This window comes from Euleptes europaea, chromosome 9 (assembly GCF_029931775.1).
Source record: "Euleptes europaea isolate rEulEur1 chromosome 9, rEulEur1.hap1, whole genome shotgun sequence".
NCBI lineage: Eukaryota > Metazoa > Chordata > Lepidosauria > Squamata > Sphaerodactylidae > Euleptes > Euleptes europaea.
The window spans coordinates 47,192,573-47,480,930 of record NC_079320.1 but is presented as its reverse complement, the minus strand read 5'-3'; the positions used below and the strand labels follow the sequence as shown (position 1 = coordinate 47,480,930).

The 288,358-nt window shown below is 42.8% G+C and overlaps 3 protein-coding genes and 1 non-coding gene across 9 annotated transcripts in view; 1 reads left to right on the top strand and 3 right to left on the bottom strand.

Moving 5' to 3' along the window:
* Positions 1-10,564, bottom strand: part of GRIA2 (glutamate ionotropic receptor AMPA type subunit 2) — a 102,801-nt gene extending 92,237 nt beyond the window's left edge. For all 6 annotated transcript variants that reach the window (XR_008933511.1, XM_056855699.1, XM_056855695.1 and 3 more), the window contains exons 1-2: positions 10,420-10,564; positions 9,419-9,559 (exon numbers count right to left, since the gene is read on the bottom strand). Coding sequence is in view for 5 of the 6 variants with exons in the window: in XM_056855699.1 (XP_056711677.1) it covers positions 9,419-9,559; positions 10,420-10,513 (235 nt within the window). In the remaining variant the exon portion in view is untranslated. The remainder of the gene's footprint in view (positions 1-9,418; positions 9,560-10,419) is intronic.
* Positions 10,565-24,232: 13,668 nt separating this feature from the next.
* Positions 24,233-71,052, bottom strand: GLRB (glycine receptor beta). Its single transcript, XM_056855409.1, has 9 exons — positions 70,903-71,052; positions 56,392-56,498; positions 54,779-54,846; positions 47,986-48,215; positions 46,115-46,197; positions 44,064-44,204; positions 38,153-38,305; positions 34,188-34,480; positions 24,233-25,095 (listed from the first exon to the last, which is right to left on the bottom strand). Exons 1-9 carry the CDS (start codon positions 71,022-71,024, stop codon positions 24,799-24,801), a joined length of 1,494 nt encoding a protein of 497 aa, XP_056711387.1. The 5' UTR covers positions 71,025-71,052; the 3' UTR covers positions 24,233-24,798.
* Positions 71,053-109,322: 38,270 nt separating this feature from the next.
* On the top strand, positions 109,323-272,179 carry PDGFC (platelet derived growth factor C). Its single transcript, XM_056855565.1, has 6 exons — positions 109,323-109,454; positions 190,953-191,148; positions 224,556-224,736; positions 267,677-267,884; positions 271,218-271,435; positions 271,881-272,179. Exons 1-6 carry the CDS (start codon positions 109,337-109,339, stop codon positions 271,995-271,997), a joined length of 1,038 nt encoding a protein of 345 aa, XP_056711543.1. The 5' UTR covers positions 109,323-109,336; the 3' UTR covers positions 271,998-272,179.
* On the bottom strand, positions 163,735-163,806 carry TRNAT-GGU (transfer RNA threonine (anticodon GGU)). Its single transcript has one exon. It is a non-coding gene; the product is annotated as a tRNA-Thr (tRNA).
* Positions 272,180-288,358: the final 16,179 nt, after the last annotated feature.

Genomic DNA, 288,358 nt, shown 5'->3' with positions numbered 1-288,358 from the left:
CACTCTCTGAAAATTATTGAGCGAGCAACTCCACTGGCATCAATCCACTTAAAAATAAATGGAGCTATTGCTTTACTTCTTAACTTGCTGTTACAAACAACAGTCCAGGCTATTATTGACTACTCAATTTATGCTAAGCTACATTCAGTCCACTTTTTGAATGTAAAATTTTACTTTGGAATTCAGAATTCTGCTTTAGACTTGTTTTGTTAGACAGGAAAAAGCAGCTCTCAAAAACTTTAAGCTGTCAGATATTGTGAAATATTAAATATTACTGCATATTAGTTACTGAATAATAATTTATAATTTATTATTAGGTCTATGACCGCAGTCATGGACCAAGGGAGGAAGAAAGGAAGGGAGAGGAAGACGAGGGAGGATAGGAAGCATAATACATAGTATAATACAATCCTAAGTTAACAATGCTAAAAATTAGGTGTCAGCCCAATAAGTAAAATTTCTAACTAAAATAAACTGGGGGCGGAGTGAACTGACTAAAAGTTGCCAGAGGTAGGCGTTGAGAGTTCTTTCTTCTTAAGAGCAGCCACTCTGGCCAAAAAGCGGGCAACATTCGATGAGGCTGCACCATTAGTTGAGTCGCCAAGCAAAAAAGGCAACACCCAGGCATGTAGAGGGAGGTTCAAGCTGGTGAGGATTGGAGCAATAAGAGCATCTCTATCTTGAGACCAGAGAGGACAGCGGAGCATCAAATGGTCCAGCGTTTCAATTTCGCCCGTGTTACATGGGCAGAGATGGTCCAGAAAAGGTATCCCGGTATATCTGCCCAACATGACCATGGATGGAAAGGCATTTAAACGAGCTAAAAGGAGAGCCCAACGATGTGAGAAGATTGAAACCGTAAAGTGGAACTCTGCAAACTTCTCTGGTGGGGGGAGTCCCAAGACCAGACCGGAGCAAGTACATCTGGCCCTCCCAACCGTACTGGCCCAATCGAACTCCTTCAATCTCTTTAAGATTGCCACTAAATGAGATGGAACCAGGTTGTCAGAGGAAGTAGAGATTGGGAGTCCCAGTACTTTTAGTTTTTCCGCTATCAGATTCAGCCAGGGGTTGGGGGCTGGGGCCGTTACTGAATAATATAAAATGTTAGCCCTGAACTACAATGGAGGGTAAGCATTTTCAAGAACATTTTCTTCCCCATGGACAATGGGCATTTCAATAATTTTTCATACATTTTTGTGAAAAGGTAAAACCTGTTCACTAGATTGTAATGGCCTACAGTCTTATACAATAAACTACTATTACGGTTCACAACCCAGCAGGTTTGGGAGGAAGAGGGAATATGTTTCCATTGCTACAGGCTTATGTTTCTTCAGCCTGATCAAGTCACATATATTTGCTTTAGACAGTGGGTGGTTCTGTGCCTTTAGATGGGAATCCAGATACATATACATTATAGGAATGCCAGCCTCCAGGTGGGGACTAGAGACATCCCAGAATTACAACTGATATCCAGACTATAGAGCGCTGGAGAAAATGGCTGCTTTGGGACTGATGTCCCCCCTCTGGGTCCATACCCAGAACTCCAGGAATTACCTGATGTGGAGATGGCAACCCTATATATACCCAGATACAATGTAATGTAGTGTCTCAAAATCCATACTGAATGCAGACATGTGAGTTCAAATGTGTAGGGTTGACAGGTCCCTCTTCACCACCAGTAGGTTTTTGGGGTGGAGCCTGAGGAGAGTGGGGTTTGGGGAGGGGAGGGACTTCGATGCCATTGAATCCAATTGCCAAAGCGGCCATTTTCTCCAGGTGAACGGATCTCTATTGGCTGGAGATCAGTTGTAATAACAGGATCTCCAGCTAGTACCTGGAGGGGTTGTGGCTCAGTGGCAGAGTATCTGCCTGGCATGCAGAAAGTCCCAGGTTCAATCCCCGGCATCTCCAGTTAAAGGGACTAGGCAAGTAGGTGATGTGAAAGACCTCTGCCTGAGACCCTGGAGAGCTGCCGCCAGTCTGAGTAGACAATACTGACTTTGATGGACCAGGGGTCTGATTCAGTATAAGGCAGCTTCATGTGTTCATGTGTGTTCAAATGTGGGTGTCAATATGCAGCATTTTTAAAAATGGGATGTGCCTGTGGATCCCCTGTCCCTATGCACATCCTGTAACAATTAGCTTTGTGTGTTATTCACTGGTAGAGCTGGCTGAGGGCTAGGGTTGCCAGCCTCCAGGTAGGGCCTGAAGATAACCTAGACTTACAAATGATCTCCAGACTGCAGAGATCATTTCCCCCTGGAAAAAATAGTGCTTTCAAGTATAGAATTCTATGGTATTATATGTTGCTGAGGTCCCTCACCTCTCAAATCCCACCCTCCCCAGATTCCACCCTCCATATCTCCAGGAATTTTCCCAACCTGGAGCTGGCAACCCTAGGGCTGATGAGTTCCAGTACATCACCAACAAAGCTGAAATTAAGGCAGGAAGCACGGCCTCGCAGTACTTCTACAAGATGAAGTGATATTCAGCCAGAAAACTTCTAGCTCATTGTCGAAATGCGGACTGTTAACCACCTAAGGAAAAATGACTTGTATTTTTGCTTAAATTACCCTGTAAAATGCCATGACCTTTGATCTTGAGTTTTCATTTAAAGGCTGGGGAGAGCAAATTTTTACAAGCCGTTGCAACCGAATGGTCAGAATAAGGACATTTTAAAAAAATGTTTAAGAAACCAAATAGAGAGCACAATGGACTGGATCCAAGCATTTCCTTCCACTAAAAGAGGAGTAGACTTACTTAGTGAAGGAAAGTCATTGGATACCACTCATGGTCTTGTGGCTTTTTGCTATTAACACGTTGTTTAACTGTTATTTCTAATATTTAAAATGAACTTTTAGGCCCACTCTTTCAAAGTCTAGTTATAAAAACATACAGAGGGCTGCCTAAACCTTTGTACATTGTCATCAGTTTCACCCGCTATTACAGAAAGAGCTGGATAAAGAGATCAGGGTGGCCTTCCTATTGCTAGGAAAACTCTGCCATCTGCTGGACTCCATTTTGCCTGCAATCTTGTGAATAGGCTCAAAGGCACACAGAGGCTTGGTGAAAAGAAAGCAGTTTTATAAGGCTCTGTCAATTATAGCATTATCAGCCACATTTAAAAATTATTAACATCCTTTTTAAATTTTAAATGACTCATTTCATTTTTAATATTTTCCCAACAGGTTGTAGTAAAGGCATTTACAAGCATAAGTAATTGCTAAATAAGAATAGTAGCCCACTCACAGTAAAAATATTGGGAAGATTTTCCTATAAAAGCCTATTATGCGATATGTTTGATTTCCCATAGGTTCTTTTGTAAAAGTTCGCCAAGGAAACCACCTGCCACAGAATCTCTCTGCTCAGACAAAACTCAAAGAATAAGAAAACAGTAAATACCCTTAACAGCACAGTCCTAAACATGTTTCTTCCACTGAGTTAAAAGGGATAATGAGGGTTGATGCATCAGGTCTGGTCCTTGAGTGCAAACTGCTTAGCTGTGCTTAGCTTAGCATCCTTGTTAAACTTTCAGGGCTTGTTCTCTACTGATAACATACATGTTTATCATTTGATAGCTCAAGTTGCATCGTTACAACTTCCATGCATGGATGGGACTTCAGAGACATACAATCTATGGAACTTCCATATTATCTGATGTTATCTCAAACACAATGCTTTCCCATAGAATGAGTTCATTTGTGTAGCACAAATAAACCATAGCAACATCAACTGATTTGACATGATGTGTGAACCAGCCCTCTGAGATTATGCCTTTTGACAGGACTTAATTGTAGGAAGGTTTTATCTGTGATTTACTACCTGTTCAGTGTGATTATGACACACAAAAAAAGCCATTTTGTGAATCCCCTGACCTATCAGCTGCAATGCACAGGGTGTGCATGTGAGAGAGTCCTACTCCTCTGTGATTCTTGTCAGCAGACTGCACCAACTCTAAAGTATCTGATGATCTTTGTCACTTGAATGTTCCTCCCAGTCCTCTGTTGCTAGTGTCAGGGACATCTTTTTGAAGTTGAAGTCATAGATAAAATACCTGTTTTTTGTGCTCGTTTTGTATAACAGCTCATATATTAACCTAGTTGCATTTATAGAGGCTTCAAGAAATCCCTGCAATAAGTCATTCATATTTTCAGACAAATATGCACATACCAATCCCTTCGCCCTTACTTTCAAAGCTGCCTGTGGCCTTGCCCTCTCCATCTTACCATTCTCAATTCCTCTTCATGCTCTGAGTAGCTTTCATTCCTCCAACTCGGCTACCCTCAGTTTTCTGCAGGTCTCCCACTCTCACCACAATTGGGTACCACAATTTAAGAAAGATGTAGACAAGCTGGAACGTGTCCAGAGGAGGGCAACAAAGATGGTGAGGGATCTGGAGACCAAGTCCTATGAGAAAAGATTGAAGGAGCTGGGTATGTTTAGCCTGAAGAGGAGAAGACTGAGAGGGGATATGATAACCATGTTCATGTATTTGAGGGGCTGTCACATGGAGGATGGTGCTGAGTTGTTTTCTGTTGCCCAAGAAGGCCGGACCAGAACCAACGGGTTGAAATTAAATCAAAAGAGTTTCCGACTAGACATTAGGAAGAATTTTCTAACAGTTAGAGCAGTTCCTCAGGGGAACAGGCTTCCTCAGGAGGTGGTAAGCTCTCCTTCCACTGAGGTTTTTAAGAAGAGATTTGATGGCCATCTGTCAGCAATGCTGATTCTGTGACCTTAGGCAGATTATGAGAGGGAGGGCATCTTGGCCATCTTCTTGTCACTAGGGGTGTGTGTGGGAGGTAGTTGTGAATTTCCTGCATTGTGCAGGGGGTTGGACTTGATGACCCTGGTGGTCCCTTCCAACTCTATGATTCTATGATTCTCCCAAATGATTCTGCTCTTTTTCACATCTCATACAAGTATTTGGAAGGCAGTTTCAAGCATAAGGGGCCACAGGAAAGGGTTCACTTTCTCCCTTTCTGCCCTTTCTGCCTGGATCTACTTGTCTTCACAACTGCATGATGCCATCTTCCTTTGACTCTGTCCTCAAAACGCACCTTTTCCATCAAACCTTCAGCACATACCCTTAGTTCCCCCTTTCTGCTGAAATGAGCCTATACGGCATGTGATTGGAATGAATGCACATTCTTCCTTTACTTAGCTTTGCCTCCAGCTCTTTTTCCTCCCTTTGATGCCTACCTAAAATTTTATATTTTATGCTCTTCTTGTATTGCACACTGAAGGTGCTATGCAAATAATAATAAGTACCCAAGGAGATTCACTACAAAATCCTGGAGGAAGCCATTGTTACATTATATGAGTATTACTAACATGGATGCCATGTGTGAGAGAAATTAACTAACCCACATAGTAATGAAGGGTTCTATAAATGGAAATAAATGTTCATTGGAACAGAGCCCAAATTTACTGTTACCAACAAAGCAAAACATGGTATTGATTAGTAATATTATTTCACGTAATAAATTCAAACCCAGCTCTCCTCAGTCCAACACATCTTTCCACTAAGTTATACTGGTTGTTAGATGTATATTATATATTGTATTACTATTATTCAAACCACTGTCAATCAATCAATTCAAACTATAATGGAGCATTCATACTGATGTGACTTATTGACACCCAGATAATAAGGGCCAATGAAGCAGATATAGCAGATAAGAAATTCACCAATGGGCCAAGGAGGAAAAAAATGCATAACCTGCTACTCCAGGTGGTAGACTGCAGCCGTAAGATGGTCTCATTTCAGTCAATATTTAAGTGAGAGAAAGCTGATTGTGGGGGGAGGAGGAACAATCGAATTCAAGAATTTGAGATTCAAATGAAAGCTATCTCATCAGTAACCTTGTTATCCTGTTGTTACACACAAAATGTATGTTAAATGTAAAACATTAATATATGTCTTTTGAATCAGAATAATGGAGGAGCCACATCACTACAATGAGGCTAACAACAATTGAACCTAGAGGCAAGTCAGTATATCATCCCTTTCCACAGATTAACAGGTCCTCCACAAAAGCAAATAGGGAAATTCTTGCTGACAGTAAAGCTCAGCTGGAACGTCCCTTCCTGGTACATGTCCAACACAAATGGCTTCAACTCCCCATCCTTCCGCCATTATTTCCCAATATAGGCCCACCTATGACCTCCTCTCCTACTCAACCATCTTCAGCCATTCATTTCTTGCTTCAATGTATCTCAGAACCCCTGGATTTCACAGTGCCCAAACTTCTTCCTTCAAACCCTTCATCAAAACCCTCCTTCTCTAGGAGTTCCTTGTCCAAACTTGATATTCAAACCCAACTGCAATGAAGGCTATATACTTGCAGCTGCATTCTCTCACATCTGTTATTTTTTCAGTATTGGCCTTGACCTTCTCCCCATCCCATCTGTCCCCTTCCTTGATTCTTCCATTTTAAATTCTTCCACTTTAAATTGTAAGCTTCTTGGGGCTTACTAGGTACACAGAGAGATAATAATAATAACAACAACAACAATAATTAGTAGTAGTAGTAGTAGTACTGCTGCTGCTGCTTTGTTTTATTGTTTTCTTAATGGTTGTGTTTGTTCACCTCTATTTTCAGTAGTTTACTATTTACTATTTCTTTCCCTTCCAAAATGTATATTGATAGTCCCATATGATGTCTATATATTCTTCACGGTACTTGATTTTTAGAAAAAGATGCCAGGATCCAGTCTTGCCTCAAAATCAATCATTCCTCTGTCCCAGTCCTAAAAGGGTGAAATTGGGGGAAGTGCACTCTGCACATGGTCAAAGGCCTGCTCTTCTTAATGCCATGTACAGTGGTTCTAGGACTATATGCTTTGAAACTGAGAACAGGTTTGAAGGTGATGAAGTCCATGGCCGAAACTGTTCCTTCTGCCATCTGTCCAGTTGTCCTGGTGAAGGCTTTGGTGCATTCCAGATTAACAATTTCATTGTGCCTTAAACTTCCTTAGGCAGGAAGTTATTTTATTACATGCATGAAGTTAATTCCCTTTATGAAGGCGGCTTGGACATAACAAACATTCACGCCCCAATTAAATTTTTAGTCTACATAATCTTTGGTCTCCTTGTTGGTTTTGCTACTCATTTGGATCCTGCCTCTACATGTTATTCATCCTCATTGCAGAAAACTGCATTTTACAGTCAAGTCTCTAATTTTATACATGTATATGATGGCTTTTGAATAAAGGTGGGCACATCCCCCTTCTTCAAGAAACAGAATTTGACAAGCCTGGAATCAGCCCTTGCCAAAAACACCGGTGTGAGTGAACCACAATCAAAATGCATTCCTTTAAAGTCAGTGTGACAAATTGCAATTCTAATCATCTTAGTTGGCAGAGATTTCCTACTCAGGCAAACATCTCAGTGGGTTCTCCTCTCGTCTCCTGCTTTTAATTTTTTAAGGTGCCACACCTTTACCCTACAATCATGTGATGTGAAATCTTCATTCACTGTTATTTCAATTCAGTTCTAATAAACCAACAGAAATCAGAATGGAGCATCAAGAATGATAAAACATTTTCTTATAACTAAAAACAGTGCAAGGATTAAGATCCCCGGTCTAACAAAAGCTCCATTACATGTCTTGTTTTACCTCCACTACTGAGATCATTTTGAAACATGCAAGGACTGGAGACAATTAATTCAAGCAAACATGCAATAAAGACATCGTCACTTCTTGGTTTACTTAAAAGTGAAATAATGATCACAGCTTTCAGTTTGGTAGCACCAGCCACGACCATTCATCGTTCTGCCAAGCCCATCCCCTATGGAGATGTGCTTTCCAGCTGAGTAAATTGATTTGATTAGATCATGATATTATTTTTGCTACTTGACCCTGACAATCACTGCATTGTACCTATTGAAGTCCTTTGCAAAACCCTCAGAACCTTACAAAGAAGGAATACCAAGACAACGGCAGCTGAGAGAGGGGCTGTATGTCACATGTGCACAGCGTATAAGCTTTAAAATAATCTGGATATATGTCATGCCAGCCTGATATTTCAATGAAGCAACGCTCTCTGCAGCAGAGATTTCACACGGAGACAAAAGTGGGGCCATTCTTCCCCAGAATTCAAGACCTATCCTACGCTCCCTGTCCCATTCAGTTGCTTTCTTTCAAAAACCAAAGAAGAGCTCCTTAAAGTACTGTGATTTACTGGGGAAACGGATGGAGCAGTGTAATTCTAATATGGAGAATAGCAAAAAGGAAAATGGCTGATCAGTGTCATGCAGCTATTGCTGCTCAAAGCCAACAATCCACTTATATCTGTTTTGCTGCTTCCTTGAGCATCCTCTTGTTGTGCACCTTTTACTAAACCAGAAGAGGCCTGGGGTTTGAGATTGCCTGGGGGGGATCTCTTCTTTAGCATAAGGCTTATATCCCTTTGTGGTTTCTGGGATTTAATCGAAATACATCTATGGACAAACTTGGTAGATTGCCCCATTCCATGTGCAATTGGGTACATAGGTCCCATAGGGCTTCCAGATTCCCTAACCCTTCCGCTTTGCCCACTCCAGTCCCTTGCATATCTATGCAGGGAACAAACGGTACCCTATAACAGGTAGGGCAGTCTCAACGTGCCTTCACAACAGTAGTCAGCCAGCCCCAACGGCTCTTTCCTGTTCTGAAAAGATACAGAGATGAATGTCCGGCCAGTCCGTAGAGCTGGGGCAAGAGGGAAATATATATACTTGGGTGTCCAGGGTACAGCTGCCGATGCCACCCTGTCCAGTGGGATGGGCAACAGTGTCTAATTGCCTCTTCTGGCAAGGAAAATAGCTCTTGCCCCCAGCTGATTCCTCTAGCTCCAGTGAATAGATCCTGCTCTAATAAGCCAATGCCCCAACAGAAGGAATTAGAGGTAGAATCCAGCCCAGTTTGAGGCAAGTAAGCATGCATCACTCCCAGCAGAGCCCATCTGGGCCAAAGATACCGAGCAGGGTGGAGTCCTTCCTACACCACCACCAGCCACTGCTGCAGCCAACCTTATGTAATAGATTGAAGAGCAAGAGTGATATCTGTAGAAGTCTGGTCAATTTGCACAGGAAACTGTACACTCTGGGTAGCAAGGAGTGGGAGGGGAGGCTGGGGCAGGGAAGAGGCTAGGTGAGCAAGCTGTGGAATTACAGCAGGCACACAGCAGAGGGAATGTAGCAGGAGGGGCGCGTCCTCCATAGCTGAAGGTCCTTACCCCGCCCCCAAGCCCCACCAGCTTCTCTGGAGGAGTTAAATGCCACAGTCATGACACCCACCCTGTTCATACATACACGCACACACTTTCCTTGGCTTCATGCATAAGTGCCCCCAGTTTCCACCCCACTTCTGCCAACGAGCAAAAAGGACCAACCGAAAGGATGTGAATAAAGGGAACATCCCCTACTTACAAGCATTGGTGACAGCAAAGCTGTTGGCCACTTCCAGATTGTCAATGTGGGGGGACAGGCGGAACTGCGAAGTGGAAAACTGAACCATCCCTACCCGAAAGGCGCTGTATTCCTGATCGGCTCCTCTGGGGAAGAGCCCCCCTGCGGGACGACAAACAGACATAAGAACAGAACAAGGGACACACACAGAGAGAGGAGATCAGTGCTGCAGGCTTGGCGGTGGCTAGTGCTAGTTCAACTGGGGGGGGGTTCGTTTGTAAACCCCCACGCCTGCCTCAAATCCGAGCAGCCTCCAGTCTCATGGACCCGAAGGGTGAGACTCATCCTTCTTAAAATCGGGGGGAACAACCAGCTCTCCAGAGAAAGTATGCTTTGGTGGTGGCGGCGGGGGGGGGGGCAACATTTCTGGCAACCAGCGCATGCTGCCTTTCTCACAGGAAGGGCGCGATCCAGCTCCATTTAGATCGAGGGGAGTTTTCTTTCCACCAGATTTCGGCAGGATGTCGCTTGCACCTTGGCAAACGTCATCCATGCACCAGTTAAGGCAGAGCGAAGGTTTCAAAGGACAGGCTGGTCAGTGGAACCAGGCTGCCTCCCATGTGGGGGGGGGGCGACGGCAGGGGGGCAGAGAAAATGCGAGGGAATGGGAAGAGAAGGGGAGACGCCAGGCGCTTTTCGCATCCATTCATTCCGGCAGAGAAAGATTCCGCTTAAGGCTCCATGCCAGGAATACGCCACTTGGAACCGAATGGCTGGCTGACCAAATCTATGGTGTCTCTCAGGCCACTTATGCACGGGAGGTTTTGCCTTGGATTTGCTGCTCTCTAGATACACATTTTCCCCATCTGAATTCTCAAAATTCTGCACGGGGGCGTATTTTGGAAATGTGCATCTAGAGAGTGGCAAAACCTCCCATGCAGAAATGGCCTCGATGAAAGGGGGGGTCTTTTTTTTGGGGGGGGGAAGGGGAACGAAAGACCCACTGCGAAGAGGACACTCACCTATTTGTATGCCGTTGGAGTAGACCCCCCAGATGAGTCCCCACGCCAAAGGAGCCAGGAAGAGAGAAATCTGCCGAATCTTTTGCATTGCCATGAAAAGCAGAGCCTCCGGCAAGCCGCGGAATATCCCTTCGCTTCTCCTGCCGCTGCCGCCGCCGTCCCTTCCTCGCCTGCCTCCCTCCTTCCCTGCCTGCTTCTCCCTCGGCGAATTAGGTGCTCCGCATCTCGGGCGGCGAAGGAGCCGAGCTGGAAGAGAGCCCTGCGCGGGGTGGGGGGCGCCTTCGGCCCGCTGCTGCAGCGGCCCCTGGGCCGGGAGAGGCGGCTGGGATGCCCTGGGCGACGCCGCTCCTGCGCTCCCGGCGCTTCGGTACCTCCAGCTCCTTCGCAGGCGAGAGCACACATTCGCCCGTCTCTCGCTCACACGCACACGCACATTCACACACACACACTCACACCCGGGCGGGCGAGGAGCAGGCGTGCGCGTGCGCCGCCGGGGCTCGGGAGCGCGCCTCCGCCCGCCCGTCCCCCCTCTCCTCTTCGCGCGCCCCCGCGCCTTGGGAAGAGGGCTGCAGCCCTTTGGCCGCGCCGTTCCTCTGCACGGGAGGGCGCCGTCCGTTTCAGCACCGCGGACAGCGCAGCTTGAGGCGGCGGGGACCCCAAGGGCGCTTTCACCCCTCCGGAAGAATGCCCTTTCCACCCACTTTCGAGGCGCTTTAGCCGTCGTTTGCGAGGGGACGCTGCCAGTTCGCACAGTAAAATCCAGCTGCAAAGGGCACCGAAAGTGGATTGAAAGTGCAGTCTTCCGCATGTGTGAAAGCGCCCAAACATTCATGTACTAAAACGGCAATGGTAGAAAAGGGCAAGAGTCCAGTAGCACCTTAAAGCAGGGGTGGGGAACCTTTTTTCTGCCAAGGGCCATTTGGATATTTATAATATCATTCGCGGGCCATACCAAATTATCAACTTAAAATTAGCTTGCTATATTCTTGGGCGGTCCTAGCAGCTCCGTAGCTAATGACGCTTCTTCAAGGCAGAAAAAAGGTTCCTTTTCTTGGCAAAACAAACTCAAATCCTCCTTGAATAGAAGCTATTCCTGTCCGCGGGAGGGGGCGGATCACCAGTCTTAGATCCTTCTGAGCTAGAGATCTGCCAGGACCTACGAAGGGCCGGACCAAATACTTTCGCGGGCCTTATACGGCCCCCGGGCCTGACATTCCCCACCCCTGCCTTAAAGACTAACAAAAATATTTTCTGGTAGGGTATGAGCCACAGCTCACGAAAGCTCATGATATTCTTGTTAGACTTTAAGGTGCTACTGGACTCTTGCCCTTTTCTACTACTGCAGACAGACTAACATGGCGACCCACTGTAAAACGGCAATGTTGCCCATTGGGAACAATAGGAGATGCTGGCATTCCCGCTGGATATAATGGGAGCAAGGAATGCCAGTTGACTTGCACGGGCTCCACTGAAATATATTATAGCGCGCAAAAGGTGCTTATATCCCTTTGGATGTAATGGGAGCAAGGAATGCCAATTGGCTTGCTATGGGCTGCACTGAAATATGTTACAGCACACAAAAGTTGCTTTGGAAATGCAGAAAGGACTTTGAATTAAGGTCTCTGGTCTGGGACTGTGAATAATTGCCCCCCAGAGTGGAATGACAGCTCCTGGGAGGAGCAGGAGTGTTCTGGGACTGGAATGACAGCTCCAGAGAGGAATGAAGGTCCCTTGGAGTAACAGAAGTCTTCTGCGACTAGAATGACAGCCACTGAGTTGAAGGACAGTCCCTAGGAATAGAATAAGTGCTCCAGGACTAGAATGACAGCTGCCGGAGTAGAATGACGGACCCTGCAAGTAGCATAAATGTTCTGGGCCTGGAATGATGGCCCCCAGAGTGGAATGGTGGTCCCAAGGAATAGGATCAGTGCTCTGGGTGAGGAATAACTGCCCCTAGGGCGGAATGATGGATCTTCCTGGGAGAAGCAGAAGTGTTCTGCAACTGGAATGACAGCCCCTAGGAATAAGATCAGTGAGTTAGTGGTCAGCAGAGTGGGCAAAAGTGCCCGGGGAGCTTAGGCAGGGTGTGACACATAACAGGGACATGGAGAATAGAAGGGAAGCAGACCTGGACACTCTAAGAGGCTCTAAGGAACAGGAAGAGGGAGGAGGGCAAGATTTATACTTGTTAACACAGCAGAACGAGGTGGCAGACACCAGCCTCATGACTCTGGAAGGAAACAGAACAGCTCACAAGCAAGACAAGTATTGAGGTGGAGCTGATTTGGGGATAAGTATACAACTTCCAGAAATACTAATTAAAATGTAAGGTATTACATTCCACTCTGATTCTATTTTTAGGGACCATCATTGTACTCTGAGGCCTGTCATTTCAATCGCAGGGCTACTCCCAGGGGGCATTATTCCACTCTGAGGCCTGGCATTCTGATTTCAGAACACTTCTACTACTTTCAGGGACCATAATTCTACTCTGGGGGCCCTTATTCCAGTCCCAGAGCTCTGATTCTATTGCTAGGGACCATCATTCCACTCTGGTGGTTGTCATTCCACATTGCTACTCCCAGGGACTGTCATTCCTCTCTGAGCCCTATCTTTCTAGTCCCTGAACACTTCAGCTACTCCTACAGCTGTCATTCCTGTCAGGGGGCTGTCATTCCAGACCCAGAGTACAGATTCTATTCCTGGGCTTGTCATTCCGCTTTGGGGGCTGTCATACCAGCCCCAGAGCAGTCTATCAGGGACCAGAGACCGTCTTTCAAAATCCATTCCATGTTTTCATTGCAACCTTTGTGTGCTGTTATATATTTCAATGGGCCAATGCAAGTCAATTGGCATTCCTGTCTCCCATTATATCCAATGGGCATGCCACCATCCCCCATTGTTCCAAATGGGCATTCTGTCATTCGTTTTAACTTCCCGCCCCCACATCCTGATGCTGCAGCAAAGCACACTGGCTGGCATTTCACAGGGTAGTCATGGTTTCTACTCCCCCCCCCCCCAATTAACACAATAAGTAAAGACTTGGCTTCTGAGCAAGGGAAAGAGAATGTGGGCTGTGCCACATGCAACTAAGAAATTGCTTGGTTTCCAAAGCTCCTTCCTTCTCTCACTCTTCCTCCGCAGACCCGCTTCCCTGAAACCTGATGGCTCAAGGAGCATCTTGGTCTGAGGAGGAGCTGAAGCTGAGTTTCCTGCTTGCTTTTTACATGCTAATCACTTTTTTAAAAATCAGAGGCGTTAGAGTGCCTGAGAAAGCTCTCTTAAGGAGAAAGGAATGATGGGAACAGTGTTCACCACACAAGAGTCTGTTTTCCCAAATTTTTAATTAAGGCCATTTTTGTTTTGTTTTGAATGAAGGGGATGGATGCTATTAAACCCAGTCATTTCTCGGGGAGCAGATGACTGGAGTTCCATGCTCATTCTAGGAAACTACCAGTGTTACACAGATATAGTCACTGTACAGGCATGCACCTTTAATTACATGAATCCATTATGAAATACATTACCCAGAATTTCCTGGGGTAATGTATTTAATAAATTAATGAACATTTATTAAATACCTGGGGTATTTAATAAATTCATGAACACGGCCAAAATGGTCATCTGAAGCTAGCACTTATCTACAGGGGCACTCAATATTCTTGGCTAGCTTTCTGTGGAGCACCATTCAAGGGTTAATTGAGCTTGATCCAGGAGAACTTTGAGAAGATTGGAAAGTGGATCTCTGCCTATAACTGCATTGTGGTCTGCAAATTTGATGAATGTTTAAATCCTCAGACTGTACATCCTTTGGCATCTTAGACTGAAAGCTGCTGCCAGAGAGAGCCAGCGTGGTGTCATGGTAAAGCATGGCATCTAATCTGGAGAACCAGGTTTGATTCCCCACTCCTCCACATGAGCGGTGGACTCTAATCTGTTGAATCCAGTGTGTTACCCCACTCCTACACATGAAGCCTGCTGGGTGACCTTGGGCTATTCACAGTTTTTTTTCAAGCTCTCTCAGCCCCACCTATCTCACAAGGTGTCTGTTATGGGGAGAGGAAGGGAAGGTGATTGTAAGCCGATTTGAGACTCCTTAAAGGTAGAGAAAAGCAGGGTATAAAAACCAACTCTTCTTCTTCTTCTTTAAAGCTAATAATGTGACCTAGTTGTAACTTCCAATTGGCTGAGTTCAGTAGCCAAAATGCACTGAAAAATTCTTACATACAGTGTACTCCTAAGAAGAGTTACACCTTTCTAAGCCCATTGACTTCGCTGGGTTTACAAGTGGGTCACTTTGGTTAGGATTGTAGTGTAATAGTGTAGTAAGCACCATTGAGTAGACATGCTCAGGATTGAACTATAGTTACCTAGCTGCTTACTTTGAAAAACTGTCTCAAATACATAGAAGTCAAATGCAAAATTTGCAAGATTGTTTCCAGATATTTCATTTTTCAATCAAGTGCTTAAGTAAAAGTATTCCTTTCTCAGAAGGAAAAAGAGTGGAAGGCAGTTTACCCTCTCTCTGCCACTCATACTGGAAACTGCCTTTCCCTGGTACCAGTGGAAATGAGGGATGTTGTAAAATTTCACAATCTCACCATTTCAACTCAAAAATCCCCATTTTTTCAGAGAATCCACAACAGTAAGCTCTATTTGTCCTGATTCGCCTTTTTTCTAGAGGTAGGCATCCCCAGTGCCCAAGCCAAAAAATTGCATGAAAATCACTGTTGTTACCATGATTTCCAGAATGGTAAACACAAATCTTCGACACTTAGGCATTCTGAAAAAGACCCCCTGCAAAAATATGTTTTTTCCCCTTTTATGTTGGGGTAATTACTGTTGGCTGCAACAGAAGGTGTCTGGTTTGTCTTTGATTCTCCTGTTTTCCTGTGCAATGGTAGTTCTCCCTTCCAATCAGATCTTGCATGGGACAAGCCCCAGAGAAGGAATTTTTAAGGCCTGCAGAGCCTACTCTAAGCCAGACAACATTTTCAGAGGAATGACAGCTCTCATCCACCAGGAAATCCTTAAATACTCATAGAAATTAATGTATTGCAACAGTGGACACCAAGCATGAAGATAGATGTCCTATAGCACTAGAATTGTCAGGTCCCTCTTCGCCACTGGTGGGAGATTTGGGGGCGGAGCCTGAGGAGGGCGGGGTTTGGGGAGGGGAGGGACTTCAATGCCATAGACTCCAATTGCCCAAAGGCCCATTTTCTCTAGGTGAACTGATCTCTATCTGCTGGAGATCAGTTGTAATAGCAGTAAATCTCCAGCTAGTACCTGGAGGTTGGCAACCCTAACATAGCATGTAATCACACAGACACAAGCTCTATTTTTTTTTAATTTGAACTGTTTTCAAAGAATGCAGTTTACTGCAAAGGAAGTCTTCCTTACTTTGTGAAAGGATCACAATGGGTAGCTCTGTAAGTCTGTCACTAGCAGTAGAAAAGAGCAAGAGTCCAGTAGCACCATAAAGACTAGCAAAATTTCTGGCAGGGTATGAGCTTTCATGGGCTGCAGAAGTGAGCTGTGGCTCACGAAAGCTCATACCCTGCCAGAGGTTTTGTTAGTCTTTAAGGTGCTACTGGACTCCTACTCTTTTCTAGTGTTTGTGAAAGGAGATGGACAACAACAGCAAAGAAGGAAGGCAAACAGAATTTTCCGCAGAAAGGTAAACAAATGTTGTCAGATGGTCACTGTAAGATTATGTAACAAAACTGTTTGCATCCAGAATTTTTTTAAAATGCCAGCAACCAGGGCTGTCCAGATGGGCTGCTGCCATTTCCCCTCCTCATAGGAAAAAGGGGAGAGAAGTGCATCAAGGGGCTCCTACTCTAGATATCTGTAAAATCAAAACGGTTGTTCACTCTGCTTGAAACGTAGGAGATCATTAGATTAGAGGGAGGACTATGTACTGTCCAAATTTGGTGATGTTATCTTTAAAAGCAGCTGCGCCAGACCCTCGAACTGGTTCCCTCATTGAAAATAAAGGTCCTGAAATTTCAGAACCCCTTCCAACCCCCCTCCATGGATTTGAATCCCGAACTTGGTCTGTACTACCCCAGAATCAGAAATAAATAGTAAAGGTGTCCTCCCTGAATCTTGGATCTCAAATTATAATTAATTTTTTTCCTCAGAGCACACCTCTAGTATTTCCCCCTGCTTTCTCTTAACTTTGGTGCTCTCTTTTCAGAAGATTGCCACCAAAGTGCCTTTGGACACCATTTGGAAGGGAAGGTGTGCATTTTTGCAGGTTTTGCTCACACCAGCACTATTTTCCTTGCCTCAGTACCTACAGCAGTCATTCCCCACACACACACATACACACCAGAGGGCTTGGGGAAGGGGTACTCTCTCTCTCAAAATTAATAATTGCTAGGCCACTATAACAACATTATGATCTATCAATACTATCTACTAGTTCCCAACTTAAAAAAAAAGTATTCAATTATTTATGTTACCAAGTTATAAGGGGAAACATGCAGGCTGCAACAGAAAGGGCTAGCAGCTTACTTTAAAAACATGAAAGCTGGGAACTGGTAGATAATTGGCTCCATGTGGAAGCAGCCTTGATGGTTCTTTCTTGTAACACAGTATACTTTCCAGAGGACAGTGTTAGTTAGGTACCTGTAATTCTAATAAAAAATAAGAAGCCAGCATTAAAAAAATAGTACATGCAAAGAAAAACAGAGATGGTATGTATGAAAGCCTAGTAAAACCGGTGGCCCTAAAAAAAGGTGGGGGGAGGTTCTGTGATGTATTTAGGCACAAGCATTTAAGGTGTTTATATTAAAGTACGGATAATGTACTCATGGCCCAGGCCTTCGGATGTGAGAGGAAACCTTTCTGCCTCCTTTAAATAGAGCTCATTAAAAAGGGAAATGATTGCCTTAGCACTAACCCACAAAAATAATTGCTTGGGGAATCTAGAGCTCGGCAAATATTAGGACAGTAATTGGTGAATGTATCTTATTTCAAAGGCGGCAGAACAGGGTCCCGAGATTAAGTATGACTTTCAGTATCCCATTTTTGTAAAAAGTATGAATTTGAAACAATAATGCATGTGCTACATATATTTATAACCCTTCATAAATCATAGTAATTTGCCAGCTACAGAACCACCGACTCCACAGAATGTTATCTATATGACATTAAAAGGGCTAAAGTAGAGATAATGGCAGCAAGCGTGTTGGATTGTTAATGTAATACCTGTTCACATATACAGGCAGGATGTGGTGCCTATAAAATGTATGTGTAGACATGGAGATCTGAACTACACTGCTTGTGCTTGGTGTTGCTGCAGATATTTCTCCCCAGACTGGGTCATTTTTTACATTGGAAGCATTAAGACTGTAGACAAGAAAGGGTGTATGTGTGCATAGTGTACAGTGCAAGAAGAAACGTAGGAGATACTTTAGGCAGATGATGAGAGGGAGGGCATCTTGGCCATCTTCTGGTCACTAGGGGTGTGGAGGGGGGAGGTAGTTGTGGGTTGGACTTGATGGCCCTGGTGGTCCCTTCCAACTCTATGATTCTATGATTCTAAGAAGGACAAGGAACGTGCAGCTCCTTTACCCTCCTTGTCTTTTTGTAATTAAATCTTCCCTTGTGCTTGAATGGAGACAGCACATAAACATATACTGCTCCCGAGTTATGATCGGTTTGGTTCCAAGTTAGACAAGTGGATTCCTTGACAGTACCTAACTAACTAGTATACTACCTTTGCAAAGTCATCTATAGATCTAATTCCCACATGTGCCCCCAGCTTGCAGAGACCTAAATACATTTGTGAATGGAGGGCACACTCACCCCCAACTGGTTTTTCTGCAGACTCAGGGGACTCCCAAGGTCTGCAGAAAAATCTGAAAAGTAAAAAAAAAAAAAAATGCAGAGTTTAAATTCTCCCCCAAAATTCTCCCCACTTACTTTAGATTAGGGTTGCCAGGTCCCTCTTCGCCACCAACGGGTGGTTTTGGGGGCGGAGCTTGAGGAGGGCAGCATTTGGGGAGGGGAGAGACTTCAATGCCATAGAGTCCAACTGCCAAGGCAGCTATTTTCTCCAGGTGAGCTGATCTCTATTGGCTGGAAATCAGTTGTAATAGCAGGAGATCTCCAGCTACTATCTCCCTTATGGTTCAAAGCCTCCCTTATGGTGGAAGAAAACTGCAGACTTTGCTGAGCATAGTAGTAGGATGAAGATGTGAGGGCATTTAAGTTTTCTTAAGAGGGGGAGACAATTTCTGCAGACTCCCCTTTCCCACTGCAGATCCCTGTCTTGCCCTTCCATCAGCAGTGTGTGAGTTCCTTGCTTCCCCCTCCTGCTGCAGCCCAAAATTTCCCTAAAATTCTGTTCCTTCAGAGAAATGGGATCCCAGGAAAACATGAAGGGGAGTTCAAGGTCTGCAGTGGGAGGGGAATGAGTGACAATCACCCCCCATTTATCAGCAGCAGCAGAAATCCTCTGCAGGATCTAACCCTATATCTATATCTGTACCTATCCTTAATATCATACACTGATATTTTAGAAGGCCCTGCCAGCTATCTGTAGCAGCTGATATTTTATTAAATCCTGATGTGTCGTATCTCAGAAAGAATGATTCCTAACCCTTCACTTATGGTAATAAGTAATAGTACAAAGGTATTACCTTTGAAATTAAAATAAATGTCTGCTTTCTGTTAAATGTTCTGATCCTCTCAGAGATTTTAATCATAGGCAAAATATTTTATACCAGTGATGGAAAGAATGCTTGCTTTTCATAGTCTTTATTAACCAGGACACAGTACTATGTAGGCAAACTTAACTTGGAACTAGAAACTACTAAATATTATGCTAACCAGTTAATTTGAGAGTAAAGCACAGATTTAATTATCTATCCGTTATGCATAGGCCATTTTTCTTGTGCTCAAATCACCTTCCATAGGTAGAACAATGCAATCAAACAACAATAAGTGAAAACATGAGGTAGTAACAATCAAAATATTACATGAAACAGTTTCCAGGTAAATAAAGGTTAAAATCAACTAGACTCACCAAAGATTTGTTGAGAGGTCTGCAGCCTTCAGTATCTTCTCATTTCTAACTGGCCTTATGTGAAACAAACTCAGATCAGTTCAATAGAGCGTGGTCTAGTATTGGATCTAGACTCATGGTTGGCGGCAGATAGGGTTGCCAGGTCTCTCTTTGCCACTGACAGGAGATTTTGGGGATGAAGCCCGAGGAGGGCGGGATTTGGGGAGGGGAGGGACTTCAATGCCATAGAGTTCAATTGCCAAAGTGGCCATTTTTCTCCAGGTGATCTGATCTCTATTGGCTGGAGATCAGTTGAATTAGCAGGAGATCTCCTGCCACTACCTGGCAGTTGGCAACCCTAGCGACAGAGTTTATCAGGTGACCTTTAGCCACTCATTGCCCCTTAGCCATACCTTACCACACAAAATTTCTGTAAGAAGGAGAGGGGCTATGCATGCTACTCTGAGCTTTTTAGAAGAAGGATATCAAATGTAATAGGTAAGTAAATGTACATAGTGCAAGGGTTGATGCACAGAGAGGTATGATACCTATGGCACAAGGGTTCCATGCTGTGACCTGTGAATTGCTTTAAAAATTAAAACCGGCACTTTGACTTGGGACTGGATAGCATCAGGTAGGTATTACAGTTGATAAAGCGCTGGAATATATTTATACTTCTCAACTTCTGCTAGGAGACAAGCTGCAGCATTTTGCTCCAGCTAAAACTTCTGATTGATCTTCAAGAGCAGCTCTGTGTTGTGGTCCTAGGGGCAGGGGAGGGAGTGAAGGCCAAGGGGAAAACACGAAGCAGACCAAATGACTGGGGGAAAGCAGGTCACGGTTTTTATTGAGCACAACCACAGGAGTATTGGCACAGCAAAGAGCTCAGATTCAACATTGGGGCTCCCGCCTGTCTGCCAATGATCCCATCATCCCCTAGTTTTCCTGCTGAGGGAGCAATGTGGGACAGCAAGTCCTGGGGTTCCTCATGGGCACAATCCCTGACCATCAGAGCATGAGAGCTGACTGACAGGCTAATAACACAAGTCCATGATGCAAACTTACTCTGGTCTAAGTCCATTGATTTCATTGGGTGTCAACTGAAATACTTCTGTATGGGATTGCACTATAAATTACCACCAGATTCTTCTGAATCTTACATCTGTGTAGTAGCTTAGTATCACTGGCCTGTGTTCCCATCCCTCCACAATGCAATGTTTGAAGTCTTCCTCCAGCCTCAGGAGCCACAGTGAAGGAAGAGGCACAAAGTGGAGTTGGGCTAATTCGAATGGAGGGAGGCTCATTTGGCAAAGGTAGGATGCTACCAACTTTGATGCTGTTAATTTAATATTGCCTAAATGTTGTCTCGAGGGAAGGCAGCATTATCTAGCCAGATCTCAGATACTAAGCAAAGTCAGTAATTGCATAATAGACCTCTAAGGAAGTATTTGCAGAAGGTGGCACTGGCAAACCACCTCTGCTTCTCACTTGCCTTGAAAATCCCCTGCTGGGATCACCATAAGTTGTGACTTGATAGCACTTATGTATGTACATAGATGTTGTCTGGTTGATTTCTTTAAAAGTATAAACTCACCACCACCACCACCACCTGAATTGTTCAGCCCAGTTGTCCATTCTCGTCAGATTCTCAGCAGGAGGCTTCCTTGTGCAAATTGGTTTTCTTCTGGATACTTCTACTGTACACTTCTTATATGAGTGTGAATCACATTTTCCCCATCAGTTTTGCAGCATGAACAATTTCCCTTGGCAGCTTCATGCGAAAAGCTTTTAAATTAAAATATACCATCTACTGTTTCTTTTTAAAACCCACTTTAAACAGAAGAAAAATGCCTCCATGTTTTACATAGGTTTAGTGGGGGAGAATGGGTGATATGGTATGATTCAATGAATAAAGCAATAATATAAGGCCACAAATAAAATATGATGCTATCTATAGCTTTTGGTGGGGGTGAGTATTTTGACGTTTCAGTTAATGATCTCACTGGGTGGTATTAGAGTATATCATAGGATTAACACGCTACAGTAATGGTGCAGAACGCTTTGTCAGTCCAATTGTAAATAGCTCTGTTTGAGAGCACTGATACAGAACAACATCATTTGCTTATAATAAAGTCCTTCCCAAGGCTCCTGTTGAGGGCACAACCATGACATTACAAACGAAAGGAGAAGATCCAACAAAGGCATGTTGGTTTCCTGATAGCTTTCATCCAAGTTAATGGACAAAAAAGATCTATATGGGTATAAACTGCATATTGAAAGGGGATGAGCAATGGTGGGTAACAAAAGTGGCACTGGAAAGGAACAAATGCCAAGAGGCTGAATTTGCAAAAAGCGGGAAGTTAGTAGATTGCAGTAGCTTCACTTGAACAGGACCCTGCGCAGACACAGATGTGCCACCCATGCAGGTTCCAAGGCTCAGTTTTCAGGAAGTTCTACTTTCAGTGCTCTTGCACTTTCTGGGTCTCTTTATCAGTAGGGCTTGCCCAGACAAAGATCTGGGACACTAGAAATGTACTTAAGACAATTTATTAGGGGATATATTGCCGGCTTGCTGGATAGATCGTGACGGTGAGAACGATTGGCACCATCAGCGCAGGACTGTAGGCAGCTGAGCTTGCAGGGAATCAAGTGTGAGCCCCAGCAGAGCTGGAATACAAGTGGATTGAATGGTGGGGCAGTTCAACAAGATGATAGTTGAGGAAAGCAAGCCAGGGCATGATCTAAGAGACCCATCTCGAGGGGAGCTGGGACAAGATGTGGAAAGGGAACAGGCAGAAGGACTGGAAAAGAGAGGGACAAAGGAAGGAAGCAAGAAGAAGGCACTTGACAAAACACTTGAGGGTCTCGCAAGCAAGGTGAAGTTATGGTTGTCACCCTTACTCAGGAAAACTGAAGCCTAACCTGGAAATATGTATAGATAGGCTAAGAAGACGCAATGGGACTGGTGAGCCACACTGGGGGCCTGAGAGAACAAGTCTGCCTATTCTCACTCCATTTTGCAGCTTTGAGTAACACACTATGGGTGGCATCAGTGCACTCACCACCCCAATTGACTGTGATGCATACACTTTCAGATCATGCCCCTTTGTGATAGACAGTTTACATATTTTTGCAGCTAGTGCCTTACAAGGATGGATAGCAACTGTGAAGGGAGGTGTTACCTTTATTAAGCTGCTGGGGAAACAAAATGCTAGATTGCTTGGGATTCTGAGGATGACTGACAGAATAACAATTGTTATGTTATGTAGATGAGCAATCTAAAGCTATTAACCCTTGCCATGCAAGAATAAGAAACATGAAGTGTCAGAGTAACATAGGATCAACCAAATGTATTCAAGAGATTTCTTCGCAAGCATTCAGCTTCTCTCTCCACTGAAGTGAATGCATTATGCACGTGCATTTTGCACATTAGACTAGTATACAGGGAACTCGAGATTGGGAGATAAGATAACATCAAAGTCCATGGGTTTCCAAACAACATGGCTCTCCTTGTTATTGTGCAGTTTACTTCCAGCCTGGGCCAGTGACCTGGATTTCAGCATGATTTGTGTTCTCAGGGGGGGGGGGTGTCTCACATATATATATGTTTCCCCTTGTGTGAGTTTAGCAGAAAAACATTTTTTTACATTCATGATTACATGCTTTGTGTTAAGCACAAAGGACATGTAGAAGGCATGAGAACAAAAAGGAACAGCAATTAATTATAAAATAAAATCTATACTGAAAGATTGTAAAGATAAAACAGAGAGATTAATTACAGGGGGAAAACTCTTTATAAACATGCTAACAAGGAAAGTGTACTTGGAAACACCTTCCAAGATAAGGCAGATATTTTCCTTGTAGAACTCTGTAGAGAGAGAGGATGGGGAAAACAAATATAAGAACTACAAAAAGGATACATCCTATTATGTCTGATGTGCATTTAGTGGGTAGATGGTTCTTCCAGCTACAGTCACACACAGCCCAATGGTGAGGCTGACTAGTGCATTGTAAATCATAAAAACATTCCATTAAAACCAGACGCATTTTGGCCAGTAGGCCTTCCCCAGTGGTATAAATTATTAAAATACACACCATAAAGTACAATCATTCCAAATATAAAATACAACGATTCTGACCAAGCTATAAAACACATATAAGATGTAAGGGCAGTTCATTAGCTAAATAATCCCCCCTTCATTATTGGAATAACATAGGACCATCCAGTATCATTTTTTCAAATGGTCCAAATATCTTAGTAAGCAAGGTCAGCATAAAGCCTAGCTCTATGGTGGACATCATCCACAATCAAGAAGCAAATTTTTGGTTGGTTGGTTGAAATTACAGACCTGCAGACCTATATCACTGAAAGCCTTTCCCCTAGATTTCCCTCTATATTATCAAATTTGGTGTAGAGAACTGGACCAAGGACAAGAACATGATTTTTTCCTCAAGTCATTTTAATTGTTAGGATCTTTGTTCAGAAGGTATCTTGCTGAACCTGGGGGAACTAGAGAGCTCTGGTATCCCACATGACGTGGTATGGTTATGGCCTGGAGACCTAAAAAACTGTGGAGTATACCTAGAGATTTCAGATTATTCTATATCACCAGTGGTATTTTAAGGGCTTTGGACTTTTTGTTGTTGATTATAGGCAGGATAATATCATACTACTTCAAAATGCAAACAATTGAACATTCAGCTGTGGAGCTGAGTCAGCTTTTAGTCTTAGCTTGTTTGGTAGCGCATCACCTTTTTTTTCAGAAACAAAGAATGCATTTTAATAAATGATCGGATTTTGCAAATTCTCTTATCTTTATTTGCCACATAGACAAGATCAGTTCAATATATACTTTGCCCATTTACAAAGTCTAAATAATTTGAATTACAACATCAGCTTGTTCTTCCACAGTGCCATCTAAAAGTATACAAGAACAAGATGGGTCTTTGCTTTGAAAGTCATAAGGAGAACTTTTTAAATACTACATAGACTAGAATATTGATCTTACTGATAATCAGCGTGCACATCAGTTTCATTGTCAGAAACACTTCTAACTCTTGGTTATAGTCACAGGGAGTGTTGTCCAGCTTTAATAATGTAGTATGCGTTATCCTTCATATGTTCCTAAAGCAAGATGTATGCTGTACATGTATATACAACAGTTGGTTCAAGCACAGACGTTGCGGTGTCATGCTTTCATTCAAAAACCACGATGCCAATTTTTGTTCCATTACAATAGCATGGCATCTGATATGCAATATATTGTTTTGCAAGTGCAAATAATTGTTGCGGACTGGCCTTCATGATGTAATGAAATGGCATATATTGCACATACGTTTTTAAAAATTAAAAGGGTTTATCATAAATATACAGACCAGTATATGATATTGAAGAACAGGAAAGTAAATGGAAACAGTGCTCTTGCGTAAAGGTCGATCCGTTTCGCAGCTGACGGGATGACAGGCTTGGGCGGGGGAGGCTTCTTGTTGTTCTTTGCCTGAGATTTCCCAAGCCCGTTGTTGACTTCAATGGGCTTTCCATAACAGTCATAGTTGGACAGTTCAAAATCTCTTGGCAAACTTCCAACGATGCTGAAGTCATTGGATCGCAGGTCAGATTTCGAAGTGCAAACTTTCTTGCATCGCGTCTCTCCAACCTATGAAACACAGAGTATCAGAAGTGACGCAATGCTTTAAGTATATTGTTTTAAAGTACTAGATAAAGCACTCCCTACTCTTCTCCTCTTCCTATGTGGATATAAGATTGACCTGAGAAGATGCCTGCCTGTTTGCTTGGCCAATATGACGGGATTGTTGCACCATCTTTGGATTTGTTTGATTTTAATTGGGTTTTATTATTGGAAGTTTTAATATTGTTGGTATAACTCTTAAATTATGTAACCTGCCCTGAGCTGGCTTCGGCCGGGGAGGGTGGGCTAGAAATCACTAAATAAATAAATAAATAAATAAATACTCAGATAATACACAAAACAATTGTATGTCCAATAGCACCCACAAATTCTCTATCATAAGTTTTGCAAGGATTGTTGCTTAAGCAGGCTACTTAAGAATGATTTGACAGTTACATCATGGTGAATCCATTCCAAAATAAGTTCATCTGAGTCGCCAGACATATGATATATAGCTGGATATATGATGTGGCCGGGTAGCACACAATTCTTCTAGTGTAGGTTTACAAGAGGTAACCTGTAAGTGGCCTGAGATCACAAAGACTTGCCATAAGATTTGTTTGAATTTAAATGGAATGGATGGCAACTAGATATATGTGAAACACACTTATGTCCAAATTGTGTAGTCTTAGCTGAAATATTTTTGATTCTTTCAAAAGTCCTCAAATGTTTCACTGGGACTACTTGTCATGGGAGGATCTCATACATGTCCACATTACACAACTATGTACATAGGAATCAGTGTGTGGGTTCCCTACCCACGGAATCAGCACCTTCTCTCCCAGTGGGGTATTGATTTATTGGGCATATGTTCAATCTGACTCCTGTGGTTCAGTCATGTAGTTTCAGACTTCAGCTGCATTGGATCAGCTCATGGATAAGAAGCTCTCACATGGATGGAAGAATGTTGGAAAGGCACCTGAGTCCTACTGGAACCATTCAAACGACACTTTGTTGTGATCAAGTGTGAAGCAGATTTAGTGGAAGAAGAATGAACACACATTTGCTGCCTTTCAAGGTATTTATTTTATCAGGACAGCAAATGTGTACTTAAAACCTCTTTCACTGAAAATGTTGTCTGTCTTCACCCTAACTGAGGCTCCATAGTTTTCACTATCCCATATTGTCGATCTCCCTTTACCATTGTCTGCTGCCAGTGTTGAAGACTTTTTTTGTTTGTTTGGTATACCCCCAATAACTGTTATTGGCCCTTCTCCCTGGTTGTATATTATATGTGCTGGTGTATTTATATGATTTTATTGAATTGTTTTATATATGCTTTATTTTAAATGCTGTTTTAATGTATTAAATGTTTTAATGTTGAAATGTTTTGACGTTCACCTTCTCGGGAACCCCATTTGCGTGCAAGGGCAGCATAGAATTTTGTTTTCAATAAATACATGTAAACTTATTTTGACATTAATACAATTATGTTTTCTGGGTCTTTCTCTTAAGTAAGTGTGGCTAGGATTGTATTCATAGTCCTAACTAAAGCTAGCTGGCCTGGACCTAAAGGCTTGGATCCACCAAAGTATTTCTGTGCATGGAAGCATTTCTGCCCACAGAACATGACTTTCTTACATCCCTCTTCCCACTGCAGTCCAAAATGACCCCTGAAATGTGGACAACAGCAATGATCAGAAATTTAAACCCAGAGAAGCATGAGCTTGCAAATTTAAGACGAAGTTTGGAAACGCGAAAAAATACAATATTTCTCTTTTAGCAATGTTTATAGGCCCTGACTTGGATGGCCCAGGGTAACTTGATCTCAGCGGATCTCGGAAGCTAAACAAGGTCAGCCCTGGTTAGTATTTGGATGGGAGACCTCCAAGGAAGACCAGGGTTACTTCGCAGAGGCAGGCAATGGCAAGCCACCTCTGTTAGTCTCTTGTCTTGAAAACCCTACTAGATCACCATAAACCAGCTGACTTGACGGCACTTTTCACCAATATTTACACAGGAGTTGAAATCACATTCAGGCAGTTATTCATATATGCCAGAGTCATTATTCTCCTAGCAACTGCTCACTTCAGTCATCAGCATCTTTGGTAAGTGGGACAGTTTCTATAAATGGGCATAATGAAAATTTGACTTTTCAAATCTGGAAGGATTTGCTAATGCTAACTAACAATGTAATCTCTTTCAGAATTTACACAAGTAGCTGGTGTTTTTAAAGGGGTGGGGGAAAGATGCATCTTTCCAAAATAACTCTATTTCTGTTTCTCTTACAAACATTTTGCAAAATGTAGTTTGTTTATTTATTTATTTATTTATTCCATTGTATAGCCTGCCCTCAATTCCCAGCCAGGCCGGGCTCAGGGCAGATAACACTCTATAAAACCACATAAAAACCCTAAAACATCAAGTTAACTTCTGCTGGAGGGTTTTATTTTATTTTTAATGCTGCTGATGTTCTTTGGCTTTTGTTGACTCTTTTGCTTTAACTAGTGTCTGTTTTTATAACTGAGGTTTTAATGTTTTGATCGCTATTCTCAGTAGCTGTTTTGAGAGTCCCTTGAGAATGGAAAAGCAGGGGAAACAATTTAATAAAGTATCCATTTGTTTCCAGGAACAATTCAAGGTACTGGCTATCAAAAGTATAAAGATGTATCACAAAGGTAGAGACAGGAAGTGGGACAATGCTGGTAGGGTCCCTCTCCCTCAGTTCTGTACTATGACAATGATGGCAGACTGGATTGAGAACTCTGAAGCAAGGAAGTATGGTAGGTAGTGTGTGGGGGAGAGAACAGGGAAGACCCACCAGAACCCAACCTTGCAAATTTGTACACAGGCCTCAGGCCTGATTTAGTCTTTTCTGTTATTCATTACTATTGTTTGTTTTAAGATGTCATTTTGAACTTTTTTTTTTTTTGCTATCTTGGTATGTATTGTTTTGAAAGGTTTTTAGTACTGTATTTTATTCTCTCATCTAGAATGATTCTTAGTGGGAGAGAACTGCTTTGAAATATAGTAAACAAATAACATCCCATGGTTTAAATCATGTTCACGTCACTGTCCATGCATTCAGATGTGGAATATAACTCCAAACTACTGATCAGTAAAAGCTTTAGTATAGAAAACTAGAAATAATGTAGAAAAGGGGACAATGGGTGCCAATTAAAAAGGTAAAGGTCCCCTGTGCAAGCACCGGGTCATTCCTGACCCATGGGGTGACGTCACATCCCGGCGTTTTCTAGGCAGACTTTGTTTATGGGGTGGTTTGCCAGTGCCTTCCCCAGTCATCTTCCCTTCACCCCCAGCAAGCTGGGTACTCATTTTACTGACCTCGGAAGGATGGAAGGCTGAGTCAACCTTGAACCGGCTACCTGAAACCAACTTTCATTGGGATTGAACTCAGGTCGTGAACAGAGCTTGGACTGCAGTACTGCAGCTTATCATTCTGCACCACAGGGCTCTTTGGGTGCCAGTTAGGGCTGTGCATATCAATAAACCCGATCTGAAAATAAACCCGAAATTAGCCATGTCAGCAATATTTGGGTTTCATTTCAGCTGAATACCAAAACCTGGGAATCTACCTGAAGGCAAATAGACGATTTGGGTTTTGGCTGTTCACCCTTGCCCAGATGCACAGCTCTGTGCTTTCTCCCATTTTTCTATCTTTGACTGGTTTTGTTAGGGCCCCATGGTTGGGGCCCTTTTTTTAGTTAGGGGTTGTGTAATCACAGAGCCCCGTGGCGCAGAGTGGTAAGCTGCCGTACTGCAGTCCAAGCTCTGCTCACGACCTCAGTTCAATCCCGACGGAAGTTGGTTTCAGGTAGCCGGCTTAAGGTTGGCTCAGCCTTCCATCCTTCTGAGGTCAGTAAAATGAGTACCCAGCTTGCTGGGGGTAAAGGGAAGATGACTGGGGAAGGCACTGGCAAACCACCCTGTAAACTAGGGCTGTTGATTCGGTTCGTCCAAACAAAAAAAAACAGCTGAATTTTCCCCGATTCGGGGGTTTTCAGTTTGGATGGAAACGAATTCAAAAAAGGCGGGAAAACAATGAGCCGAATTCAGCGAGTTCGGAGCAATCACCGAATAAATTCAGCAAATTCGGGGGCTCCGAATCAGCAGCATAACCGTCAGATAGTAAGGAACTAGCAGCATTCTCCCGCAGCCAATCGGAGGCCAAGCGGGGTCTTCTTCTGGCCAATCAGTCGCGGTTGAGTGTGTGAGCCCAGCTGCTGCGTTGGCCGGGGAGACATAGAGCATCTGTTTGTGTGTGAGAGAGATCCCCGTGGGGGAGCGTGTGCACATTCACAGCTTTCCGCGGCTCCGGGGAAGCATTTTTGGGGGCAGATGTCCCAAACCTTCAGGGTAGCTTGAGGGGACCCTTCTTGCAACAACCCCCAGGTTTTGTGAAGATTGGATCAGAGGGTCCCGAGATATGGGGCCCGGAAGGGGTCGCCCCCCCAAAAATCGCCCACAGGAATAAAGCCTCTTAAAGCACATTGGCGGCATTCCGCAGCTCCGGGGGGGCATTTTTGGAGGTAGACATCCCAAACTTTCAGGGTAGCTTGAAGGGACCCTTCTTGCAAGAACCCCCAAGTTTTGTGAAGATTGGATCAGAGAGCCCCGAGATATGGGGTCCCCCAACTGCCCATTGGGATGAATGGGATCAGGCAATCCTGAATGTGCATCTCTACAGAGTGGCAAATCCAAGGCAAAACCTCCCATGCATAAATGGCCAGAGAGTAGTGAGAGATCCTGAGCAGCTGCTGCTGCCCTGCTTCTGCTGGAACAGAAGACATCCACAGTTTGACCCATTTGGGGGCTTTTATCTATAACTTTTTTTCTGTGTGTGTGTGGGGGGGGGGGAAAGCAGATTCTGTGTGTGTGTGTGTGTGAGGGGGGAAGCCAAAGTGGGGTGGGTTTGATTGCCTCTGTGTGGGACTGTGCTTTCTCCTGTTTTCATCAGTTGCCAACTTTATCTGGAGTTAACTGTGGGTCAGTGAGTCTCTTTCTGGCTGGCTGCTATTGTTTCCAATGGGCTGTGCAGCCACTCCTGTTGTTTCTAATGGGGGTAGCCTGTCATTCGTTTTAGTGCATCCTCTGTAATGTATTTTCAATGGAGTCAATGTAAGTCAACCGACATTCCCCTCTCCCATTATCTTTAATGGGCTGGGCAGCCTCTCCCATTGTTTCTAATGGGCTGACTTGTCATTCCTTTTAGTACATCCCTTTTAATGGCTTTATTCCCCCGGGCCGGGGTAATGGTACGGCCCAACTGCCGAGGCAGCCAAACCCCCAGCCGGGCAGATGGGTGGGGGGACCCCTTCCGGGGGTCACATACACACAGGGTGGCAAGACAGGAGCTGTACATTTGAGGTCCCCTGCTGAGTCACTGGGGTGGGGCTCTGGACTTGCACTTCAAGGTCTATGTCTTACAGGTCCTCTGGATCTAACCCATACATTTTTATTTCTGGAAAGGCAGCTGACATGCGACAAGAAATCTGGCAGCCTTTATGTTCATAAACCTATGCTGCTTTTTTTACTTTTCAACTAAGGAGTAATCTTTATTTCTCACTGTAGCTGAAGATTGCCAAATCAAATGGAACCTTTAAATACCTTTCTCTCTGTTCCACTGACTAAGTGTGACCTATGCGTGTGTTCTTTTGTACATATTGAAACAGGAGGGTCAAAGGAATTTCTGACAGATGCTGCTGATACCACAAAAAACCACTAGAGGGTACAAGACGGTAATTTGTTTCTTACTGGAAATCTAGCACTGCTTGGTTTTCTATGGATCACAACTATCGTTATCCATTTTCCCTGAAAATGATGGAACTAAGCACTGGCAGCTATGTATACTTATAATTCCCCCAGATCATTAATCCAGTTTGGCAAATTCTTTTTATTGCTTAGCAACAGCTTTATGGTTACCTTCTGAGCATAAGAATGGGACGATGAGTGTATTCTATTATGCAGTTACATAATCTTGTTTTCTCAATTTCTGAGATATCCCATTTGTATCCACTTGTTAAGTTTGAGTAGAATAGTCAAACCTTTCTTTCCTTCCTTCCTTCCTTCCTTCCTTCCTTCTTTCCTTTCCAGTGGCTTGAATTGCTTGTCTGCTCCATTGGGGCAGTAATATGAAAGAGTAGTAGTTGAAAATGGGAAGAAGAATGGTTGGTAACAGAAACTGTAAGAAGCTGAGCGTAAGGGGAAAGAGACAATCCGGTACCTATGCACATAGCAGGCCATATACTTGATCAGGTTGTCTCTGGGGATAAGGTGCATGGTTTGGTAATGGAGGGATTTCCCACTCTGCCCTTGTTATGGACCAACCATTACGTCGTAAGATTTAGACTCACAGACATTGACAATGGTATCTTTATGGCGAGGCTGGCTGGCTTGGGAGTGGAGGGCATTGTGTTCCAGTGGTTCTGCTCTTACTTGACCAGCTGATTCCAGAAGGTGGTGTTGGGGGACCACTGCTCAGCCCTGTGGCATTTATGCTCCATCTTGAAACCAATGGTAGAGGCCATCCAGGGATTTGGAGTGTGGTGTCACTAATATGCAGTTGACACCCAGCTCTATTTCTCATTCACAGCTAAGGCTGTGGAAGTCCTGAGTAGGCTCCTGGCGAAGGTAATAGGATGGATGAGGGCCAATAAACTGAAGCTCAGTCCAGATAAGATTGAGGTGCTGTTGGTCGGTGGAAAATCTGCTTGGGTACTGAGGAGTCAGTCTGTCCAGGAGGGACCTTCAATCCTCATGAAGGTGCATGTTCATAGCTTGGGATTGCTAGAGAATCCTGGCTTCCAGTAGGAGGCTCAGGTCTCCTCTGTGCCTTTTATCAGCTCCCCTGGACTGGTGCCTACTTTACTGTCTTTTAGGAACCAGGCCAAACCACATCTTTTTACCCAGGCTTTTAATTAGAGGTTTCATCTTAGCAGCTTTTTTAATGGTCTACTTCTATTTTATGGATAGCTTTTATACTGTTTATGTCCAGTGGCTCGTTTTTAATGGCTTGTTTTTATATTGCTGCGTTGTTTTTACTGTAAGCTGCCTTGACCAGGACTCTGAAGGGGGGGACACAGAAATATGCTAAACAAATAAACAAATAATAAACAAACATTTCTTATCTTTCACATTATGCTACAGTCAGCCTTTGCACTGGTGGACAAAAAGGCAAGGGGTGAATAAGTGATTCTCTGTGTGGATGTGGCTGAATATCTGTACTATGAGAGGCTTGGAGGAAAATTCACATTTCTGTTTCTGGATTATCTGATGCTTTGACCACTGGGCAATAGAGAAAAGAATTCTCAAGGGTGAATACAGATCACCAGCTGACCACCAGGGAGATGCACACAGTTTGCTTCCTTCTTGAATGTGTGCTGAAGAGCCGCAATATTCCATGGGGGCTGATGTACTGCCCCCAGTTACAGACTCATTCTGTTGCTATAGAGTGAAGATATGTTCCCCCTTATCTTTCTCTCCATGCATTACTGAAGTGTTTTTGTCACTCTTTCCTGTTTCTTTGTTTACTGAAGTAGATGATTGGGTGGGAGGTTAAAAAAAGCCCCTATTGTGTGTAATTGGAAGTAGGCATTATCTGTCTGTGTTCAAGTAGATTTTGCTCATTGATTTTCAAAAAGGTGCCTCCAGGGTGTGTGTCACCAGTTCTGAGAAACTGGGGGGGGGGACTGAGAGAAAAACACCCCCCCAAGATTCACTTCACATGTTAAAATAAAAAAGCACGTGTATGCACACACATACTCACCCAGCTCTCTCATCACACAACACACAAGCGAACATAGCTTCAACATTACCAGTCACAGATTACTAATACAGTCTACCATATAGCCACATGAGAAATGTGGGGAAGTCTTCATGCTGGAGCCAAAACTTTGCTACACAAAAGAAACTCTTGTATGGGGAAAATGTAGTAGTACAGAGAATGTTATAGGTTCAGCTGAGCCGAGCTGACACAGAGAAGATGAGCAAAAAGCACACAAGGCACACAATTAAATTCCTGTTTCTTTCTCTGTTTTTCTGTTATACATAGATAATGTATCATGGTGACTTATTGATACACAAATAATGCTGAAAACTGTTCATTTTCATAGGAAAGATTGGTTGAAAGAAACAGATAATGACATGAAAAGAAAGAAGGATGGATCTGATTCACAAAAGGGAGAAATGAAATTGCAATGGGGATTTGGAGGCTTGAAACAGCAGTTATGGGACATTCAACCATGTCCCTAAACATGTAGTTTAGCATTGAATCAGTATCCATAATTTGCTTCTGGCGTCTTCCAAAAATACTTTGCAGCATCACAAACAGATTGAACAAATGTTGTATGTACCGTATATACCCATGTATAAGCCGACCCGCGTATTAGCCGAGGTGCCTAATTTCTCCCCCAAAATGGGGAAAAATTAGGCACCCGCGTATAAGCCGAGGGTCGGCTTATAACCCCCCCCCCGCAGGCTTACCTGACAGGGCTCCCGGCGAAGGCGGTGGTGGCGGCAGCGGGCCCCCCGCAGGAGGCTTCCAGGGCGGGGGGAGGCAGGAGCGCTCCGCAGCCGGCTTCCCCCGGCCCTTCCAGGGCGGAGGTAGCCAAGAGCGCTCGGCTGCCGGCTTCCCCCGGCCCTTCCAGGGCGGGGGGAGCCAGGCGCGCTCGGCTGCCGGCTTCCCCCGGCCCTTCCAGGGCGGGGGGAGGCAGGAGCGCTCGGCTGCCGGCTTCCCCCGGCCCTTCCAGGGCGGGGGGAGCCAGGTGCGTCCGGCGGCGGCCGCGCGGCCTTGCAGCGGCCGCAGGAGGCCCTCACAGGGCGCTCCTGGCCGGGGGAAGCCGCATGGGCCCGGCAGCGATGGCGGCGGTAAGTTGCTTCCTCCCTCCTCCCTCCTCCCCCTCCCCTACCCTACCGTATTGACCCACGTATAAGCCGAGGCCGGCTTTTTCAGCCCTTTTTTTGGGCTGAAAAACTCGGCTTATACGCGAGTATATACGGTACCTAAAACTACCTACTGTGCTTAACTTGGTCTCCCTCCGAAATCGTGAATGTCTGAACAATGTGTGGGCCTGCCACCCACACCACCCAGGCTCACTGACCTGTAAAGTGCTGATGTGCACAGGAGTGCCTGTGCCATTCACTGTGTTCTTCTTGGCAACATTTCCACCTTTCCCCTCGGCTTGCTCTGTCTTTGCCATCTTTGCCTTTTCAGCTTCAATTCTCTTTGGGTTGTTCATCATGATTTGAACCGCAGCATACTCAACCAGAGAAGCAAACCCAAAGAGAAGGCACGCAATCAGCCAGACATCTAAGGCCTTCACATAAGACACTTTGGGGAGTTCAGCAGCAAGAGTTGTACATTCAGATGCCAAGTTGAGCACTGAAAAAATACCTAAGGGGGAGGGGGAGAAAGAAAAAATCCATCAGTGCATTCAGTAAGGCAAACGTTCCTGCATTGCTAACCCTTTCCCCAACTGTGACCTCTCATGCATTTAAGCTGTCAAATTTTAAACAGTATTTCCTAAAAAGGAACAGAACTGGTTGATGTACCACCACCTCATCTGTTAGTGCAGGAGATGAATATGAATGTACATGATGAATTATGGAATCGGTTATACACAGTGATGCATAGTAATTCTGAACACATTTGCAATAGGGTTTCATTACTGCCCTGGGTATATAATTTTAAGATGGAGATCGTAATGAAGGGAGGCATTTTATCTAAAATCATCACTTCAGAACTCATTCAAAAAGACTATTTTTTTAAACTCCCTGACTATGAAAAGGAAGCATGTTGGGGAGAAGTCCTAACATGAAATGCTAGCTTTCTACATGCAGTTTTGTTGCTTTTGTTGTTGTTTTAACATAAAGGAGCAATCAAGCATACACTCCCCACCAATATCCTGAAATGGTATGATCCAAGTTGGCTGGATCCTTGGGCTTACATCTATTCTCGGACTGCCTTTCCGGCTGCTCCTTTCCTGCTAACACTAATTTCTAAGATACTCTTGAACTGCATTAGAAAAGGCAGAAAAAATTGTTTTGCTCAACAACACTGTAAATGCTGGAATGCATCTTTGACAATTTATCCTCTTGATTCTGGGTCCTCTTTGCCCAACAAAAAGCAGAGAAAACTGACCACAAGGCCTCCTGTGTGAGTGCACTGCTGTGGGGACGGATGGTGTTGACAACTGCAGCAAACCCCCCAGGAAGCTGAGCCAGTGAATTTAAGCACTTTGTCTACATTTAGCTATACATATGGGAAAATAAGGTATTAAATAACAGAAGGGGCTGTGGCTCAGTGACTGGCAAGCAAAAGGTCCAGGTTCAAACCCTGAAATTTCTAAGTAGAAAGGCTCTTAGCTAGCAGGTGTTGTGAAAGCGTTTGAGACCCTGGTTAGCCACTGCCATTGAGAGGAGACAGTACTGAAGTAGGTGGGGTGATGGCCTGATTTGGTGTAACACAGTCACCCAGCTTATGGAGCTAGATTTTGAACTGGAGCTAGATTTTGGCTTTATGGATCATGATTGTGGCTGTAATGTTTTTTTCTTGTAGTCACCTATTTTGTCCTTAGTCACCCAGCTTATGGAGCTAGATTTTGAACTAAGGACAAAATAGGTGATGACCAGAAACAAATATCACAGCCACAATCATGATCCATAAAGCCATGAGCATGGTGGCAGAGAACGATTCAAGCTCAGCATACAGCCGTGAGCATATTCAATGAAGTTCCCATTGAGAGAGATGCATAGACCCTGCCATCATGAATTTTATTAAGCATGTGCGATGGTGAGTTGCACATGTAAGAGGTATTCCCCAGTGCCATTGTTTCGCCCCACAATTATTTCTTTATTTAAAATCATGTTGCCCTGCACCCTCACCAAAGGTTCTTGACACAATTCAGTGGCATTTTTTGCTGCAGATAGTAGGGAACTATCAAGGCTCATCCAGATGTGGTAAACCTCTACATATCAGTGCTAGAAGTCATCGGGGGAGACCATGGCCTCTATGCCATGTTTGTTGGTTCTCCAGCACAACTGGTGAGTCGCTGTGTGTCACAGATGCTGAACTAGACCGACTGCCAATCCGATCCAGCAGAACTTTTCTTATGGCCTGGCAGAGGTCCCACTGTTTATCCAAGAAACCTGGCCTGTCATTCCCACCAGGAATGGGAGATTATCACAACAATGTCACAGGAGCAGTCTCCCACTTCATGCTCTTTTTAGCTTTGCCAGATCAGATGGAGAAAGAATTTTCCAGAAGGGTGTGTATATACATGTGCAGGTGAGTGGGCGGCATGATTACTGGGAGCGGGGCACTGGAGGGCACATCTGGAACCTGGCAGATACTCACTGCATATGTTCAGTAAAGTTCAAGGTGACAGCTCACAAATTGTTTCAGGCCATTTGAGGGCATACATGAACTGATTCAAACAAGATCATCAGTCAAATCTGCTATCTTTTCCTGCCTGACTCTGTTATGACACACTTATGTCTTTGTTGATGAGCACCAATTCTTACCATGCATTTTATAAAACATCAGTGAAATGGTGTTTTAAGATGTCACAAAATCAGGAGGTGATTCGGCAACTGAGTGGCAGGCAGGTGGCTATCTGTGCTCCAGATTTTCCTGCAGGGAATGTAGCAATCAAATTGGTTGTCTACATGCCAGATGTGAAGTAACTTTATACATCCCACAACAACCTGGAGAGTCTATCACTGTGAACTGGATACTTATTTTGCTACCTTTTAAAATGATGTACTGTGTTCAACAAATGCCTGCCTTTGATCGTAAAGTGAGAAGAGTATTATTTAGTTGGCTATACTCCTTAATATTGGTAGTTCATAGCTATTAAAGTTTGAAAATTAACTTCTAAAATCTATTGACTGGAAAAAAGAAGGCAGCTTGGTTTCCATCGCTTTAGTTGGCAGGGCAGCTAAGGTCACAGTGACCTGCTGCTGGTTTCCATTTGTCTTGAATCCCAGGGTGAAAAGTTCAATCTCAGAGTGATAGAAGATCTTACAATATTTCAAAGGAAATACATAATCTGATGGGGGGGGGGAGATATTTCATCAAGTAGTCCTTTTGCTCTGAAACTAAGAATATGATCCCAGCAAAAGCAAGAGAAAATGTATTTGTGAGAAGGGGAGTGGGGATTTTATCTAAGAAGGTCTTTATCTTTCACGTGAGCTAAGTGCTTGTGAGTATGATAAAGAAAAGGTTCCAGAAAGTGAGAGCCTGCGCCTCCTAAGCCTTGAAGTAAGGACAGAAGAGGCCCAGTCTGGTTTTCATAACGCCACCCCTTCTTGCTGCAGTGATCTAGAATCCCATGGGGAAAGGAAGGGATCTGTCTCAATGGAGTCTAGATTGTGACCTCCTCCTTCTTGGCAAGGCACATAGCAAAAACCATGGCTGTCCTAGAAGCCAAGTATTTCCTTCTGTTAAGTGATAAATCATCCTCTAATGGGAAGAGGACCCCCCCATTAGTGCAATGAAGTCCTTGGATCCCACCCAGATATGGCTGCCCCACAATCCAGTAGATCCACGGTGCAGTCCCCTTGCAATGGGGGGGGGAAAAAGCAGAGAAAAATAATTTACAGGGCACTCTTGAGATACTATGCTTAGACCTGGAAAAGGAAGTAGTGTCACAGAATTTCACCAGCACTGCCCATGTACCACCAAATGATAGAGCAGCCAAGCCCATTTACCTAATATAAATATCTCGCACCTGTTATTCCACTTCTCCCCAAATGTGTGTCTTTTCCGAATTTCTACTCACAGTTGCACTCATACGCTTCATTGGAGCTTGTTTGGACAGATCCGGGAACAACCTGTTTATGGGCTACAGATCTTGCCTTTTAAAAAGTGGAGACATACATAGGACTGAAAAAGAGAAAGTTTGGATGAAAGTGAAGAACATGCAATGAGAATGTCGTTGCTTCCAGGCTCTCTTGCTCCCGAAGCAACTGTAAATGGATTGGTGACGTTAACGTGGGTCTAACAGTAGGTATAATGGATTGGTGGCTTCACGTGGGTCTAACAATAGGTGTAAATGTAGGTTACCCAGTGGCACTCTGGCAGCACTTGCATCGGGATTGATCCAAAATGACAGCCAAGAGAGAACAACAATTAGCAGTGTTGGGGCATAAACACCCATCATGTAAAAGCCAACTTGTCTTCTTAAAGTGAAGATCGTTTCTATGCACGTGTAATAACCTTTGAAGAAATAAACACATTTAGATTCTCGTGGTTCTACAAGCTGGTCATTTAAGTAAATTTAATAACCAATTCTCACTGAAAGCTGATAGAAAAGTGACAAGATGCTCATAATTTTTGTTATAAAGCTAGGTGGTATCAATATTACAACAAAGATGCAGGGTTGGAGCTAATGGGACATAAATGGAAGTAGTACATGGAATAGATTTCTTCCCGCTAACTCCTGCAACCACCAGGCCCCCCAAACCTGGTTCTGAGGAGGCCTTCAGTAACAGAATGGGATGCAGAAGCTTGAGGGGGAATCAGTAGAAATCACTCCGTTCCGTCATGTGTGAGCTTTTCCATGAATACAGTGAGAACTCATACAAGGTGTGTGTGTGTGTGTGAGAGAGAGAGAGACTGCTAAAATTTCTTCTAATTCCCCTAGCTTGCCTAAGTCCCCCACACAGCATTTCATACTATTTTCAAGAGTACTCCATCCGGGGTAGGCTGAGCCATTATAGCAATCCTATGGCCCCACAGGGTTTGCTCAGCTTGGACTGCAGCAATGGTAGCAACCGGTATAGGCTCACTACAAATGAGCACACATAACTGGTCGTTGTGATCTGGGTCTAAGCTAATCAGACCATGAATGGACACTTGGTACAGCTTTCTCCTGGCCACCAACAGCCCTCAGGGTAGTGGCTAACCAGGAGTTTCCCCAGTAAGTTAAAAGGCCAGTCCACCCCTGACCCCAATCCTCACGATTAGCTTCTAGTAGGTCACAGGCAGCTAAGGGGGAGAGGTCCCTTCCATGAACTACTCCTGGTTACAAGGAAGGAAACAACTCATAGTTGCATGGTACTATGTCATACATAAACTATCCACTGCAGGGAAGATCTATGCTGAAAGAAACTTAGGCAATAAACAGAAATAACTATTCGGATTTCTTCATACCCAAATCAGATTAGTTACAATGTCAGTTGCACACATGCAATTTCACTTAACATTTTCCCTATATTATTTGTATCAGATGTACAGTCAATCAATAATTTATTTGCAGTCATAGACCATCAAATAAAGCAAATTTGCATAGTTAAACAGTATAGGATAAAAACAAATACAAAATAGATTTGCTATTAAAATGGTTAAAATGGTTAAAAATGGCAAGATTATCAAGGTGCATAGCTAATTAATATCCAAACAAATACTAAATGTGGGTAAAATTAGAATGCTTAATAATATCCTAAAATTGTAGAGGCTAAAACTAGAAGGAAAAATAAATAAATAAACATGTATTCAAACTGCAGGATCAAACAGTATTCATTCTCTTATTTCCTCAGCTATTGTAGGTTCTTAAGCAAACTCTGCCAGATGTACAGTCCATTGAAAATAAGACACTCAAAAATTAGGAAGTATTATATTGCAGTCTGATGCCTTCACTACAAATGCAAATAGACAGAAAACTGTCATGTTAATCTAGAAATGTCTGCTCACCGCAGTTTTTTTTAATGAATCTTTCTGCCTTCTCTTGAGGGAGGAGATGGAGGAGGCCCTGCACTGAGAACTCTCTCCCCAACAGAAAAGTTAAATGCATTAATACAGGAGCAAGTGCACAACTTGCTATTGTGCTACTGGCTCTCCAGATCTGAAAACTTCCTTGAGGAAGCTTAGCTTTCCCATATGCTTATGTGTACATATAGTATCCTCCTTCACCAATGATGGCAAGTGGGGCAACTTTCTTCATGTGTACAATTTCTTGTTGGATCTGGTCCAGAATGTATATGAAGACATAATGAAGATCGCTCTATAGCCAACATGCCCATGTTTGCTCGTCCTGATTTGTGTGTGTGTGGAATCTATGTAACAATATTTTAACTGTGTCAATGTACACATTGTGGATTTTAGGGAGCAACAATTAAAACTTGCAGCCACTGTGCACTCTATGATGCACCACCAAGAATTTGAGTTCCAAATGAATACAACTGCTTAAACCAGGGTTGCCTAAATCATAAGATTATTTCATTTACTACAGGCCTGATATGCATAGGGAAGCCATGGCTGCCCAGGTTTTAGAAGTCTTTTTGCACAGCAAAGCAGAAGTTTAGAATACACTTTGTACTGAATGGTTTTGAAAATACAGAATGCCACTAACAAGGTCCAGTACAAAGTGCAATGGAATAAAAACCAAAGGAAAAAATAATGCAGTGTAATTACGACTGTGAACTCAGCCACATAACTGGTTACTTGATCCTCTCTTCCTTTATGTTCTTCAGTGTGTGGAATTCTTTCTATGCCGTTTGTAAATGGATTCCACAGGTTGTGAAATTCTTAACTATATATGACTTTTATGTGTTCAGCTGTTTGTGTTAGGTCAGAAATTCACTCCTGCTCTCTGACTGCCTTATATTATCTTGCCGACAGAAAGTGTTATGTTCCAAGACAGAAACATGAACAAGGTACATTCTACACCAAGGGAGTTGGGGGTGGGGACAGCTAGCAGTTCCATTACAAACTTGAAAAAGAGCACTAATCCAACAGTGAAATCAGAACATGAAATGAAGTCTGAAACTTCTTTCACCTCGACAGTCTCTGATCATAACTCTGTAAAAGGAAGGTTGTAACTGGGCAAAAGGATCAATGCTGTGTTTACAACTGCCATGCCCTGTGTCTCAGTTTCATAGAATAGAATTCACATTCATAACACAAAGTCTTAAAACACAGCTGTAAAAGCCCACCTGGTTGAGCCATAGCAATGAACTGAAACATATATTTGATCTGAACACATGAAGCTGCCTTATACTGAATCAGACCCTTGGTCCATCAAAGTCAGTATTGTCTTCTCAGACTGGCAGCGGCTCTCCAGGGTCTCAATTGCATGTGGATAAAACAGTGACTGATCTAAACCAAACATTTTTGTGCTCACCCATTGTCATAAGCAGATATTTTTCTCCAGGAGATGGTATATTCTCTGATAATTTAGCAAATTATGAATATATCCATTTTGTTGTAGTTTTACTCAGAAAAAATATGCTCTAGTGCTGAAACCATCAACTGGTTTTGAATATTTGTAGTTACTAATTAATGACTTGAGAATCAACAGTAGTACAGCTCCAATGAACATTAGTCAACAATCTCTTACTCGTTGCTGTAACTCAGCTCTGATTCCTCCTTTTTCATCCCTCATCATTCCACTGTGTGTTTTTTTTTTGTTATGACAATGTGCAAGGCTCACCTGAACTAATTCACAGGGCCATGATCCAGCAAATAATATCAACATCTATAACATGATGATTTGAATGAAGCCATTACCACAAATAATGATTTCACAAACAAAGCTATAATGCACCTGTCATCAATAGATGCAACCAATCTATTCATGGGTTCATCCAATAAGCTTTACTTATGATCACTTAATAAGCCTGCTATCTATTGAAACCTTAGCAGTCTAAAGCATTAATCAGTGGTCCTGTCTGACATGCATCTGAGTTCCTGATATATTTTATGAAAACCTCTCAGCTTATGTGAGTCTTAGGCTTTTTATGCATGGTCTGCTTCCACTGGATCTGCTGCTCTCTAACTGCACTGTATTTGCAGTCGAATTCTCAAAACACTATGCACAGGGGCTTCCCCCCCCCACCCAAGAAATTCCAGGAGTACCTTGTGATCAATTATGCATCCCCAGAGAAAATGCAGAGCTTCTGAATCATATGTGAGTCCCTTCCCCCTGAAAACACTGCTTTGTAATTGGCTGTGGTGTATTTAAAAAAAATGTCGCCAGCCCCCACCAGCCCCGCAGTGGGATTCTTTCATTCAATCTGAACTGAGTGGCCATTTTACAGCCAAAGCAGAGAAGGGTCTGGACAAATTCCTCCCCCCCCCCCCCACACACACACCACCAATTTGTTTCTGCGTAACTCAATGCAGGGATCATAAGAACATAAAAACTCTCGCACAGTCATGTGTGACATTGGTCGTTCCAGCATGTGACCTAAGATTTACCACATTTATTTGAATGTGATAATTCCGAGGCATACAACTTTAAGTTCCTTTCTTAATGCATTCAAACGGCATTTCATCCAGTTTCTGGACTGGTTTTAGAACAGAAATTGGCTTAGGGCACTTTCAATCCATTTTCAGTGCACCTTAACAATGGTTTGCAAGTGGATTTTGCCAGTTCACACAGTAAAATCCACCTTCAAACTGCATTGAAAGTGGATTGAAAGTGCATTATTTGGGCTGTGTGAAAGTGCTCTTAGTAATCCTGACCGATGACATTTGCTCTAACAGAGAGCAGGGGAGGTATGAGACCCTGTTGTAGCTCTAGGTAGTTTTCAGTACCTTCAGATATCTATCATGGTATTGACCACCTCTTAGTTTAGTTGGGCTTTGGGGGCATGGCGCTCTAGTTGTTCCCGGCCTGGCCAAGTGCCACACAAGGTCAGGCAAGGCAGACGGTGGGACCTGGACAGGCCGCACTCCTGCAGAAGGCAAGGCCAACAGTGGCATCCAGCCCAGCCAAGACTCGTGCAAGGCAAGGCACCCAACAAAGCCCCACACAAGGTGACACATGGCAGACAATAGCACTCAGCTCGGCTGAGCCCTACGCAAGGTGAGGCAAGGCAGACGGTGGTGCCCAGAGGAGCCCCACCCAAGGCAAAGCAGACAGCAGTGCCTGGCCCAGCTGAACCCTGGATGGGGTGTGGCAGAGGACAGTACCCCATGGGAGGCGAACCAAGGCAGAGGGTGGTGCCTGGTCAAGCCCCATGCGAAGCGAGGTACTGGCCACTGCCCGGACTTGCTGAGCCCAACACAAGGCAAGGCAAGGCTGAGGGTAGTGCCTGGCTGGGCCACATGCAGGGCAGAGGGTGGTGCCCGGCGGGCTCAGCTCAGTCAAGCCCCATGAAAGTTGAGGCAGGCACCTAGCCAAGATGAGTGAGGCAGTGCCTGGCCACACTAGACAAAGAGATCAGTGCCTGCCCTGCCCTAGATGTGTCTGAAGTGGGAAAAGCAGCACCCAGCCAGTCGGTTAGGCAGGCTGCCTATTCTGCCCTCCTTCCATTCCTCCTTTTGGAAGGAGGGGCAGGCTCAGACAGACTGCCTCTTCCTCTCTCCTCCCTCCTTTGGAGGCGTGGCCAGGATGAGCTGGATGAGGGGCCCTTTCCCAGGGTTTTTCAATCCCAATCCACTCACTGGGCTGTTCTGAGGATAAAATGGAGGAGAAAAGAATGAAGTAAGGTGTTTTGAGACACCATTGTGGATAAAGGTGGGCTATAAATGAAGTAAATAAATAATAAATATAGCTGAAGATGGAGGGGAAGAGAAAAGCTTGGAGGGAAGGAAGGAGTGAAAGAAGCTGAGGATGTGGGGGAAAGAAGAATAGTGTGTGGAAGATGAGAAAGGGGGAAATGGGAGCCCTTTGCCAGTTGTTGTAGGTTTCCCACTGTGCAAATGAGCCTGCTCTGGCAGCTGGCACTATACAACTTGGCCATAATTTTCCTGGGTAGAAGGTGTCGGGGTAGGGTAAGGTGGAAAACTGAAGATGGAGAGAAGATAAAGGAAGGTTGGATGGTGGATGGGAAGGAGAGGAGGTAGGAAAGCGGGAGAGCCTATAGGGACTTTCAAGGATGGGAAAGAAGGAAATAGTGTGGGGGAGAGTCCTTGCGGGTTTCCGCTTGTCCTTCCGAAACAAGAAAGTTGGGATGTGACTAGTAGTCATCAAGCATATTCCATAGCTGAGTCAAGCCTAGCCAAGGAATTTAATAATGAAAGTACATACCAGTTCCTTTGTAATATTTGGTACAGTTACCACATTCAATATCTTCTTTCTTTATGTCAAACTGTGGCAAAGCAATTTTGTCCAGTTGAACAGGTTCACTGGATTGCCAGTTAAACTGCAAGTCATCAGTAGTGTAACCAACTATATGTTTGGAAAAGGATAAAGAGGGAGAAGTTAAACAAAATTATTAACCAGAGCACACTGAGAGAAAATATTTTTTCTCATAATATTTGTTCAATTGTTAGTGTAAACATTTTAAAAATCGCATCAATGGCTTTCATTCAAAACAACCACGAACAGAGTGGAGCTCATGAAATGGTTCTTTCATGGAATGGGTCTTTCGCCTGCAGCCTCCTGTGCTCCCAAAATGCTTTCCCAGGGGTTCACAGGAACGCCAGGAAGAGCATTAGGTGCAATGTAGTAATTGGCAGTGGGAGGCAGGAAATGGCAGAAACCCCCCCCCCCATCTTCTGTTGGTGGGCGCATCTTTCCCAAAGAGAAAAATGGCCCTGGAATATAAGCCAGAATCGATAACAAAAGCAAAACGAGATTAACGTTTCACTGCAGATTTATTAGCTTTGATTAAATGAATACATACTGTACATGAATACATGAAGCTGCCTTATACTGTATCAGACCTGTGGTCCATCAAAGTCAGTATTGTCTACTCAGACCAGCAGTGGCCCTCCAGGGTCTCAGGCAGAGGTCTTTCACATCATCTACTTGCCTAGTCCCTTTAACTGGAGATGCCAGGGATGAACCTGGGACCTTCTGCATGCCAAGCAGATGCTCTGCCACTGAGCCACAGCCCCTCCCCTTCTTATCTGTCTAATGATTCCTTCTTATCTGTCCATAATATTTTCTCAAGTAAATGTTGGTCATACCAGTGTGAACAGCCTAACTTTCAGCGAAGCAGAAAGAGACTGGCCATGGACTACACATATTGCACAGGGCAAAAAGAACTGTATAGGTTCACACAAGGGACTTGTGCTATTTCAGTGGAATTTTGGATTATCTGACTCTGAATGGCTTTCCTGGGTGCCAGATCACAAAACTGCTTTTGAAAATCCCCGGTCTTTCAAAAGCAGTTTGCCGTGCTGTAGAGAAGAGGGTGGAGGCTCCTATTTGGCAAAATAATACAACCTCCCTGTTGAGGACAGCTATTTGTAGGAGCTAGTTATGTAGTTTGAGGCACCAGCTCTGTTGTTGAATAGATTTACAATTTTACAGTTTTGGTTATGCATTTTAATGTTATTATACATTGTACACTATATTATCGTTGCTGGAAGCTGCCCTGAGCCTGGCTGTGCCAGGGGAGGGCGAGGTACAAATCTAATCAATGAATAAATAAATAAATACATAAACTGTAAAGCCCATCTGAGGTCATAAAACTAGTGCCACTGGGGGGTGGGATCCTGGCCCCATTGCCCCTGCGTATCTGCAGTCTCTTTACAGTTTGTGATACCGGGTTTCTCAATTCCATACGAAGAAGAAGAATTGGTTTTTTATATGCTGGCTTTCTCTACCACTTAAAGAAGACTCAAACCGGCTTACAATCACCTTCCCTTCCCCTCCCCACAACAGACACCCTGTGATGTAGGTGGGGCTGAGAGAGTGTGACTAGCCCAAGGTCACCCAGCTGGCTTCATGTGTAGGAGTGGGGAAACAAATCCAGTTCACCAGATTAGCCTCCGCCACTCATGGGAAGGAATGGGGAATCAAACCCAGTTCTCCAGATCAGAGTCCACTGCTCCAAACCACCGCTCTTAACCACTATACCATGCTGGCATCCATAAGTACATCCTAATCCTAAATATACATGGACATAAATTCTACTGAAATAATATAAGGAAGTGAGGCTTTGGAGGAGGGCTTTAGAGTGACAAGAGTTGCAACAAGGCAAAGGATTTTATTAGAACATTCAAAAAGATAAAAGATCAATGACTTGATGAAATAATTTTAAATCCTGATGCTAAGTGGCATTCTATAGGGCAAGTTCAGTTTCTAGGCACAAGAAGTAACTATTTTTATGCACAATCTGATTTACATACAGCTCTCCAACTGCATCTTGCAACGCTGCGTATCCATAGGAAACAAGGTCAAGTCCAACGGGCATGAGAGAGTAACAGATAATCTGGAAATGTAAACGGAATGCTTATAACCCATTGAAAATGCCCTCAAAGTGACATTTTGCTTTTGTGTTTACAAGTTTAGCAGCTCTGTCTATATTCATATTCAAAAATCAAATTCACATTCTGTTCTAACGCATACTGCATCAAAGTGTTCTAGTGAAGCTGAATTAGCATTTGTTTTAATAGCACTTGTTTAGGATGTGGTAGATGTCAAGGGAAAGCAGAGGTCAGTCCCTGTGCTTGCCTTATATACTGCAGTGAGAAATTAAGCAAATGGACCAATCTATTTGGCAGAGATAGCCATGCCACTGCCCTGGCATTCTTCCGTTAGTAGTCTCTAAAGCCAAAGAGAATCAGAGTCACCTGTGCTACCCCTTTCCGGTGGCCAGTCCAGCTTGCTTGTGAGCTTCCCATGTGGCTGGCAATGCTTGATTGAATGTTGACATCTGATTTTCAGCATGGGCATCCACTTACTCAGCCCTGCTGAGCGTGAAGGATGTTTTTCACCATCTCCTTAATGTATTTCAAGGGTTTATAAATGTTCCACTGCATCTCTTTTATTTGTGGAGTTAAAACAGTGAATCCCTTAAACAATCTATTTCTGGACCATAGAATCTAATTGGTACAATTTCCTGATGAGGCATACAAACCCAAAGAAAATACATTTTGTGTCAAAGATGTTTGGCAACTACAGGAGAACTTATTTTATGGAGATATAATTGTGGAAACATTTTTTCTCCTCAGTAAGACCTTATTTTAATTATATCCCAGGATTTAATGAACCTGTACAGATATCAGACAAAAATAATTACTAATTGGTCTTATTTGATTCTTCTGCCAAGATGACTTTTTGATCATAGGAACCACCTGTGCCTGGCTATTGTTTTATTGTAACAATTCGCCTCCTGGATTTTCCTATCTGGCCTTGCCACAGTAAAAATACCATCATAATTATCATTATCATTATCATTATTTATATTCCCCCTCCCGCACCAAGGTGTGTTCAGGGCAGATACCAAGTGCAATACCAAAAAAGTCACTCTTTTAGAGTCCATTGACATCCACAGTGTAGCTCTTATTAGTATTGCACTAATATTGGTGGCCAGTGAGCTGGTTTGATGGGTAGGAAGAAGCTGCTCCCACGGAGTGGCAATCAGGGAGACGTAGCCCTTGCTAACAAGACACCAGTGGTGACTTGGGCTCAGCTGTCTAAGCTGTACTTGCACTTATAGTCAGGTACCACTGCATGTGAACAGAGTACTAACTCTAGCTGTCCCTAGCCTCCACCACCACATCTCCTGTCAGTTATGGACATCAGATACCAGATTCCTCTCCTTCTTTTCCGGTCCTTTACCGTGTACTATACCGTCTGACAGTATGCCGCTGTTAATATGATATACCATAATACTGAATGTTTTCCAACTTGCACAATCTGGGACCAACCACCACTGCACACACAAATGTGTGGCCAGTTCCATATCCAACTTCCATACCTGATTGGGAGTGGCTTATGCTTTCTATCAGACTGAGAGACTGAATGTTATCATACCATGTGAAATCAAGGGCCACTCACAACCTTCAGGAAAGTGGACATGTTCTCTGACCACATGGCGCATGATCAGCTTCCCTTTGACATGGCTATTGATAAACTTCCAATTAGTATCATTTAACTATTATGCTTACCAATAGTATTCCCTTAAAAAACCACACCACCTAAGTACATCAAGCAGCAATGTCTACTTATTCTAAGACAACAGTAACAGTTTTCAGTTAAACAACAACAAAAATACCTCATGCTGACCAGGACATCTCCAGAACGGGATATAAATAGAAGAATATTTTCTTGAGTGACATCATGGAAGTTGGCATTCTTTTCATTTGCAAAGAAGAGGTCTGGCTTCCACAGACACTTAAACATGGTGGGATCCACTGTTAATATATCCGAACCCCTCCAATCATTGGGCAGTTTAAGTCGTGGGTCATTCCACTTTTGTCTTAGAAAGATGTTAACTCTATAATCCTGTTTGGAACATATACACATATATTACACTGGCAGGAAAACTACATTTTTCAAAATGATGTGTGCTAACCATTAAAAACTGACACCTTCCTGACATAAATGGAGATGCATAGGTCTAAAAAGCAATTCCTTTTGGGTATTTCATATATCAGTGAATGCCAAGAGTACACACTTTATTATGTTATATTAGTTATTTACAAAGCCCCTAAACTGGTAGGCACTATACAAAAAAAAAAAATGAAATGAAATACATCCTGAATGCTGATTGATAATCCAATACAACACTAATGTCTGGTATAAACAAACTCCAGCGTACCCTCCTGTAGAAAAGAAAATAAGGACCATGCAGGTAATATTCAACAAAGCATAAAGATTTGTGAATTATACAACAGGGACAATGGTAAAAACAGACTACCCATGTTTTAATTTTGTGTCTCAGTTAGGGCATCATTTCAACATTTGAATGCTCTTCTACCATTCTACCTTCTTCCATTTACAGCCATACAAGTGAGTGATCTCTTTGACCTATGACTTCACATCTTTGGAATTCTAACAGGGATGCAACTACCTGGACTTGAGAGTCAGGATCACAGTATCTAATAAAGTAGCTCACTCGTGTTCCAGTTGTGAAAGAAATGAAATCAGACCACCCACTAGGGTTGCCAACTTCCAGGTACTAGCTGGTAATCTCCTGCTATTACAACTGATCTCCAGCCGATAGAGATCAGTTCACCTGGAGAAAATGGGCGCTTTAGCAATTGGACTCTATGGCATTGAAGTCCCGCCCCTCCCCAAACCCCACCCTCCTTAGGCTCCGCCCCAAAAACCTCCCGCCGGTGGCGAAGAGGGACCAGGCAACCCTACCACCCACACAGCACCAGGGTCCTCACATTCTCAGAAGACACTCCAGGTAGGCAGAAAAATAGGGTTTTCTAAATTAACCAGAAGAAAATGCACCAAATGTCCTGATGACAACTGCTTATGCTCCGGGAGGCACAGAGTGTTGAGAGCTGTTGAGAGTCAGCTTTGATCTTCTAAATGGTTCTGGAGAAGCAAAAATGCTAACCCACAGGGCTTTGCACATGTATAGCATCTCATTGAAACAGGTGCTTAATTAGCATGCCAGCAGAGCACCTGCTGGGGCTACAGACCTCCGGGTGCTCACTAAGCACATGCATCTGCTTTGCACAGGCAGAATCCCAGTTTCAGTGAGATGGTGAACAAATGCAAAGTCCCACATGGAAGTGCTTTTGCTTACTAGGCTCATGTTTAAACTAGGCCTTGGTTAAATGCAAAACAGGGGCAGGGAAAATTAGCCTGTTCAGGTCCCTGAAAATATAGACTCTGGAAGAGGGAGATTTTTTTGAGGGGGGGATTTCCCAAATTTCCTCCTTCTTTGACTCCTTTGGTTTCTCCCCCACCCCCAGCAGCTTGTATATGTATGCTATACACATATATAAAAATCAGAGGAACCTTGACTAATATCAGTGAAAGAACAAGACAGTTGCATACACTGTGTAAACAAAAATGTTGAGTGGGACTGGAAGAAAACTATGTTTCTTAGACTGGGAGAAACAGCTGCAGAGGGGGGAAACAGAAGTAATACAAACAGAAGATAGCTAGATGGCTGATAAGGTTCAGTCAGACAATCAAGTGTAGTAGGGTTGCCAGCTCTGGGTTGGGAAATACCTAGAGATTTGGGGGGTGAAGCCTGAGAATGACGGGGTTTGGGAAGGGGAGGGACTTCAATGGGGTATAATGTCCATCTTCCAAAGTGGCCATTTTCTCCAGGTGAACTGATCTCTATCAGGTGGAGATAAACTGTAATCCCAGGAGATCCCTAGCCACCACCTGGAGGATGACAACCTGAACAATAAGCTAATTTTCACACTCCCCTCCCAATTCTGTCCTCCTTTCTCCACAGTCAAACCTGGGTCTTAGGCTGACCAGTGGCGGTTTGGTTCAGAAGGGATGATCCAGAAAGATGGGGCTTAGGTTGTATAACTTTTTTATATGATTGGAAGTGTGGATTTCAGTTATGAACAATAGTACAAAAATGCAACCATCTACTTGCCTGAGGACTTACATTTGTCCATCCTAATTTTAGAAAGGGATATGCTGCTTCTTTTCCCCTCAGCCAAAGGCATCACTCCCCTGCTGAAGTGAGGCCCAACTTCCATTGAGTTGATAATATTATGTTCATGAGAGGGGTGTTTCGAAAAGCATTGTTTCTGAACCGCATTGTAACATAACAGGGTTCACATTTAAATTGTTGCACGTGTAAGGCCACAGCTAGCTTTCCTCACTAGGCAGGGACATCATATTTCCCGGTGAGGCATAATTGGAAAATATATGCTTCCCCATAACCAACAATTTTCTAGAACTCTGGTGTCAAGCTCAAGCGTCTCTCTGTGTTTGAGTGTATGTGAACTGTTAGTTGAATACGTTTTTTTAAAAAAGTCTGGAAGCATTTATAAATTTATAGTAAACACCTTTATAACATAAATAAGTTCCTTGTTATCATCCCCCCACTTCAAGCACCTGCCATGCTCACTCACAGCATCTAAAAAGGATTTTCAGGACAATAATCTTGAAACATCTCCCAGTCTTGGGAATCTTGAGGTAGGTGGGTCATGTAGGTAGAATTCTGAATATTACAAGTTTCGGAATGGTAGACACCACCACTGATTTTGTGTCAGGTATTTTCCTATTCTAAAAAGAAATTTGTCATTCTGTAAAGGAAATTTGTCATTCGGTAAAGGAAATTTGTCATTCGGTAAAGGAAGCATGGAGCTAGAAAATATTTTGAAGTGTAAGGATGCGTCACTGGCCACCAAGACTAGATTAATTCATGTCATCGTATTCCCTATTACTATGTATGGGTGTGAAAGCTGGACAGTGAAGAAAGCTGATAGGAAGAAAATAGATTCCTTTGAAATATGGTGTTGGAGGAGAGTGTTACAGATTCCGTGGACTGCCAAAAAAACAAATCAGTGGGTTATAGATCAAATCAAGCCTGAACTGACCCTAGAAGCTAAAATGACTAAACTGAGGCTATCGTATTTTGGTGATGTCATCAGACAACAAGAGTCACTGGAAAAGACAGTCATGCTAGGAAAAGTTGAGGGCAGCAGGAAAAGAGGAAGACCCAACAAGAGATGGATTGACTCAATAAAGGAAGCCACAACCTTCAATTTGCAAGATCTGAGCAAGGCTGTCAAAGATAGGACATTTTGGAGGACTTTCATTCATAGGGTCGCCATGAGTCGGAAGCGACTTGACGGCACTTAACACACACACACAAAGGAAGCATTCATGTGCCTCAGATGGAGTTCATTAATGATGAAGCAAAGGTACACTGAGTATAGCACAGGTATACATAAATAATATAAACAATATAAATAAAAGGAGGTTAAGTTTAATGGGAAATCATAACTTCCCTTATCATACTGTATCACAATTAACTACCCTGCTCCTATTTTGTTTTTTACTATTATTTTTGACTAATGTTTAAGGGATCTTGCAATTCATGTTCAAATTATTCGGTCAAATGATAGCTTGGTACCACTAGGTAATTCTCATAGATCAGCTATTCAGATAAAAACCTTACTGAGGGAATGTCCTATCCATCAATAGGAGGAAAGCAGAAGCAAGATAGTGTGCCAAACACTTTGGCTATTCATGTGAATCCAAGCACTTCAAATAGCCTGAAATTCTGAAATGTACATGTTAGAATTGCTGACCTTATTAGCAGTAGAACAGAGCAAGATTCCTGTAGCACCTCAAAGATTAACAAAAAAATTCTGGCAGCTTTCGTGAGTCACAGCTCACTTCTTCAGATATCTCACTTCTTCAGATAATAGTGACTCACAAAAGCTCATACCCTGCCAGAAATTTTGTTAGTCTTTAAGGTGCTACTGTATTCTTGCTCTTTTCTACTGCTACAGACTGACTAACACGGCTACCCAACGTGATATTATTAGAATAGTCTTCACAAGAAAGCAATTATACAATATAAATGGTAATCCATTTATGTCTACAGCAAAGATTCACATGAACACATACATGGGGTAGACACTGTCCATAACTCCTTAAAGAATAAGGAAGTGTTTAAAAGCAGATTGTCCACTATTTGAGTTCTAAATACTCATAGACATTTTCCAGTCTTGAGACCATAAGATGTTTTACAACAGGGGTGGGGAACCTTTTTCCTGCCTAGGGCCATTTTCACATTTATAACATCGTTTGGGGGCCATACCAGGCATAGATCTCCCAGTGTGGGGGAGGGGGAGAAAGAGGCTAGGGTTGCAAGATCTCCAGCCACCACCTGGAGGTTTGCAAGAAAGAAAGAAAGAAAGAAAGAAAGAAAGAAAGAAAGAAAGAAAGAAAGAAAGAAAGAAAGAAAGAAAGAAAGAAAGAAAGAAGGAAGGAAGGAAAGAAAAGAAGGGAAAGAAAGAAAGAAAGAAAGGGGGAGGGGAGAAAGAAAGAAAGAAAGAAAGAAAGAAAGAAAGAAAGAAAGAAAGAAAGAAAGAAAGAAAGAAAGAAAGAAAGAAAGAAAGAAAGAGGGGGGAGGGAAGGAAGGAAAGAAAAGAAGGGAAGGAAGGAAAGTAAGAAGGGAAGGGAAGAAAGAAGGGAAGAAGGAAGGAAGGAGGGAAGGAAAGGGAGGAAAGTAAGAAGGGAAGGAAGGAAGGGAAGAAAGAAAAAAAGGAAGGAAGGAAAGAGAGGGTGGGAGGCTTGTCCCCCCCCCACACACACACACAAGCACTCACCAGCAGCCCGGGGATCTCCGCACACATGCACATACATGGGGAGGGCTGCGGGGGGGACCCTCCCGAGGCAGCGCAACAAGCGCGCAGGCCGGGGGAATGGAGCACAGGGAGGGCTGGGCCCTTTGGCGGCGGCGGCGTGGGAAGAGAAGAGAAGAGAAGAGAAGAGAGGAAGAGAGGAAGAAAGAAAGAAAGAAAGAAAGAAAGAAAGAAAGAAAGAAAGAAAGAAAGAAAGAAAGAAAGAAAGAAAGACGGGGGAGGGGAGGGAAGGAAGGAAAGAAAAGAAGGGAAGGAAGGAAAGTAAGAAGGGAAGGGAAAAAGGGAAGAAGGAAGGAAGGAAGGAGGGAAAGGAGGAAAGTAAGAAGGGAAGGGAAGGGAAGGGAAGGGAAGGGAAGGGAAGGGAAGGGAAAGAAAGAAAGAAAGAAAGAAAGAAAGAAAGAAAGAAAGAAAGAAAGAAAGAAAGAAAGAAAGAAAGAAAGAAAGAAAGAAAGAGAAAGAAAGAAAGAGGGGAGGGAAGGAAGGAAGGAAGGAAGGAAGGAATGAAAGAAAAGAAGGGAAGGAAGGAAGGAAGGAAGAAAGGAAGAAGAAGAAAGAAAGAAAGAAAGAAAGAAAGAAAGAAAGAAAGAAAGAAAGAAAGAAAGAAAGAAAGAAAGAAAGAAAGAAAGAGGGGGGAGGGGAGGGAAGGAAGGAAGGAAGGAAAGAAAAGAAGGGAAGGGAGGAAAGAGAGGGTGGGAGGCTTGTCCCCCCCACACACACAAGCACTCCCCAGCAGCCCGGGGATCTCCGCACACACGCACATACACGGGGAGGGCTGGGGGGGGGGGGTACCCTCCGGCGGCAGCATGGCAAGCGCGCAGGCCGGGAAATAGAGCACGGGGAGGGCCGGTAGGGCACGGGCGAAGGGGAGGGGGCAAAGGAAACAAAGTTGGGCTGCCGAGAGAGCTGGCCAGGCACGTGTTTTCTCTCTCTCGCAAGGAACAGGAAGCAGGGAGACTTGGAGGAAACGCCCCCACAATCACCCAATCAACCTTCAGCTTTGTGTGCACGCGCTTCATCTTCCCAGTGAAGCCCGAAGTGCTGCGATGAGGGCCTGGCTAGCGACAGCTAGCTCCGTGGAGCTCCTCGGCCTCGGCAGGTGGGCCGTGGAGCTCCCAGCCTCGGCAGGAGGGCCAGGGCCCGGACAAAATAATCTCGTGGGCCGGGGCCGGAGGTTCCCCACCCCTGCAATACTGGATGTCTGTAAGTATGCAGTTCTCAGTTCTTGTAAACTCCTTTGTGCTAGAAATGGATATATGAAGGAAGCTTAAGCCTTCACTACTAGGGTTCATGAGAGTGGCATTAGGCCTCCAGACAAAGATTTCTATTTACACCATCCACCATAGGGTTGCCAGTTCCGGGTTTGGAAATACCTGGAGATTTTTGGGGTGCAGCCTGAGGAGGGCGAGATTTGGGGAGGACAGGGATTTCAATGCCATAGAGTCCAATTGCCAAAGTGGCCATTTTCTCCAGGTGAACTGATTTCTACGAGCTGGAGATCAGTTGTAATAGCAGAAGATCTTCAGCTAGTACCTGGAGGTTGGCAACCCTAATCCAGGATCAACCCATATATCACATAAAAGTAAATCAATGACTTGCCCACCTACACAAGCTTTGAACAGTGTACCCTTTTTGTATTATGTTTTTATGCTAACAAAGGAATGATGATGATGAAATCACATGACTTGCCCACCTATACAAGCTTTGAACAGTGGCCAAGGCCTTAGGAACTGAGTTCCCCCATTAAATAGCTCTGCTTACCATAGTTGTTTCTTGTATTGATCCAAAGCTGTTAATGAAAATGTTAACTGCCACTTCAACTGGAATTCCTAAAATACATACAAAGCAAAAACAAATAAACAAAACCATACTGCCTTACTATACTCCTCACATTTTTAGACTGTTGTCATAATCCCATTGGAACAAACACATATTTGTTGTAATTGGCTGGGGAGGGAGAACCCTCTTAGCCATCCCTTTCATACAGAGTTTTCCCCCATTTTATACGGCAGTTCTTTCCCTTAAGCATACATGGCTCATTTATTTACTCTTACCTAATCAAAAGAATAGTCATAAGCAGGTCTAGTCAGAATCCAATGTAAGAAAACAGTACACATATAGGTTGACTCATAAGTAGGGTTACCAACTCTACTCTGGGAAATTCCTGGAGTTTAGGGGGCAGCGCCTGTGGAGAGGGGGATCTGGGGAGGGATTTCACCTACAATCTCTGATATACCATGCCATCTGCCCTCTGAAGCTCCCATTTTCTCCAGGAGAACTGAACTCTGTAGTCTGGAGACCAGTTCCAGTTCTAGGAGAACTCCAGATAGCCACCTGAAGCTTGGCAACCCTATAGGTTTGAGTAGGGCTGCCAGCTCCAGGTTGGGAAATACCTGGAGATTTGAGGGCAGAGCCTGAGGAGGGCAGGGTTTGGAGAGGGAAGGGACTTCAATGCCATAGAGTCCAATTGCCAAAGCTGCCATTTTCTCCAGGTGAAGTGATCTCTGTCACCTAGAGATCAGTAGTAATAGCGGGAGATCTCCATCCACCACCTGGAGGTTGGCAATCCTATGTTTGCATCACAATAGGAGGAAGTGAAAGTAAAACATGAATTTTTAAGTTGAAACAGAAGGGTATAAAATTTGGCGGCACCTTTACATGGTACACCAGTATGATAGCTATAACCTTTACATAGCAGAGGTTTGGCTGAAAGTGGAACTATGAGCTGGATACTGTTGATCCTTTCTGCTAATGGTGCTGCTTTCTTTCAGTGTATGGAGCTTAGGGTTGCCAGGTCCCTCTTCTCAATTGGCGGGAGATTTTGGGGGTGGAGCCTGAAGAGGGTGGGCTTCGGGGAGGGGAGGGACTTCGATGCCAAAGAGTTCAATTGCCAAAGCGGCCATTTTTCTCCAGGTGATCTGATCTCTATCGGCTGGAGATGAGTTGAATTAGCAGGAGATATCCTGCTACTACCTGGCAGTTGGCAACCCTAATGGAGCTCCCTACGCCAGAGTGTAGTGCCACCACTGGCAGAATGGATCTGCAGGATCCAACCCCATAGACGCTGACAGCAAAAATTCATTCAGAAATGTAGATAATCACGTTCTCGAAGAAGGAACCTTAATTCTACAAAGTTAATGGTCTGAAATTGTCAAGTTAACAAACGGTTGGTTGGCTTCATTTATTGACTTTGTAACTCACCCTATCATCTCAGTTTAGAGTGGATGAGCTTTAAAATCCTACTTCACGTTATGCATCAGAATTTCACCTGGTCTTAATGTTAGGTGTCTGAGTCTACCTGATCCATAGGATGAAGGAAATAAAACAGATCTGGGTGTAGTGCACATATACATTTTAGTAAAATGTGAACAAACCTTTGAAATTTGGTCTTATCCTGGGATCGTAACTAACAAGAAGTCTATTCAAAATGTTGCTGGTGGAATTAGCAGGTACCCTTGCAAGATCTTCAGCGGATTGCTGTCTGTTTAAAGTAAAACATACTTGTTATTCATAACAGAATTAAGCATCAGCAGTTGATCTATTTTTATCTGATCTTTTAAAATCTAACATAAACAGTGTTGACTGCCTTCGCAATTTATTTAAGCAAAATAAATTATTTTCAAAATGTTTTAAGATACAATCAGTTTTAAGGACAGTTTACACTTTCTAGACATCTGTAGGATACTGGCTAATAGTACCATTCTAAGCAGAATTCTTCTAAGCCCATTGGTGATGGGAGGTCTCTTAAATGTTCACCGCTACTGGTGGAATGAATCACACTGTTGGGTTGTATCTCATGGAGGGTGGTGGAGGGAAGACAAATAATGAGAGGCAGGTCTCTGGTACAGGAAGCAACAGGCAGAAGTAACAGCCTACTGGACATGGGGGAGGAATGGCCGTGTGAAAGAAGGCAAAGGAAAATGGGCAGCCTGTCAGTGGAATGATGTAAGATGCCCATAGCCACTGATTGGGTCTGACAAAACACTGTCTATGGTATGTCTGTGTGGGTGCTTCCAGGTTTCCTTTAGTCAGTAATCATACCCAAGATTTGAACCTGCATCACATGCATGCTTCTCCTGTGCTTCACTGCATTGTTGATTCAGAAGATTCTGCATAGTTTGTCTATGATGGCTTGAGATATATGGAATTCCTAGATGCTAGATTCAAATGCTAGGAGAGCCCATCTGTCCATATCTTGGAACAGCGTCCAAAAGCGCAATGAAAATGGCACTTTCTAGTTGTGAAAGTATGTTCTATATATTGGAGGTAGTTCCATCCCTAAAATTATAACCCACCCTAACATTGCTGCCTACAAAAGTAGCATAGCATTATGACAGGAGAAAGCCACTATCAACAGCATTGCAGTAGGAAAGGGTAGGAGTCCAGTAGCAACTTAAAGACTAACAAAAATTCTAGCAGGGTATGAGCTTTAAAATCCTACTTCACGTTATGCATCAGAATTTCACCACTCAATTCTTCAGATACCCTGCCAGAAATTTTATTAGTCTTTAAGGCACTACTGGACTCCAGCTCTTTTCTACTGCTAGTGACAGACTAACACGGCTACCCATCATGATCTAACAGCATTGCAGTTACTTTCAAAATTGTCCCCAGTGCCCTGAAGAAAATGAAATGTTTCAAATGTAAAGAACAAGAGATCTAATAGGAAAGAATAATATTACCAGTTTATAAAAGATGTTAATTCAAACATACTTTTCAAGTGTTTTGTTATTTTAAAGTACAATGTGCAGCTTTTGAATATCTCAAGTGCTCCCTCTCTGAATGGTCATATCTAGATTACAACGTTAAATCAGTTTAACTGACATAATTTCTTCCAGTTCCAATGAAACCTAGGAACTGTAGCATTGAGGGGAGCTGATAAGACTCTGACAGACATCTAGAGTATCTTCCCAGAACAACAATTCCCAGAGCTCCTTAGAGAACAGCCATGAACACATGAACACATGAAGCTGCCTTATACTGAATCAGACCCTTGGTCCATCAAAGTCAGTATTGTCTACTCTGACCGGCAGCGGCTCTCCAGGGTCTCAGGCAGAGGTCTTTCACATCACCTACTTGCCTAGTCCCTTTAACTGGAGATGCCGGGGATTGAACCTGGGACCTTCTGGATGCCAAGCAGATGCTCTACCACTGAGCCATGGCCCCTCCCCCATGAAAATCTGGACAATCTTGCCTGCTGGATAAGCCATAAGAAGCTGGGTTGGAAATCCTTCCCCCATCATAAGATGCCTCAGAGTCCTTGCCATAGATTCCCAACTTACACAAAAGCCTGTACTGTTCCAGCCAATCCCAGCAGAACCCAGACAGTCTTAACCAGGCCTAATCAGAACAACCCCACTCTGACAAAGTGGCAAAGTTAAGCAGATGAAAAAGAACTCTTTCTCAGCCAATCTGAAAGAGTCCCAAAATTTCTGATTGGACTTGAAGCAACCAGCTATTCCCACCTTTCAGGGAATGGTGCATGGTAGGATTCCCAAATCAGGGTTGAAAACATCCTGGAATTTTGGGGGGTGGAGCCTGGGGAGGGTTGGGTTTGGGTAGGAGAGGGACCTCAGTGGGATATAATGCCATAGAGGCCATCCTTCAAACCAGCCATTTCCTCCAAGCGAACTCATCTCTGTAGTCTGAACACCCAATTGTAATTCCAAGGTATCTCCAGGTCCCACCTGGAGGTTGGCAACTCTAGTGAGAGGGCCGCTAAAACAGTAAGTGTTGTTACTGGGGAGAAGCAAGCTTGCAAGAACCTCTGCCTATACCAGGCTTCTTGGGTGACTGGCAGGAAGCATCTTGCTGTCAGTTCTGATGGCAGCGCTAAGAAAAACTGAAAGGGCAGGATCAGACAGCAAACAGCCTGACAGATGCCACACACAAAACTGACACCCATAATGTGAATCTGCTTAACGACACCGCTATACAGTAGCATATCTCAGAAGAAACAAAGCTGTTACAAGTTTAACATCAAGGCATCTTTAATCTTAGTGTAATTCATAAAACTGAAAATAATTCTGATGCAGCCTTATGATAATGAAGGCTGCCGGGAAAACAATAATAAAATCATAGAATTATAGAGTTGGAAGGGACCACCAGGGTCATCTAGTCCAACCCCCTGCACAATGCAGGACATTCACAACTACCTCCCCCACACACACACCCAGTGACCAGAAGATGGCCAAGATGCCTTCCCTCTCATCATCTGCCTAAGGTCACAGAATCAGCATTGCAGACAAATCTGCAAACATCACAACATTAAAGGGATTATTACATGAAAACATACATTAAAATGTGTCTTTAAAGATCCACTATTAGAGTGGTAATAGCAGAATGAACAAATACCTTAAAAGGATACAACAAGGCATGCAGAGAAAATAATTCAATAGTCAAGTGTGGAAGAACTGTTGAATAACTGGGCAGAGCAGGTAGCAACGTTGATTAATTCATTAAATATTCAGGGCCAGATTTAGGTTTGATGAGGCCCTAAGCTATTGAAGGTAATGGGGCCCTTTATATGTCCAGCTGTCCTTTGTCAACAACAAATTGTCACTGTTTTTTTGTGTTGAATATATGCTATATGGTAATTTATGGACCTAATAGGTATCTAAAGCCATTTTCTCATAACAAAATATGTATTTTATCAAAGTAATTGTTGAACTGAAATACAATTAAGAAGAAGTATATTAATAGTGAAAGAATTATTATTTCCTTTAAATTTTTTGGGGGCCCCCAAGAGAGTGGGGCCCTAAGCTATAGCTTGTTTAGCTTATATGTAAATCCGGAACTGTATTAAAAGTGCGGTGATTCCATCCCATCTGGAAGCCATAACTGCTGACCGGAAGCCCTGCTAACAACTCTGAACGGCAATACCCTGTTTATTATCATCTAACCCACAACTCTCTTGGAGCAAAAGGATAATTAATCAACCCTAAATGAATATTACTGCTTTAACAACATAAAATTCATCATTTGCATCTTACTTAGCATATAAAATTTGACATAGTTATGGAATTTACAAGTTATAAATGTCTTAGTTTTGTACAAGCAAAATAGTAAATATAGCCAATTGAGAGAAAACTGCAAGCTGATGCACTCTATGCTGTTTTAATACATGTACCTTAATTCTTGCTATCTGGTTAGAGAGATCATGAAACTTTTAGTTTTTCTCCGAGGCTTTGGTGGAGTTTCTGCCCCACCTCCTCCTGATCTTTTTTCCTACAAGCAAGGTAGGGCAACAAGCTACTTTTTACCCAGTCTATGCCTAAATGTGTCACAGCGGTTTGTGGGAGAAGTGAAAAGATGAACCACAAGGTCAATCATGTCAGGTCAAAAGGACAACAGAAGGTATGCAACAGCTGAAAAGCAATGGAAGCCTTGCATGCTCCCCTCATAAGATTAGGTATCCTTCTAGTTGCAGAAATGCATCTTGGATTTAAGAGCTGTATATGTCTACAGCATGCCCACCTTCTCTTTGAAAGCAGCTTACTCATTCTAAAAGAGAAAATATTTCATAGGGGCTTTTTTCAGTACTTCCCAAAATTTCCAGTTTTTATGTTGAAAAAATGCGGGGGGAAGGTCTCAGAATGTTTGGTTAAAATAAATATAGATAGCAACATTAAATATTTGAATTGCAATATATTTGTATTGAGACCTCGTGCTGTTTCTTGATATAGTAATTTGACTATTGCAGCATAGGTTTGTTATTTCTTGATATTTAGTAACTTCCAGGTAGTAGCTGGAGATCTCCTGCTATTACAACTGATCTCCAGCTGATAGAGATCAGTTCACCTGGAGAAAATGGCTGTTTTGGCTCTTGGACTCCATGGCATTGAAGTCCCTCCCCTCCCCAAACCCTGCCCTCCTCAGGCTCTGCCCCAAAAACCTCTCGCCGGTGGCAAAGAGGGACCTGGCAACCCTATCCTAGAAGTATTCCCCCTAGGAATTAATTTTCCTAACACATTAGATTGGAACAGGTACATTCATTTCTAAGTGGATGTGGATGTGGGCTTGATGTCACCTGTCAACTTTAAAATCTGGATAAAGGCCCTGATTGTTCTTCTGTCTAGCACAGTTTTATCCAGCCCTTCATCTAAGGATCTCAGAGTCACATACATGGTTCTCCCTTCTTCATTTTATCCTGGGAAGTTAGCTAAGAGAAGACGACTTCTCAAGGGTCTCCAGCAAGCCTCATGGCAGAGTGTTTGAATCCAGGTCTCCCAGATTCTACTCCATTACCCTAACCATTACATCACTCTGGTTCTCAAATTCTTCCAGAATCACACTGGAAGCTCCCATCAGAAATCATGTCAGCACAAAGACTTTCATGTGGACTAGACCTTTCTCAATAGCTAAATCTACTCATTACAGGACTTGCCCAAAAGCGTTCAGAAGTCCATATTATAACACTGAAAGATTCCAAATGTAATCCCAGAATAGTCAGATTACTAAAAAACAGTGTCACATTTCATTGATGTCTATCATAAATCAGTCACTAATTCAGGGCACCTTCCCTCAGCCAATCAAAGAAGCGGTTATCTGCCCACTGGTTTAAAGATGCCCCAGTCCCTTGACATGGCTTATCTCGGTTATTATCAGGAGCTAGCAGAGCATGCAAAGTACTCCCATTACTGGGCTCAATTCAAGGTATTGGCTATGACACAAAAATCCCTTAATGACCTTGGTCCCTCATATTTGCTGGACAGCTTCTCTCCCTATTTTCTGCCACAACAACTTCATTCATCTGAGCAGGGCCTTCTGCAGGCACCACCATGCAAATGGCCAAAAATTAACAACTGGCCATATATGCAGCCAGTTGTTGATTTTTGTTTCCCCCCCCCCCCCCCCCACACACACACTTTATGGAATTGCCTGCCTGATGTGGTTAGGAAGGTTCCTACTCTCCTGGCTTTCCTTGAACTATGCAAAACCGAATTATTCAGGAGGGCTTTTTTACACAGGTAATAGGGCTATACTGTAACAAAATGATTCAGAAAGATGCTCCAGTAAACGGATAGGGATTGTGGATGGCACTACTGTCTGTTGCTGTAAGTATGCTACTACTGTGTGATTTCTGCATCTTGTGACATGTTTAAATGCTTATGCTTTGTTTCAGCTTTGTTTCAGATCTTCAGATTCTGCTTCTTTTCAGATTTCTGCAATACAAACCACATTGCATTGTTTATTGGATATACTATACTGTCCATCATATTGACTTACACCGTGTAATCTGCCTTGAGTCTTGGTGAGGAAAGCAGAACATAAATAACGTAAATAAAATCAATCAATTTCAGATGCCAGATTATATTATGCTTTCACCTTTTCCTGTAACATTTCAAAAGGAGCCTATAGTAAGGAGAAGTATGTGCTCTTTCCAAATCAGGAGCACAAAATCTCTCTATGACATATAGAAACACACAAGCATTCTTTTCAATGCAATAGAAAAAACAAGAAAACAGGAAGTATGACTCATTCATATTTCTTTTTTCAGTGTTAACCTAGAAATTACCGTGACATATTTCATAGCATCAGGTATCAGATGTCAAGCTTAATTTGAGGCTTGCCATACCTGGATTCATCTGCTTGACAGTGAATGGGCACACCAGAAGCATGCAATCACCTCACCTTATTAAACAATAGGTATTTCTCTAAGTGCCCTGACCTGGATGGCCCAGGCTAGCCTGATCTCATCAGATCTCAGAAACTAAGCAGGGTCAGCCCTGGTTAGTATTTGAATGGGAGACCATCAAGGAATGCCAGGGTTGCTGTGCAGAGGAAGGCACTGGCAAACCACCTCTGTTAGTCTCTTGCCATGAAAACCCCAAGAAAAGGGGTCGCCATAAGTCGGCTGCGACTTGACGGCACTTTACACACACACACATTTTTCTAAGTATTTGAGCAACAAAGCTCTTCTGTAGCTGCCCCACTGTTGTAGAAGAGCCTCCTAGAAGTGAGGCAGATCCTTATACTCAGAGATTTTCAGTGAGATTGTACAATGCAGCTATATGAGAGAGAGCATATGAGATCTTGATGGTGATAGATGCTGATACTATCTTACCAGTTTTAATAATGTGTTTTAATGGTTTTAATAGATTATTATTATAATGGTATTTATTGTTATTACCTGCCTTTGGTCCTGATTGTGTCGGGAGAAAGACACAATATATAAATACCCTTAAAAAATTCACAAATCATAGTATTAAATAATCAGAGCAGTGACTGATTTGAAAATTTCCCGTGCCAGCAAATAAATGCTTAGGATGAGACTTCCTAATCGCTGAGCTTGCATAGTTATAATTCATGCTGCCATTCCAGCAATGCGCATGGGTACCATCTACTCTAACACCCTCAGTCAGACTAGATTAACGAAAGTGTAGCATTCTCAGCCTCCATTGTCGACAACACAAGTCAATCAAAGATACCTGTTATCATCTAATCTAACCTAGCCCACCTAAATACAGGCAATTTATATCAGAAATGGAATTTGTACTAACACATCTGGGGTAAGAAGAGCTATTTGAAAATCCAGGTTAAAAAATAACATTTATGCTTAAAAAGCCTAATATTAAAGACATTACTTTAAAAGCAATGTCACAGGAAAGCTGAAAGAGTACCAATTTTCTGCATGTGTTATGATCAGTGCTATACAACACTGATCTTCAGCTAGTGGACCAGATCCCATAATGATCTTCAGATTACCATATCTGTAATGTACCTTCATTTAAGAACGGACCTGTATACAATGTTCTAGACACAATGATTCAGCATTTAATTCTCTGAAACATAGAATGCCAGCCTGAAATGAGTCACATCGGGGCAAACCACCATTCGGGGTGGGGTGAGGGGGTCCTTTATATGATTGTTTTTTTGAGAGAAAGGAAGAGAGAAAGGGCAAAGTGAAAAGAGGTGGGTTTGTGGAGAGAGAGAGAATAATAAAAGAGACAGAAACAGAAAGATGGACATATATAGTCAAAAAATGAAAAGTGGGTCCCATGTTTCAAGCTGGGGTTAAAGGTGAGTCCCGGGATGGAAGGCTACCACTGTAGAACACAACTGTTGAAACAAGCTGGCTGAGATCTAAACAGACAGGAGAGGAGCCTCTCACAACAGTCAATAATTACATAACTAGATCTAAACAGAAGCATGAGTAATCATGGCAAGAATTTGCCTATTTGGAAAATGGAAAAGCATTTCCAGTAAATATTTGCCTATGACATAATAATTAACTTTTTCCCATGCAGATTCTCATCTCTCCAGTTCCATCTGTTGACTTCATATCAATACAAGTCAACTTCACTAGAAAATGATGTGTGACTAACAGCCTGCCCTCAGGGAACAGTGTAGGTACATTAAAAAAAATCAAACCCTGAATGTTACCTACATGGCACCAGGAAGCTTACCAGGCCAAGCACACTGAATGAAGCGCTTATCCAAAAACATGTTGCATTGCAGAACTGCCTGACATAAGACCTTATCCTTAAATGGAGACAGCATATTGTAAACCTCAACCTTACATACATCTTTTTCAATAGATTTGCTACCAATAAAATGTTGGTGCCAGTACAGTATAATCTGCACAGGACTCTACTTGCTATCATTCCCACAGAGATGTAAAAGAGTTGTTCATTTTCACTATAAATGAAGTTTATAAACATTGATTCTTTGGGAGAATCCTGTTTATTTTAAAAAGCATTTAACTCTTTAAAAGTTACATGAAACTTTTGAGATTAGGCAGACTGTTTAGTCAAAGTGAAGGGGAAGAAGAAGAGGAAGAGGATTGTTTATAAAGGTAGTGTAGTTTGTATGTAGTCAAGGGTGAACCTGACAGCCATGGAAATTTAACACAGTATGACTTGTTGCCATTTACTTATTTATTTAGATTCTTATACCCTACTTTCTCCCCAATGGGGACCCAAAGTGGTTTACAACATTGTTACACCCTCCTCCATTTTATCTTCACAACAACTCTGCAAAGTAGGTTAGGCTGAGGCTGTGTAACTCCCCAAGGTCACCCAGCAAGCTTCCACAGCAGAATGGGGATCTCAACCTGGGTCTTCCAGACCCTAATCCATATTCTAACCACTATACCATACCATCAAGCCATGTAATCATCTCTATCTGTATTCAAGTGGTGAGCTGAATTTTTCCAGTTCTGTTTCTCCAGGTGCTTTCAGAACAAAGAAGATAGTTGAAATTTAGTCCAGGGAATATATGAATAAGATTGAATACCAAGATCCTCTAGTCAAACAGTTGACTGATCAAATTAATACATACAGATTTTTCTACCACCTCTTTGGCTCCCCTTCACCATCACACAGGTCCCACAGCTCTCTTGCCTACCTGCTCCCTTCCTGGCTACACAACATAGAGTGAGTGAGAGATGTTTTCTTCAACCCTGCTTTTTCTTTTAGCTTTCCTTGCCTTGAGCACACCTCTTCCTCAAGTACCCTCCTTCCTCTTCTTTCCTTCATATTCTGCTTCTCAACCTAATAGTGCTTACTTCCTTCTTACTTTACCTGCCTCACCTCTGAACCACTTATCCTTTTATTCCTCTACCTGCTAACCCCTTTCCCACTCCAGGCGTTCAGATTCCTTGTTCTTTCCTGCAAATTCCAGTGCTGCCTAAAAGGGTAGGGTTATGGAGAAAACATCCCAGAGCCCATTGAGCTGGGCAAGTCATATAATGTTTACATATGAAATTAAGCTGGGTTTGCATAATGTATATGGGGGGCAGAGAGAATTATTGTTGGGGGCCCATGATGATGGGTGTCCAGGCAGCCCTGGAAAACTCCACACATTCTCTGTGTGTGAAATTTTTCATCCATGCAATCTCATTGTTTTCATTTTCTTCAGAAAATCTGCACTGTCTGTCAACTTACTGACATTTTTGAGCAGACTTTTAATTGGTATTCCAGGACATTACAACAAGGTCTTATCTATTTAATATTAGATTCTTAGACTGTAACGAGAAAATTCAAGTTGTAAAGATCTTCCCGACAAAGAGCCAATGAGAAATATGTTATTCCGAAAATATAATAAGCAGAAGGATGGCATTTCTCAATTTCAACATTTTTTCAGGCCACCTTGCACTTTTACAGATCTTCTAATTTTACAGACCTTCTAATCCAAGAACAAATATATATATCATAAAAGCTCAAATATTTGAGAAACCACTTAAAAAGAAGCTATTTGTTCTCACTAAACCATTCAAAGAGCATCAATGACATAGTTTCCTCCTAGCTCCTAAGGCTATGCATTCACATGAACAAATCACCACAATGTATTGGGGGATCAATCAGGATTATAACCCTAATTCTTATACTTTTGCACATACAAAAATATGTACATAAGAGAAGTTAGACCAGAAAAAAACCAAACCAAATACATAAAATTTGGATTCTTTCAAATGGGAAATCTTTTAGAGTCTTGAATAGGATGGAATGCACATTACCATTTGAGACAAAATGCTTACTTTGACTCATAGAAGTAAGAGAAAGACCCACCCCCCAGATGAGTTCATCATGAGAGTACTGCATAAAGAGTTAACAAATACCAAGAAGAAAATACACAAAGGTTACTAGTGTAATCTGAGTATATAATATAACAGCAAATTTTGACACCATTTCAGCAAAGTAAATGTGTTTTAATTGGCAACAGCAAGACATTTAAAAACACACACACATCAGGTTCTCCTGGCACTATTTGCACAGCAGAATTATGAACTGAACATGGAACTTAATTGTTTCTGACACTCACACTATGCTTCTCACATATATTATTTTAATAGTAAAGTGATTGCTGTGATAGCTAAAATGACATTGTGTATTTAAGGTTGCGAGAAACCGATGGCTGAGGATTTTGGTATTTGTCATGAAACAATTTCAACGTACTAAGTTCTTGTTTTGCAGCCAAGTTTGTATTCACCGCTTGTGGAGTTCATTGTACTGAAAAATAAATACCTCAAACTTAACTACTGATTCCATAGATCCACAATATTATTTAGGTAGGATACAAACTGAAATTCCCTGGCCCATGAAAAATGCTATTGTATTCCATACGACTGACTTCTCAAATACAAGATTTGTACTCATCTTCAGTTTTCTCAGAGAGCAGTCTGAAGGCTGATGTGCAAATTGTTTGTATAGAAACTAAGTGCCCCACTGACACCTCGTTGATATTAACCCAGGGATTAGCTGGCTGTGTGAATGAAGGAGCCAGAAGTAGACAATGCAAACAGCATGCTCCAGGATGAGTAGGGCTTACTATTCTAACTTCCCTCAGTCCAAGTCCTGCCTATATCACTAGCATTATGTTATGCTACTGAAAATGCTAATGTAAGTAAGCACCAAACAGACATCTTCTAAGTGCTATATCATAAATCAGTCTTTCTTGCTAAATAATATGATTTCCCCCCCCCCCCCAATTGTTATAAACTTCTATCTGTCAAGAAACAGGTATAATGAGGAAACCTCCGTTCTACCATTGGGGCAGCTGAGAGCTACAACAAAACCTTCTCTGTAGACCTCCCTCACACCATCCAGACTGGGGTTGCCAGCCTTGCCAGGTCCCTCTTAGCCATCGGCAGGAGGTTTTTGGGATGGAACCTGAGGAGGGCAGGGTTTGGGGAGGGGAGGGACCTCAATGCCATAGAGTCCAATTGCAAAAGTGGCCATTTTCTCCAGGTGAACTGATCTCAATCGGCTGGAGATCAGTTGTAATAGCAGGAGATCTCCAGCTAGTAGCCGGAGGTTGGCAACCCTCACCCAGACTCAACCCAAATATTATATGGAGCTGAATCACATGGCTTACCCAGATCCATGGCCCCCTGGAATTTAGTTCCACCTCTCTTAAGCAGCCCTGCTTACCTTAGTTGTCTCTTGTATTGATCTGGAACTGTTAATCAAAATGTTAACCGCCACATCAACTGGGATAAGTCTAAACACTATCACTGAACACAATTGGAGTGAACAAAGCCCCCACCCCACATTACCTCCCACTATGCTTCAAATCTATGGCATAGCTTAGAATACCAACTAAATCTGCAACCAATTACAATTCTACAAAGCAGTACATCAATCCAGCCAAGTTAATCATGTCTCAGATAATGGGGTGCATGGGGCTATCACTTTCTGGCCTTATTCTGGGCACACTGAAAACACAAATGGTGCAACTTTGATGACAGAAACTCTAGAGAAAGAGCACTTTGTATAAAAGGAAGCACTTTGCACAAAGAGCCAAGGAGGAGAGCTAACAATGTTTTAGCATATTTCTAGCTGTGCTCAACACCCTTGCAGATACTCCTGCTGAAGACTTAAGTACCAACATGGACCCTCCACTCTTCCATCTGGGGATGGGGAAGCATGGGAGAGGGCTTCCATGACTCAAACATAAACTGCTGCAAATGTCCACCTCTTCCCCCAGCAACAGTACTTACTGTGTGTTGGTTCAATTATTCTGCCTCTCTCACCTTCTCTGAAGTGTTTGAGATGTAAGTTCTAATCCTGCCTCTTCCTTCTGTTTTGAAGCTGGTCAGCATGTAGCTGGCCTAAGGTAAATTCTGCCTTATTTGCACATTTCCCCTTAGATGGAATTCAACTCCTCTCACTTCTGTTTCTCATGTGAGTGATTTCCCCAGTGATCTATTGGGGTGATGACATAAGACTAGCCATGCTGGATCAGACCAACAGTCCATCTAATCCAACACACTGTTTTCAACAGGGTCAGATGCCACAGGGAAAGCCATAAGCAGGACCCACAGACAACAGCCTTCATCTGCTGACTGTTCTCCAGCATCTGACTATCAGAGGCATTTTCCCTCTGAATCCAGAGGCCCCATTTGGCTATCCAGAGGTTCACTGGTTAATAGTCAATGATGGACTTATCTTCCACGAATCTGTCCAACCCCTTGATAAAATAATCTAACCACTGGCCATCATCAAATCTCTTGGCACTGACTTTCACAAGTCCAACTATCTATTGTGGGTAGTACTATTTCCCAGGCCCTCTCAGAGAGGCCTGGGCCACTTCTAGCTCTTGAATCCTTTTTGAGAGATTTTGGTCTGATATGGATGCACATGAACACAAGTTGCAAAACATATTAAATGCCAAAAGACAGTTAAGTGTTTTAAAGTCCCCTTTGAGTTTGAGGCTCAGGCTAAATGACCCTTCCCAACCTGATTGGTCCTGGTGCTTTCCTTTGTTTACTTGCATCTACTGCAAGTAAATTTCACAGGGTGACTTTGAGATCCAGTGTTATGGGAGAGCATGAGAAGTTTCTATCGCCTTTCTTAAAATTGTATATAATGAATGCCTTCTGTGAATACTGAAATGTACTTTTGCTGCTGTCCTCATGTCTGTGATACTCCTTGCCTTGCAAAAAAACTGCTCCTCAGGCCATTATAATAACTTTTGCAGGACCTGAAACCATGTGTGGGAAAGGCCCTGGGCTGACCATGGGGTATTCTGGGTGAAGGGGTTGGTTGTTCATGCCTCCTTCCCTGCATGCTGAGTCAGTCAAAAAGGAATGTGTTTGCAGGAAGGGATTCGGAAGATGCAGAAGAGTTGGCTTTTATATGCCAACTTTCTCTACCTTTTAAGGAGAATCAAACCAGTTTACAATCTACTTCCCTTCCTCTCCCCACAACAGACACCTTGTGAGTTAGATGAGGCTGAGAGAGCTCTAAGAGAACTAGCCCAAGGTCACTCAGCTGGCTTCATGTGTAGGAGTGAGGAAACCAACCTGGTTCACCAGATTAGAGTCCACCGCTCATATGGAGGAGTGGGGAATCAAACCCAGTTCTCCAGATTAGAGTCCACCGCTCCTAACTGATACTCCACACTTTGTTGTGTTCTGTGGGTGAGTGGGGGAAGCTGAGTGAGAGCAGGGGAACATCAGTGAGGTGTGCCACCATCAGCATGCATTGGTTGGCTGCTTCCAAATATGGCTGACATATGGGGTATTGTTAGCATGCCACCCTGTGATTGGTGAGTGTTACTATGTATTCTAATACAATTGCTATGGAACTGGTATCCATTTTCTGTACTGTTGAAAGCATAGGGTACCTACTAGCTATGTCAGTGCTGCATCACCATCAATGATGCACTGGCATCTGGAAGTTAGGACTGAACTGTCTGTGGCTTTATGATTGGAGATTAAAGGATCATGACGTTCATCATTTGTATCCTTATGTTTAAAGCATTTATGATATAGCACATATCTGAGCAGAATAAAGTCATAAAGGCTAAATTTCAAGAAAAGAAAAATTCTGACCCATTGTTTGATACTTAAGTCAATGACATCAAATTCCAAGTTTTTATCCCAATGCAGTAACTTTTTATGAGCCCAAGTGCTCACAGGCATACACACATATCTAGAATATCCCAATATTCCTTTCTCCTTCCTTAGTGCAGATCTTCTCCATTTATTTAAACAAACAGAGACAAACTACCTGTCTGTGAGCTCCAGCAAAGTGCATGCTGGCCTGTAAATTGGAACACATAAGTTTAAGCTTAAGATAAAAGGTAGCCAATTTACTTTTTTTTTTGGTGGGGGAACGATAAAAGAAAATCAAGGTAAGTCCCTGGTCATAAATATCCATGCCTATGTGCTTAGAACAGCATAATACTCTATTCCGTGATAGTCCACTGGTTTAACACACCACATTTTCAACATTTATGTGCCCATATAACAAGTTGCATGAAATAGACCTGGTTAATCCCCAGCAAAGTTATTACATTATAGTGACTGATACTACACATTTATTTGCTCTTACTTCATAGAAAACTGTAAGATTTGGTTTAAGATTCTTGAGTGGAAGAATAAAGTGTTTATAAATAATTGTTTGATTATACACAGATATTTTTTAAAAGGAACGTACGAAGGACAGAGATACTGCTTCTTTTTCCCTTTTCCTTTCTTTGAAGATTTCTCTTTGGAATAGACTTCTTCAACGTATAAGGAGAAGAAAACAAACACAAAAGCTGCCAGTAAAAACTTCATTGTGGGGACTTTGGATCGGGAACAAAAGTTGACCTATGACAGATAAGAGAAGCAAAGATCTTACATTAGTGGAGTTAGTGAAAAATGGGAGAAACTACATACATGAAATAGAGAGCTGATTGACAGAAATGTATCATCAAGTGAGTTATTTCATATAATTTAACATAATTTTGAGAAGTTTTAGGCATGCCAGGACATATGACTCTGTTAAACTTATTAGTCATTCATTATCCAGGATTGAGTTAGGCATACTTGAGGTAACTGATGTCACATTGTATTCTAATTATCCTCATAGACTTGCCTAGATTATTAGAGTGAGAAAACTTATAATGATGTTCTGAATTAATATATATTTATGAATTAATAAACAGGTGGGTCTGATATACAAAACAAGTTTCCATCTTCAGAAAGAACTCCCTTACATTAAAATTTACCCACATAAACTTCTCTAACATTAAATCTCACATTCACTCATATATAGTGTCATATGCATCTTCATTTCTGCTAATGAGGTCTCTGTCATATAATACTTGCAACTATTGTACTATCAACAAGAAACAACAAGGCCTTGTCCTTGAAATACTTGTGTCTACTATTAGCTGAATTAATGTTAATGGTTTTTTTAATATACTAAAATATGGTTCAAATGCCTCTGAGTAAAGTATCTGGCACAATAACACATCTACAGCTATTACCAATTTACAACAGGAAATGGAAATTGCATGTACTATCTGCACGACTGGCAATATTTCACTGCTGCACAACATTTATATGGCACCTGGTTTATTAAATATTTCATCAATAATAAAGAATGCATCCCCAGAATGGTAAAGTGTTTATGTTCAATGCCAAGTACCACTGGAAAAAAATCTCTGCATTTTATGATCTCAGCATCAAACACAGCTTTTTCAGCCTTTGCTCCCTAGAAGATATGACTGGATTCTACAACACTAGCTGCATTTCTCTGCTTGTAGATGCAGAGGCTGGGTACATTTTCTTAAAAGCAGGAAGATATTTACATCCCTTGAACAGCAGCAACAGCACGATATTCTTGTCTTCCTTCCAAGAGCAACAAAAGAAGCATCTTCCTTTGCCCAAAGCAACAGCAACAAGGGCTCCCAGCCAAAAGACAAGACATGGGGAAATCCATTCTTGCAATCTAAACAACGATCCCAGCAACATTCTTCCCTGCAGTAGCACTGCGAGTGGCTCCCCAGATCCTTCACCAGGATAACCAGCAAGGTCTCCCAGACTCCTTTGCCTACACTCACTATCAAAGGCCTTTGGTGACCTCTCTCCCAGGGCCATACCAGGGCCATAAAAATAACAAACATTCGAGAGAATTTACACAGCTGCCAACATGAAATAAAAAGAAGCAATGAACGGTGCCAGACACACATCACGTTTTTCATCAAAGGATGCCCACATTCTTTAAAGCCAAACAAACCACCTATGGCCTGCATCCCCTTGGCAACAGGTGTTCCCAACATAATTCCATAACATCCTCCAGTCATACAGGGCTCCTTTGCCCTCCCTTATGACCCATCTAAGCAACAAGGCCTCTGTAACCATCACTCTCCTGCCATACGCACAAAGGCCTTTTGCCTCTGACATTGTGGGCCAAAAAAAAAAAGTCTGCCTGCTTTCACCCTAATCTTTATATTTATGCCACACAGAATGCTAAGGACCTTTATACATTCCCCATTTTTACACTGTGATTGGCCTAAACCCCCCCTCCTCAAATTGCCTTCTTGGGCAACGGAGAAAAGGTCCCTGCCAGGACTCGAGTTTCTGGGTTCTGTAATGGATAACGGACCCCCTCCTCCAGTGGCGGACTGGGTCTAAAAATATTGGTTGCCAGGAAACAAAGGGGGCCCACCCACAACTTACAAGGCTATCATTTAATTTTTATTAATTTTTTATTTTTAACATATCATCTAATGCTTGAGGGGCCCCCACTACATCAGGGGCCCACAGGGCCCACTTGCCATTGGTAGGGTTGCCAGGTCCCTCTTCGCCACCGGCGGGAGGTTTTTGGGCTGGAGCCTAAGGAGGGTGGGGTTCTGGGAGAGGACTTCAATGCCATAGAGTCCAATTGCCAAAGCGGCCCTTTTCTCCAGGGGAACTGATCTCCATCGGCTGGAGATCAGTTGTAATAGCAGGAGATCTCCAGCTGCTACCTGGAGGTTAAAGAAGGCCAAAACAGCACAAAATTCCAATGCAATTAAATACATTAAGTGCAGAAAGTGTACAGTGAAAATTCACACAACAAACAAGACACGAAAACACTTTTCACTGTACACTTTCTGCACGGAATATATTTAATTTCGTGTCTTGTGTGTTGTGTGTATTTTCACTGTACACTTTCTGCACTTAATGTATTTAATTGCATTGGAATTTTGTGCTGTTTTTTGCCTTCTTTATACAGCACAGAGCCTTCTTTTTCTGGTACTGCCTGGCGGTTGGCAACCCTAGCAAGCTGGCACCCTGGCCAGTCCGCCACTGCCCTCCTCCCTTCCCACACACACACACACACACCCAACAACAGCAGCAGCAGCGTCGGGAGGTCCCGATTCCCTTTCCAGCATCGGAAACGCCAGCCACGCCGAGCTGGGAAGGAAGCCCTTAGCAAGGGCAGCATCCCCCCCGCCCCGGGGAGCTGCAACCTCTAGGCCATTTATTCACGGAAGGTTTTGCATTAGATTTGTCACTCTATAGATGCCCGTTTTCCCCATCTGAATCCTCAAAACTCTGCATGGCGGCTTATTGTTGAGTTTTGAGAATATGGATGGAGGGGAAAGTGCATCTCAAGAGCGGCAAATCCAAGGCAAAACCTTCCATCAATAAATGGCCCAGCTAGTGCTGGCCAAGGTGCTGAAGGCGCTGCCGAAGCGGGAGAGGAGCGCTTGCCCATCGCAGCCCGCAGTCGCCAGGGAGGACCCAGCGGGCAGGGAGCGCCGCCCCGGCCAGCCAGCTCCCCCGGCCCCTCTCCCGTCTCCCCCGCCGCTTGCCACTTTCCCCCGCCCCTGCCCGGCGGGGGGCTGCACGGCCCCCCGGCGCAGTGGCACGGCCCTCCTTGCCCAGCCGCGAGACTCACCGCAAGCCCGGAGGCCACCGCCGCCCTCCGCCCTTTACTGCCGCCGGGGATGGCTGAGCAGCCCGCAGCGGGCCATGGCCAAGCGCGGATGGGGAGGGCCAGGCTCCGGCGGCGGCCGCGCTGCTACCCAAACGAGCCCTGCATCAAAGCAGCGTCCACGTTGCTCCCGAGCATGCGCGCGCGGCCCCGAGAGGCTCCTAGGGAGCACGCGCGAGCTCTCCGCGCGTGTGCGGTGGGGAGACGAAGCCGCGGGGAAGCCTTTGCCCTTGCCCGGGTCCTGCCCTCCGTTCCAGCTCGCCTCGGAGTGCGTGGGAATGCGGCAGCAACTGCCATCGATGCATGTTGTTTTGGCCTTGGATTGGCCGCTCTTTGGACGCCCCTTTCCCCCATCCATATTCTCAAAACTCAACCATAAGCCCCCCATGCAGAGTTTTTGAGGATTCGGATGGGGGAAATGGGCATCTAGAGAGTGGCCAATCCAAGGCAAAACCTTCCGTGAATAAGTGGCTAACAGGCACGGTGAGGGCTGTCCGGGCGCGCTCTTTCCCTCCTTCCAGCCTGGCCGAGGCGTCTTGGCACTCCCCGCAACGCCAGAGGGGCTCGCCGCAAAGCCCCCGAGGAGGACCCAAGTGGAAGCGGTGTTAATGCCTCTAGGGTTGAACGCTTGCCCAACCAGCGGCCGCACCAGGGTCGACTCAACGTATTCTGCAGTATTTTGTCACCTCCTCCTAAGGGGATGCCGTACAAGGAATCACACGGATGCAGACATTGAAAAAGGGATCTGCCTGAAGGCCCGTTTGATACAATGGGTCAGTGACGTCAATTGACTTGCATTGGGATCCATTGCAAACCAACACAGGATAGAAAAGTTATAATGAAAATGCAGAATGTGTTTTTTGCGAAACCCTGTCCTAGGCATGGGATGACAGTCCTCTGAGCGAAATGATGGAAGTGGAATCAGCATTCTGGGACTGTGGTGACAGCTCCCACAGTGGAACGATGGTCCCTGGAAGTAGGATAAGTGTTCTGGAAGGACAGACCCTACTGTGGAATGACAATCCCTGGGAGTAGATTAAGAGTTCTGGGACTGGAGCGGCGGGACAGCCTCCACTGTGGAATGACGATCCCTGGGAATAGATTAAGAGTTCTGGGCCCAGAGTGACAGCACCCAGAGTAGACTTATGGTCCCTCAGTAGCATGATTTTTCTGGGAATGGAATGGTGGCCCCATGGTCTGTCACGCAGGGTTACCAGATCCAATTTTGAAAATCCCTGAAGATTGTGGGGGTGGACCCTGTGGAAAATGGGGTGTGGAGAGTGGAGGAACCTTAGAAGTGTATAATACCATAGAGTGCATCCTCTGAAGGTGCCATTTTCTCCAGGGGATCTGATCTCTGTAGTCTGTCAATGAGCTGCAATTCCTGGAGCATTCCAGGTGGCCCCACTTGGAGGTGAGCAACCCTAGGGTGTGCAATCAGTGCTTTAGGAATGGAATGACAACCCTGAGTGGAATTATGACCCCTGGGAGTAGCATAAGTGTTCTTGGATTGGAATAACAAACCCCAGAGTTGATTGATGGCACCTGAGAGCAGAAAAACTACTCTGGGACTGGAATGACAGGTGTAGGAACTAGAGTGACAGCCCCCAGAGTGGAATGACGTTCCCTGGGCACATATAAACTGCCCTGGGATTGGAATGATAGCCTCTAGAATAGAATGGCGGTACCTGGGCCCAGTAACATTGGCTGCAGACTAAAATGGCAGCCCCAAGAGTGGAATGACTGTCCCTGAGACCAGATAAATTGCTCTGGGACTTGAATGAAAACCCCCAGAGTGGAGTGTCAGTCCCTGACAGTAGCATAAGTGTCCCAGGACTGGAATGAGAGCCACCAGAGTGGAAAGGCAGCATGCCGAACCATATAAACTTTACCAGGACGGAAATGAAAGACCCTTGGAGCCAGATAGCATATTTTGTGACTGCAATGACAGCTCTCAGAGTGGAATGACAGCCCCTGGAAGTAACATAAGTGTTCTGGGACTAGAATGAATAAGTGTTCTGGGCCCCAAATGACAGACCCTGGAATCATGGCCCCTGGGAGCAGGATAAGTGTTCTGGGTATGGAATGACAGCTGCAATAGTAGAATGGTAGCCCCTGGGACTAGCAAGTGGGTTCTGAGGCTGAAATGGCAGGCCCCAGAGTGGAATGATGATCCCAGGGAATGGAATAAGTACTCTTGCACTTGAAACACAGCCCCCAGAGTGGAATTATGGCCTCTGGGAATAGCAAAAGTTTTCTGGGACTGGAATGGAAGCCCGCACAGTGGAAGAGCAGCTCTCGGGAGTAGTATAAGTGTTCTCAGACTGGAATGATAGCCCATAGAGTGGAATGACAGCCACTGAGATCATATAAAACCACTCTGGAACTGAAATGAAAGCCCCCAGTGTAGAATGATTACACCTGGGACTATATAAACTTCTCCAGGAGTAGAATGACAGCCCGCACAATGGAAAGAAGGTCTCTGGACCCAGATTAGGGTTGTCAACCTCCAGGTGGTACCTGGAGATCTCGCACTATTACAATTGATCTCCAGATGACCGAGATCAGTTCCCCTGGAGAAAATGGCTGCTTTGGAGGTAGATTCTATGGCATTATACCCTGTTGAGTTCCCTCCACACCCCAAACCCCACCCTCCCCAGGCTCCACCCCTATATCTCCAGGTACTTTCCAATCCAGAGCTGGCAACCCTAGCCCAGATACACTGCTCTGGGACTGAAATGAAAGCCCCCAGCCTGCAATGAAGGCATTCAGGCCAAGATAATTCTGGAATGACAGCCCCCAAAAGTGGCATATCCCTTGGGAGTAGTGCAAGTGTTCTGGGACTGGAATGAATGTGCTTGGGCCCAGATAAACTCCCATGGGAGTGGAGTCACAGCTCCCAGAATGGAATGACAGCCTCTGGGAATAGAATAAGAGTTCTGGGCCTGTAATGACAGCCCTCAGTTAGGGTTGCCAACCTCCAGGTACTGGAGACAAACGAGGCTCAGTGCTGCAATGATAATAGAAAAGATCCACAACAGCACTCACAACTATAATAATAAAGTAAGGATTTATAAAGTGAAAAGGGTGCAAAAAAGTGAATATATGTACATAAATACAAGGGTACAATAAGATACAAATTATCAAAGGAATCCAGCACAGATAGAAATTCAATTGAGAAATATAAGCATCCTGTAAGCCAGGTAAGTCAATGTATATTGTCCACAATATGTTGTTATTTCTTCTCTATATATAACAGGCTGGACGGTAAACAGCAATGGCGAAGCCACAACGAGAAAGTATCAGGACGTGTCGTTTCGCACGTTTCGCACTTGGCTTCATCAGCTACATGTATCTAAGAGAATTCATAATAGTCATGATAAATAAAGTCTCAAACAGGAGCAAAGCCTTCCTTGTGTAGGTCTCTCAAGGGCTAGGATAGTGGGAGAAGCCATTGAAATTCATAAACATCAGCACAACTTTAACAGAAAAGAAGAGAATTTAAGAATGAATAAGGCTTGGCTTCCTGTCCTGAAAACCTCCAGACTAACAAAGACTACAGTCCACAATAGCCATGCAGATTAGCTTTGGATTTCACACATTAACAGATCACTTCAGGATACAATGGTTCCATATTAACATACCACACCCTCATTAGCACATTATCTTGATACTTACAGGACAATGATTAGCACATTACCTTTGATACTTTTTTGCCGGACAATGATTCAGCTCAACCCAACCCCTTTCTGACTATATATTACTCTTCCTACACACTTGACACTGAGGGACACTGTCCTTAAGTGTTACTCCTCTGAAGATGCCTGCCACAGATGCTGGCAAAATGTCAGGAAAGAAAATACCAAGACCACAGTTACACAGCCCGGATAACCTACAAGAACCAATGAACTCTGACCATGAAAGCCTTCGACAATATTTTTAAGCATAGTCATTTTGATCTTTTTGTCATTATGTATTTTCTCAATCGATGGATATCAATACTACAAATACTATCGTGGGGGGTGCAAAAAATTTTGATGTTAAAAAGGGATCCTCATACTTGAAAAGATTAGGAACCGCTGGACTTGAGAAAGACAAGCACCATTTAAAAGAAGTTCCTGGAGAGGCACAGTGTGATCATCCATATGAGAATATTAATCTGCTTTATCCAGAGTCAAACCCACTGGTGCATCTAGCTTTGTACTGGCTATTCAAACTGGCAGTCTCTCTTCAGGGTCTCAAGGAGAGAGATCCCCAATACGTTCCATCTGAGATCCCTTTACTGGATAGGTCAGGCATTCAACCTGGAATCTTCTATACTCAAAGAGTGCACTCTGCTAGTGAACAAGCCACAGCCTCTTGGCCTACATGTTCCCTGAGTACAAGGGCCATGATTTTTCACAGAGAAAGAATCTCACGTATTGGTTTGAAATCTTTGGCAACTCAGTTCTGGTTTGCATAATTAGTTGTTATGAACTGTATGTAAAGAGCAGCACAATGTTAGGGCTTTTATTTGGTTTGTAAGGAAAGTGAATGTCTTTTCGCCTGTGCTGCCCAAAAATGCTTAATGCCAATTGCCACATGAAATACACATTTTTCAAAAGTTTCAGCATAACCACACAGCTCTCACTGACTCACAGAGAAATTATAGGGCTGCATGTGGGCAAAAGCAAGGCCAATAAAGTGGAAGCTGAAAGTTTCCACTTACCGACCACAATGCAGGTCTACTCTCTTATTAAGGAAGTAGTGTTTTTGACTGAGATTTATACTTAACTGCTTCTTGATTTAGACATAATCTATATAGCCATCTGCTACCTGCTCAGAAATCAGCTGCCTAAGGTCTTTAGAAAGACACCTTGTAACATCTCCATGATGGTCAGTTTCCTCTGTTAACATGCACATGCTTTGTTGGTGTTGAATAACACCATCAAAATCCAATTGGAGGCTTGGATCCTCGACAGCATAAAATGAGTTGCTCTAAAGCAGGGGTGGGGAACATCAGGCTCGGGGGCCGTATAAGGCCCACAAAATCATTTGGTCTGGCCCTTCGTGGGTCCTGGCAAATCTCTAGCTCAGAAGGATCTAAGACTGGCAATCCGCCCCCTCCCGCAGACAAAAATAGCTTCTATTCAAGGCGGATGTGAGTTTGTTTTGCTGAGAAAAGGAACCTTCTTTCCCCCTTGCAGAAGAGTCATTAGCTATAGAGCTGCTAGGACTGCCCAAGAGACCGTGTTAACCCTTTCCCATCCAGGCAGTGGAGAAACATATTCCCTCTGTACTACATGAGGGCAGGGTGCAGAAGTGGCGATAATGGAGGGGTTAAAGGGGGCAGGGCCAGAATGCATGGGGGCAAGTTCTTAGCCAGTGTGTCCTCATTTCATCCCTGCTGGCAGAGGTAGCAAGAGTCGGCTGTAGAATCCGGCTCTGACCATGCAGAGCAGGAGCAACTCTGGCATGCTGCTGGATGGCTACGCCCAGCTGGTGCAACAGACCATCCTGTGCCACCTGGTGGGCGAGTGCACCACTAGTTGGATGCCTGCCTTCTTGCCCGCATGGGGGGGTTCATCTGGGCAGCTGCCTGCTTGGGGCTTGGTCGGTACCCCCCTCCCTTCTGGTTCTTTCCCCTCTAAGTCCTGCAAAAGACGCGTAGGGCGGGAAAGTGCTGGATTGGGGCATTACTGGACTGGGCTCCTTCTCCTACAAGTCCCAAGCGGCTTGTCGCTCACTCTGTCTTGTGTTTGCTGCCCTGCCTGAATCTGTTGGGCCCAGCTGGGGACAGCAGAGCTCAAAAGCGAGTCGCTCTACATGGCAGATACTCGGTGCCGTCTCCGGTCGTGCCTCTTGGCTAAATGTTTGACCAAATATAGCAGGCTAATTTTAAGAGCCCTGTGGCGCAGAGTGGTAAGCTGCAGTACTGCAGTTCAAGCTGTGCTCACAACCTGAGCTTGATCCCTACGGAAGTTGGTTTCAGGTAGCCGGCTCAAGGTTGACTCAGCCTTCCATCCTTCCAAGGACAGTAAAATGAGTACCCAGCTTGCTGGGGATAAAGGGAAGACGACTGGGGAGGGCACTGGCAAACCACCCTGTAAACAAAATCTGCCTAGAAAACGTCGGGATGTGACCTCACCCCATGGGTCAGGAATGACCCGGTGCTTGCACAGGGGACCTTTACCTTTTTAATTTAATTTAATTTAAACATAATTGTGTATGGCCCGCGAATGATGTTATAAATATCCAAATGGCCCTTGGCAGAAAAAAGGTTTCCCACCTCTGCTCTAAAGGAAGACAACTTCGTGGACTCCACCTCTTGCTTCATCCTTCTTTGCCTTCCAAAATCATGTTGCAGGCAGATAGGGAGTCTGCAGCAGGATGAGGGATCATTAAAAAAAATCCTCCCATTGTCCTCAAAAAGAAAAGTCATTCCACTGGAGGAAATGCTGCTGTACCAATAGAATGGCACACAGGATCCAAACCATAATTTCCAATTAGTAATTTCAAAATATTGTTCAAGATGCATCCCATATTGGCTATCCAAAGTCCTAATTTGGCCCCTATATAGCTGGCCTGTAGCAAGAAATGTTATGGTGAAGAGGCATGAGATTACATAAGGGGGTGGGGTTTACCAGGTGCCCATCATCTCTAATTCTGACACTCATTTTGTGGGGCCTGATGACGTCATGGCTTGGATCCAGTGATATCATGAGTTGGAACTTGATAAGGGGGAGATAATATCATCAAGCTCTACCCATTCGATCTTTAAAATATTATGCACATTCTTTGGGAATGTGAAGAGGAGAGCTTTGAATCACAAAACATTATACCCTGGGAAATGTTGTTGGCCACTAAGGAACTACTGGACTTGAATTCAATTCTGCTATTACAGAATAACATGGCTACTCAACTGAAATGTGGCCCATCCAAACTAGCAATTCATCCCCAATACTAGGCAGACCGATGTGTGTGGTTACTATGTAGTGTAGGAGAAGCATGCTACACATCTGAAGAGCATTTGCAGCCTTGGCTTCCAGATCTTTGTCGCTCCTTAAAAGCAAATTTATTTTAGTAGCAGGAGTTCTCATACCCTGCTTTGTCACATACAGAATGACCAGCAGTGAGCATATCACTATCAATGGGCAGTTGCTGAGGATATTTTTAAACATCAGATAATTCCCCTCATTTGCTTGCTATTCAAACAATTTCAGCATCTGACAAAGAGGCCTGCAATCTATGAAATTTCATGCTGTTTAAGCTACAGCATTTTAGCCTTTAAGATGTCAGGCATAACCATAACAACTGATTTTCATTCCCAATAGTGAATTTAAATAATACTGTTAAACTTTGGGCTTTTCAAGCCAATTTGGAGTTTTCAGACCCAAACAAAATTAAATTATACTTATGCACCTCATAAAAATATGGTAAAAGCATAGCTCACAAGAAAAACTTGTTTTCTTTTTGAATGCTAACAGTGCCTAAGCACAGATAACACACTTCTAAGACAATTGACTGCAATGGCTTACTTCTGCTCAGGATAGCATAGCAAACTGTCAAAAGAAATTTTCCATGACCACCTATAGTATAAAATAGATCACTGATATATGGTTTACAAAGATAAATAAGAGTCTTATGGCACCTTAAAGACTTACAAGTTTTTATTCTAGAACGGAGTGTCATGTGCTAGAGCTCACTTCATCAGATGCATGGTGGGTCCTCACTAGCCAGACAAATGACATTATGAAGAGGAAAACTGTAAACAGGAGGGTCAAAGGGCCATGAAATGCAAAAAATAAGGGGTGTGATGTAATGGTGTAAAATTTAAAAGTAATCAAGAATAGCATGGAGACATTCACAGTAGCAGCAACTGGCAGTCTCCCTGATTTTGCAAAGCTAGTTTACTGTTGTACAAGAGGGAAGATGGCATGGTGTAGCCCATGGGTGAATCCTTCAGCCTGACTTTGTGTGTGTGTGTGTGTGTGTGTGTGTGTGTGTGTGTGTGTGTGTGTGTGTGTGAGAGAGAGAGAGAGAGAGAGAGAGAGAGAGAGAGAGAGAGAGAGAGAGAGAGAGAGAGAGAGAGAGAGCGCCACGTGTTTGTGTGTGGGGGAAGGCTTTTCTCTCTTTCCTCTTTTTCTTTCACTATCTCTCCTTTTCTTTCTCTCCTTTTATATCTCTTTATCCCTCTTTTTCTGTCTCTTTCTGTCTCTGTCTCTGTCCTTTTCTTTCTTTCCCTCCATCCTTTTCTTTCTTTCACCCCTCCCTCCATTTCTTTCTCCCTTTCTCCCTTTCTCCCTTTCTCCCTTTCTCCCTTTCTCTCTCTCTTTCTTTCTTTCTTTCTTTCTTTCTTTCTTTCTTTCTTTCTTTCTTTCTTTCTTTCTTTCTTTCTTTCTTTCTTTCTTTCTTTCTTTCTTTCTTTCTTTCTCCCACCTGGGAGGAGGGGGAGGACTGGGGGGAGCAGAGGCACCCTCCAAGCATTCTCTGCATAGCCTCTCCTAGGGTTGCCAACCTCCAGGTGGTGGCTGGAGATCTCCTGCTATTACAACTGATCTCCAGCCAATAGAGATCAGTTCCCCTGGAGAAAATGGCCACTTTGGCCATTGGGCTCTATGGATAAGCAGTCTTCCTCCCCTAACCCTTCCCTCCTCAGGCTCCACCCCAAAAATCTCTCTCTGGTGGCAAAGAGGACCTGGCAACCCTAGCCTCCCCCCCCCACTGGGAGATCTATGCCTGGTATGGCCCCCGAACGATGTTATAAATATGCAAATGGCCCTTGGCAGAAAAAAGGTTCCCCACCCCTGGTGTAGCCCAACCTTGTCAGATCTCAGAAGCCAAGCAGGATTGGTAGTTGGAAGGGAGACTTCCAAGGAAGACTCTGCAGAGGAAGGCAATGGCAAACCACCTCTGCTTCTCACTTGCCTTGAAAGCCCCTTGGTGGGGTCATTATAAGTCAGCTGTGACTTGACAGTACTTTACACACACAGGTACACACACAGTTTACTATTGTAATAGTTAAAGAATACCAAGACCTTGTTGGCAAAGGAGGCTTTTAGATAGCGTATCTGATACATGGATGACAACAGTAGGTCAGGCTGTAATAGAGAGTGGCAAAGATGCAGGGTTGGATCTAGTCAACAAATTAGATCCAGTCACCTTCTTCCATGGGTGGAAGAGGTCCCCTTTGACCACCAAAAAAGCTATTTTGGGGAGCATGGGACAGTTATCTATTTACTTTATTTATTCCTTTCTCCTCAATAGGTCCCAAAGCAGCTTAGATTGTTCTCCTCCCCCAGTTTTATCCTCACAAGCACTTTTTGAGGAAGGTTAGGCTGAGAGAGTGTGCCTGGCCCAAAATCACCCAGTGAACTTCCATGGCAGAGTGGGGTTTCAAACTTTGGTCTTGCAAATCCTCGTCTGAAACTCTAACCACTATACCACACTGGCTCATGGACAAAAGCCACACAGAATGGGGGTTACAGTAAGGAGGATCACTGGGTGAGATCCAACCCACTGAAACAACTAAGAATACCTTCTTGGGAGTAAATCCCATTCAATTAAATGACAGTTATTTCTGAGTAGAGCCGCTTAGGATTTCTCCCACAGATTCTCACAGGAAGAGATGGAGAGAGAATTCCATGCAGGAAGGGATAGCTAAAGAGTGTGGAGGCATGTAGCATATGATGAGGCAGTGGTTAAGAGGCACATCATATGACAGGTAGGTATGCACATGGGGAGTGTAAGTGGACCCGTGTGCATGTCATCAAATAATCATAGGGGTAGTCATTGGCACTCATAAGGTATTGCCTTAATGGCTTTTCCTCTCTGCAGTTCTAACCATGCATTAGTATTATTTGTTGCCAGAGCTTTGTGAGGTCAGTCATCACAAGAATATCTATTAGAGATGAATCCCAGGAGCAAGCTGGTTTTTATTCAAACAACCCATACTTGTCTTTTTTCATGCAGCTGGGAAGAAAAGTCAGAACCTTCCAGTGAAGAATTTGCATTGCTTCCCTTGTTATTATGAAAAGCACAGCAACAATACCAGTTCATTTTGATTGTGTGCCAGTCGTTATCCTGGCCTGTAACATTGGGTTGGGAATGAATGTCTCTACCAGTTGCTAAGCTGCACAGGAGTATTCCTAGAAGAATTTTGCGCACTGATTGAAGAAAAATGCCCTGAATCACAATGTATGTACATATTTCATTTTAATTTTGGTGAAAGGAGCTGTAGAGAGGTGATGAACCTAATCATATTTAGCAAAGTGAAATATGTGAATGTGTTAAAAGTAAAACAATGATTAATTGTGCATTGTTATGAAAACAATAGCAACATCCCTGAAGAGGTAGAGAAAATTAGGTTTAAGCATGCCATTGTATGCATACTTTCAAGCTACAAAGCAGAGAACCCTACAACAGCCTAAGGAAATATTGCCCCAGTTGTAAAGTCACTGATTAAATGGATCACACTGGCTGTAAGACACAGATTTGCAAATTGTGCAAGAGTGGGCTGTAGCTGAAATGATATTTGTTCTCTTTGTGAGAAGAGCCTGCACAATGTCATCATGTAAAGATGTCAGGCTTGGAAGGTCCCCAGGTTTATGAGAATGACCAAACATGTTACAGTGCACCCATCAATACCCAGGACGAAGAAAGAAAAGGTTTGATAAATGCCTATGGAACCCTATGAGCAGCAGTAAAACCAATTTTGCTCTATTTAGTCAGATAACAGTTACCTACTTGACTTGTTCTGTGCTTGCAAGTATACTTGCTGACAGAAAACTCAATTACAAAACTTAATTTTAACACATTTTCTTCTCATGCATATAACGTATGGATCATTTTATGAAAGAATCTTAAGTAAGCTTATTCACAAGTCATTTTATGAAACAATCCTAAGTCTGCTCACAAGTAAGCACAATTTTATTCAAGGGGGCTCACTCTCCAGGAAAGTGTTTTTAATATTGCAGCCCAAATGTCTTCTGATATTCTGCATGAAAAATATCCCCCCTCCCAACTGATTTCTCAGATTTGATTTTGTCCTACTTGGACAGATTTCTTTCTTTCATCTGACTAGCTCCTTGAAACACAGCACAGTAAATATCTTTTGGAAGCACCAAATGCAGCTGAATATAGCTGAAATCTGTTTAATGTGTCACATGTTATTGTGGTTTCAGAATTCAAAATGCTCCACAAATATGTGTTACTAGCAAAGTATTGTGGCCAAATCAGCCAGAGTCCTGCCAAGAGATCTGATGACTATGGGTGACAGAACTGTGGAAAGACCCATCCATTGTATTAAACAGATGCTAAAAGAGGACAAACAAACGAGAAACAATAGAGGCTTTCACTGAGAAAGAACATCCAAACTCCAGGAGAGTAACAATATGAAAAAATATGAAAGAACCAGCCAATAACTCATGGGGCTATTCTGCATGCTCACTCCTGATTTTCCCGTCAGTTGATCCACTAGCATTTAAATCGGCTTGGGAAAATTGTTCCACATGCAAGCCCTTTCCTCTGAATCCCTTCTGCTGTGGAGTTGGTGTATTTCTTCTACACATGGCCAAATAAACAGGAGTATCCAGCAAGGGCGCTGGGCGTCACCGATGGCATCACCAGTGCTGTCAAAGCACCAACCCCCTTTTTATTTTTTGCACATGGAGTCTAGTGTTACTACATAGAAATGCTAGAGACAATTCCTCCTCCACCAAAACTGTTGTCACTGGTGAGTCTCTGTTTACTGATTGGATGATTGGCTCACATGTGGAAGGGTCGAAGAAGCAAACGCTCAATGAAATGGTTCCCATCGCTGCATTAACTGGAGCCATTGAAGCAAAACTCTTTCAACAAGTAGTACTGGCTCCTGAGTCAGTGTTAACTGGTGCCATTTTAAATAGTGGATGAAGGATCAGCGTCTCCCTGACATGTGAAGGAAAGGCCATTTGCTGGCCCCTTCATTGTTTATATATTGTTATACTCCTGTAGCTTGGATATTTTAAGACAGAATATTCTCTACTTAATGTATTATTTATCCATGGGACTTTCCTAACTAACAGAGACCCCCTACCGAGGGGGAGGGGGGTGTCTCAGAATATGGCTAAGAGCTAAAAAAGCTACACCGCCAAAGAGACTCTGAAAGAGGCACCAGCTGAGATGGAAAATTTCCAGCTGTAAAAGGAAGGCTATGTGCTTAGACGAGAACTATTTTGGAACAAGATTATATTAAGCAACTGGGGGGAGAGGTGGAATACATTTAGAATGGAGCTTAAGTTCAAAAACTTGAGAGCATTAGTGAGCAAAATAGTGAGCAGAAACACATTGAAATACCATGCACTGCAGATATCAGAAGAATTAAAAATTTCCAGCCTAAAGGAACATTTCACACAACCGATTTGTAAAAAAAATATGTAGATTTTCATGGCGAATTAGAGGTTTGGGGAAATAATTCACAATTGACATATTCAGTTCAAGTATTTAGTCCAAGTTCCATTTTGGGCAAACTTCAAGAACAAGTCTGTGCTCCATTCCCAAATGATTCCCGCCTACCTGGTGCAAGTTGCTTAACAGCATAGGTGATTTTTTTTTTTTAATGTGGGTTTTTGTCCTAGTAAGGATAGGTGAATGTTCACTATCTTGTTTCTAATTTTTTGTCAGTTCTGATGCTCTTGCATTTCGATTAGCTTTACAGATTCACTTGTGTTGTTTACACATCTTGTACAGTTTTATATGTAATTTTGCCTTATTTATAAAGTGTCCATCATATATATTTATATTTTAATGTACAATGCTGATTTATTGGGACATAAACATTATTAAAATGCATTAATTTTACAAGAAAACAAACCAATGTGAGAAAATAGAAAATGGTCTAAAAAGAAAGAAACATGGGGTTTGTTTTGCACAAGGTAGAAGCAACATTGAAATGGAGATTATTTATTAAAACAAATAGAGCTATCACCCAGCTTTGCTTTTGTGGCAGATATAATATTCTCCAGCCTGGTATAAGGGAGAAGAATAAAGTGCACCAAATTCATACCTAAACAGGAATGTCAGAAACTGACAAAATCGTACTTTACTTGCTTGCCAGGAGCTTCAAAACTCTTAAGATATTTTTGTCCAACAGTTGTCATTACAATGAAAAGATATGCCTTCAATCTACAAACAGGGAGTTTAAAGTTGCTTATATAACTGGATTCTTCTACCTTCAGTTATGAATATCACTTTATACAAAATAGGCTTTGACTGAAGACAGCCTCAAACAAGAAGAAATGCATAACATTGCCTAGATTGTGTTCCCAGATGATGAGATTTCCAGCTCACGCAATCTCTCCATCGATAACAATTTGTTTCAGTGGCATTTTGTTTGAATGGGTTTTATGTTTTCTTTTGCTACAATCATTCCTTTATCCTTATTCTCTGTTCTATACATTATTCCTAAATCTTTCAACTCTGTTTCAGTGATAAATGTGGCTATGCATTCATTATTGAATGGAATAGTGCATTGGAAATTATATCTCATGATTTCGTATCTTAACATGCCATGATTTCGTATCTTAACTGCATGCTAGCATGGGCTGAATAATTCAACTGTACTCAAAATGTCTCTGTCAGTTCTGATTAAAATAGAGATTGGCAATTCCCCCCTCCTGTTAGCCTGACCTGCAAAAAAAGAAAGAAATCACACGTTACAATCATTTTTTGTCAAACACTAAAAAAATCTCTAACTCTTAAGGGTTTTGTAACCCACAATAAGGACACACAAAACAAACAAAGCCCAAAAATCAAATGGGCTCCTTGCCTCCTTTGCTGTTTCCATCTCTTAATGAGTAACAAAATCTTATCTTTGTGAAGGAGGAGGGAATACCTGGCAGATGGAGGACTAACAAAACACAGAAAAGGCTCCTGGCAGGTTCTAGCAGCTAAGGGTGTTGGGATTTGTAGTTTCCAAATTTAACTGGGAAGCAGAGACACCCCCCCCCCCAAAAAAAATCAAATCTGGGAAATGATTATTGAGCAAAATTGTTCCTGCAACTGTAAAAAATAGAAACCCATATATGGTCCCTTCCTCTGCCCTGGTTTAATGAAGTATTTTGAGTACCGGCTAGTTCTTACCCCTTTGAGAGGAAGAGAATATTGTTTTGGAAAGGTGAGGGAATGTCCTGCAAGGAGAAGCCCTGTTCTTCTCTCCTCCCTTTTATCCCCCCAACAACTTGGTGAAGTAGGTCAGGCTGAGAGTGTGTGACTGGCCTAAGGTCACCCAGCAAGCTTCCATGATAAGGTGGGGATTTGAACTGGGATCTCCCAGATCTCCCACTACACGAAAAGACAAAAGAATCAGGACAGTGCTTTAGAATATGAAAACTGTAGCTTCCTTCTATTTCTTACTAGATAAAAAAGGCAAACAAAGAAAGTCATGTATTAAGCCATATATTTTTGAACAATTATATTACGATTTGGAATACATTTCCTACAATTTTGAGAATGGCATGAATGCCTGGATTTCAGGTGGTCAATTTCAAAGATGTATTTTGTTCTGAACACAGAGATCTTTTTCTTTTCCTGGGTAACTATAGGACCTTACCCATCTGCTGTTTTTTTGTGATTACAGGCAATACATGGAAACAATGGTCAGTGAAATCACTGGCACTTATTTCCAGATAATGAATTTAGGATTGGGGTTAGATTTTTGTTGTTGTTGTTTATTTGTTGGTTTTAACATATCTCAGCCTTCTAGGAAGTATACCTCTTCCTATTTTGAAGCCTCATCATGCCTGGGTAATAATACCTTTTTAAAAGTCTAACACTGTACATTAATGTGTTTAATTCTTTACTAGGAAATGATTCCACTCCTAAACTAGCCTAGTCTGTTCAGTTAATAAGTGAACTATAACTGAACTGTACAAGAATGAGACTTGTTAATGAGAATAATTATTTGAAAGACACTCATGAAAATCTTGTGAAGATCTACAATTATGTCAGAAAAATTAACACCTAAAGATGATTTGCTAAACATGATAGCAATTCTCACCGTTGGGTTCCCACTCTCTTTGCATATTTTTATAATTTTGGTACAATTTGAGATTTTTTTCCTGCAAATTATGTTCAGTGGATTTACAGCCCATTCCTGACCTAAAAGGATGAAAATGGGCTGCTGTCCAGGTTGGCATGGATGCCGGTGTGTGTGTGGGGGAAACACCCAGGGGCAATGGCTGGGCCTTCTGCTGGCATCCCACCAGCGCAAAGCCCTGCGCCAGCATCCCAGGGAGTGTTCCCAGGGTGTGCAGGGGGCACAGCTGCCAGTAGGCAGTTTCCTGTCCCCTTTTGGCCCGGTATGCCAACAGGGAGAACAGCGTTCCTGGGCCAGCTTTTTTGTTGGTGCAGCCTCACTGTTCTCAATGGTGCAAAATGCCTTTTGGCGGCCGGGGAACAGTTTTGGAGGCGCTACAGTGGTGCCACCGAAGGCTCAGGAATGGGCTAGGAAAAGCTGTACATTTAAACCAAAATGGCATTATACTATACCATGTATTATTATTGTTGATAATGATAATAATGATAATGATGACAATAATGACGACGACGATGATGATAGTTGTGTGGTGTGGTTATTTTCCACTGTACTGAATCTTGGGGTTTGTTTTAAAACAAAAGGGCCATTATCAATCTGCTCAAACCTTTAAGCAGGCCCTCATTCTTCTGCCCCGCACAGATTTCCTTTGCTATAATTGCTATGGATACAGCATAAGCAGTGGCTAAAATACAGATGGTGCTGTAAGAGGACCCTTTTTTTTTTATTTAAGCTACACTTCCGAAGCTATTTTATTTGTCTTTTGACCGAAAGGATGTATTCACTCCTGATCTTCTGATAACCTATAGTAAACTTCCTGCCTACCTGCCCCAGACATCTGATTGCTGCTTTTCCACACAACTGAAAAATAATGAAATTCCTATCCTGGAAAAAAACATTGACAATATGACAGTGGTGAAGCAGAGGAAGAAAACAAGGTATTGTCAAAGCTGGAAGCGTCTGCAGCCAAGAATAACAAAGATCCCTCTGGTGCCACTTCTTTCATCAACCCTCCAGTGCCTTTCTATTGTATGCCAGTACTAGGAGAATTTATGATGAACCCTGGGCAACTTAAATAACATGCACACACACACACACTCACGCAAAGACTAATGAGCCAACACAAACTTCCAAATGTCATGCAAGGCTTTCCTTTCTGACTAGACGTAATGTGAGCAAAAATGATAAAACAAGATGTTCTACCACAATGTCTGTGTAATTATTCTGTAAAAAAAAAAAAAAGCAGAGCATGCCATGTCTGACAACCTTAAGAGGTTTCATCTGTCAGCCTTTATATAAACATAAAATTTAATTTCAAACTTCATTTCATCCTAAGGATCGATTGCAAGATGCCACCGCAAGCCACTTTCTCAGGCTTAACAATGACCTTCCAACACATAACTAAAGAGATTGTGAAGGCTTGTTTGATCTTCACCCAGACAGTCTGAGACAGAGAAAAATTCCCACCAATTCTTCACTGAAACAGGGACAGGCCTTGACTTAGGTGCTTTTTAAAGCACAAAGCCGAGCTGATGAGACCTTTCCACAGTTTCTAAAGTGTGTGTTCACAGTAACTAAATAAATAAATGGCATTTCCCATTAAAAGGGGGATGTTTAGGCATCCAAGTTAATCTTATCTTGTTATCTGATTTCCTGGTTCAGGATCTTAACACTCCGCACTCTTCTGCGCAGCTGGCCTTCGCCACTCAACCAAACAAGGAAAACCTTGTGGGTAAAGGAGTGTTGTGGTTCCGCACATACAAAGAACTGTTGGATCAATGTGACTGGCTGTTCTAAAGGCATCTGTCCCATAAATGCACTGGGCTGATTTTAAAATTTATCCTTTTGTGTTGTTGCTGCTTTTGACTGTAATAAATGAAACATAGCATTGTTTATCATTGGCAGGATTATGCTTTTGATTCACTTTAAAATGATCTATAATCGGTTGCTTGATTTTAGACCATCAAGTGAGCTGGCTCAAATCTGGACCAACAAATATGACTTGCTTAATTAAAATACTCTGTCTAGACAAGTCAGGCTGCATCTGCATGGGCGTGCAAAAACACACTCCTGTCATGAAGGCAGCAACAGCAAGGCAGTGTGGCAATAGGCAGTGAATGGTATTTTCCCTGCCCTATCCCTGAATTGCTCACTGCCCCTGCATCTCTTCCCCCTTTCTCCCATTCTGCCTGCACAGGAGTACAGACATGATGGCAGTTTTTCCAGGACTCCCTGTAGTCCAGAGCTTCCCCTCCCCCACCCATTTTCCCTTTTCTTCCTGAGCTTCCCTGTAACTCTAAAGCACCTTTCATTGGGCAAAGGTGGAGAGCCCTTTAAAGGGCTGTAAGGGAAGGGATTAAGATTTCCAATTCCATATTCAGAAATTCCAGGAGGTTTGGGTGTGGTACCTGGGGAGGGTGGAGTTTGAAAAGGGATCCACCCTCTGGCACTGCCATGTTCTCCAGGTGAACTGATCTCTGTTGTCTGTAGATCAGTTGTAATTCCTGGAGAACTCCAGGTCCCCACCTCTAGGCTGGTAAACAATGCAGACAATCACGCCACCTTTTTGATGGCAGAGCCCAGCTCCACCCTCTGCATTGCCATTATGGCAATTCCTCCTAGAATTATGGCAGTGCAGGAGCATTGACATGATGCTCCACCCACAGTCACCATGAAGTTTCCTCTTCACTTCAGAGAAAATGGGATTTCTATTTTCTCCAGAATAAATAGGGTAAAATGGAATCCAGGCAAGTCTTGCACAAATAGGGTAAAATGGAATCCAGGCAAGTCTCGACTCTCCCATTTACTGTGGGGGATTCCTGGTTTCTACATGGGGGAAAATCCCAGTGTGGTAGTAGCCTCATTGTTATAACTATCTAATATGGTGCCTTTGGCAGTGAAGTCTTACTACAAATTGCTTATGTTTCAGCCTGGGAGGAAGGAACCTGGGATGATGGGGATGTATGAAAGATTTGTATTTACTTGGAAGTAAGCTCATTTATTTCAGTGGGCTTGCTTCCATTTCATTGTGCACTAGGTATGATATTTGCAGCCTTCCGACTCTATCAGATCTTCAGTAGTTGCAGCTTTCTTTGCCAAGAAGTAATTTGTTGCTGAAATTGACAGCAGCTACTACCAAATGATGAGGCTTGTTTGCAACGCTAGTCTACTGAAGACTAACCTGAGGGAGGGACTCAGTGGAACTTTTTCCTAAAGAGAGAAGGAAACTTTTAAAAAGTTTCCCAAACAAGGATACATTCATCATATGTTGTTTTGATATATTTCAAGCCATTTTCTTCCAGTGCGGCAGAACAAACCCAAGATACTCAAGCCTAGGGCCAGGAGAGGGCACTGCATCTGTGTTCTTAGACCTTTACAAGATCATTATGAACTCATAATACTAGAGAAAAGAAGTTATGGGGCATGCACAGTGGCGGATTTTTAAACATGACTCATACTGCTGTTTAAAATCATTCTTTTTTCATACCAAATCCAGCCTGAAGCAAGTTTTTATGATGTTGGTTATAAGTTCCTGAAAAACCTGAATTTATATTGGAAATACTAACAATCTGAACTAATATTAGGCACATCTGCTGCAACTTGCAGACCTACCAGTTATCCAGGTTATACGTAGAAATGAGTTACAATTGCCAGGCAGCCACAAGAATCTTAAAGACAGATGGTGGCTATTTATTGAGCTGGGTGGTTATTGAAAGCTGTGGCTACCATTCAATGCTTCTGTAGAGGAAAGGGCACATGGGCTGCATTTTGACTTCAGACTAGAACAGTCCAGCTGCAACCTACAGGCTTTCTGGCATGATGAAAGGCAATGTACCACTACAAAAATGTTTATCTTATTATATCTTTGTAAAGATTTGTGGTTTGTAAAAAGCATTTGCAAATAGATTTGTGGTAAAATGAGAAGCCAGTGTGTGATGTTGGATTAACATGAGAGTACCATTATTTTTAAGTATTTTAATAGGAAAGGGGGCAAGATGTTTTCCTCCTTATTGAAGAGTGCCAGTATGTACAGTATAAAATTTTAACTTCAACATGTTCACATAATGGTATGGACTGGGGAGTGAGGTGCTTTTTTTTTTTTTTTTACCAGCAATGTTACAGGCGCTTGCCCCTCAGTCCTAATGCAATTGTATTCTACATAGCACAAACAATTGCAACAAATGAATTACTTGGGCAGAAGCTGGTTTTTCTGGTTTCTGTGAAATTGAGATATTAAGCAATAGGAAAAAATGGGTTATCCTTTCAGCAGCACTATTTTTTTTTTCTGTGAAAAGGCACCTGCCTCTTCTAAAACAACTGCCATTACTATACCACATTATTACAAGACTATTGAAGAAGGGTTTAGATTTTTGGGGTTGCTGTTAGGAAGGGTCATCTTTCATTTTGACCTAGGAGCATGCTTGAATGATGGATGATTCATGTATGCTTGGGGAGTGTGGGAAGATTCCTGAAGAAACATAGGTGCTGGTTCTTCAAGGATAGCTCTGTGTTTTACTATGACAGGCTTAGCCACTGTATTGTACAGTACATTCGAGCTTCTATCACATTATGATGACTGAGCACAGACTGATGTACCCAGCACATCTGGACTGTAGGGATTTGAAGGGCTGAGACAGTCTACAAAATCTTCAAAATTGGAGCCATCTGGACATGCCCTAACCCACAGAACATATATCTTGGTATTTTCCTCCTTATTGGTCCCATATGTCTACAGGCAGTGTTTTCTGCATTCCTTCACAATGGTGTTTCATTTCAGTGGAGAGTCTACCTTTACAGCTCCTGCTATTACTGGACAAATGTCTTATCCAACTCCCTTTGAAATGTCACTAGAAAATGTCCATCATTTTGAGACTCCAACACTATGATGTGACACCATATTCCAATAAATCACAAGCCCTTTGGATATTTATGAAACAGATCTTTAAAAAGAGGCTTTTGCTTGGATCCACCTTTTTGAAACTCTGATCTAGAAAGGAAGCCTTTCTGATACTATGTGCCAAACTTCCAAAAAATATCCACTACTGGCAAACTCCTTTAACCCACTAGAATGCTATATTTTGGAGATGCCAGTTTTGCTATCACTAATGCAATGGAAGATATCCATAGGCAAATATGGTATTGAAGCAGGCAATGCTTGCAGTTTAAAGCATTAGTCACCACCATTGCGTGCTCTTACAAATTCCTTTCCCATAAAAAGTGCAAATGACTGAAACCCTTTTTGTTAATGGCATGGGAAAGGAGCCTTGAAATATTAGATCTGCTACACATTTGCCTATTTTTTTTATATGCTGACTTTCTCTACCACTTAAGGAAGAATCAAACTGGCTTACAATCACCTTACCTTCCCCTCCCCACAACAAACACCCTGTGAGGTAGGTGAGGCTGAGAGAGTGTGACTAGCCCAAGGTCACCCAGCTGGCTTCAAGTGCAGGAGTGAAGAAACAAATCCAGTTCACCAGATTAGCCTCCACCACTCATGTGGAGGAGTGAGGAATCAAACCTGTTTCTCCAGATCAGAGTCCACCACTCCAAACCACCGCTCTTAACCACTACACCACGCTGACACACCAAAAGCAGGGGAGGAGGTGATGGATGCAATAACTGGTACAGAATTATGTGTATGTGTGCCAAGACTAGAGACTGAATACATCCCAGAAAGTTCCTGTTTCCAAAGTTTTTGATAAATAAATACACAAATTGAACAGACTAACCTCAATCACAATGTAGTGCACTGACTTTACCCCTCAATGTGAGCATAGTGCCTATGTATGTATAAACCATACTTGTCTTGGCTCTGTATATGTATTGGCAGTGTGCTGGATTGTGGGCTGAGGTGGGGCAGAGTACTTGATCCTGTGCTTCCCATATGTGCTGTCCCTGTACACATCATGTTTTGTGATGCAAGTCATAAGAGGCATCATGTAGGTATGTTATGTGGTGGTTGAAAGTCACAGCAGACCTATGGTGACCCCATAGGGTTTTTAAGGCAAGAGATGTTCAGAAGTGGTTTGCCACTGCCTGCCTCTGCTTTGCAATCCTGGACTTCCCTGGTGGTCTCCCATCCAAATACTTAACCAGGGTGAATCCTGCTTAGCTTTATGAAATTTGACAAGATCAGGCTAGCCTGGGCCATCCTGGTAAGGGCAAATTGTAGTTATGGTAAAGGTCCCCTGTGCAAGCACCGGGTCATTCCTGACCCATGGGGTGATGTCACATCCCGGCGTTTCCTAGGAAGACTTTGGGGTAGTTTGCCAGTGCCTTCCCCAGTCATCTTCCCTTTCCTAGGAAGTCTTCCTAGGAAGACTATGGGGTAGTTTGCCAGTGCCTTCCCCAGTCATCTTCCCTTTACCCTCAACAAGCTGGGTCTTCATTTTACTGACCTCGGAAGGATGGAAGGCTGAGTCAACCTTGAGCCGGCTACCTGAAACCAACTTCCGTCAAGATCTAACTCAGGTCGTGAGCAGAGCTTTTGACTGCAGTACTGCAGCTTAACACTCTGCGCCACGGGGCTCATTAAATTGTAGTTATACAAGTGCATATGTTCTAATGATGAGAAAGAGGGATTTATGGACTATTTTTGCATTCCCCTTTCCCTCTGCAATCCCTGTTCACACTGCCCCCTTGGAAAGATGATGCCTGGAGCTGTAGAACTAGGGTTGGCAACTGTTAAACCTCTGGCGGGGGTGGGACTTCTGCACCCCTCGGTCCAGCAGTAGGATAGTTCTAGGAACCACTGGACATGATGGGTTTTATCAAAGAGTTCCCAGCAATTCCTAGAACTAACCTTTGTCACTTCCAGAAAGAACTTCTGATAAGTACATGCAGCTGCATTAAAAAAAAAAAAAAAAACCTCTCATCACACTGCATTCCCCCAACCCCTGTGCAGGCTTCCACTGGTTGCCAGGCTCTGCCTAGCAACCCTATATTTAACCTCCAGGTGGGGCCTGGAGATAGCCTGGAATTACAACTGATCTGATCTCTATACTACAGAGATCAGTTCCTGTAGAGAAAATGACTGCTTTGGAGGGTAGATTCTATGGAATTATACCACATTGGGGTCCCCTCCCCAAACCCCACCTTCCCTAGGTTCCACCACCAAATCTTCAAGAATTGCCCACCCAGATTTGTCAACCCTATGTCATCATCATCATCATCATCAAGTTTTCATTGCATTAGCAAAAAAAAAAAAAAAAGCCATAGCAATAATACAGAACAGGGTGGAAATTCCACCAAAACAAAATCAATAACATTAAAAAAATAGTAACAAAATTTAACATAGGTTTTTTAAAAAATAAATATTTCCCATAAAATATTAAAATGCAAATACAAATTCATCATTCAGATATAATAGGAAGGAAAGATCATACAATCCAGAGACAAATAAAAGATGGCAAATGACCCAGAGTACAGCAATAATGGGCCAGAGATATTATGGTCAGCATGTCCCACCATCTTTTTATGCTTCATGACGGGGGCAGCAAATCTTGCCATTTGAGAAGTAATGTATTTGACTGTGGGGTTGTTGTTTTTTTTGGTGAATTCTAGGATTTTCTGTGTCTTCCCAGAACAGGATGGAAAAATTGATCATTTGGACTGGAAAAGTACTAAGAAACTAAAATCTGGGTGGCCAATAATTCAATAACATTCTTGGAAGATTATTAGCTTTTGTACAAAAATGGGTAATCTACAGCTTGTGGTTAACTTAACAGGAGATGCTGCATATAATAATAATGTGTCCTAAGAACTTATCAAAATGTAGCTGATGTAGTAGTAAAGTTGTCACACAGGTACTGCAAACTTCAACTGTCACCTGGTGACCTGGTTATTTGAAACATCTCCCCACATCAACTATTTACCAATGCAAAGAGACATCTTTTTTAGAAAAAAATATTGAGATGAGGGACGTATTTGGCCTAATAAGTATTTATATTGATTCTAAATGCCTTGCCACATACTGAGGCAATATACATTCCAAAGTCTGACTATAATATTTTATATGACTTGTATTACAATTACTTCTTTCCATTGAGTGTGATTTGGTATGGCTTTCACAAAGACAAAAAAAGTGAAATGAGTGCTAAAAACCACCCTTTAAACTACTTCTGTCAAAATGAATGCATTTTATGATATAATCTGTGATCCAGATGGTGGTAAAACAGACACACACACACATTTTTTTAAAAGCCTTGAGCTTTTTTGCTGTGAAAAAAGATGCTAGATTCCATGCCAGTGTATAATCAATAAAGAAAAATGTTGGCAATACCTTAGCATACATTACTGGAAAACCTGAAACTACAGTGATTAATAATAGGATACCTTTGAAGCTTTGAAGAGTTACTAGGTGAAAAAAAAAACTTTAAAAACCTTTGTGCCATATTTCCATTAAACAAATTGGCAAGGAAACCAAAGTTAACTTTACCGGGTCACATAAAGAATCTGTTCATGTATCTAATTTGTCTCCATCCAATCCTCTGTCTTGGATTCATTCCACTCTTTGCAGTTGTAACTTGAATTATCCTGGAATGACAGCCCACATCAAGGGTTTTCTTCTTGATTGCATTCATTAGGAACATTAGACATATCTGCAGATGAAAATTCAGTTGTTCAGGATAGGTTTACACAACATACATTTAATTCATCCCTGGAACAGAGCACAAATATCATTAACTTTCTTTACTACTCACTGCTCCTGGATTGTTCATCAGAATCACATGTCACCCACATATATCCTGAGGCTCCCTTTCACAAGTAAAATATAACACAATAAATCCATAGCTTCTCCCAATGACTTGTTGAACTTGGCATTCTGAGCTGAACCATGGTTAATATTCTCAGATTTTTAAAAGTAATGCAACTTGAAAAATTCTGATTAACATGGGCTTCATTTTATCAATAATTTATCAATATTAAAAACCTATCACCGTCTTCGAATAAAGTTATTCTGTAGCATGATTAAAATTTTAATAAGCATGCTCCCTATCCTTTAAAATAGGGCAAGACAAATTGGCTATTTCTATTTTGAAAGTGTTTCATAGACATTGTTAACTCAGAAATCACCTAGAGATTTCTAACCGGTAACACTCTGTTTGGTCACTCTGAATGTTCTGTACTAAAAAATGTCAGTATATTCAATTAGCACAAACCAAAACCACAGTGGCAAACGAACTCAGACACTTTCAAAGTAATGCCTCAGTGGGCCAAACTAGATGGTATGGTGTCCACAGGTCCAACCCATGGACGATGACTCCATTTTAGAGCTGAATTCGGGCCATTTACAAAATGCTGCAATCATGCTGATTGAGCCCACAGTGTGGCAGGACCAGGTACTCTTGTTCCTCCCCCCTGTGACTTTTGAAGTACCGGCCGCACTGTGGGCCCGATTAGGATTGGGCCCTTGAGGCATTTTTTAATGGCCTGAATTCAACTCTAAAATGGCAGCATTGTCCATGAATCTAACCTAGGGTTACCAACCTCCAGGTAATAGCTGGAAATCGCCTACTATTACAACTGATCTCCAGCCGATAGAGATCAGTTCACCTGGAGAAAATGGCCACTTTGGCAATTGGACTCTATGGCATTGAAGTCCCTCCCCTCCCCAAACCCCACCCTCCTCAGGCTCTGCCCCAAAAACCTCCCACCGGTGGCAAAGAGGGATCTGGCAACCCTAGTCCAACCTGTGGATGTCATCTAGTTTGGCTTTAAGAGTAATGCCTCCACTGTTTTAGAGCAAGTCAGTCCACAGGTAAACAAGACTGCATACCCACAGGCAAGCTCAAGTCCATCAGATACATTTGGGGATGCTCCAAGTATATTTTGAAATCAGAAAGCAAGGTATATGCATTAGTTCCATTATTCAACCACGTTAGCCTTTGTGGTGACATTTATCTCATATCCTGGACAGTCTGAAAGTCAACACTCCTTCCATCATTACCAGTTTGACTCATGGAAACACACCACAGATCATTTCCTTGATGAAAACTATTAACATTGACATTTTAGCCATGCCTATTTGTTAGTCAGACATTCCTTTTCACTTCCTGACCTCTCATGACTGACTGGCAAGTAGAGATGGGTATACATTCTTCTAACGTATTATTTGCACTATGGGAGTAACTTTCAGAGGTACCCTCGTGAGGGAAAACAGTATAATAGAAATGGCTCTTAGGGAGAGTACAGAAATAATAAAAATGGCACTGATATAGCACCCCCTTATTATCTTTCAACCTAGGCTATTTCAGGCTGAACATACATCTTCATTAAAAGAGTACCAACTGTATATATTATTCATAGGATAATACCCTATAGAGTCTTGGTTGATACTACCTTTTTGGCAAGTATGGTATAGTGCTTGGATTATGACAGACAAATTTTCACTCTGCCACAAAGCTCACTGGGTGAACTTAGGCCAGTCAATCTACTTCGCAGGGTTGTTGCAAGAATGCCACGGGAAGAGAGAGAGAGAGAGAGAGAGAGAGAGAGAGAGAGAGAGAGAGAGAGAGAGCGCTCCCTTCTTGTCTTTGCTGCTACAGCAGCAGCCAGGTAAGTGGAGGCGACAGGGGAAGAGGCAGTTGAAGCTGCTGCCACAGGAACCAGAAGCAAGCCAGTGTTCTCCCTCTGTCTGCCCACGAGGCATGAGGCCTCCCCCCTGCTCCAACTGTGAAGAGGATCAGAGTGAAGCTTGGCATCTGTTCCCACCTGGACCCTGAACTAGGCAGAGTTGTGATTCTGTTTGTGATTACCAAAAACAAAAGTCTGCAACTGTGGATCTTAACTTCTAATCTGCTCCTGCCCACTAGGGCTCCCACAAATGTGCTTAGCAGTTAAATTTACGTGATTCAGTGGTCACAACCAGAGTTAGCCAACCATCAGATTTGTTTGGTTTAGCAGTAAATGGCTTGCAGGCCTTCCAAACAGATAAGTTAGTTTCATTGGGCGGGAGCAAATTGGTTTTTCACAGGGCAAATCGATTGTAGATCATTGTCTGACTCTTACTTTTTTGGCAGACAAGTATATCAATACTGGTAGGAAAAAACTATACGTGGCTTTTATAGATCTAAAAAGTGCCTTTGATAAGATTGATCGATGGAGCAAACTATCTAGACTGGGTATGGAGCCAAGACTTTTGTTTCTTTTGAGGAAATTTCATGTTGCTACATGCCAAATTCGATATTCGTCCAAATGTCCTTTAACTATTAGGATTCCTATAACAATTGGTGTTAAACAAGGGTGTATCCTTGCTCCCCAACTTTTTAATTTGTTTTTGAATGATTTGGCGGACAGTCTAGATTCCATTGACGGTCACCCCCCAAAGCTTGCTTGTCACCCATCTCCTTTATTATTGTACGCAGATGATACTGCATTGCTTTCGATAACCAGGGTCGGCCTGCAAAGATATCTTACATCATTTTATCAATACTGTAAAGATAATAAGATGGCAATTAATTATGCCAAAACTAAAGTAATGGTTTTCTCTAGAAGTTGGCGCACACAGAAATGGTCTATTGGAGGTATAGAAATTGAACAGGTTAAAACTTTCAAGTATCTAGGTGTTACGTTTCAGCATAATTTAAGCTGGAACGCTCATCGATCTTGTGCAATTAATTTGGCCAAACATTCAGCTGTTCAAATATCACAGTTTTTCTTTGCTAAAGGTAATCAATATGTTCTGGCAACAATTAAAATTTTTAATGCCAAGGTGCTGCCGCAACTCTTATACGGTTGTCCCATTTGGATCACAGCTCTCAATCAAACCACTGAGAGCATTCAAGCCTCTTTTCTAAGACAAATTCTAGGAGCCCCTAAATGCATTTCCTACCTAGCTACTTGTGCAGAGTTAGGCCAAATCTGTATTAATACCAAGGCTTGGATTGCCACTTTTAAATACTGGATTAAAATCCATTTTAGATCTGTACCTGACAGTCTTCTAACCTATTTGAAAAGTGATCCTTATAGCCCACAATGGTCCCAAGCTATTCTTCAGAAGTTGGCTTGTATTGGAATTGATTTTGACTCTTTACTACTTTCTGATGAAAGATCCGCTTTTCGAGTAATCAAGCAAAGGCTTCTGGATCATGAGCTGCAAACCCTTTTCCCTACTAAGGCGTATATATGTTCACCTGCTTTTTTTGGCATTGCTAGCCAGCTAAGCTCTATGGCTCATTATTTTCATAATTTAGTTGATCCAGACCAAAGAAGAACTTTTTTTCTTAGCTCGTATGAATGCCTTTCCATCGAAGGTCCTACTAGGTAGATTTAGTCACATTCCGTATCAGGAGAGACTCTGCACCTGCAGTTCAGGATCTCCAGATTCGCTTATGCATATTATATTGGAATGTCGCCTGGGTGAGGACCCTCGTAATGACTGTCTATTAGATCTGCTTGATATCGAAATAGTCAATAATAAAAGTCGAATCTTATTTGCTCTATTGTCTGATGCTAAGCCTGAAACAAATGCTTCGGTTGCAAAACTTTTGGCAATGTTATTGAGATGGGGATCCATAAAGCCCATCTAATATTTTAAGTTGCTGTTGTGATTGCGGTTTATCTAGTGAATGATTATGACTATTATTGTTTATTGTATCATATCACAGTCTGGCTGGATGGGCAGATTATTTTAACCTTTTGCTTAATTTCAATAATGTGGTATACTTTATATATTTTATATTTATTTGTATTTTATATACTCTGTATATTCCTGAGCCTGATAGGGGCCCTGGTTTGTTCATCTTGGGTTGGTGTGATTTGATTCTTATTGTGAGAACCTGTACGAGATGTCTTTTGAACTATGCCTATTAAAAGTTAATGATACAGTTAGTGGGTGCGCTGTATCTCTGCATGCTAGTTGCTTGATGTGTTTCCTTATTTGGGCCCTTTCTACACAGGTTATTTGCCCCAGTTTCAATGCTTTTTGGAAGGAGGTTTTTTTTCCCTCTTTCCCAACAATAGCCATTTTTTCCTTTCCCAGCAGCAGCCCCTTTCCCAACAATAGCCATTTCCTCCACCACGAAAGGGGGCTTTATGAAAATTGGCAACTGAATATTGTTATATTGACACAGTGTTGTAACAATATGTGTACCAGGTTCTCTGAATTTCCAGCTTTTAAAAAAATTTTTTTTAAAGTAAGTCTCTAGTCTAGTCTCTTTCATTTTGGCAAAAGGCATCTCTGCAATAAAAGGAACTAGAGACTTACTTTCTCAGAAGGAAAGCTGGGAATTACAAAAACCTGTTGCACATATTGTAATAATTTTATATTGATAGAATAATATTCATTTGCTGATTAAAAAGAAACCTGAAGAAACCCTGGTGGTGTATTGAGCAGGGAGGGATGGCAACTGCCAAGAAAACCATGTGGAAGCCCCAGTGCTGTTGCACTCCACTGGCAGCTGAAGCAGCAATGGGGAAACTACACATGCCAGTCTCAGTGTGGAAAACACCTCAGTAACAGAGGGACCTAATATCCTTGGTTAACCAGGTTGTCTCAGATTTGGGATGGTGAAGGGCGAATCCTTCCCCTAGGAATGGAGGAGTTTCGGTATGTGAGTATTCACACTGAACTAGAACCTGAAAAGAAAGCATTTGGCCGTATACAACTGTAAAGTAGCAGCATGCTGTTTGTGCCACTGCCTTCTCATTAGCTTCCAGTCATTCTGTGTGGAATGGCCGGAAAGGTCATGCAGATTTGGGTGTTGAACTGCAAAAGTTTAATAATAAAATAAATATAAAAGCATGGCCAGTTGGGACTTAATATCAAAAGCTAAACTGGGACTGTTCTTTTCTTCATTTTGGCCTCATTGATCCATTATATGATGGTGCAATTTAATTCCACATGGGGCTCAATTGCCAGAGGGAATGTGATAAATTCCCTCCTCTTTCCTCCCAAAACAAAAGGGAGGGACAAACATAAAAAGCCTTCCAATTAAAAATGTGTGTATGAGCATACACACACTAGCTTTGACCTTAAGGGTTTTCTCTGTTTATAAGACAGATGTAGAAGTGATAAGGTGGGGAGGGGGGAGAGAAAGCTTTTTCAGGCTGTGTTACAATGTGCATGTACAAAAGTCAATCATGCTGTTAGTGTGCTATGCATTTGGGAGAGAATACAGCAACCCTTTGAATAACCACAAATCAATTGCCAAAAGCCAGACAGTATGTCAGAAAGTGGGCTGCCTGATTGCTACTGGCAATCAGGACACAATCCAAACTAGCTGGTGTTCGAGCATCGCTTCTGCTACCAAGTAGGCAACATTATCATCTAGGGCCTTCCATACCAAATATAAAAATTGAGACAAAAAAAGCCCTCCATACAAGAATTTGATTTATGATATGTGTACACATGTCAGGCACATTCAATGAGACCCTTGTGCCCGATAGTCATCTACCAATGCCGTAATATTAGTTTGGATTCCTATTTGCTGTATGGCTTCTTTTAAGAAGTGGGATGGGGATCCAACATGGGATTTTAACCTCACAGCAGGGTGAGCAGTATAAAACTCTCCTCCACTGGATGTCAGAACCCATTGCTAACGGGGAGAAGGCTTACAATCCCAAATTCCCCCCAGGATGTGTACATTGACTGTCCCTATAAGAAGCACTGGCTACAAGAACTTGACCTATTAGAAATGTTGGCAACTCTGATCAATATAGGCACAAGCTTATGGAGCATTATATGTAATTCAGACAAGTTAATACAATATATTCCTAACGAGGTGTCAAGCATACTCAGCCATAACTGTTGACTGTAGATGAAAGGGTTAAATTTAACTTTTTTTACCACTCTTATACATGCCTACATAAGGATTTAATCTTAAATACATATTAAACAAACAACCTTAAGTAATACAGCTTAATTTTTGAACCTATCTCCCTGTATTAAACAAGGTCTTGGAGGATTGCTACTTCACCAACAATCTGTCTAACAGATACTTAGGTGCTTGTTTTCTTTCAAAGACATAATAGAATGACTTTACCACGGAGCTCCTCAAGCTGTAACTGGTCTAATTTAAAACCATATTTATTAAGAATAGAAAAGCAGACAAAAGAAATAGGCTTCAGATCTGTATCTACTTTATAGATGGTAATCCATATGGTTCAAATTATTAAATAATGTAAATTGGTTCAACCCTTAGTGGGATTGTTCTGCCCAAGATGTTGTCTGAATTAGAATTTTCATTAAAGACAAACTCATTGAAGCAACAATATCTCAAAATAGCAGAGTAGCTTTACTAATTTATAGTCATCTACTGTTACTGGAGGTTTTACTTTTTTATACTTGGGAACAATACATTCCTTTATTTTTCACTCTTAGAATGGCAGCTAGAATTCTTTGTAATACCTAAGAGCTGGAAATTCTACCATTATTATTCAGTAGCATTCACCAAATAACAAAAGGAACATATTTCATAGGTATATATATTTAAATTGTATCAGTTCATTGGACCATAAATTATGGCTGCATTCAGACAGTTTGCTTGGGATGTCAATGAACTTCAAACCGGGAAAGCTGAAGCAGAGTTACACCCTTCCAAGACAGTTGAAGTCAGTGGGATTAGAACAGTGTAACTCTGTTGTGGATAACCCTGAAATTCTCATTTATTCTTGGGCTTTCCTCCCTCCTCCCATCATGTGCAGAACTTCAACTAAGTATAGGGTTGCGAGGTCCCTCATCGCCACTGGCGGGAGGTTTTTGGGGTGGAGCCTGAGGAGGGCTGGGTTTGGGGAGGTTCTTCAATGCCATAGAGTCCAATTGCCAAAGTGGCCATTTTCTCCAGCTGAACTGATCTCTATCGGCTGGAGATCAGCAAGAGATCTCCAGCTAGTACCTGGAGTTTGGCCACCCTAAGCCAGGGTATAAGCCAGTCTGTCTGAGTCAGGTGGGAAATGTACCTTCTGGCTTCCCTCTGATCCAGGAATGTTACCTTCTAAGTATCCAGGAAGTCTGGTTTTCCCCAGGCTGCAAAGGCTGCTTGTCAGCCAACCTGTCACTTCTTTCCAGCTGCCCCCTTACCACCTTCAGCTGGGGCCTTTTATCCCTCTTCTCCCAATTTGTCAAATGATGTCAAATGAATAGTGCATCATCTTCATTCTAATGCACTGCAGCAGAGGTGTGAGTTCATCCAGTCTTTTGGTAGTAAAAACAGGAACCAAGGGTTTATGGTGTTTCTATCATAACATAAAACCCAATAATACAATCTAGGAGTCCTTTGCATGCCCATGTTATAGCTAATGTTTGTTTTTCAATCTGGGCATGATGCTTTTTTGATACTGACAACATCTGTGAGGCAAAAGCAATCTTATTGGTATTGTGCCATCTTCTTGGTATTGTTACAGTACCGTACCCAGTCCACGAGATGAGTCATCTGCTGAATTAGTAGTTTTCTTCATTGGATCAAAGGTCACCAGAATAGGTGCTATGGTGAGAGATTCCTTAATTTTCTGAAAGGCTTGTTTCTGACTTGGGCCCCAGACAAACTGATTGTTTGATCTCAGTAGTTCATTGGATAGGGGCTGTGGCTCAGTGGTAGAGCATCTGCTTGGCATGCAGAAGGTCCCAGGTTCAATTCCCGGCATCTCCAGTTAAAGGGGCTAGGCAGGTAGGTGATGTGAAAGACCCCTGCCTGAGACCTTGGAGAGCAGCTGCTGGTGTGAGTAGACAATACTGACTTTGATGGACCAAGGGTCTGATTCAGTATAAGGCAGCTTCATGTATTCATGGATTTGTAAGATCAGATAGGCAAGGCAGGAAATGTCCTCAGACATTTACCATTATCAGCAATTGACAGACTTCTGTGACCAATTTTGAAGTTGGAAATTTTGCAATGGTTTTTACTTTACCGGGACCAGGGTGTATATTTCTTCCGACAATCGTGTCCAAGGAAGCATACACTTTGAACTTGGAACTCACATTTTTCACTGCTGAGAGTGACATTTGCCTTCTGAAGCTGTTGCAAGACTTGTCTTAAATCTTTAGTCACACTGTTCCATTGTAAGCCCGGTTATTATAACATCGTCCATATGGCAGAAGACTCCCTCAATGCCTTGGAGTAGCTGACTTATTAGCTTCTGGAAGTGTTCAAGCTCAGAAGTGATCCAAAAGGGCAATAGCGAGGGCTGTCATTCCAGTCCCAGAGGAGTGTACCTGGTCCAATAGACCATCGTTCCATCCTAGCAGGACTGTCATTCTAGTCCCAAAGCAGTGTATCTAGTCCCTGGGACTGCCATTACACTGTTGGGGGTGTCAGTCCACTGCCAAAGCAGCTTATTTTGGCCCAGGGCCTGTCATTCCACTCGGGGCACTGTCCTTCCATGCCCAGGGCAGGTTTCTCAAAATCTGTTCTGCATTTTCACTGCAACTATTCTGCCCTGTAATATTTTTCAATGGAGCCCGTGCAAGTCAATTGGCATTCCTGACTTGCATTATATTAAATGGGTCTTCAGGGTTATCCCTTTCCCCCAATGGGTATTCTTGTCATGACTTTTTGCACATCCTCCTTTAGGAGGCAATGGGAGTCAAAAAGTTGTAATCAAAATTTCACATATTTATTTGAACTGACAACCTAATTTCCAGTATCATTTATATGGTGCCACCCCAATCCTTCAAAAGAAGAGTTGGTTTTTATATGCTGACTTTCTCTACCACTTAAGGAAGAATCAAACCAGCTTACAATCACCTCCCCCTCCCCAAAACAGACACCCTGTGAGGTAGGTGGGGCTGAGAGAGCTGTGACTAGCCCAAGGTCACCCAGCTGGCTTCTTGTAGAGTGGGGAAACAAATCCAGTTCACCAGATTAGCCTCCGCCGCTCATGTGGAGGAGTGAGGAATCAAACCCAGTTCTCCAGATCAGAGTCCACCACTCCAAATCACTGCTCTTAACCGCCACACCACGCTGGCTCTCTTTCTCTACTTGGGAAAGATAACTTGTTTTCTTTACAGTCGCTTGTTTCTTAAATGAAAGGTATTGAGAATGCCCCAGCCTTTTTAAACCCCAAAGTGGAGAGCTGCTGGCACTGTGTGGCGAGAAACTGCACTCTGCGCATGCTCAAAGTCACTCATCAGCGCAACTTCACCTCCAGAGGGAGAGGAGGAGGGATAAACAGTTTGTGGCTGGACCCATGTCCAAATATACACAGCATGAGTCTGGGGCACTTTCACACATGCCAAATAATGCACTTTCAATCCACTTTCAGTACACTTTCAGGATCACTTAAAGAGACACTGTCCTTCAGTGTTACTCCTCTGAAGATGCCTGCCACAGCTGCGGGCGAAACGTCCGGAAAGAAAATACCAAGACCACGGTTACACAACCCGGATAACCTACAAGAACCAATGAACTCTGACCGTGAAAGCCTTCGACAACACTTTAAGGATTGTTTGCAAGTGGATGTTGTCAGTTCACACTGTAAAATCCAGCTTCAAAAGTGCATTGAAAGTGGATTGAAAGTGCATTATTTGGCATGTGTGAAAGTGCTGTGAGAGACTGAGGGCACTTTCATACATGCCAAATAATGCACTTTCAATCCACTTTCAGTACACTTTAATGATCGTTTGCAAGTGGATTTTGCCAGTTCACACAGTAAAATCCAGCTTCAAAGCACATTGAAAGTGCATTATTCGGCAAGTGTGAAAGTGCCCTGGGGGACTGAGGGCACTTTCACACATGCCAAATAATGCACTTCCAATCCACTTCTAGTACACTTGAACGACCGTTGGCAAGCGGCTTTTGCCAGTTCACCCCATAAAATCCAGCCTCAAAGTGCATCGAAAGTGGATCGAAAGCGCATTCGTTGGGCTGTGTGAAAGCGCCCTTGTGTACTCTTGTCGGTCCTTGCCCAGCACCTGTCGTGTTGCCAGCGAAGGACGGAAAGCGCGCGCGCGCCAGCCAGCGTCCAGCAGCGGGCTTGAACTTTGCACGACTTCTGGGCGGCCGGTGCCGCCGCCGCCGCCGCCGCCCGAGCGCGAGCGCACGTCACCCCGCGCCGCAGCCGGGAACGCCCGGCAGGCCATTCCGGGGCTTCCTGCGCGCTCTTGCTGCTGCCGCCGCTGCTGCGGGCGGCCCCTCCTGCCGAGGCGTGAAGGGAGATTCCTCCTTCCCCCCGCCACCTTTTCCCGCCAGACCCCGGGGGAGGGGTGGGGGGAGAGAAAGAGAGAGAGAGAGAAGCGAGCGAGTTCTGGCCGCGGTGGAGGCAAGGGAGGACCCTGAAGAGTTGCAAGGGAGCCGAGAACGGGGGGGGGGGGGTGGCCATAAGACCATAGAAGGTTCTGCGAGGAGGAGAGCCGAAGGGAGGGCGCGCGAGGCTTGGGGGTGGAGCAGAAAATCCCCGGGGGGGGGGCGGAGAAAGGAGGTCGCACAGCTTTTTTGGGGGGGGTCTCCTCGTGCAATTCCCCCCTCCCGCCAAGCAAACTCCGGCGTAAAACGGAAACCAGGTGCTGTTGTCGGGGTCGGGAGGAGCCTGGAGCCCCCTCGCCGGCTCCTTCCCTCCCGCGGCCCGCTTCTGTTTGGTTTCCCCGTCCTCCTCTTCTTCCCCTCCGCGCGATGAGGGAGGGCGGCAGCCACACGTGAAAGCGAGGCGCAACCTCCCCCCCCCCGGGGGTTTGGAGGGCTGGCGGGTGGGAGAGGCCGGCCGGGCCGCTTCGTAATCAGGGGGGAGGTGGGCTTCCCCCCCCTCCTCCCCAAGGTCGCTCTCTTCCCTCCACCCCTTTCCCCCACGCAGCAAGTTGGGAACGTTTCTCCTTCCCGACGCTGACAGGTGCGCCTCCGGGTCGGCGGCCGCTCCCGGCCCCCCGTCCCTTCCGCGATCCCCGGGGGGAAGCCCATCGGAGAGCCCGGCCCGTGCTTTGAACCTCGGGGCGAGAGCGAAACCCCGCAGACGCCGGCGGCGGGGGGGAAGGGAGAGAGAGCCGCGGCGGGGCGCGGAAAAGTTTTGGATGGGGCTCTGCGGGCGCGCGCCTGCTCTTCTCCGCTGCCCGAGCAGGCTCCGTGCGCCTCGCCCCCCAGCGCGTGGCGGCGGCGGCGAAGAGGGCTCGAGCGGCGAGGGCTGCGGCGGGCGGGCGTGAGCGAGAGAGCGAGCGAGAGAGCGAGCGAGCGAGCGAGCCTCCACCCGGCCTGCCAAATGCTCCTCTTCGGGTGCCTCTGGCTGACATTCGCCCTGGTCAGCCCCAGGCAGGGAGCTCGAGCCGAATCCAACCTGAGCGGCAAGTTCCAGTTCGCCAGCGCCAAGGAGCACAACGGTAAGGCGCGTCCCGGCGGGGTGTGTGTGTGTGTGTGTGTGTGTGTTTTTGTTGTGTCTAGGAGACATGCAACGTTGTCGCTGCGGCACCACGCTGGGGAAGGCGGCGTCGCCGAGGAGAGGAGGGTTTCTGCGTCCCCTTCGCTTCTGCGGAACCTCAGGGGCTGGGCTGCCGTGGAGCAGCCCGGCGCAACTTTGCGAGTTCTGCGGGTGTTTTCACGTCTGAGCAAGAAGCTGCTTCCTGCATTGGTTTGCTGGTTTTTTCCCCCCGAGCGGCGCTGTAAAATATCTCATTGAAACGCGCACGCTTTGGGGGGGGGGAGAGGGGGGGCAGGCGTCTTCCTTGGGCAGAGTGAGCTTTCCAAGATTGAAACCGTCGTTAATGAGAGTTGGCAGGTCGGGGCTTCGCCGTGTGTGTGTCACTCCGGGAAACTTGTCTACCTCGTTAACTGGAGCAGGATAGGTAAAAGGGCACCAATTAGGAAACTAGGAGACAGTGAACAGATTAACTCTCCTCCCTCCCCCCCCCAACTCTCTCTCTTTGTGTGTGGTGGTCTCTGGTGTGGCTGGTCTAATCACCCCCCCCCCCCCTTTGTATCTGTCTGGTACTGTGGGTTGATGGAGTAATTTTTATAATTCGTTATAAATTATTTCAGTCCCTGACCAGTATTACAAAGTGTAAACATTAAAACAACGATCGTTCAATGCAACAACAAAAATAGCTGCATGAACATTTGAACTAGTCGAATGGGTTTAAAACTCTGCATCAGCTTTAATATTGTTTTCCCGTGTCTTGCATATCGCTAGGCAGAACTTGGCTACTTGTCTGGATATCCAGTGGTTTGTATCAGCCAACAGATATTCCAGTTTAGCCGTATCAGATTAATCAAGAAGCCCAATTAACACTGGCTGGAGATATTTTAATCTGGCCTCCTTGTAATATGGACATCTCAGAAGCATGTACTAAGTATAACCTCTATTTTGTATGTGTTGGAAACAAGCTAATCTGCATAGGAAATGAGGATTGCTTTCAAGTGTACCTGAAATGTTTACAAAACTCTCAGATGCAAGTTCCCTTGGGCTGTGGGTTGAGCGGAGTTGGAGAAAGACTCCTTTCATACAGAGGGCAGTTTCAGGGTGTGTAATTTGCTTAGCCTCCGAACTCCATATGATTTACATTATTCAGATTTTTAAGTCCTTTGGCCCTTGATCTTCTATTACGAAGTCACTTAAAGCAGTGCTTTGCAAACAGAAATGTTATATGCCACATGAAACCATCGCATGAATGCAGGCTGCCTAAACTTAGGCTATTAAACACCCTGTTTTCCAGTGATGTATGCTAATGTAAGGGGAAAATGTTTTAGTAGTTTCCCCTTAGCTAGAAAGACGTGATTTCATCTAGGCACAAACTAGCCAAACAGGCATAAATAATAATAAGAAAAAAAATCTTTGCAGTAGGAAAAAATGAACACAGTATTGAATAACATGTCAGTTTGAGGAAACACTCAAACTAACAGGAATCCCTGTGATTTTGGAAAATGGTTTTCTTAATATACATTGTATGTTTTGTCTGCTGTTACAAAGCAAACACAGATTTAAATAGCCTCTTACAACTATATGGATCTGCAGAGAGTGCTTCATGCTATTAAGTTTAGCCAGAGAGAGTCATATTGTTACTGGTTGTTCCTAATGTGATGACATATGGCACCTGCAGGCTGCCACAGCTAGTGATCAAAGAGCAGCCTTGGGGATCAATCTCTAACCAGAGCAACTGCAAAGGGCCAGGGGAAAGTGAGTCAGGAACCCCCAGCTGTACTTCCACAGGAAACTATTCAGACTAACCTTTGTCCTCAAGCAGGAAAGCAGCCACCTTGCATGAGGATGGAGAATCTAATCTTCACCCTCAAGGTCCTCTGTGGAGTGGATGTTTAGAGTTTCATATGTTAATCAGTGAGCTGAAAAAAAGTGACATATGCCATAGTCCTACGTAGTAGTACTCCAGCTGGTGTGTGTCTTAAAGTGCTACAGTGTAACCCTAAGCATGCTTACTCAGAAGCAAGTTCAATGGATCTTACTCTGTAAGAAGGTTCAGAATTTCAGCCTTGGTTCTGTTGGGCAGGCAAACATGGTGGCTGAAGTAGTTTGTGGACTGCAGTGTCTGCAATTATATGGTTTGAGATTGAGAACTATAATTGCTTCTTCAGTCTATATGAAACTGTGCACCTATTTACTTTGCAACTAGTTCTTTCTCCAAGGAGTTTCGAGCAGCATTATGTAAATGTGTATACACATCCGTTTTTTCACGTGTAGAAGTGCAGAGTGGTAAGCTGCAGTACTGCAGTCCAAGCTCTGCTCACGACCTGAGTTGGAACCCGACAGAAGTTGGTTTCAGGTAGCCGGCTCAAGGTTGACTCAGCCACGGGATGTGACGTCGCCTCATGGGTCAGGAGTGACCCGGTGCTTGCACAGGGGACCTTTACCTTTTAGAAGGTTATCTGAGAGCATCCTTCTCTAAAGGAGAAAGATTTGACATTTAAAGATGCAGCAAGGTCTAAATGTACAAGAAAGCATGAGAGTGGGAGAACTGCTGGTCAGTAGATGTAGGATAGTCTGTGCCATAGATGGCATTGATAGTTAAAATTTCATTTGGCTCACCTAAATGCAGTTCACTATATAAAAAGTACTGAATTACTGAAGATATAATGGAACCTTAGCATGGAGAGTAATCAAGTGGCATCACAGAATCTTGAATAAACCCAGGTTCAATAAGTGATGTAGAAGAATGCCACCCTTTTAATTGTATTGTCTGTGACTGTTTATATATCTGGTTTACAGGCTACTGTGATTTATACTTCCTACATTTGCCAGTGTGACATACATTCTAATGTAAAAGCTAAACTAAAAGCAATTCTCTTAATGCTTAAATTATTTGGGGATTTCATTTATTCTAGTGGGACTAGTTTTTTAACTTGGCAATTGATGTGATTTTAACTCTCTGAAACTTAAACATAATGTTGGATCCAGCTAACTTTTCTGCTGGTGAAAAAGGGAGTGGGGGTCTCCTTTGGCAAAAAGACTGTGCCAGGGATCCTGCATAGACAAAAATAATGTGGCTGTAACAAGGAGAGGAACTGAATAAGGCTGTTTGAAAATAGCTGGCTGGATCAAACCCATAGTGTGGTTGTTAGGTTAAAACTTGCTGGCAACTTTGAAGCAAGTTGTTATTCACATGATGCAATACTGGCACAACAAAGTTTTCTTCTCTCCGATGCATGCTTACTTATAAATAAGTCCAACGGAGTTTCATTGGATTTGCTTCCCATGAAATGTTCATTGGATTGTTGATTGATCCTATGCCTTGCACTTACTGGCAAACTCCATAGGACTGCAGGTAATATTTAAATACATCTTTATACTAATTGGGTAGCCCATTCCTGGGGGAAGAGTATCTCCATGGCAGCCAGGAGCGGCGCACTCACACTGTCTCTTCAGAGACTTCCTGGCCGCAGCAGAGATTTAAAAAACAAAAAGTAGAAAAAGAAAATACACCCCATTGAGAACAGTGAGGCTATGACACCAAAAAAGGTGTTGTAGCAATGCCGCTGTGTGAGGGGGCATTCCCTGGGCAAGAGGGGTTAAGAGGCTGACTAGCATCAGCTCTGCCCCTGGGAACGCCCTGGGAACACCTCATTCATGCCAGCACAGGTATTCTCTTCTGGGATTTAGTTCCCAGGGTGGCTGAGCTGGCGGTGAGGGCCGGTGGAGCTCCATGGCTCCCGGGCACCAGCATGTTTGCCCCCGCACTGGCGAAGGTGCAACTTTATTCCATGATAAAGTGGCACCTATAATGACGCAGGGTCACAACAACTCCTAAAGAGCTTGCCCCCCCCCCCAAATTCAGGAATGGGCTCAAAGTGTGTCATTATTCCCATATAGCAGATGAGGGAGTTTAGCTCGAGGAACATATAGCTCACATAAGGCTTTCTAGTGGGTTCTTGGCACAGATTATATATGAACTTGAAACTTCCTAATCTGTAGCTCACTTCAAACAGGGCTATTTCAAGTTTATATATGAACTTGAAACTTCCTAATCTGTAGCTCACTTCAAACAGGGCTATTTTAGTAACTGAGACAGTTTACTAGTTAACTAGCCATTTTATATTATTTTAGGTTTCTGAAATGGCTACTAACTACTAGTTTAAGTTGCTCAGTCTGCAAATATTAGATATTAAGTTCCACGCATAGATAAGTACTTTTAAGGAATCATAACTTTTCCCAGGTATGTATGTCTTTTTAAGCCTTGCCTCAGAAGTCTTATCAGAAACAATATTTTTTTTCATAGCAACTTTTTTCAGATGATTAGCAGTATGAGAATGTGTGGATGTTACCAGTTCCTGCCAGGAAGTCAGACTGATAGGTGTTTGAGGCCTGTGTATTTGCTTTGGAAAACAGCATAGTACATCTGTTTAAGCACTCTAGTGGGTATCTAGTAGACATTTTATCATAATGCTCTCATGTAAGTTCTTCTTGCTTGATAATGTAGCTTTATTGTGGGTCAGTAATAATAGTTATTACTGACCATGAGAAAAGGTAAATGGCTAAATTGAAAGCAAAGGGGAAGCCCTGATCAGAAAAAAGAGGTTACCTGAATTTAGATTTCTCATGACCTTTTTCATTTTAGCACTGACTTTTTTGATCTTCTAGTTTTTTTAAAAATATGAATGTCCTGGTAGTGGTATTCATGACATTGAAGTACAAGTTGGAAACATTTGAAGGATTTTATTTCACGGTCATCTTAAACGGCATGAGTAGGCTTAAAACCATTGTGGTATTTTGATTGTCGATGTTCAGATTGTATTCAAACTGTAAGGTGGCAGTCCTGAACACATAGCACATTCCTAGGAACTCTTTCCTGGGAGTAAGCCCCATTGAATTTACCTGAGTAGGATTCTGACCTTCATAATAGGATGGCATTGTAAATAGCTAAAAGTAGTCCAGTTGTGGCCAGGATTGCAGGTGACAGCATTATATCCTGTTGATAGATAAGAGAGGTAGTTCATTATATTATACCTTTTACTGGATAATACTATACCTTTGTTGGAGAGGCTATGCAAATGTTAATTTTAAAAAATCTTCAGAAAACAAATAAAAGTAGCAGAAAGCTTTCATACTTGGGACAACAAGGCACTGCTAGAAAAAAAGTTATGTTACAGTATGGTAGTAACAGTTGTTTCTCATCTTTTCCCACTATCTGGGAATAATACAGTCAAAGTAAATCATGAAGTTCTATTAATTTGAATGGGAATTAGTTAAATGTATGTTTGATTTCCCTCCACTGAAATCAATGGGACTGAAAAGTAATTTTAGCTGGATTATGTTCTCTCGTTAAAGGGGCTGTCTCTAATGCAAATGGACAAATAAATACTAGGAGTGCTACATCAAAATGGTGATGCATTTTGATAGCATCTTCCAACGAGCACTTCCAGTAAAGCACTTTATTTCTTAACTGTTCCATCTTGATTGATCTCCAGGTTGCCAGATCTCCAGGTTAGCTTTGTTCTCATAGTGGGATGAAAAGTAATGGCTATAGCAGATTTTGTGTGTGAAAAAGCATTGAGCAATTTCTGCCTATAGAACAATTTTGCCTAGCAGGATAAAAAGATGCATGGTGCCCTGTACTTTGCAGGCCGGCTCAGTGAGATCTTCTGTGGAGCACTGCTCTCAGATCTAGACAGCAAGGTTTGGAGTATTGATAGGTGCTGGCAACCTGGAGCCTTGAACTGAAGACAAGGCGCTGACAGGCTTGGGCCTAGTGAACTGGTTGACCCAGCAAGGCAACCTTCCTAAGCCTTGGTTTAAATAGGCTGGGAAGTAATCAGGCTCACCTGCCCTGGTGGCAGGTGTTGAGCTCCTGCAGCTGCACTGTGCTTAGGCCTGGATCCTGTGAAGAATTGTTGTTTGCATTCTTGGGCTCTGGGATAAGGTTGCATGCAGCCAGTCGAGCACTTCTCCTCCTTTGGGATACCTTGGCATGGGCCTTCTGTTGTTACCACTCCTGCAAAATGAGAGTGTCCCCTGGGGGGGCGGAGGCTGTGGGCCTGGGTCCTGCCCAGGAGAGGCCTGGTGACTATTTCAGGGGCTGGTGGCAAGGCCTCCGTTGCAGGCTTCTGGGACTCCTGTCAGCAGGTACCTCAGCCATATTAGGCTCTCCCTGATCCTGCTGATCTTCTGCTGCTGGTAGCCGTGGCTTCTTAGGCTTTTCCTTTGCTGACACCAAGTTGGAGTGACTGTCTTCCAGTAAAGTGTACACTCTTCAGGGTCTTCCGGCAGTAACTTAAACACTGAGTTACCATTGCCCAAAAATTAATAGCTTCATCATCAAGAAGAAAAAGAGTTGTTTTTTATATGCTGACCTTCACCACCACTTAAGGAAGAATCAAACCAGCTTACAATCACCTTCCATTCCCCTCCCCACAAAGCCCTGTGAGGTAGGCAGGGCTGAGAGAGTGTGACTAGCCCAAGGTCACCCAGCTGGCTTCATGTGTAGGAGTGGGGAAACAAATCCAGTTCACCAGATTAGCCTCCGCTGCTCATGTGGGGAATCAAACCTGCTTCTCCAGATCAGAGTCCCCTGCTCCAAACCACTACTCTTAACCACTATACCACAGTAGCTCTCCAGTTCCAGCAGCAAACTCACAAATAGTTCCAGCGACAAACTCAGAAGAAGCTGCTATTGCGATTTCTTTTTATTCTTCTGTTGTAACTTCAAGGACTAGGAGGGTCTAAAGAAAAGGAGTTGTCAGTGGCTTGGGGTTATGTTTCTAAAACCAAATGAATTATATGCAGTGAAGACATAAAGAACCTGCTGGGAGAATTTGATGTTTCAGTTCTGTTTCCTAATCTGGAATTGTAGCTATCTGCAGAGAATGTGGCTATGAATTGGTTTTTTGTCATTTCAGTCGCTATTATGAAATCCTCATCTTATCTATGGGCTTTGAATATTATCGTTCAGAGATGTATTACATCATGAAGCAGCAGAAATAGTTATGTCATGGTTGTGCATGTGCCTTTTTCATGTGGAATAGTTAAAGTATTATAAGAAGGAAAATAGTTTGGCATAAAAATGTGAAATAACAGGAGGATCCATTCATAGAATCTACAACTAGAGGACAATCTTCTGATGGGACTTTAATGGAGTTGATTACCCTCAGATCCCTAGGTAATGTTACATAGTTTGGCTTCTGTTAACTTTCTCTATAGTGCACAATTGTAAAATTATTCTCTAGCGTCATAACTTCAGGGGCTACTATATTATTCAGATGTACTTTGGGCTACAGGGAAATTTACTTCCAAAAATGCTGGGAAGGGTTCTAATGTTTCAAACGAAGAGATTCATTATGTTGCTTCCTCACCCCAGGAACCTCTGGTGCTATTGAAATCTGTCTTTCACCCATTTAATTTGTTTGTTAAATCTTTCTTGCTGCCTTAAAACTGTTATTGCCGAATTTTTCCATCATGCCCTGAAACTTTTATTTACTTCAAATCCAGCATGATGAAGAATTCTTGTGAACTCAGAAGACTGTGCTCAGTATTTTATGCTATTTTGGTTGATTTTAATGCAAAGATTTTGTGCCCTTGTTTCTGTATTTTATTTTCTATGGATGAATACAGCTACCTTCAGCCATCAGTTTTGGAGTCATTTAAAAATAATCTGACACAGTATGGGGGCGGGGGGTGGGCTCCCAGGGTAAACTCAAAGGCTCTAATCAAGAAATTTTAGAGGCAATCCTCAGTTTGAAATATATGACAGATCAGAGACTGCATTTAAGTATGAAAGTTAATTCACATTATGTAATCTATACTACACAATAGAGGTAATGTTTCTCTTTTGTAATCTACAGTCTATGGAAACCTCAGACTCTTTTTTTATGTAAGCCTCCTTCGGTGGTGGAGAGGAATAAAAGCTCAGAAGTTTCCCTTGAATGCCAGAATGTTAAATGCTGTCATAAAAATAATAAACCACCTGACAGAATGTGACCATAACACATATGCACACCAAAACTCCAGTAACCCCTGTCTTACTTCCACTGATCTGTATCAGATTGTTCAGAGCCTATCAAAATGCCACAGGCATTTTTTTTGTCTGTCATCAGCTTTCTTCAGAAAAACTTTCCCACTGTTTACCTCAGAGGGTGAAATCTACTGGGCATGTGTGACTCCAGTGCATTTTCCACATGCTTCTTAAAGATTTAAAGAATGTTAATTATATATAAAGAAGTGGGAACCCATAGTACTTGTGAGGAGTTTCCTTCCCTCTCTTAGCCATGGCTCCTTTCCCCTCTTAGATGTGGCTCCTACACTCCAACCGTTGCTATCACTGTGGCTCCTGCCCCCCCCCATTGCCTCTGCCACCAGCGAGCCCAGTATAGCTTGGGCTTCCACTCCCCTCTGCTGCCAGCGAGTCCTGTGTGGATCCCAGCCTCTGCCACCGGGTCCACTGCTGCTCTTGCCCCTCCCGCCCTCGCAGTCACTGCTGGGTTCACCATGGCTCCCACCCCACATTGTGGCCTCTGCATAGCTCCTGGCCTCTGCTGCTTGGTCTACCACAGCTCCCAACCCCAGCACCATTGCTCCCACTGCCTGCGAGCCTGGCGCAGCTCCAGGCCTCCGCTGCCAGGCCCACTCCTGCTTGCTTATTGCTACAGTTGCCGCCAGGCCCAGCTCAGCTTCCCTCACCACTGTCACCAGTGGTGGAAAGTTCGTTGTCTACTCATGCACAAGCAATGCTTCTAATGTATATTTTAAATGTTTTCAGTTTTTTCTGCAAACCTGGGGAGCCCCCTGAGTTTGCAAAACTCTCTGTTTTTAGTCATCGTGGGCCCAATCTGCAGATAAAAGTATCTGTAGATTGGCCCACGCCCTGACCTGGATGGCCCAGGCTGGCCTGATATCGTCAGATCTTAGAAGCTAAGCAGGGTCAGCCCTGGTTAGTATTTGGATGGGAGACCACCAAGGAATACCAGGGTTGCTGTGCAGAGGGAGGCACTGGCAAACCACCTCTGTTAGTCTCTTGCCATGAAACCCCCCAAAAAGGGGTCGCCATAAGTTGGCTGCGACTTGAAGGCACTTTACACAGATTGGCCAACACTTTACTATTAGATATAGGTGACGTATGTATTTATTTTGACATCAGGCTTAAATAAACATGATTGGTAACTTGATCTGTCAGAAGTATAGCTAGTTTTGTGGAATGGTGTCCTGAATGTTTTGCTCAGGTTAAAGTAATAATGATACTACGCTATTAAAACCAAATTCAATTTTTGTGTTTTTTATTTTAATGAAAAGCTTATCTAAGATGATGGTGCCAAAATTTTGAGCATGACTGGTTTTTGGAACTTTTCATAGGCTTGTGTGGTTATTTTTTTAGAGCAGAAATATAAAATATAAAGCTTGGTTCATTAGTAACGGTAGGCGGAAATGCCATTGGAAAGAACCTATTAGTATAGATTCTTCTTGGAGGTTTAAATAAAACTTCAAAGGAAAGAAATATAGCAGTATGAATTATTTTTTATATAATACTCATGTACGTTTCTGGAAAATATAATGCAATTAAAATGAAAGGAATGTGTTTGTTGAAAGTCAAATGTCAATTTAGAACCTTTTAAAGCAACATTAATGCAATTTAAATCTTGCCAACAAGTGATTGGGCTCGTAGTGGGTGGCATAAATTTTTCCTACATTCATAAAATGTGGAAAATGTCATCTCAAAAAGAAGCATTGATGATACAAAGTTTGTTTTTATTCTAGCTTTTCTATTTAGTTTCAAGACATTTGTTCAACACTTAAAAAAAGCAAAGTTACCTTATAACTGTGACTGCATTAAATGCCCAATGGAGTACTACATTTTAAACTATTTTATAAATGCAAAACTCAATTAATCCTGCCAGTATTATTACTATAATAAAACTTTGGTCATGTGGGAAAACCTGCTTTGGGAAAACCTGCACTGCTTAGGAGCCTCTGTGCATAGGAACTTCCTTTTAAAACAGGCGAGTACATTTCCCACAAGGAGAATGTGAAAAGTTGTAAACTCACAGTTGTCATTTATTTATTTATTTATCGTATATACTCGGGTATAAGCCGACCCGAGTATAAGCCGACCCCCACAAATTTGAGGCCAGAAAAGGGAATTATTGACCCGCGTATAAGCCGAGGGTCAATAAGAAATTCCCTTTACCGGTAATGCTGTGCTCTAAAATGGCGGCCGCCATTTTAGAGCGCAGGGATGATCTCGCCCCTGCCCCAGGTCGCCCTCCCGCTGGCATCCCGGGCCCTCCCGACCCACCCCGACCCCAGTGCCATCCAAGAGGGGGAGGGGGAAGAGCCCCTGAACCCCCTACTCACCGGGAGAGGCGGTGAATTGGCGGCAGCGGCGCGGCCTTTCTGCGCCTGCAGGAGGCCCCCCCAGGCCGCTGCCGGCCGGGGAAAGCCGCGTGGGCCCTGCGGCGATGGCGGCGGTGACTGCGGTAAGTTCCCCCCTCCCTCCTCCCTCCTCCTCCCCCTCCCTCCTCTACTGTATTGACCCGAGTTTGGCTTTTTCAGCCCTTTTTTGGGGCTGAAAAACTCAGCTTATACGCGAGTATATACGGTATTTCACTTATACTCTCCTGTCGCCATTGGGGACCCAAGTGAGTTTACATCATTCTTCTTGCCTCCATTTTATCCTCACAACAGCCTTGTGAATAGGTAAGGTTGAGAATGTGTGACTATCCCAAGGCTAACCATCAGTCAGGGTGGAGATTCAAACCTGAGTCTCCCAAATCCTAGTCCAGCACTCTAACTACAACACCATGCTTTGCTTTCAAAAATAATTGCTTAGTAGTTTAAATCTTTCATTTTGTTTGGGCATTTTTCACTCATCAGTTTCATTGGCTACAAAAGGTAGACGCTGATTAGGCCAGATGCCGGAGGTAACAGCCACCCATTGATCATTTGTGGGCTTGATGAAATGGAAGTATCAACAGGCAGATGTGTAGAAAATTGTATATGAAAACATTCAGTAATTCCTTCCCTTGTTTACATTCTGAAATGGTATATCCCAATACTAAAATACATCATGTGGAAGTTTAGTGGTGCCTGAAGAGATTATTTGCTTATCTCAAGGACTGCAGTGGCCTCCTTTAGCTCTCCTTTGCTAGGTCCACAGCTTCAATGGGAAGCCATATTTTAAATGAGAAACACACATGATAACAGATTAGTTCTGTAACTGATATCCTGGCTTCAGAAGCTGCTTTTTGCCAACAAGCTAAATTAATGGTAGTTCCAAATACTCCCCATCTTTGAATCATTTGGCACTTATCAAAAAGATGGAGCCCATTGCATAAAATATGAAGTCTGGAATAACATAAATTGTTTTACATGATCATTGAATAGTTCTGACATATTCTTTGGACATAGTTGTAGAACAGTTGCTCCAATAATCCTGCACAGTTAAATCTCTTGGACTTTAGACATATCCTAAACTCAGAGGAAGTAGAGGAAAATAAGTTTTCTTAAAGAGATTGGGGTGAATAAGACATGAAATAATGGATACTATTATTGGAGCTGGAAAAAATATTTTGTTCTTTCACCTCCAGCCATGTTTTTGTAACAGGTACTTTTGTTAGGAGGCAACTGTTGAGAATAGTGTTTTAATTATCTCTGTTGATGGATGGTATTTACTAATTACTTGGCAAATCTAAGGGGGCAGTTTACAGCCGATTCACTGACATAATAAAACTGAAGTTAAAGGATCCATGTACATATGAGTAGAGTCTCCCAATTCGGCTCAGTTTTTGAGGAGGGCTGTGGCTCAGTGGTAGAGTGTCTACTTCGCATGCAGAAGGTCTCAGCTTCAATCCTGACATCTCCAGTTAAAAGGATCAGGTCATGTGAAGGAGTTCTACCTAAGACCCTGGAGAGCTGTCACCAGCCAGTGTAGACACAACTGACCTGGATAGATCAGTAGTCTGACTAAGGAAGGTTGGTTGAGGTGTGTGTGTGTGCTTGCATTCCCTCCATTATTCTGTGGTTCCATTATGCCTTGTGTTCTTCTGTGTTTCTGGCAAGAGGGTACGGCAGCCCTGGAGCAAGTTGAGCCAAGTGACTTCTGAAGTCCTGGCAGGGCTGTGGTGTCTGCTTGACTCAGCTTGATCCTGGCTGCTGGTGGCCTTCTAGAGGAGCAGCCCACTGGGGAACTTTTCCAAGAAAGTTAAAGGCCTAAATCATCCCAGTCCCTTTGTATGCCAAAAAAAAAAAAAAGACCAAAAAGTTAAAAATGCATCCTTCTGGTACTTAGAAGAATTACTTTTCGTATTCTTGTATTGTGCAAATGTATTCTTCTGCTGTATACACTGAAACAATGGGCACATCACAGGTTAGCTTTTAAGAGGTTTATTTTCTTTTGTTTATATTATTCCTGCATTTTGATACACAGCTCCAGATTTCACAATATAGGGTTCATTCCAGTAAATATTACTGATAATAAGGAATCTAAACATTTGGAGAGTAAGTTAAGCATAAGAGAATTTCACTAATATTTATCATATGGCCCTCCTTGAGCTTTCAGTGGCTGGCATCCAGAGCAACTTGTTCTTATAGCTGCCTTTTGAACCTAGGATTAACCTGATCTTCAGGGATGTATTTTCTGGTGGTTGCCTCTAGAAGCAGGAAACTGAGTGACAGTCTGCGGCTTCTTGGATTTTAGCCATAGTGTTTAAACAGAAAGGAGCACTCTTTACAGTAGACAAACTCTTTTAGTGACAAAAGGAGCAGGAAATGCTTTTGATGTGTGAGTGGAGGTATTTTTAAATCTGCAAATATTGTTTGAAGTATTTCACCGGTAGTGGTAAATCATATGAAGCCACTTCCACCAGAAAAGAGCTTGTTCAACTCGGTTGTGGTTCTGGAGCTCATTCAAACACTTCAGAACAAAATAAGGAATGGATGTAATAACTTCTTTATGGAAAAAACTATAAAAAGCTGCAGGGTCATGTAAACAAATTGGGTCATTAACTAGATGTTTAAGTGATGGATTTGGAATCTTAACTCAAGTCTGGTTACTTTACAGCTGCTTTGATTACATTTTACTTGTGTAATAAGGTTTAGAATAATTTTTCTTTCAGTCTTAAGATGAAGAGTGACCAATATATGAAGTGTTAATGTTTTAATTGTACTACAACAGACTACTGTGAAGAGCAAATTAGTCCAAGGATTGTGGTATTTTTGCAATTTTCTAAACAAATTGATAGTTAGTGTTTTGGCAGCATTATGAATTCCGGGGTGGGGGGGGGATCCCCTGAAGTCTGAAAAATTGAGGTAACTCAGGAAATGGTAATATTCAGTCTATTTAAACCTTGAATCACTTTTGCTGGACCACAAACATTAACTTACATTCAATGATGAAAATATAAATACCTCTGTTTTCAAAGGAAAAAAAGAAAGCATTGAGTGTGTGAGTAGTCTTAAAATACGAAAAAGTTAGTTAAAGGATAAGGCATGCATGTCATTGACTTTTGTTTAATTGAGCTCTGCCCTACAGAATGAGTTCTATGGGGACAGTTCTCAGCCTCTGTGTTTAAAGAAATTAGAATAGACTTAAGGGGAGATTATTCACCAGTTTATTACATGGGCTATAGCTAGCAGAAGAGCATGCATTTTCTCAGCTGTTTTTCAACCAGCACCCTGAATCAAGAGAGAAAGATTAGGGAACTGTAGCACTTGCCTTTGGCAAAATATTGTGGCTTTGAATGATGTGAAAGTAGGAGATGCTTTCTTGAAGGATAAGTGTACCTTCCAAAAGATAAAGGCTGCTGCTACTCAAGTACAACAGTAGTTTGGGGGGGGGGGGGAATGTTTTCCATTTAGGAAAACTAGAATTTGAGTCCTGCAGTTTTTTGAACACTTGAATAGTCTCAGCATAGCAGTTCCTAGGCCAAAGTCAGGAAGAGGCCTATTGCACTATATATTACAATTGAATTTTGTGTGTGTATTGAGAAGCCATATGAGAAGTAAATGTCTTCATAAATATCAGGAAAAACTAGAGTATACTTAAGCAACACTAAATCCCACCAAGAGTTATTAAAACAAGTTCAGCATAAATCAGCAAGTGATCTTGAAGCTGAAGTCTTGAAAGTACAACTGGGTTTGTAGGTTTAAAGGTGTGGCTTCATCCATTGAGGCTGTTCCTTTCCCCCTTCTGCAAATAAGAGATGGAGACAGAATTAACAAGGTCAGTAATTCATTTGACTGACTTTGCATTTCTGTGCAAATTCGTTCCTGAGCTCTAAGTCTAACAGCACTTAAAATCCTATACAAATACCAATTTAAACACTATGCAAATGCTTCTCAGGGACAGGACAAAGTCTAGAGATGTGAGGGAAAAAGCCTGATTTGAAGGTGCTTATTTTTTTTTAGCAGAAAAACTGGACTTTTGGGGGAGCACTGATGCTCTAATGAATATTTTATCTTTTGGAATTAATGCAATGCTTTTAAAGAGATGGTTTTACTCACTCAAAATGTATATCATGAAGATTGTTTTACATACAATATTTACTCGGTTGCATCCCTAGGCTTTCCCCTAAGTATTCCATTAAAAATAGGGGGTTGTCTTACATTCATATACAAGTAATGGTTATGTCCAATAATAATTTTTACATATAACACTTTTAAGAGTGTCATCATCTTTTCAAGTAAATATGGTAAAAATAAACAACATTAGATAATAATTGCTTGGATTCAGTGGAACAGTTGAGATGGAAGGATTTTGCCCATAGGCTACAACTGTCTCACCTTTCCTTTCCTGCTATAGCCCCAAGTGACCTCAGAAATATTGTTGCTTTTGGTGGGAATTTTTGGCTGAAGGAAGAGACCAGGGAAAGTTGTGTCTCATGGGCAGAAATCCTTTCAAACATGGGCATGCTCCATTGGGTATCGTAGATAAGTGATCTTTGATTAAATCCCTGACGACATGTCCTGGCACCCACTTGCTTCTTCCCAAAGCAGAGTGCTAATCCTGGTTTTCCTCTATCTCAGTAGAGCAGGAGGTGCTTTAGAGGCAAGATCTTTGTGTCTGTAAAGAGTAACCATTTGGAAATGGTTTGTTCCCTCCAGCATTGGCAGATGTTTGGTCTGGAGCATCCCAACATTTTGTGATCAGCTCCAGCCCCTCATATCCATTTTGAGACTGTGCCCACCACTTGTTCTCAATTCCAAACGTTTTCACAGACTCAACAAGGTTGGGGACCTCTGTACCCAATTAATATATTATAACATGTTTAGTAATACACTACTAAATAGTTTGATGGTTGCAATGTTACAAAAGTTAGCTTGACATCTAATTTTTTTTTGCTATTCCTATTGTGGCTGTATAATGCAGGGGTCCATGACCATTTTGAACCTGTGGGCACCTTTGGGATCCTGACACAGGGTGGTGGGTAAAACAACAAAATGGCTGCTGCAGGAGGTGGGGCAAACCACAGAATGTCAGGCAGTGAGGTTATGCATAACTCTAGTAGTAACTCTTCAGCGTTTAAGGCAAAAGCCCTGCTTGACAGGTTGTGTTTTCTTTTAATGAACTGTTTGGAAATATTTTATTGCTTACACACAGCTTACTTTCAGTCACACAGTGAAGATCCTTGTGCTATGGTGGTAGCTGCTGCTGAAAGCAACTGGGCCGGCACCATGGTGTCCATTTGTACCATGCTGGGGACCCCTGGTATAATCTTTTTTGTTTAAAAAACAAACACACCAAAAACTTCCTTTTATTTGCTTCAAAATCTGTGTTTTCTGTTTTCAGCTTTCCCTCCCCTTCCTACATTTCAGATGACAAGATATATGTATTAATAAAAGCTGCAGCATTTTGCAGTGTTCCCTCTTTAGTACTGGGTATTTCCACAGTTTATTTGTAGAAAATGAAGGCATTTACTTGTAAATTTCACAAAAAAGCCACACAGTGCACTTTTGTGTTCACTGTTATTAATTCTGCAAAATAAATAAAACATGTGTTGTTCAAGAAGGAAAATAAATGTAGGTTTCATAAGTTACTATTGCATACACTTTAACTTCTCTCAGTTTCCACCCAGTTTTTTTTCTTCTGTGGCTTCAGATTTTTTGGAACCTGCATCTCTACCAAGGTTGAGATACAGGCACAATGGAAAAGTATTTCGTTACTGTGTCTTTTCCCTTTGGGCTAAGGCAGGGGTGGGGAACGTCAGACCCGGGGGCTGTTTAAGGCCCGCAAAATCATTTGGTCTGGCCCTTCGTGGGTCCTGGCAGATCTCTAGCTCAGAAAGACCTAGGACTGGCAATCCGCCCTCTCCCGCGGACAGGAATAGCCTCTATTCAAGGCCGATGTGAGTTTGTTTTGCTGAGAAAAGGAACCTTTTTTCCCCCTTGCAGAAGTGTCCTTAGCTATGGAGCTGCTAGGACCACCCAAGAAATTGTGTGAACCCTTTCCCACCTGGGCTGTGGAGAAACGTATTCCCTCTGTACTACAAGAGAGCTGGGGGTGGACGTGGTGACAATGGAGAGGTGAAAGAGGGCAGGGCCAGAATGTGCGGGTGGGGGGAGGCGAGTTCTTAGTCAGTGTGTCCTCATTTCACCCCTGCAGGCAGAGCAGGAGCCGGCTGTAGAATCCAGCCCCGCCATGCGGAGCAGGAGCAACTCCGGCATGTGGCTGGACAGCTACGCCCAGCTGGTGCAGCAGACTATCCTGTGCCACCAGGTGGGTGAGCCTCCCAGCGGTTGGATGCCTGCCTGCTTGCCCGTGCTGGGTGTGTGTGTGTCATCTGGGGCAGCTGACTGCTTGGGGCTTGGTTGGCTAATTTTTAAGTTGATAATTTTGTATGGCCCGTGAATGATGTTATAAATATCCAAATGGTCCTTGGCGGAAAAAAGGTTCCCCACCCCTGGGCTAAGGGGTGGCAGTTGAAAGCTAGAGGGTTCCCAATTAGGACAAGATCCAGGCCATGTATGGGGAAGATAAAGCCAATCATCCTGGTGACTTACCCTGATTCTCTCTTGCTTATGGCTTGGAGGAAGGATGTTAGAGCACTCTGTTGGTCTATTAGGAGGCAACAGTAATAATTCCATACAATTGCCTCTTTTCCTTGGGCTGCTGTTGTTTCTTGTTTCACCTACTCTTATTATTTAGATGTTGAGTTTTCTGTTTGAACAACAGTGAATGTATGCACAGATCTATTCATGTATGATTTTTAGTTTTATTTTTTTAGGTGTTCCTGATGTTTATGACAAGGATCAACATCATGATCGTAACACTATCTTAGTCTTTAATATCACCCCATCATTTCAAATGAAGCAAACTGTGTTTAATACGTGTTACATCCAAACAGTTATGATAATCCCCCCAACCATGCAAGGTTTGAAGAGATGCCAAGAGGAAGGCATTTTGGCTGAAATAGTAAAACCTTGGTTACTTCCCATCCTGGAAGTTGGTTTACTCTCTTTTAAAAGTAGAAGGTTATGTATACTTCACCAGGCCTGCTTCTTGGAAAAAGCTGGCAGAAAAATCATTAAATTGAATGAAATATTGTAAAATAACAAAACTTTCAACCATGTATTCATGTAATCTCTTATGCAAGTGTAGCATTGATTTGAATAGTGCAGTATGCAAGCCCTTGCCTCATGGATTTTGGCTGTAGTAACTTCTGGGACGTATGGATACATTTTGAAGCTGACTTGTGAAGGATTTCTGAGTTTCCCCGTTCACCCCTCCCAAATGTTTTTTCCTGTTTGGAACATGATGCAGTTGCCTATGTGAAGCCAGTTATGTCCAGGTCTGGTCAGTGCCTGAATAGGAGACCTCCTGGGAATTCCATGTAAGCCACCTTGAGTTACATGATCTTTATTTTATTTAATAAAATCACAAATCATTGGAATCAGCGCAGCTCTATTTTTTTTTATCAGAGAAGTTGGCTCAGATTACATAAATTCTGGTCTGAGAGTATGCAGCTCATGCTAAGCAATGTTGTGTTTATGAGGGTGGATGAACAATATTTCCCATAATTGTAGAAAATGTGATGATATGGCTGCTGCCATTTTCATAAAGGCAGTTTTTAGTATCCTCCAATGTTGCCTATTCTGGCTTCTTCCTTTAGTTCATGGCTCCTCCTCTGTTAGGTTATAAAATATACATTGTAATGCCTTTTCTTGATTTTTATGCTAAAATGATTCTACTTTTTGGGTGAAACATGTTCATACAATGTTACTTTACTAAACTATAATACGATGAAATGAGATTCATAATTATTTGGTAAGTTGATGAGTTGTAGTTGAACTGAAGCAATTTGTTTACCTAATGAACACTGTCCCAAAGAATCATTAAGTGTCTGAAAACATGTCCTCTTGACATCATCAAAAGTAAATAAGGACATTAGTTGATGGAAAAGTAAACTGAGAAGAAAGTTATGGGAGGTAGCTGTTCTGGGACACCTTAATGGGCAAACTTATGGAAAGAAGCATTTCATAAAATGAAATAGAATTGTGATGGAAAGGGGAATGTCCTTAACATCTTGTAGGTTATAGCATTCTCAGTCTCCTACTGCAAAACACATGAATCAAAAGATGTCAGGGATGAGGAGAATACTTTGAGAAATATCAGTGTTTGGAGTTAGAATTGGGTTTCTAGCTTAACATATTTTACTAGTGTATGCCTGGATTGTTTGAAAACAAATAAACACAAGTCCTTGAAAACATGTTTTTCTGTTTGTTAAAAAAGTGACAAATATATTGTGTACTTGCTAGGTTGAGAAATGAGCAGTTTATGACTGATAGGTCAGAAAGTTGAAATACAGAATTTCTTAAGACCACAGAGTTTACTTGCGAAGTTTGGGGCGGGGGCGGGGCAGGAAGCCTCAAATGCCAGGAAGGAATTGATGCATCATGTTTCCCTAAAAGGTCGTGTAATATCCAACCACATTAAGAGAGTAATTATGGGGGAAAGCATTTATTACCAAACACTCAATATTTATATGAGAAATATCATGACTGGAGAGAGGTGATGTATTAAGTTCTCGCTACAGAAAAGATATAAAAAGTCCAGTTTTTGAAGGGAAAAAAATTGGCTACAGCATTGCATATGTGTTTGTTTCATTTGTATCCCACTCTTCATTAAGGATCTCAGATTAGTGTGCTGGGTTCTCCACATCTCCATTTTATGCTTGCAACAAACCTGTACAGTAGGTAAGGCTGAGAGAGACTGACCAGGTAAGGTCCCCCTTTGAGATTTGTTAAGTGGAATTTGAGCCTGGGCTTCCCAATACAGTCCAACACTCTAACCATTGCACCCCCTTGTTAAAGTCTTTCATTTCCTTAACAGGGAGGAGGGTAGCCAGAAGCTCTGGTAGGGTTGTTATTTGACAGTTCTGGGCCTGGGGAAGCTGGCAGTCGGCAGCCAGTTTGGAAGAAAAGCTGGTAGATAATGTTTTGCCAGTTGGGCCTGATCTTCAGTTAGATTGCAGCTGCTTGGGTTGGACAAGTTGGCTGACCTTGCCCTTGCCAAATAAGTAGCTGTTAAAGTTGCAGCGAGTTGAGCGGAAAATGCAGAACAATTTAGCGGGGATGTAGAGGGAAGATCTACACCTCTTACAAGCAATATATTAGCTGACAAGAAGAATTGCTTTCTTCTCTGCATGCCACCCCACATCCTCTCATCTGCCAAGCAAATTAAAAAAAAAAGCCTCTGTCCAGCCCCACAAATGCTAGGTCTGCTTTTTTTGTGGACTCCCAGGCTGTTTCCTCAGGCTTGACACCCTTCTCAGATCATCCCAGGCTTGGAAAAGTTTTCTGATCATCCTTTGTTTTGTTTTATTTTTACCAAAAAGCGAGCTACCATTTTTACACACAGGCAGAGGCTCAAATGAATCTGCCCACTGTCTTCATTGCCCTGTTCTTCTGCCACAGGCACCCTGGTCCAGCTTGGTACAGACCCCTTAGGTCCTGCTGTGGGCTGATGATGGGACAAATGGATCTGTAGCTGTCAGTCAAGCAAATATATAACTCTTGGCCAGAGATGCAGGTTTTATGGAAAAAAATGAATCGGAATATTTTTAATGCCCTAAATAGAGTGTGACCTGATTTAGTATGTTTATGTTGTTTTATATTCAGTAAATGAAAATTTAAAAGTACCCCATGTTAAGTTTATGTCCCAGTATCAACAAATACTTGAACTGAGGGGGGGGGAATAAACCAAGTGTGGTTTAAATTTTCTGTTCAGACGAATTCAAAGCTTTATGTGGAAATTGTTTTTACTGGCGTAACAGGGCCAGCTCCTGTTTGCTCTGCTCACCAACCCCATGGCTCACTGCACTTGCAGTATTATTTTTTTAAGGCCTTTGTTCCTGTGAACTCTTTGGGCCAACACCAAAAGCAGCATTTGGCCCTATTTTTCTCCTATAATAAGTATTTTCATTAGTTTGTTTGACAACAAATAACTAAATAGCTTTCAAAGAAACTCAGTAAAAAATATATATATATATATAGCATTTGGATTTTAATTAGTTTTATTAACAAACCACTAAGTTGTACCCACGTACTTTTCCTCAAGCAGCATTTTTGGGCACTACTCTAAATGTAATAATAATAATTTATTATTAGGTCTATGACCGCAGTCTTGGACCAAGGGAGGAAGAAAGGAAGGGAGGGGAAGATGAGGGAGGATGGGAAGCGTAATACATACAATCTTAAGTTAACAATGCTAAAAATTAGGCGTCAGCCCAATAAGTAAAATTCCTAACTAAAATAAACTGGGGGCAGAGCGAACTGACTAAAAGTTGCCAGAGGTAGGCGTTGAGAGTTCTTTCTTCTTAAGAGCAGCCACTCTTCACATAGGGAACTGCATCATGTTCCTGCAACTCATCAGCATTAGTTCCTTACAGAGTTAGGGATAGTGTTTGTTGGCATCCCCAGCTAATATAGTGGTGATACCTCAAATAGTTATTTCTTCTCAAATCCTGAAACATGTAATCTTAAACTAGTGTAGCCTTGGGAGACACAGTGCACTCATCCCATTCTATGAGTCTAAACTGTTGTAAAATTTTAGCTTTTACTGTTCCTTTACTAACACTGCAAATTGGTTGGTCAGCAGTTGACTGACTTATTGCTAGTTGCAGCTCCAGAGAAATGTGCTTTAGGCTCTTCTTCCTTTACAAACCATACAGATAGCCAGTCTTGTCTGCTGTCTGTGTAGTAGTGGCTGAGGCTTCACTTCAGTTGCTAGGAAGATTTTGATCTTGGCAGAAGTCTCAAGATGCCTGGAACTGTTACAACGGTTGCCAGGACAGCCATTGAGTAAGGAAGTACAGTCACAGAGGAAGGAGTGGTTTTTGAAGTGAAGCTCAGAGAAGTTAAGTTGTTCCTACCTTTGTTTTGTAAGGGAGGGGATATTCCCTTCCTGTCAGTGCTACCTACACTTTCCTGGTTTCTGTTGAGTAAGCCAGGGATGTCGAACTCATTTGTTACGAGGGCTGGATATGACATAAACGTTACATAGAATTATGGAATCATAGAGTTGGAAGGGACCACCAGCGTCATCTAGTCCAACCCCCTGCCCAATGCAGGAAACTAACAACTACCTCCCCTCACATCCCCAGTGACCCCAACCTTCCCCCCACCATGCAGGATCCCACAATCAAAGCACTCCCGGCAGATGGCCATCCAGCTTCTGCTTAAAGACCTCCAAAGACGGAACTCCACCACCTTCCAAGACAGTGCATTCCACCATCGAACAGCCCTCACCCTCAGGAAGTTATGTGTATGTGTTATGTGTAACATGGTTGGGCTGGGCCATGACTCACCAGCCCAGATTGGGACTGGATGGTGGTTTGTTCCCAGGCCAAATAAGAGCTCTCAAGGGGCTGGATCCGGCCCCGGGCTATATGTTTGACACCGCTGGAGTAAACCAACCATCACTTTCATTACAAGTGCTAGAGAGATATTCTGATAATATGGACCAAGATGTTCCAGGTCCTTTAATCTTCGGGACTACAAGCTTCCATCCTGAAGCTGATGGTGAATTTCCTAGCTTTATTTTCTTATGAGTTATGCCTAGTGGTAGGGGTTGTCTGGGAAAATTTGAATTGGAAAATCTTCTGTAACGTTTTCCAGTAAGCGTTTCCTATTCAAATTTAAATAAATTTCGTATTTAAATGTTAGCAAAAGAAGGCAAGTACACCGTGTACAAGCCTGCACTATGTGCAATCCTTGGAGTTTGTCCGTGTTTTAAATAATACACATTCAGCCTATCTAACATGATTGATTTGCAGCACAACAGTCCTCACAATTACCGATAGATAGACTATATTTACATATGTGGGGGCGGAAAAAAATTTCTACAGAAAAATAGGACATCGGAAAACTTTCTGAAACATCTTCTGACCCATATTGCTGTGTGCCTGCCACAAGCAGCCATCATTGGCATTGCAAATAGCAAGAGGAGGGTGGATTTTCTGGAGATAATCTGAGCCAGGATAATCTGATTCCTTTTATTTCGGGCACTGCAGCTCCTTGGATCATCCTGAAACTGGTGGCTGATTTTGAAAGCCCTAGCTTTATTTTCTGATATTTTGCCTTTCACAGAGAGATGCAAATATCCTTTAGTTATACCAGTAAAAGTTTTTTAAAAAAATTAAATTTAAAAAGTATACCTGTAAAATTTAAAAATATAGCACACGCTTATCTTGTGTGTGTGTGTGTTAAGTGCCGTCAAGTCGCTTCCAACTCATGGTGACCCTATGAATGAAAGTCCTCCAAAATGTCCTATCTTTGACAGCCTTGCTCAGATCTTACAAATTGAGGGCTGTGGCTTCCTTTATTGAGTAAGTCCATCTTTTGTTGGGTCTTCCTCTTTTCCTGCTGCCCTCAACTTTTCCTAGCATGACTGTCTTTTCCAGTGACTCTTGTCGTCTCATGATGTGACCAAAATACGATAGCCTCAGTTTAGTCATTTTAGCTTCTAGGGTCAGTTCAGGCTTGATTTGATCTATAACCCACTGATTTGTTTTTTTGCGTAACACTCTCCCCCAACACCACATTTCTCAAAGAAATTTATTTTCTTCCTATCAGCTTATCCTTAATTGTATAAATTTAAGGGAAAAAACACCCCAAAGGCAACGTAAACTGTTGATTCACTAGTTTTAGCACACCCAGGAAACTGTGCATGAGATATGCCTTGAGCATGATTGTTCACTCATCTGTTTTGGTAGGATTTCCATGGAATTCTTCCATGGAGGTCACTGGGGCACCTCAGTTTTAAAGACACTCTTTGTAGCATCACTTGCATTACTCATTACTTCCACATCAAATGGTTGAGTACAGTATCCCTTTCACCATGTGAGAAGAGTCATGCAAATAAAATTTTTAGCTTTGGATATGCAGGCCAAATCAAAACTGAGTAGGCGAATTCAGAACGATTTTTGATTTGGATTATTATTATTATTATTATATATTTGTGGTTTTATCCCCCCTAGCCTTACAAATAAATAAAATGTGTATTCTCACACAATTCCCATGGATAATCTCTTGAAAAATATTATTTATAATTTTGAAACTGCTAAGCTTGCTTAATACTTTATTGGCAATGACATCTATTCATTGTTGTTAAACTGAAAATTTTGCATGGAACAATGAAGCTATTTCCAGTCCTGCATATGCTCCTACCATGTGGTAACTTGGCTGTTTAAAAAAAGATCTTGTGGGCAAGTTGTGGCAAACTGAGTTGTTTTATTGTGTGAAAGTAGTTTCCGGCTTGTTTCCGGCTGATACAATATGATAAGTATACAAGCCAATTAAGAACTTCAAATGCTGTTTATATGAAAACCTGAAAACTGTGAAACAATATGAAAACTAGTCATTGTGTATAATTAAGTTGTCTCGCCATATTTTTCAAGGAAACACATATTTCTATTCTGTTATTGTTGATGAAATTTTTTTACTACTGTTGCAATATCTTTGCAAGAAACTGGAAGGAACAGACTCCAATTCTGGGAATTCACTGAGAAGTCTTTCTTACGTTAAAGCCATAAAATGTAAGCTTTAATTTCAGAATCAAACTTGGTGATGGATTAATTGGTGACTCTGGCAGGAAAGTCCGTGAATCAGAGTTCTTGAAGGACTTGCTGTTGTCGCTTTATGTGTACAGGCTGTACATTCTTTTATTTGTGCCAGACTTGGAGCTTTTTCCCATTAGTTCTGGCCTAGGGTTGCCAGACCTCTGCCGGGGGCAGAAATCCCCCACTTTGGGCCCCCTCCCCCCCGGCGCCATCCAGCTGTCTTAAAATGAGGCCCAGGCTTCAGTAGTGCCAGCACAATGGCATCGCTTCCGGAAGTGATGTCATCACATCAGTGACATCGAGGGAGTTGCTTTGGTATTTGGGCAAAGCTCTATGGAAAAACTAAGACTACTTAGAAACATCAGTTAGTATAGAATGCAGTTGTGTGGTTGGTAATGGGGACTAGCAAATGGTATCATATTACTGAGATTTTGGTATATTGGTTGCCAGTCTCTGAGTTCAATTCAAATTGCTTGTTTATTTGCTTGTTTTAACCTTTAAAGCTGTTAATGGCCTGGGATCCATCCCAACAGGGAATGCTTGTAGTCTCAACACTGAGGGAGGTTAAGGTGGTTTTAGCTCATACTTAGGTTCCGAAGCACTTTTGGTCCCAAGCATTTCAGATAAAGGATACTCAACTTAAGTATTTTAAGTCAAAACAAATACAGTACCAATATAGATGTTCTAGATTGTCAGTTATATGACTGGATTTTGTTGCATTCAGAAACCATATTGCTGCATTTTACTTTAATGAAGGTTTCTAAGCTGCCTTGAAAGCAGCCCTACTTGGAGAGTGGTGCAGTAATCAGCCAAGTCTTAGAGAGGCTGCAACTTCTGTAACTGAAAAAGCCATCCCTAGCAATGCTTCTCTAGCTACAAGACTGTGTCCAGGAATAACGTAGAAGAAAGATCAGGAACTTGAGGTGCCTCACATGTCAACCCCTAGTTAGCGAACTAAAATTTCCCCTATATCACTCAAAACAGAAATGGAGAGGGGGAGTAGCATTAGATGTCAAAAATCTTTACACTGGCACAGATATCCAAGAGTGTACTATGGTAGCCCTGTGGAGAACAATAAAATGAATGGAGAAATAAATAAAAAACAAAATTGTGGTTGGAGTCTATACGTACCACAAAGCCAAGGAAAGGATGTGGCTGATGCTTTCCTCAAACAAATTTCAAAGGAGCAAGATCGAGGTGACTGTGGTGTCTGTTCAAAGACAAATTCCTCTAAGCATTGAGAATGCACTACATTTTTGACATGCCTTGCTGAGAACTATCTATTTCAGAAAGTGCAAGAAGAAATGAGCTATACTTGACTTGATCCTAACCAGTAGGGATGACAGGGTTGATGAAGTGAAAGTAGGAGAAACTTTGTAGGGAAGTGCTATTGCAATGCTGAAATTCTTGACCTTTATGGATAGGTAAATATGGACATAGTCAAACAAGTACCTTGAACTTCAAGAAAGCTGATTTTAAGAAACTTAGATAAATGTTAGGCAGAGTTCTGTGGTTAGAAAATCTGTTGGGGAAAGGAGTTAAAGATGGGTGGAACTATCTCAGAAAGGAGTTGCCAAAGACAGACCCAAGTCACAAAGGGAAGGTAGGGTGTAAATATTTTAATAATAAATAAAAATCACAAACTACCAATGGCAAGGAAAAATGTAAAATGTCTCACAAAGTCTGTATGAGGATGCTGAAAAAGCTAATTGACAAGATGGATATCAAAGAACATGTACAAGAAAGGGAAAGAGGGATGAGTCACTAGAGATGTCTACAAATCAGTAGGTGGGACATGTGGGGATAGTGTCATGAATGCCAAAATTCATAATGAGCTGAAGCTGGTGAGGGATGCTAAGAACAATGAGAGAGACTTTTTCAAGTATGTTCAAAGTACAAGGAAGGAAACTTAGGCTTGCTGCTTAGTAAGGACGGAAGTATATTAACAGGTGACAAACCTGCTCAACTCCTACTTTGTCTTCGTCTTCCTCCACAAGAGAAACTGCAATTTTGCAAAAGTATGAATACTGAGTGAATATCATTGCAGTTCAAGATCACTAAGGAGTTATTTAGGGAATATCTAGCTGCTTTAAATTTTTAGTTCTTCAAAAACCCCAATCAGTTTTATTGACAGCCAGTGTGGTGTAGTGATTAGAGGGTCGGATTAGAATCTGGGAGACTCAGGTTTGAATCTCCACTTTGATTTTAAAAAATATATAACTAAAAACCCTCAAAAATAAATAAATAAAATATAACAAAATACAGCAAAGGTGGCAAGTCCACAGATAAGTTCTTATGAAGTTTCTAAATATCTAAAAATATGTCTGTGTACAATTGTTGTCTATATGCGATATGTTCAGATGTTGGAAGGTTCTAGGGTTCTTGGTCCATTGGCTTACTGGAGATGGGCATTTATCTTTCCAGTGTTGTAATATAAGTCTTTTAACAACAGCAAGGGCTTGGAGGGTCCATTTTCATTGGCCATCAGTTAGTCCCTAGGAAACAGGCAAATAGTTTAAAAGTATATAAGCATTCTCAAAATATCAATGAATACAAAAATTATAGGCGTAATTGCTTCCTCCCAGAAAGATTGAATAACTAGACTGGTCCAAAGCATATTTATAAGAGACACATAATGTGAGTTACAATGCCAGCAATTAGATTCTTTACTTAATCCTTACTACAAAGGCACTGTGGGGTCCAGTATATCCTAAACATAATTTTTTTGCTGAACAATTTGCTGAATAAGTTGCAGTTTGAAGTCCATAGAAACAGTTCTCAGATTTAGAGCCATATCCCATTGCGTTAGCAAAAAAGAAGCCTAGCTTCTTTTTCCAATCATTTCTGAGACATTTCATATCATGTTTATTAATAAACATCAACAGTAAACAAATATTGTAGGTTTAATTTTTTGCATTGGTTCAATGAGAATTTCCAAAAGTAAGGTAGATTGTGAAACAATGCTGCAGGACCGTATTTAGATACCAACCAATGTTTTCAGCAAAAGCAGAATACGGTTTAACTTGTTTGTGTCTGCCATATTGGGAAAGTGGTGGGAGACCAGGTAAAAATTTAGCACACTGTTTAAGGCAGCAAAAGAACAAGAATTATTTCCTCTGATAAGGATGAGAAGCATAAAATATTTACTGCCTCCACTATACTAAATTTACAGTTTTATAAGTTCAATTCTGAATTGTACAGTAATGGTAAAGCACCCTTCGAAAGAGAAAAAAGTATTTTTTTCTCACCTTGATCTTCCATGTTTACATGTTACTTAACAGCTTCTTGCTGAACCTTTCTGTATGGATGAAATTAAGACATTGATAATGAATATGAGAAATCCTTGGGGACTGGTGAGGTACCGTGACACTCAGGATTCGAACAACATTTCCCCATTCTTTAAAAAGGAGAATCTAGGAAGACTTGTTAGTGAGTGTGATGTTAGGGAGATACCAGAACATATTTTAAAGTGCCAGGTCAGTAATGCTCTTGAAACAATGCAGTGATTACGCCAGAATAGATTTTTCAAGAATAATCGTATTTTCCCCTCTGTTAGATTACTACCGTATATACTCGGGTATAAGCCGACCCGAGTATAAGCCGACCCGCCCAAATTTGAGGCCAGAAAAGGGAATTTCTTATTGACCCGTGTATAAGCCGAGGGTCAATAAGAAATTCCCTTTACCGGCAATGCTGCACTCTAAAATGGCGGCCGCCATTTTAGAGCGCAGGGATGGTCTCGCCCCTGCCCCAGGTCGCCCTCCTGCCGGCCTCCCGGGCCGTCCGACCCACCCCAACCCACCCCGACCCCAGTGCCATCCAAGGGGGGGAGGGGGAAGAGCCCCTGAACCCCCTACTCACCGGGAGAGGAGACGAATCGGCGGCTGTGGCGCGGCCTTCCTGCGCCTGCAGGAGGCCCCTCCAGGCCGCTGCAGGGGCCTCCTGCCGGCCCAGGAAGGCCGCTGCCGGCCCAGGAAGACGAGCGGGCGCGGCGGCGGTGACGGCGGTAAGTTCCTCCCTCCCTCCTCCCCCCTCTACCGTATTGACCCGCGTATAAGCCGAGTTCGGCTCTTTCAGCCCTTTTTTTGGGCTGAAACACTCGGCTTATACGCGAGTATATACGGTACTTTAGTGGATCATGGGAGTAGTGTTGAAGTAGAATTCAGAATTGTTTATTTACGGCCCTTGGCCAGATAAAACAAGAAACATGGACTAAAATAATCTTGTAGAAAGTGTGGAATTAATATTTTTACTTCTGCAGAGCATTTGTCGAACTGATTAACTATGGGCTAAATGATAATGCTGTCAGGTGGATTCATACCTGTTTGGAGAAATATAAGAATTTTTATCAATGTGGAGGAGGGTTTTGAGTGATATGCTGCATTTCTTTCTCCTGGACTCTTCAACACTTCTTGTCAAGGAGTTGAATGAAGAGGTGGAGGGAATTGTTATCAGAATGCCTAATAAGGCAAAACTGGGAGAGATCAATAAAACCTTAGAAGACTGAAATAAAAGTCCAGATGATCTTGTTGAGGTTGGAACAGGTGAAGTTTAACAGACATACACAAGATTCTGCATTTTAGGCAAAAATCATCTAATGATACAGGTACAAGATGGGAGTTACCTGTCTTGGCTGTATTGCCTGTAAAATGGATCTTAGGATTGCAGTCAGTCACAAGCTGAACATGAATCACCAGTGCAATTTGGATTTTTAAAAAATTAACAGATATATTCTATCCAAGTAATAGTAGTTCATCTTTGTAGCTTTTGTGTAGTCCCACATGAGACCGCGAAGGCCAGCTGTGGAGAATTTTTTTCCTCAGATTTCTAGCTCCTTCTACAGCCCTAGGAAATTAGGAATGTCCCTCCTAGGAATGCGGCCCTAGAAATGTTCAGATAAAGGAAATGAATAAGTTCAGGGACCTGGTACACAAGGGAAGGCAAGGAAAGGAAAGGTTGATGCAACTTCTGTACATTTAACCTGAAGAAGAGACGACTGAGCACTCTTGAATTACCTGTGGGGGATTCATGTAGAAGAGAGCAAATACTTGTTCGCTGCTGCTGGGCTTCAGTTAAAGGCAAATAGACTTCAGTAGAGCATCAGGAGAAACCTCCAAACAGTGAGAACTGTTTGTTAATGGAGCCAGTTACTTGGTGGTGGTGGAAGAGAATGGTTTCTCATTAGAGGTCCTCAAGTAGAGGCTGGACTATGATGCTGCATCTGTAAGGAATGCACTGTTTTTGTATTTCCTGCATTGAATGGAGGGTACGAGTAGCTCACCCCTTTCAACTGTCTGAATTACAGTGCATTCCTAAGGAGAGTTACTCCAGTCTAAGCCCGTTCATTTCAATGGGCTTAGACTGGAGTAACTCTCCTTAGGAATGCACTGTTAGTCTTCTTCTTGCTGCAGCACTTTTGTATTTTAAAAGAAACAGCATATTTTGATGGCATGTAAATTTTAAAAGTTTTAAAGAAAATCATTAAAAAGGAGACAGTAATGCATTACAAGGATTTGAGGAATTTAGCTTCAGTTTGTAAGGTAATGATTAGCAAAGTGTGTATCAACTCCATATTAATATCCACATCCCAAATTTTGGGGAACTTTTAAAGAACAGTTGAGAGTTTCTCTCTTGGAAAAAACAGTTATGTCTTTCTCTCTATATATTTTGCAAGAGAGGATCGAATGTCTGTTTGAACAAAGTTGTATTCCTTTATTATAATTAATGTTACAGATCAGCTATTCAGATGTTTTAAGTATAACATTTTAATATTTTGATAACATGCTTTATACTGCCCTCACAACTCACATATTAATAGAATTAAAATGGCATGATATGTGACTACAGATAAAACACTAATCGTTGTGCAAATGAAGAAATTTATTGTTTTTGACATGGTTACTTGCTTTTTCTGGCTGTCTTTCAAGAGGGCATATAAGCACAAAGGAATGGCATGTATTTATACATTTGTAAATTCTCACTCACTCTCGACTTGAGAAACATTCACACTGACCTTTTATGGTCAGTAATGGAGTGTTGCTCTCTATTTATGGAAGATCCAGATGTAGCTGGATCAAGTTTGCTGCTAATTTAATGAACAGTTTTAATTAATTTTATCTAAATTTGAAAAAAAGGGCTAGTAGAAAATTGAAATTCCTATTCAACTTGTTTTCTGATGAATAAACTTGGCTATACTAATAACAATTCAATTCTAAAAATGGATTTCTGGTTCCTTGTTGCTGCTGCTTCTAGCTGAATCATTCTGTTTCCCAGAATAGCATCTATACAGAACTTGAGCACATTTTCTTCTCTTGTGAGTAAATTACATGGTTTCTTTTTGAAATCTTCAAGTATGCTAAAATGTGTAACATGCATATACTTCTGTTGCCAGCCTCTTGTCCTTTTTACATACAGAATATTTACAGTTTGACTGTACACTTAGAGCAACTTATGGACTCTTCTACTTTAGTAATTCTGTTTCTGCATTGTTTAAATATAGTAAAAAAAAAAAAAGAATATTAAGGCTGCTCTTGGCATGACCAAGGCTGTTAAACGGTTGTGTGCTGGCCTGTATATATATGAATGTGTTCTGATGTTGCCTGAAAGCAAGCTTGGAACCAGTCAATCAATGAAGGAGGTCTGAGACAGGCAGTCTGAAAATTCAGCTTGTACCTGAGTTGAGTGATGCTTTGCTCACATTAAGGCATCAGGCCAGAGTTAGCAGCTTAATAAGAACACATAACTGGCTCTTTGAGCTGGAAGCTGTAATAGGTTGCCAGAGAGAAGGAATGTTGGTATGCTTTCTGCTGCACTTTAGCACCACCACTTCAAATGGTAAGAGAATGGTGTTGAGCTGTTCAGTAGCATCTTCTTATCATTTGTAATGGCAAAGCTGAAGCGTAGCAGATCAAGATTTCTCTTCTTGAGCAAATTACTATGGAGTAAAGCACCTGTATTCCTTTTGCTACACTTCCCATGAGAGATAGACACCTTACAAAGTAAAACAGAAGTCAAGTGCAGTAGAAAAGAGCAAGAGTCCAGTAGCACCTTAAAGACTAACTAAATTTTTGGCTCATTTCTTCAGCTGTGGCTCACAAACGCTCATACCCTGCCAGAAGTTTTGTTAGTCTTTAAGGTGCTACTGGACTCTTGCTCTTTTCTTCTGCTATTGACAGACTAACATAGCTACCCATCCTGAGGAGTCAAGTGGAATGCAAAAAAATAACAAATTTAATCTAGTATAAACTTTTGTGAGTCACAGTTTACGTCATCAGATGCATTGAAGTATAAATCCATGAGGCTGTTTTATATACACAACAAAATCTTGGAGGTGTCATTGTTGTTAAGATGTCAATTTGAAACAAAATTCAAGAATAAGAACTGTCCTGTTTTAGTAATCCCCTCCTAACCTCCCTGTTGTGTATATAAATTGGCCTGATGGTTTTACACTCAATAGCATTTGATGAAGTGAGCCCTGACTCTCAAATGCTTGAAATGGAGTAAATTTTGTTAGTTTTTAAAGTGCTACTACACTCTTGTTTTATTCTGTTACAGCAGACTAACACAACTCTTCATTTTGAATATGAACGTTTCTTGGGGTGGGAACACATATGTCCACTTGTCATGTGGATTGTATACAGTCTTTCTGTGTTAATGTATTAGATAGCCTTTATGTTGAGTATTATAATGTTCGGACAAGTTCTTAGGAATGCATCAGTTGAAACCATACTGTTGCGACTGTGGTCAGGTGGCTAAGGCAGAACAATCTGAAGCTGAATCCAGACAAAAAAAGGGAATGCTGATTGGGAAGACTATTATTCTAAAGGGATTGAATCCACTTGTCCTAGATGGAGTGATGTTGGCTTTTTCAGAGAAGGTGAAGAGCTTTGGGGTTCTTTCTCATGGACCCGCCTTGCTCTTTGAAAAGAAGGTTGGCATGGGGGCCAGGAGCACCTTCTGTCAACCTCACCTGATCCATCAGCTCTGTCACTACCTAGACTGGCAACACTGATCCATGCTTCTGTAACATCACAGTTGGATTACTGCAACACACTCTATGTGGGGTTGCCCTCGAAGACAACTGGTCCAGAATGCGCCTGCCTGATTTTTGTCAGGGGCTAGCTGCAGGGAACATATGTTGACCATTTTGAAACAGCTACATTAGCTGCCAATCTGTTTTTGAATTAGACTCAAAGTGCTGGTTATGACTTTTAAGCCCTTCATGACCTGGGACCCACATATCTGAAGGACAATCTCCTTCCATATGCCCCTGTATATGCCAACTATGGTCTTCAGGTAGTCCTTTGTTTGGCTATCCTACCACTTAGGCATCTGGAATCAACCAAAGCCCAGGCCTTTTCCCTCACAGTTCCTACTCTGTAGAATGACCTCCCTGAGGAGGTGAGTGGAGTCCCCTCCTTGGAGATCTTCAAGAGGTGCTGCAAGGCTTGCTTGTTTGTCAGATCTTTTGATGGGGTTTGAATGGCAGGCATCTTTTAAGATAGGAGGGAGGAAGAGTTTTGGGGTTGGTTATTCTATTTTGGTTTTAAATAGGTAATGTTTTTAAACTGTTATTGTAAGTCTCCTTGAACCATGAGTAAAGGCAGCATAAAAATGTTCTAATAAATAAATATACTCATATTCAATTGCCCACTTTGTGTCTAAAATACCTTTTTATTTGAGGGATGTATGTATGAGGGGCTTATTAGCAGTGGGCCCAAAGGTAGATGGATTATCTCAATCCAGTCTATCTCACAAGGGTTTTTTGCCAGGATAAATAGCTGAAACCTCATAAACATCAGTTTAAATGAGCCAGGTACATTTCCATAAAGAACAGGTGCAAATTCTGATCCTAATGCATCTCTGTGTCAAGCTGTAGAAAGAATCCATCTCTTCTTTGCTGCTCATAAACTGGTTGCCAGGCCAGTCCACCTCTAGCTTTGGTCCAAACTTCAGATCTAACATATCTTTATCTTGGAGTATATTCTGCAAGAGCAGCATGGCTGCTGTATTCAAACCAGCCCCTGTCTTGTATCAGTCATTTATCTATCATCATTCCAGGGCTGGTATGAAAATGAGGCTAATTGATTCCCCTTTCTCTTGGACATACATAGTGTTTGGGTTCCACTGAAAGGCCTTGTTGTAGGTCCTTGATCCCACCCACTAAGATATTGGGCACTTTCACGCAGCCTGAATAATGCACTTTCAATCCACTTTCACTGCACCTTAATGATCGTTTGCAAGTGGATTTTGCCAGTTCACACAGTAAAATCCACCTTCAAAGTGCATTGAAAGTGGATTGAAAATGCATTATTTGTTGTGTATGTGGTGAAGAAATTTACATGAAGCTCCTCTTCTGAGGCGGCAGGCCGCAACTCATCCTCACTTATTTCCATCAGGGTCTGCAGGTTCTTTAGCTTTTCTCTCTCGTCTCCTGAACAGAAAAAGCTCTTGTGATACAGTTACTGACTGTACAGCTCTCCAAGATCATTGGTAGTTTGTCCATCTCCTGGATATTGCTATTGACTCCTAACTGGGTGCTTTACAACTGGGCTTTTGAGACAGCCTTGGCTCCCTGTACTGGCATTCTTCTTGCTGTACTGCGACTGTCTTTGTTACTCCACCTATGCTTGTGGTGCTTGACTGCTATTTTCTCCATCTTGGATCAGGCACATGAGCCCACAATTTCTCTCAAAGGTACCATGCTTCTGTTTCCCAAAGCAATGTCTCACTGTTTCCTTTCCCGAAAGGTCCAAGTGCAGCACTTACCAAGTCCCCTTTGGAGGAAAGTACTGGAAACTTATGGTGTTTTTGTAGCATTTGCTTTATTTAAAAATGTACATGTAGATCACAAGTGGAGGCAAAGAAGAACTCCTACAAGGCAACAGATCTGTAACTTGACATCAGATTCCTAGAAGAATGGAGAGGTCCTACATCCCAAGATGCTCCAGCCAGCTCACAGCACTGTGTCTCATCTTCTCTTTCTGCCTCTTTCAAATTCTGAACCTGCTCTTTCTTCACAGACACTGACGTGTGCCTCAGTTCAACTGGAGTGGTGGTCTCTTGTTCCAAGTCCTTAAGGGGTGCTTGGACATAGCCATCTCCTAGCATTAGGGCTGTTGATTCGGTTCGTCTGAACCGAACAAACAGCCGAATTTCCCCCGATGTGGGGGTTTTCAGTTCGGATGGAACTGAACTCAAAAAAGGCGGGGAAAGGGCGAGCCGAATTCGGCCGTTCCGACATATGCCGGATAAATTCGGCAGGTTTGGCGTTTGCCGAACCTGCCTTTTCCCGCCTTTAAATACCGCCCCACCCGGTTTCCTGGGAGTCCCAGGAAACTGGGTGTGGGGGTCTTTAAACTGCTCCACACTTCCTGCCCAGGCAGTGCGGAGCAGTTTAAACCCCCACCGCCCGCTTTCCTGGGACTCCCAGGAAGGGGGGCGGTGGGTCTTTAAAGTGCTCTGCTCTGCCTGGGCAGGCAGCACGGAGCACTTTAAACCCCCCACCGCCCCTCTTCCTGGGACTCCCAGGAAGCCGGGCGGTGGGGGGGGTTTAAATTGATCCTGCCTGGGTCCCGACGCTCAGCTTGAGCATCGGGACCAAGGCAGCGGAGCAGTTTAACCCCACTGCTTCCTGGGAGCCCCAGGAAACTGGGTGGGGGAGTTTAAACTGCTCCACGCTGCCTGGGCAGGCAGCGCGGAGCAGATTAAACCACCACCACCCCCTTCCCGGGACTCCTGGGAAGGGGGCGGTGGGGGGGTTTAAACTGCTCCTACCTGGGTCCCGAATCTCAGCTGTTGGGCAGGTTCCCGCCCAACAGCTGAGCGTCGGGACCCAGGCAGCGGAGCAGTTTAAAGACCCCCCGCCCGGTTTCCCGGGACTCCCGGGAAGCCGGGCTGGGGTGTCTTTTAATCAAATTTGTTTGGGAATGCCGAATTTACCGCCAAATTCGGCATTCCCGAACAGGGGGGGTTCGGAATTTGGCTGAACCGGACCCAAGTCGGGCCGGGTTCGGCCGAATCCGAACCGAACCTAATTTTTCCCCCCAACAGCCCTACCTAGCATATAAGGCCTACTGAGGAGATATCTAACAATTGTTCAGAAATATGTGCCATTCTTGATCAAAGGCTCTGGCTTTCGTTTCCTGCCCTGGCAAAGTCACTTTATGCTAAACCTGTAGGATAGACTCATTTGCAGTAACCCTGTTTAAAGCTTGCAGCACTATTAAATGAATATATGATAGCAATGTTGCAGTGAAAAGTTAATACTCTAGAATGTGTGAGGGTTCCTGACCTCTCTGTGCAAACTCCATAAAATCACTTGCTCAGACAGTCATGCAGAAACAAGAAACTTTAATTGGAAGCTTCAGACGATACAGGCCGCACACTGGCAAAGTTGCAAGTGAATACAGATTCACAAAGACAGAATTATAACCCCTACAGGGAAGCAGATGTCAAACGTATGTTATGGGAATCTACAAGATAATTGTGCATGGTACAAAACATCAAAGAACCCAGAGCTTGTTAGTACTATCTACCCACCAAGGCCATAGTGGTGGAAGGGAGTCAGTGAGAGCAAGGGAGGGACGTGGGAAGAGGGAAGACATTCCAACCTTGGGGCCCGTCAGACCCCGCGCCTGAACCAAGGAAAGTCAAGAGGCCTGGACTGCTTTTACGAGCCCAGGGAGGGGGGGGGAACATACAAGGCAAAGGCCTACCCAAGGCAAGGCATACAGACCCTCACATTCTGCCCCCCTTAAGGCCCCCCTCCCCCGAGTCCAGGCGGACGAGGCTTGTCAGGATAGGCAGAGTGAAACTCTCGAACCAGACGGGGAGCCGCCACATGGGGAGCGGCCACCCATTCATCCTGGGCGGACCCCAGGTGCTTCCAGCGGATCAAATAGAACAGTTTTCCCTTTTTCAGCTTGGAGTCCAACACTTTAGAAACTTCAAGATGAGATTCCCCTCCCACAACTGTAGGAATTTCAGACTTAGGGAGAGGGTGAAACTGAGGGGCAGCGACGTACGGTTTAAGTAGGCTGATATGGAACACCGGATGCACCCCTCGAAGAGACTTGAGAAGTTCCAATTCTACCGTGACGTCATTGATCACCCGGGTGATGGGGAAAGGACCTACATACTTGTCACTAAGCTTTTTGCAAGGTCGAAGTGACCGTAGGTTCTTAGTGGAAAGGTAAACTTGCCCTCCCACCTTGAGTTCCCACCCCGGAGACCGATGTTTATCGGCCTGGTCTTTGTACTTGCGCTTGGCCCGTTCCAGGTTTTTTTGCAGCCAGGGCCAAGTAGTCTGTACTACCTGTACCCAATCCTGAACCTCTTGCACCCCCTTGAGTTCAGGAGTGATGTTAGGAGAACCAAAGGGTCCAAAGTCCTTTCCATAAACCACGTGAAAAGGACTGAAACCTGTGGAGGAATGGGGGGCGTTATTGTAGGCATATCTATTCAGCAAAAGGTAGTAGGTCTACCCAATCGTCCTGGTGGTAATTGACATAACACCTTAGATAGCATTCTACTACAGCATTGACATGTTCGGTCTGACCATCAGTCTGGGGGTGGTAGGCTGAAGAGAGTCCTTGCTCTCCCACCCCCATGACTTTCAAGAAGGCCCTCCAGAATTTGGCCACGAACTGAGCCCCTCTGTCGGAGAGGACCTTCCTTGGAATCGAATGATGCTTCACCACGTGATTAATAAACAGTTTAGCCAACTTCTGGGCCGATGGTAGTCCCGCACAAGGAACAAAATGAACCTGTTTGGAGAATAAGTCTGTTATCACCCACAGTACAGTTTTTCCCCGACTTGGGGGCAAATCCGTGATAAAATCCATGGCGATCACTTCCCAGGGCATGGTCGGGGTCTCCAGAGGCTTTAAGAGTCCGGGAGGCTTCCCCATCCGTTTTTTGGCCGTGGCGCAAATAGGGCAGCTGCGCACATACAATTCCACATCGGCTCTCATACCTGGCCACCAAAATTGACGCCGCAATAAATGCAAAGTCTTTACAAACCCAAAATGCCCTGCAAGTTTGGCCCCATGAACCAGTCCCAGCACCTCTTTTCGGAGTACCTCGGGGACATAAAGCTTACCCCCCTGCAACCAAAAGGAGCCCTGTTGGTCGAGATGTGCGGGGAGCACCTGCTGATCCGCCTCCCTCAGAGAAGCGTCCCGGAGCCGCTGTTGGAAAGCCTCCGGGATTCCTTTGAGGGGAGGAACATCCTGGCGGTGGGATTGGGACCGGGTGGTCACTGCGAGTCCCGAGACTTCGCCTCTCTGTTCAGGGGTAAACAGAGAATCCACCGGCCGGTCAAAATCATTGCGGTATTGGGGGAGTCTGGAAAGAGCATCCGCTAACGCATTGTCCTTCCCTGGCACATGTTTCAGGACAAAGCGGAATTTGGCAAAAAACTGTGCCCAACGAATTTGTTTCGCGGTGAGCTTTCTAGCCCCCTTTAAAGCCTCTAGATTCTTGTGATCGCTGCAAACATCAAAAGGGATCTCTGCCCCTTCCAGAAAATGCCTCCAAATGGTGAGGGCATGTTTAACCGCAGCGGCTTCTTTCTCCCAAATTGTCCAGTTGATTTCAGATTGAGAGAATTTTTTTGAAAAATAGGCACAAGGTTTCAGCTGACCGGTCTCATCCCGTTGCAAGAAAGCCCCCCCCCCCATGGCGACGTCAGAGGCATCAACCTGGATCACGAAAGGTTTTTCACAATCAGGGTGCGCAAGAACGGGTTCGGACGAGAAAAGCAGCTTGAGCGTATCGAAAGCCTGCTGGCATTCCGAAGTCCATTGCAACCGAGCAGAGGGCAAGGCAGCTCCCGCCCCTTTCCCTTTTGTGCGTAGGAGCGAAGTGAGAGGGAGCGCTACCTGGGCAAAATTAGGGATGAAGTTCCGGTAAAAGTTAGCAAAGCCCAAAAACTGCTGTAAATGTCTGCGCGTGGTGTGGGGGGGTGTCCCACTCCATTACCGCCCGAACCTTCTCGGGATCCATCTCTAAGCCTTGATGGGAAATCACATACCCCAGGAAAGTGATGGAGGGTTGATGGAAATCACATTTAGAAACCTTAGCAAACAGTTTGTGCTCGCGCAGCCGCTGCAGCACCTCGCGTACCAGTTGGACGTGCTCCTCCATGGTTTTCGTATAAATGAGGATATTGTCCAAGAAAACCACCACCCCGCGGAACAACAAATCATGAAGCACTTCATTAATTAATTGCATGAACACACTCGGAGCCCCCGAAAGTCCGAACGGCATCACTAAGTACTCAAACATTCCAAAACAACTGGAGAAGGCAGTCTTTGGTTCGTCCCCTTCTCGTATGCGGACTCGGTGGTAAGCCTCCACCAAATCCAATTTGAAGATTCGGCCCTCTTTCAATTGTGCGAGAAGGTCTGGAATGAGAGGGAGGGGGTATGCATTAGACTGAGTGACAGCATTCAGTCTACGGAAATCAATACACAGTCTTAAGTCCCCCGTCTTTTTCTTGACAAAGAAGGCGGGAGCGGAGTATGGCGCCTTAGACGGGCGGATAAAGCCCCGTGCCAAATTGGTGTCCAAATAGTCTCGCAACACCGCCTTTTCATTAGGACTCATGGGGTAGACCTTCCCCTTGGACAATTTGCCGTCCCCCACTATCTCGATAGCACAGTCCGTTTCCCGGTGGGGGGGTAGTTCGTCGCATTCCAGTACGTCAAACACATTGGCAAACAGGGAATACTCTTTGGGAAGCTGGGGCAGTGGAAGCCCGATAGGCCCCTACGAGGGCGGCTGCGGGAGTGTGCAGTACTCGGTCTTTATCATGAAGTTCACATGGGTTACGGGGAAAGGTGAGCGTCCGCTCAACCCAGTCTATGGAGGGATTGTGCCCCAGCAACCAATTCATCCCTAACACAACGGGCGCGGTGATGGGGGCAATGGTAAAATAAAGTCGTTCCCAATGCTCCCCTATGGCCATGACGACCGCGGCAGTGCGGTGAGTTACAGGTCCTTTTTTAAAGTCACTGCCATCCATCTGGGAAAAACGGATGGGTTCAGGTCGCCGCTTTCGCTTTACACGTAATTGTCGGGCAGTCTCTTCGCTTATCAGGGTGCGGGCACAACCCGAGTCAACTAGGGCCGTAAATTCTAATGTGGGCCCCCCTTTGGGCAGCGAGAGATTGACTTTTACATACACATTGTCTTCTTGAGTGCTTACCATCAATGGAGCTCCTTGCACATCGTTCGGGGCGGTCTGCTGAGGAGCCCCCTTTACAGCAGACCGACGGCGTTTTTTGCTGGCAGTTCCCAGTCTTCCTCCTCGCTGGAGGAAGCAGCTGTGGCATTTGTAATCCGTGACTCCGATGAGTCAAAGGCTTTATTTGTAATCCGTGGCCCCGATGGGCCAGGAGAGCCCGAGGCTTCGACCTCGGCGCGTGCGTGCAGGGCCGAGGGTGTGCTCCGTCGGCTTGGTGCGCCGCTCCGGCGGCGAGGTTGCCCCTCGGGAGGGGGTTTCTCAGGTTCGGCCGTTGCCGGACGAGATGGTCCCGGACATGCGGGTCGTGAAGGGCATAGAGAAGCAAAATGTCCTTTTCCCCCGCAAACGAAACAGACCCCGCTCTCAAAGCGTTTGCGGCGTTCGGTCGCGGAGGGTCCTCCCCCCGAGGGGGGACGAGAGTCCTTCGGACCGCCGGGCCTGTCTCCACGGGTCTTGGTCTCCCGTCCGGTGCGTTGTCGGGACAGGAGCAACAGTTGCTTTCGGTTTTCGATGTCCGCGGCGTGACGGACCCACCCTTCCACTTCAGGAGGGTTACCTTGCATGAAAGCCCAGTGTTGCAATTCCGGGTTCAAACCTTCGCGGAAACACTGCACCCTGGTAGCTTCACTCCAGTCCAAAATTCGACTCGAGAGCGACTGAAATTCGCTTGCATACTGCGTGACAGATTTAGTCCCTTGGCGCAGTTGTAAGGCAGTTTTGGCTCGCTCACCCAAATGCGGGTCCTCGAAACGGTGTCGAAGGGCGACCATGAAGTCATCGAGACTTCGCAAGACCGGGGAGCGGAGCTCATACTGCTGTACCATCCAGGCGGCCGCTTCACCTTGTAGGAGAGACACCACGTATTGGACCCGGGAGTCTTCCGAGGTAAAAGTCCGAGCCTGTTCGCGCATAAAAATGTCCACTTGCACCATAAAAAACGTCAGCTGGTCACTCGACCCGTCATACGTGATTTTCAAATCTCTGCGGGCCGGTGGAGCGGGACGGATGGGAGGTGCGGGGGCCACGGGTGGCTGTCGTCCTCCGTCCGGCGGAGCCACGGGTGGAGTTTGAACCTTCAGTTCGTCCATGGCTTGGGCCATGTCCAGCATCACTGCTTGCATGGTATCCATCCGGTCCAGTAAATCCTGCCGCTCTGTCTGCCAGCGCAGCCGCTCCTCATCCATCTGGTGAAGTAGCAGGGCTTCCTTTCGGGCGGGATCGTCCTCGAACCCCAACCCGTGAACCACAGTCCGTCTTGACTGCGCGTCGCTCTTCGGGAGCGACCAATGCCGGGGAGATTCCAGCCAGCTCTCCAAGCGAGTTTGCTTGGACTTTGCACCCAAACCTGACCCTGAGTCAGCTCCACTGGGCGTCTTCCCAGTCGACTTCCCTTCCGAAGGGGGTAGGTCAGGCTTTTTGGGTACAGCGTTGTCCTTCTTGTCGCCGTCGTCCGGCTTGCCATTGTCATCCCCGTTGCCTGCCATAGCTGTCCAGGAACGGTACAGGAGCAGGTCAACGAGGCAGTGACTTGCAACTTAATGTGAGGGTTCCTGACCTCTCTGTGCAAACTCCATAAAATCACTTGCTCAGACAGTCATGCAGAAACAAGAAACTTTAATTGGAAGCTTCAGACGATACAGGCCGCACACTGGCAAAGTTGCAAGTGGATACAGATTCACAAAGACAGAATTATAACCCCTACAGGGAAGCAGATGTCAAACGTATGTTATGGGAATCTACAAGATAATTGTGCATGGTACAAAACATCAAAGAACCCAGAGCTTGTTAGTACTATCTACCCACCAAGGCCACAGTGGTGGAAGGGAGTCAGTGAGAGCAAGGGAGGGACGTGGGAAGAGGGAAGACATTCCAACCTTGGGGCCCGTCAGACCCCGCGCCTGAACCAAGGAAAGTCAAGAGGCCTGGACTGCTTTTACAAGCCCAGGGAGGGGGGGGGAACATACAAGGCAAAGGCCTACCCAAGGCAAGGCATACAGACCCTCACAGAATGGTAGAAAGCAACAGTGTGCTTGGGGAAATTGGTTTGATTAGATTAGTCTTATACTTTAGCTTTAGGCAGTTCTATTAACAGTCTCTTGTAGTTGAAGAAGATACTATAATCTGTTCACAAATCGTGCATTTGTTAGTCTAACAGGAAATACTCATTTCATCCTACAAAATAATTTGTTTTGTGTTAAGGAGTGTGTCTGAACTTTAATTTGAAGCTCCTAAAATTCAGAATCCACTGGTTTAATCGTTCTCCAGTTTCTCTCTTAAGGATCAGACCCTTTGCATTCTTGACGGTTGCATGCATTTTATTTTAAAATTTCAGTTTAAGAAATGTAATTTTGTGGTTTAGGGGTTATGAAATCAGATATGCATTAAATACATGAAGGAGAAAATGTGGCACTAAGTTTTTATAGGCCAAGACCAAATAAACATGTATTGGCTGAATTTTACAATTTTGCAACAGAAATAAATTCAGTTATCAAAGGATATTTTAACAGTTCTCCCACTTTTTTAATTCCCTCACACACACATTTTGGATTGTGTGTGGTAGTACCGTATTTTTTGCTCCATTAGACGCACTGGACCATAAGACTCCCCCCCCCCCAGCTGGCCGTCGGGGTGGGGAACGCTGGCTTGCATCGTTCTGGCGCGCCTAGCTGCTCTGTGCTCCCCCACTCCCAGCTGGCCGTCGGGGCGGGGAACGCCGGCTCGCGTCGTTCTGGCGGGCGGGGCACACAGAGCAGGGCACGCCAGAACGACGTGAGCCGGCGTTCCCCGCCCCGAAGGCCAGCTAGGAGGCGGGCGGGCCCACTCTGTGCGCCCCCCGCCTCCCAGCTGGCCGTCGGGGCGGGGAACGCCGGCTCACGGTGTTCTGGCGCGCCCAGCCGCCTCTGTGCGTCCCTCCCGCCTTCCTTCCAAGCTAGAATGTGCATCTTATGGACTGGGCTAGGGTCCATAATATGCACATTCACTCCATAAGACGCACCCACATTTCCCCTCACTTTTGAGGAGGAAAAAAGTGCGTCTTATGGAGCAAAAAAAAATGGTATATGTTTGCATGTGCTTCCACTCATTCCCGACGTTTATTAGGCAGACTGTGTTTACGGAGTGGTTTGCCATTGCCTTCCCCAGTCATCTACACTTTACACCCAGCAAGCTGGGTACTCATTTTACTGACCTCAGAAGGATGGAAGAGTGAATCAACCTTGAAACCAACTTCTGTCAGGATCGAACTCAGGTCTAGAGCAGAGCTTGGACTGCAGTACTGCAGCTTACCACTCTGCGCCACAGGGTTCCTTGGCAGTTGTGTGTGTGTAAAGTGCCTTTTGGGGTTTTCATGGCAAGAGACTAACAGAGGTGGTTTGCCAGTGCCTTCCTCTGCACAGCAACCCTGGTATTTCTTGGTGGTCTCCCATCCAAATACTAACCAGGGCTGACCCTGCTTAACTTCTGAGATCTGAGGAGATCAGGCTAGCCTGGGCCATCCAGGTCAGGGCCCTTTGCAGTTAGGGATGGGCAAATGTCCCGTTCTGTTTTGCTATTGATTCATGATTTGGCTGTGCTTGCCTTCTGGTTTGACTTGGACAATGTCTAAAACGAATTTTGAATTGGCACATACCTAATATGAAGTTTTCAATTTACATCTCTTTTCTTCCACTCTTCTTCCTCCCTCATAGTCACAAGTCAGCACATAGGCACATACCACATAGGCACATAGCACATAGGCACATAGCCACACAAGTCAGCACTACGAAAAGGAGTCTTGATGCATTTGTGATTAAATCAGGGCTTTGTTTTGTATAGTAGTGTGATCTCTGTGAGCTTCTGAATGCACTATTTAAAAATCAACTTATTGTGTAACTAGTCTCTAATAAGATGAGCTTGCATTTGATTAATGGATTAATTAAGTAGATTACCCAGAAAGGAAACCAGTTATGTAAGAAGCAGTCTTATGGATTTGAAAAAAGTAAGTGGCTTGCTACATTTTGTATGAATAACTATGCACATATGCAGGGCTAGAGATAAAATACAACCAAGTATTTAATTACTAATGGCATTTATACTCTAAGCAACTGTCTGCACTCCATTTTCAAAACATGGTAATATAGAAATGTAACCTTATGTATTAAAGGCATGACAAATGGATTCATAAGATTAGTTTTTGCAGACTAATGTGTTCATAGTTCCCCTGGCCTTATTGAGTGAAGTATATGCAAATAGTGTATGTTGATCTTGGCCCATGTTGCATGCTTGGCCTAAAAATAAAGTTGACGGTAAGTTTGGAGCTAAGAAAGATGTGCTTCTTCTCGTCCTCTTCCCACTCTTCTCCGTTTCCTCTGACCTCTCAAAATCACTTTCACTGATATATATTTTATTCCTTTGTATGTAATGTTGTTTTAGGTCTTGGGCTGCTTTCCATTTTTTCATTTTCACTAAAGAATGATTTGATGCCCTATATGTCTGGCTCAATCATCTTGTGTAAAGGAGTGTGTTCTTCAGGATGCAAACTCTTGCAAAGGGAGGTCAGTCATAACTACTGTTTTAGGTTGCTCCAAGTCCACAAGGAGTAGGAAGTTCTTCCAATGTTAGTTTCCTTATTATAGGTTTCTGGGTACTTATTACACCTAGAGAGAGCTGGCAAGCTGACAGAAAAGACTAATCTTTTAAAGCAGCTTTGTAACAAGATTTCTTTTCCCATACCGATTGCTGATGCACACATGTGCTTATTTCATTTCTGAAATAATATGACAAAAGTAATGCTGTAACCATGCAATTAAGATTCCTTTCTGCACAGTATTTTAACCATTCAATGCTCATGCATATAGTTACAGTAAGAAAAATAAAGAATGAAGTGCATTTTGACTCAGGAAAGATCAGCCTTAGCAGGGAAAGAAGGAGCTGGTGTGTGTTAGGCAGGTGACAAAGGTGCAGATGACCAAGATCAGTTCCTCTGGAGAAAATGGCTGATTTGGAAGGTGGTATCTATGGTATTATGCTGAGGTACCTCCCCTCCCAAAACCCTGCGCTCTTCAGGGTTCATCCCCAAAATCTCCAGGTATTTCCCATCTCTGAGCTGGCAACACTAGGCTAGCCTGGGCCATCCAAGTCAGGACATGGGGTAGCCGCCTCATGTTTGGCGTTGTGCAGGGTAGACAGAGTCCCTATAATACCAGACATGCTCAAGCTCCCAGAAATGGGTAATTTGGGAAGATGTGTATTTATGCACGTAGAATAGTGCAATTGCAGTTAATAGAATAAATATTTATGAAATGTATTTGAGATTTGATCTGTATCTGTCCCATCTGTTAGGGTTATTTTTTGTTTGCTGCACTCTATAATAGTATCAAATGCAATCCTGTCCTAAATTCATATTCCCTGTGAGATATGTATTTTTTTTAAATTGCAAGTATAGTGTTTTTATTTTTAAGAACAGCTGTATGCTAGTATGCTGTGTTCAACAATAGTCACTAAGGATATTTTGATGGTACAGAATATGTAGAATAATCAGTGTTTTGTAATTTCTATTTTGGACATTTATTGTGTTTGTTTGGCATTATGATAGATGCCTTGAATATCTGGCATTAAAGCCATGGATATTTCTGTCTCCCAGGAATCTGTTATATTGAAGGCTGCTGTTGTTCCCAGTGATAGTCTGTCTTTAATTAAACAGCTGCTGCATTAAATACCCCACTATGTACTCCTTTGATATTTTCCCTACTACATTCAGTATTTTATATGTGCAATTTTATGATGTATCTTCTATTATAAATACTATTCCTGACATTTTCAAGTTTAACACAGTAATTCTGTAACATTTAGATATTGTCCTCCCAAGTCCTACTGCTTTCTATGTACCTGTCTGCAGATGAGAGCTGGGCAGCAACTATAGAGGAATAGCTTTTTCAGTGATGGCACCTAGTGTCTAGAATACCCCCCAGTGAATTTCCTGGCACCTATCTTACTGTCCTTCAGGAACAAGGCCCAAGGCTTTTGTGTGTGTGTAAAGTGCTGTGAAGTCGCAGCAACTTATGGCATCCCCTTATGGGGTTTTCAAGGCAAGAGACTAACAGAGGTGGTTTTGCCATTGTCTTCCTCTGTGTAGCAACCCTGGCATTCCTTGGTGGTCTCCCATCCAAATACTAACCCTGGTGACCCTGCTTAGCTTCCAAGATCTGACAAGATAGGGCTAGCCTGGGCCATCCAGGTCAGGGTCCCAAGGCTTTTAGTTGAAAGGTTATCTCATGCTGTTAGTTGTTTTTTACATTTTCTGACTTATTTATGTTCTCCTCTAAATTGTTTTATTACTTCTGGATACTGGAGGTATGCTGCACCTATACCATGGCAGATTTTTAGCCAGTGATTACTTTTTATTTAATATGATTTTTGTTGTATTGTTTATACTTTGTGAGCTGCCTTAAGCAGGTGGAGAGGGAGCCTGAAAAAAAATTGTAAATAAATAACTGGAATTTTTTTGGTAATACCTCTTTACCCAATATTGACCTCACACATACCATACCAAGTACATTCTTTCTAGTAAGTTGTTGACTTATGTCTGTGTAATTGGATCCAAAATTTATTCTCTTCCTTTCAGTATGGAGGATAATTTGAGCTATGATTGGATATACTCCTACATATACAACATGAATGACATTCTTGTGGAAGATAATGGTAACCTTTGTCTTAAAGCCTGTTCAACTTTTGCTGTTAAAGGGCGATGCTACAGGGTATTCTGGTTTACTTCTGATTCATCTGCCCTGGCTGTCACTTATCAACTTTTTCTAGTCTCCAGCATAGACCCACCACATTCAGCTTAGTTTCTGGCCTCCCCTGAAGCAACAATGACTGAATGTTCCTTAAGTGACTTATTTAATCTCTACAATAAATCAGAAATTCTCTAGATAAACATCACCAACTGCACTCAGCAGTATTCTAAATTTACGTACGTTCTATTCTTCTCTGAAAGAACTTTCTTTCCAATAACTCAGATTGTAGTTGTACTGTGAGTCTCTCTTTTCAGTGGTGCTTCTTTTCTCAGTAGAGGTATATTTTCTCAATTTTTCTGATGTTTTTTGAGAGCATCTGCTGTCCTTTTTCTTATTGTAAGGGGCTAGCAAAAATAAAGCCTATGTCCAGGTATGTGTGTGTGTTGGGGGGGGGGGGCTACCTGGTTTGAATTTGAAGCTCTTTTTAAAACAAAGCAAACTCAACAATGGAATCATCAGCATGTTAACAGTAACAGATTTACAGAGCTCACATGGCTGTGTTGTTTATGTAATTATTAAATGAAAATACTCAATCCTGGTCTCCCCAGCTTGGGCTGAGTTCTCAAGTGTTTCTTGTAAAGTCTTTCTAGACACATGAAAGACTTGGAGCCTAAATATACTATCCAAAGAGCAGTGTGCATAAAAAATGTTGTGTGGTTTTTCAGACAAGAACATTTTTCAGATAGTGTATTAGCATATCATGCAGACAAAACTTTTCTTCAAGGCGGCCACTGAACCCAATTTATAGCTGCAGTAGTGGCATAATCTTGTTCCCCATGTGAAATTCCACACAATTTCAGAACACGCTTTAAGTAAGTACTTGGGCAGGGCCAGTTGCATGGAGGGGGGAGGTAGTTGTGAATTTCCTGCATTGTGCAGGGGGTTGGGCTTGATGACCCTGGTGGTCCCTTCCAACTCTATGATTCTATGATCCTTCCCAGATGGCTTCCCCTCCCACCACGGTGACAGGTAAGGCCAATTTCATGTTCACTATCATGTGATTCCAGGATTCACAGACTTATTGGAATGGTGTATGATTTATACCATGTGAAAAATTTCCATGGTGTGCCTTAGGTGGGCTAAAATTTACAGGTAGGACTAGGTTTTAGCATTTTTTAATATTTAATTTATTTTACACTGTCAGTAAATGGTAAGAGCTTCAGGGTGCTCCTGAATCTAGCCTCTTTGATGGATAGATGGGTTGGCACTAGTGAACTGTAAGCTACTTAGGTAAATTTGACTGCATTCTTTTTAATTCTGTGTGATTTTCATTTTTAGTCATTTATACCCTGCCTTTCTTCCCATTGGAGGCTCAAAGCAGTGTACATCATTCATCTTTCTTCCATTGTTTCCTCAGAGCAACCCTGTGAAGTGAGTCCAGTTGAGTGTATGACTGGCCTTGACCTGGATAGCCCAGGGTAGCCCACTCTCATCAGATCCCGGAAGCTAATCATGGTCAGCCTTGGCCAGTATTTGGATGGGAGACCACCAGGGTATACTAGGGTCACGACGTGGGGGCAGGCAAAGGCAAACCACCTCTGAATGTCTCTTGCCTTGAAAACCCCACCAGGGGTCACCATAAGTCAGATGTGACTTAATGGCAAAATTAAACGACTGGCTCAGGATCACCTGGCAAGGCTATATGGTAGAGTGGGGGGGGGGTTTGAACCCAGGTCATGCTGATCTTAATCTGACACTAAATGCTACACCATACTGGTTTATGTATGCGTTTCAATTCTGTGGAATTATACTCTGCATTTTAAATATTGTGTTTTTAATCTGTGCATTTAAAAAGTGTTGTTAATTGGACCAGTACATTTTGTGTCCTTGCAACTAGTGTTGCATTGTTAGCTGTGTTAAGTTTGAGGAGTGAAGGTGAGATATACATGTTTTAAATCTTTACAATTATAAAATACCGCTAGGAAATAGCCAAGTAAGTACAAACTACGATTACAAGGTCAACAGCATCATAATAGCCTTCAGAAGGCTAACCAATAGAGTTATATTGTCAAGATACCCTTAACAGAATCACTATTCACCTGTTTGCATGTGTTCAAATGTGTGAGAAAGATTAAGGGGTAGAGTTACAAGATTTATTACTTTTTTGTTAATGTTTATAGACAAAGTGAAACTCTCCTGGTTGCATTCATGGGAGCATTGGAATTTGAGTCTCCCAATTCCATTCAAAGAGGCCTGTTTGTAGCATTTTATTAAATATAGCTGGAACAGAGGAACTTGGAAAAAAATGGAAAAGATTCCAGTTGATGGGGTTTTATCTTGATGAGAAGGATAAGTAGCAGTGGGCATAGATAATGGTATGGTTGGCAAAATAGCTTGTGACTGTGGTCTCTAATTTGAAAGTGATTGTTTTTCTCTTCTTCTTTGGGCAAGGACATACTTTAATGAATAGTGTCCTTGTATAAATGTGTCCTGCAGATCAAATTACTGAGAGAAATCTTTCTAAAAATGTAGTTCCAGGTTACAGTGGAACTGGAAAATGTGCAGGTCTTGAGCTGCTGGCCCTGGATATGAGTCATGTAATCTGAAACAGACATTGCACCCTAGTATGTCTTACTTCTTTGTAGCAGTAGAAAAGAGCAAGAGTCCAGTAGCATCTTCAAGACTAACAAAATTTCTGGTAGGGTATGAGCTTTCGTTTGTCACAGCTCACTTCTTCAGAGGGTACAAGGGCAAAAGGAATGAATGTATCAATATTTGATTAACTGTCCACTATTAAATATTCAAAGCTTTGTTTCAATGGAATGATCAATGGATGATGGAATAGAGAGCATGCTAATCAAATTTGCATATGACACCAAGTGAGGAGGGGTAGTTAATACCCTGGAGGGTAGGGTCAGAGTTCAGAATGACCTTGATAGACTGGAGAGCTGGGCCATAAGTAATAAAATGGATTTCAGTAGGGAGAAGTGTAAAGTACTTCACCTAGGCAGAAACAACATAAGGCACCGGTACAGGATGGGAGATATTTGGCTTGACAACAGTACATGTGGAAGAGATCTGGGGGTCTTAGTGGACCACAAACTGAACATGAGTCAACAGTGTGATATGGCCGCTAAGAAGGCCAATGCAATTCTGGGCTGCATCAATAGGAGTATTGTGTCTAGATCAAGGGAAGTAATACTACCACTGTATTCTGCATTGGTCAGACCTCACTTGGAATACTGTGTCCAGTTTTGGGCTCCACAATTTAAGAAGGATGTTGACAAGTTGGAGCATGTCCAGAGGAGGGCGACCAGAATGGTCAAAGGTCTGGAATCCATGCCCTATGAGGAGAGACTTAGAGAATTGGGTTTGTTTAGTCTGGAGAAGAGAAGGTTGAGGGGAGACATGATAGCCATGTTTAAATATCTGAAGGGATGTCATGTTGATGAGGGAACTAGCTTGTTCTCTGTTGTTCCAGAGACTAGGACACAGAGTAATGGATTTAAACTAATAGAAAAGCGATTCCACCTAAACATTAGGAAAAAATTTCTGATAGTGAGGGCTGTTTGATGGTGGAAAGCACTGCCTCAGAGGGTGGTGGAGTCCCTGTCTTTGGAGGTCTTTAAGCTGAGGCTGGATGTCCATCTGTCGGGAGTGCTTTGATTGTGGGATCCTGCATAGTGGGAGGAGGGTTGGGGACACTGGGTATGTGGGGGGAGGTAGTTGTTAATTTCCTGCATTGTGTAGGGGGTTGGACTAGATGATCCTGGTGGTGCCTTCCAACTCTGATTCTATGATTCTATGACTATACTTCTTTGGGGGCGGGGGCGTTTCCTAACAAATATATTAAGCTTTTTCAGAATGTTCAATGTGGAGAGTAGTGTTTGACTACCAAGTAGAATACATGTTGAATATAGGTAAAAGTTTGTATACCTGGTGTAGCAAAATGTTGACTTGATATTTACACAGCAAAGGTAAAAGTAAGGGTTCCTTCTACTTTGCTTACCTTAGGTATTGTAAATTGTTCTATCCAAGTGCTGGATTTCTGTTACACTTTCATGTGCTTTTAGGACTGTTGAGTGTGTAGACTTTGTATGACATTTGGAAGTTATTTTCCTTATGCTTGAAGGCATTTTTGTGGTTTTGGAAATATTGGTTTAATTAAAATAATAATCCAGGTGACATGTTAGAGTGAGGTAAGTGTTAAATCACCAGCACCTATATTTGCTTATGGAGACACATGCCGCTTGCTTTATGCAGTAGTTGATTTCAACTGTATGTAAGAACTTGGCTTTGCCATATATGTTGCTGTGTTAGGTTTAATTGAAGTCTCCCCCACCCCCAGTATCAGTCTTAATTAGTAGTTGTCACTTTCTTGAATTACTTGCAGATTTGTAGATTGATGTTCTATAGTTTAATATATGGGGAAGCAGTAAAGTAACACACAGGGTTGGCTCAGATGCCTAAAGGGAATATTCACTCTGTTCCTTTTCTTGTTAAAGTTTGGCTTGGAGGACTGGTGATTATGCAGTAATATTAGGCCATTTGGGGAAAACTTAATTCATGAACTGTACATTTTGCCCAGAGGCAAGGAGCAGATACCTAAGCCACTTACAGCTAATGCCAGCTGTCTCTCCCCTCCCCAGTGAAGTTGCTTCAAGCCAGGAACAAATGTTTATTTTTATAAAAGCAGCTTGCACCAAGCTAGGAATGGTCCTTTGCTTGTAGAACCCCTGTGTGCATGCTCCACCCCTGCTGTCAACAAGATGCTCTATCAGCATGGTACATTGTCCAACCCTAGGTATCCTACTTGAACTTGATACAAATGCCTGAGCTGGCTTGTTCCTATAACAGATGCCGAGTGTTAGTTTAGTTGATTGCACCATTTGCTAGTCAGACCCTTGCTCTGTGCCTGTTTCTGCATATCATCTCCTTTAACTTTCGATTGTTCCATTATTTTGTTGTAAATTTGGTATAACCACTGACAGGAGCCAGAGGTAGCTTCAGAAACACGTGATATGGTTTGAAACCTTTAACAGAAATGCTGAAATTTAAGCCCTTCATGGTGCCAAAAGAAGATACTGGTCTGTATGCCAAAATGTGCCTGTGGCACCGATGAAATGAAGGCAGAGTAACATTTAGTACCATCCAGAAGGAGAGGAGAAAAATAAATTATTGGGACTAAGCACTATGGAACATTTTAACAGATTAATATGTGCCTAAAATGATCTTGCAATAATCAGGGAGGGAATGTTAACTATCTCAAGTATTTGTGTGTAAGTACTAAGAATGGGAAGGATTTAGAAATAGTCATTCTAGCAAAGAAGAAAGTGCCTTTTAATTTACGTGTTTCAGGTATATAATAATTACATGTAGGATGACAATTTTCTCTAGCAATGGACTATTCTATATTCCATAAATATAAAATGACTCCATGTATCATCTCAGTGGGCACTGTCTGGAAAATAAGAATATACACTCAAATACTGAAATTTCATTTGGTTGCAAGTTGATTTTAATGATTGCAGGGTCTCATTGGATGATTGGGACACTGCTGCAATTTTTAGCTATTGCTCTGATTGCATCAATTTAGCATAGTTTTATTATGTATATTATCAAGCTAGTGATTTTTAATCTAGTATTTTCCTTTTATTATGTATTTGTGGTATTGTTGACATGTTTGTAAAGGCCTAAGGCTATATTCAACTAAAACCATTCATTTGGAAAGGTAGTATAGGGGGAAGGCGGTGCTGTGCTGACAAATGATTTATCTTTAGATATTTTAGTTTACCGATGCTTGGCCAAACCTTTTAGGAACATTCTCATGTTAAATTATTTACACCAAGGACAGTTCCTTGTATTTTGGGGGCCCTAACCTGGATGGCCCAGGTGAGCCTGATCTCGTCAGATCTCAGAAGCTAAGCAGGGCAGGCCTGGTTAATATTTGGATGGGAGACCACCAAGGAATACCAGGGTTGCTGCGCAGAGGAAGGCACTGGCAAACCACCTATGTTAGTCTCTTGCCATGAAAACCCCCAAAAGGGGTCGCCATAAGTTGGCTGCGACTTGAAGGCACTTTACACACACACAGGCAGAGGGAGCTCAGAGGACCCCTCCCAACAACCATATCCCAGTTGCTCTTCTTCCCATGCACCTGCTCACCTGCCTGTGAGGCCCTCCACCATTGCCTAACCATGTGTCCTTCCCCTGTGAGCTCTCCTGCCACCTGTGCTCCTGGCCACATGCATCACTTGCATACCATTTCCCCAGTGGTGCTGGGCAGCGTGTGCAGCCAGGTGGAATGGCAGCCTCATAGGCAGGGGTGGTAATGGGCCCTGCTGGAACATCTGGGCCTTGGCAGCTGCCCCACTTGGGACATGCTGATGCCACCCCTGGTTTACACTTTTCTAGAAGGTGAGATACATGCAGTTAGCATTATCATAATCTAATCGGGGTACAAAGGGTTAAACTTCGCCTCTCTTCATTGGTGTAAAATAACTGTATGAAGGTAAATTTGAAATGACCAAATGCCAGTATTGCATGCAACTCTTGGCATTTCATTTTGTATTTTTCTATACCTAATGTAAAAATGCAAAACCTTCATAGCCAACACACCCACGTGGTTTTAAAATGGCTCTTGTCTATATTCTGGCAAGATTAACAGCATATAGACAAGAGCAATTTTAAAACCATGTGTGTGTGTGTTGCCTGTGAAGATTTTGTATATTTGCATTAGGTGCAGAAAAATACAAAATCAAATGCAAAAGTTGCATGCAATACTGGCATTTGATCATTTCAAAGTTTAACCTTTTGCACCTCTGATTAGATTATGATAACTCTAATAGAAAATATAATTTATTTTGGCAAGTGAAATTAAAAAAAGATTACTAGATTATTTTAGTGACCTTTCCTCTAGCTTTTGAGAAAAAACAGTGAAACTCATTTTATCCACCTGTTATGGGTTCTGATTTGGATAAAGGCATGAGGGAAACAAATAAATCATCAGGAGCAGTTTTGAAGTATATTGAATTGTGCCAGTGGTACATCTCTGCTTGAGGTCCATGTCACCAGCAGAAATGTGTATCTCAATAGGAGAGTTATAGTCCTCCTGTGCTCACTGGTTTTAATAACCTATTACAGCATAATGGTTATGCCTTATGGTATCCCAGCTGTTGGTGTCTGCCTTGTTCATTGGTTCCTTCTGCAATGGCCTTTTATAATTCTGCTCAAGATTTTCTCTTGGTATGTCTAAGAGCTACATGCTCTGTAAATAGTTACTCTTCAGATGTGAAAGCATTAAATCATTTTATTTCCACTCCCATTCATATGGCAAATGGAGCTACAGCTAGGAACAAATGAGTATATATATTTATCTAATAAGCAGTTCATGCACACCTAATAGTGTGTATTTTTGTGAAATACGGCCATAGCCTTTTAAATATGCAGGTCTGAGTAATGTGGTACAAATGGGGAAGAGCCCCATTCATCAATCAAAAGTGTAGGATAATGTGCTACTAAAGAATAGTGAGAAATATGTAAAAGAACTGTGTGAAGAACTGCATACATGGGCTGCACCAGCAAATGTATAAACAAAGCAAAACAAAAGGTACACAAAGAATCTTCAGATACTTAACTGTGTGAGACACGAGATATCCTTGATCAGATCAAGATCTCCTAACATTAATTTCATTCTAAGGCAGACACAGGACCCTGATTTGAATTGGGGCCATGATTCCAAGGTAGGAGAGCTGGTTTTAAACATACACACACACAGACACACCACTATTTCCGGATATAATTTTCCTCCTTTCACAGCAACTATTAGCCCTATCACAATAAAAAGGCTGTTTTAAAATTAAATTAAAGATTTGGGGTATCCAGTTATAACTCTTTCGCACTTCTCTAGTTTAGCTTTAAGTGGAACAAATGTGTTATCCATGAGAGGGCAGCCAAAGTAGCATGAAAAACAGTGTAATTGGCAGCCCCCTGAAAAAAGAGACAAAGAGAGAAAAACCTAGTTCTGATAATTTAGAAGGTTACTTTAAAAACAAGTAGTTGAACGGTGAGTGCACACATGAACACATGAAGCTGCCTTATACAGAACCAGACCCTTGGTCCATCGAAGTCAGTATTGTCTACTCAGACCGGCAGCGGCTCTCCAGGGTCTCAGGCAGAAGTCTTTCCCATCACCTCCTACCAGATAATTTTAACTGGAAATGCCAGGAATTGAACCTGGGACCTTCTGCATACCAAGCAGATGCTCTGCCACTGAGCCACAACCCCTCCCTGTTCTGCTAATGGGTTTCCTCTGGTACAGAGGGCCTTCCCACTGATACATGATACATGGCACATGAAGCTGCCTTCTACTAAATCAGATCCTTGGTCCATCAAAGTCAGCATTGTCTACTCAGACTGGCAGCGGCTCTCCAGGGTCTCAGTCAGAAAAAGGTCTTTCCTATCACCTGCTTGCTTCGTCCCTTTAACTGGAGATGCTGCCGGGGATTGAACCTGGGACCTTTTGCGTGCCAAGCAGAGGCTCTACCACTGAGCCAAGCCCCCCCCCCCCCCAACATGCCATAACTTCAGAAAGCCCTTTGACCAAGCAAAACGGGATCAGAAGAAGGCCTGGAAATGAACTCCCACTGTGAACGACTGATATGTTTGACTTTGATGGGATGTCTCAGAGGAGATCTGATAGCAGACTTCACGTACTGGAAGGGATGTCGCTCCAAAAACGGGACAGTTTGCTTTCTGCTGCTACGGAGGGACGGTGTCTCAGTGGCAGAGCACCTGCTGCCTGTGATCATCCCAGGGGCTTCTGGCTAGTGCATAATTGAGTTTGTACAGCAACCTTGATTAAAATAAGCCAGTTGCAAATCCTCATAAATAAATGTTGCGGGGTTCTCTGTGCTACATGTAGTGTCACCATTGTTATGTTTAATTCTTGAACACAAAAGTATAAGTTTATCTAAAAATGTGTAAAAAGGGTTTTGTTTATTGTCCTCTACACCTTCAGGAATTATCCCCCCCCCCCCGAGTAGTTTTGCATTAATGCTAGATTTAATGCTTAGTTATTGTTGGGTAGTTCAGATTAATGTTGAAAATGTGTTTGTAAGAGGAACAAGTTGGTGACTTATGATTCTTTGGAGTAGTGGAGGTTGCACCATAATTCAAGAAGCTATGTTCTGGGAACTAAGAAGCTTCTTAGCTGTAGTGTTGCACAAGGCTAGCAGGAAGCTTCTAATTCAACCCTGAACCTGGGTGGGCAGCATGGTGAGAAGGTATTTCCTATGCTGCTTGGGAGAGTTAAGATTGAAAATTATAAGGTAGGGTAAGGGATGGCACATGATCCATAGCACCTCACAGTCCAGGGTATTCAAGTTATCCCTACTCTTCCATGGAAGCTCACTGGGTGACCTGGGGCCTGTCATTCTACATCATCCTAGCCTAGCTCATAGGATGATTGGTATAAGAATGAAATAGAGAAGTGGAGAATGCTGTTGTAAGCCACTTTGAGTCCCCACTGGGTAAAATAGCAGGGCATAAGTATCTGTTACCCTCCCGGACTTGAAACCCTTAAAAACTAATCACTCCTGGACTGAAGAGAGGAATGAAGAGTAGGGCAAGGCATGTTTCTCCTCAAGTATAAATACAGCTATTGGAGGCCTGGTTAATTCAAACCCTCCTTTCTCTGCTTCAGCTACAACACCTGTTCTCTGTGCCTCCTCGGGGTAATGAACATACTCAGTCCTTGTAGAAACATTTAAAAGCTTCCGCCCTAGTTTTTTACAACTTACTAATTGTTTTTTTTTTCTTCATTTTGTGGAATATGCAGACATACCAACCTTGTCTTTGGATTGTTTTATTTCACATAAAAGCCTGATGGGAACCATCAAGTTCACTATTAGAATATACAAATGGGGACCCACAAGAATCCCATCTTCTCACCACTTGCCTGATGGACCAAGTTACAGCTCCCCCCCTCCCATTGCTGACTCCAGGCTTGGCATTTAAACGCCCCCCCCCCAACAAAAAGTTTTTTACTGTTTTCAGAACTATCTGTTTTCTGTCAGTATAGTCCCAGTGCATGGATTTAAGTATCCATGGATGGGGCCACAGTTGACTGTTTTAGACTACAAGATGATGCTACAATTTATGAACCATGGGCATTCTTATAGAGGAATAGGTTTACAAAAACTGTGTTATCTTGTAACCTAACACACAGATACACAATCAACTTAAACTGGCAAGAGTTTATATTTCATCCAAAACTGGTAATGATGCTCCTCAAAAGTGGTCTGCTATTGTCCAGAATCAGGGATGTGGGTTTTCAGTAAAAATATGAGTTGGAAAATGTTCTAATGCTATATAGCATTATCCAATTTAGCATATTTATTTTGACATATTTAGGCAACATAAGTTTTAAAATATCACATGCTATGTTTAACAAATATTTAAACTAGTGAGGGGGGAAATGAAATGTAGTTTAAATGTAATGTTCAGATAAATTCAAAGTTTTATGTGGTAAATACTTACAATGGAATACTATAAATCTCTAAAAACAATATCGCATATATTTCTCTTACACTGTTTAAATTTAAGGGGGGAAACTGGCAGCCAGTTTGCAGCTGTTTTAAAGTTGCCACTTGCTCCGTTTCCTGTAGCAGAGAATATTTTATTTACAAAATTTATATCCCACTTTCCTGCCCTCACAGAAGCCACCAATGTGGCTAACAATTTTTTAAAAAACATACATAATAAAATCACATTTTAAAACCATTAAAATCACTCCCCCCCAACACACAATTAATTTTTGTTGTTTTAGTGTTTTATAATTGATAGCCTAAAATTATCAGTTTTTATTGTAGGCCTCTTTTTGAACCTGTGTAAGAATAATGGCGTGGTGTAATCAAGTTAGTACATTCTTTCTCTTTTCTCCCCTCACACTCTCCAGATGCCACCCAGATCTGTTTACTTTGATGAAACATGCTGAAACTTGTAATTTGGAAAACTTTATTTTACCACCTAATGTCATTAATTGTATTATTTTGATAGCCCATTCTTTAACAGCCAGCTGGAATATTATAGGCTAAGTTAAGTGTAGAGGTATCTTGATACAGTATCACTTAAAGGGTTTTTTAAATCATTAATTGGGTCTCAGTGAAATCTAGCTGAAAGCTGACTGAAGGAGGTTTCACTTCTCTCATGTTTAATGGGGCATGATTACTGAGACTACAGGTCTAAGAAGTTCTGTTTTGTCTGCAAAGCCGTCAATGGTTCATTATAAAGTAATCTAACACTTTGTAATTTCCTGTTGTTCATTTTCTTGGGCTTCTTAGCCATAAATTTACTTTTGACTCAGTTAAAAGCCTGTATGTATGAACCTAAGCAGAAAAGGGGGCAGGAAAAATTCTGATTTCTTTAAAATAGTTCATGTAGAATAAAGCACAGCATGACAAAAGGAGATATAGAGTGATCAGTAATGTTTATTATTTCAATATATTAATGTTGAAAATAATGTGATGTAGATGCTAACACTTTGTTTATCTATTTGTTTATATGGCCGAAGTAATTAATGCAATTCCAGAAATCTTAGGGGATAACTGCTTGTGGAATGTCAGTGACTCCAGAACCCACAGTAGTGGTTATTCCAAAATAAGTTTAAGTATTGGGATAGTAGATTGTGAGCAAATAAAAGCACTTCACTGCATTTTTGGATTATGCTGCTAAACAGAAGTAATAGCAAGGGTAGTGGTGGGAAAGTTGATATGAGGGCCTTGAGTAGGACCTTGAATATTTGCAGATGCAACCATAGAAGAATGCATTAACTTCTCAATATAAGTTCTGTACTTATGGTGATTCTTGTCTCTTATAATGAAACATTTGTACAGCCTGTGAACTTAGTGGAACATTTTAACATGGAACTTTTACCCCAGCTGTCAGCATCTGATGAATGTGTTTACAGTAGTTTTAGGGACGGTGCCTTTTGATCACAACAGCTGCAAAGTACACCCTCCTTTTTTCTTTTTTTTACCAAGTCTGAAATGTGTAGTATGTCTATCACTTTCTCAGATGGCATAATTCTGTCATCAAAAGATGTTATTCCCACTCTTTTCCAGAGTGTGCAGTAAGATGGATAGTGGAAGAAACTTTGTGGGGGGGGTAGGGGGTGGGGGAGCAGTTCAGATGATGTAGGAGGTGGTATTGGAAAGAGGCATTGAAATAATATCTCAAGATTTAAAGTTAAGGTGTGCCATTCAGAAATAAATTGCATTTCCTTATCTTCTTTCTCCCCCTTATGGCATCATTAGGCTCTGCGAATAAAAGGAAAAACAGGGCATTGTGTGGCATGCTAAAGGCATCTTCAAGGTGCCACAAGATTTTTATTTGTATTTATCTGTTTGTTTATTTGCTGAAAGACTGTCATGGCTACCCCCTCTGTAATTTTTTGTTATCAGTGAGAGGAAAGCACTGTTCAGGACTCTAGAGCTGTATGTCTGTGTAGTGGTCGAAACCTTGCCATTTTAATTTGTATTCTTTTTCCTGCCGTTTATCAGCACAGCTGATCAGTTGCTTTTTCTGGTGGTCATTTGGGTCTTTTAGCCGTAATTGCTTATTCTCTGAACTGCAATAGACGGGAAAAGTCAAGCGGAGTTTAAGCTTCCAAAATGGATATCAAAGCTTCTTGTGATGATCATAGGCCACAGGCCAACATGCAAGTCTTATAGTGCAGTCACGTTTCCTAGCGATATAAATATTGAGTGCTAGTAATAGGCCTTCCGTGCACCTTTACTTCAAGGAGGTTCATCTTCTGCCTTCTTGAAAGGGTTTTGTAACATTGTACACTGATTTGAGATTACCAGTGAAGGACCTGATTCTGAGTTTAAAAGAAGAACAAAAGTTTTAAAACATTAATGAATGGATTAAAGGGCATACTTGAACAAGGATGAATTGTTGTATGTACTAAAATCACCAATATGTATTGGACAGAGTCTTTTTTTTTTTTAATGTAATAAGCATTGGAGAAGACACTTGGCAAATACTAAATTTTAAAAATATGTTATGCACTCATGAAACTGTCTTATACTGAGTGAGATCATTGGTCCTTCTAACTATAGATGCCAAGGATTGAACCTGGGAAGTTTTGCATGCAAAGCAGATGCTCAACCATTGAGCAACAGTCCCAGCCTTGAGATCAGATTTGAAAAGATTATTAACAGAGATGCCCTGACCTGGAAGGCCCAGGCTAGCCTGATCTTGTCAGATCTCAGAAGCTAAGCAGGGTCAGCCCTGGTTAGTATTTGGATGGGAGACCACCAAGGAATACCAGGGTTGCCTTGCAGAGGAAGGCACTGGCAAACCACCTCTGTTAGTCTCTTGCCTTGAAAACCCCGTAAGGGGTCGCCATAAGTCGGCTGCGACTTGACGGCACTTTACACACACATCTGGATATTAAGTAATCCAAACTGGAAACAAATCCTGAGTTCTTTAAAATAATGTGGGAGATAAAATAATATGCTTTTAGAAGGTATTTTCACAGAGCCTTGAGAGCGATTTGAGGAATCCAGCTATATAATTTAAAATTATTTAATCGTGCAGTTCTTTAACTTACCTTATTGATAGAAACAATGATACTCGGTAGTCTATGGAAATTACAGTTATTCTGGTGCTTTGTCTACTTTCATAGGTGGACAACCTGAGGAAAAGGGAGCAGGAGAGGCAGAAAGGGGAAAAAAGTGACTCAACAGGTAATCTAAGTGATGGAGTGTCTTCCAACCAAAAGACTGGCAGAAGCTCTCACCAGTGCATATCATCTCCTTAGTGTTTGACTGTCTCTCACTTGGGTAGGCTGTCTTGATTATATAGGTAGTGGGCTCCTGTTTTCGTGTTGTTTGTGCTTTGCTGTAGGCCTGGCTGCATATACAGACAGAAGTGTTGCTTAGCATGTTCTTGAGGCAAGTGATGAAGGGTACATAGGCAGTTGGCGATATTTCCTACTCAATCCTCAATGCAAAATAGCCAATGCACAGAGACAAATGGTTTGCTTTTACTCACCTCTCTCTCTCTCTCTCTCTCTCTCTCTCTCTCTCTCCCTCTCCCTCTCCCTCTCCCTCTCCCTCCCTCCCCCCCCCCAAAAAAAAACTTCTTACCAGCAGATTTAAGGCACATAAAAGAGAACACTTCACAAAATGCATCATTCATTTATGGACTTTGGAAGGATAGGTCCATCAGTAGGTATTAGTCATGGTAGCTGAAAGGAGCTTCGACATTCAGGAGCAGTATGAGTCAGAATACCAGTTACTGGTGTGAGGGGGCAACAGAAGGGAAGGACTGTTGCCTTATACCCTTGCTGGGAAGATTTCCATTGGCTGCTATGCAAAACAGTGTGCTGGCTGGACTAGAGGGACCCTTACTCTGATCTAGCAACATTCCCCTTACATTTATGTTCAGTAATTTGAGAGCCACTGAAATAGATTTTTTAAAAAGATTGTTTCATATCAACATACCAGCTCTTTGTTCAGAGAACAAAATTTCAAAAAGCTTTAATAAGGCTAACTAGCTGCACAAAGCACCATTCAACCAAATACCATTCTCCCCCCCCCCCTTTTTTTAAATGGATCTCTGGGCAGCTCTGAAAAATGGTGGGGTGAGTAATGATCCAGCTTTTCAGAATACTTATTACATTGGTTCTTGTAGGTTATCCGGGCTGTGTGACCGTGGTCTTGGTATTTTCTTTCCTGACGTTTCACCAGCAGCTGTGGCAGGCATCTTCAGAGGAGTAACACTGAAGGACAGTGTTACTCCTCTGAAGATGCCTGCCACAGCTGCTGGTGAAACGTCAGGAAAGAAAATACCAAGACCACAGTCACACAGCCCGGATAACCTACAAGAACCAATGAACTCTGACCATGAAAGCCTTCGACAATACTTATTACATTGTTTCCTAACAGGGGACATGATAGAGATTTGTACAACTATGCATACTATTATGGGGGTGGAATTTAATCCCGTTGTCATACTGAAATCCAAGGAGTCATACGATGAAGATCATTTGGAATATGATTTTTTTTTAATTAAAAGAAACACCACAGATATACTTTCACAAGCTGCAATGATGGCCACTGGCTTAGATGTTCTTCAAAGGCCATTAGACAGATTCATGGAGGAGAGGTCTATCAGTAGCTGCCTAAAGTTTTCATGAATACAAGATGTATACCAGGTGTTGAGGACTAGGAGCAGCAGAATGCCATTACCTGCTTATAAAGAGACATCTGGCTGGCTACTGTTACAAAAATAATGTGAATAGACCTTGATCTGATCCAGAAGGCAAGCAGGAGATATCTTCAAGCTTGTCCTTTCACCAAAGTAAAACTGACACTTTTAGCTTTAAACTTTTGACCTGCGTCCTTCATATTCTCAGGTTTAATTCAGTTGTGCATGTTAATTTCAAAATCCTCAATTCAATAAACAAAAGCTGAGTTATGGAAGTAATTTGTCCTCAGGAAGGAACCTTTGTCCATTTGTGGACTGTGGAGGCAGGGTTGTGTCCTGTGCTTGTTTCCCTACATGTCTACAGAATGTGCCGCTGAATTTAAGCCATTCTGTGACATCTGTGTAACTTGGAAAGTGTCTTAATATGATATCTTCATGCAAGCTGTGTGTCATTTTTAACTTGGCCTTGTTATCAGTTTGCCTTTAATTTACTATATATAGAACTAATGTAATCTGTTGTTGGGGAGCATGCTTGTGATTTAGAACTGGCACAGGGTGGTTTTTGCAGCTGTGTTTTATATGACATCTGGAATGTATCCACCGAACCAGCTGTAGAGTAAATGAAATAAAAGAAAACAATGGCAGATGAGAAGGATTCCAGTAAGTTGTGTCATCAAACTTATGGGGATAGTCTAAACATTCAGGTATTGATGGGAAATAACTCTGTACACTGGATCCATTATTTTTGTTAATTATTTATTGTTTTAATAAACATCTGCAAGCACAGGCTGTAGGCCTCCTGAAATTTTATGCTACACTTCTGGTTCTGCTGTGAGATATTGAACTTGAATCTGTCACGGCAACTTCTCTCCTGGGTCTAAATATTGTTGTTCTGTGATGCATTTACCTCACAATTCAGTTTAAATAACTATTTGGTAACTTTTGATGTTGGAAGAATCCAACCAGCTTGAAGCCACTGGAGCAAGGAAGCAGAAAAGGGCTTGAAGGGCTAATAGCCTACCGGTAAATTGGTATTAGAAATATTTGCAGAGAGGAGGTATGGGTATTTGACCCTCTTTTGTTGATGCTATTTGTTGCATACTTATTTCCTTGTACCACTTTTTAATAGTTTTCATCAGTAATTATTCTCATATATGCTGTATAAAGATGCAATGTAAGGAGAGTAGGAAAGTTATCTCTCTGGTAGAAGTATGTGTGAGAGAAATACTGCTCAGTAGGACTCCTGATTTGAACTGATTCTCCAGTTCTCTGGACTGTACAGGAATTGCTAGGCCAAAAAAATTGATTGCTGACCCAGGGTTAATTAAAAGGAACGCCGATGCTCAGTAACAGACACACTATTAAAGTTAACAGTTTTATTACAGCAAACATTATTAAACAACAACATTATTAATATTTAACATTATTAACATTTAACTAATAAGAATTGGAATAAGTTGGAATAAATTGGGCCACAACTTGAATTGGCAACAGCTGCGACCCTTGTGGCGCAGCATGTGTGATGTGTCAGGTGCCCAGGCCGTGCCATCATGGCCATAATAGTATCTGCCCACAGCGCCGCTGCTGTGGGCAACTGGGATGGCAGTACCAGGATGACACCAGGACGAATGCCACTAGGTGTTATTCCCCACCACATGGGAAGAGGCGGACAACCTGCCCTGCCATCAGGGCATGTCCCTGAAGCCTCTCCCAAAACCCCATAACTGGGGTTCCCAAAACCTGGGAAGCGACCCCATTACCATGCGCTTCCCCCAACGTGACACATCCCCATGCCAAACCGCCAACAAGCTGCGAGGAGACCGAACTCACTCACGGGCCCCTGCAGCCGCAGGGAGACCGAACTCAACTCTCGGACCCGAACTCAACTCTCGGACCGAACTCAACTCTCGGACCCGTACTCAACTCTCGGACCCTCGCAGCTTCCGCCACACTTCACAGCTGAAGCCAATTCCTTAGGCCCCCCCGAACTTTCTGTAGCCAGAAATCCATGCCCCAGCTGGTGAGGTGCACGCTATCCCACGGTATAAAGAAGCCATCCGGAAGGAAATGTCCCGTTGGCGTATGATCATTCCACCTAGTCTGGTCACTGCCCTCCCAACAGCATTGGTGACTTTCCTCCTAGCCACGTCAACCCGCCGCACATTGCGGGCGCCTCTCCAGCACCTCCTCTCCATAAGATCTGACCAGCAGATCACCATTGCCGGGCATAACGATGCCAGCGCTGACAGCTCACGGCAAATCTCCATAACGAGATCCTTGCCTCTAAAATGTACTAGATTGTTTTCTCCCATCTGGAGAACCTGTGTGTGAGAAGCTCCAAACCTTTCCAACAATTGTTGAAGGACCGGCATCAGCGAACACCAGTGCATGTCCCGTTGTCGAACAATTGCACACGGACAGCACACAGACAGCTTGCTCCAGGCGGACAGCTTGCTCCAGGCAGCTTGCTCCAGGCGGACAGCATTGTTCCAGGCCGAACCATTGAACACGGACAGCACACGGACAGCTTGCTCCAGGCCCAAACGCTGTCCCCAACCAGATGCTGTGGCATAACGTCCATTCAAAAACGATGCTGTGGCCCACGATCCACACTGTCCGCCATGGTCCTGAAACTCGGAGCCCACGATCCACACTGTCCGCCATGGTCCTGAAACTCGGAGCACAGTTAAAAGAAAACATGGTCAGGCCTGACAAATGATTTATATGACGCAGAACGCCATCGTCCGATGGCTTGTATCTGACAAGGAATGGTGCCCTCTCAGGCCGCTTGCGTGGCCGCTCCTATACGAAAGGAGTGACCGCTAAATTCTGACGGGGCAAAATGCAAAGAGCTGATTGTAGCCTCAAAGACACAGATGAACTGGTAACGAGTCATCAGCGTGCGGTCACATGTATCAGAAAGTACCCCTCTGTGTGCGGCCTAACAACTAGAAATCTCTTCACTGCCTTGCCCGGGCATGGCCTTACAGTGGTTGCAGCGTTTAGCCGGACGCACATCCCTTTTACAGACTGGTCAGTCTTAAACCGTCTAATGACCATTGCCAGTGCCAACCTGTGAAGGTGTATATCCCCCAATGGCAAAGCCCTGCCAGCCAAATCGTGATGGGATTGAGCACAGGGGTCCCTGATCCTAAACGCCCCAAAGATAAGATGGATTCGTAGAGAGAATTGTAAACAAAAGGCAGCAGGTGAACCATTCCGGCCAACATATTCAACGTAACTGGCCATCTGATGGATGGTGCCTCACATTACTAGCCCTTGACAGCCTTCTTGGCTTGAAAGGATGCGCATGGGTCATTGAAACCATAAGCTTTGAAAAAAGGAAATGGCTGCCATGTGAACTCCGATAGTCCTGGCAGAGTAACCATAGTCTTTTAAATGAGCTAAGTAACGAAGTGCCATTGCTTCTGTTACTGGTCATGTGCTGGCCTTGCCGGTGTTAAACATAAAACGCTCAATGTAGTGCGCAACACTGCCATATGCCAACAACCAGGCCATCACTGTGCAAACCATTGCCCATTAAAATAAACCCCAACCGATGCTGCCAGCAGCAACAGATTGGACCTGTAAATCCAGTCCCACATTAAGATTGTGTTGCCAGGGGGATACTGCTCAAGGAACTGAAGCCAAGTTTTAATGTCCTCTTTTACACCTTTGGATTCCCTGATGCGATGGTGTGGGGCTTTTACACCCCTCATGGCAAAAATTAAGTGACAGATTAGAGACTGCCTCTCTTTCAAGGTGCATTTTTCTTTAATAGAGACCAAAGATAACAAAGCCCGTGGGCCAAGAGTTTCACTTCCAGTAACCTGGAAGTCTAACCTGGAAGTCTCACTGACGGTATCAATCTGAATGCTCGAAATGTAAGGATTGGGGGGGGGACCCTCTGCTTTTCTGGAACCCCCAAATGAAGACCCTGCAAACAGTCTTCCAGGTGTACTGGAAGTGACCTGAAGGTTGACTGAATGCCACATTTTGCTAGCAATGTGGAGGGTCCGTAGGACCTTACTAAACACAGTGCATGGTCGAATGAGGAATACTTACTTAACAAGTCTTTTGGAATCCCATCGTTGACGGAAAGCCCCTCTGGTATGAAAGGTGGTGTATCGACCTGACCTCCCCAGGGGCCTTTTTAGGTACCGCCCCCTACGGGGATACCCTCAGATAGGGGATAGGTGGTAGGTAAAGGGACCTGAAATTCTGCCTAGCTCTAATACCTTCTTAATTTTGAGCTACCGCATCAGGTATGTAGAACGGGGATGGGGGCCAAAACAAACTTCGCAGCAGTGATCATATTTGCAGGTTTTACGTTGGCAGTTTTCCCACATCATAATTCCGGCAGAAACATCTGTCAGGATCCCTACGAAGTTTGTTAGTCCATAAAGGCTGGGTAACCTCAGTCCCGGGCTTCATCATATGCAGGTCGACCCTTAACAGCCATAAATTGCCATCAATGAGGTCCCAGCGGGACCTCTCATTTTTTGAAGCCCGCATTCGGAAGGCCTTGTCGTAAACTATGGCAGCAGCATCGCCAGCCAAGGTCCCAGCCTTAATCACATTGCCCTGGTGATTAAGGAGGTGCCAGGCTCCATCCTAGCCTTAAGCGCATTGCCCTGGCGATTAAGGAGGTGCCAGGCTCCCTCTGGGTAGGAAGAGGCGACCATGCTGGTGAATATGGCAAAACCTGCTAGTCACTTATCGCAAGGGGGGGCTGTCAACCCACACCCACTTTTATTTCCGTCTATCCTTTGAGAAAGGCCTGGACTTCCCACCTTCCTCCACCTCAGGCTTTATGAGGGTAAAGTCATCTACGTACTAGCCGTTGATTATATCCTCCCTCAACCTCCTGGGAAGGTGAGTACCAGGAAGATCTTCACCATCCTTACATGCGTGAGGGAGAAGGAAACCCCTGTCAGTTGGTGTTGGTTCCCACATCTCCTTAGCCTCCCCATGGCCTGACTGTTTTTGGTTGCCTCTTCAGCCGCCAAAGTGCCCAAGAAGATAGACTGGGCACATATGCTGCTGAGAGCCAGTAATAATCTACCCCTTCATGTGAACCGCTGGAGTCGGATATCTCACCGTCAGATGAAGAGGACGTTAGATGAAGCCACGTTTGTTCATTAACAGTCGGGTTTGCCGCCCAGCAGGGGCCCATGTAGCCCTGGAGCATCTCTGAGCCCCAGCCCGAACCCTGATCTGCGGGGCAGAACTATGCCTCTGAGAAGCATCCTTGCGTTTTGGGGGCATGCTGATAATGAATACGTATACATATGTCCCCTAGGAGCGGTTAGCGGGAATAGCAAGGAGATGTGCGATAACACTGGCAAGCTAGTACTAAAGATCCTATGGTGCCTGCCAGATAAGCATTGATTGCAGCTGACTATCCCAGAGTGCCAAATCTGTGAAGTAGATAAGGTTTAAATACGAGCTTATGCCCCCTGGTATTTCCTGGCAAATCAATTAAAGCGAAAAGAACCCAGCTGTGATAGGCAGCTATGTGTGAGTTGACCACAAGAGCCAATGTGCTTTGAATCACTGGCAAGCAATAACTTCAGATGTTGTAATTGCTTTGACTCACTGGCAAGCAATAACTTCAGGCGTTGTAATTGCTTTTGTATTGCACTGCTAATTATTTGCGCAGCACCCATGCCCCGATATATGAAAAAAGGGGGGGTGATGAACTCCAATAGGAGGAGCTGTAACCCTTAGCAGCCTCCAATAGGAGGAGCAGACAGAGTAAAATTCTCCTGCACTTTTTTTTTTTGCGCAGCACACACGCACCAACATGTGAAAAAAGGGGTGTGTGAAGAACTCCATCCGCCTCCAATAGGAGGAGCGGTAACGCTTAGCTGCCTCCAATAGGAGGAGCAGACAGATTACAAATTCCCTGCCCAAAGCTCAACAAAAAAGGGAGGGAAAATTGTTGCCATGAAAAATGCTGCATTATCCAATGGAGGTTAGTGAGGAAAACAAGCAACCCCCAGAAAAATTGCTGACGGAGGGGTTGGGAACAGGGAAAAGGCCGGACAAGGCCGTCCGGGCGGCTTGCCCAGCGCAGTTAGCGGCCTGTCCAGCGCAGCTAAAACAAACAACCCCCAAAAATATTGCTGATGGAGGGGTTGGGAAGAGGGAAAGGCCGGACAAGGCTGTCAGGGCGGCCTGCCTAGCGCAGTTAGCGGCTTGCCCAGCACTGTTAGCACCCACGTGGCTGAGTCACAACATGAACCCTGTGGGTCACCTGGCTGCAAGCCATCCCCCCTCTTCCCCTGTCAACGCTCTAACATGACAACTAGCAAATCCCCACCCCTCCGTATTCTTCTCTCTCTTATCTCTCTAGACTTGTCCGCTCCGATAAAACCTTCTCTCTGTGCTTGTCAGCTCTGACATTGACTCCGTTCAGCTCTGACATTGACTCCGTTCACGCTCACAATAAACCCTCTCTCTATACCTTGTCCGCTCAGTATCCACGACCAACGCTCCACTCAACCAGCCCGTTCCATCTTTCGCAAGAAAACGGAGTGAGCTGTGGGCGGGCCCCTTCCCCCTTTATATACACTTGGGGGGGGCTAGCCACGCCTCCACCCAGCTCCCGCCCTCTGCCCTCACTGGTCAAGATCCTCCCAGATCTGACCAATGAGGGGGCTGTAACCGGGCAGAGCGGGCCAGGCTCCGCACGCACGTGTCGGTTGGCTGGCCCTGATCCCCCATCCCTTCGCCTGCGGCCGTTCCTCCTTCCCCGGGGCAGCAACAAAGGCTCCCGAAAAGGCTGGAACCCGTGCTTGTTACAATGGGGACCCTTGCCAAATTGCTGCAAAACAGTGATAGTGAGGGATTTATAGTCCAACAAAACTCTTTCCATGGCCCTGCTGCTTCTTCTTTACCCTCTCCTCCATCAGGAGAGCTTTTAAAAGCTGTTTTTCTACCAATAGGGCTCTTTGACCAGAAGTAACTAACCAGGAATATAGAAGGTAAGAAAAATATAAGAGGTGGGTTCAGCTCTTCCCTGTTTCTTGCTGCCTTTTGATTCTCCCCCCTCCCATACACTCTTTCTGGTGACTTGGTCGTACTACTGTGGCATTTAGTTTGGCCTTCTGCCTTGAGACAAATACAAATGATAACATGAACATTGCTATTTAATCTAAAGGAGTTAAAATTAGACTGTTATTAGAATTCCTGCAAGGCCTTTCCTCCTTGCATTGGAACCCAGAACACAAACTGTATTTGGTTCCAAGTATATATTATTAATACAAATACATGCCTCTCCCTCCTCATAAATGATCCTTAATAAACCTTTTAGCCTGGGCATCCTTGCTCCCACCCTTAGGTTCGCAGTGAGGACAGGCGATACTTGGCATCTAACACTTCATACTTCTTTCTGACGGCTAAGCTTTGATGTGCAGATAATACCTTGCTTTAATGTGGCATATTACAATTCTTTCTTAAAGCCTCTTACAGCTGCTATAGGTTTTTTGAAACTTTATCTCAGAACTTTATAAAACTGATTTTGACTGTGATCTGTGGGAAATAAAACAATTCTAGTTCAACTATGTATGCGGCCCTTGTTGTTTTGGACCTCTCTCACAAATGCTTCGAAATGCTCAGAAATGTTCATGCTGTTCCAGGATGGATTGTGTAAATAAAAGCAAAGAAGTTTATTAGATACTTTAGGTATTATTGCTACAGTGATTGCAGTCCTTCCCTCCTGCCTACACCCTTGCCTATAATGTTGGATGCTGCTTTTGAAGACTGGTCTTGGCTGTCAAAGATAAAAGTAATGCATAGGCACCTTATACCCATTGTTAAATGACTGTATTGCCCTTTTGATATATAAAAGTTAGACCAAGGTAAGGCTGAATTTAGACCTAGAATGGTTTCATTATCTCAAGCAGGTGCCTTGCAAACTGTTGTTTTCTTGGTCACCAACAGTTCTTTCCACAAACAATTCTTTGTTGCCTATCTGAACAAAAAGTGAACAGAGCACTGCCTGGCCAGGGATAGAGGGTGGGATAGAAATCAAAGAATAAATAAAAGAATTAATATAGTGTATTATGGACTAGCAGACAACCATTGTTGTGGTTCAGCAGTGTTTGCCAATTTACTTGCAAACTTAGTTCTAGATTGTTTTGGCACTGGCTAATAATTGCATGACCAATTCTTGCCAAATTATTTACCCAGATCAACTCAACAGATTTTCCCGGTGGGTTGGAAACCAAGCATAGTTGTTTCATTCTTTAGAAAGGGCAGCAAGTAGGATCCTAGTAATTCTTGACCAATAAGCCTGTTGGATATAGTCTCTAAATTTTACATCAAACATATTCTTGGTAAACTGGAGGACTGAGAGAAGGCTAACAAGGCCTGTGAACTTACTAGCAACTTACGGTACCTCGCAATTTAAACGTGTCCAGTACTCAAGCATTCAACACGACTTAAAATTTCTGTTCCCGCCGCGACGCCTTCCTCTTCTGTATTAGATAAAATCCGTATGTTTTCCCCTCGCGGCAGCATTCACGCGCCAGCTCGAAGGAGCATTGTGATTGGCTGAGGTGGTAGCCTGCCACGCATGCCCACTCGGTGCTTGAAACAAGGACGGCGATTGGTCCAGCGTGGGCAGTGAGGCGGGGGGAGTGGGGGGAACAAGGACGGCGATTGGTCCAGCGTGGGCAGTGAGGCGGGGGGAGTGGATGGTGGGCTGGCAGCAGGAAGTGGATTGAACACTGATTGCATGCTCGCACTTCAAAGCTCCGCGTGAGGAAAACGTTTCTTTTTAATAATTCGCCATATAAGCGGATCCTCTTAACGCGGAGAAATTGTGCTGTGAAGACGTCTCCGGAATCCTTCGGAAGAGATGAAGTGCGAATATGCAAGGAAACCCCGTAGAAATCGGAGCTGCAAAATCAAAGTGCGGACATGGCCCAGGTCATTATCCAGAACAAGCAGGCTTTAGGAAAGGACAAAGTCCTACAGATAATTGCACAACCCTATACTACCTTGCCACACAATGCATAAAGGGTCCCACTAAACACCTTTATGTGGCATTCATGGGCCTAGCTGCTGCATTTTATTCAGTTGATAGTGATAGACTTTGGTGTAAGCTGGAGATTCCAATATATACAAAACACCTCTTTTTACTACAGGAACTTCATAGCAACACAACTACTAAAGTAAGAGTGGGAATTTCTGACTCTCTGACAGAGGACATCCTAATCAGCACAGGAGTTAAACAGGGATGGGTCTTAGCCACCTTACTATTTAATTTGTTCCTCAATAATATCATTGAGAAGTTATTGTGGCTAGAGTTTACCTCACCTTCAGTTGACTCAAAAAAAATTCAACTTTTTTGTATACATGATATGGCTTTATTATCCCTTACTTGAGTAGGGCTTAGGAGGCTGTTGCTGAACCTTATAAGGGATGCCAGGTGGGACCTGGGGATCCCCCAGAATTACAGCTTATCTCCAGATGACAGAGATCAGTCTCCCTGGTGAAAATGGTTGCTTTGGAAAGTACCATTGTACCCCACTGAGGTTTCTGTTCTCCCCGGGCTCCATCCCCAAATCTCCAGAAGTTTCCCAACCTGGTCCTGGCAACTCTACCCCCCATCCCCCACTGGTGGCCAGGGGAAACTTGGCAACCCTAAAGTTTAGTGACTTTTGTAAAGAATAATCCCTAAGAATAAACTACTCTAAGACAAAGGTGATGGTCTTTGGGGAAAAGCTCCATAAATTCCAGCGGTTAATTGACAGTACTCCTGTTGATCAATGTAAGAACTTCATGTATTTCGGCATTACCTTCTGTGAAACAATCTCCTGGAAGGCACACTGCATTTTTTGGGTTGAAGATTTGATCTGTATGAGAGCAATCCCATTTTTTGCTGAGAAACATTGAGATTTAATATTAATATATTAATAGCCAAATTTTTATCACTGAGTCCATGGTTGAAAATCTTAAGCAGAAATAATGTTTAAGGGCTTAGAGGATATGAAGGGTGGCTATCATTTGCCACTAGCAAATGTCCTTGGCTTTCTCCTCCCCACATAGATAAAATTAAGAAACAGGATTTAGAGAGTGATGGGATATCTCACACCGATTAAGATGGCAACATCGTTGTCTTTAGAAATTAAGAACTGATGCTACCTCTGTTGCTAGCAAACTATGACCAGAAAATTGTGGTAAAATGTTGCTTCCCACTCAGTGTTTCCCTCCATACGTCATGCTAAGTTGTTATCTTCACATTTCTAACAACTCTAAACAAAAACATTCTCCTTTTAACTTTTCCCCTTTGTTATAGGTAAGGTCTTTCTTTACTATTCTTCCCCTAAATTTAGCTTGTACTTTGTCTCACCAGAATTGAGCTCCAGAGTTTTTCAGTACCAGGTCTGAGTTTTAGAATGCATGAATGAATGAGGCCGACCTTTACAGAGCTCAACCTGGAGCTAGATACATTTTGAGCATCCCTGTTTTAACATTCAGAGATGCTTGATTGGCATTTGTAAAATGGGCATACGTGCACACATGCAAAATGGGCTTTTGCCTGCTTTCCAACATTCTCCCTCCTTGTCCCACAAGCCACATCTTTCCAAAAAATATAAGGGGAGTAAGATGATAGAAGGGATGGCTCTAAGGCCTGATTCATAATTTTTCTGTAAATTTCTCTTGCCAGTTTTCCTCAGCGTGACTTCCTGGCAGGGTTGATCAGAATTGTAGGTTTCATAGCTTGCCAAACTGAGGGCCAGGAAAACAATAATTCTCACCAAGCCTGTAAGTTCTGAGCATGCACCAACAATGTCTGTCAGGCAGTTTCTTCTGTAGTGATGAATGTTTCCAATGCAAATATGTTCAAAGTAATTTCAATTTCAAATCATAAATACAAACAAATGGTGTGCTTGGCTCTAGAAATGGTTTGAGAGAAAATAGGGTTTGGGAGTAGGGGCAAGTTCAGTTTTTGAACGTTACATATGTGCGTTGTAGCATCGCTAATTAAAGTAACGGCATATGCATGGTCCTTTCCCTTAACTACTAAAGTGCGTTTTCCTGCCTCTTGACAAGTAGAATTCAGGAGCAGGCTCTACATGCTTAGCTCAAAAATTTATGTTTATAAAGTCTGATCCTGTTATTCTTTTCCTCCACACATAAAAAAAAAACTGCTTGTTTTCCTCTTTCGTTCTCCGTCCCTTGTTCTAGCAGCTTAATTCACAGAATAAAAATGTCTTGACTTTTTTCCTTTCTCTTAAATAGTAGGGTAAAATATATTAAGAACACATTCAAGTACCTTTATCTGTAGCTAACCAAAGCAATATGTAGTACAAAAACAAAAATTGCAGGATGTGGTTTTCTTTGGGGCAGAGATTTTAATATTGTGACTGTCCAGATTGAACTAGGTCAGTTTGAGGGTGTTGGTTACAGTTTCTATAAAAGCCTGTTTTAAGTACTTAGAAGTACCAAAAGTTATTCCTGCATGCACTGTAGCTCATCAGAAAAAAAACAAAAATATTGGCAAATGTTAACTATTACCTATTAGCAAAAGTGTTGATGAACTTGAGACCAAGTTTTCAAAATAATCTGTTTCGGATCTTAAAAAAAAATGCAGATTTTCTCAGCATAAAAGAACGGTAATTAAAACAAGATTCTGTTTGTTTTAATTGCCCTTCTTTTATTTGAGGGAAATGGAGCAAACAGATTGCTAACATATACGACTAGTACACCTTTAAAATTCTGGTTAATGTTATTATTTGGAATGAAAAGAAAGGTGCTATGCTTAGCAGTAATAGAGAGATCTGGCTATAATTAGAAAAGGAATAGCGAATAAAACCTGCTGCTTTCATACTGCCCTTGAACAAATCTATGGTGAGACCACACTTGAAATACTGTGTACAGTTCTGGTCACCACACCTAAGAAAGGATATTGAGAGCTTGAAAAGGTGCAGAAAAGAGCAACCAAAATGATCAGGGGGCTAGAGCAACTGCCCTATGAGGAGCAGTTAAAATGCTTAAGGCTGTTTAGCTTGGAAAGAAGGTGGTTAAGGGGAGACATGATAGAGGTCTATAAAATTATGTATGGTATGGAGAGAGTAGACAGGAAGAAACTTTTCTCCCTCTCTCATAATACTAGAATGCAGGGTCATCTGCTGAAGCTGGAGGGTGAGAAATTCAAAACAGATAAAAGGAAGTATTTCTTCACACAACACATAGTTAAATTGTGGAACTCCCTGCCCTAGGATGTGGTGATGGCTGCCAACTTGGAAGGCTTTAAGAGGGGAGTGGACATGTTCACGGAGGGATAGGGCTATCCATGGCTACTAGTAAAAATGAATAATAGGCATGATGCATACTTATTCTCTCAAGGATCAGAGGAGCATGCCTATTATATTAGGTGCTGTGGAACACAGGCAGGATAATGTTGCTGCAGTTATCTTGCTTGTGGGCTTCCTAGAGGCACCTTGTTGGCCACTGTGTGAAGAGAATGCTGGACTTGATGGGCCTTGGTCTGACCCAGCATGGTTTTTCTTATATGCTTATGTGCTTATGATCTGAATCAAAGCATTGTAACATTAAAGCTCTGTAACATTAAAGCTATTGTTAACATAAAAGTACTTCTGTTCCACCCACTCTAGAGGGTGACTATGTTCTTGATTTTGAATATGGGGTAGTGAAGGCGTTGATATAGGAAGGCTTGCTTTTAAGAGAAAGCATGCACATCAACAGCAGACCTGGCCTTCCAAACTCCATAGAATCTTGCCACTTTTATTGATTAGAAGGGGGCCCTGATACTTCATCTTCTGGTGCAGTCAAGGTATGCATGTATGTGTACAAATAGATGAGATCCCTATTACATCTACTCCACTTTAGTTCCATCTCCGATCCATTTTATGTCATTTGTGCTTTTTTGTTTACACAAAGAAAACTGAATGTGGATATTGTTGACTAATGTGCAGATGACAGTGGCCTAAAATGACGAAGTTGTAGGGCTAAAAGGGCAATCAGGGTGGATTTTTCCCTAGGTTATAACTGTTGACATGATTTACACATTCAGAAACATTCCTATTAATTGGAAGAGTTGTAATGCTAAAAATAGTAGGTACAAACTGAATATGGTAATCTAAAAATTTGTAGAACAACTGGCCATAGATTTGTAGATGAAAGAAGGAAGGGATGAATCAGGGCCACTTAAACAGCAAATAACCAAAATCCAGATTTGGTGGGCCCTTCAGGATTTGAAGCAATTCTGCAGGGCCTGTAAAACTGAGCTGTTCCACTAGGCATATGGTTGAGGAGAACAGTGGTTTTCCATCTGGCTGGCCTCCCCTCCTCCTCTCCCCCCTCACCTCTGTTATGCTTCTCGCTATTGTACTGTTTTGTTCTTATTGTTTGTTATTTGTCAGTAGTGTATTGTTGCTGCTGTAATCGGAGGCACCTAGATTTTATTACTGTTTATGATTTTATTGTGAACTGTGGCTTGTTTTAAATTGTTTTAATGGTTGTGAGCCACTGTGAGCCTGACCTAATCAGGAAGGGAAGCCTAAAAATCCAATAAAATAAACAAATAAATAAATCTAGGGAGAAATATAAAGGTGATTAAAGCATGGGAACGAGAAGAATAAATACTAGGGACTCCTCTTGCATTGTCTGAGTGTGTGATTTCTGTTGTTTTCAGCTTTCTCTGCCTTTATGGAAGTCAAGTAGACTTCATTTTCCAGTATGGTGGTGCTGTTCTCACTTGGCTTGTGTCATGTGTAGCTGAAAGCTCAGGCTTGGGATTGAGAAAGTGGGGTCTGTGCCAAAGGAACACTGTGTGCAGCAGAGGACTTCCCCTTAAATGGAAAAGGGTGCTGTGCAAGCAAAACCCAGGCTTAGGATCCAAGGCAGTGTCACTGCTCCAAAAAAAAAAAAAAAGTTATCTACTTCAATTCCAGACAGTAGTAAAGTGCTTCATTCTGGGTCATTCATTCTTTCTGTCGAGCAGCCAGAGAACGAAGGCGAATGCTCTAGTTCTCTTTGCCAGTGTTATTCCTTTTCCTTCATGAAGTCACCTATTGCTAAACTGAGCTGAGTGATTGTGCAGATGCAGAAAAATATGTAATAACTGCATAAATGTATCTTGTAACCAGCCCAAGGGCCTGTTCAGAGTCATTCACTGGTAGGGTGGCTACTTGAAATGTAACAGGGTTTGCTATCATGGATCTCCATACTGAACAGGTGACCTTAGGCAGTATTATTTTAGCTGTTAGGGAAAAAATCTTAATTTAGGTACCTCATTTGCTTTGTAGCTGTCATGTTTGAAAAACATATAAGCAACATTTCCACATTAAAAATTGGAGCCACTTGTAACAGATTATTTTGGAAAACATTAGATGAATTTTGTTTTCCTGGTCTCAAACATACTCTTAATGGAATATGACATGCTTTTGGTACCAGTCCATCTCGAATCCTGAGGTCATTTGCTTTGGAATGTTTCCACTGAGGCCTTAATGTTGTTGGTCTTTTGTCTTTTGTACACAGACACCGTTACGGTGAAATTGGGACTACTGGATCACTTATGTAGATATAGCTCTTGTCACTTGATCAACTCAGAATGAGTTGAGGCTTACAATTTGAATAAACACACAATATATATATTGTTGCTGATACCTCTTTCACATAAACATACCATCAAGTGAGGATCATACATGTGTGAAAAGGGCCTTGAATATGATTGACATGCCTATATCAGATGATTTTCATGTGTTGAATTTCAGTAAAATACTGCAAGTAGTTTGTGTTTAACTCTTAAATACCATTTCAAGCAATAACCCAAATGATCCGTACTACAGCAAGGTTAGAATAAATGGTGGAGAAGGGAAATTAGACTTGAATGCATGATTCCAAGTACTGTCAGCTAGTCACCCCATTCAGGCACAAGGGCAGAGAGTAAGAGAAGGCAGAGGTGCAGGCAGGCAGAGGTGCAGGAGAGCTGTGTGTGTTTGTGTGTGTTAAGTGCCGTCAAGTCGCTTCCAACTCATGGCGACCCTATGAATTAAAGTCCTCCAAAATGTCCTATCCTTGACAGCCTTGCTCAGATCTTGCAAATTGAAGGCTGTGGCTTTCTTTATTGAGTCAATCCACCTCTTGTTGGGTCTTCCTCTTTTTCTGCTGCTTTCAACTTTTCCTAGCATGACTGCCTTTTCCAGTGACTCTGTCGTCTGATGACATGACCAAAATACGATAGCCTCAGTTTAGTCATTTTAGCTTCTAGGGTCAGTTCAGGCTTGATTTGATCTAGAACCCACTGATTTGTTTTTTTGGCAGTCCACGGAATCCGTAACACTCTCCTCCAACAACACATTTCAGAGGAATCTATTTTCTTCCTATCAGCTTTCTTCACTGTCCAGCTTTCACACCCATACATAGTAATAGGGAATATGATGGCATGAATTAATCTAGTCTTGGTGGCCAGTGACACATCCTTACACTTCAAAATCTTTTCTAGCTCCTTCATGGCTGCCCTTCCCAGTTTCAATCTCCTTCTGATTTCTTGGCTGCAGTCTCCCTTTTGGTTGATGGTGGAGCCAAGGAATAGAAAGTCTTGAACAATTTCAATTTCCTCATTGTCAACCTTAAAGTTGTGTATTTCTCCTGTAGTCATTACTTTTGTTTTCTTGATGTTCAGCTGTAGTCCTGCTTTGGAGAGCTATCACTGCCCAAATCCCACAGACAGTCAATATGAATGAAGAAGATTTAGGTGGCCAGACAGTTAACAAATAAAAGGGAGAGTGGGGCTGTGTTATATGCACCAAACAGGGGAATAAGAAATTCTCAGGAAGCAAATGGTCTCAAAGCAGGAGAGAGAGAGAGAGAGCACACTTTGGGGGAAGGATCATCTCTCCAGTTATAGAACATTCATGTGGGGCACAGAAAGAAGCAAAGGGGAGTAGAGGGACCAGCTGCATAGGAGGTGGGACTGTTCTTGAGATTAGAAGGCAATACAAACTGTACAAAACATAAGGCTTTGGAGTTTACTGATCCCAAATATGGGCATAACTTCTGGGTGAGGTGATGATAGGTAGACAAGGTTCCTCCATGGATAAATAGGAGGACATGCCACTCACTGTTGGTGTGATTAATCTTTCTGAGGCAAAGGCACATTGCTGCCATTAGCAGGGGGGAAAGGATGAAAAACACATGTGCATACAATAGCAGTTCACAGCTCAAGCACCTGATGGTGTTCGACTTATGTCTTGTTCACCAGTTGCAAGCAGAAATCTGACCATTTGGCAGGCCATTCTGTGTCCATATGAATTGTTAATGTCCAATTCACATGATTTCTTGCACAATTGTGCTGCTTTTTGTAGCAGCTGCTGCCTCCCACCATGTGTCTGCCACTGCTTCCATTTTTAAAAGGCAGTTAAAAGAAAAACAAAATTTTCTTGTGAACTGAGACAATACTTTGGTGTCCCGGCCTAGATGGTTCTCAGGATAACATGTTTTAGCACATGTTGGAAAGTATAGCCTCCATCCCAACAGCTTGCTGTGGTTGTTGAAATTTGCACTATTACACCATTAAACTATTTCTACTGTTAGGCACTATTTCCAATGTCCTGGCATAATAATGCTAATTGGCTCAAACCTCAGACAAAAGACATAGAACTATGTTTCCCCAGGGTCTGTAAGCAGAGGGGAAATGACTATTAAGCTACTGATTACAGTGTTCTTTAGCAGTCACTGCCACTGCATTTTCCTCTGCCTTCAGTTTTGAGAGGGACATGGTAACAAGAAGAAAATTCCATTTCCATTGAGAGTGCTTGTTTGCCTTTATCTCTTTGTTAGGATCATGAATCTGCTTCCCCCTCTGTTTACTAATGACAACAGAAGGCCTTCATATCCCACACACTTAATTAGCCCTGTTATGCCATTATAACAGTAGTATTACCAAGAAATACTGTTATGGTATAATCATGTTATCGTATACATGGACATCACTGGAGTGCCAATACAGAAATCAAATGGATTAAATAATCAGAAGCAGAAGACGGAAAAGCTCTATTCTCTCTGCTAAAACAAGTCCAGTAGCTGATTGTGGTACAGGCCAGGAATTGTTAATATCAAAAATTAGAATAAAGCTGAAGAAAAACACCAAAACATTCATAATGCCAAAATACTATCTAAACAACATTCCTGAAGAGTTTAAAGACCTACGTTCAAGTGATGGTGAACTGGAAGAACTATGGGTTGAAACTAGAGATATTACCAAGGAAGAATGTGCAAAGATTATTCTTGTAGCTAAAAGAAATGAAAAGCCTTGATTGATGGCTGATGAAACTTAAAATTGCCAAAAAATAGAAATGAGGAGCAAAAGTAAAAGATGACATAAATAGAATCAAAAGTCTAAATGCAGCATTCCAGCGACTGGCAAGTAGAGACAGAGAAGTATTATCATAACCAGTGTAAAGAAATAGAAGATAACAACAACAGAAATGGAAGAACAAGAGATCTGTTCCACAAGAGCAAAGAAATCAAGGGAAAATTTAAAGCACTGTTAGGCGTGCTGAATGATCAACATGGAAGTACATTAATTGAACAGAACAAAATAGATAAAAGATAAGAACAAAACACTAAAGAACTATACAGAAGAGATGAATGGATGACGGATTCCTTCCAAGAAGAATCTTGAAGAAGAACTTGAAATTTAAAAAAATGAAGTGACAGCTGCACTCAAAGCAATTGGGAGACACAAATCACCAGAAATAGATAGGATATCAATAGAACTATTTGAATCCACAGTAATGAAGTCCATCAAAATCTTAACAAGAATATGCCAACAAATATAGTATATGCTAAAACTCAATTGAAAGCCATGGCAAAAAGGCTTGCAGCACTTCCTGAAGATCTCCAAGGGGGGGTGCCCTGCACCTCTTCTGGCAGGCTGATCCACAGAGCTGGAGCCATGATGGGAAAGTCCCAGGCTCTGGTTAATGCCAAATAGGCCACCCTAAGATCGGGATAGCCAGTAGGTTGCTGCCTGATTACTGTAGTTGGTGCAGAGGAATCATAGAATCATAGAGTTGGAAGGGACCACCAGGATCATCTAGTCCAACCCCCTACACAATGCAGGAAATTTACAACCACCCTCCCCCACACCCCCAGTGTCCCCCACTACATGCTAAGAAGATGACCAAGATGCCTTCTCGCACATCATCTGCTTAAGGTTATAGAATCAGCATTGCTGACAGATGGCCATCTAACCTCTTCTTTAAAACCTCCAGGGAAGGAGCGCTCACCACCTCCCGAGGAAGCCTGTTCCACTGAGGAACAGCTCTGTTAGAAGGAGACAGTCCTTCAAATACATGAGTTGCAGATCATGAAGGGCTGTAAAGATCATAACCAGTGCCTTGAATTGAACTCGGAAACAGACAAAATGTAGCTGTTACAAAATGGGCAACATATGTTCCCAGCAGCTAGCCCCTGGCAATAGTTGGGTGCCACATTCTGGACCAGTGTTAGTTTCTTTTCTTTTTTTAATTAAAAACTTTGGCAAGCTGTTCAGAGGCTGACAGCTACATCATCAGACTCTACAATAGCTATTTCACAGGTACAAAGCTGATCAAAATAAACTTTGCCATGGAGGCAATGATCAGGATCTCATCAGGGGAGGCATGCAAGTTATGTTCATCAGGCAGTTCTGTTCATCTCAAATGTTGTAGTCATCACAAGAGAAGGCCTGCAGTGTTATCCTGAACTACAGTTTTGATACTGAAGCCTGTACCTTCCTGCCAGATACACAAATCTGTAATGATGCATAACAAAAATACCTGTAGTTATAATCCCTAATATTATGATAATACATTATGATAGCAATTGTCCTGCTCTCTCTGCCACATTTTCAAGGCTTTAAATGTTGCTTAAATCTCTCCTGTATAACTCATTTTAATCCTTCTCTTTGAGTGGTCCATGTGTCTGCACTCCACAGGGAAAAATCATTTGTGTTTGTTTTTGGACAGACTCCATTTGTGCCCATGATGTCTACATATGTAGCCTCCTCCTGGTAGATATTGTGTGAATGAGCAGAAGAGACTACCACTGCCCATGTATTACGTGACTAGCCCTTTTACCTTCAGTGTTAAGAAGGGGCAAAGGAAAGTCTCTGTCTTTGTGAACATTGGTTGGCTTCACAAGTTCTCTAATGAACACCTTAAAATTCCAGACACAGCCTTCCAATTGCAAAATTGCATGTGTATAGCTAAAGTGCAAACTGGTCAACTGTAACAATAAAGGATATAAGAAGGATAAAGGAAATAATAAAGAAATGAACTAGAACAATGTTAGTGTAGATTTACCCTAAGATGTGTCTTTGTATACGTTTAGGACTTCTCTAATTTAAAATGTTGCCATTTAATTTAAAAAACAGTTTACTAAATTATAAACTAAGGTTGTTTCCATTAAAACGTTAATACCTAGAAGAAATAACAGTGGTTCTTAACACTTTGGGCAACTGAAATAGTTATTGTGTCAGTTTCTTGGCATTCTGAATTCTCTTGGCTCAGAACTATTCTGTGAACATGTCAGGTTCTGCTCCATATTCCTGCTTCTTCATTATGCTTTTGGTTTAACCCTTTTTAGTAATAAATCTTTGTCGTTTAAGTGTAACAAATTATAATTTTTTAATAATAAAAATACAGAACCAGAGGAAAGCCATTTGATTTCCGTACCTTAAGATATGAAATTATGGTCTAACTAAGTATTACTGTAAAAGAACAGATCAAGATACCTCAATGATAGCGCCCAACAAACTGCATGAGTCTTGCAAGCCCAATGGATGCTTGAACTCATGTTTCTCAACTGCCAGCACAAACCTACTGGGCATGTTCAAGTCCTTTGGCATGCCTGAGCACTAAAATAAGGAATGTATCATTTTAAATTCCCTGGGCATGGTATTGAGGTGTGTGTTAGGATTCCATGAAGTATAGTCTCTTGCAAATCAAGGCTATTATGTCACAATTCTACAACAGATGTTATGCTGGCCTTACATTCATCAATTTATTTGGGTCAGTAGATAAGCTTCCTTTTGTAAATGCTTCACCTGAGTAATAGGCTTTTAATTTGCAAAGGAAAAAAATAGTTTTCTGATCTTTTAAAAACGTTATCTTGCAGTCCTCTTTAAATTACATACCGTAGCAACTCATGTTTGACTAAACAAACAATATTTTTGTATGTATTTATTACAGGAGTGCAAGAACCTCAGCATGAGAAGATTATTACAGTATCCACTAATGGAAGTATTCACAGCCCTAAGTTCCCATACACTTATCCCCGCAACACAGTACTGGTGTGGAGATTAGTAGCAAATGAAGAGAATGTGTTGATACAACTCACTTTTGATGAAAGGTTTGGGCTTGAAGACCCAGAAGATGATATTTGCAAGTAAGTACTATTCCGTTTATGCAAGCCTAAAGGAAGTGATGATGGATGAGCTGATCATAGTGTGATCTGTCATTCTGCACTGTTAAGTGAACAACCCCGCCCCGTGGTATGTGTTGTATAGCTTTTACATGGGGCATGTAGTCTGTCATACAGTAAAGGGCAGTAATACCATTTTTTGTCTAACATTTTCTGAAAAGCATATCGTTGTAGCCTTAATAGCAGGAACAAATTTTACCTTCTTTAGAGGAATGAGGATTCATTAAATGAGATACAGTCAAGCATTGCAGGATAGAACAAAGTATATTAAATTTTGCAGACAGTTGTAAAAAATGCTATATTGGGGGCAGTTTAACTATCCTCGCTACAGTCCTCTTTAGATGCAAAGGTTGAACATGAAACTGCTTAATACCAAGCCAGAACATTTGCATGTCAAGGTCAGTAATGTTTCATATGACTGGTAGTGGCTCTCCTGGTTCTGAGGTAGAGATCTTTCATATCACCTACTATCTGATCATTTTAACTGGAAATGCAAGGATTGAATCTGGGATCTTGTGCATGCAAAGCAGGCGCTCTATTCCTGAGCTACAATTCCTCATATTCTTTTAACTGTTCTTTTAAAATCTCTTGATTACTTCAGGTTTCAGCTCTTGCAATTGAAGTGGAGAATGCCCAGAATTTTAATATGTGACTGGGGGAAGAAATCTAAACATACAAATAACAATATCTGGTGAAGTGTAGTCTCTGCTTGAGATGCTTGAGGTTGATATTTGAGAGCAAATATGGAACACATAAAACAGACATGCTCTAGTCCCGTGTTGGCGAACCCATGGCACGCGTGCCACTTCCGGCACGCCGAGCCCTCTCTGCCGGCACACGCGGGTAAGTTGAGCAGCTGGGTGGCGGGGGCTTTGAACCAGCGGTTCCCCTTCCCTGGACTCCCCACTGCCCAGCTGGGCAGCGGGGGCTTTGAACCAAGCGGTTCAGGGAAGGGGGGGAGCGGTTCAAAGCTCCCCCCCCTGTCCTGCTCCGGGAGGCCAGGTCATCAGAGCTGGTAGACCTGGCCCCTGGGAAAAGCCATCCGCTGGAGGCCAGGTCATCCAGGCTGGTAGATCTGGCCCCCAGAGGAGGGAGGGAGGGGGAGAGAGAGAGAGAGAGAGAAGCAAGTGTTTCCTGCTCCGGGAGACCAGGTGTTATTTTTTTTTTCTAAACTAAAACCTCCGTATTCAGGTTAAATTGCAGTGTTGGCACTTGGCGATAAATAAGTAGGTTTTGGGTTGCAGTTTGGGCACTCGGTCTCTAAAAGGTTCGCCATCACTGCTCTAGTCAGTGTAATTACAATAAACCCATCACTTGTAAAAGTATTGCAGATTAGTGTGCTATTTTTTCTCTGTGTTAGAGCTAACAAGATCACAAAGATATTGATAACTTGTAGATATCTCAGTTTTACATTATTTTTTACATTATTTCTAAGTCAATGTAGCTCTGTTGTATCAATCAAATTGTTATGAGGAAGCATGTTTTGAAAATGCTGTTACTATATTTATACATATTGTAGTCAGTTGTGTATCTTTGTGGAAATTGCTGAGCAAAGTGTGTCATTTGCAGCTTATTTTACCTGTTCCTTTTTTTTATAACCTTTGTCTTATCAGACCTACTAAGCATTGTGTTTTTTGTTCATGAAAATACACTCGTTTTTGCTTGTGTGCTTTATTTTCTTTGTGTATGGTAAAAGGGAGAAATAAGTTTAAGGGGGGGGGACCTCCACGCCCAAAAGCATTCATTGCAATACCATGACTGTTATTCCCAGATAGTTTTGGTGGTGGAAAGTGCTGTAGAGTCACAGCTGACTTGTGGTGACCCAATAGGGTTTTCAAATCAGAGGTTGTTTGCCAGTTCCTGCCTCTGCATAGCAACCCTAGACTTCCTTGGTGATCTTCCATTCACATACTAACCAGTATTGCCCTGCTTAGCTTTCAAGATCTGATGAGACCAGGCCATCCAGGTCAAGGCCAGATAATATTATTTCACCCTAAAAAAGAGCCCCCTGGCAGAGGAAATTAGGATCAGGGCTGTGGCACTGTAGAAGAGCATGCTTTATTCTGAGCCTGCTCTGTTGGTTCCTTCATTTTAAAAAATGTCCCCTCCCCAGGCTGCTAAACACTGATAGGGAAGAACTATGACAAGTAGCCTACCTTCTTCTTTACTGGGACTGGAAGTAAATTTGAGCTGATTAACTTTGTTAATGTGAGTGCTCCATCATAAGGGGTTTATTTGTTTGTTAGTGTATTAAATAGACCTTGCAATGACATGATAAAGTGGGACCTGTGTCTGTGGTTGAGCCTTCATACAACCATTCATCATACATACCCTGAATTGATCAGATCTGAGAGATGGATTGAGTGACTTGGCTTTTCTTGTATTATGAGGTTAGGCAGCCAAGTCTAGGACTCAGGATAGAGCTTTCGAGGTACAGTAATATTGCTGAAGTTAAACAGGTGTGGGTCAGTACAGTGCTGGATGGGAAAGCTCCTGGGAACTCCATGGCAATACTGCCATTGGTTCTATTGAGGAAGAAAGTAAAATGTTTTTAACAACATCAGTGTATTTGTGACTGAATTTTGCAGTTTTCATACCTTATGCTTTTTATGATTACACCCATAAAATACCCACTTGTTGCACTGGTTTGCTCATCTTTTGATTGTTTACTATCTTTATGGATCACCTCCTCAGGCTCTCCTTACATTAACGAACACAATGCAAACTGACACAGCTTGCTGTTAGAGTGCCCAGAACTTGCTTAAAATGTATGGTGATAGTCTGTTCCATTGACCTCAGAAACTCATGTTTTTGTAGCATGAAAAGAGAGAGTGAGAAGTAAATGCAGTAGAAATGTGTATATACTTGCTATCCTGGCATTACATCAAGCACAGTTACTATTTGAAAACAATATGAAAAGTATAACATCAGCAGTACGTCTAGGCTTTTCTGGCAGCAGTAGTAGTTTCCTAGTTCTCTGTTTGGTAGTTTGTGCACCACTGCTTGATGCCAAAATTCTTAATATAGTGGCCTTGCCCTGTAGCTAGTGTATATCAATGCATTACATATACAGCATGCATCTATAGAAACAGTTGGCAATACAGAGCGATGGAATAGCTGTGCCCTAGAACTGAATTACTAATTGCTGTCTGTGGATCAGGCTACATGACTTCGCATAACCAAAGGGTCCAGATTATCTCAGATATGAGAGTAAGCTCTGCTATATTCATGTATTTATTTAAGACATTTTAACCCATACTGTCAACTAAAAGCATAAATGGTGGCTTACAGAGATTAAAACAATTTAAACTAGTATGATAAAAAGTCACAGCTTCAATCAGTAACCATACTATAAAGCCACCCCTGAGCAGTAATGAAACCGTGACACAAATAAATACCTACAGGAACTAGCATAAATACAACCATGATAAAAATATTTATTTACTTACTGTCTGCTCTTCAAGCTAAGACTCAAAAAAAGAAAAACAATGTGATAAAGAAAAATAATATAATACATAATACAAACGATGGAACACCTGGATTTCAGAAATACAAAACAGTGTAGTACAAAGAAGATAATACATTCAATAAACAGCCCAATAAACTAGAACCATGATACAAAATACAGACCTATCCATCAGCAGATGCCTTGGGAAATAAAAATGTTTTCACACAGCTCTCAAAACTCAACAGACTTGTCACTAGTAAAAGAGGTTTGTGGAAGGAGTAGCAAAGATAGGGTGCTACAATGGAATAAAGCCCCATCGCAGGTAGTGCAACATGCTAAACAAAGATGTTCTCAACTTTTGGACAGATTCATATGAGAGCAGAAAGTCCTTGAGATATCCTGATCAGACTACTTACTGCTTTAGAAGTAAAAAATAGTATTTTACATGTGTGCCTGCCTAAAAATGAACTGGCAGCCATTTGGAATATATGACCTCAAAATGTTTTTAGATCTATCATCCAAAGCTTTTTCAGGAAAATGTGTACAGTAGTTGGGAGAATTCCACACAGGTGCATCTTAGTCCTGTTATTTTCAGGAAGATCAAGGATGTATAACTTTCTTTGGATTTTTTTGCTGATTGTATTTGAATCTTTTAAATGAAACAGGGTAGATTCAAATCATTTTTTTTAAAAAAGTAACATTGTTTCTTTTTTTTGTTTCTCACAGATTTGAATTAGACTGTGTGCCAATCAGGTTGTATTATGCTTATTGAAAACATAATGCCAAAATAGAATATAAAATATGTCTTGCAATCTTAAATTCTGCATGCATGGGAGGAAAGAGTATTTTCAGCTGATACCTGTCACTCTGTGAACTGTGTATCTCACAGCAACTTGCTTTTCCTTCCCTTTACAGTTTTTATAAACACAAAATTAAGGGAGCCGAAGCCCTATCTTAAAGCAACAGAATCTGATTCCCAAAAAAATCACCATGGAGGGCCACCTTCTGAATATTTTAAGTGTTGTAGACTATGTTTATGTAATCTTGTATACTTAGAAACCAATGTAACATGCAGTATTAGAATTAATGACTTGGATCCTGTCTGAATTCCATGCACAGAAGTACAACTTCCCTTCTGCCTTCTCCCAAATGCTGCCTTCTCCCAAATGCTGCCTTCTCCCAAATGGCCCTTGAAATGCTGCTCCAGGGGGATGGTGAGCCCCAGGAGCAACGTAAGAGGGAGTTGCCCCCTTCTTGCACCTACATATATTTTTGGCAATTCTGTTCCTTTCCTATATTGCCCTGTATCAGTTTCTTATCATAGTCCTGCTGTGTTTGCGCTCCGGAAATGTGACTAACCCAAATGGAAAAGTGTCCCAACAATGGTCCCTTCTCTAGACAGTGTGTTACTACTCTGAAGATGCCTGCCACAGTTGCTGGCGAAACGTCAGGAAAGAAAATTCCAAGACCACAATTACGCAGCCCGGATAACCTACAAGAACCAATGAACTCTGACCGTGAAAGCCTTCGACAATACTTCTCTAGACACTTCATAAATTTATAAACCTTGGCTTTCAAAGTGTGTTTTCCATAGAGGTGAATTAATTGAGGATACAAAGGTGGGGAGAGGGTTAAACAAGAAAAATGTGTAGTTGGCCAAGATATAGCACAAGATGGCCACACAAATAGAAATTCAAAATGTCAAATTATCAGTGTGGCCACATGTGTGGATACTTAAATCCAGTGACTGGGGCCATGGACAGACAAGACAGATCTTTCTACAAACCTTAAAAAAGCCCCATGTTTGCTGAAAAACCTAAAATAAAAATTGGAGGGTTACCCTTCCCCCCATGATAAAAGGAGTTTGTATAGCTTTAAGAAAGAGGTTCCTTCAGTAGCCAATGTTAGGCAACCACAACATTATTGCCAAGCTTCAAGCCTCCCTGTCAGTAAAATGCAGGGAGGAGGGTGCAGGGTCCTTTTCAGGGTTTTTTTGGCCTTTGAGGGCCAAAACAATATTGGGGCCTTGCTTGGCAACAACCGCTGAATTACTTGCTACCATGTAACTTGCATGACTCACCCAGGCCTGGCTGTTTGCTGCTGTTTTACAGCAGCCACCCCAAGAAGCCACTTTGGTGTAGTGATCAGAATTTCAGACTAGATCTGGAGACTCAGGTTTGAATAACCACTTTTCTGTGAAAGCTCACTGGGTGACTTTGGGCCAGTCACACGCACTCAGCCTAACTTACTTCACAGTGTTGTTGTAACAATAAAATGAAGGAGACTACTGTAAGCTGCTTTGGGTCCCTATTGTGGAGAAAGATGGGATATAAATGAAGTAAATAATAAATATAGCAGAATAAGGGGGGGCAGATAAAAAGGTAGGTTGGTTTGATGGGTAGGTAGGGAAATGTGAAAATATGAGGGCTGCCAGGAGGAGGGGAAAAGGAAATAGTGTGGAAAGGGAAATATAGGGGAAAGTGAGGTTCCGCCCACCTGCAAGCCTTTGCAGATTCCCCACCATGCAACTGGACCTGACTTAGGTGACACCACATAAATTTGCCAAAGTTTTCCTAGGAAGAGGCTACCAGGACAAGGACAGAAAGCTGAAGACAGGGAGGCAGATAAAGGTAGGTTGGCTGGCAGGTGAGAAAGAAGCAGGAAAAGGGGTGAGGCTTTCAGGGAAGGGAAGGAGATAATAGTGGGGAAGGAGAAAATTAGATGCCCCCTGCACAAGACCTTGTAGGTCCCTGTCTTGTTTTAGGATAATGTCTTCCACGCTGTTTTTGGGCAAGAAATGGACTGGAGTCTTTGTCACTTGATACTATGCATCAGGCTAAGCATGAAGCAGGTGTACAGAGCCCCTTTATTGCAATTGAATCAGATTCAAGGAGACGGAGTACATTTGAGAGTTAAGGAAATTATTTCAGACTTTGGGTCTAGGAAAATTCGCTCTTTGATGCTACTTCAAAGTATGTTTTGTGGTACTTAGCCAATTTAGTAAAAAACATGTAGTAAAACCAAAGCTGGAAGCTTCGGCCAGTGGATGACATCAAGATCCACAATAAAATCTTTGAAGTTGCCTGTGCATAATGGAAGATTCCATTTTAATGAGTATTTTACATTTGAACATTTAAATGGTGACAGAACTTTGCCACAGAGCACCATAGTCATGTTTAAAAACAAAATATAAAATCAGTCATATTGCAGTTAGCATAATTATCACATCACTTTTGCGGAGGTTTTTTTTGCCTTCTAGTAAACTTTCCATTTCAGGATGAAGCCATACCTTATCATGTCTGGAGCTCAAATCAGTGCAAATTTCAAGTTGAGCTTTCTTTTCCCATCAGGTGGGTAGCTGTTTTACTGCAGCAGCAATTAGAAGGCATTTGCTGTGTCTAGCTCTATCTTGGTGTTCATGCAGTGCAGTCCTGAGCAGAGTTAGAATGCTAAATCCATTGAAGGGTGTAACTGGTTAGGATTGGTCTGATATTTCTATAGTGCAGAAGCTATGAAGGATAGAGAGTTACTGGCACGCAGCCAGAAGAATCCGAAAACAACATCAGAGATGGCAGTGAAGGAAAGTCTAGCCAATATCTCTAAATGTTGAAGAAAATGACAGACCAAAACCTGTCCTTTTTTCTTTAAAAATATAATGATGAATATATAATTAGGGAATAGAGAATGAGGAATCAGATCTGGTTCTGCCTGTATGCAGAAAGGCCTTAGAACAATATTTAAGCAATTATTTGGTGGAAGATCAGAATGCAGGTATGAAAAAGAGTTGGATCCAGACTTAATTGGCAGCTTTCACAAATCCCCTTTTCTTGCTGGAGAGCTCCCTCATGTCATTTGTCAGGGTCCCAATTGGCTCTCATTTCCCAGGAGAAGCATTTCATGGAGATCACTGGGTGACAGTGGGAGAGATACGTAGAAGCACCGCTTAACAGGTGGAAAATTTAGTCTGAATGCAACCAGTAAATTAGTAATCTAAACAAGCACCTAAAGCTATAGAGAAAAACTAAGAACTTGAATATAACTAAAGTGTGAACTTACTTGATACTTGCCCGATATACTGGGCAGAAACTTTGTGTTCAAATGGAAATAAATGGTATCTGGAAAAGACAGACTTCAGTGGTGCAATAGAAAGAACGGAACATTTGGAGGAAGTCTCTGACATTGGCTAGAATATTATACTGCAGGTAGACTAACTTTTAAGGGTATTTCTAAAAGTGAAAGAAGTTTTTAGCTTGCTGGTAGATTTTTGCTTTCTTGTTTGCATAAGAAATTAGTTTAAGAGCAAAGGTCAAATGAATAGCCATTGGAGAAAGATATATTGTGCCAGTGCTTTGCTACCAAAGTCATCTGGGTTAAGATTTAGATCTTATACTTTCTTTCCACTTGCAATCCTCCTTTGCAGGGGTGGTTCTTTGTTGTGGGGTACATTTTTCTGGGTCAAGCCACTTTCTGCTTACATAAGGCACAGCATTCTGTGTGTGTGTTAAGTGCTGTCAAGTCGCTTCTGACTCATGGCGACCCTATGAATGAAAGTCCTCCAAAATGTCCTATCTTTGACAGCATTCTACATGACCAGAAAGCACGTAACTCTGGAGTCCTACACTGCACAAGTGGAAGGAAAGTATAGGATCCATGTCTAGGTCCTCTGATTTAAGCAGATGTTTACAACTGCAGTTCTGAATTTGGCAGTACTTTACAGTTGCCCTTGGTACACATGCAATGCATGTTATCTTATTTAAAAACTGCTCTAGTTACCTGAGCAAGTGGACTGATTCAGAAGCTAACATATGATCTGCTCATGTGTAATTCTCAGCCATTTTATTAACTATCAAATCTAAATATTCTGTCATATCCTAAATTAACTGCAATTGTTTCCATCAAATAGTACCTTCTTAATGGTAAAAAGCCAGCATGGTATAGTGGTTAAGAGTGGTGGTTTTGGGGCAGTGGATTCTGATCTGGAGAAGCGGGTTTGATTCTCCACTCCTCCATATGAGCAGCAGAGGCTAATCTGGTGGGCTGGATTTGTTTCCCCACTCCTACACATGAAGCCAGCTGGGTGACCTTGGCCTAGTCACACACTCTCAGCCCCACTTACCTCACAGGGGGGGTCTGTTGTGGGGAGGGGGATGAAAGGTGATTGTAAGCCAGTTTGATTCTTCCTTAAGTGGCAGAGAAAGTTGGCATGTAAAAAACAACTCTTCTTCTTTCTCAAATTATCTTCAGCCCAGTTGGCACATAATAATCTTGCATTCCTCCAACTCATGTTAAACTGACATTCCTTGACTGTCTGTCCAGCTTCTCTTTCTCCAAAGACTCTAAAAGGAATCCCCCTACCTCGTTGCAGGGTGGCCCATTTAACCCTTCCTGTACCAGTTCCTTTTGAACCACTAATCTTGTGTGTTACATTTAATCACAGGAGTACAGAAAGTCTTGAGTACAAAAAAGTGCAGCAACATATGGAAAAGTAGGCAGTACCAATATGTGGAAGCAAAGTGACTTGAAAAAGCTTCTGGGAAAGTACTAGTTATTAATATTGTGAATAATCTCTAGTGGGGAAAGGACATCACTCACCCTGTGTTTTCTGGCAGCTATTAAACAACTGTTCTTGCAACTGTCACTTTAACAGTAATTCTTTTTTATAGTCTTTTATAGTTGCTTCTTAAATAGTGAACAAAGCCTGTTTCTGGCATCAGATATGTTGCTTTCCCTTTGAAGTGTGTACTTTCACAATGGAAAATGATTTGCTTCATTGTTGAATTTACTGAGTAAGTAAAATGTGGTTGGGAGTTATAAAACATAATAAATAGACGAAGCATCAGGATATCTGAGGTTCACTGTAGCAAAATATTATAAAAAACATATGAGCCAAGTCCTTCATATGAATTTCACAGTGTGTATCTGAGCATCTCAACAGGAACTTAAATTAGAAAGCTATTTTTATTTGCCCCCTCTCCCATTGTTGACTGCAGATAGGGCTAGCATGCCCATTATTCATCAGGGGTACTTTCCCAAGATTGGCATCTTTACAAAAATACTGAAGGACACAAACTGTACAGTGCGATGGGAAATCAGTGACTCCCCCCCCCCCCACTTATTTTTAACCAAGGGCTGGTGTGGAGAAGTGGATGCTAATTTGATTGTGAATACCATGCAGCGGCTATAGGAGATATTAAACTTCTCCCCTAGTCTAAATAACTGAAGCTGCTTTTTATACCATTGGAAAAATACAGGCGCAATATAGGTGTTCATATCCCCCCCCCCTCAATGAAACAAGCATCAGCTTAAACGGGATGATTTCGATTGGGTAGGATTTTCCCTACATCACTTAATGATCAAGTTGGTAGTCTTCTCCGTAGCTGCATTCAATTAGAAAAAAGTCAATTGCTGATCTTCCGGTATAATGTGCAGTTTGATCTTGAAACACATCTTCCAACAGTCTCTCTTCCCTGTCCCTAGAGTGGATGCTCTTCAGCCCTCAGCTTAGATTTCAGAGGGTGGGTGAGAAAATGTTTGGTTAGCAATGGTGTGTTTCCCGAAATGGGGAGCTACTTATGGTTGCTAAGCGCCCAAGGTGAGCTGTTTGCTCTACTTACTGTCTGTTAGAGGAATAAAAATGTTTTGTCTGCACTTGAGAGGCCAGAAAATTCCCCCTCGTGTCATTTTATAATGAGAGCCATTATAGACACATCATGTGAAGAGTTCTGCTTCATGGTATAGTTAAAATGTGAGAAAGTCACTTTGGGGATGCTGAACATAATGGAATCTAGGTCAGCTCTAAGAAGTGCAGTGCAGTACAATAAATGGAGCACAGCAAGAATTTGAATGTTTGTGGCAAAAGAAAGACATACACCATGCTTCTAGAGCACTGGTTCCCAACCAGGGTCCGTGGACCCCCAGGGGTCCGCGAGAACTAAATTAAGGTCCACGAAACAAAGTTATAAACCCATAATACATTAATATTTTCAATTAAAAGTTCTCTATTATAAAAATATATATTCAAATATTATTCTAGGTTTAATGTTTAACTAACAGTTATGATTTTTATTTTCAAATTCTCGGAATTTTTATTTTGAACCTTGGGGTCCCTGCACCGAACAAAAAAGTCCTAGTGGTCCCTGGTCAAAAAAAGGTTGGGAACCACTGTTCTAGAGCAAGGGTGTCAAACATAAGGCCCGAGGGCCAGATCCGGCCCCTTGAGACCTTTTATCTGGCCTGCGAGGCAGCCCCCCCCCCCACTCTCGATCTGGGCTGGCGAGGCATGGCCTGGCCTGGCCTGACAAGTGACATTTATGTCATATCCGGCCCTCATAACAATTGAGTTTGACACCCCTATTCTAGAGCGTTGAAGGAACCTCAGCTTGTTCTGCAGAAATAATATTAAACCAAAGTACAAAAAGAGTTTAATACGGTCCAAGACCAGCATAAAAACATACCAGATATACATACATAACACAACACATATAAAAGTGCATCAAGTGTGAACCCCTATACCATCTTACAATCTCTCACTCATAAAAGCCGTTAAGCGCTTAATTAAAAATATTACATGTTTAAAATTAGTATAAATATAAATATAAAATCGCTCAACCATTAAGTTCAACCCATGCACGCCTGGTCCTCATTGCTTGCCACCCAAATTTGGCCACTTTAAAAGTTATCTCCATATCTTTGTCTGAGAGCATGTTAAAAAGACTAAGGGCTCTGGATCGCCCTGGGAGGTCCGATAATACAGAAAGAATGGCTTCTCGTATCTTGTTGTAGATTTTGCATTCAAACACAACATGCTCGAGGGTCTCAGTACTCCCATCAGAGCAGGGGCATAATCGTCCTGCATATGGTATCTTTTTGTATCTCCCTTCCAAGACGGCTGAAGGGAGTGCGTTACAACGCATCAGGGTGAAAGCCCTCCTGTATTCTGGTCTATCTAAGTGGGAAAGGTAAGACATCGGGACCACGTTGGTAAGAGTGCTGCAATTGTAGCACATGTTTTTGATTCTGCTTAGGTCATGCTGCCTTTCCACATCCAGAACTCTTTGCCAGATCAGGGCTCTGGCCTGTGGATAGTCCATTGATAGGAGCAGATATTGTGAGAGACCATATTAGCCTAGTTTTTTCATCAGATTTTTCAACCAGGGGGAAACAAAAGTGTCATATAAAATTAAGTTACCAAGTCCTTTGGGACGTGAAGCTATTTTGAGCCAATAGGAGATCGAGACAATCCACATCCTTGCTTCAATCGTTACTTCCCCTATCTCCATTCGAATTGCAGCATTAGATACACTGGGAGGGACTTGTAGTACAGCCCTCAGGAATTTGGATTGGATTTTCTCCAACCTGGAGTAATTTGCTGTGTTAATAAGCGGCCCCCCATATAACATTTGGGAAAGGGTTTTGGCTTTATATAACTTAACAGCAATAATATTAAACCTTTTCCAAGTATTAAACCATAATTGTTTACAAATTCAGACTTTCTAAATCTGTCACCCTGTTCCTCACTCTACAGAATATTAAGGACAAGTTCAGGCTAATTCATACTCTGGTTTTTCGCTGTCTGAAGGGATTGTCCGTATCACTGCTTCCTGACAGACTATTAGTGTATGATCTAGCTGCTGTTCATCATGGCTGGCCTAAGAACAAATTGGTTAGAAGTGAAAAGGATCATATTAACTTTCTCCCATATTGAGAAAAACCTACACTAATTATCTAGTGCACTCCTAAACAGAGTTACACCCTTCACATTCCATTGAAGTCAGTTGGCTTAGAAGAATGTAACTTTCTTTAGGACTGCTCTGCTCATGTAGTGATGCACAAGCTGTACACATCTGGTTCTTTAGGGGTTCTTTAACATCAAAGTCCATACTTTCCCCACCTTTTTTTCAACAAATGATGATTTTGTTTAATACTACTGTTGTGTTTATTTACTTCTTTTTAACATCTTTTTGAGAGAGAAAACAGCTTGGTAATGATTAAAATGTGTTCCTTTAAGTGTTTTTTTTTCAGAGGTTCTCACTAAGTGTCTCATTATGATCTGTGGAAATATTGCTTCAAATATTGGCTGACAATTCCTTTATTTGATCAATGGCTCAGAATGACTGGCTGATATTTTCTCAGTGGTCAGTGTTCCTTAGAACAGTTATGGATGCAGAGAAAGAGCAATGGCTATACTGCTGATTGAAACAAAGTGAATTATATTATGCTTCTTCAATTAAAAACCTTTGGTACTTAAAAATAAATGGGTTGATTTCTGGACAAACAAAAAGAGAAATCTTAAATGGTATCAAAACATTTAAATTTGTTTTACATGTATATTAATATATTGAGGACTCTGGAGAGATCATTAAACAGGAGCTCAGTGGTACCTTAGAGATCTACAAAATTTATTCCAGCATAAACAATTGTGAGTAGCTCATTTCAAGTGAGCTCTGGCTCTCAAAAGCTTATGCTGGAATACGTTTTGTCAGTATCTGAGGTGTTATAGGACTCTGGTTTAATTCTGCTGTGACACACCAATAGGGCTACGCCTCTGGAGAACATGTGCATTTTATTTTTAAATACACTCCCCACCCCCAGCAACTGCCCTGAGAAAATAGTAATGATGTAACCGAACAATAAAAAAATAGTCTTGAAATAAGCTCCCAAAACTTGGTTGCATTGAAGGCTGAGGTTTTTTCATGTGCATATACAGATGTGCACTTGCTTCTCCCTTTAGTTCTATAAACTCCTTTGGATAACTACCTCTGATGATTGCTATCTCTGAACAATTAGCACCCACTGAGAAAACATCAGCCACCTAGTGAGCCATTAACCTAACAAAGGCATGGCCAGACAAAATCTGCTGCAATTACAGATGGCAATGGGACACTTAGTGTGAGCTCCTGAGGGGACAATAATTTCATCACAAATCACAAAAGAAATAAACAAAGACAGTAAAGGGATTTTAAAAACAGAATGGGGAAACACATAATGGAAAACACATAATAGAATAGAAAATGTTTCTGTTCAAACTTTGTCAAGCAATCAAACAAGTTTGTATTCCCTCTCAGTCTAGAACAGTGGTGGCAAACCTATGGCACACGTGCCAGAAAGAGCACTCAGAGCCCTCTCTGGGCACGCGCGCCGTCGCCCCAGGAAAAGTCCATCACGGGTTACTAGCCCTGATGGGTATGTGCTACCTCCTTATTATAAACGTGGGCCACTGTGAGATGCAGGAGCTGGACTAGATAGGTCCAACGCATGTACAGCGGAGGTGAATCAAAGGTAGGAAATGCACTCAGATGCCTTTTTCAGAGCAGGCCAAAAGGTCTGCAAATTCAAAAGGAACCCCAGCTGAGAATCACTGCCGTAGATTGTTGATTCAGGGAATATCCATTTCTTTAGTGTTAACTAATAGTGTTAGCTATTTTTTGTATAGGGATAGATTTGTTATTGTGTTTTTCTTTTAAGACAAAGATGTTAATGTATGAGTTGTTTTTTCTAAACTAAAACCTCAGTATTCAGGTTAAATTGCCGTGTTGGCATTTTGCGATAAATAAGTGGGTTTTGGGTTGCAGTTTGGGCACTCGGTCTCTAAAAGGTTCGCCATCACTGGTCTAGAAGGACCTAGATTTGACTCAGTGGCTTTTACACGCCGAAGGTCCCAGGTTCAAACCCTGGCATTTCTAGCTAAAGGACCTTGAGTAAGGAGTCTTACAAATAAATTCTGTTTGCTTGAAAACTTGAAGAGCTACTGTCAGTCAAAGTAGGCAGAGCCAGATGGATCAGTGATTGTCTCTGTATGTTTGTGGAAGAAAGTGCGGGCCCTGTCTCAGCGAAGGGCCATTTTGCAGGCGTGCATAGGGGGCCAAAGTTTACATCAGGGGGGCTCCCAGTTGGCCGGCGGCTCTCCAAGATGCTGGCAGGCAGCGGAGGGGCTCCCGGGCCGGCTTTCAGCAGCTCTGCGGCTCCACTTGGCTGGAGCCCTCCAGCTTGCTGGTGGGGATGCAGGCAAATGGTGGCTGCGCCAGGCTGCCTCTCCATGTCTTCACCTTCTTGTCCCAGCCGGAGCTCCTTGGGCCAATCATGGCTCTTTGGGGGAGGGATCCTCCTGGCTTGGGAGATTTGAATGGGCCAATCAGGCCCTGGCAGGGGGCTCCCCGGCCAGAGCATTGCCTGAGGTTTTCACTCAGATCTCTGGCCAGGCATTTAAGGAGCTGCCTCCTCGCTCCTCTCGCCTTTGTCTTGCCCTCCCTCCCTATATTTGTTTGGTTTGTAAAAATGTTGGTGCTGTTTTTCTTTCTTGTCACAACATTAGAGGTTGGCGGTTTGGGCATGGGGCCGGATCCAGTTTGGGGGGGAAGCTGGCCTGCATGCCCCCTTTGCCTTGCTCTGGGATTTTGGGGGGAGGCCTGGTTGGTTCATGCCCAACTCGGGCTGGGAGGATGGCCTCCTTCCAAGTGGCAGGGGACCACACAGTGTCTTCCATCCACATGGGTCCCACATACTGCCATCTCAGGCTGCACCCAGCATGCAGGCTGGGTGCAGGAGGACTTCAGTTTCTGACAGCTGGGTTAGCTGAAGCCTAGATCCGGCCCCTATGCTATGCCAATGCCTATGTGACCAGTAAAGCTGTGGCCAGTATTCACCCAACAAAAGACTGTGCATCATTTGAACTTGGCAATCCAGGGGTCTACAGGTGTTGGGCGGGGGCAATTTTCCACCTTGGTGGGTGGTTAATACTTAGGTGAAAGGACCCCTATAAGCTCAGCCCTATTTCCACAATGTGGTTCACTGGTAGAGCATCATCTATTTTGCATTCAGAAGGTCCCCATCATCTCCAGTTAGGTAGTGGGATTAGGTACTAGGTAATGTTAAAGATCTCTTCTTGAGTTCTGGGAAAACTGCTGCTAGACAGAGTAAACAGAACTGACCAATGGTCTGATTCAGTAGCCCTGTTAAATCAATGTGAGTGGAAAGGGCGAACAGGCATAAGATTTTGTCCTGTTTTTTGCATAATCAGTGGTTCATGAGCACAGTGTTTATGTGTGGTGTAAGTTTATGTGTGTATGCTCAGGGAGTGCTGTTCTTCTAACGTTTCTGAAAACAGGAAGGGAGTGTATGTGTGTATATTTCCTCTGCGCATTGACACTTGCACACGAGCTGGTAATCCATGCATTGACACTTGTGCTTGCTTGCTATCCCTCTGTGTGAATTGATACAGCACACATTTAGGTAGTGGATAGAGGGCTAGCATAAGGCATTTTTACATGTTCCACCATTCAAAAGAAGGTTTTTGCACAACATGGGTGAACTGAAGTGATGACCATGAGAATTTCTTTCTATTCCTATTCTCCTTGCTTGTAGAATTCAAAGCAAAAAGTCCTCTTGTGGAGATGGCATCTCTCCACAAACTACGGTACTCGCTAGTCTATACAGAGCAACTTCTGTTTCCCAACAAGGCAAAGTAGCCTGAATTCAATTTGTTTTCTGCTTTCAGTTGAATTTTTTTAAAATAGTGCAAGTGGTTAGATATTTTGTCCTTGTTTCTACCACCAATCACAATACAGATTTAAATTTAATGAAATCTTATGTTGAAGTTACATGAAATAATGGTTGTTTATGCAGGGATTTGTTGCTCGCTGATCCCACACTTTCCTGTTGGGAGTCTATGTACCAGCAGTCTCCAAGCTCTAATCATTAAGTATTTAAACCCCCACCCCATTGACATGCTGCTTTGTAATTGCCTGTCTGCTTGCTGTGAGAGAAACCAAGCTTCTGTGTCCCGTGCTTTGCTTTATACATGGGGATTTCAAGCAGGGTGAGCTCAGGGGAGAATTGGGTTAATAGAGGGATGGGAAGTCCTGGGATTTGTTACGGCTGGCAGCGAGTTCATCTCTAATGGAGGGAAAACTCATGCATAACTCCAAGGAACAACCGAGACAGACAGGGAGAATGAACATGAGTGAACCAAATACCCACGCATAAACGACCAAGCAGTCCCATTTGAAGGAAATATTGTGGCAATATCAGGGCTTTCTGTGTTCTCTTCTGGTCTAAAAAAAATCCAGATTTGTAAATTAACTAGCAGGTTATTTGTTATGTTATGGTCATGGATGTGCTTCGATTTTGTTCACTGACATTGGTGGAGGCATATCTTGATCAGTTTTTCCCCATTTGAGCTGATTAGCACTGTTGCCAGAGTATTGCATTGCATTGTTGGGGAGGGGACCTGATGTTGGGGAGGGGACCTGTTGTGTACTGGTTTATCAGTAAAACTGCCCCCCCATCAAGTCACAGCTGACTTATGGCGACCATATAGGGTTTTCAGGGCAAGAGACATTCAGAGGTGGTTTGCCATTGCCTACCTCCATGTCATGCCCCAGTATTCCTTGCAGCTCTCCCATACAAATACTAGCCAAGGATAGGGCTGAGAGTGTGTAACTGGCCCAAGGTCAGCCAACAAGCTCCCATGGTGCGAGTGGGAATTTGAACCTGGGTTTCCCAAGTCCTAGTCCGACACCTTAACCCCACTACACCACGCTGGCTCTCAAATGACTAAAATAGTTTTCTCAACAAAAAATTCATTTATGTGTACTGAAGAAGCAGTCTGTTTGAACAGCAGTCTAACCTGTTGAATAAATTGTTCAGGAAGGCCACATTTCTCCATTACCATGAATAAAGAATCTCAGTCAATCTTACCAAACTCTTGTTCAATGGTAGTGTTTCCAGCCTTGGCTTCCTTGTCTGCTTTTCATCTGGGGGGCAATGCAACAATGCCTCAGACATGCAGGTGAATGCCTAATTACACTCCTGTGAAAGGATCTAACATGCTATCGTTGGTTATGCTCACAGGAAAAGAGGAGGATGAAACTGGATATATTTAGCCTGGAGAAAAGATTAAGGGGTAACATACTGGCAGCTTTCAGGCACTGTCAAAGATGCCAGAGAATAAACAATTGAGTATGTTATCCACTGATGAAAGGACATCAGCAGTGACTTTTAAAACACAAGTTGTAGATTTAGTTTGAGGATTAAGAAAACTGTCCTGGTTGCAAGAGTAGTTTGGTAATAATAAGCTGCTTGCAAAGAATGTGGCATTTCCCTCCTTGGAGTTCCCCAGAAGAAAAGTTAGCAGATGTCAGATGTGGTTTAGTAATAGGATGTCCTGTCTTAGGACTGGACTGGACTGGACTAGACTATCCATTGGACCCATCCACTTCGGGTTTTGTGATAATTTTTTTTTTTTTTTACATTGGGAAACAGCCTGCTTCATCCATTACATCTTCCACTTGCTTATTGCTTAGTTGATTAACAAAAACAGCTTCTTCATGAGATTGCTTCATTCAGGATATTTGTTATGTGCTGCCTGTGGCGGGTGGACCTCTGCAGTGTTCTACCCTTCACCTTGGTCTTCTGCTGATACAACCAAGGATACAAACCCTATAAAAACCTTATTAGCAAACCCTACTGTGAATATTAAAGGATTCCAAATACACAAGTTTAATTCTCTTATAAAGACAGTCAAAACTGTACTATTACTCTGGGGACCAACCTGATAGCACAAATAGAGTGTGACATGGGTAATTAGAGTACTATGAAAAATCCTAGGAACTGAATTTTTTTTAAAGATCTATTGTAACATAAAATTCTATTCTATTTTAAAGGTTAAAAGCAGATAACTTGTACAAATGGCAAAAGGCATACCAATTAAAAGGAAAAGAATTCTAAGAAGTTACAGTGCATTCCTAAAGAGAGTTACTCCAGTCTAAGCCCATTGAAATGAATGGGCTTAGAGTAGAGTAACTCTCCTTAGTGAGTCAGGACTTCCTTTTACAAAAGCCATAGTGATTTAAAAAAAAAAAATTCTATCCTTAATAACATTTCTAATAATTCTGTCCATAATAACACTTTAAGACAAATCATTTTGTAGTTTCTGTGGGGGGGGGGGAGAGATTTTTAAAAATTGGTATGGGTGTGATATTGTCTGTCTTCCCGTCTTCTGACACACAGACAGATGTTAATGACAAATTACATATTTTTGTGAAATCAGCAATTTAATTTTTGAATTCTTTAAAAACTGTTGGGTGGCCCAGGCTAGCCTGATCTCGTCAGATCTCAGAAGCTAAGCAGGGTCAGCCCTGGTTAGTATTTGGATGGGAGACCACCAAGGAATACCAGGGTTGCTGTGCAGAGGAAGGCACTGGCAGACCACCTCTGTTAGTCTCTTGCCATGAACACCCCCCCCCAAAAGGGGTCGCCATAAGCCGGCTGCGACTTGACGACACTTTACACACACATGTACAGTGTGGGTGTGGGGATTTGTTATTTTTTAATTTGTCAATTGGTCCTAGAACATCTTCCTTTGGAGACATCTTGCATCCTCCCTGAAAAAATTGGTTCAGGAACAGGTGTCTATCTGACATGCCTACTGTGAAGACTAATGCAAAGATGTAGCTCAGCTAAACCACGATTTTCTCCTTTAAAAACCCTCTCGTATGTTTGTCCTCTAGTTGTCTAACAACTTTCCTTATTATTTTTCTGCTTCTGATGTTTTTATTCTTGTTGTTTGTCCTAATACTTCTAGTAATGTGCTCTTCGTGTTCCTTTTTTTTTTTTGCTCATCTGACTGCCAGAGTCTGTGCTTCTTACATTTTCTACATTTGGGTTAGACAACATCCACTTTTAAAATCTTCTTGCCTTTTATGGCTTTGTGGACTCTACTCGTTAACCACACCAGGCTGTTCTTGGCATTGTTTCTTCCCTTTTTAGTCAGTGATATAGATTCTATCTGAGCTTCTATTATTGTGGTTCTGAACAATCCTCAAGCATCCTAACCCTCCTGGCTCCTCATTTCAGTTTCTTTCTAAGTAATCCCCTCATCTTTGGGAAGTTGTATCTTTTGAAGTTAAATTTGGTTGTGTTGGACTTTCCAGGTAATTTACTACTCACATGTATGCTGAGTGCTCTGTGGACACAGTTTTGTAGTGGTTTAATCTTTGCCATCAGGCACCAGATCCTGGGAACCACTCAGGATCAAATGCAAGGTGAGTTCCTCACTGGTCAGCTCCGTGATTTAACAATTATAGGACACAATTGTCTATCATGTCTAGAAGTTCTTTCTCTTAAACAGATATACTTTGCGCCCCACATAATTCAGACACAAAGTTGTATAATCAAAGTTTGCTTTAGCTGCAAACAAGCACATTAGAGTAGATGTAGATAGTTGCCAGTCCTATTGTAGACAAAGATTGATCAATCTAATTAACACTTAAATTCTGTGCATATTTAATGTCTGCCTCATGGATTATGTCAGTTTTGGATAAGCAATGTTGTTAAATGCTAAAGGACTTTTAGGCTTCCAACCCCCCATGAATACTTATGAATAAATGTTTTATATTAGTGCCTACAGATTTACTTCCATTAGTTCTTTATTGAAGAATGGCTTCAGAATAACGTCCGAACTTGTATTCCCTCTTGCATTTCTTCCAGTTATTGCTCTGAAAGCTATTAGGAGTCCCACATATACTTATGAATTTGACTGAAATAAAATAATTTTTTACTTCTGCATTCTATAACCTTTACAGGACACCTCAACAGTCGGGCAAGCAAGTGCAATAAGAGGCTTATAAACACTAATGGTCATGCAAAAAGGACTATCAAATAAGTCATTTTTCCCTTAGACGTAGTGTAAGTAAATATAGAGGAAAGATGAAAAATGAACAATCTTGTGTTTTTTAAAAAATAATTAATGAGTTTTCACACATTTTAATCAGTGCTTTGTCATTATACAATTGGTCGTTACAGAGAACCGTTTTGCCATCTTCCAAATTTTATCAAATAAGATACTTGTCACTGATGAGAAACATACAGTAGGTCATAGGAATCAAGTGGTCCAGAGAAGGCCCTGATCTTTCAGGATGTGTGTTAGCTGTATGGATGGTGAGATGTTAGTAAAAAGTAGTGCATCCTTGAATGAAGCGGTGGATTCTTAGGTTTTACGTGAGCTTAATTGGATTCTTGGATAAAATGTTTCCCCAAACATTTTCATTATTGCTGTTTGTTTAACTGCTGTTTAAAATTTCAGTTACTAATTTTAGGACAATTTTCATAAAACAATTAACCTTCCAATCCAAAAACAAGCAAAATTTAAAAAAAATTCGCAGTGGAACAAACTGAGAATAAGAAAGCAGTTTGTGTTTGGGTTAACTTTATTTTACAGAGACGATGTTAGTTATATAGCTTATGCCATCTTCAATAAGGCTGCTACTCGCAGCTGCTCTTTCCACTTATAAAGAATTTGGATAATTGCTCTCACAACCAGTATCAGCCCTGTACAGGTCATAACACAGAAAGTGATTTAAACCCACTGTTCCTTTTCTACACAACTATCTGCAGGCTCTGCTGAAAATGTTTTATGTTTCTTAAAATGCCCACTTGTGTGTTCTGTGCTGAGCAGCCTGTTGAATGAAGTAAACTAGTTTGCAGTATCAAAATATTTTGGTAAATGAGCCTAATCCAAATTTATTGCTTCTAAAATTGTTTCATGTTACTGTTGTTGGCTCTGTTTCTAATGGAGTTTTTCCCCCCTTGAAAATGAACACTGCAGTCTTAGATCTTGTTTCTGTCTAGGAGACTCTGGGAACAATTAATGTTGATGGAGCGTTTCCCTTGTTGGTAACTTACTAAAAGATGCAAGTAAATGAATTCAGTGAATACAGTAAAAGCACATAAAAGCCAGACTTTCTGTTCCTGGCCTTCTGCATTTGAGTTGTATGGTGCAGGCCAGGACTTTGAGAACTGAAGCCAAGAATTCAGACACTTCTGTGCAGCTTCTTAAATAGTGAAGTTAGTTTAAATGAAAGCAAAGCCATGGAAATTAACATAATCAAAACAAACAGTGAATAGTGTGTAAATATTGTAGTTATATGCTTATCAAGAAGTCCCATCCTGATGTTTTCTGTTGTTGGTAGATTAACAGAGCAATCCTGAAAGGGATGGTGGTGGATACCCATAGGAGCCAGTTATGCTGGTTCCAGGGAGCAGTGCGGCAGCATGAGCCTCAGGCACAGGCGCTGTCTCCCCGGTAGTGTTTCCCCGGCATGAGGGGAAGGGGGCATTCCCAGGGGTGGAGATTACTTTAGTCAGCTCCCTAAGCCCTTTGGCCCCAGAAACAACCCCCTTTTTGCAGGTGCAAACTTGTGCCTGCCAAAAGGAAGGTGCAGCCCCATGTAACACAATGGGGCTGTTATGGGGCTTCAGGGGTAAATGCATTTACCCCTTCAGTGCCAGTCCACCAAGCCACTCAGGAGGCAGCACAATGGCACCATCCCAGAGGCCGATCTAACTACAACCCCCTTTTCAGGATTGCGCTGTAAGTGTCCTCAAGTGCCTGAAAGGCAGTAGACTCACTGTCAAGTTTAGAGTCACTAACCTCTGTGGTTTAATTAGCAGAAATAGCAGACATATCACTGGATCTATTTATAGCTCACCTTTAGTTCTTACAAACAACTCTTTAAAAATAGTTCTTATTTATCATATGGATTCACCTATAAAGAGCTGTGTTATTTTTGTCTCCTGCATGTGATAGAGTGACTAGATTGATAAAGGAATAAAATAGTTTAGTAGCTAGTGCTTTTGTTTCATCATAGTGACACATGGACAAATTCTCAACTGAAAATCAGTCACATCTTGAAGTTGCAGGAAGATAGGGTTGCTCCATCCTAGGGCAGCCCAAGGCACTTCACTCCTCTAAAGTCTCTTCTGTGTCACTTGTGTCAGTCAGACAAGCTCCAAATGCCACACCTCTACAGCCAGCCTTGGAGCCAAGGTGCTCAGCTTCCTCCATCATCTGTGAAACACATCATTGCATTTCCCTAGATCTACCTTTCTGCTGCTGAGGAGCAAAGAGGACTCCAGTGTAGGAGTGAGGACTAAGGGTACAAATTGTGGGGTAGTCTGTTGGACGGTAAGAAGTTGGATGAGACTGTGTATGACTATGGTTGTATTCTTAGAGTTAATGTGAGAGGAGGGTCAGTTTGAAAGGTTAGAAAGTTATTCCTTTGCACCACAAGCTGGCAGATTTCAGCTTTTCCACCCTCACAGTGCTACCAGCCTATGACACATGATTGGTGATGTGGCTTTTCTCTTCACCCAGTGCTGTAGCACAGACTGGGATAGTAGCTGAGTTTTTTAATGGAACAAAAGAGAACCCGAAACCAAGATTTGTCAAAACAAACCAGGGTTGAATGATTATCTGTGAACTGCGTCCTGGTTTCACTTAGTGACTGCAGTTAAAGTAAATCAAAGTTTTGTGCTATGTCTGAACCAAGCGTTTGAGTAAGTGCAGTCTTGGATTCAGTTTCCAGAGAGGCCTGTGCCCCAGAAGAAATAAGGCCACACCTTTTTAATGAAATCTTACTTCTTCACTGATGGTGCAAGCATCCTTCTTGATGTTCTTCCCTCCTTTTGTTTTGAAATATGTTTTTTGGTTCTAACACAAACCTGTAGAGTTATGCCAACAAACACTGAGAAATGGTTTTTGTTATGATTGTGGCTGTTTGAGATTTGCTTCCTATGAATGCTTTGCCAGTTAATGCAAGGCTGCATTGAATCAGATATTCACAGGATAATTCGATCAGAATTTCGTTCAAGAGAAAATAACTGAACGAATGGATCAGAATGTTCATATTTGCAAGTCCCAAGCAAATGAGTTTAGGCAATTAAGACAGGGACCCCTCCCCCCGAAAGCTATTACTGAGTGAGAGGGAGATGGGGAGAATAAAAGAGCCAAAGTGGGGTAATAATTAGAGAGTTGAAACATGACTGGGAAAACCTAAGCCATGGAGGTTACTGTGTAACGTTGGCCTACTTGCTTTCTTTTAACCTAATCCATTTTCTAGGGTTGCAGTGATGAGAAGATGGGGGAGAGGTGAATATTGTAAGCCGGCCTGTGCTCCTTGAAGGAAGAGTATATATAAAAGGCTAGTAAATAAACTGAATAGAAATCTGTAATTGTTTATGGATGGACATGCCTCCAGTGGTGCACCAACACCATACCACCCTTCTATCCTGCTCACAGAGTAAGCACTACTTCAGAGTGCAATTTACTTTTCTTTATATTATTGGTTTAATAAAAAAATGTTTCTGCCTTCCTCCCCTTGGGATTTTGAAGTACTGCCAATATGTAACCATAAAGGTTTATGTTATGATTAGCCTCCCGTGCATTTTTATAACAGTCTGACAAACACTTCTCTCAAACACTCTCTGGTAAAGGTATGGGGCAGGAGAGACTGTTGAGCACTGTCACTGTTAATCAATCAATCAAGTAAGTTTTATTTCGATACAGTATCAACTCTGAATAAAAAAATCAAAGTTAGGTTAAAATAATAAAATAAAATAATAAAAGTTGATGATTCTGGGAGGGATGATTTGAAGAAGAGGAGGAAAGATTTTCTATGGGGAAAGGTTTTCAATTAGCCGTTTACGAATCCCACTAGACCGGAGGCAAAATTTGGCTATTTGAATGGTTATCTCCTGAAAGGAGTCTGCTAAGAGAAGGGAAACTTTAGCTTCTTCCGATCTCCCAGGAAAGGATGACAATATGGGGAGAATGTACTGCGATCTTATGTCATTGTAGAAGGGACATTGCAGCAGAACATGTTCTATTGTTTCCTCTTTCTCTGTTTTTTGCTGTCACTGTCAATGGGGGAGTTCAGTGAAAATCCGTTGTGAAGCAAGTGTGTTTCCAAATGGATAAAGTGCCATTATTTTTGCTAGAGATGTCCCTAGCATAGTAAATAGTATATACAAGTGGGGACCCACAGGGACTTGCAGGAGTCTTCTCATTCTCCCTCCCCCACTATTTCCTCTTTCCCTTTCCTGCAAGCCCCCATAGCCTCTCCCTATTTTCCTTCTTCCTTCTCTCCTTTCCACACAACAGCCTACCTGCAGTTATCTGCTTCTCTATCTTAAGCTTTCCCTCCCTCTCCCTGGCTGCCTCTGTGGCCCAGTTATGTGGTGTTGGCTACTGCACAAGGCCCACTTGCATGATCAGGAGCCCTCAAGGACTTGTGGGATGGCACCTCATTTCCCCTGTATCCCCTTCCCAACACTATTTCCTCTTTCTGCCCTCCTGGCAACCCCATTTCCTCTTCCCTTTCCCTATCTCATTCCTTCTCAGCCATTCACCAACCTACCTTTTATCTGCCTCCCCTCTTCAGCTATATTTATTATTTATTTACTTCACTTATACCCCACCTTTCTCCACCATGGGGACTAAAGCAGCTTATGTTATTCTCCTCTCCTTTTTATCTGCACCACAGCCCTGTGAGGTAGGTTAGGCTGAAAGTATGTGACTGGCCCAAGGTCACCCAGTGAGCTTCCACAGGAAGATGGGGATTTGAAGCTGGGTTTTCCAGACTCTACTCTGAAGCTCTAACTGCTGCTACACCAAACTAGCTTTCATAGGATAGCTGCTGTTGAACAGTAGCAAGCAGCCATGCCTAGTTGACTCATACACATTGGGTGGTATCAAGTCATCCAGAGGTTGCTGCCAGGCCTAGGGTTGCCAAACTCCAGGAGGGACCTGGAGATCTACCGGAATTGCAACTGAACTCCAGACAACAGAGATCTGTCCTCCTGGAGAAAGTAACTGATTTGGAGGGTGGACTCTGCCATTATATTCAGCTGAGGCCTATCCCCAAACCCGGCGCTCCTCAGACTCCACATCAAAATCTCCAGGAATTTCCTAACTTGGAGTTGGCAACCCTAGTCAGGCCTGGCCCCAAGGTGCCCTACCTCAAAGGCTATAATAGGCCCTGCTCCCTCCCCCTTGCTTTTACTGACAGAACCAAGCCTTGGAATGCTGTGGTTTCTTAGCAACAGCCACTGAAGGAATCCATTGCTTGAAGCTACAGGTGCTCCTTTTTATCATTTCCAGGTTTTTTAAACTCTCCAGTGTTTTGTTTTTAAGATTTCACATTTTTCTGCAAACCTGGGGCCGTTTCAGGTTTTTTAGAAAGATCTGTCTTGCCCATTCGTAGCTCTGGTCACTGGATTTAAGTATCCAAAGATTTGGCTGACTTTACTATGAGTATACAGATGTTATAACTCCTAGAGGCTGATACTGTGCTAAGAATATTCATGGCTTCCCTTCCCAGTCTCAGTCTCCTTCTGATTTCTTGATTGCAGTCTCCCTTTTGGTTGATGATTGAGCCAAAAAATAGAAAATCTTTAACAATACCATACATTATTTTATTGTGTTAATTGTGTAAATACCCAAAACCTATCAGCAATTAATTCTTTCTGAATTTTAATTGTATGTCATAAAAATTTAATTTATAAATTAAATGTATGTATTAAATACAGTCACAAAATGTGAAAACAGAAGCTTTTGGAAGTAAAGAATTCTGGTCTACATGAGTGCCTATGTTTTATATCCTTGGGCTTGTTTTTTGAAATTCCTAATAAATATGAGAAGCTAGTTGCCCAACAAGCTAAGTTACGCAGTGTGTCCTTTCTACATTCATGAAATGACAGTGGGAAGTGCTGAAGGCAAAGAGAACCCTAAAGGGGATTAAAGGCGAAGAGACCCCTAAACAGAATTAAAGGAATACATTCCTTAGCATGTTTTTACTTCTATTTTTACTTCTATTTGATGGGGTCCAGCTGACTCAGTAAAGTGGGCCCAGCATTATTACTGGAGAAGAAAAAGAGTTGGTTTTTATATGCCGACTTTCTCTACCACTTAAGGCAGAATCAAACCGGTTTACAATCCCCTTCCCCTCCCCACAACAGACACCCTGTGAGGTAGTTGGGGCTGAGAGAGCTCTGAGAGAACTGTAACTACCCAAGGTCACCCAGCTGGCTTCATGTGTAGGAGTGGGGAAACCAATCCAGTTCACCAGATTAGCCTCCACCGCTAATGTGGAGGAGTGGGGAATCAAACCCGGTTCACTAGGTCAGAGTCCACTTCTCCAAACCACCGTTCTTAACCACTAGACCATGCTGGTTAGTTAATGTAGCTGCAAAAAAAAAAAATGTTTTCTTCTATTTTCATTTAGCCCAGAAGTTGTCTCCTTAACTTGACTCAGCCAGCCCGGCCACATGGATCTATGCCACTGTAACCTGAAGGCTCGAGAGTTGTAATGCTCTCTGCATGGGTCAGCCCTTAAAGTCAACTTGGAAACTGTTATAGAACAGCTGGGTAGGAGCTGGATAGAGCAGACGCATCACACCCATTCTGCAGTCACTCCATTGGTTACCAGTCATCAGTTATTGGGTTCAGTTTATGTTACTGGTCACCACCTATGAAGCCCTTCATTCCCTTAGACCTGCATACCTGCAGTTTTTTGTTTGCATTATTTTCTGATTCTTTAATCTTAGGCCTGTGGCATTGTTTATTAGATGTTTCATGCTACATGACTGAATTGAATATTTTATAATCTGTTTTGAGGCTCGGTGAGAAAGGCAGACTATAAATGAAGTGAATAAATAAGTATTGGCTTCTATATAGGCCTTGGAAATTAGATTTGTGAAAGGCCTTGAAACTTTTAAAGAAATGTTGATAACTTCCATGCCATGGAGAAATACTTTTCTTCACATGTAATCTGTCTAGCCACATTCCTGATAAGAAACAACAAATAGAAAGAAACGGGCTATGCCCATATATTGTTGGATATTGTGCTATAGCAGTCATTTGCAAAAATAATTTCCTGTGTGGACAAGACAATCCAAGAGGTAAATGATTGCTGTAGCACAATGATAGTGTACTTTCCAAAGATGTGTGGATGCAGCTGCGGCCCTTGTGCACCAGCAGTGAACTAAAGGGGAAAGGGTATTTACTCTGATAATGTGGGGCTGGCTTCTGTGGATCCACTCCACCAATTACAGTGTTTTTCTTCTGGTGAGAGGCAATTGCCGTGATACAGAAGGCTCTGAATTGCATCAGAAGTACCTTGTACCAGGGGAAGGCGCTTCCATTAGCAGAACAGATCCATAGGATCTAACCCTGTGATTCATTCTATCTAGGAAATATACTGAATAATGCTTCTGTAATAAACTCTATGAGGAGCCCTGTGGCGCAGCATGATAAGCTGCAGTACTACAGTCCGAGCTCTGCTCACAACCTGAGTTCGACCCTGATGGAAGTTGGTTTCAGGTAGCCAGCTCCAGGTTGACTCAGCCTTCCATCTTTCCGAGGTCGGTAAAATGAGTACCCAGCTTGCTGGGGGTAAAGGGAAGATGACTGGGGAAGGCACTGGCAAACCACCCCGCAAGCAAAGACGTCGGGATGTGACGTCACCCCATGGGTCAGGAATGACCGGGTGCTTGCACAGGGGACCTTTACTTTTTTTTAAAATAAACTCTATACAGATTTGGAAATTTAAGTTGTCTAAATTGTAAAGGGTTATTATATATAAATTTTTTTAAAAAATGTACTGCATGACCCAAAAAAGAATCTTGCTACATAGTGGTTATTGACCAGTCCCTGTTTTATAATTACTGTAGTTTTGGCTACATGTATTGTTTGGATCAGTCATATCTTGGTTCCATACTGTGCTTTAACCAAACACCATGGAGATGCTGAAAACACTGAAACATCTTAGAAATTTCACTAGCTTCGTTATCTTTCACAGCCTCTCAGGTTTCAGTCAACATGTGCAGCATAAGGAATGTTGCGATGCACATCTGATCCAGTTGGCAGGTGCTCAAAATACATTTAGACAGAGAAAAAGTTAACAGGCAGAGAGCTTCAGTACTAGAAATGTGTTTTCTTGTGAAGTTGCCAGCTCTTCCTTAGATAGAATATTATGCATTATTCTGTCTGTATTTTGAAAAGTGTTATCCAAATGTTAACTTTCCTTTAGTAATAGATTCAGTTTACTGTTTAGTATGCTGAATGATCACATGAAAGGAGGTCATCGGACTCATTTTTACTGTAGTCTTTTGCCCTTAGGTTGGTGGTTGGGATACAAAGTACAAATGGTACACAAATGGGATTTTCAGAATTTATTTTAGTTACTGCATTTATACCTCACTTTTATCCCCACTGGGTATCCAAAGTGGAATTCCTCCCTGATCCTTGTAAGTGAAGGATTACTGCATTATGGGTACTTGTGTGGGTATTGATAAAGTAAGAAATTGGCTCATGATGGTACTTGTGTGTAGCTGGCGGCAAAGTAGGAGGCTGCAAACTGGCCAGCTGCCCATTTTTAAAGTTTTAGCACCTTTTGTTCTTCTACCTGTCAAAGTTGGAGGCAGAAACAGGGAGAACAGAGGTGTAGAACTAATGCATAAAATAGGGCTAAATGTTAAGGAGACAGAAGTGGCCTGGTATTGATGAAGTGGCAAGTGTCAGAAATTGATACTTCCTTTCTTTTGGGAGTAGGGCAGAGAAAACAAGTATTTTGAGGGAAATTAACTTGAGAGGGGTTAAGATGAGAATTGACTATTCTGGATAAATTAATATAAAAATATAAGCAATTGATTCGGAGAATCTTGGTAAGAAATGATTAATCGATAAGGCTAATACCCTACCTCTGCTTAGTTTCAGTCAGTGGCATTGGGTAAGTACTAGGAAGAAGAAGAGTTGGTTTTTATATGCCGACTTTCTCTACCGCTTAAGGGAGACTCAAACCGGCTTACAATCACCTTCCCTTCCCCTCCCCACAACAGACGCCCTGTGAGGTAGGTGTGGCTGAGAGAGCTCTAACAGAGCTCTAACTTGCCCAAGGTCACCCAGCTGGCTTCGTGTGTAGGAGTTCATGGGCACAAGGGCAATAGCTCTCCCTGGTTGTTTATTCCCAGCATCTGCCATCCATAGGAATACTGTTCATGAATATGGAAATTTTATTATTGATATGGTCATTCCTATGTGAAGGATATTGAATAGGTAGAGCAGATAGAAAGGGTGGGTAAGTGGGCATTTCAGGACTAGTAACTCCAGCTGCCACAAGAAGTAGTATTTTTTAAACTTTAGCTTTAAAATGTTCCTTAATGACAAGATGAATTGTGACAACTTTAAGATGCATAAATTAGAACTTTGAATATAAAACTCTTCACTTTTTTCCAGTTTTTCTGATGCCTAGCAATTAAGACTCTAGGTTGTTTTTCCTGCCAGGTGCCCAACTTCAGATTTAGATGAAACTCCATGGCGAGGCAACTCCAAAGTGGAAAAAGGGCCTCTGAGATTGCCTCTCTGCATGCCTTCATTGTTCTTATTTGCTGTTTGTGGGCAGTTCAGTCTAATAGGTTGAATCTCTTAGAGCTTTATTAAGTAAAAACCAGATCTGTAAATGTACTGAATAAGACCGGGCATTAAGTCTGCAAAAACAGGCTTGTTTGTAAAGCATGAAAGAAAATAAATCTTGTGTAGGTCTCTGGGGATAAGTCTGAGGAAAGAAGTACTCATTATAAGCCACTTACTTATGTATGTACTGTATCATGTTGCAGCGAGAAGCCTACATTTGATTGGCCAATAAAACATGTTTCTTAAATCCTTTAAATAACAGTTGAGACAATGCAATACAATACTGGTGGGTATATTACAGGGATTACAAAGGCTCTGAAATGATGACCTGGGGACATGTGGGGTTCTTCAGCAGGAGTAATAGTTCATTTTACTTCATGTGTCAGTTGTTATATCGCTTTTCTAGTACCCTGGAATTTGATAGATTCCTCCCCCCACCCCGTATTTGATATGTATGTTATGTTTTGAAAGTTATAGTTATAATAAATGAAATAAATGAACAAACACTGTTTGTGTTGGTTGGAATATTATTTGCAGTGCAAAATAAATGTAAACACAAACAGAACATAAGGCAGTCATAAAATAATTTTGCATATTACATATAATTCATAAATGTCACTTTGCTTTATAATAGGTTTGTGTTTTACCTGTTATGAATATTTGTATTCTTAATGTGAATAGTACTTTTACAAGTGGCTAGATGTACACTTGGTAAGCACTGAATAATTACAGATAATAATTGGTAAATCACTGATTTCAGATCAAGACATTATTTTTAGGGGGGTCAAACTCTTTCTTGAAACTTATTCAAACAAATTATATATAGATTTGTTCTACAAAATAGCAGAAGTAAGTTTTGAGTTCATTGTCGCTGCAGACAGACAGGCAGCCCATTCCTGGGGGTGGGGTGGGGGGATCCGTGGTGTCCGGGAGTGGCACAGCCACACAGCCTCCTCATAGGCTTCCCAGCCACCGCAGAGAATAAAAAAGCCTCTTTTGAAATAAAAAAAGAGTGGGGCTGCAACACCAAAAAAAAGGTGTCATAGCCCTGCCACAGCAGTGAGGGGTGTTCCCGGGCTGGAAGGGGTTAGGAAACTGACTAAAGTCAGCTCTGCCCTTGGGACATCCCGGGAATACCCCCCACATGCCGGTGTTGCTATTTTCTGGGATTTAGTTCCCAGACAGGCTGAGCCAGAAACGGAGCCCTGCACAGCTCTGCAGTGCCCAGGCCCTGACAGGAATGCACCAGTGTAAGTGTCCCTTGTACCATGATAAGTGGGCACTTACGCTGGTGTGGGGTCACGCCTCCTCCAAATGACTTTCACCCCCCCAGGAATGTGCTCTAAATGCATTTATTTGAATTAGTATGATAAATGTATTTTTCAGTTATACTAGTATACATGAAATCAAATTCTTACTGAAGTAATCCAAACAATTTAAAACAGCATCAAATAGTTAATATCAATGGCAGCTGCTTATGAGACGGGAGCACCAGATATAGGGCCTTTCTGTGATGCCACTTTGATTATGGAATTCCTTTTCCATAGCAGTTCTTCTGGCACCAAGTTTGCAGAGACTTAGGTATTGGCTTGGATCCTAAGCAGTGTGAACAGAGTCACACCAGGAGAAAGCAACTTCCCTGTCTCCCCCCTCACTAGAGATTCTGGGCCCCTCAAAATTGTGATCCTGTTGGACAGTGAACCTACAAGAACAGTGTGGGGAGCAAAATCTACAGCAGGAGAGGTGAGACAGAAAAAATCTCCCCTTCTTCCTCAGCAGACAGAAAAGCCATTCCATTGGAGGAGCACCCCCCCTTCAGAACTTCATACCTTGAGTTGCTGTTCCCTGGTTGGCAATCCCCAGAAGCATGAGGGAGGCAGAGACTCTAGAAACAGATGTTGTGCAATGCTGTGACTTCACTTCTAGTTTCCTTTCTGTAAGTGATGCTGCAATGTCAGTGATGCTTTAGGAATTTCTATGGATTTTACCATAGTGATTTGGATAATTCCTAGAGAGTTAAATGATGCTGGTTCTCTCCCCATTGTTCTCCCACTGCTCTATCAAGCAGGAGTCTAGAGTACAGTGGCAGGAGGATGCTCACTCTGGTGGACAACCTGGCATCCCTCGTCAGACTACTAGTCTGTAGATTTTATTTTGGATGCTGCACATATCCATGGCAATTTGGGGGTTGCTGACTTGAGGCAAAGTCTCTAAAGTTAATAGGTCATAATGATAATTAGCTGACTGTAATGTGTACCTGCTTTTTTCAAAGCTGCTACGTAGTCTTTTTAACTCAGAGTATTTATATGAATGTTGGTTTTCCAGAATTATATGTGAACCTAGCATATAAAATCGTAAGCATTTGCTTAAGCTCACATATAGTAAGAATCACTCAATATGTGACTGTCTCCATTATTTCTCAGAACTTTGAAGAGTGATGATAGATGTTTGCTACTGAAGATAATGTAAAACATGCCAGATCTCTCCCATTTCTTTGCTTGATTTAACAATGCTCAATACTCTTCTGAGGCAGGAGTATATTGAATAAGGAAACTAGGGTTAAAATTATTAATTTTTCTAGTTTACAATTAACTATTATTGATGTTTGTTGTCTTGTTGCAGCTGGGAAAATCCATATGAAGATGCAAATGTGCATCTGGATACAAATGACCTCAGTCCAGTGCTCATCTGGGCTGCATTGAAATGACTACATTGTTTATTGTTCATTTAGAACATTTTAATCCTTCCTTTCCTCTCAATTAGACCCCTCAAAGTGGTGAATAGTTAAACATTAAAAACAACTTTAAGAATGCTTGCATACATATAAAATAACAATTAAAAACATAAACTGGAAGGATAGGTTAGTAAGGGAATTCAAAATGAAACAAAAAGGTCTTCACCCATTGGCAAGAAATAATGAGAAAGCGGAACAGAAGAATCTCTGTTGGTGCCACAATCAAGAAGGTCCTTTCTCAAGTTGCCACTCATGTAGTGTCAGATAATGAGGGCACACAAAACAAGGCCCCTGAAAAAGACTATACTGGCCAGGTAGGTTCATATGGAAACAGGCAGTCCTTAAGGCATGATGGTCCCAAACCATTAGGTTAAAAAGGTAAAGGTAATCCCCTGTGTAAGCACCAGGTCATTACTGACCCATGGGGTAACGTCACATCGTGATGTTTACTAGGCAGTTTATGTTTCCTTTGCCTTCCCCAGACCTCTACACTTTATCCCCAGCAAGCTGGGTACTCCTTTTACTGCCCTTGGAAGGATGGAAGGCTGAGTCAACTTTGAGCCAAATACCTGAAACCGACTTCCATCAGGATTGAGCACAGGTCATGAGCAGAGCTTTGACTGCAAAACAAGTGTAGATGGAGCAAGATTTCAGCGATATAGTCCCTATGACCCTCCTAGTGAACATTCTTGCAGCATCATTCTGTACCAGTTGTAGTTTCAGGAAACTCTGATCTAAATGTTAGCAGGGTATGTCTTCTGGAACATAAAGGATTGTGTTCCAAGTGTTTAGTATGCAACAACTAGAGGTAGATATGTGCCAGTGTATTGAGTTTGAAATGAAATTATTCTTGGGTTTTGTCCATTGATTGTATTGCCTGCTAAATAAAAAGTCTATACAAAGTAGATCAGTGAGTGAATTATGTCTGTATTTTTTCATTGTAGGTATGACTTTGTAGAAGTTGAAGAACCTAGTGATGGCAGTATTTTAGGGCGGTGGTGTGGTTCCACTGCCGTTCCAGGCAAACAGATTTCCAAAGGGAACCAAATCAGAATAAGATTTGTTTCTGATGAATATTTTCCTTCTGAACCTGGATTCTGTATTCATTATACTCTTCTCACACCAGTAAGTAATATCCCTTTCTGCCTTTGTTTTTTCAAGGAATAATGTTAAAAGAACATAGACTAGTATAAAACTAGGCAACAATAGGAAGCCATTATTCTCGCATCAAATGAAACTGTTAATTTTTTCATGTGTGCTAAACGAAAACTCTTAAATTATATATCAGAGCGGCAGGGGCTGGAAAAGAGTAACTCAAGTGAAAAATGCTTGTGAGTTATTACTAATTGGGAAAATGCATGAATTAATGAAAGGTTTTTTAAAAAAAATTAGGAGAGCCGAATCATATCTGAAATATATTTTAATGAATAGTCCAGCATTGTGAACCATTCCTCCCTATCCATGTTCTGCAAGATGAAGAGTGGGAGGATTAGCAAAGAGAAATTGTTTTGGGGAGAAATGAAATAAAACAGTACAAGCTTGTGTTTGTTATTGGAGACCACACACATTGAGGAGCGCACTGCTAGGCCTCTTTAAGCATTCTTGTTTAATCCTACTGTAATTTTATTTCATTTTAACTGACTGTTTTGAAGAAACAACTTTTATGTTGATTAAGAATCTGAAAGACACTGATAAATCAGCTCAGGCAAAAGGAATTTGAACAAAGTTGAGATCACAGGGTACGTTATTTTGAAATAATTTTCATTGTAGTTTTTCCTCTGGTGTTCAAGCACCACATGGTGTAAATGCCCAGACACTGAGCATTTCTAATGCATTTACAGTTGTCTTTTGAAGAAATGGAAAATGGAAAAAATATGATGGTGGGGAAGGTTGGAGCTAACATACCCTTGCAAAGGATATTTTTATAGAGAGAGAGAGACCTCATGTAGTCCTGGAAACCTCACGTTGAATACATAATTCTTGGAAAACATTATTTTAAATTCTCTGAAGTATATTTGGGTACCCATCTATCGTGTTCACAATCACTATGGGTCTTGGCCTGTATAAAAGCATTTCTGTACTTAAGTTCTTTGAGTACGCAAGAAGGGAAATGACTTGCCAAAAAATTATGTTAAGAAAGTCTATCCCAAATCTCCTAGATACTGATATGATTTACATAGCAACCGTATGCTATGTAAACAAACCTGATAAAAGATTCCAATTTGGGTCTGGGTAATATTCCTTCTACTGACTTGTTTAGTTTAAATTATGTCAGTTACAAGCTTGGCATAGAACACCCAGTGTTGTAAAGTCTATTGTTACTTGAGGGAGCGGGTGAATGGGACACTTGATGCCTGAGGTGCCATTAAGGAATGCATGACTGATTGCCAAAGGAGTTATTAATTATTCAGGGCACTGAGAACAAAGCAGCTCCAGTTGAAGCAGAAGTTTGGGGTGACTATATCCTCCATCTATCTTGGCACCTGGTAGTATGTCATTTGTCATTCAAGATCATGCCAAAATTTCTTTACAAGAAACTAGCTTTACTTTCTTGTATGGAAGCTGAGATGAAGGTAGAAATCCAAGAAGCTTCTGAATGACCACCCTAAATTGAAATGTGTGTTTTGTCAGATGTTTTTAGCTTTGTATGTGTCCCAGGCATTCATTCTGAGAGATAGTAATTTTGTGGTGGGTAGTTATTATTGGCTTAAGAACATTTTCTCAACTTCAGGCAACTGGAAATGAAAGTTAATGTATATGTGCAATATAGATCCAATTAATCGCTTCTTTTAGCACAACTAAGCACTAGAACATCAGACAGTTAATTTTCTCTTCTTAAAAGGTATTGTGGTACCAAATAACACTTGACTGAAGAACTTTTGCTATTTATACTTTGGTAAACCCAGGATTTTTCTTGTTATCCTTAGGTTTGGATCTAAGGATTCCCTTCCACTTTCTCAGATCCTTCTGACAAAGTTTCCTCATTTAGTGGAAAGAACTCCTTGGATCTAAATCATACTCTTTTGACAACCTGCCAAGAGGTTTAAATATTTTTACTAGACTTGAAATATCTGAGTAGCAATGTGTTTGGTTTAAATGGCAGCAGTAGATCTCAAACTGGCATCTGCAGTCAGGTGGCATACAGTTTCCTGCTTGGTTATAAACTGCATTTCACAGTCTCAAAAAAGTAATTGTTTAATGTTAAAATTAATGTTTAACATATTTAAAACTTTGTCAGCATTCTGACCATAATATATATCCAAAAACAGCTATGCCTTACAAACTACACGTTGGCATGCATATTCATAGTATGTAAATACTAGTCCTTCTGCGTATCCTGGCAGTAATTATTACTTTTACTGTGGGTTTTGGTGTATCCGAGTGGCAATGCAGTTGACTCTAACGGAAATTTATAAATGGATGAAACCAGAAATAAAGAAAATCCTAATTTTGTAAAGAAAATCCTATATGCACATCTACTCAATAATTTTTTATAAGACACACACACACACACACAATGAAATTGTGTTATCATGCAGGGCCAAGTGGAAACATATACTAGAATGTTTTGCCATCAGAACAGTGTTAGATTATAACCCAGTATTATTGCTACATCAAGGCTAGGGATGACATCACCAATCCAGGCTATGAGCACACCATAGCTCCTATGCCACAAAACAACAAAAATATTTTTGACATGAGCCTCCCCCCCTTTTTTTTCCCTTAGTGGGAACAACAAAAAGCAAAGGGTTGCCACCTGTACGGTCCCTACAGCTTTTAGACTTGTGTGCCATCATGTTAGGTTTTTAGAATTTTATTGATGGTTTTATTATGGATTTTACTGTATATTTATAGTGTATACTGTTGTATTTTTAAAATGATGTTACCTGCCCTGAGCTGGCTTGCTGGGGAGGGCGGGTTATAAGCCTAATAAATAAATAAATAGTCCAATCTCAAATTTTCCATGAGTACCAAAGAATCCTACTGCACTCTATTAAAATGATACAGTGTGAGGTCTTGGCTCATTCTAGCTAAGGAATTGTAGTCTAACAGAAAATTCTGCCATAACAAATCAGCAATGTTAAGTGATCGATCCACAAACTGCCTAACAGTACAATCCTAAAGAGAAACATACCCTTCCAAGTACGTTGCTGTCAATTATAACAGAATAACATATTGCATTGTATCTGATGAACTATCGGGAGGGGCGCGGGGTATAAATACACAGTGTGGTGAAAGTCCATAAATACAGTGGAGTAGATGAGAGAACAAGTGCAGCAGCTGTATCTGCAGAAGCAAGCCTAAATGGTTTGAAAGCTCCACGTTTGCTAAAAGCAGCTTTTGGATGTGATAAATTCTTGGCGTAACAACAACGGAGTGGAGTGCCTCCAGCACAAATGTCTGGCCTCAAAAATTAATCCATAGATATTGCTACAAGCTAGCAAGAGAAGCTCTTTTGTTTCTTCAGAGATCATGTGGAAATATCTAGATTTGCACCTGCTCAGTCTTTACAGTGTGTGGACTGTGGTGGTATATTAAAGGATTGTTGAGCTGTCCTCGATCATTGTTCACAAATGCTCAGGATACCTGATACAGTTATAGGAAAGGTGCGGCCTATGGAGCTCAGACTTTTGCTTTATCGAAAGTAACTTCTTGAAGTAGCCCAGGTGGTAGCAATTTATATCTGCTTCTCCTGTGGTTCATCTCTGAATAAACAACCATGCATATCCCTTAAGCGTATCTATCTTCAAGAAGCATACTTTTGGTGTAGTGTAATGGGTGATTCTAAAAAGAGAGACGATACTGTGGCCTTGGCATTCTTTTCCAACTGTACTTTTAACCAAGTCTTTTATTCTTGAAGTTTTTGCTTTGATGTTCATATTGATTATATCAAAATCTTGAATACCTTGTCTAAACCACTACGACTTAGTTTATATTACCAACAAGCTTCATAAATAGATTTATAGTCTATATTACCAACAAGCTTCATAAATAGATTTATAATGTAGTATTAAATTTTAAGAGGGTGTCACAGAGAGTTAAGAGTTTAACACACTGAATTATAGAACTTGTATATATTTCTCTGACTTTGTATGTACATTTTTTAGGGCAAGTTTACATGTTTACACAAAACGTGCAAACCCAAACTTGTCCTACCCCATATTACAAATGGTGTCAGATTTGTGAAACAGGTTCTGTCATTGTCACCTGAACATTCAAGTTTCTTATTAATATAGTTTAGAGTTCCTGTAGGTTATCCGGGCTGTGTGACCGTGTTCTTGGTATTTTCTTTCCTGATGTTTCGCCAGCAGCTGTGGCAGGCATCTTCAGAGGAGTAACACTGAAGGACAGTTTCTCTCAGGGTCAAGTGTGTATGAAGAGTAATATATAGTCAGAAAGGGGGGGTTGAGCTGAATCATTGTCCTGCAAAAAGTATCAAAGGTAATGTGCTAATCATTGTCCTGTAAGTATCAAGATAATGTGATAATGAGGGTGTGGTATGTTAATATGGAACCATTGTATCCTGAAGTGATCTGTTAATGTGTGAAATCCAAAGCTAATCTGCATGGCTATTGTGGACTGTAGTCTTTGTTAGTCTGGAGGTTTTCAGGACAGGAAGCCAAGCCTTATTCATTCTTAAACTCTCTTCTTTTCTGTTAAAGTTGTGCTGATGTTTATGAATTTCAATGGCTTCTCTGTGCAATCTGACAAAATAGTTGGTAGAATTGTCCAGTCTTTCAGTGTCTTGGAATAAGACCCTGTGTCCTGTTTGTGTCAGTCCATGTTCAGCCACTGCTGATTTCTCAGGTTGGCCAAGTCTGCAGTATCTTTCATGTTCTTTTATCCTTGTTTGTATGCTGCATTTTGTGGTCCTGATGTAAACTTGTCCACAACTGCAAGGTATACGATATACTCCTGCAGAGGTGAGGGGGTCTCTTTTGTCTTTTGCTGATCGTAGCATCTGTTGTATTTTCTTGGTGGGTTTAAACACTGTTTGTAGGTTATGTTTTTTCAAAAGTTTCTCCATTCTATCAGTGACTCCTTTAATAAATGGCAAGAATACCTTTCCTATGGGAGACTGTTTTTCCAGAGTTTTTTGATTTTTGTTTGGTTTAATGGCCCTTCTAATTTCATTTCTGGAATAGCCGTTTGCTAGCAGTGTGTGATTTAGATGATTAATTTCTTCCTTGAGAAACTGTGGTTCACAGATCCATCTTGCACGGTCCATTAATGTTTTGATTATTCCTCTTTTCAGTAGGGGGTGGTTGTTGGAGTTTTTGTGTAAGTAGTGATCTGTATGTGTTGGTTTCTGGTAGACCTTGTGACCTAACTGAAAGTTTGTTTTACGGATGACAAGGGTATCAAGAAATGGGAGTTTACCCTCAATTTCCTTTTCCATGGTAAACTGAATTTTTGGATGGGTATTATTAAGATGGTTTAGAAAGTCCATTAATTTTTCTTCACCATGGCTCCAAATACCAAATGTATCATCTACGAACCTGAACCAGACTATAGGTTTGTAAGGTGCCAATTCTAATGCTGTCTTTTCAAAATATTCCATGTAAAAGTTTGCTATTACTGGACTGAGTGGACTTCCCATAGCTACTCCATCAATCTGTTCATAAAATTCTTTATCCCATAGGAAATAACGTTGTCAAACAATAGTGAAATAAGGCTGTTATATCTTCTGGAAAAACCTGGTTAATCAATGAGATTGTGTCTTTCACTGGAACCTTGGTAAAAAAGGATACAACATCAAAACTGACTAATATATCCTGTGGATTGAGTCTCAACGGACTGATTTTGTTGATGAAATGAGTTGAATCTTTGATGTAAGAAGTGGTTTTTCCAATGTGGTCCTGTAGGAGGGTGGTCAAATATCTAGCTAATTCATATGTTGGGGAACCAACGGCGCTCACAGTGGGCCGGAGTGGGACAGAATCCTTATGAATTTTAGGTAGTCCATACAATTGTGGTGGTTGTGCTTCTGTCTTGCATAGTTTTCTGTGTGTGTCCGGATGAAGAGTGGAATTCTTGATCAGTATGCTAGTTTTCCTGGTAATTTTGGAAGTTGGATCTCGTTTTAGTTTTTTGATGGGGCAGGGTCCAGAAGTTCCTCAATCTTCTTTTTGTATTCTTCTGTTTTCATGATCACTGTAGCATTGCCTTTGTCAGCTGGTAGAATAATGATTTCTGGATCTGCATTGAGGGTCTTGATGGTGTTTCTCTCCTTGCGTGTTATATTGCTAGCAGGGGGCTTTGCTTTTCGTAGAATTCTTGCTGTCTCTCCTCTTATTTCCTCAGCATCTTCTTCAGGTAGATTACGAATGGCAGCTTCTACATTTGCAATGATGTCTTCCACCGGAATTTGGGGGGGGGGAGTTTCCTCCCTTGGCTAAGATGGAAGTTTCTTCAGGTGAGAGTTGTCAGTCTGTCAGATTGAAGATAATCCGTTTGTTGTCAAGTTTTGGACTGGTCTGTCTTCTTTCCTGTAATTTGTTAAACTTTTGCTTCTGTCTGGAAGTATGGCTGGTTAACCCCTGTTCCATTTTTCTGTAGGTGAGATTATCAATCTTGTCCCAATCATGGCTTCTCATTTTGTGGCTAGTATTGATATGAAAACAACTCCTTGTCTGTGGCAGCAAGTTCTCTGCGGTTAGTGTGAATTCTCTCTCGTAAGAGAGCCCATTCTAGATGGTCATAAATGCGGTTAGCTCGTGAAGTTTTAAAGATTCTTTTAGTTATGAGAAAAGATGGAATGGTTCCTGTGTTTCTGCATCACAGTAGAAAAGTTAAAGAACAAAGTAGATGTGCTTTCTTGTTACGAAGTGTTTCCAATCTCCGGGTCTGTTGAAATATTTCCTCCCCGTAGAGGCGTTCAAAATATTGTCGAAGGTTTTCACGGTCAGAGTTCATTGGTTCCTGTAGGTTATCCGGGCTGTGTGACCGTGTTCTTGGTATTTTATTTCCTGTCGTTTTGCCAGCAGCTGTGGCAGGCACCTTCAGAGGAGTAACACTGAAGGACAGTGTCTCAGACACAGAGGGCCAAATAGAAAAAAAAATAAGTTTTTTAAAACAAAATTCAAAACCAAATGCAGTGTCGTAACACCGATGCAGCACTTTGAGAAGGGTCATAGCTCAGTAGGACTTTTCCTGCATGAAATTTCCCATTCAGTCCATGATACTTCCAATTAAAAGGATCTCTGGTTTCACAGTTTGGAAACACCCCTGCCTGAATCCTTGACGAGCCACTATCTGTTGATTAGTACCAGGGCCTCCCAACATAATGCCCATGGGTGCCATGTTGCCCACCAACACCTTTCCTAGTGCCTGCCAAGTGGGCGGGGACAGAAAGTGGGCAGGGACAGGTGAGGCTTTTTTTTTTAATAATTTTTTATTCGTTTTATATCTTTTCCATTAGGCAAGCAACAGTTTAAAGATATAACATTTAAATGTCTGGGTATGTTGCTATCATTCTAAATACATAATAAAAAGAAAAGAAAAAAGAAAAATTTTGACTTCCCCTTCACCTCCGTCTTCCTCTTAATAAAATGGTTAAATTCCGTCATGATAAGTTCTGATCCTAATTATTTCCACTGAAATCATAACATTTTCACTCCTAAACTATATAATCAGTTCAATAGTAATTATTAACATTAATATTATCACCTGGATCAGATTAATAAGTAATCTTCAATTTTTCCCAGACCTAATTCATGTTTACAATATTTCAACCAAACCTCCCACTCCCCCATAAATTGCTCATTGTCCTTTTGATTTAAAGTAGCTGTAAGTTTCGCCATTTCCACCAGTTCAAACATTTTCATGATCCAGTCTTTTTTTCCAGGAATATCTGCCCCTTTCCATTTAGCTGCATACAGCAGTCTTGCAGCTGTTGTAGCATAGATCAAAAATGTCCTTTGTATTATCACATCATCTGGGATCATGCTAAGTAGCATCAATTCCGGTGTTTTGGGTAAATTTCTTTGAAGAATTATTCTTATTTCATTATAAATCATATCCCAAAAGTCTTTAGCTTTGTCGCAAGTCCACCACATATGATAAAAGGAACCAATTTCTTTATTGCATTTCCAACATTTAGGGGAAGTCACCTTATATATCCTTGCAATTTTCTTAGGTGTTAAATGCCATCTGTACATCATTTTATAAATATTCTCACGAATTGATTGTGCATTTATTCCTTTCAAATCCTTTGACCATAGTCTCCCCCATTTATTTAAAGTGATATTATGTCCCACAGTTTGCGCCCAATCAATCATTGTTGGTTTTATTGTTTCCTGCTAACAGTAAATTGTCAAAAGAAGACTATACATTTTAGAGATCAGTTGAGTCTTATTGCTGTCCAAGGGCTATTGGGCTGAGAACTGACTATATAACATACTACTACTCATCTTTAATAAACATATAACAATTTTATTAACAAAGAACAGTATTTTTTATTGGAAACATTTTAATATTGGAAAAATTATGGCCACAACTAAAATTAATGGCAACAGTGTTATTGACGCATTGGCGAAGCATGGGAAGGCTGGATGGGGGCATCAGCCGTCCCGTTGCGAACTGATGCAGGCCTGAACTCCCAGCGGTCCCGCTGGGAGTAGTAGAGGATGACAGTATGTGGGATACACATGGGCTTGCGCCACTTGGTGTTCCCCCGTCACTCAGGTAGAGGCCAAACCTGCCGCCCCCTATGCGGCAACTCAACTCCTTGGCCTCCCCCAAAACCCCTTATTGGGGTCCCCCAGTTGGAGGAAGGGGCACACAGGCCGCTTCCCCCCATCAAAACCCATCCAGCCCCATGCGTAAACCGCCTTAGTTGTGACAAATATAGCATAACATCAACACCTAAAGCCCTTAGGGAGGGAGGGTGGGCCAAAGCCGGAGACAGACTGAAGCAACGGTCGGTAACTGCCGGACATGCGCAGTGGGGGAGGGGGCCGAGCCAAGCCTCCCCTGCCTCGCAACAGCCTCCCGGCCCCGCCCGATTGGTCGGGAGCAATCGGCTCCCTGGCCCAATCAGATGCGCCCCCGTGAAGGGGGGGGAAGCAACTCTGCCGCTCTCCGCCCCCGCCCCAGACACCAAAGCTGGCTCCAGGTGAGTCTGGAACCTTTGCTTGCTGTCCAAGGGCTATTGGGCTGAGAACTGACTATATAACATACTACTACTCATCTTTAATAAACATATAACAATTTTATTAACAAAGAACAGTATTTTTTATTGGAAACATTTTAATATTGGAAAAATTATGGCCACAACTAAAATTAATGGCAACAGTGTTATTGACGCATTGGTGAAGCATGGGAAGGCTGGATGGGGGCATCAGCCGTCCCGTTGCGAACTGATGCAGGCCTGAACTCCCAGCGGTCCCGCTGGGAGTAGTAGAGGATGACGGTATGTGGGATACACATGGGCTTGCGCCACTTGGTGTTCCCCCGTCACTCAGGTAGAGGCCAAACCTGCCGCCCCCTATGCGGCAACTCAACTCCTTGGCCTCCCCCAAAACCCCTTATTGGGGTCCCCCAGTTGGAGGAAGGGGCACACAGGCCGCTTCCCCCCATCAAAACCCATCCAGCCCCATGCGTAAACCGCCAACTAGCTGGGCATTACCCCGCCCAGCTACCGCCAACGCGCCTTAGCACTGCAGCCAGTTTTTTAGGGCATCTCGAATGCCATGTAGCCATATATCAGACCCCCACTCTGATAAGTGGACCCCATCTGGTCTGAATAATGCTGCCATCCGGTGGGAGATATCCCAATGCCGTATTATAAATCCCCCGAGGGAGACCACAGTCTTCCCCACCGTGTTTGTGACCTTACACCTGGCAACATCCAAAGGCCGGGCAGGTGCCCCCCAACACCAACTCCGCCTCTCCAATAAATCGGACCACCCGATGGTCGTCTTGGGCCAGTGCTTTGCCAGCGCCCGTAGGTTTAGTTGTGCTGTTTCTGACAGATTCTTCCCTTTGCGGAAACCCAGGTCATTCTCCCCAAGCTGAATAATTAAAACGTCCGGGATTCCAAGCCGTTGGGAATAGCGCTGTATTGCAGGAAGGAAAGAAGACCATCTCATTCCGCGTTGGCCCAGCCACTGGATCGATATCTGTCCAATCCCCAGGTGGCGTCCCCATCCGGATGTCTCAGCATACCGTCCGGCCCAGTATACCATGCTGTGTCCCAAAATCCAAACTTTTGTTGATCGGCACACTGGAACTCAAAGAATGGAAGAAACAAAGCTTGTATTAGTTCAGTTCGAGGTGTGGGCGAATATAAGCCCTATAAGCAGCTGATTTCCACCTGCCAAGCGCCTGGATGTGCGTGACAGGCAACCCCAAGCCGGCTGCCGTTGTGGCGGCCCCGATCCTAAATGAATGTGAACCAAATTCGGCCGCCGGTAAACCAGAGGAACACAAACATAACTTGAACACACGCACAAACTGGAACCTTGTCACAGGTGAACCATCCCTATGCATGAATAGCCAACCAGGCCTGGGAGGGCGAACATGCAGGAAGCGCTTTAGTGCCCTGACCGGGCATGGCCCATGCCCAAACCCCTTATACAAGCGTATAATCTCCCCTTTTGCTCTTTGATCCGTTTTTGACCGTCTGACCCTTAAGCTCAATTTGCTCCCAGAGGTGGTAACATCCTGAATTCCCAAAGCCCTTTCGCTTCTATCATGCGATGATGCTGCGACCAGCTCACTGGCCCTAAGAGCTCCGAAAAATGCAATAGCAAAAACGGCTTTAAATAACACCGCCTCAAAACTGGACCGGCATACTGACTCGGTGGCCCTAAACAGCCGTTTTAAAATGCCTATGGTAACTGGCCTGCGCCGGTCAGGTTTACTGGGTACTGCCCTCCGCCATCCGGCGGCTGCCCGGCGAGCCACGAATGACCCATATGGGTCAGGAAACCCATAGGCCCGGCTGAAAAAAGTTATGGCAGCCATATGGACCCCAATGGTCCTTGCCGCAAAACCACCCTCCTTCATATGGGCTAGGTAGCGAAGGGCCATGACTTCAGAGACAGGCCAGCCACTTGAGCCTCCTACCGCTGCAGTGAAAGCAAGAAATTTTTTGACTGCCGCTGAGTAGGACTGGAACGTAGATTGCGAGATGGAATCGAAAACTGCTTGCAGTATCACACGCTGCCAAGGGCCCATAGCTCCTGAGGAAACGTCTGGGGGAGGATGTCTGCCCCCGGGGCCAAACTCCGGAATCTGTCCCACTGTGATCGAGACAACGCATCAGCCACTGAATTGTCCACTCCCGGGACATGTCTGGCCGTGAACCCAATGTTATTATAAAGGCAAGTCAGTACGAAGTGCCTGACAAGCCGCATGACTCTTGGCGATTTGGACGTTTGTCTATTCACTATTCTCACCACTGCCTGGTTATCACACCAAAATATAACTTTTTTATTTTGGAACTGGTCAGCCCAAATCGTTACAGCCACCACCAGTGGGGGAAAAAAAAAAAACTCCAAGAAAGTCAGATCCCTGACTAAGTTGGATGCCGACCAATGGCTAGGCCAAGGTTGTGCGCACCACTTGCCTGCAAAGAATACCCCGAAACCGATGCTGCCCGACGCATCGGACTGAACCTGCAAGTCGGCCCTGATTTCAAGCGGGTCTTGCCAAATGGCTACACCATTGAAGTTGGAGAGAAAGCTAAGCCAAGTGGTGATGTCGTCTTTTATCCCCCGGGTAAGCCGAATTTTGCGGTGAGAGGCCCTGACTCCGGCTGTGGCTCGCGACAGCCGAGCACAGAAAGCCCGTCCAGGTGAAATGACCTTACAGGCGAAATTTAAATGCCCAACTACCGACTGCATCTCCCATAGGGTGCATTTTTTCTTGGCCAACAACGCTGTCAAGAGTTCCCTTAATGCTGTCAACTTCACACCAGGAAGCCTGGAAGTGCCCGCAGTGGAGTCTATTTCTATCCCCAGGTAAACTAATTTTACTGCTGGGCCCTCAGTTTTTTCTTCTGCAAGTGGGACACCCAGCTCAGCAGCCAAGGAAGTGAATGCAGCCAAGAGCTGGATGCAGGAGTTAGTAGCAGCTGGCCCCACAAACAAAAAATCATCCAAATAGTGTGTTACGCTTGCCAGTCCAGAACGCTGAACCACCGCCCATCCTAAAAACGTGCTAAACGTTTCAAACGCTGCACAGGTAACGGAGCAGCCCATAGGCATTGCTTTATCGACATACCGGCAGCCGTTAAAATAAAACCCTAGTAAACAGAAATCCTGCGGGTGGACTGGGAGAAGCCGGAAGGCCGATTGAATATCGCACTTAGCCATAAGCGCACCTCTGCCGCAAGATCTTACAATTTTTACGGCGTCATCAAAAGAAGCGTACCTAACTGAGCATAACTCAGCCGGAATTGCTTCATTCACTGATGCTCCTTTTGGGTGCGACAGGTGGTGGATAAGGCGATATTGACCTGGTGCCTTCTTGGGTACCACCCCAAGGGGAGATACTCGTAAATTCGGAAATGGAGGGGCATGGAATGGGCCAGCGACACGTCCAGCCGCACATTCTTTTGCTATTTTTTCAGCCACTATCTCAGGCATGTCTTGTGCTGACTTAAGGTTACCTGAGTGCATGGGGACCTGAGGACCATTAAATGGGATGTGAAAGCCATGAGCAAAACCTTCCCATAAGTACAAGGCTTCATTCCTGGCAGGATACAGGGCAAGAAGCCTGGCCAAAGGCTCCAAAATTATGGGCGTTGAAGCCAGGCCTAGCCCACTGACCCCTTCACTTTCCCCCTGCATTGATATTGGTTGATCCCCCCTCCTTTTTTGTCGAGGGGCGGCTCCCTCGAAAGGGCTGGGAGCTGGTACTGGCTCGTGGGCAATTAGATCTTGGATGAGGGCCATAGCACGAATCACAGCAATGCTCATACCTGCATTTTTGCCGTTGGCATCGACCTTGCCCGTAATCCCAGCAGATGCGCCTAGAGCTATCCCTCCGGATAGGTTTACTTTGACCTAAGCGCCCCCCATCTTGCTTAACCTTAACGTGGGGAGCCACTGTCACCAACCACAGTTTATCGTTGATGAGGTCCCATCTTGCACGCTCACTCTGCGATGCACGCTTCCGGAAGGCCTCATCGTACTCAATCGCTGCCTGGTCCCCGGCAAGAGAGCGGGCTTTTAAAACATTCCCCAAATGATTACCCAAATGCCACCCTCTTTCTGGGTAAGCTGATGCAATGACCCCCATGTAAATATTATAGCCAACCAACCATTTGTCAAAGGACTTGTCATTGCCTGCCCCTTTTTCTTTCCGCTTCTCCCTCCTGGAAGATTTGGACCTGCGGCCCTCATCGACCTCAGGTTTAGCAAGGGAGAAGACGTCGATGTAATAACCGTCCAAAGCATCCTCCCTGATTCTCCGAGGGAGGTGGATACCTGGAGGGTCCTCCTCATCATTGAAGGTGGGTGGCAATGTGAGGAACTCCTCACTCCTGCCCCCCTCCCACACATGCTTTCTGGATGACCTGATCCCAACCTCCCTGGACCTCCTTCTTCTACGCAATGCCCAGGAGGGCAAGCCTGGTACATTTGCAGCTTTCAACCAGTAGTCTCCAATCTCTCTCATGGACTCGGACCCTGAAGAACTCTCACCCGACGAGCTGGTGCTTTCAGATGTATCTGGCCGCCGTCTGTACTTCTTCCCTTTGCGACCTCTCCCGGATGGCCTCTGTCTGTGGTGTGATGAATGCCTACTCGAATCAGAAGAATCAGAAGTTGAGGATTCCCCCCGGTGGCGCCGCCTAGTTGTAGATTGCGTGCCGCTGGTGCTGGGCTCCTCAGCGGAGGTGTCCATCCGCTCTTTGCTAGCTATGGCCTGGTGAGAGCGAAGCTGCCCAACTTCATCTGACAGCCGCTGTATCACCACTGACAGCTCCTCAAGAGTCGCCTGCCCACTCGTGCAGTCATGAGGGGACTGAGCTCCTGCCCCAAAGGACAGCCTCCTAGAGTTAGAACGCCCCCTAGAGGCTACAGTTGGAGGGTACATACAACTAGTGTTAGATTGTCCAGTGATAGCTCGCCCCCTAGTGGTAGCTCGCCCCCTAGGGGCAACAGGTGAAGGGGGCTGCCCCCTAGAGACCACTGGTGTTGGGGCCTGCCTAGGCCTGCAAGTTGCAGAGGCCTGGCTGGTTGCCTGCTGGGATGTGCCTTGTGCGCTCGGCCCATTGCCCCTCCTCACAGCCCTGGCAGTAGAAGGGGCCCAAGATCTCCTCTCCGCTCCTGCCTGGCCCCTCGTGCGTGGGGGGGAAGGGTGCGATGATTTTGCTGCCGGCTTGGGCTTGGGTGGCATCTTTTTTTTTTTTCCCTACCGACCAGCAATGCCCAGATGTGATTTAAATTTTTTTTTTTTGCTTGCTTGCTTGCTTGCTTGTTTGTTTATTAATTAGGGGCTGTTGGCCGCTCACAACGGCACAGCCCAAACGCCTGGAGGCACAACTGCCTAAAAGCGGCGGCAACAGTCTCCTCACGAATGGGCCCTGTGGCGCAGCTCCCTCCTGTGACACGCGGGCGGCTCTGCGGCAAAACGCTGGTCTCGGCCGGCTGCCTCCCTTCCTCGGGGCCACCAGATGAATTGCGCCGCAGCCTCCTGCCCGTCACCACCAGCTCTTCACCACCGCCTCACTGGTAGGCCAGCTCGCTGCGCCGCCGTGCCTCCGCTGCCCTCGGCCCGCTTATCTGTCTCCAAAGCCGGAGACAGACTGAAGCAACGGTCGGTAACTGCCGGACATGCGCAGTGGGGGAGGGGGCCGAGCAAAGCCTCCCCTGCCTCGCAACAGCCTCCCGGCCCCGCCCGATTGGTCGGGAGCAATCGGCTCCCTGGCCCAATCAGATGCGCCCCCGTGAAGGGGGGGGAAGCAACTCTGCCGCTCTCCGCCCCCGCCCCAGACACCAAAGCTGGCTCCAGGTGAGTCTGGAACCTTTGCTTATCTAACAGGAGTTTGTGAAAAACTGACCTATCTTTGGCAAATCCATTCTTCATATCTTGCAAAAAAACAGATTTAATTTGGTAATATTGGAGCCATTGGAAGTCTTCTTTTAAAAACTGAAAATCTTTTAGTGAATATTTTGTCCCATCCCAAACAATCAAATCTTGATAGGTTAAAAACTTATCTGGTCTAAGTGGGCGCAATATTAACATTTCTTGAGGTGAGATCCACAACGGTGTTACTGGTTCCAAAATATGTTTGTACCTCATCCAAACATGAAATAAGGAGGACTTGATTATATGATTAAGAAATGATGCTTGTATCTTAATTTTATTGTACCACAAGTAGCCATGCCATCCACTTATATTAGATAAGTTAATCCAGTCTTTTAGCCATACTAAAGCAGCCGCTTCAGCATATAATTGAAAGTTCGGTAACGCAAAACCTCCTCTAATTTTAGAGTCCACTAGGTATTTGTATGCAATCCTCAGTTTCTTCCCTTGCCAAATGAAGTTTAATATGTATTTCCTCCAAATATTAAAATATTTGATATGTGAAATTATAGGTAAATTTTGGAATAGGAAGAGTATTCTTGGTAAGATATTCATTTGGACTGTAGATATACGTCCTAAAAGTGAAAGTTTTTTATTAGACCAAATGATCATATCAGTTTTTATCTTTTCCCATAGTTTAAAATAATTATTGGTTATCAATTCTTTATTCTTTGCTGGGACAGGTGAGGCTTTTGCCCAGCAAGGCTTCTGACTGGTCATTGGAAATCGTATTGGCTGTGCAGATTTTAAAAAAAAACTTTCCTTGGCAGTAGCTGACACCACAGATAAAATATCTCCACTGAGAAACTGAATATAAACTGCTGCCGCCATTTTGTAGCTAGCTCAGCCTCCTGTGACATCCATTTTGTGGCTGTGCCCACCACACTGTGTCAGAATTCCCAAGGTGCTCACGGGCTTAATAAGGTTGGGGACCCCTGATGCATGTGATACTGAGCTAGATCAGTTACCTGATTCTTTACTGATCTATGACTTGGCTCCCTTGGTTTGAATAAGATGGAGCTGTGTGTAGGCAGATTGGGTTGATTTCCTTCCTTCTTGATATCTGATTAGAGAGTTATGCATAATTGTTTTCTGGCCCTTCAAGTCCAATAATTCTACACTATATAAATCAGCAAATGAACTCTAGCATACAAGTGACCATAAGCACACTCAGCAGAGACTGTTCTATTTGCTATGGTCCCTTTTCATGCAGCACTTGCTGGTGGGAAGCAGCAGCTGCGTTGCCAGATGATTCCTCCCCAGTGTTTCTCCACTTCTGGTCATCCTTCCAGCTTTCAAGATATCAGTAGGCAGAGGAGTTCTGCACTGGCAAAACTGGTGTTCCTGCGAAACTGGTGCTCCTGTGGCTTTAGTTTGTACCTGTAGCTTCTTTTTACAAGTGAGAGATATAAACTACTGCTGTGCCATGTAAATAAAGCACTACAACGTCTAAATAGCTGCTTACCTAGTTCACAAATAAAAAATCCTCACCTAGTTACCAGGTAGGAAAGCTTTCAAACTCCCTCTCCCCCTTTTGACCACAATTTTCTTATACAGATTGGCAATTTAGTAAACTTCTTTGGTGTGAGCTAGTACTTTGTGGCCATACTGTAAGGCACACTTGTATGCATTTACCGGATATATTTGTATGTATTGCTACTGAAGATTTATAATTTAGAAGTGACTATATGGTCTCCTAGTCAAACCAAAACGTTGGGCCTTCGCTCCATCAGCTCTGTACAGGTAAGTTTCATGGTAAATAGTTTGAGAAAATTCACACAACTAAACAGATCATGTGTTGCAGGGAAAGAGAGAAACATAAAAGGTTAATTTGCCCCAGTGTCTTTATTGAAGAGATCTGCAAGTAGATTACTGGTACAATCAGAGTACACTTTATGTCTTTATGTATTTTATATGCAATTTGCCTCACTTGATTTACTTGTGTTGTCTATTTACTTTTACTAGCAGTATAAAAACAAAGCCTGATTTGGGCTGCCATTTAAAAAATTTAACTCTTATTCTTTATTACCAGAATTAATCCTAGTTGTATTAGGAAACCAATCTAATACTTTCAGTTAGCTTTCATGAGAAAGACCTTTCTGGATGTAACCCAGAACAATCTGCTGGTAATAATCTGCTGGTGGTCCCCAGCCAGAAGAGTGTGCGGCTGTCCTCGACCCAGCTTGGTGGAATAGTCTTGCTAGTGACATCAGGGACCTGCAGGACCGTAAGGAGTTCCACAGGGCCTGTAAAATGAAACTATTCTGCCAGGCTTATAACTGAGGGCAGCCACAAGTCTATCCATCATTACTCGCCTCCCCATCCCTTCCTTAACATCTGTGATGAGTTGACCTGCACAGTTTCACTGTGATGTCTGAGTTGTTTTAAGGCCATCTGGTTTATGGTTTTAATGTGAGTTTTTAAATTATTGTTCCATAGTTTTATGTATTTTAAAGGTTGTTACCTACCCTGAGCCCAGCCTTGGTTGGGAATGAGGGCGGGCTATAAATTTGAATAATAAATAAATAAATAAACCCATTGCTTTGAATGGAATGAATCCTCAGGGGTTGCATCTCTCCAAGGAGGTCTCCCTCCCCAAATTGTGAATAGGTTGGAAGCAAAGGCTCTCTTCAGTGGAAAATTCACCCTATGGACTAGGCATGGCAAGGCATGGCATGCGACTGAGCTTTTCCAAGACCAGTGCTTACAGACATCGAGAAGTACTCCCTTCCCTAGTCAGGAGCAGACTAGGGGTCTGATTAGACAAGACATTAAACCCCAACCCAACCCATATTTAACAAGTGACTGGCATTCACCTTCAAAATGGTGTGAGTGGGGGGAGACGGGCTCCTGAGCACATGCAGGGAGGCAGGGGAGGCTTCTTTATTCCCTGCCTTCTACCCAGAGTGCTTTTGCAGAAAGAAAACAAAAAGGCTGTGGGGGAAAGGTTGTTTGTTTTACTGCCAGTTTCACGTGTCTCCTGGGTAAAAACCAGCAGTAAGATTAACAGCCTGTCCCCCACAAAAAGTGTGCTGGGTGGAAGGCATCACACCTGCCTTCACACACCTGCTGGGTAGAAGGCAGCACACCTCCATACCATTGCTCAGGTGCCCGTTTCATCCCCTCCACCATTTAGAAGATCACACATTAAACTCAAGTTGGGTTGGGGATTCCACTGACCCACCTCACATTTAGCATCTGGTCCAGGAAAACTAAAGAAGGCCATGGAAAAAATGGATCGCAGTGGCCCCTTGCCTTTGTAGTCCATTTCTCAGCCCAACATGTGCTCCAGAAGTGGCTTATAACTCATTTATGTGTGTACACCTAGTCCCCCTGTATTCAGTGGCTGTTCCTTCCCTGTAAGTGTGCATAGGATTGCAGCTGCATTGAATACAATGGTAGACAGGTCTAGGATTGCACAGTAAAATTACTCTGCCATTATAGAAACAGCACCTAGGATGCAAAATTATTCCCCTGGAAAGGGAAGAAAGAGAGCTGGATCTTATGGTAAAAGAGAATTAATAAAGGAGACGGAAAACAGGTAAACAAGGGGAAGAAGGAATGCTCAGTTTCTCTAAGTAACCCAGTTTTACTGAAGGAGCTTGGCGCTGAAGGAGCTTTCCAGGGAGCCTGGCTCCTCCTTGATAGGCAGAGCCAGGTTCCAAGGTCCTGTTGCCCCACCTACTCCTGCAAAACAGAGATTGAGAAGGCAATACAAAGGGAGACTGAGATGGAGCAACAGAGATGAAGCCAGTGCTGAAAGGCTAGAGGCAGTATGTGCAAGCTGGAACGTGGTTTATAGGTAAAAGGGGAAGATGACACCATGCAACGCTGCCCAGAGGGAGATGGAGCAGTAGCTCTTAGTTTGGGTTAGTGTAGCATGCAAACTTCATCATTAGGGTTGCCAATCTTCAGATACTAGCTGGAGATCTCCTGCTATTACAACTGATCTCCAGTTGGACTCTATGGCATTGAAGTTCCTCCCCAAACCCCACCCTCCTTAGGCTCCCCCCCCCAAAAAAAAAACCTCCTGCCGGTGATGAAGAAGGACCTGGCAACCCTATCACTCCTTAGCAGCTCTGGAGATCATGGGACCTGCATGAACAAAAGACATGTGAGATGGTTGCTGTAGGAAGCTGTGGGAAGGGAGAAGGGGTGAATCATACTCAGCAGATGGAAATTCATCCATAGAAAAGCTCTGTTGGATTGTTGAGTCGAAGCCATCATCTGTGATATTGGCTGTTCTTATTCCAATGCAGTTATACAGAAATGTTAGTAATTTTGTGGTTTTGTGAACCTGAAGTAACCTATTATGTGAGAGCCTGAGATATGCAGTATATATTGCTGATGGAATTCGTTTTTTCTCCTCTAAGTCATATGTACTTGCAGCAATGTAGTGTTTTCCTGAGATATGCTCTGCCCTGCCTCTGAATACTTCCCCTTGACACTTGGCTGGGTTAAAGGGGGGTTGGTGGGGGCTGGAATAGCTGAACAGGAATAACAAAGCCTTTCTATTTAGGAAGTTGTCCAAGGAGATGGAATAATGAAATGTTCTTGGGGCTTGTTGCCATCATCTGGGCACAAGAAAAACAAAAGGATTAGAAGTCCCTTTACACACAGAATATTTATTTGGAAGGTTTGTTTGAGGCATAAAAACAGATATTAAGTGCACATTAACATTCAGCCAGTGCAGATCTTTCAACATAGGGGTAATACAATTCGTATATTCCTGGCTGCCATATTCAGGGCCAGCTGAAAATTTTAGACAGTTTTCAAAGGTAGCCCCACGAAAATCATATTGCAGTAATCTAATCTGAATGTATGGATCACCGTGGCTAGATCATATTTTTTGAGGAATCACCATAGTTGGCATATCCACTGCAACTGTGATAGAAAGAATTTGTGCTGTGGAGGAGACCTGCATCTCCAGGTGTAGGCCAAGATCCAGCAACACCCCCAAGCTATAAATCTGCTCCTTCAGAGGTCATGCAGCCCTCTCCAGGACAGGCTGATCCCCAAGTCCTTTAGTAGTTTTGTTACTGACCAACAGTTCCTCAGCCTTGTTTGGATTGAGCGTCAGTTTACTGACTCTTCTCCATCCCATTATCTTCTCCTGGCATCTATTCAGGACTTCCACAAACCCACTTGACTCAGCTGTGAAGAAGAAATAGAGCTGGGTGTCATCTACATACTGGTGGCACCTTACTCCAAATCCCTTGGTGATCACTTCCCATGGTTTCATATACATGTTAAACAGCATGGGGAACAAGATGGATCCCTGTAGGACCACTTAGCACAAATGCCGCAAGGACAAGCAACATCCCCTAGCACCACCTTCTGGAATCATCCGGTCAAGCAAAGCATGTTGCCCCCTACTCCAGGCCCAGCTAGCTTCTCCAGAAGTATACCATGGTTGATGGTATCAAAAGAAGTTGAGAGGTCCAGGAGAATTAAAATAAGTAATCATCATTTGTTAGTTAAAGAGATTCAAACAATTTTCTCTCAGTGCCTACAGTAATGTTAAGTTCCTTACTCCAGCCCATCTTTGCAATTAACTTCTTTAGTTTCTCAAAATCTGCCCTTTGAAATCAAATGCCTAAATTGCAGCTCTAGTTCCATCTGATCTTCCTGTTAAGTAACACTGGACTAAATTATGATCAATTTATCTAAGGCTGTTTTGTATTCGCTGTTTTATCTGCCATAATCCTAATAATCATACGTTACCATCAATCCCGTTCCAAGACATATTTCTCTCTTATTGGCTAAGTAGAAACTTGGTAAAAAGAACATATTGCCAAGGGTATCTTGGAATAGCTTGGCATTGCTACTGTCAGAAGCATTGATTTTCCATAATTATGTGCTGCCTCGTTAATGGTATTTCAAAGACTTTATCCATGTCAAAAGGTAAATGGAATTCTATAATAGCCCCCTACAGCTCTTTTATCACTATTGGCAAAAATGGCTTTCAACCATACTGATTCTGCTTTATCTAATGTCTCATTTTATTTGTTTGCAGTAGTAGTGTTGATACAGAATGCAATTCCTCTCCTTTCATGTTTCTTTCTTTCTCTTGGTGGAGCGGTGGATGTTCCCCACTCCTCCAAACGAAGCCAGCTGGGTGACCTTGGGCCAGTCATTCTCTCTCAGCCTCACCCACCTCACAGGGTGTCTGTTGTGGGGAGGGGAAGGCAATTGTAAGCTGGTTTGATTCTTCCTTAAGTGGTAGAGAAAGTCGGCATATAAAAACCAACTCTTCTTCTTCTTCTTCACACGCATTATACTCACATCAGAGGTCCACTAAAAATGGCCTCCCAGTGGATCTCTCCTTGACTGTAACATTGTCATCACTGGCAGGGGAAGGGACAGGGGCTCTCACTGTGAGGCCCCTAGTAACTTAAATATTTTGGTAGGGTTTAGAGTCTGTGAGATGGTGGGTTCCTTCTCATTCTGCGTTTTGTATGGCCAGTATGGAAGTTTTCCACTTGGAATTATATTCTGTTCCAGCAGCTATCACTTTTGTTAGAGAAGTCATTTTGTTTTTTTGTTTTTAAATCTGCTAACTAGCAACTTGATTGAAATGTTTAGCTAGCGGTGGTGGACAGAGTGTAATCTAATCTGTTCAATGAAGAGCAAGGCTGCATAAAACTACTCAGTCTTTGCACATTACAGAACATGTCATGACACGAGTGGAGGTGATCACTACTAAAATGAAGCCTGCAGCTTTCTTAGAGTGTATGCTTTAGAACGAATGTGTGGGTACTTGAAGGTATAAATATTTATGTAGTTGAAAAAATGCTGAAACTTGAAAGTTTAGATGCAAGGATAATGAGAGCTTAAGAAAAATAGTTTGTTTTTTATAAAGCATCTGAGGTTTATTTCAGCCCTCACTTGGGTTGCCTGTTATTTCTCTGCCTGGTCACAACATTTTTAAGGTTTGTTCCAAAAAGAGGCAGAAATCTCTATCCATTCCAGGCCAATAACTCTTCAGGTTCATTGCAGAAAATGAGAGAAACAAGAGGGTATTCAGAGGCTCTTCCGGTCCATTATTTGTTTTTGTTATCTCAGTAATATCCCACCTTTTTGGTAGCTCAAGGACATTTGCAATAACACCCCCAAAGCAACAATAATTAAAAAACATTCTAAAATCCCACATAAATAGTCCCTGCAATTAAAAAGGTATCCATTCATTAAAACCCAAGAGCAACATACAATAAATAACCTGAAACCTTTCCTAAAAGGTTACCTACGATACATTTCCCTGCCTCCTGTAAGAGATTGGTTTCTCATTATATTCCTTCTGGAAGAAATTGGGGCAAGAATTTACTTACTGGTAGCTCAACTGAGGGTGATTGCACCTGGATTTTTCTTTCCGCTGATATTTTTAGAATATTTATTGATCTTCAGTTATTTTTAATGTGGTACAAAACAATCCATACTCAAATAAAAAGGAATATAAAATGAAACAGAAGTCAATATGACATCCTGCTTCTGAAAGATGGGATAGGATGTAGTAAAAAAAAGGAATATAAATTTACCATTTATTTTTATCTACTTCCTATTCAAAAAAACAAATAAAGCCTGCCTATTTCCTATTTTTATGCCTAGAAAACCATTTACATTTATTTTAGTATGAGGAAGTATGTTTAAATACTAGATAGTTCCAAATATTTTATCTTTGCCATATTAGTGTATTTGAATCAAATGGTAAACCAAAACCTAGACATAAATATTCTAGGCCTGCTGCTGCCTTATAGTGAAGCCAAAAATGACAGTGTTGAATCAAGTGGAATTTCCTGTTCTGCTAGTTATATGGGATTTTCCTCTATACATTTAAATCTATCAAAATACAGTTGGTTTCAGCACAGAGCAAACCTTCTCCTGTAGGACTTCTGTGCTTTTACTGAGGGCAATAAAATTATGCTCAGAAAGCCTAAATGGAGTACAGATACTAAAATAAGGATTGTCTGGATTATTTGCTTTAAATCCCTTCAGACTGGATTATTTTTTAAAAACCCATCAGAGTAAATAAGGATAATGCTGTTAGTAGGTTTTAATGTTAGTAGCTTTTAATTAACTGGTCAAAAGGTAAGGATGAAGACAGCATTCCCCAATCCATTTATAAATTTATGAATCCACCAATAGTCTGGTCAATACTTGCTTCCTGAGCTCTTTTAACTGGAGGTTACAAGGATTGTTTAGGATTGTTGCTGTATTTCAGTTAACATTTACGCGAGCTTCATTGTGACACACATACACAGAAATGAGTTTTTACTCACGGAAAATGGGTAGAATGCAATTAATGTAAGAAACTACAGCATTAGTAAATGAGAATTCCTTTGCATATGCAGTTTATTTTAAGGATATTTTTACAGTTTAAATGTGACTAATGTTTTCTACAGTTAATATGATTATATATATATATAATGATACAATACTGAAGAGTCCAGTATATTTGTGTTAAAAAATATTTGATGGCCAGATATACTGCTAGTCCTACTCTGTCTGTATGAGACTGTGTCCACAAAATAATGCAACAGTAAGGAAGTATTAAAGTATATGATGAAATGTGAGTGGCCTCTGTAATAAGACAGGTGTTTCACAAATATGACTTACAATGAACGAAAAGAACCAACAGTGCATTCCTGAGTTGGGGGGCTGAAAGCTCTCTGGAGGCGGTGTGACCCTGCCACCAGCTTAAGTGGCCTCTTACCACGGAATAAGAGGCATGCTGGTGGTGGGAGCAGTTACATCGGCGCTTGGGCACCGCTGAGCTGCACGCCGCCCCCCGGCACCACATTCTCTCCAGGACCTAAATCCCAGAAGAGATATGCAACGCCAGTATTGGGGAGGGCGTTCCCAGGGGCAGAGCTGATGGTAGTCAGCTTCCAAAGCCCCTCCAGCCCAAGAACGCCCCCTCCACCAACAGCGTTGCTGTACTAGGTTGTACCTGGTGCAGCATTGCTGTTTGCTGTGGGGGGGAAAGCCCCATTTTCTTCTGAAAACTTTTAAGAAGGCTTTTTAAAGTCTTTGAGTGGCCAGGGAACCTCTTTGGAGGCGGCACAGCAGGACCTCTGCTACGCCATCCCCGGCCGCCACAAGGCTCAGGAATGAGCTGCAAGTCAGTTTTAATAGGAATGAACTTACCTTCCTAGCTTTCAATTTTTCATTAATTAAAAACAAATCACAAATGTTACATTTGATTCCACAGTGGAAAGGTTGAGATTTTCTATTTGCCACTATTATTAGAAGATGTACAGTTCTGTACTAAGTACGTTAGCTTATATTCGTACTTTCAGTGGTGTAATCCTGTTGCAATATGAAGGGAAAAAAAGATTCTTATTATTTTGGGTGTGGTGGAACACAGGCAGGATGGTGCTGCTGCACTCATCTTGTTAGTGGCTTCCTAGAGGCACCTGGTTGGCCACAGTGTGAACAGACTGCTGGACTTGATGGGCCTTGGTCTGATCCAGCAGGGCCTTTCTTATGTAATTATGGCTCCTAAAAGATTTTAAATTTATTGTCGCCTAAGCCTTCACAAACTTCAGCCCAGTCAGGAAAATACATGAAATTAATTTTAGCTTGTGAAATTTTGTACACAGAGGAAAGAAAGTTGTGAACAATGGGTTAAATGTTCAAGCACTGTGATCACTTGTAACAGCTGCAATAGGTGATAACACAAACTGCTAAATTATGTTAAGCAATTTAACACCTATAGAGACATTGTAAATGAGATTTTCTTATAGTTCTTTTCCACCCCAGGCATACATTATATTCTTCCCAGAGAATGGGGAGTTTACCTTTTGTGTCCTAGCAACAAGTGCAAAATATTTTGGCCTCCAAACTTCAAAAAAGATTTATGCTCAGCTTTAAGCTGAAATATCTACAGCAAGTTTTAAACTGATAAGATGCCTTTTCACCTTACACATATCTCTAGCAGGGTAATTTAGGAATTCTGGTTATTTTTACAATAGACTTTGTATAGTAAGAAATTAAATATTAATGTACTGAAGAGAATCTTCCAAGTTCATCTCAAAGAAAATGACATGTCTTCTCACAATTCGGTTGTGGGAAAACTTTATCCGTGAAACTACATTTAAGAGAACATGACAGGAACGGCACAGCAGGCTTTGCTGAGGCAAAAATCATGCCCTGGATAATTAACAGTACAATCCTCTGCAGATTTACTTCAGTTTAAGCCCATTGAAATCAGTGGGCTTAGAATGGAGTAAGCCTTCTTGCTGGTGCAGGGCTATCTGTGAGGGATGGCTAATATTGAAATAACCATAACCAGAAGTCAAAGAAAACACTACAATTTATTTGAAGAAGAGTTGTGGTGTTAACCGGCCACAACTTATTATTAAATTCTATAAACAGCTGTAAGGATTGGCGCATCATCTGGGGCAGGATCCCAAACATGTGCCAGTCCCAATGCGGACTGATGTTGTTCCTACTCCAGCGGTCCCGCTGGAATAGCTGGGGATGGCAGTAACTGCACATACCTGGGCGTGAGCCACTCGATAAAATCCTCCGCCACCCTAGGGAGAGACTACTCTGGCCGCCCCATAACTGGTTTGCCTTACCACCATATCTCTCCCCTAAATCCCTTATTGGGATTCCCACAACAGAGGAAAGGGGTTCCAGACCGCTTTCCTCCAAAATAGATCCTGCCTGATGCGCACCCCACCAAATAGCAGTGCAGGTCCCATGGATCCGCTCTACTTCCGTCAACTCCTTACAGCTGTAACCATTCGCCCAGCATACTTTTAAATTATATTGGGGTTTATTTGAGGATACTATAGGCCATCTTGCAATAGCAGCAATTTTTGGCCTGTGAGATCTATCATAACGAAGCACTTTGCATTGTTAAACTAAGGTTATGTAAAAGTGTTAAGAATGTTCTAATAAACACTGTTATCATGTCTTAAGCCATGCCAGATGACCTTTCTGCATGGAATTCTTGCCATTACACTGGAAAACAATTAAAGAGCCAATCACAGCTGAGTAAATCTCAGCCTGTGAGCATGGTCTCGACCTTATAAAGTGATAATAAAGTGAAATTCTAGACTGATAACTAAGCAGAAAGCAACAGAGATACATACTCATCCGAAGTCATGTTTCAAGAGATAGTTATCTACGCAACAACAGCGGCGAGATTGTTATTGGCACAAAAATGGAAAGATTAGGAGATACCAGACTTAAAGATGTGGATTACAAAAATGCATGAATGATGTCAAAACTCTCCACCTTGCTACATCATGAGATGATCGAAGAGCACAAGCAGAAATGGCAATCTTTTTATGATAAATATGATAGTTCATAAGTATATACTTTAGTTAGTGTTGTCATGAAATTTGTGATTGTTCTTTGCAATAGATTAAAGGGTAACATTAAAAATATCAAAAATGATATTAGAGAAATGATGTACAAATGATATAATAGTAATAATAGAAGAAAAAAGTAAGATTATAATAGAGATAATGATGAAGAAAGTCCGTACGCCAGTGTAATAAAAATGAAAATGAATGTAGTCCAATTATCCCTTTCTGTTTCCCTTTTCCCATATCTTGTAATAAAAACAATAAAAACTTTATAAAAAAATTGAAAAAAATACATTTAATTTAGTTGGAATCTTGTTCTGTTAAGAAAAACTAACTTAATAAAAGCAAAATACAAATAATTAGGAGGCTTAGAAATGGTAATGTTTCATAAGGCTTTTGGAGTTTAACTGGAGGGCTTATTTGATACAAGCCACTGGCTGTTCCTTGGATCAGTGCCCTAATATTATATTTACCTGGTGACTGATTTTCTTGGGTTTTGCTTTTAATGTTGCCATTTGTACTCAAGCAATTTTGTTGCAAGCACCCCTAGTATCCCACTTGTAATTGAATTGTGAGATAGAAGGTTTACTGCTGGTTGTGTTCAATATACACCCTCTTGCAGTGTCCATGAACACTGAGACTTGATGGACTGATAGATTCGAGTCCAGTAGCACCTTAGAGACCAACAAGATTTTCAAGTTATAAATTTTTGAGAGTCAAAGAGAGCTTTTGAGATAGAAAGGGAGCTTTGGCTCTCAAAAGCTCATCCCCCAGAAATCTTGTTGGTCTCTAAGGTGCTACTGGACTCGAATCTAGCTGTTCTACTACAGACCAAGATGACTGCCCTCTGAAACTGGGCACTATTCATGGATTGTTCCTCTGATTTTAGGGTGCAAGCAACTGTTGAGACAGGATGTGATTTACTAAGCCATGATGGGCACCAGGCTTGTACAGAGGTTTCTTCCCTTTCATGATCGGATAGCTGAACTACTCCATCTACCACACTCCCTGTAGGCATCTTCTTGACAGGAATTACTTTAATGATTGACTCTACCTAGGCTGCTTGTTAATGGGGAGGTACCATATCGAAGAGCCACCACATCTGCTAAGTGTCAGTCTTCGCTGATGGGGGGACATTTCTACAACCTAGGGGCCCAAGACGCATGGATAGAGTATCAGAAAAACCCTAAAATTGGACTAAAATTTGAATCATAAAAATTCTACTGCTTGCTTTTCAGTATTGAATCAAAGCAAAGCATATGCAAACAGGAAAGACAATACAAGAACATTTCAAGAGACGGCCTAAAAGACATTAACCTAGGCATAACAACATCTGGAACCAATAAACATGGTAGGGATTACAAATGCAACAAACTAGCTCAGCAGGAAGATCTTGGACCAGAAAGCACTGGAGAAGAAAATATCAAAAATGTTTTGTTTTTTTAAGTTTGGCTTACATAACAATTGTATGTGGTGATCACAGAGGTTGTCATTCTAACGGTAGCTCAGATTACTTGTCACAGCTCAGGTCTGTTGGCCAGGTTGCTTTTTGTGTCTGAACATGTGCCAGCAGCAGCACTTGTGAAATGAATCCCCCACCCACTGCTACATGCTGCTTCCAGTTATATAAGGAAGAATGCAATCACTTAGACATAGAAGCAAATGGCTTCAAGGGAAAAAATATGTCTTGCTGCTTGGTGTTCATGTACGATTGTCTGTTGGCCACAAAAATGACTACTGGTCTGCCTGGATATGTGATAGTTTGTGCATTTTCACACAGCTTTATGGGAGTTGTTTCCTTTCTTTGCCCATATCATTGGGGGGAAAGCTGTAAAGTTGCAGGTAAACTGCAAAATTGAGTAATTTGTGCACTTACAATCTAACCCAACTGCGACCTTAAGGGAAAATTGTTTTTCCCGATCTCTGGTATAAAAGTAGCTGTAAAGCATAAAGAAACAAAATCCATCAACTGTGGTTCCTGTGCAGCCGTAAAGGTACCAGCTCAATGTTAGAGTGAGGTAGTAAACAGTAGGGGTGAGATGAACCTATGTTAAAGCTCAACTCAAGATTAAGGCACTGCTGGCAAGGATAGTATGTTCACTTGACAAACATGTTCAATGCAGAGTTCACACCATGACCAAGAGGCTATACCATAATACCTCCCACCAGAACTACAACTTATTTGGAGTGGTCAAATGCCCTTTCAATGTCAAATGAACAGGTTCTCTTGGCTCAGGCATCCCCAGTCCTGAGAGTAAATACATCGGCTAGTAGTTTACTAAGGGAAATGAAGAATAATTTTCTTCTAATTTCCCAAGTTAAGCAAAATGTACAAGAGCACAGAGAGTTACCTCTGTTGGCTGAGACCGTTGTTTCAAGCTCTCATTAGGTCACTGACCTGGCCAGCTTGGTGTCTACTTGTTTGAGAAAATCTGATCTCTGAAAGTCTACTGATTCACATAGACTCATAGAGTTGGAAGGGACCACCAGGACCATCAAGTCCGACCCCCTGAACAATGCAGGAAATTCACAACTACCTCCCCCCTCCACACCCCTATTGACCACCTTCAATCACTTTCAATCGTAGATGTTACATCTAACATCCTGTAAGATGAGCAGCAGCAACTTCTAGAAGTAGGTTAAATGGAAAGCATTTAAGTAATTGTGCTTGTCTGTCACAAGAAATCCAGCATTAGGGTTCATAATCTCAGCTGGCAAGCCTTCTGTTTTTTTGGGGGGGGGTTTTGGCTACCCATGAAGGCCTACTTCCTAGGCAACATAACATCTGCATGGTCTTAGGACTCTGTACTCTCTATCAAAATGAATTGTATATTTTTAAGGGGCCATAGTTGCTCCTAGGACTGATCCCATCATTCACCCAACAGTCAATTAAAAACAGACCTCCTACATCTCAGGGTAGTCTCTCTTGAGTTTTCTGAGGCAACTTCATTCTTTTCAACAATAATTTGCTCCTTGACATGCTCCTTAATGATCATAACTTACAGTCTGGTGCCATTCCCCATAACATGTTTTCATACCATCAAAAAACTAAGGGTGATCAGCAAATTTGGTTATAATTTAATCTTTACAATACTGTGTAGCATCTGGTGGACAAACATTCATTTAAACATTCAGTGTATCCTTGAAAATAGGTTGTATGTGTGTACTATTTACACAGTAATTATCATTTTAAAAAGATGAAAAGCAGTCAGGCTGGATGAGACTAATGATCCATCTTGTCCAGCATCCTATTTTACACAGCAGATGCCCCTGAAAGGGTGCCGAGGCCAAAGTATCCTGCTGTTGCTGCCCTAGTACTTTTATTCAGAGGGTTACTACCTTTGAACATGAAGTTCTGTTTAGTCTTTGTGACTAGCCATTAATGAAACTGTAATCCAGAGTTTGCCTAATCCCATTTTAAATTCTTCTAAACTAGTGGCCATTGCCACATCCCACAGCAATAAATTCTGCAAGCTGACCATGCTTTGGGTGAAGAGCACATCCTTTTTTCTGTCTTGACTCTTCTGTCATCAATGTCACTGGATACCCAGGGGTTCTATTTTTATCAGAAAGGGAGACAAAATTGTCTCTCTTCCTTTGCTTTACCCTCACACAAAACGTTATGAAAGTATATTATGTCCCCACTCCTTAGTCATCATTTCTTTATGCTAAAAAGCCCTCAAAACTCTTAACCTTTCCTTGGTGAGGTACTTTGTCAAAACCTTTTTTGATGTCCAAGTATATACTGGGGTGCATCCTACTCCTACCACTCTACTGACCTAAGTTTGATCACTTGTTTGCTTATTAAAATACACCCCCATCTTTTTTTTTGGTTCAAGTTTGAAGCCTTCCTCCAATCTACAGAGCCTTAAGTGGCTTTTCCATTGGAGGAAGGCTCCTTAGGCTGGAGGAGTGTTCCATAGATGGATGGTTGGCTCTACTTGATATCTAGCAGATCACTTTTATCCATATATTTGGAATTCTTTGATGGTGTTAACAAAGGGCTGGAGAGACTGGTCTTCTCTTCATCCCCCAAATTTCATAGTAATGTTAATTTTAATAACCATTTTAAACAACTTACCTAGAGCAGATAATAAGTAAAGATTCCCCAGACTTCCTCTGGATCCTTTAAAAAAAAAAAATCAGTGTTTCATTCACTACCTTTCGGCCTCATGAGAAGAAGGCTTGTTTTAGTGACAAGTAATGTTGTTAGGATAATTTTGTTGTTAGAACAATTTTGCATTTGAGTTTCTTGAGAGCCCTCAGCAGTATATTCCACCTAGACTCGGTGACTTAATAGTTTTAATTTGTCCACTTGCCCTGGTATCTCTCATAATCTCTATATGACTCTTCTTGGATTGACTCTTCTGACAGATGGGTAACTACACCACATTTGCTGCAGTGAAAACTGAATTCAGTTTCTCTGTTATCTCTCTACTTTTATTAGCAATAATCTGTATACTCATTTGGCTCCCAAAGGCCGAATATCCTCATTCAGTTTCCTGCATCTAATGCACTTAAATCCTTATTGCTTATCTCAGTGTTTTTAGCTATCTGCTCCTCTTTTTGCCCACCTTGTTGTCAGCATACATTTATTGTCTCAAAACCTAGGTTGATTCAGCTTGTTTGTAAAAGATTTTCACTTTTTAAAGGAGGCTATTTTTGGCCTTTATGGTTTCCTTTATTTTGCTTTGGTGTGCATCCTATTAGGGTTGCCAATTCCAGTCTTGGATATTCCTGGAGATTTGTGGGCAGTGCTTGTGGTGGGGAGAATCTGGGAAGGATTTCAACTAGAATCTATAGCAGGGGTCCCCAACATGGTGTCCATGGGCATTATGGCACCCACTAACACCTTTCCTGGTGCCCACCAAGTGTTTTTTAGAATTAGGTTGGGTCAGGTGGGACACGTGCCCAGCAGATATTCTAACTGGCCACTGGAGATCTGATTGGCTGGTGAGATTAAAACAATGGTTGTTTTTTTCAGTAGCAACTGCATCCACAGTGTTGGTTTTATTCTCCAAACTGAGGCTTCAGCGTCTTGATTCGTGGGTTATTTCCCTCCATCTTCAGGGTAGGCAGGACTAAGTTTTTATTGGCTTCCTGTCTTCCCTTGGTGGGAAATAGCCTGCTAAGCCCCAGTTCTGTCCTGCCTCGGAAGGGTGAGCAGGGTGTAAGCGTTCCTCTCGCTTACCAGTTAAGGAATCTTTAGATCAGCTCCTTGACTATTTTTGTTCTGTTATTTGTATTATTATTTGTTTCTGTCTCTCTCCCCTCCCCCTCCTTTTTTGTCTCGGGCGGGAGACGGGGAAGATATTTTTATTTTTTCCTTGGGGCTTGCCGGGCGCCTAAAATGGCGGGCGCCATGGAAAATCGGGAGGACGACCTCCTCTCGGAGGCTGACTATCAAGTGGGGCTAGTTCAGTCCTCCTCAAAGGATGTGGATCCTCCCAATGCCCGCAGTAGCGAGGCCTTAGGGAGAGCGGAGCAGGAGGGCTCCGAACCACCCGCGGAGGGCAAGCCTAAAAATAAAAAAGTAAAAAAGACCGCTTCGGCACAAAAGCGGGCAGCCCCAGCGCTACAGGGCGGTAAGCGCAAAAGACGGGGGCCCATGCTAGGCGCAACTTCGAGGGCCGGGAAAAAGTCTCCCGTCCGCTCCACGGGCCCAGCGGGCGCAGCGAGTGCGTCTCTTCAGGCGTCCTCTCTGGCGACTCAGACCCCAGCTTCGTCCGGAACCGGTAATTTTTCTTCTGTTCCTATTTTTGCCGGCGGCCATTTTGGCGCGAATTTGGGTGGTTCTTTTCCCCCTCTGCCTTCTGGCGGCCATTTTGTTCCACTTATGGGCCCTCAATTGCCTCCCAGTTTTATTGTGGCAGGGCAACAGTCATCCAGCGCCCCCAATACCGGAAGCCCTTTCCCCCCTCCTGAGTCCAACCGCTCCTTTTCTAGAGAGGAGGCGGATGACATGATTAACACAGCCTTGCAAAGGCAATGGATGGCTTTTCAGTCATACCAAATGAGAATGCAATTTTTCCCTGGACAGGGACAAGTTGAATCCCCTCTATCCAACTCTTATAGTTCTCATTATTCGAGAGAGGGAGACAGGACATCAGACCCTGGGGAGGGGCCTTCTAATAATAAACAATGGCCTACAAAAGCGGCCCTAAAAACACAGGCTTCTCAGGTTAACGATAAGGTTGTACTGGGCACTAGCTCCCAATCCTCCCTTGAGTCTGGAGAGGAGGGAGAAGAGGGAGACGAGAGAGAAGAGGGCGAGTTTGAATCCGATGAGGAGGCACTTCCGGGTGAGGAACCCCAGATGCGCCTCTTTAAAGCAGATGACTACCAAGCCCTGTTAGCCAAGGCCCTTTTGGCACTTGACTTAAACGAACCATCCTCAGACCCTGCAGAAGTAAAAAATAACCTGAAACAGGGAGTTCCAGAGTGTTTTCCTCGTCAAAGAGCCAAGCACAATCTGATTCCCTTCCCTGAGTTTTTCATGAGGGCAGTCCAGGATGAATGGAGTAACCCAGCTGCTAACAGACAGACTCCTCAGTCAATTAAGAAATTGTACTCTCTTGCTCCCCATGCGATGGAACTTCTCAAAGTCCCACTGGTAGATGCCCCGGTGGTTGATCTTCAAAACCCGGGTCTTGTGCCCGAGGATGGCATGGGATCCATTAGGGACCAATTGGACAAAAAAGCTGACGCTCTAACCAAAAAAGCCCATGAGAATGCAGCACTCGCAATCCAGGCTAGTGCAGCAACTTCCTTTTTCGCCCGAGCCTCTTACCTGTGGGTAAAGAAGCTCATCCAACTTATTCCTCCTAACAACCAGAGGATAATTGGGGGATTAGAAAGAGTACAATCGGCTATCTCCTTCATGGCAGATGCCTCACTGGATAGCATGGCTTTCTCCGCTAGATCCATGGCTTCAGTTACCTCGATACGCAGGGCTCTCTGGCTTAGGTCATGGCCCGCAGACTTCAAGACCAAAACTACACTTATGGCGTATCCCATTCAACAGGGCAAGCTTTTTGGGGATAGGCTGGATAAGATCTTAGTAGAGACGAAGGACAAAAAACAAGTAATGCCAAAACAATTCAAGAGGGAGCATAGATCTCCGTCTTTTCAGTCCTTTCGTCAACCTAGAACCTCTAACAGATTTAGAAGCGACACCAGGAGGGGCTCCTGGAATTCATCAAGATCTTTTCGCAGGGGGGGGGAAATTTTCCAGACCCCAATCCCAGCAACCTCGTGCTGACAGGGGAGATAAATTTCCCAAGCCCAACCCACAGTGACTCAGACCAAATTCCCATCGGGGGGAGGCTCCAATTTTTCAGTGCCAGGTGGGCCCTTTCATCCCCGGACAATTGGGTTTTACAGATCGTTTCCCAGGGGTACTTACTGGAGTTTACTTCCCCTCCGAAGGATCGTTTTCTCAGTTCCCCAGTACCATCCAGAACACAGACACGAGACCGGTCCACCAGGGCCATACAACACCTCCTATCTATCAGAGCCATCGAACAGGTCCCTGCTCTCGAGAAAGGCCTGGGAGTCTACTCAATTTTCTTCACGGTCCCCAAAAAGAACGGGGACTGGAGAGCCATCCTCAATCTAAAATACTTAAACCGAAGGATGTCTCGGAGACGTTTCCGTATGGAGACAGTAAAATCAATTATAGATTCCCTTCTCCCAGGCACGTTCATGACAGCAGTGGACCTGACCGAAGCATATTTACATCTGGCCATTCATCATTCTCACAGGCATTTCCTCAGGTTTACCTTTGGAACCAAACACTTCCAGTTCAGAGCCCTCCCATTCGGGTTGACCTCAGCTCCAAGGGTCTTCACCAAAACCCTGGTGACCATCATGGCCAATATCAGACAAGAAGGAATCCAGGTACATCCGTACCTGGACGACATACTGATATGTGCACATTCTCAGCATCAATCCACAGTCCACACAAACAGGGTGATACAAATCTTACAGGAGCATGGCTATGTCATCAATTTCCAGAAAAGCTCCCTGACACCTTCCCAATCAATGGTCCACCTGGGAGTGAGGATAGACTCATCGATCAATGCTATTTCTCTCTCCCAGGAGAGAATTCAAAAACTAATCAAGTCTGCTTCCTCCGTAGCCAGGTCCAGATCAGCAAAAATCATGACGCTAGCACAACTGTTGGGTCACATGGTGGCTTGTATGTCAGTGGTGCCGTGGGCCCGTTTTCACTCCAGGCCACTCCAATGGCAACTGCGTCCTTTTCAGCAGGACATTGCCCAAAAGAAAGACAAGCTCATCTCACTTTCAGCAGAGACACGAAAGAGTCTACGCTGGTGGATGGATCGGAGGAATCTGTCCAATCACTCCTTTTACATTCACGCAGAACCGACACAGATAATCACAGATGCCAGCCTAGAGGGCTGGGGGGCCACTTGTCTAACACATTCGACACAGGGCAGATGGTCACTGAAGGAGAGAGATCTACATATCAATGTTCTAGAACTGAGAGCGGTAAAACTAGCTCTCAAGGTTTTTGCCCCCATGATTACAGGGCTACATGTCCTTATCAGAACAGACAACACTGCAACCAAAGCCTATATAAACAAGCAAGGGGGTTCCAGGTCTTCGGCCTTACACCTAGAGGCAACCCAGATCTTTGTCTGGGCACAATCCAATGTGCTCTCAATACGGGCCGAGCATATCAGGGGTGTTCTGAACGTGCAGGCGGACCAGTTAAGCAGGCGGTTCGCCGACGAAGGGGAATGGTCCTTGGACCATGCAACCTTCTCTCAAATTACATCCACGTTCGGAAATCCCTTGGTCGACTTATTCGCCTCCGCAGAAAACTGCAAGGTAAGAAGGTTTTTCTCCAGGTTTTACCAGCCGGAGGCGGAGGCCACGGACGCCCTTCTAAGTCCGTGGCCTCGGGGACTTCTCTATGCGTTCCCACCATTACCCATCCTGGCCAAAGTGTTGAGAAAGATCAGGAGAGAGAAAGCAGAGGTCATATTAGTGGCTCCCTTCTGGCCACGTCGCCCCTGGTTTGCAGCCCTAAGGCAACTATCATGCCAAGACCCTTGGCAGATTCCGACTCGATGGGGAACCCTCAGCCAAGGACATCTGATCCACCCAGACCCCCATTGGTTCTCCTTAACCGCCTGGTGCTTGAGCGGAAAGCTCTGCTAGACAGAGGCTACTCTGTCGAGGTAGTAAATACCATCTCTGAAGCACGCAAACCATCCACTAGGCGTGTTTATAATTCCTCCTGGAAGGCCTTTGTCCTCTGGGCAAGACGGAAGGGAATAGACCCACTGCAACCTGGACCTCAGCAGGTTCTTGAGTTCCTTCAGGAAGGTTTGCACCTTAATTTATCATGCTCCACCTTAAGGAGGCAAGTGGCTGCATTAGCCACTGTTATCCCAGAACTCGAAGGGGTTCCCACTACTAAACACCAACAAGTCACAGCCTTTCTGAAAGGGGTGGCTCAAATTCAGCCTCCAGTCAGACACCGTTTTCCATCATGGAACTTAAATTTACTCCTCAATGCCCTCACAAAAGCTCCATTTGAACCTCTCCGTTCTGTAGACCTAAAATTCCTGAGAATGAAGGTCTTATTCTTAGTAGCCGTTTCTTCGGCCAGAAGGGTGTCTGAGCTTAGGGCCCTTTCTATTGCGAAAGGATTATGCACATTCCATAAAGACAAGGTGGTTTTGATACCTGACCCCACCTTCAGACCTAAAATCAATTCCTCCTTTCATAGGAATCAAGAAATTATCCTTCCCTCCTTTTGCCCCAATCCGTCAGGTCCAAAAGAAAAAGCTTGGCACACCCTAGACGTGCGTAGGGCTCTTCGCAGTTTTATAAAAAGAACTCAGCCTTTCCGACAAACTGATTTCATGTTTATTGGAATTTCCAACCCGGGTAAGGGAAAGAGAATGTCAGCATCAGCAATTAGCAGTACTCTCAAACTGTGTATTGCTCAGGCATACAATTCATTGGGGAAACCAGTTCCTGAGGGAATTACAGCGCACTCACTTAGAAGTGCGGCCACATCTGCGGCCTTTGATCGGCAAGCCTCCGTTGAAGAAATTTGTAAAGCGGCCACATGGGCTTCAGTGTCGACATTCACCAAGCACTATAGGATAAATAAGTGGGCTTCTGCTCAGGCAGCTTTCGGGCGTAGGGTTCTGCAACATGTTGTGGAATAGGAGGCACTTCCCACCCGTTAGGGAGCTCTTGGAGGTCCCACGAATCAAGACGCTGAAGCCTCAGTTTGGAGAATGTAGCATTGTTCTACTCACCGTGAATGCTCATTCTCGGAACTGAGGCGAAGGCGTCTTGCCCGCCCGTACATACTTATAACGAGTACACTCATAGTCCAGAGATAATTTGGCCTTTCTTTCCATACGTAGTCCAGTAGGATTCCTACTTGTAGTACACGTTACTGTTTTAATCAGAAATTCTCTGAGTTCTCAAGTTGATGTTTGAGGTTCCACTGTATATTGTGTCGTTTTTTCATGTGTTGTTGACTTTTGTTGATCAAGGAGCTTTATTCCTGTCTCTTAAGTAGCTAGGCAAGTCTGTATCTGAGGCTTAGCAGGCTATTTCCCACCAAGGGAAGACAGGAAGCCAATAAAAACTTAGTCCTGCCTACCCTGAAGATGGAGGGAAATAACCCACGAATCAAGACGCCTTCGCCTCAGTTCCGAGAATGAGCATTCACGGTGAGTAGAACAATGCTACATTCTGTCTCACTCTTCTTTCCCAGTATATTTTTTTTAAATTATCCCTTTTCTCCCTGCACTTTGGTTTCCTCTGTGTGGTTGGATCTACCTCCTGTGACAGCCATTTTGTAGTTATACCCACCACCTTGTGTCAGAATTCCAATGGTGCCCACAAGCTCAAAAAGGTTGGAGACCCCAATCTATAGTATACCATAGATTTTTTCCTCTTAAGGTGCCATTTTCTCCAGGTGAACTGATTTCTGTAGTGTAGACCTTTCCTTTCTAGCTCCCATGACCCACTTGAGCGATTAATGGGGAGTTCTGTAGTCTAGAGATCAGTTGTAATTCTGGGAGATCTTCAGGTCCCACTTGGAGGCTAGCAACCCTACATCCTAAGTATCTATTAATGTGGATTTAAATAGTTTGCAAATATCCTTTACGGAATTGACCCTCTATCTTCCTTTTGACTAATCCTCTCATTTTTGAAATCTCCTGTTCCGAAATAAAATGTGATCATCTTGGACTTCTTCCATTTATACAGATGCTAATCTCGATAGCACTTTTTGATCACCCTATCTCATGTTGTAAATTGTTTTATATAAAATCTTTATACTCTGTACTTCTTAGAAAGTATTTAGATGAAAGTAAAACCTGGTCTTTAAAACATTTCCCTTATTTCAACAATAGTATGCTGTTGAATACAAAATGCTAAAAACAACTGAGGTTGGTCATCACCTTCATGCCCTGCTTATGAAGCACCCAGAGACATCTGACTGGCTACTGTTGGGGGGGGGATAGTGGACTAGATAGATACTGTATATACTCGCGTATAGGCCATGTTTTTCAGCCCCTAAAAAGGGCTGAAAAATGCCAACTCGGCTTATACGCGGGTCAATACGGTAGGTGGAGGGAGGGGGGAAACCACCGCTGCCTCCAGCACGCCTTCCCCCGGGCCAGGAGCAGCCTGCGCAGCCTCCTGCGATCCGGGGGGGGGGGCGCCGCCGCCAGCGTGCCTTCCCCCGGGCCAGGAGCGGCCTACGCAGCCTCCTGCGTGCCGGGGGGGCTGCCGCTGCCGCCGCCGCCTCCAGCATGCCTTCCCCGGGCCAGGAGCGGCCTGCGCAGGGCCAGGAGCGGCCTGCGCAGCCTCCTGCGATCCGGGGGGGCGCCGCCGCCTCCAGCATGCCTTCCCCCGGGCCAGGAGCGGCCTGCGCAGCCTCCTGCGCGCCGGGGGGGCCGCCGCCGCCAGCTAATCGCCGCCTCTCCCGGTAAGTAGGGCGTTCAGGGGCTCTTCCCCCTCCCCCCCTAGGGTGGCGCTGGGGTCGGGGTGGGTCTGGAGGGCCCGGGAGGTCGGTTGGGAGGGCGACCCGGGGGTTGTATAAGCCGACCCTTGGCTTATATGCGGATGCCTAATTTTCCCCCATTTTTGGGGTGAAATTAGGCACCTCGGCTTATACACGGGTCGGCTTATACGCGAGTATATACGGTACCTGTTTTAGTCTCCAGGGATGTTTGCATAAGTGGCATTGTTTCTTGTATTTAAAGTTGTATTGTTTAAAAATTCCGTTACACTCCTCTGGGTTTAAATATGTCAAAAGGTGGGATTGAAATCTATTAAATAGAACCTTTAAGTATAGCTAGTTGATAACCATTGCTTTTTCTAGAATATTAGGAAATTGTTGGTCTGAAATAAAGAAAAAATCGGAATGGGGCTTTTCAGTAGTTTTTGAGGGAAACTGTGACTTAGAGGAGAGGAGATGGCATGGTGTATTGTTAATACTGTAAACATTTTATAACAATAAATGCAATATACACTCTCTAAATATATAATTGCAAGACAGTTTGAAAATATTGGTAACAGTCTTTTACGTGCATAAGAAATATGTATTTTGAGATGTTATATGGTATGATATAAAGACTCTTCAGGAGCATGTAAACCGCCTCAAGGATGGCATATAATTCATAGATCAGTTGTTGCCCACTGCCTGGTATAGTTGTCTTGGGTAGCAAACTTCATAAATGGGCATTTAACAGTCCTAATCATAAATCTAATGCAACGTATGATGTCTAAGAGGGATGTGTCAAGTACAATTAGATTTCCATTTGATGTTGTGGGAGAGCATTTGGTCAGTGATGACTGCATCCTTTCTGTGGAATTTGATACTCCAATCACTCTGTCCCAGTGGCCCTTCAAAATATTTAGTTCACAAGCAGACTGCTGTGTGAAATCAGAGAAAAACAAACATGCTGTAAGCACTTTCAAGCTAACCGCTTAGTTTGGTTTTGTTTGATAAAGTTTCCCATATTTTGATTCATATGAGTAGTTTTAAAAAGCTACTAAAAGGAAGGCAGTCTTCAGTTGTGGCTGACCACATCCCCCATAACATAAGAGGGTACTGACTTTGTCACTGGCTACAGTTCATTTATAGTTTTATGAAAATAAATTGCAATGTTTATTCTTCTTAAGCTTTCTGATTTCTCTGTGAAAGAGCTCTCGTGTTTTTAAATGTTTCTGCTGCTTTGAATGCAATTAGAACACACATGCTATAGTAGTACGTATTCCAATTATGAGAGCACTTATTCCCTCCCCCAGCACTTATGCCTCAGTTGACAGCTGCTGTGTTAGAGCGAAGAGTTTCAGTCCAAAAGCATGTTTCCCTGTCCTGTCACTGGAACACAAGTCTTTCTTTCTTTCTTTCTTTCTTTCTTTCTTTCTTTCTTTCTTTCTTTCTTTCTTTCTTCCTTCCTTCCTTCCTTCCTTCCTTCCTTCCTTCCTTCCTTCCTTCCTTCCTTCCTTCCTTCCTTCCTTCCTTCCTTCCTTTCACCATAGAACTTATCCGAAAACATTATCCTAAACTATTTTGACTTTGCTAATAATAAAAAATAAATTAAAAAAGTGAACTGAAGTTGCCAGCTCCAGCTTGGGAAGTTCCTGGAGGTTTGGAGGCAGTTCCTATGGAGGTTGGGGTTTTGAGAGGAGAGGAAGGAGATAAGTTATAATTCTGGAGATAAGTTGTAATTCTGGGAGAACTCCTGGCGCCACCTGGAGACTGGAAACTCTAAAATGAACCTAGGAAGAAAAGTGGGTGTGGGTGTCAATGATTGGGAAATTCTTCCCACCCTGAATGTATATAACCCCTTCTAGGAGCTCTTAGAGGCTTGAGCAGGCCAATTTGTCCAAGTCTTTTTCTCTCTCTCTGATTGAACTGCTCTCATTTTAACATTGCAGGCATCTTGGAACAGCCCTCATCAGAGCTTTTGTTTTTTTCTTTTGGTTCAGAAAAGTCAATTTTCTGCATTTTTGTATTTAGTTATCTATTTAAAACGTTTATTAGCTGTCTTTCTTCTGTATGGAGCTCCAGGCAGCTTACAGCACAAATAGAGTACATAAAAACACATTAAAACCAAAATTTTAAAATCATAGTTTAGGATTGCTTCAAGTATATGTAGTCCTAAATAAAACTAGGGAGGACTTGAAGTATATAACCCCTTGTACATGAATGACTTGGTTTTGCTTCCCTTAGGGTTGGCACAAGCCACCCATTTTATTATTAGATACATAAAAGATGTTCACATAATTCAATTGAAACCAGGAATTAATTAAAAGCCAGATACTTGTCACTACTGTCAGTCGTGGTTTCTTGCTATCTACGCCAAAGCATTTTATCTGTTCTATCTAATGTGAATTGCCAAACTAACACCACTAAAAGGAGAGAGTATCATCTAAGCAATATTCATATGATGTATAACAACCATTGTTAAAGTGATTCCATTTGAGGTTTGAGCATGGATAATCACCTGTACATTACATTGAAATCACAATAAGTTACATGCCCGGCATTCCTGTGCAAACCGCTCTGCAAATCAGTACTTGTCTTGCCTTCAAGGAAGAAAATGTCCCTTTTCACTCCGCATGCAGGGGGAAAAGAAAAAGCTTCAACTCTGTCATCACATTTCATCCCTGTGTTTCAGGTTCCTTTTGCCACTTCCTTTAATATTCTTGCATTTTGCAAAGCATCGCAAGTGTGTTGCATCCCTATAATTGACATAGTTTGTTTATTAGAGTCTTGTTTGTACAACTTTATACCTTGTGCACGCTGCACTGCTAAAGTATCAGGAAATTACTCTCCCGCCCCTCAGTTGTTTTTGAGTTTTTCATAATCTACATGATTGCAAATTTAATATGATTTAGAATCACTGCAGATTTTTTGTCACATTCAGATTGAGATTTGAATGTATGTGCGAAATGAACAGTTTATTCATTCTTGACAGGAACATGTAATCCCCACCCCCATAATAAGATATGAAGCAAACCAATTCAGCAGGTTAGTCTTCAACTTTTACAGATACAAAGCCTGCCCATGAAAGGAAAACAAGCTCAGCTCACAGCTGTGTGAGTTTACCCTTGCTAGAGAGCTCTCCTCATAGTTGATGACCACAGCCCTTTACCTAATATTGAGTCAAATTATTGGACCATCTATCCCATTACTGTCCACTCTGGAATGTGCTCTAAGCTCTCAGGCTAGTTTTACTAAGCCTAGCTTTCAGGGCCCTTTATTCATAACTCAGCTTTAAAGAAATAACTTGCTAGACACCAATTTGCAAATGGGGGACTAAAGTGCAGGAAGTACATAATGTTCTAACGTCTGTGCATATAATCTGCTAAAATAAACCTGAATCTTACTTAATGTTATTTTTCCTGATGGTATCCATGACTTGCCCTAAGTTTAACAGAAAAGGGTTGATTCCATACCCTCCCTATTGTGCTATGGCAGCCCAGATATAAAGCAGTATATTACCTATCTATGAACGTGGTGGGGAGAGAAAAATATGGAACATAAGAAATCATAAATGGATAGTTGTGTACAGTACTGCTAGGTCCTGAAGTCTTCAGAAATGTTTCTGTCAACATTCTTTTTTTATCAACACTATGTTAATCATTGCTTTTAAAATATGGATGAAGTTGCATGGATACTTGCAGGAATATTATAGTATAAGGTTCAAAATAAATCTAAAGATATAACATTATTTTAAGATTAGTTCTTTTTATGGGAAGAAGATTAGTGCTTTTTGTGGGCCAGAAGAACATTTGTTTGTTTGCATTTTCTTTGGTATAATATATATCAGGTTTGCCATACACCTCTTTCTTTTAAAAAATACCTTGTCTTACAGGACATTTTCAAGGGAAGGGCATTGTTTAATTGTTTAAAGTATTTCTCTGCTTCCTTTCCACCCAGTTCAGGGCCCCCAAGACGGCAAACATTAAACCATTATAGCATTTAAAATACAAATATATATAAAATAACACAATTAAAACATAAACACATTAAACACACAGGAAGTTGGGCTAATAAGAGGAGTCAGTGGTCTTTCAAGTATGTTGGCAGTAAGGTGTATAGGGCTTTAAAGGTCAGTACCAGCATCTTGAATTAGGGTTAGAAGCAAATAATAATGCCAGCAGAAGTCTTGAGTTATGTAAACTGTTCAGTAAATAATGGCTTTTTGAATGGCTGTTGCTTTGAAAATTTAAGTTTCCATTGTCAAGAATATTGGCAGTTGATTCCTTTATATAGTTCAACAAAATATGTAGACCAATTTCTTATCTATTTTATCAAAACCATTTCCCTTAATATTAAAATACAACCTAATAGATATGTATATAAGCATTTTTACAGAAAGTAATTGCTTTAAATTGAGGTATATTTTTCCACTGAGGTCATTATCTTTAATAATTTCCAACATACCATTTACCATTCAGCAAAATAGTATAATAAGTTGTCATTTTATATCCCAAAATTGCTAGGAGGAAACTGTGTAATGAAAGTTGGAGATAAATTACTCAAAAAATAGTGACTAATCATCGCTATTGATATTCTCTGATGAACTAGATAAGAACTTTTTTTTTCTTTTATAGGCTTTGAACTTCAAAATAGATTGGCTTCAACAGAGTTCAGTTTTTAATTGCAATCTGTCTCATTGCAGCATCAGACAGAATCCGCCAGCCCAACGGTGTTACCACCCTCCGCTTTCCCTTTAGACTTGCTAAACAATGCTGTCGCTGGATTTAGTACTGTGGAAGAACTTATCCGGTACCTTGAACCAGACAGATGGCAGTTAGATTTGGAAGACTTGTATAAACCAGCCTGGCAGCTCCTTGGAAAAGCATACATTCATGGAAGAAAATCTAGAGGTAAGCAGCTGTTCTATGATTTTGCTTTTTTGTTGTTTTTGGCCCTCATATTCTAGCATAGAACTGTTAATCTCCTGAGAGAATTTACAGATAGGTATTCCTTCTGTATATTTATTGTATGTACAAGATCATCATCCTGCAGCTATTACATTTAGAGTGTGCGTATTACACTGTCATTGGAATGGAATGAAATATCTGGAACTGTTCACTGTTTATGTGATTGTGCCCCATTCAATGGGAGAGGTAAAGGGTTCTCCCAAGAGTGCTGAAATCTCCCTCTTCTTTGTGGGGTGGCCCCACTCCTGCTTCTGCGATTTGGACCTGGACCAGTCACTTTACAGTGAGAGTGAATGCCTGAAGTGATTCGTGGAGAATAAGACCAACAGTAGATTACATCATTGGTCTCCAAAATGGTGCCCCAGGGCACCATGGTGCCCACCAGCACTTTTCCTGGTGCCCACCAAGTGTTTTTTACAAAGTGGGTGTTGCCAGGTGAGGCTTTTTTGCCCAGCAGGGCTTCTGATTGGCCATTGGAGATATTGGTTGGCTGCGGATGTTTTTAAAAAGTTGGTGCTGCAGAAGCTGCCACCACAGCACAAGGATCTTCACTGTGTGACTGACGGTAAGCTACAGTGTGTATGTAAGAATATCTTTTAAAACATATAACGGAGCTGAACCATATGATCTATGGAGAACTAATAGTTATGATTCACAAGACCTTGAAATCATATATTTTTTAAAAAGATAAACATTGGCAAATAGCAATACTTTAATTGGGAAAGAGCGAAAGTATTGCTATTTGTCAATGTTTATCTTTTTTAGATTCTTCTGTATATTAACAGGTATTGGATAAAATCTGTACAAAAACCACTCCTGCAGAATTATGCTTTCTTGCTCCTTGACAAAAAGAAAACACTATCAGAATAAATCTTTTTAAAAGGTTCTAATTAGACACTGAAATAGAATTTCCATTGAATAAACATATCCCAGTTTTGCCACATCCATCTTAAAAAGACCACCCTGAGACTGCATTAACAAGTCTGAAATGTAATAGCCTAAGGCAGAAAAGAAAATGTGTCCCATTGAGATGACATGGTATTAACTGTTGACATGTAGAATTGTTACAGAAATGAAATGTTTGATTTTTAATACTATTTGATGCCTTTTTGAGGGGGGGGGGTGGAAATACATTCACTGAAAGTAGTGGGTTTTGGTGACCTGAATGTGTTGATGATTTAATTGAAAGTTCACCTTGGGCTTCAAATACCATAGTTTAGATTAGTTACTTTTCAGTTTTGTCATTTTAATTGTGTTCTCTCGGCAGCAATATAGATGTAAAGAAATGCTAAGGTCTCAAAAGCTAGTATTTGATCCTTCAAATTAAAGAAAGTTAGGATTGGGACAGGAGAGATTATTTTCATTTGGACATTTCATTTGAATCTTCTGAGTGAGGCAACATGGAGTAATAATTTGTAGAATTGTGAAACTTCCTTTGTAAATGTCCTGACCATAATGAGTCCAATCTGGATATATTCTTGGAAGGCACAAATCTAGCAAAGGGTGGACCCCATTTTGGGGCAGGTCCCACCCAACCGACGGTAGGAAACTTGGGCCAAGGGGCAAAGCCCATATGCCCAAGGACAGAGGGGTTAGAGAATAGAACAAAGAGTCAAGGGACAGAGCCAACAGAAAATACTGTTTTGTCTAAGATGAACAGCTCTCTCTCTCTTGCTCTGTCTCTGGCTGAAGTGATAGAAGTAAGAAAAGTGACCTTGGGCCACTCAAAACACTCTCAGCCTAACATCCCTCACAGGATTGTTGTGAGATAAAATGGAGGAGAGAAGAATGATGTAAGCCACTTTGGGTCCCCATTGGAAAGAAAGGAGAACTTATAAATATCTCCGAATGGCAATCCTTGGTAATTTCCACAATTAGGGAATGGTTGGTTAAAGTCTGGAGATCTGCCATGATAGTGCAGGTATGAGAAGGGTTGAGATAGATTTTAGTTTCCTTTCATTAATTGTAAGCATTGTTACAATCTTGATATAAACAGATAAATGTTTTAGGTTGCTTCTGTATGGTATAATTTGAAAATGGTAAAAACGTTTTAAGGTAAAAAAAGATCTGTGTGTATAACAAAATCCAAATGCAGCTAATTGAAGAAATCTTAAAATATTAGTGTATCACTGGTAGGTTTATTCTCACTAACACTTACAAAAATTTGTGTTTATTAATCAGTGTTTGTGAGAAACTTTTTATTTGAAGCTACCTAGTAGGAACATTTTTTGTGTTTGGATTAGATTTGGTTTTCAGTTTAATAGCTCTTATTCATATCATGACTTTGCCACTGCAAACAACTTTTCTGAACTTGTTCTGAAAAAGGTCTTTTGACTTTTGTGTCAAACATGATGAATGAATGGGTGCTGAGTTCAAAGGGTGTTTAAATTTTCACATTCTAATAGGCTTTATAGTTCAGTTCACTTGGTAGATCCATATAACCTTTTATTTTAGCTGAGCAAACATTTTAAAGGAATATATATACATTATCTCATTTAGTCTTATGCTCTACAGTATGTTAAAGTATATTTATATTTTGTACAAGACAGATAGTGGAACGGAAGGGAGAGATGAAGGGAAATTCTCACTTCAAAGACTTGATGATATAATATAAAAAAAAGTACAGAAGTCAAACTTCTGGCAAGCTATTCATGTAAAGTGCAGTATACTGAAAAGGTACATACCGTAGTATAATTAATGTATCTTGACAAGTGATGAAATCTAGTTATCCAAATTCAGGTAGTTCTGTATGGATTCTGGGTATTGGTTCAAATTCTGGTAAGTGGCAACACCCAAAATACCTCAATTAAGATTCAGTAGTTGGAATACAATTAAAGGCATAATTATGTCTGAAGTTGAATTGGACCTTTGGTCCAATAAGGTCTGTTGCCTTCTGTGGCTAACAGCAGCTCTCCAGGGTTGCAGGTAAAGGTCTTCCACCTCACCTTTTCACTGATGCTTTTAACTGGTGAGGCTAGAGATTGAACCAGAGGACCTTCTGCAGGTAATTCAGATGATCTGTCACTGAGCCATGGCCCCCATTGATACCAGTCTGAATCATGAGCTTGAGGAAGACATATCTATCAGCTGGCTAGGAATAAAGCTTAACTCCCATGATGCACAAGAGTCCTCATTGCACAGAGCCATGTACATCCAGCAGTTCTGTAGTTAGTAGATCTATCACTGAAAGTGAAGGGATGGAGCAATGAGTATTTATACTGGTAAAACCTGATGAACAACTGACAAGAAATGTTGTTGTTGTTTTTAAATTTTCAGTGGTCGATCTGAACCTTCTGAAGGAGGAAGTGCGACTGTATAGCTGTACTCCGCGTAACATTTCGGTGTCGCTACGGGAAGAGCTGAAGCGAACAGACACCATCTTTTGGCCACTTTGTCTGCTGGTTAAACGTTGTGGTGGAAATTGTGCCTGCTGTCAGCATTCTTGTAGTGAGTGCCAGTGTGTGCCCACCAAGGTCACCAAAAAATACCATGAGGTATAGTGCTCCCCCCCATAAATAAATTGTAACCAAAAACAAAACAAAACCTTATGAACAATTACTGGGACACCTGTGTTTGTCTGTAGAAGCAAAAAATCAATAGAAGTCTAGTGGCACCTTAAAGACTTCAAAACATTTCATTCCAGCAAAAGCTTTTGTGGACTGGAACCCACTTCTTCAGATGCAATGAGATGGCATCTAAACAAGTGCGCTCTGCTTCATGAAAGTTTATGTTAGAATACATTTTGTGTCCCGTTATAGAGAAGTGTTGTGTATAAGGTTTTACATAAGTGGAGTGGTTGGGTCATAGGAGAATTACTTCATCAAATTGCACAGGTCTGGAGAAGGCTGCTGCTTTACTTGTGGGGATATATAGTCTTAACGTTATGATCATCATACCTCTTGATATAAAAGAAGACTTTCTTGAACTGTCCTCTTGCAGGTCCTACAGCTGAAGCCCAGGAGCGGTGTAAGAGGACTACATAAATCTCTGACAGATGTACCTTTGGAACATCACGAGGAATGTGAATGTGTTTGTAAAGGAAATACAGAAGGATAAAAGAAGCTAGATTTGCTTGTTTCTTTTACAGAGCATTCAAACAGTGGCTGATTCTGTTCTGGGGCTTGTGCATTAATTCCCTTCTATAATCTCAGTTGTTTTCTTGGAAAATCGTCATGACTGACAGCTCTGGGAGAAAAAAGGACACAATCAAACTGGGGTTATATATGTAATGTAAAAGCTTTGTTTAGAAGTATAGGAAAAGACAGACGAAGACTGGACTCTGGTTGTCTTGCTTCTACAGGTCTGTTACTTCTGGCTTACAGTTTGAAACATCTGGAATCTCTCAAGTCTACTCAGCAACTCCTGTGTATTCTAAATCAAAGTGTTAATTGTCTTACAGACTGGCTTATTTTGAATGAAGCTTAATTTTTCGTAGATACGAGTAGAAAAGACTGGACACTTTGTCATGGTTCCCAGTAAAAATACTTAGCAAAGCTGAACAGTCAGGGTATGTGAGGAAGAAGGAGAAGATGGAAATAGGGAGTGTTTTTATTCTTCTCTCTATAGCCTGCAAGTGTTTTTGTTTATATTTTTATTGTGTACATTTTTATACTCTTTTTGGCAGCATAATTATTTGCTTTTCTAATCTTGTGAAATATCTATTTTTTACCAAAGGTATTTAATATTCTTTTTTTATTACAGCCTAGATAAAAGACTGTTAGTTTTGTAAGACTTTGGAGTGAGAGATATAGAGAGGAGGAAACAAGATAAAATCACTGTTTCAGCAAGGAAAGGAGCTAAATAGTGTCTATGCACATAGAAGAGATAAAAATATCATCCAGAATTTAAAGGTGTGTGCAAATTAGCCTCTGTGATGTTGATGATTAATGTAGCTATCAGAAGCCAGTTCTTTATATATTAGCACCCCAATCCAGAAAAGTCGATCCATGGGCAGAAGCAGGCTTCCACAAACATATCAGTTATTAGATCAGGGACCACAGGCACAAATTGGATGTGCATTGAAATTTCTTCCTTTCAGTGGGATGTGCATCCTCATAAACATTCTGGCACAACTAATCATGCATAAATACCCTTATGACATGCAATTAATGTTGGATTGGGGTGTGAGTATTATTAACATTAAAAAAAAAAAACAACCAAGGGGACTGTCTTGTAGACTGATCCTAAACATGTTTATTCAGAGTTGTCCAATTGAGTACAGTGGGACTTGCTTCCTAGCAAATATGTTTCAGGTTACAGTCTTAATTGTTACATTAACAAGAGACATCTCTTGACAATACTATCATCACTGCTGACATTTCAGTGTCATCTTGCCTCCATAATATATAAGGTATTCATGAAAAAGACGCACATATTTATTGCTTCAGGTGTAAGGGTTTTTATATTAATGTTGATGGTTATTTTCTCTTAAGAACAGTGGGCTTCCAATATTTTAATGATGTATAGTGCATTTTTATGAAATGTGGTTTTGCTTATGTACAGTCTATGTGTAAGCCAGTACATTTATCCACCCTTTGCCAAGAGGGAAAAAAGCAGTAAAATATTTTGCTTGTACAATGCTTTAACTTTGTCTAGTATACTTTCTGTGTTTCCCTTTACTATTTTTATTTATGTACCATAATATTGGTACAACACTCAAGTCTGTGGGGCTGTTTCAAACTGGGAACAGGTGTAGAGGGGAAGGCTTAAAGCCCTCACCCACCCATTGTTCCACAATACTCATCCAAATCTGAACTTAGTGTGTGTGCTAGCGAAAGAAAAATAAAACTTGTTGGAGCTCCATTGATAGAACTCCCACGATCACATCTTATTTGGCCCTCAGTATGCTTCCCAGTATACAGATATGCTACAAAAAATCAGCCCTCTGAATTTCTGTATGTTGGTAGTTATAAAAGAAAAAATGGATCTCAGGTTAGCATTGTAGGAAAGAAATATAGCATGGGTCTTTTCTTCCAACACCTCATTCTCTGACATAGAAAGATTCTACCATCCATGTTCAGCACAGATAAAACAGGTGATTTGGGTGAAATATAGCAACCTCTCCACTTGAATCGTCTGTTGGTAGACTTCAAGATTCTTATCGTAGATCACTCATTTGAGACTGGGAATGGCTCATATACAAATGGTGCAATGAACTTCTACGCATCACTACCGTCATTACTATAATTATGTTGGTAGCTATATTTCTGCTGCTATTTATGTTTTTAAGTATGTGCACTACACTTACAGTTTTTCAAAAAGCAGGTGCATCATTTCCAGAACTTCTCTCTCTCTCTCTGATAATTCTTAAAGTATCCTACGTTGTCTTTGTCAACTATTGCAATCACACCAATAAGTATGGTAGTATAGCTTTCTAACAAACAGGAGGATAATGACCATGGAGATCTGTTTTACTGTTTAAATACTTTAAGTATTTTAAATATTAAATAGTTTAAGCATGTCAAAATATTTCCAGTTGTGTGAAGGAAGTCTTCTTATGAATGACTTGGCTTTAAGCAGTTTCCTATAAGATTGGTATTTACAAACGAGATATGTGATACTGAAATGCTGTGAAAAATGCTGAGAATTTATAGGGCAACATGCTTTCAGAAAATAGCTTCCTCCAGATCATTATACATATCTGCTTTCCAAATAAGCCCTAGTTTGTTGCTTTCTGCAGCGTGAATGAAAAACTGAACTATAGAAGTAATTTCCCAAGCCACATGCTAGGTAAAGAGCAAGTGGGGATGGAAGCACAGGAACTCAGGGGCTCTTGAGGCTTGTTTGCATAATGACAAACCACGGTTCGTTGTCGTGTCTAAATATATCCTAATGTTTTTCTGATCACTTCCAAAAGACAACTGATTTTTTTAAGTGCTATAAAGGATTACAGCCAAGGGTGCAGTTCAAAGGCACTGAAGCTGTATTGAGATCAGTAGAATTGGGATTACACTTTTCATTTTCAAAGAAAAAAGGTGATGTTAAAAATTGTAATCTGTAATGCATTTTTATCAGCTGAGGAACAACTGTGTCAGTTTGAGTGATTTATGGATCCTTTAGTCTATCATGCTACTTTTGAAAAGGATTTGTCTGCAACCTTGGGGTTTTAAACCAAAATACTTGCCTGCAGAATTAGTGAAGCATTCCTGCAATGTAGGCTTTGTGTGATGAACATAACATCCCAGTTTATGTGTACCATCCTTCTGGTAAAAGTATTCAGGTTGGGCTGGTAGGTTCCTTTGAAAATAAGCCATTATTAAAAGGTGAAAATTCCAAAATCTCTTAGATGGTTCTAAAAATACTAAACTGTGTCCCAATACTTTTGAAAGCCTAGTCTCCTTTCCAATTTGTTTCAGATATTTTTTTAAAAAGGAAATAAGGTATCTTTCTTAAACTGGACCTGAATTTTATTAATAAAACATCCTGTACTGAATTGGTTATTTCCATCATCCATTTTCTCCATTGAAACACGATAGTTCAAAATTTATTCTACCTTTTGATCTGGCAGTTAAAAACTACAACAGCCAGGTTAGTGTGCACCAACAACTTAATATTCATGTTTGACAAAATCTATAACAATTGTGGTGTGGGCAAGTAACACTCGAGCAGCTGTTTTTACCATCATGATACCTAGATTCATTTCTGAAAATCAACTGTAACTGCAATATGAAATAGAACATATAAAAATTATAAATGAAAGTTGGAAGAAAAGAAGTAGTTATTGCTAATATTAGTGTACATTATTCTCACTTAATTTTTTTTCTAGTGAATTTGCATTCTAATAGCATGAAATATTTCTGCTTTCATAAGGTAAAGCATAGAGGTTTTGTGCCTTAAGAAAAAAAATTGAATATTCAATTGCCTTGTAATGTTTGGGATCTAATAGCTAGTGAAGGGTTTTTGTTCAGTTTCACTTGCAGTATTCTTCTGATGTTTGTATCCGCTTTGTTAATAATTACTCTAGAGTTAAAATTTAAAGATAAGAATGTGAGATTACTGTGTGCTACATGATAGCAAAGGGCCTATGCCTAGAAAAATAATCCTATGTAAAATCACACCTTTATTTTTCAACCTGGCTCAGGTTTCTAGAGTGAATGATAGCCTTTGAACTGTTGCCAGATAGCTTCCCTGTGCAACTCTGCTTCTCATGGAAAATAAGAACATAGAGAACAAAGGAAATTTAGGGTGCAATCCAGAACCATTTAAATCAGCAGGCGTTTTATGTTTATTTCAAAGGTTGGTGACTTGTAGTCTTGGTTCAGAAAAAAATGGAATGGAATGCTAAACAGAGAAAATGTTAATATTTTGGGGGATGCAGCATAACTCTGATTTGTTATAGTTGCCAGAAAATTTATTTACATAAAGAGTATTTTCAAAAATCATTTTGTGTATGATAGGATTTTTGAACACCACACACTTCTCTTTAAGGTCATTTAAAAAATCAAAACAATTTAATTGATTTTGCGCCGTTAACAGTCCAATCCTGAGGACCGTTGCTGCAGTGATGGCCAGCCGCTGATGCAAAAGTAGCGCCGCTGGTCCATTCCCTGGGGGGGAATAACATGCCCCTCCATGAGGCACAGATTGCATAGCAAGCACCTCGGCAACACACTTCAATCAGACAATGGCAGCCAATGTCACCCCTGTGAGTGCTGCACACAGGGGCAGCCGATCACCTTGATGCCATTCCCCCCCCCTTGGAGAGCCAGCTGACAGGGAGGAAAAGCCCAGCGACAGCCCAATGCCAGCAGAGGCAGATGGCCCAAGCTCCCCCAAGCCCATAGGGGAAGAGCACCCATGTGGTAGACAGCAAAAGTGTTGCCCACATGCAACTATCCCTGCCCCAAGCCACATAACCCCTTTCCCTGGAAAAGTAATAGAAAGAAAGACACAAAAAGACAGAAGCCATCCTCAAACCCACAGCCCCGCCCCCCAGACATGCATCCTAACCACTGGGCCAAAAGGGTAGCTTCTATAAGGAGGCAGGGCATTAGGCCCTTCATTGCCACCCTGATGGCACCACCAGCCACATGGGGTCAAGGCAGAGACCATTGTACAGACAGGCACGGCTCAGTGGAAAGGCACTGGGATAGCGTGTTCAGAAATCCCGGCTGAATCTGCACATGGGGAAGAGGCCAGCAACAGGCAAGAGCCTTAGAGCCAACATTCTGCCCCAGCAAACTGCAAAAGGGGGAACCAGGCAGCCCAACTGTTTGGCCACCCTGGAGATCCATAATTTTGGCAAAGACGCCGCTCCATGACTATTCTATGCTGCAACCGTGGCAGCACCTCCCTTACATCCATCCTGGGTTCCCTACACTGCCAAGCTGCATAGCTTATCAGATGACAGCAGTACATCAGGGAGTGATAGACCCAGAGACCACCACCCCCATGCCTTCCTGGGCCCATATGTGGCTACATGTACCCATGGATGCACACAGCAGCCAGAAAAAGGCCTGTGTGGGAAGGTACTAGGGACAAATATGTGGTGTCAGCCTTCAAGGTGTCACTGGACCTCTGCTATCTTCATAGAATCATAGAGTTGGAAGGGACCACCAGGGTCATCTAGTCTAACTCCCTACACAATGCAGGAAATTCACAACTACCCACACACACACACACATACACCCAGTGACCCATACGCCGTGCCCAGAAGATGGCCAAAATGCCAAGATGTAGCTGAACAAAACAGAAATCTGATGGCACCAAAAAGACCAACAACAGTGATCTCAGAATGGGCATCCCTGAGTCACAGCTCACCCTCTTGGGCATGTTTAGGGACAGCCCTAAAGGGAAGTCATCGATGAGGGGAAGAGGTGGGGCAGGGAGGGGTGTGGAGCTCGTCTCATCCATTGATAGGCAGACAGGGAAAGAGTTGTAGAATGCCCCAGTCTTTACTGAGCAGCCAATCATGATGACATTTGGTCAGTGGGGTTGCCACCTCTGTCCATTATGTCACCTGTGCCTTTGCAAGCTGCTCCCGGGGGCTGAGCTGTCCCTAGTGCAACATTCGTGTGAGCGAGGCAGACTTGTTGGACTGAGCGGCAGGAACTGCAGAAGCCATGCTCCTAGGACTCTCTGTTGAATCGTCACCTGCACAGATGCTAAATGGAAACATTGATGGCAATAATGTCAGCCATAAACATGCCTGTGGGGCCCCACAGAGCCAGCGTGGTGTAGTGGTTAAGAATGGTGGTTTGGAGCGGTGGAGTCTGATCTGGGCCTAGTGACATGTCTGTGTCATGTTCTCTCAAACCAGACATGCACTGGGAACCTGTCCTCTTGTGGAAGCTATGTGCGTAGTGGTTAAGAGCGGTGGTTTGGGGCGGTGGACTCTGATCTGGAGAACCGGGTTTGATTCCCCACTCCTCCACATGAGCGGCGGAGGCTAATCTGGTGAACTGGATTTGTTTCCCCACTCCTACACACAAAGCCAGCTGGGTGACCTTGGGCAAGTCATTCTTTCTCAGCCACACCTACCTCACAGCGTGTCTGTTGTGGAGAGGGGAAGGGAAGGAAATTGTAAGCCGGTTTGATTCTCCCTTAAGTGGCAGAGAAAGTTGGCATATAAAAACCAACTCTTATTATTCTTCCCAGCAAAGTCTGTGGTTCCACACCTGTAGGGGGGAATTTGTTTGCCAAGGAACCCCCTGGGCCATATGCTGTAGCTATCCAAATGGCACTTACTGATCCCTTAAGCCAGTGTTCTGCAAATATTCCATCCACTGCTGCATGGGCCCCACTTCTGCAAGGCAATGGGTCCCGTGGGTGCCTGACCAGAGCCACAGAGCACAGTGAGGCAGCTGCCAGACACCCCAAACCACAGTTGTGCCCTATCCCCCACTGGGTGGAGGGGGCACCCTGGCAAAGGAGTCTGCTGACAGCCTGGCACAGGTAGGGTTGCCATTCTCCTGCTATTACGACTGATCTCCAGTCAATAGAGATCAGTTCATTTGGAAAAAATGGCCACTTTGGCAACTGGACGCTATGGCATTGAAGTCCCATCCCCAAACTCCTCTCTCCTCAGGCTCCACCCCTAAAACCTCCAGCCAGTGGCGAAGAGGGACCTGGCAACCCTAGGTACAGGGCTGGCAGCATCCCTGCCCTCCCCACACACACACACACACACATCATAGGCAGCTGTCCTTGGTACACTTCCCCAGAAGTATCCCCCATGGCATGACATGGAGGATAGTGCCAGGTGGCCACGGTTCAGGCCACTCCTATATGCATACACCACTAGCTTTGGGTGCATGAGACAGCATTGTTGAGGCAACACACACTGGTGCGATGGGGACAGGGGAGGCAGGCACGGCCAGATTCCCACCCCTACTCATCTGTCAGTGTGTGGTCGCCCATTTGAGTTGACTTGATCCTTCAGAGATGAGGTATCTGTTAGGGTTCTGAAAGTTAGCCACATGGCATGGACTTTGTTCTGCACGTATGGGTCGTTCTGGCTGGGATTTATATACTGCTGGGAGGGGTGTGATTGGGTGTGGTGGGATTGATTGCAGCAGTAGTTGGCACCCTGTATTCTGCCGGGGCTTTTTGACAGGACTGTGTCTGTGGGGGGGGGGGGACTTGGCCAGTCCTGTTGTATGGGTGCCTACAGTCTACACCAGTGGTTCCCAAAAAGGGAGCTGTGCCACCCCCTGTGGGGCTGTGGGATTACCTAGGGGGGCACTAAGAGCCAAGGGCGCAGCGGTGGGGCACTAGAGGTGGACCCCTTCAACTGTGTTGTTGGATAGGGTAGGGGGCGCTGGGGTTGAGTTTGTGGACCCAAGGGGGTGGTGGCCCGAAAGGTTTGGGAACCACTGGTCTACACGATGGTTTTTAATGGTGTAATTTTTCACTGTTTTGGGGGTTGTTCCTAGCCTAGGGCAGCTTAAGGAGCCAACTAACTCCTGCCATGCATCTGGGTCCACCCATTTCCATGCCAGGTCAGCAGCTTGCCCTGGCGTTGCTCTGTACCACTGGAACTCTGGCTCCCAGCTGGGGCGCTCTGCTGGCACACCTCAGAGATACGTTGTGACCTTGCCAGCTACCTGTACACTACCCCCCACAAGATTGTGCTGTAAAAATAGTAATGCCTATATAGTTGGAACATGTATTTATTAACTAATGCAAAAAGAAAATTGAAAAGTCGTATTCATCATAGTCATTTATGAAAACAAACCACAACAAAACTACTTATGTACGTTCTCCTGTACATAATTGCTAGTCAGCCTGGGCTACACTTTGAAATAAGTAATTAATAAGCAATTGCTGCATCATTATGCTATTGCCTTTTAGTGTTTGTTTGTTTGAAAGAATCAACTGCTAGTTGTATTCCTTCAGGGTTATAATAAAATATTAGTTTTGGTTTCGAGTTCTGCAAACTCCCCATGCAGTTATGCATAATTAATAGGAATAACCATTCGTTTATTAACTAATTGAAAAACTAAACTAAAACTTCCATTAGGTATAACAAACTGGAAAACTTAGGGATGGGAGAAACATGTCTCATGATCCATACTTTTTCAGAATGGTTTCTTTCCACCCATTTTTGTTGCTGATATTGATCAGTTGTTTTATTTTCTCCAATTTATAATTACAAAGCTTTTATACATATAACATAATATTGAGTTGAAAAGAGTCCCATAGCACCTTAAAGACTAACCCAATTTCTGGCAGGGTATGAGCTTTTGTGAGCCACAGTTCACTTCTTCAGATTTGTGAACTATCTAGTGCAGCGGTTCTCAACCTGTGGGTTGCAACCCCTTTGGGGGTCGAACAACCCTTTCACAGGGGTCGCCTAGGACCCAGGTCGAAGGGGGCTGGGGAGGGGCCGCGGTGGGGCGCAGGGCGGACCCAGGCTGGCGAGTGGTGGCATCTGCCTCCCCAGCCACACCACGCCACATGGCCCCTAAGACTGCGGTGGGCCCCAAGCTGAGACAGCCAGGAGGCGTCGGAGGGAGAAGGAGGCTGGCGCGGTGCAGTTCCCCACCCTCGTTGATCCGCCAGCCAAGCGGAGGCGGCTGCGGGTGGGTGCGTGGCGAGGCACGTTTTCCCCCTGCAGGTGCGCAGCGGGCCATGGACTGCGCTGCACTGCAGTGCTGGGAGGGGTGGCGCGTGCGCCGGAGGGTCTGGCTGGGGGGGGGTGTCAACTGCTGCATGTGCGTGTGGGGATCGTGCCCGGCCAGGGCGGGAGGCGGCTGGCAGAAGGTGGTTGGTGGGCGTTTAGGTCGGAGAGTGGGGCGGAGGGCTCCTCGGGGCCTGTCGGCAGAAGGAGGCAGGAGCTGGGGCTCACTGAGTGGGCGGGAGAGAGTCTGCGCGACTGGGAGAGAGTCTGCACAGGAGGCTCTCGCGATACGAGGGAGCGACCACGTGCAGCTGATGCTGGGGAGTAAGAGAAGAACCAAGGTAAAGAAATGTGTCCTTCTGCCCGTGGCCATGGGTTTTCTTTTTGGCGGGGGTGTGGCATTGAATGGTTAAAACGTCGCCAGCTCGCTCGCTGCCTCCTGGCTTCTGCTTTGGGCTCCTCGAGAGAAATTTGCATTGTGCCAAAGGATGCGTCACCCGGACGAGGAAGCCCCACACGGCGCCTTTCTCTCTTGAGGCCGAGCGCAGCCTGGAGGGGAGGGGGAGGCAGAGAGAGAGCTGTCCCAGTGGCTCCCAGCCATGTGGGCCCTCCTTCCTCCGGGGCTGGCAAGGGGAGCGCCAGAGCGCGGCGCTCCCTGCAGTGGAGAGGGGGGCTTGCTGACGACGGAGGGGCCTAAGCCCCGAGGCGCCCTCCCTGGCCCCGCATTAGGCCCCGATGGGAGCAAGAGGCAGGAAGGGGCCCACCTGGCGCTCAATGGCTTGGCCTTTGGGGAACTCCGAAGGAGAGCAGAGGCCCCCTTTCCCCCCTCCCCCGGCCTTTTCTGAGCTTCCCAGGGCCCATGCGTGGCCAGAGAGGGAGTGCCGAAGGCTTCTGCCCGGTTGCACCAGGCTGCGGCCCTGTGTGTGTGTGAGGGGAAAGCACACAGCGGGGCTCCGGCCAGTTCTGGGCCACCTAGGCAGGCCCCGACGGTGCCCCACCACTGCTGTGCCCCACCACCTCCGGGAGGCACCCGGCAGAGCTGAGCAGCCGCTTGTCCTCCTCCACCACCACATTCTAGCAGGCACCCAAAATGGAGGGAGGGCTGATAAATTGGCAAACTTAAGTGGAGGAGTGAGAGGATTTGGGGATCATGATGCATGCCTATTCTCTCCAGGATCAGAGGTGCATGCCTATTATATTGGGTGCTGTGGAACACAGGCAGGATGGTGCTGCTGCACTCGTCTTGTTTGGGGGCTTCTCTGGCCCCTGGTTGGCCACTGTGTGAACAGACTTCTGGACTTGATGGGCCTTGGTCTGATCCAGCTTGGCTTTTCTTATGTTGTAACGGCCTTCATCCGTTTGAATTTCACAGCCGAGTTGTCCCCCCCCTTCCCCCAAATTGTATTTCTTGCACTTTGCAAATTTGAGAGCTTGTCCGCGGCCCGGGATTTTGCTAGTATACGGCCTGGTGTTTGACTGTACTTACCATCATAGGGTTCTTAATTATAAGATTTGGGGAAAGCAACCCTTAATCCAGTGTTTTATATACATTAAATTTATATACATGAAGTAGCAACGAAAATAATTTTATGGTTGGGGGTCACCACAACATAAGGAACTGTATTAAAGAGTCGCAGCATTAGGAAGGTTGAGAACCACTGATCTAGTGTGTTAGTCTGATTCTTTCCTCATACTGAGCACACGCATTAATAGACATTTTCTGTATTTTTCTGTCATTGCTGTACATACATACTTAAAGTGATTTCTACCAAGCAATATTATTCAGTGTTTTCAATGTAGCACACTCTTAACGCTTTCTGACCACAACTGGAACCTTTTCTTCCATTTGCCGGATTTGGCAGAGTGGGTCACTTGGGCGAGGCTGCAGTTGCTGAACATTTTATCCAGATTAGATGAAACATGGAAAAGTTAGAGCTGGTAATGATTTCCTGATTAAAATAGCAGCAACAAACTGAAAATGAGTAATTATTTTTTTTAAAAAAATAAAAACCAATTGTAATCCCCCTTTGATGTCTTTTATACAGGATTTCTGGGGTTGTTGGTTATCTGCTTAAGTACTGGATCATACCCCAAAGAGGAATAAACCCAGCCAGACTTGTGTGGAATATAAACCTGTGCTGTTTAAATAATGTTGTTTCCTTGGACTGGATTTATTTGGGATGATCCATTTATATCCCAAATGATGAATATACCAATATGCTCTGGACATGGCTTGCATGCATATACATGTATCAGGGTACATTGGAATGTGGTTAATCTTTGATAATACATTTTAAGTTTCTTTTCCTTTGGGTTTCACCCTGGCCATGCTTTCAAATTCAAGCTTGTGGCTTATTTAGAATTTTTTGGGGATAAACTTTGATGGTTTATTATTTCTCTGCCCCTCTGAGCTAAGATCAAGTTTAATGTAACTATCACTTCATACAACCTTTGCTCCACATGCAATTTTGGTTTGGGTGCTTTATACTCATTGCTGTAATGGGTTTTTGTCAACTTGAAACATTTTCTCAATAAAAGTCAATCAGCTGTTATCAGTTTAATATCTGATATGCTCTTGATTCAGGAGCTGCATATTAAATTGATTTTCTGGGACAGAAAGAAAGCCCGAGAGTTCATTTTGCCTTCTTAACGCTCATTTTGTAATGTTCTAGAAGCATTGTGCCTTCGCTCAGTCATGTTCATTTCCAAAAGTGTAATCATTTTCTTTCAGAAAATGATACGGCATTATCAGTTTCTTTTCTTCAATGATAATAGAACTAATTGTGACCACACAAATTAAGACACTTCATCCTACACATGTGAGATTTATTTAAGCAGCAGAACAGTGTACTAGAGGTAGATTTTAGGGCATTGTACCCTTGCAAATGCTTCCATATCTACTGTCACCAGGTGTCCAATATACAAGTGATTTGTAAATCTGCTGCTGTGTAAATGCACCTTTACAGTTTCTCTCCCACTGTGTATTTCCCCCAGTATCACTACAGTAGGCACCACCAACTGACTGCCTAGGATATTTTCCCTTGATCTGCTTCTCTGGAACGGAAGAAATTGGCAAAGGGTGTATAATCCCAGATTAAAATTGTCTCTTCCTAGTTGGTGAAAAGTCCTACTGCTACTGGTTGAGTATCCCTTATCTGAAATGCTTGGGACCAGAATTGTTTCGGATTTCAGATCATTTCGGATTTTGGAATATTTGCATGTACATATTGAGATATCTTGCAGATGGGACCCAAGTCTAAACACGAAATTAATTTATATTTTATATATGGTTTATATAAACTTTATACACATAGCCTGAATGTAATTTAAACATATTTTAATAATTTTGTATACATTGAGCAATCAGAAAGCAAAGGTGGGAGAGGCTTGGTGAGCTGCTGAAGGCATGTGGGTAATGCCTGTGTCCTGCGCCCAGCCCGTCCCCGGGCGGCGCGGACTCGGCCCCCACCCCACCGCTCGCCGGGAGGCCGGGAGAGCCGCGGGCCGGCGCGGGCTCGGGCTCCACCCCGCCGCTCGCGGGGAAGCCGGGGGAGCCGCGGGCCGGCGCAGGCTCGGCCCCCACCCCACCGCTCGCCGGGAGGCCGGGAGAGCCGCGGGCCGGCGCGGGCTCGGGCTCCACCCCGCCGCTCGCGGGGAAGCCGGGGGAGCCGCGGGCCGGCGCAGGCTCGGCCCCCACCCCACCGCTCGCCGGGAGGCCGGGAGAGCCGCGGGCCGGCGCGGGCTCGGGCTCCATCCCACCGCTCGCGGGGAAGCCGGGGGAGTCGCGGGATGGCGCAGGCTCGGCCACCACCCCGCCGCTCGCCGGGAGGCCGGGGGAGCCGCGGGACGGCGCAGGCTCGGCCCCCACCCCACCGCTCGTGGGGAAGCCGAGGGAGCCGCGAGACGGTGCAAACTCGACCCCATCTTGGCGCCCCCCCCAGCCCCGAAGCAGCTTACCTGGGGCCCAGGAGGGACGGGAGGCCCCAAGAGCCCGGCAGAACGGGGGCAGGACAGAGAGGGGGGTTGGAGAGCGAGGGAGGGGGAGGAAGAAGCCGGGAGGAGAGGCCGGACAGGAAAGCTGCGAGGGCCTTAAGACCCAAGAGCCGGCTCGACAGGCTGGCTCTTCAAACGGCCCCCCTCTTTCCCTTGCAGGCCGAGGACCGCTCAGAGGGGCCGACGGGAGTTACCAGGCGAACTCCTCCAATAGGCGGATCCCGGAAGGAGAGGAAAAGCCCAGCCTATATGGTCTCGGGAGGGCGGGGCTAAGAGGGGAGGAGAGGCTTAAAAGGGGGTTGTGGTGTGGAGGCCGAGGAGGATGGCTGGCTAGGACGGGCTAGAGAGCTGTAGCCCAAAATCCTGGCAGACTCAAATGGGGAGGGAAACTCAGATTCCCCGGCTGAGTGGTCTGAGGCCAAAGAAACACCACAACCTCGAGTAGACACTCAAGCCACCCCCCTTGGCTCCGCGCTTCCGAGCCCGGGGCGTGACAGCCTGCATGTTGGCTCAAACCTTCTGGTTTTTGGGTCATTCTGGTTTTTGGATGTTCGGTTAAGGGATACTCACTCAACCTGTACTTGCTATGAAAATCCCACCTAGCATACTTCTGCATCCCACCAGTGGTATCCATGACATTGGTTGGGAACCACTGGAATAGGCAAGTAACTGAAACACTGGAACTCTGTAAACTACCAGTATGGTGAAGTGGCTAAGAGCCAGTGTAGTATAGTGGTTAAGAGTGGTGGACACTAATCTGGAGAACCGGGTTGGTTTCCTCGCTCCTACACATGAAGCCAGCTGGGTGACCTTGGGCTAGCCACAGTTCTCTCAGCCTCACCTATCTCACCAGGTACCTGCTGTGGGGAGAAGAAGGGAAGGGGATTTGCCAGTTTGATTCTCCTTAAAAACCCACTCTTCTTCGGCACATTAACAGTGTTCTGCCCAAAATTCAGAAATAAAATTGTAACAATGGAAAATTTCTAAATATCAAAAGTAGAAGGTCGGTCTCCAAAATATTTCACATATTTCAAGCTAAGGGCCATCAGCTGGGAGCTTTGCTCAGAATAACAAATTAGTCCTAAAACCATTTACTCTGGGATTTTTAATAAACTCTGTCGTAAATGGTTTCAAGATTGCAGCTGGTACTTTGATCCTAAACAAACTAAGTAGCAGTGAATCCCAATTATTTCAATGATGCTGATTTCTAAGTAGGTATACTTAAAATCACAACTTTTTAAAAGTCCGTTCAATCTTCCAGTGCATTATATCTATCTTTCAGCGCATTATATCTTGTAGTGATTAAAGAGTGCACAATGGAAACCCACCTGTAATCTAATTACTATAAATGTTGTAGCTCTTACAACACCTGGTTCCTTCTGAGCCTTGAAAATAAGATTACTAAAACTAATCCATATATCCAGCCAGCATTAACTCAAAAGCTTTGCACAGGGCTTTGATCTGTCAAACCCTAGCTATTTTTTTTTTTCAGTTGTAACCAAATATACAAAAGGGAAAGCAGAATAACTTTGGAAACCCAAAAATGTGTTGTGGGTGAAGCCACATTATATGGTCACATTGTATGGCCACCACCCTTGTTTGACCCTTGACTAAAAGTAGTGGCTTCCTGTGGGGCAGAAGGCCTCTTGTACCAAGGGAAAGTGCTTTGTGCCAGAGTAAGGGACTACTGTTAATCAAACAGATCTGTGCAATACAAACTAAAAAGAGTCACACTTCAACAGAGATTCTGAAAAGTTGATATAAGGAACTGATAGAACTAGTGAGGGACCCACAAGGAATTGCAAGAGACATCTCATTTTCCTTTCATCTTTCTCATTTCCCCACAATTTCATCTTTCCTTTCCCTGAAAGCCCCTAGAGCCTTTTCCTGTTTCCTGCTGTCTACTTACAGAAACCAAGGCTTGAAAGCTGGCAATACTCTCATGGCTGCCTATTAATGATCACTGAGATCATTAGTTTCTTAAAGCCACAGATACTGATATTTGTGTGATTTCCATCTGATGCAAGAGCATCTTTTCGGTGCCAGGTGAACTTTACCTATACTTTCAATCACATATACAGTCTACTGCTCTGGGATGTGTGGTTTTAAGGTAGGTTTATCATTGCCGCTTGGAATAGTTTGTAAGTAGAAACATGGAACAGACACTGTATAAATAAGAAAATAAATACATGCTCTGCAGGGATAGGTATTACCAGCTGCTTTCTCAAACCCAAAAGCTAGCTATACCATGTGGTCTTGTGTGTTTTCAGATTAAGCAGCAGCCTTCTCTTCCTATATACCTCCTAACACATTCAACAGATCATGTTTAATGTGAGAGAACTGTGGTCTAAGCCTAGTTCTTCCACAAACAGTGCCATCCTATGAAAAACTACACCCCATTGCCTTCAAGGGTGTAACTTACAAAGGTGTCATTCAGTTTAATATAGCACTGAGAGCTCTCTATCTATTAAGCACAGATAACAGGGCTTTGTTGGCAAAGGTGATCATATTTGTAAGGCATGTCTCATCTACAAAGTGTTCTTTCATAATGCTCATCCCTGCAAGAGCAGAAAGGTGGAGTTAATCTCTCTTTGTGAGGTTACACATCCATTATAAATCAACAGCTACTTTCATTCTAGAATGTTGCTCCGGGGCAAGATTTAACTATTCACTAAACTGGAATGGTTGGAATGCTGTCCCAGTTTTTAACCAAAAATAACCAGCAACAAAATTTGTTTTTTGAAATTGTCTCTTCAGGTGCAGTTTTCCAACAAATTCAAACCATGGTAACCTAAGAAGAGAGTGCTCTTCAACCAGTCATTCCAGGCCTTGGGGAGACTGTGACCAGGACAGGGAAACCTGTGCTAAACCAGTGCATTTACTTGGTTTGAAAGCATTTATTTAATATTAGTAATCCAAGTGATATTGTATATAAATGGATAAACATTCAATCAGAAGGTAAGGAAGCAAACCTGAAATGCTGGACCACAGCTGTTTATATGGAAAAGGCCTTTGTAGCATAAAAAGCTCCATACCATTATGCAGGTGCCAGAAGCTAAACAGAAGGATATAAAGGTAAAGGTAAAGGTCCCCTGTGCAAGCACTGGGTCATTCCTGACCCATGGGGTGATGTCACATCCCAATGTTTCCAAGGCAAACTTTGTTTGCGGGGTGGTTTTCCAGTGCCTTCCCCAGTCATTTTCCCTTTACCCCCAGCAAGCTGGGTACTCATTTCACCGACCTCGGAAGGATGGAAGGCTGAGTCAACCTTGAGCCAGCTACCTGAAACCGACTTCCATCGGGATCGAACTCAGGTCGTGAGCTGAGCTTTTGATTGCAGCTTAACACTCTGTGCCACGGGGCT

Bases quoted from the DNA above. Each gene is read 5' to 3' on its own strand.
- GLRB (XM_056855409.1), bottom strand. From the start codon at position 71,024: ATGAAGTTTTTACTGGCAGCTTTTGTGTTTGTTTTCTTCTCCTTATAC. The intron at 44,205-46,114 runs GTATGTAAATCA...CCAAACATATAG, and splicing joins CAAGATGCAGTTGGAGAGCT to TTGGTTACACTACTGATGAC. The intron at 25,096-34,187 runs GTCAGTGAGCCT...TGTGTTTCATAG, and splicing joins TGCACATCAGCACTTTACAG to GTTGGAGAGACGCGATGCAA.
- PDGFC (XM_056855565.1), top strand. From the start codon at position 109,337: ATGCTCCTCTTCGGGTGCCTCTGGCTGACATTCGCCCTGGTCAGCCCC. The intron at 267,885-271,217 runs GTAAGCAGCTGT...TTAAATTTTCAG, and splicing joins TCATGGAAGAAAATCTAGAG to TGGTCGATCTGAACCTTCTG. The intron at 271,436-271,880 runs GTATAGTGCTCC...GTCCTCTTGCAG, and splicing joins TCACCAAAAAATACCATGAG to GTCCTACAGCTGAAGCCCAG.